This window comes from Taudactylus pleione, unplaced genomic scaffold (genome assembly GCF_031769625.1).
Source record: "Taudactylus pleione unplaced genomic scaffold, aTauple2 ptg000465l, whole genome shotgun sequence".
Taxonomy (NCBI): domain Eukaryota; kingdom Metazoa; phylum Chordata; class Amphibia; order Anura; family Myobatrachidae; genus Taudactylus; species Taudactylus pleione.
In genome coordinates this window covers 9,326-264,638 of record NW_028284867.1, presented here as the reverse complement: position 1 = coordinate 264,638, position 255,313 = coordinate 9,326, and the positions used below count along the sequence as shown (strand labels likewise).

At 45.5% G+C, this 255,313-nt stretch overlaps 4 protein-coding genes and 1 pseudogene across 7 annotated transcripts in view; 2 read left to right on the top strand and 3 right to left on the bottom strand.

The window, feature by feature from the left end:
* Positions 1 to 56,132: 56,132 nt before the first annotated feature.
* On the top strand, positions 56,133 to 57,273 carry LOC148504583 (partitioning defective 6 homolog beta pseudogene; annotated as a pseudogene).
* Positions 57,274 to 75,930: 18,657 nt separating this feature from the next.
* KDM7A (lysine demethylase 7A) lies at positions 75,931 to 165,290 on the top strand. 2 transcript variants are annotated; one of them, XM_088448769.1, is made up of 20 exons: positions 75,931 to 76,093; positions 115,457 to 115,542; positions 128,951 to 129,068; positions 129,531 to 129,691; positions 131,720 to 131,861; positions 132,380 to 132,566; positions 132,940 to 133,102; positions 134,233 to 134,320; positions 134,547 to 134,653; positions 138,003 to 138,094; positions 138,381 to 138,470; positions 145,861 to 146,067; positions 146,887 to 147,011; positions 154,312 to 154,472; positions 154,599 to 154,696; positions 156,804 to 156,943; positions 157,811 to 158,007; positions 158,624 to 158,706; positions 159,909 to 160,194; positions 160,764 to 165,290. In XM_088448769.1, the coding sequence occupies exons 1-20, from the start codon at positions 75,993 to 75,995 to the stop codon at positions 160,856 to 160,858; spliced, it is 2,727 nt and encodes a 908-aa protein (XP_088304895.1). In that variant the 5' UTR covers positions 75,931 to 75,992; the 3' UTR covers positions 160,859 to 165,290. The 2 variants fall into 2 exon arrangements, with proteins under 2 accessions (XP_088304895.1, XP_088304896.1); XM_088448770.1 differs by having other exon boundaries at positions 75,932 to 76,093; positions 156,807 to 156,943.
* LOC148504581 (cystine/glutamate transporter-like) lies at positions 164,190 to 204,201 on the bottom strand. Of its 2 annotated transcripts, none has more exons than XM_088448771.1 (12): positions 203,805 to 204,201; positions 196,582 to 196,708; positions 195,067 to 195,182; positions 194,413 to 194,538; positions 189,195 to 189,294; positions 188,118 to 188,162; positions 185,856 to 185,979; positions 180,284 to 180,387; positions 178,174 to 178,270; positions 177,736 to 177,885; positions 177,118 to 177,295; positions 164,190 to 165,487 (listed from the first exon to the last, which is right to left on the bottom strand). In XM_088448771.1, the coding sequence occupies exons 1-12, from the start codon at positions 204,025 to 204,027 to the stop codon at positions 165,411 to 165,413; spliced, it is 1,467 nt and encodes a 488-aa protein (XP_088304897.1). In that variant the 5' UTR covers positions 204,028 to 204,201; the 3' UTR covers positions 164,190 to 165,410. The 2 variants fall into 2 exon arrangements, with proteins under 2 accessions (XP_088304897.1, XP_088304898.1); XM_088448772.1 differs by having other exon boundaries at positions 165,398 to 166,061; positions 203,805 to 204,200.
* Positions 204,202 to 219,880: 15,679 nt separating this feature from the next.
* Positions 219,881 to 232,357, bottom strand: SINHCAF (SIN3-HDAC complex associated factor). 2 transcript variants are annotated; one of them, XM_088448748.1, is made up of 6 exons: positions 232,221 to 232,357; positions 225,648 to 225,798; positions 222,715 to 222,814; positions 222,422 to 222,551; positions 220,737 to 220,887; positions 219,881 to 220,364 (listed from the first exon to the last, which is right to left on the bottom strand). In XM_088448748.1, the coding sequence occupies exons 1-6, from the start codon at positions 232,354 to 232,356 to the stop codon at positions 220,247 to 220,249; spliced, it is 786 nt and encodes a 261-aa protein (XP_088304874.1). In that variant the 5' UTR covers position 232,357; the 3' UTR covers positions 219,881 to 220,246. The 2 variants fall into 2 exon arrangements, with proteins under 2 accessions (XP_088304874.1, XP_088304875.1); XM_088448749.1 differs by having other exon boundaries at positions 225,648 to 225,779; positions 232,221 to 232,293.
* Positions 232,358 to 251,340: 18,983 nt separating this feature from the next.
* The window catches only part of LOC148504579 (DENN domain-containing protein 5B-like), a 12,828-nt gene continuing 8,855 nt past the window's right edge, over positions 251,341 to 255,313 (bottom strand). The window contains exons 6-7 of the mRNA XM_088448747.1: positions 254,354 to 254,528; positions 251,341 to 253,662 (exon numbers count right to left, since the gene is read on the bottom strand). Coding sequence (XP_088304873.1) covers positions 253,479 to 253,662; positions 254,354 to 254,528 — 359 coding nt within the window. The 3' untranslated portion in view covers positions 251,341 to 253,478. The remainder of the gene's footprint in view (positions 253,663 to 254,353; positions 254,529 to 255,313) is intronic.

The window sequence follows — 255,313 nt, the reverse complement described above, 5'->3', positions numbered from 1 at the left end:
CATGATCACCAGCAGTAATTCTGCACTGCCACCTATAGAAGAGACATACTAATGTGCTTTCTCCCCCTTTACAGGCAGTGTTTCCCCAGTTCCCTTCCAGGAAACTGGGAAATGTAGGGGATAGACCGGTGGACGCAATGCCGCCAGTCTAAATCCCGACTGGACCTGCCCGACAAGGGACTTAAGATAGGCGCAGAAATGCCGACGCCTATCTTAATCCTGACGCAGGAGGACCAACCCTGCCATCCCGATCGTCCGCTGATGGGTAAGTATAACACCTAGCCTGGGGGGGGGTTTATGGACCTCCGGGGGGACTTGGGGTTGGGCACACCCCTCCCCCCCGGGAGGGTTAGGGTGCAGGGAGAGATGTTAGGTTTGTGCACCCCTGGAGAGGTTAAGGTTAGGCACCACTAAGGGAGGGTTAGGGGTTATACCTCTGTAAACGGACGGCCAGACAATCTGTATATTTGTAAAGAAAAAAATGTTCTATTCTTTTTACAAAGCCATTGTATTGTGTTGTATCAAAATGTCAGCACCTGGTAGTTAAAATATATTGCGCTATTTAAGAAAAAATAATAATGTAATGAATGTAGACATCTGCTTAGTTTCTGTACTTGAAGATTTTTCTTTTTCACAATGGATAAAACAAATGTTGAGACCCTTTTGGACCACAGACTATAGTAATTAATATACTGTCTTGTCGCTCAAAATTCTCATTATGTCCACCTGACTCTTGTCTTGTAACTAGAGTTCTTCACTACTATCTCTCTACATTATTAATCTGTAGAACTACACCCCATGGGTCACATAATGATGTGACAAATCTCCCAAACAGTCAGATTTCCCCTTTTGGAATGTTGAAAGATTCGGTATCATTACATTTGTGTAATTACAACGCCCGGCTCGCTGCTGCCGGAACGGTCTACATCCCAGAGTTGGTGGATAATGGCCTTGGAGAACCTCAGAGAAGTCATGAATGCCTCATAGTCCCAACTCTGCTCCGCGTTTCACCCGATAAAACTTCCATGTGCAGTTTTGTATGGCGGGATGGCTCAAAATAAATTTTGTAACATTCCTAAATGTGTGTAAAAGGACTTTAATGGACAATTAAACCTACTTCTGTATATACACCAAAGTCTGTTTATTTTTTAAGTAAAACCTGAAACAGTTGGCGCGCTCGCCAGCCTTTGGTCATGTGGCTGTGCAATTACTTTCCTTTAAATTCACTACTTTTTAGTAACACTTGAAGCTGGTGGGGCTTCTGTGCCTTCAATTACTCTGGTATAAGGGAAAAGAAGTAACAAGACCCCTACAAAAACTCTCACGTAAAGTAGAAGGTCAGTGGCGTAAATCTTACTCCATGTGACTTCCTTACATACTATATAGTACTAAGCCTTCCATCTCTCACCCTAACCCTCTGTCCCATGCTCACTGTCTACCCCCATCTGTGTCACCCCTGTCTGCCTACCCGTACTCTTTAGAATGTAAGCTGTCACGAGCAGGGCCCTCTTCCCCCATGTGCCTTCCTTTACTTATACTGTTATCTACGCCATACTCCTTACACCAGCACCTAACCTTTGTCTTTTGCCATCCTGCTACTGTTGCAGCAACATTTATATACCATGTACTTGTCCCGCATTGTCTTGTTCTGTACGTCACTGTTCTCTTGTTCTGTTCAACTGTTTATGTGCTTTGTTAGGTGCTGCGGAACCCTTGTGGTGCCATATAAATAAAGTAAAATAATAAAGAGAGGAGAATATATATATATATATAATGTAACTCACAACTGTCCCAGTTGAATTGGGAAACTCCCGATTTAAGGTGATGGTTCCACCATCCCAGGTATCTGGATTTTTGTCCTGGTTCCTGTACTGTTGGGAGGTCTGTCCTGCTAAAAGATGCGCCAAGTAGCAGGTGCATGCCCTTAGGAGGGTAAAGGGGGGAGTGATGGTGACCCAGTGCTTTGGGAGCACAACATGATTCCCTTCTATCATGCCGCTCTGACATTTGTGCTGATTTTGAGCCAGAAGGCGACAGAGTCCGTGATTGATGTTTTCCGTAGTCCCGTTGGTGACTTTATGATAAATACTAGTATCGGCCCTTCCCTGGCGTACAAGCGTGCATCTGAGTGTGCTAGGTCTGATATGCCCACTTTGTGCATCTTTAGATGTTACCATACTGCTTGGTGCGTCTTCAGACCCAATCATCGGATGCACCATCGAAACTTGCGCCCTGCCCCATGCTAGGTGCAGATTGGAGTATGGCCTCCAATGTAATTAACTGTTCGCAAACAGGCCTACGACACTCCTATAACACCCCCATAAGACGGCACATCTCCGTGCTTCTCAATCGGTCCCGCAACTCTACGCTCACGCTATGGTACACATGCGCTGTGCGACTTAATAGCGACATGCATGCGCAGTTGAAAAACACTGATCGGTCTCATGAATAGTGGTATTGCCCATCTTCCCCCGTTCAGACGTGGAAAAGTTGAGAGGTGTGGCTGGGTAGCGCACTCAGACCTGGAGATTTATTAGTCTCAGCGAGGCACTTGCAGTCTTATAGGTAACAGGAATGACCTGCACATTTGTCGTTTGCCAAAAAAGGACCGAGTTTGGGATAAAGAGATGGTAAATACGCATGGTTACCTTACAGAGTTGCATTGGAATTTGCTTTGTTGATTTGTTGTTTTTCAAATTACATTTAACTGGGCTGGATTAAACAAATACCATAGAAATTTTTTTTACATCCGTCTTTAAATTCAGTGCAAGGAACGGCAAATGGAAAATAAGTAGGAAAAGAGAAAGCAGGTCACTGTCTCGCATGAGTGTAATGGCTCTGATTGGCTGTATTGTAAGTAAACTCCTTATCTTTGAAATCTTTCCTTGATGTAATATACAGCCGGTGTGTGTACAGCAGCCATGCTCGATTCTGTCATTTCTAATCCCAACAGTCACCTATCGGTTTGTTTTAGTTGATTTTTTTTTTTTTTTTTAGATTACTCTAAAATCCAAAGAATTCAATAAAATACTAAATATTTTCTATGAGATTGTTGCACGTTAGTATTGGGCTCATATCAGCATCTATTATCCAACAAGAACAAAGGATCTGAGATTGTTGTGCATGTAATTCCATAGAGCCACCAGAAGAGGGCGCGTTACATTGTAAACATCTGCTTGGTAAGGTGATTCTGAGGAACAGCCAAACACAATTATACAATGAGCTATTCTGCTGGAAATACAAAAGCTTACCTTAGAGCCAACCCTCTAAAATACAATGGGGAAATATGTCCTTTTGCAGATGATAAAAAAAAAAGATTTCATACTCAATGGGTGGAATTAATTCAGATTTTATCGAACATTGAGGACTGGCCACAATGTGGAATTGCAAATTGAACAAAGTATAAAATATAGTGCATGCGGGGAAGAAACATCTGGGCATAGAGAGTGACTGCTGATGCCATGTGGATGAGGTGGGGATCTTGGATATATATAGCGTCAGGTTATATTCGATGGGTGCGGCACGGTGAACTGCGTCATTCCCCTCTGTACATTTTAGGCATTCAAACGCCATTAAAAGTGGTGGTATTGTCCATAGCAACCGAGGATTCTGTCTTGTCTTATTCTGTTTTAGAAGCTTTAGTAAATCTACCCCTTATAGAGAGATAAATTGGAGAGGTTGCTCAGAGCAAGTATCATCCAATCAGCTTGCTTCCCTGTTATTTACCTAACATGGTATTTGAAATGACAGAAGCCGATTGGTTGCTTTTTGTAAATTCTCCGCTTTATAATCTCTCCAATGCTTGATACATCTCCCCCTGTATCTGAAACGCGCCAGTTTGTCTATCCAAGCCCAGTCATCCTTATCCAGCATTGCAGGAAACATGCAACACATTGCGCCTCCCCCAAGAGAGGTCACCAGGGGCAATTCCTTCACCACTCTCTCTCTCTCCTTATGCCTTCAATAAGCAAGTATTTACCTCAATTTTAATTTATACACTGAAGTGCCAAATGTCATAGGATAGCAGTATGTATAGGTAATGGTAGGTGGTGTGACATCTTGGAAATGACCAGACCTGCATCAGTTGTGATCTGACATCTCGTGAGTCCGTTTGGACACCGGCTAGGCTGCTCATGGTAAGGCAACGTGAATTATCGGAGTTCGAACGGGGCATGATAGTGGGTAACTGACTGATGGGACATTCCACTTCCGAATTTGTGCGTACATTCAACGTTCTTGGATCTGTGGTTTCACTTGTGTAGCAGGAATACCTCTTGGAAGGTGACAGCCCAGTGGTTATTGATTGTGAACAGTGTGTTCTGGACAGAATTGTCCATGGCAACAAGCGACACTGGCTCAAATCACATCCACATTCAATGCAGGAGGGACCAGATGCATATCCAGCAGGTCAGTGCAGCGTTCCTTAGGGATATAGGAGCAGAAGCCCCACCAGAGTGCCCCAATTAACACTACGACACCGTGCACAGCAGCATCTCATCTGGGCTTGCGAAGTCACTAATTGGACCCTGGAGAACTGGCAACGTGACGTGGTCCGATGAGTCACAGTTCCAGTAGTTTTGGACTGATGGCAGGGTTGTCCACAAGGATCCATGCAGGCTGGTGGTGGTTCCATAATGGTGTTGGGTGTGTTCACGTGGCATGGGTTGGGTCCGCTGGTCTGTCTGAACACTGCATTGAGCGGTAGCCGCTACATTGCATTGCTTGATGATCATTTGCAGCCGTTCATGGACTTCATGTACCCTCACAATTATGGAATATTCAAGTAGTGTAATGCACCGTGTCATCGGTCCCAAGTTGTCCAGAATTGGTTCGAGGAGCATTCTGGAGAGTTCAGATGAATGCTGTGGCCACCATGTTCACCCGACATGAACCCAATCGAGCATTTATCGGACGTGGCGGAGAGGTCCATTCGCACCCAAGATCCTGCGCCTACAAATATCAGGGAGCTGTGGGAAGCTATCCAGATGGCATGGGTCACCATCTCTCCAGAGGTCTTCTGCCCACTTGTGGAATCGATGCCACATCGAGTTTCTGCACTTTGCTGGACTAGACGGGGTCCTAGACGATTCTAGGCATCTATCCAATCAATGGACTCATTCATCATTGGTTAGCCGGGTGCCCAAATATTGGCAGATAAAGGGCGGAAGTCAATTGTTTCCCGGCCCCTTTGCGCCCCACGGAGCTATTCAATTGTTGCTCCTGTCGGGCACGATCAGCTGCCAGCGCTCCATTTCAGCTCGCAGCCCCAGGGGGGTGCGAGCTGAAATGGTCGAAGAGTGACCTGTTTGGGCGCCCAAACGGCACTTTTCGCGATCGTGCCCAGCACTTGGGTCGGGGAAAGACGATTTACGCGGCTAAACCCGACAACTTTGGACGCGATCAGCGCAAAAAGCAGGAACAATTGAATAGCGCCCCGTGATCTCCCGTCACTTTAGACGGGAGATCAGGACCGAGAGAACAATTGAATACCGCCAATTGAATGACCAAATTTGATGTAATCTGAATATTTTATCCTGGGAGAGACGGTCATTCCTTTCCCACTTTGTTTTATTTTAAAAATCTTTTTTTTTTTTTTTATTGAACGCATTGGACTAAATTGATGCGCATCTACAAATCTGTCCATTTTAAATAGAATCGGTGTCTCTGTAGTGGGCAGTGAGGGTAAAGCTGTCCGGCTCCCTGACACAGCCGTGGTTTGGGATTGTTACCTGGCATTCATTAAACAATAAAAAAAATATAATGCAGAAGAACAATGATTGCCTAAACATTATATGTGTAGACAGGACTCCTCGTTACATATACTGCTATGGTGTGGGGTCAACGTTGGTTGCAGACAGTGGCACAACTAACCAGATTTCCTATGGTGTAAACATTCATCTGCAGAGGTCACGGGCAGCCACTTCGCTTCTACAGTACTACCAGCTTCTGCTGTAATTAAGAGTTCAGACTGATTACCAAGGACAGAGGCACAGTCCAAACAAGAGGCTCTTGACAGGTCTCGTTAGACCAACTAAAACAACTTTTGTTTAAGGAGGGCAGCCTGACCTGTTGATCTGTACTATCCAGCTTCCTAAAATAAATCCCTCTGACCCCTTGGTCCAGACTTGGGGTAAAGGAGAGAGAGAGACAGACAGACAGGATCATGTTTCCAGCTCGGTGATGGATGTCTTCCATCCGTTGTGTTTGTTTATCAAAATATCCTTAAGGTTTGTGGAAGTATAAGAGCGGGTTTTCCTGTACAAGACCAGGGGGCATGGGAGCCATGACATGCCCAGATGGGCGATGGTGACAAAGGGGGCATTCTCTCTGCAGGCGAGAGCGCAGGAGACAGTTTAGGGCGACCAGATGTCTTTGGAACAGTCCCTGCTGTAAACTCTGGCCCTGATTCAGAGACGGACGCTCTGACAGAGTGCTCGCTCTGAATCAGGGCCAGCCTTCTTGTTTTTTAGAGCGGCCTCCTGGGTGACCACCCACAGCTATAGCGAGTGGCCTGGAAGATGGTCGCAATGGTCAAGACCATCGCGACCATCGGGCTTGCGACGAGACCCTTGTGGTAGGGTCTCGTTGCCACAAGCCCCAGAGAGATTTCGGCTCTCACAGAGCCGGAATCTCTCCCACTGACATCACTCGTGATGTCAGTGGGGCCGCCCCCAAACGGAGGCGTTCACATGGGAGCCACTCCCCGGCCCGCCCACCAAAGGGGGCGTGCTGTCACTCAACATCGACAGCACGCCCCCTTTGGTACGAGACCCAGAGCAACGGTTTGCCCGTCGCTATCCGGGTCTCGCGCATGCGCACTGGGCTACCATCGACCTGCTTGCGAGCGCATAGTGCTCGCGAGCGGGTCTGAATCAGGCCCTCTGTGCAATGAGCTGTCGCTGCAGACTTTGTGAGACTTCCCAAAGGGGAAGGTCCCGGGGGGCAACTAAGGGTGACGTAGTGGCGTGAATCACTTCATTGCAGCCACAGCCCATAAATGCTGCGTTTCGCAGCTATTTGCAGCGGGAGGTGGGGCCAGGATGACGCGAGTCACAGTATTGTCACGGCGCGTGTATTTCACTGCAAAATTGGATGAGATCCGCGAGGGGGTGCACAAGGATCAATGCTCAGACTGGCTAGTGCCACCTCTTACCATCGGGCATCATTTCAAGCTTTGTCTTATTTATTTTTTGTAAATTTCCTCCCTTATTATCTATTGTTTGCCCTTTAACTCGCATTTGATTAAAGTCTCAGCAAACTATTGTATTTTGGTCTTCATCTCCTGATCATGTGTTTTTGTTTTTAATATTTTTTATTTAAAGTGGGCGGCGGCTATGCACAGTACCGGGTGTGAGTGTGTAAAACGCGTAGCTGGCACGGCACACTAAAACAACTGAACACGCTTACCAAACCCCTGTATGTAATGTTGTATAATGACGTATAACAAATCGCCAGCATGTTGTGCATTGTCCTCCCCTGAAATTAGTGTAACCTGGGCCAAGGCACAGCATGGATGTTAATCAATGAAATATTGGCCCCGATTCAGGGGTGCACGCAAATCCCGTAGCGACTGCGATTCCCGAACGCAGCACCACTGCTAAAATATTTGAATGATTTCACTGACTGGCACCTCACATCCGCCAATTGCATACAAAAGACGAAACACGGGAACATCGGTCGCACATGTGAGCAGAGCAACCCTACGCTGTGTCAGTATGTTCATCTCGCCCAGGACGCCGGGGCCTCTCCTGTGTTTTTTAAGCCCCCCCCGTTACCTCCCCCAAACGATGACTATTTGCCCCTCAGTTTGTGAAAAAAATCCTTGCGCACGACCGCCATCTCTCATTGAGCCTGATTCAGAGTCGCACGCAGCGGCGTTTATTGGCGGTTGCTCGTCTGCGGGTTATGCCAATGCCGCTACAAACGCCTTCCCTTGTGCATATCCATGAGGCTGGATGGGCAAGGACTGAGACACCCGCTTTAAATGCCCGTGCATGCTGTAATAGCGATTGGTGCATCCTTATACGTCACCATCGGTTGCACCATGGAAACTTAGGCGCAAACCTTCGGCAGGTGCAGTCTCTCCATTCGTCTGACAATGGTAACCTGTGCCTGCGTCTGTGCGTCTCTGTACGCAGTCACTTGCACTGACACGCCGGCGCACTCCCATAACACGCCTACAGAACGGACTATTTTAGCGTGCATTGGAACCGCACACCTAGGAACACCCGTCACTTTTCCGCCCCATTACTGATACCCCCCGTCTCGCTCGCAAACAGCGTCTCTGTGCGCACGCTCCGTGAGCCGTAGATTTCGGAAATGTTTGCGCATGTGCAGTTACATAAAAAAAAAAAAAAGCTGAACTACGTGAACATGGCGTTGAGTGCGATTTAGAATCAGGCCCATTGACTCATTATTGGTCTTGTATGGTTGGACCATTTTACAATGATCTTTTCCTTTAATTCTGTCGTCCAATAGAATGCAGCTTGCAGGACTAATTGCCCATTCAATCACCAGGATCCAATGACATTGCCGAGACTCAAAGTGCTCTTCAAGCATCAGATACATACAGATGAGACATCGCCATCACTTAAAAAGAACATTCCATTTCCAGGTTGATAAAGAAGGTGCACACCGGCGACAGAGGGGCCCCTGCTCACCAGAGCTTACAATCTAGAGTGGCTGAGAGCGTGTAGAGCACACCAGGCCAGTGGAAAAAGTTTTGGGCAAAATATCTCGCCCTTTGGTCTAAGGGTCTGATTCAGAGCCGGACGCTATTTGCGCTCGCTCGTTCATAAAAAGGGGCCGGCTACTTAAATTGACCGTTCGCTCTTTGCGGTCTGTTGACGCCTCTATGTCTGAACGAGCGAACAAAACATGCGGTCGTAATTTTGAAAAAACGCCCCCTGGCCGCTCGCATCATACGTCATCTCCGCTATTTATTAGATTAATCGAGTACATCGTAAGGCGAATGAACTGGTCGCTATTCTTGTGGTTGCATTTTCCTACCGCAATCATGCGAGCAGTTCTGGCTATAAGACACCCAACTGACGTGGTCGATGACGCTGCTTTGTTAATTATGCACACCCTTAAAATGCCCGTTTTGACAGTTTGGCACGCCTGCGTTCTGATCTCCACTCCCCGTTTTCAAGCACCTTCCCCTGTTACCACCCACAAACGCCTCACTCTGTCACTCAAATTATCAGGCATTCGCTATTTTGCGAGCACACGATTTTTGGCCGCACTGACTGGTTCGTGCATGCGTACTAAAACCCATACGCATGTGCAGATGTGCGAACATCGCTCGGAGCGAACGAGCGGCCGCTTACGAGCGGCTCTGAATCAGACCCAGAGTTCAAGTGTAGTATCTGTTCCTATTGGGAGGCCTTAGCCTCGCCCTCCTTAGAAGGCAGACTACCTTGTTCTTCTGGCCAGGGCCGAGGTGGCCCTAGGGTATTGTGCCCCCAGACTAGCAGTGCAAATAAAATCTGACGTGTAGCGGAAGCTCACGTGACTAGCAGGGCAGGAAGGGAGCGTCTTCACCTACATGTTAGGGCTGTGATCACTTTTATCTCGGGGCCGGATTCAGCAAGGAACGCGGATGCGAATGCAATAGCGATTACGCACGCAGTCTCACTGCGATAGTATGCTAAACTATTGCGCTCGCAATGCAATCTCAGCACAACATAAGGACGCCCACTTTACACACATCCGTAATGTTAGGCCAGACTGCAAAAACATCGGTAACATCGAGCACCATCGCAGTCTCACGCACACTTGTAAAAGCCCTGGGACCTTACTCAGAAATTGCTGACTTCAGCGCACGTTATGAGGCCTCAGGCTGCGTATGAGATCGCAGTGGATAATTTATGCACGCCCCTGCAACGGCGTTCAAACGCACAGGCACGCCTGCGTTTGGCCGACCACCCCCCCATCACCACCCACAAATGGAACTTCCTGTCAATCACTCTGCGATGGGTCTGCATAGTCACTGCAATGATCGCAATGGCTATAGATCGCCATGGCTAGTTAGCGCACGCGCACTGCGAAGTATGCAACAATTGCCCCGATTTCGTGCGTATTAGTAACTGCGTTCCTTGCCAAATCAGGTCCTCTGTCACTGTGGTGGGGGAACCTGCAATATGCCTTATGGTCCAGGGAGAATAAGAGGGGGAGGCCCTGAGGTTACGTCCCTTTTAACCTCTGAAATCCCTGTGGGTGATGGCAGATGATTCTGGATCCACTATAAGGGGCTTATTGGCCTCATTGGAACGGTACAGACAGTCCCTTCCGTTTTTAAGGACGGGCCTGAAGTTTGATCAGACCCTTTGCGCTTTTTGTGTGTTTTTTCTTTTCACTTTTCTTTTGCACTCCATGACAAAAGCACTGGTCCTGGTTTTTCAATGTAAATAAAGCCCGTATAGTTCACTTGCATCCGTCTACTGCTGTGTACTTTGTCAGCTTTATATAGTGATATGGACACAACTAGAGAATTTTTAAAGAAGAGAAAACAAAACCTCAACAGTACCAGCAACGAGTGGCCACCTGGGTGCACCCCTTCCCCCCTTTGCCCCACACCTGTGCCATGCATTTACCCCCTAGAGGCCATGCAAGTTCGTTACTGTGTCACATTCCTGCCCTTTGTGTGCAGGTGTCTCCGGCCAGTGAAAAGACCCTGACAGCTGAGTAGGGCACACCTGTAAGTAATCACGCACAGGGGTCCCCCAGGGGACAGGGGGTGAGGCAGGGAGAAGTGTTAGCCGCTCGTAACAGATTGAGAAACTGACAAAGCAAAACAACTGGCATCCACACCACAGAGCGCTGAAATATAGACCCCGCTGCCACCTGGCTCTGTGTTGGTTCATAGTAAAGAGAAGCGATCACTTACTCGCCTATAATGGTTAATTACTGTGTGTATGAGTGAGCAGGTGCTAAACGCATTCATAGCAAAACAGATATATATGATTAATACTTTATGCTGAGGTAACCTGTGGCTCTCCAAGGACTGGTAACAAGACATGCTGGGATGTATAGCTCCACAACCACTGGAGAACAACAGGGTGACTAGTTCTGTCTTGATTTTCCTTTCAAAAATCAGAAAAGTTTTCCCCACGCCGACTTTAATCACTGCACACTGCCATATTTCTGTGAAAGTCCATCCCAGATCCAAAGTCACTGACTTGAATCAATACTTAGTCAAATTATCAACAATTCATTCTACAGCAGGCTGTAATAGAAAAAGACAACAACTTCATGTTAGCCAGAGCCTTTAGTAAGTGCATAGGAGTAAGGGTCAAGATATGTTATTAATTGTGATTGTGGTGATCTAACTATTTGCACGATTGTTCCAAAAAATTCCCTGGAATCGGTGTTTATATGTAGACCCTCACCAACGTAATAGGTTACTGATACTTGAAGATAACTATCGCCCCCAACACAAACTTCTCCGGGTGATACAGACTCACCCCCCCCCCCCCCAACAAAAATAACCCCCCCCCCCCCCAACAAAAATAATAGTAGTAATAATATAGCTAAGATGCTGTACTTCCACTTTAATGAACGATAACATTTTGCTATGGAAAGGGACTACAGGGGTTGAGGCAAATTTCCTTTTACACCAGTAATTACGCACAAACATGAAAGATTAGACGCTTGTAGTCGTGCGCTGTTGTGTTTTATTTCCACACAATACATTCGAATCAAAGCATCAGGCTTCCATCACTGGAGGGGCTGCTTTCAAAGCGTGGCAAGCGGCCCATTCTAGCTGCGGCCTCCTCTTGCACCCCCGTCAGATGTATGATTAATGAGAGCATGCCAGGGAGCAGTCTCGCGGGTGATGTGCCATCTTTAATGTAGATGAGTCTTGGGGGCCCCCCCCCAATTGTCACTTGCATGTCTAAATGAGACGGGCGTCAGCATCCGAAGACAGCACCTTCATATTTTGTCAGCAATAATTATCTGCAGGAATAACTGGGACAGTAATGTAACCGCAGAATCTTGATTCCCACTCCCCCCGGCTTGGAATGGTGCCCAAACTAGTCAGCGATACCCTCTTTGTCTCGCAGTCTTTGCAGGCAGGTGAGTGGAGCTTACACGCTTGTTAGACAGCTGCAGTATTGCCGGGGCAATAACATTATCCGGATCCGTGCCTGTCACTGGGCTTGGCTGGTTATCGAGTTCTAGGCCTCCGGCACTTAACCCCTTGCATACCAAGATGTCATTACTCCACAATGTGGCCATGTTTCCAGAAGCAGATAAACACACACACGTGATCCTGTGCTCTTACATTACTGGTAGATTTTTATTTTGGATTATACATCGAGTGTGGCTGGTCCATTGCTGAAAACAGGGGCGTATCTACCCATTGGCCAGGATGGCACTCGCCAGGGGCGCTGACCAAAGGGGGGGGGCCCCGTCCGGCAGTGCCACCAGCAGCCAAGGGGTGGACTAGTCTCACGGCCCCACAAGTGTAGGGCAGACCGCAGTCAGAGCGGTCTGCCCTACACAGTTTACAAACAGACAGCCGCCAGCGGCGGCTGTGTGTTTGTAATAGCAACCAGCCAGTGAGAGTCAGACAGACTCTCATTTGCTGGTGCGTCGCCCGTGGAGGGAGCCGGCTGGAGCTCACTAATGAGCTCCGTCTTCCGGCTCCCTCCACAGCATGTGATGGGAGAGATGTCATGACGTATGATGTCTCTCCCATGCAGGAGAAGAGTGGTCATGTCAGGAGCGGGGATCAGGTAAGTTGTATTTTTTTTCTGGCACTGCAGGGGGGAGGGCAATAAAATAGTGGGTGGCCGCTACTGGGGGCACTTTATGGGGGTGCCCGTGACTGGGGGCACTGTACAGGGGTGGCCACTACTGGGGGCAATTTAGGGGGGTGGCCACTACTGGGGGCACTGTATAGGGGGGGACTAGTACTGGGGTCTACTACTGGGGGCACTTTATAGGGGGGACTACTATGGGGGCAATGGGGGGACTACAACTGGGGGCAATGCAGCATTGGGGGACTACTACTGGGGCCACTGTATAGGGGGACTACTACTGGGAGCAATGCAGCATAGGGGGGATTACTACTAGGGGATTACTACTGGGGGCACTGCATAGGGGGGGGGGTAGGGGGGCATCAGTCCATTACTTTGCCAGGGGCGCTTGGATCCCTAGATACACCCCTGGCTGAAAACATGCACTTGTGCCTTCTCGCTGCCTTATTACCTACTGGATTGCAAGCTTTTGGGAGCAGGGCCCTCACTCCGTTTGTTCTTAAACTCATGTTCCAGTTTCTAGACTCTGTGCATGCCGGTCACTGGCAAACAAGACAAAACCTTACTTTTGCCCTCGCTTGTAACCCACACTTCTCAGCATTTTATCTTCCACACACTGGGAGAGTTTTTGAAGGGGGGGATGCAGGTGGCGGCTGTTGGGACGGGGTGGGCAAATCGTGCCACTTGTCCCTACCCCACAGAGGGTGTTGATGATGCGATTTGCTGAGAATCCTGTCCTCGTGCCCCTGTCTCGTACATTTTACTAGGAAGCGGTCTGTGGGATGCCTCAAAAATTTGTGAGCCTCCCGTACTTTCCAGGAGAGTAATCAAATATGTTTTAGCCAGATTTTCCTACTCTTCCAGAATGTCCGGCAGACTACCCGGGAGACTACTGAACTTCAGTAAGATCTCGCAGGCTTCCGGATCCCGCCAACTTCGCCATTGGTGGGCGGTCCAGGGTGCTTAAAGAGGCGATTTGCAGTGAATCATGGCCCAGCCCCCCCCACTACTCAATGGCACGTCAGTGGGCGGAGCTGCAAAGACGTGATTAGAATCTTCCACGTGGACCAAACAGACTGGATGATTCATACTCCAACAAGTATTAAGGCAGAGCGTTCACAGTGGGTAATCCAAAGCGCGCTGAGCCTTAATGCTTGTGAGCTCTGAAAGCAACACTGACGTTGACAAGTGCCTGTTAGAAAGTCTGTGCATGTGTACAGTACAATTGTGGCCCTGATTCAGACCCGTTCGCTAGCAAACGATCGCTCGGAGCAAGCAATGTTTTTCAATGTGCGCATGTGTACGTTTCGTATTGCGCGTGCGCGAACTGGTACAAGCGATGGGGAAACTCGCTCGCCGAGCATAGATAGCCCAGCTGAATGAGCGACAGTTCAAGCCATTCGTGGGTTGTAACAGGGGCAGGCCACTGGAAACGGGGGAGTGGAGGTGCGATTGCAGGCGTGCCGGAAAATCTTAACGCCGTTTTAGAGGCGTGCATAATTAACAGCCAGCGTCATAGGACACATCACCTCATTGGTTTTTACACTGAAGTGCTCGCAGTGATTGCGGTAGGATATGTTCTGCCACAAGCGCTGCGATCGCATCCGATGGTACCCGATGTACCGGTGGTTACATACACTTCCTGTAGATGACGTCACTTAGCCAAATTTGCATACGCTGGGAGCGATCGATCGCATCTACCGAACGGGTCTGAATCAGGCCCTGTGTCCACTGTCATTATTCTTGTTAGTATAAGCATTGCAGTGTACATAAGGCTAAATGACGCCTGTTGTGTGTACAAGTTCTTGTTATTCTGTATCGTAATCAGGGCCTGATTCAGACCTGCTCGCGAGTGCTTGCAAGCGGGTTGATGTTGGCCCAATGCGCATGCGCACAACGGAGGCAGCTCCGGGCAAACCGTCGCTCCGGGTCTCGCACCAAAGGGGGCGTGCTGTCGGTGTTGAGTGACAGCACTCCCCCTTTGGTGGGCGTGCCGAGGGCGTGCCTGCACAGACGGAGGTGTTCCCATGGGAACGCCTACCGTCTGGGGCCGGCCCCACTGACATCACTAGTGATGTCAGTAGGAGTGCCTTCGGCTCTGATAGAGCCGAAAGCACTCCAGGGCTTTCTGCAACGAGACCCTACCACAAGGATCTCGTCGCAAGCCCGATGGTCGCGATGGTCTTGACCATCGTGACCATCTTCCTGGCCGCTTCCTGGTCACACACAGCTATACGAGCGGCCAGGAGGCCGCTCTAAAAATGAAGAAGGACGGCCCTGATTCAGAGCGAGCGCTCTGTCAGAGCGTCCAGCTCTGAATCAGGGCCTCAGGGCCTGATTCAGAGCCGCTCGTAAGCGGCCGCTTGTTCGCTCCTAGCGATGTTCGCACATCAGCGCATGCGTATGGGTCGTAATTCGCATGCGCCAACCAGTCATTGCGGTCAGAAATCGAGCGCTCGCAAAATAGCGAGTGCCTGCTAATTTAAGTGACAGGATGAGGCGTTTGTGGGTGGTAACAGAGGAAGGTGCTTGAAAACGGGGAGTGGTGCTCCGAACGCAGGCGTGCCAACCGGTCAAAACGGGCGTTTTAAGGTGTGCATAATTAACAATGCAGCGTCATCAACCACGTCACTTGGTTGTTTCTTAGCCTGAACTGTTCGCATGATTGCGGTAGGAAAATCCAACCACAAACACTGCGAGCAGTTCAGATGCCTTTCGATGTACTCGATTAATCAAATAAATAGCGGAGATGACGTAGGATGCGAGCGGCCAGGGGGCGTCTTTACAAAATAGCGAGCGCATGTTTCGTACGCTCGCTCAGACATAGAGGCGTCAACAGACCGCAAAGAGACGGCCCCTTTTTCTGAACGAGCGAGCGCAAATAGCGTCTGGCTCTGAATCAGGCCCTCTGTGTTTAATGCTTTGTCTTCTAACTGTACAACACTGCAAGCTGTTGGTGAGATAAAAGAAATCTAAAAAAATATTAAGACTGAATGAATGGTGAATAATAATAATAATAATAATAATAATAATAATAATAATAATAATAATAATAATGGTGAATGAATCAAATCAAAGACAAATTTGCTCACAATGGATTCTTCTCTGGCAGGGCTGTAACTAGGGTGGTGCGACCAGTGCCATGGCACAGGGCACTGCAGGCAGGGTCGCCGACAGCTACACCGGGCCCAGGTGACAGGGGGTGTGGCCTAATCATGGGATACATGGTCACGCCCCCTTAGTACACCCAGCCCGGTGTACAGCCAATGGTAGGCGCGATCAGCGTGATCACTCCCCCCATCGGCTGCGAGCAGTCTCCCAGTGCAGCCCAGCACACAGCAGCGTGTGCTGGGCTGCTGTGATGTAAGAGGGAGGGGGAGCGGTGCCCGCTCCCCTCCCCCTTCTCAGCGCCCCTGACTGCAGGGCAGGGGGGCGCTGTTCGGGCCTGTAATTTTTCCTGTTTATTATCATTCTCACTTGTAGCTTCCTCTTCTTTTATCCCCAGCATCTCCTGGCCTCCTATCTCTTCCCTGACCCTTCCCCATGATGCCATGGCAGTTTTTCAGCTGCACTATCTTATGCCCCTATTTTAAAAAAGGGGGGGGGGGGTGCACCAATGCTCTCTCTGGCATAGGGCACCAAAAAGTCTAGTCACGGCTCTGCTCCCTGTGTTTGCACTGGCCTTTAAAGTTACCATTAGACCCACAGGTGGGCACCAGTTACGTCACGTGTTGGGTGCAAGGAGTACAGAAGACAATTGATTTCCTTGTGATATGTCGAATTTATTAACAAGATATTTCTATAATATTGCCAATGGTGTAAACATTCCTATTTATCGGATGGACCATCTCAATTTAGCCAAAGGGGGGAGGTGCATCTCACTATGCTAATAGTTGAAAAGCTTACCCAGACATAGGGACGCCCACAGCTGCCTTCTCATTGGCACGTGACGTCGCATACTTGCGTAAACATCGGTAACATCAATGCAGATCGGACACCTATGCAACTATTGCGGCAGGTCTGACCTATCTCCAATACGGCCGCTCTTGTCGCACGCAGAGGGGTCTTATGCTGCGAAAGCAATCAAAATGGCTAATTTATGCACGCCCACGGAATGGCGTTTAAACGGCCAGACGCGCCTGCGTTCACCTAACCTCTCCCCCCCCCGTTACCACCCTGAAACACTGACCACATGACATTCACCATGCAAATGACTCCAATCGCCAAGTCATTGCGACACATGCACAGTGCGACTTACACCCATGCACAATAGCAAATAATCGCCCGATCTGCGTAAATCTCAACATTGCATCCGCTCCTGAATCAGGCCCTATATGACCACAACCTCCGCCCTTTCCCATATGTATGAAAGGAATAAATTATTTATGCAGCTAATTGAAAATGAAACAATATTGGGAGACATTTGTAAAAAGTACAGAAAATAATAGAACTGTGACGGGAACCAATCAGATCCTGACTTCTAGTGCAGTATTGAAAATGAAAGCAAGCCTCTGATTGGTTGCTACAGGTAACAGCACAGCTTTTGCAGACTTAAGCCGCATACACACTAGACAATGAGTGTATGTGGCGATATCGTAATCGGACCTGGGGTGGGTGCCGACCAGCAACGGACGAAGGCGGGGGGGATTATCGTAAACGACCAGCATGGGCGCGTATCGTTGGTCATTTACCGTGTACACACTGGACGATAGTGTGAACGATTGAGCGATAACGTTCGTTATAGTTCAATCGTTCAAAATATCGGCAAGTGTGTACGCGGCTTTATATGTGCCCCGGTGTTTATAGATGCCCGCTATTGAAATACAAACAGTCGGTAAGAAATGAGGGGGCAGATTAGGGATGCAATCAGGAAGCCGGCTGGCGTAAGCCCGACAGCCGGCTTCCCGATTGCTTTATCCCGGCGAGGGTTAAATGACAGGCGTCTAAATCTAGATGCCTGTCATTTTTCCGACGCCGGGAGACCGGCGCCTGGCATCACGATCGAAGGGATGCCGGGCGCCGCGAGCGGACAGCCGCGCGGGGGGGGAGGGTTAGGTTTAGGGCTCCCGGGGGGACTTAGAGTTAGGATAGGGGGAGGGTGGGTTAGGGTTGAGCACCCCCGTGGGGAGGTTAGGGTTAGGCACCCCTGGGGGGAGGTTAGGGTTAGGCACCCCCCCGGGTGACTTAGGGGTAGGCAGCGGGGAAGGGGGGGTTAGGTTTAAGCACTTAGAGGGGGTTTTAGGGTTAAGCACAGGGGGGGTGGTTAGGGTTAGGCACCCTTAAGGAGGGTTAGGGGGGTTAGGTTAGTAAGGACGATCGGGATTTCCAGCGCTGTCTTGCTGCCGCTGCTGGGATCTCTCCAGCTGTCTGACTCACGCTGCCAGGATTCGAACTCACGGCCGGCGTTATTTCATACCGCTTCCGGCCGATTATAGTCCCCACTCAGGGACTATAGGGATTTTTACGTATCTGTGTCTAAGTGCATGTATAAATCTGGCACCGAACAATAGATTTTACACTGCTGGAACCAATATTCGCAAATCTTGGCGCTGTCACCGTCGCCTGATGCCTCCTAGCAGCTGGATTCTGTGGGACTATGTAGCTAGGAGCAGCCCCCTCCTATGAATTTCTTATCACCTCAACATTGATTTTAATTAGGAGAAAAATGTCAAATAAAAAAAAACCCACAGTGGCAGCTGTATATTATAATTCAGGCTGTCAAGAGAAATAACAGCTGAAGTTAAGAAGTACAAGAGACAGGATTAGTAATGGTGAGAGGTGCAGGTAGGGGATAGGCTATAAGATCCGATTGCGCCATGCTCGTTTTCCCTCGTGGAACTTTGTTGCTGCACGCAAACTCTGAGGGATGAAACGTCGGCCCATATTTTTCCCAGCATGCTTTGCTTACTTGTCATGAGTCCAATGCTCGTGATTGGCTCATCGGGGATATTTCAGGAATGCAGAGCATGTGCTGCCAATTCCTGCCAGTACAAAGTAATTCCTGACATCCATGTGGGCAGATTATATAACTTTATCCTGAGTTGACATGTGTTGTATATTGCTGAAACACAGTCACACACCCTTGTGTACTCTGGGCATATTCCTGTTACAAGGCTTTATTTATAGTTTGTGTTGCTCTTGGCTACATAATGCAGCATTATGAGGCAGCATATTTTGGTAGGCAAATATAATCATTTAAAAGGAAAATGAGTCATTTTAACATGTTTGAAAAGTATTGCTATTACTATGTATGTATTGCTGCCTTCTGGTGGAGATAGAGCACCTTGTACAGCTGTTTTTTTTTTTTATTACGTATACTTACCTGTCTTACCTGAATGTACGTACGTAGGTTTAAGCAGTGTTTCTTGCGTATATTCCCACCACACATGATCAGAAACTGAGGGCCTGATTCAGAGCCGGACACTATTTGCGCTCGCTCGTTCAGAAAAAGGGGCCGGATATTTAAATAGAGCGCTCGCTCTTTGCGGTCTGTTGACGCCTCTATGTCTGAACGAGCGAACGAAACATGTGCTCGCTATTTTTTTTAAAACCCTCCCTGGCCGCTCGCATCCTACGTCATTTTATTTGATTAATTGAGTACATCGAAAGGCGTCTGAACTGCTCGCAGTGCTTGTGGTTGGATTTTCCTACCGCAATCATGCGAGCAGTTCAGGCTAAAAGACAACCAAGTGACGTGGTCGATGACGCTGCTTTGTTAATTATGCACACCCTTAAAACGCCCGTCTTGACCGTTTGGCACGCCTGCGTTCGGATCTCCACTCCCCGTTTTCAAGCACCTTCCCCTGTTACCACCCACAAACGCCTCATTCTGTCACTCAAATTAGCAGGCATTCGCTATTTTGCGAGCACACAATTTCCGACCGCAATGACTGGTTCGCGCATGCGTATTACAACCCATACGCATGCGCAGTTGTGCGAACATCGCTCGGAGCGAACGAGCAGCCGCTTACGAGCGGCTCTGAATCTGGCCCAGAGCACACATATAAGTATATCGGTGCACGGTCATGCTTTGTTTTATCGCATCCACACTTCCGACCGGATACGTGGAAAGGGGGTGTCAAGGGGCACTCTCAAATAGGTATGGTGCAAGAAAGGTGTGTTCACCAGATGTGGTCTTTGCAGTCCAGAACATAAGTGTATATATGCCTGTTAGGGGTTGTAACACTGCATCTATAGTAGTACAGGGTAGGCACTCACTGCTGATAATGATGACTAAGTAGGGATGGGACATCGAAAGTAAACATTGGAAGTACCGATGTTTTTAACATTGAATACAAAACATTATTTAGATATAAACACTGGTTCTCTTGAACTGATGTTTCTGGGGGTTTTTAAGCAAACTCTGGGCCTGATTCAGACCCACTCGCAAGCGCTATGCACTCGCAAGCAGATCGATGTTTGGCCACTGTGCATGTGCACGCCGGAGCCGGATCCGACGTGCGCATGCGCGAGACCTGGCTAGCGACGGGCGCTCCGTCGCTACGGGTCTCGCACCAGAGGGGGAGAGCTGTCGATGGTGATTGACAGCTCGCCCCGTTTGGGAGGCGGGCAGGGGGGGTGGCTGGCCAAACGGAGGCGTTCCCGAAAGAACACCTGCCGTTTGGGGGCGGCCATCACGAGTGATATCAGTGGTGAGCTTCCGGCTCTATTTAGAGCCGGAAGCTTACTGGGGCTTGCGGGAACGAGACCCTACTGCAAGGGTCTCGCCGCAAGCTGCGATGGTCGAGACCATCTCGACCATCACCTGGCCGCTCGCAATAGCTGTGGGTGGTCACAGCTCTGCGAGAGGCCAGGAAGCCGCACCAGAGAAAAAAAAAAAAGCCCTGATTCAGAGCGAGCGCTCTTTTAGAGCGTCCGGTTCTGAATCAGGCCCTCTGTACATAGACATTAATAGACTAAAACTTTCAAATAATTAATATACAATGTCTATCTTCATGGAAGCAAACAGTTTATATACTGTATGTATACACAAAAATGGTGCAAAAATTATAAGGATGTATGAACAGAGAGGGAGGGCCCGTGTGCACTCCCTGTGCGGGGCCCCCTCCTCTCCCCCCGGTGGCCGGCAGCCAACTGACGCGGCTGGCCAGCCACCAGAGCATTAGTAGACTCCGGGCACTAGAGTGTGCCTGAAGTCTACTGCGCATGCGCAGAACACCAGAAAAATGGCCGCGGCGGCCATTTTCCGGTGTTCTGAGCAGCGCTGACACCCGACGCGGGACCACGGACAGGTAAGTTTAAACTAATATGGGTGCAGGGTGTGCGGTGCTGGGCCCCCCTCCCTGGACCCGAAATAAAAGTGATGCATTATCTAATAAAACTTTAATGAAACAGCTCACTGCTGCTTACCAGGAGCTGCAGCAGCCAGGCACCCCAGCAGCCAACCAGTGTTCACTGAGAGCAGCACCAATGACAGTGAGCTGTGGGCGGAACTGTCCTAAGTGCTGATGATGATGATTGGCTGACCACTCTGTCAGCCACCACCACCAGCAGCAGCATATTGCACACAGCAGTAGTAACCCAGTCAGTGTTTTGTACTATCTTCTTAAGTTGTGATTGATTATAAAACAAGGAGAGAGCCAGCTGGCAACCCAAAGCAGTGACAGCACCACACAGTGCCACAAAAAAAAAAATTGGAAAAGCAGGGAAAAAAATCGGGGGAGAAATCTAGCGATGGTAATAAAACATTGTATCCTGAACATTGCAGGGTTCAACATCAAACATTGGAATCATTTGACCGATGTTTCCGATGAAACATCAAATTATTCCCATCCCTAATGACAAGTAGCAAACCTGCGGGCATGCGCTACACACGCTGAGCCAGGCGCATTGCGTGCTCCGCATGACGTCTTCCTTCTTATGGTGACTACACAGGTGAGTGGCCAATTTGCCAAGCCCACGGGCTGTCCTCTTCCTAGGCGAATCTAAGAGGTCGGTCTACTCACCTAAGTCTTTGGAGGACTCCCGCAATGTTGGTGAGAGTTGGCGTTTGCTGTGATGGCAGAGCCTCATTACCAGAACATTCATTTCGCCACAGCTATCCGGGCAATGTCTAGTAAGTCATTGGGAGGTACAATCCCTCCTCATTCTCACCATAACCTACCATGCCCCATTCTTTACTTTGATCATCTCTTCAATTATTAAAATACTCATAGTGCTATGAGTGTCTGTAATCAGAGAGACGTTTGTAGCACACCGGCCACATACAGACTGGCATAAAAACAAATGCTAGTAAAAGCCAATCAACCTGCACTTGCACCTGTTGTAGGGGGGTTGGTTATGAAATAACGGCAGCTTAAAAGCCGCTGGTTCAAATCCCGACCTTGGAAGCCCGACATATCAAAATCCCGATGCCGGCTGGTAAGTATATTTAACCCTCCCCTCTTCCCCCCCTAACCCTCCCTTGGGAGTGCCTAACCCTAAGACTCCAGGGGTGGTGCCTAACCCTAAACCCCCCCCCCCTTCCCCGCACCCTAAACCTAACACTTTTGGGGGGCCTAACCCTAACCTCCCCCCGGTGGTGCATAACCATAACCCCCCCTTCCCCTAGCCTACACCTAACCCTCCCCGGTGAGGTGCCTAACCCTTGGTATGCCGGGTGTCGGGATTTCGGCGTGGGGCTAATGATAGGCGTCAGTATTTAGACACCTATCTTTAGTCCCATGCCGGGCTTTCAGTGTCGGGATTCTGGCGGTCGGCATTTCGACCGCTGGCATCCGGACAACATCCCGTTGTAGGGAGCAGCAAAGACACAGCATGCAAAGCATCACCATTACGTGAGGACCTGGGGCGGAGACGTTTTAAGAGAGGAGGGGGCCAGTGTGCAGCCCCCTTTTGGGCCCCCCTCCTCTCTGGCAGAGCAGTAGATTCTGACTTAATGCCAGAATCTACTGTGCATGTGCAAGTCTCCAGGAAAATGGCGCCCACTGTTTATTCCCGGGGACATCTCTTCTTCGCATATGCGAGTCACCGAAAAAATGGTTGCTGCTGCTCTGTAGCGTCGACTCGGCATTGCAGAGCAGCACTCTGGAGACAGCGAAAAGGTAAATATAACTGAATATGGGTGTGTGGTGTGGGCCCCCTTGGACCCAGGGGCCTGTGTGCACCGCACACTCTGCACCCATTATAGATACGCCCCTGACTTGGGGGTAGTTATGTGCAGTGGGGAGACTGTACAATTGGGGGAATCATTTTGTGCAATGCAGACTCTTTGCATATTGAGGAGCTACTGGGCGATGTAGGAAAGACGGCTACTGGTGAAGGAGCCCAGATTTTGGTCAAGTTAAACAATTTCTTATGTCAGGCTGTGTTAATCTAGAGCAGTGGCGTCAAATTCGGGCCCTCCAGCTGCAGTGGAACTACACGTCCCAACATGCAGTGCCACAATTTTGCTATTAGGGCATGCTAAAACTGTGGCAGGGCATGCTGGGATATGTAGTCCCACAAAAGCTGAAGTGCCCGAGTTGACCCCACTGATCTAGAGCAACACCTCAATCTCCCCAGTGAAATATCAACTAGTTTAATGCTAGAAATGATTAAATTTTGAGTACACTTTTTTTTTTATCAGATTAATCCCTGGATCAATAATTCCACTTAGAACTAATTATAACATCAATTACCATTTATTGCAAGAAAAGCATTAAATCTTCTTTTTCTTTTTTTTGTAGACCACTTAATAATGAGCTTGCAAACTTCTTTCCAGATAGAGAAACCTCTTCTAAAAAAAAAAAAAAAAAATGTATATCCCGACTGCATGACCAACTACACACCGGCATCAAGCCTCCCTTTTTTAGGAAAGGTTATCGAGAGAGTGGTTGCAACTCAACTGGGAACCCGTTTGTCTACTCTGGGCCATGATATTTATGATCCATTCCATTCAGGGTTCAGTAGAACACATAGCACTGAAACAGCCCTGGTACATGTGCGTAATGATTTTCTGATGCCCAGAGACAGAGGTGACTGTTCAATATTAATCCTTCTGGACCTCTCTCTTTGATACCGTGGACAATGGGGTTTTAATTGACCACCTGAAAAATGTCTGTCGATTGTATGGCATAGTCCTTAGCTGATGCAAATCGTTTCACACCGGCAGTGTCTCCTGCTGGAGTATACTCATCATCTCCCATGCTGTTTGTAGTATACATGCTTCCAGCCACATAACACCCATTATCTACTCCCTTCACTGGCTGCCTGTAAGATGGCAAATTTAGTTCAAGATTGGCTTACTGACTTTCAAAGCCCTACATAACCAGGACCCAAGGTACCTGAAGCCGCTTCTGACTCCTTACTGCCCTGCTCACTTCCATCTACAGATGAAGGTCTATTAGCAGTACCTGAAATCAGGGGCGTATCTACCCATTGGCCAGGATGGCACTCGCCAGGGGCGCGGCCAAAGGGGGGCGCTGTCCGGCAGTGCCACCAGCAGCCAATGAGTGGACTACCCCGCTAGTCTCCCGGGACCTTAGTGTAGGGCAGACCGCAGTGAGAGCGGTCTGCCCTACAGAGTTTACAAACACACAGCTGCCAGCGGCGGCTGTCTGTTTGTTATAGCAGCCAGCCAATGAGAGTCAGACAGACTATCATTGGCTGCTACGTCCACGGAGGGAGCTGGCTGGAGCTCACTCATGAGCTCCGCCTTCCGGCTATCCCCCGCAGCGGGTGATGGGTGAGAGGTCATCCCATAGTGCAGAGCGAGAGCGGGCCCGGAGCAGTGGACTGCGGCGGTCATCGGCAGGAGCGGGGTCAGGTAAGTTGCTTTTTTTTCTGGCACAGCACAGTGGGGGAGTGTGGCTACTAGGGGGCACTGTATAGGGGGTGGCCACTACTGGGGGCACTGTATTGTAGGGGGCTTCTACTGGGGGCACTGTATTGTGGGGGCTGCTACTGAGGGGAATGCATAAGGGGGACTACTACTGGGGGCACTGCATAGGGTGGACTACTACTGGGGGGCCCTTCCTGAAATTATGGAGGGAGGGGGGGCGCCAGTCCATTACCTTGCCAGGGGCGCTCGGATGCCTAGATACACCCCTGCCTGAAATCTCCCTAAATTCATTTTGGGGGTTGAACTTATAGCGTTGCTGCTCACATTCTCTGGTACTCAGTAAAGATTTAGAGGTCTCCACTCTAGAAACCTTAAAAAACAGATCCGAAACTCAGCTGTTTACTCACGCGTTTCACTATTTCCCATTTGGTTTATAAGAAAAAGCCAACCCAAATGCTTATCTCTCTTTCTGTTACATTTATTTTGTATGTTGTGCTATTTAAGTGCAAATGTATGGATGGGAGGATGCGATGAATGACCATCGTGCATGCGTAATCGGGTATACACACTCCACGATCCGTACGATATATTGTCCCGAACCGCATCGGAAAGATATATCGTACAATATATCATATAGTATGTACCCAGCTTTAGTAGCAGTTGTTTTTTTTCTGTTGGTACTCAGTGATACATAGTACCAGCACCGTACTTTTGGAGATAATTTTTTTAATTCTTGTAACTCGTTCCGTAAATAGGAAGAAATGAATAAAATAAGTGTCTGAAGACTTGGTGTTGCAGCATCGATAGCAGATCATTCTATTATCGCAGTCCTGAGTTACGCAGAATGGTCGCAGGAACTGAGATACCGGAGCCATATTCCTTCCATATGGGATCGCAGTTGCAGGACTTGACACGCCCCTCGAAAAGGCTGCAACACACCTGCCTTCTTTGCCTCCATTCCCCGTTACCTCCCCCAAATGCTCCCTGTCAATCGCACTGTAAGTAAATAGTCACTGTGACGATGGTAATGGTCCTTGAGGCAGTGTGACTTAAACTAAGAGAGAAGTTGGAAAGTTTTTCTTAAGAGCTATCCGAAGGGGCGAACAGCCATTCCCACTCTGCAAATGGACAGGACACACCACCCAGATGCATCGGTGCATAATCAATAGCGTTTTACGTTGTGCATCAGGTGTGTTTCGTAAATTATCTATGTCCTATTCTACCATTTCAGCCCATTCCTGAATTATTGATTTTTATTTATTGAATGTATTTATATTTTTTCTCGCTTAGCGGACTGTGGGGTAGATGTACTAAGCATTGGAGAGAGATAAAGTACCGGCCAATCAGCTCCTAACTATAATTTTTCAAACACAGCCTATAACATGACGGTTAGGAGCTGATTTTTCCACTTTATCTCTCGCCAAGGCTTAGTACATCACCCCCTGTGTGATGTGATTATACCCTGAGGGCTTATATCTCGGGTCCATAGACAGAAATCTAAAGCTGGGTATACACTGCACAGATATATTTGCAGATGATGGTCGTTCATACACACCGAGCGACCATCATCTACTTCTGGCTGCGGGTTATGCTGGCCATGGGGCGCTTTCTGCCCCCCTCCGTGCGGCCTCTGCAGTAATGTGTATGGGCAGATATATCTGCCATTGGCTGTTCAGCACAGCCGACACGATATGATATCGCTGGTACACATTGGCCGACGAGCAATGATCAATTGATCGGCCAATAAATCTGTCAGTGTGTACCCAGTTTAAGAGCTTAAACAATAAATATTAAATAGAATTAAAGCACGTGTGGAGTAACGGTAAGCATCACTGACTCACAGCACTGAGGTGTTGGGTTCTTTTCCAGACAAGGCTCTGTGTGGAGTTTGTATGTTCTCCTGTGTTTGCATTGGTTTCTATTGGGTGCTCTGGTTTACAAATAAAATATTGGTAAGTTCATTGGATTCTGGGGAAAAAATATTAACCCTAGTGTATATGTGTGTACATGGGTATATACTAGAGACCCTCCAACATCACCCCTTCCACCTGGTACAAAATGCTCTGCTCCTGGATTTCTCTCTTAATTGATGACTGCAGACACCTGTGGAGAAACACCTGCCTCGCCTATCACCTAGCTCACCGCAGGCGGCTGCAATAATTAATTAGGCGGGAAGTCCAGGAGCAGAGCATTGTGTACCGGGTGGAACGGGTCATGTTGGAGGGTAGATATACTATATAGGTTGTAAGTTCCACTGGGACAGGGACTGATGTGAATGAGCAAATATTTGCTGTAAGGCTCTGCGGAATATGTGTGCGCCAGGGGCGTTTTAAGAGAGGAGAGTGGCTGTGTGCAAAGTCTCCGGGAAAATAGCGCCCATGCTTTATTCCTGGGGAAATTTCTACTGCGCATGCCTAAGTCACTGGGAAAATGGCAGCCGCTATTTTCCCTGTAATTTTTGCTGCTCTGGAGACTGCGGAGAGGTAGGTATAACTATACATGGGTGCAGGGCGTGCGGTGTGGGTCCCCCTGGACCCATTATAGATACGCCATTGGTGTGCGTTATATAAAAACTGTTAATAATTGTTTATGATTGCTTTAGAAGGTGGCGCTTTTGCTATTGCATTCTATGGGGCATATTCAATTAGCCACGGTAGTTCACCCCGCGGCTTATTGTCGCACTGATCCGATTCAATTAGGGAGTCCCCGAGCTCGAGTCCCCACAGTCGGACTTTACCACGCACCCCATGGAGGTGCGAGGTAAAATCTGCGTAAAAACGGCCTATTCGGCCTTGCGCGTGAGGGAAAAAACACACCGATGCCAAAGTTTTCGCGTAATCAGTGCGCGAGTCCCAATTTAACAACGCGGGGAAAAGCTATTTAATAGAATGGCTACTCCCTGCGCCGCGGGACTTTGGGCCGGTAATTAGTCGCGGGTGAACTCCCGCGGATAATTTAATATGCCCCTATGCGTCTAGTGAAATGATAGATACGAAAGGTAAAACTGACATCAATGACAGATGGTTTATCAGAATGGTATATAATAAATAAAAATCCAATTAAATGACCCGATTTAAAATATAAAATACATACAAAAATCTGAATCTATCAATGAGAAATATGAGCTGAGGATAGCGGTAAGAATGAATGGGGTCACCGTGTAATTATATGTTAATATTCAGTTTACTGGCTCATCCAGCTGCAGTTTATTTATTGAGAGTCACATATGGTGTATTGTTTCCATTTTCTTCCACACTTCCCCCCATTGCAGCGGCCCTGCTCCACCCCTCCCCTGCCTTGTTGGGCTGTCTCTCCCTGCAGCTAGGCCCCGTGTCCTTACTTCCCCCCCTGCCCTGGCGTCCCCCGTCTCCATGGCAACACCAGGGCTCCACGCCAATCAGGGCCGGCCGCACGTGCGGCACGTCCCCTGGCTGGCAGCCGCGTCTGCCCTCCAGTGTGTGCGGCGGAGAGAGAGGGGAGGAGTGGGGTATACCATGTGCTCTGTAGGGGGAGAACCGGTATTAACATGTAATTCACCTCCCGTCTCCCTGACCAGAAATTATCCTCTTCTCACTGATGTTTCATTAGTGACATCATGTCCAAAAAATATCAACATATACTCAAATATATGATGGAATTTGGTGTTGTTTTTTTTTTTCAAGTTGAAGTCCCCCCTCTTTCTGACGTGGTACATCCCACCACAGGGTCTGCACTAATGTCCATTTTTATTAATGTGTGCTATTTCTGTACTTTTGTGTGTAGACTTTTATTTATGATGCCATTAGGATTTTCGTGTTTTGCATTTTGCTGTTGGGTTGCTTCCTCATACATCATGATGTCACACTGGGAACAGAGGCTGAGCGGAATGGGGCATTTGCATGAATAAAAACAATAATAAAATGATATGTGTGTGTGTGTATGTACTATGTACACATACATACATATATACACATACATACATTATTATTATTATTATTATTATTATTATTATTATTATCCTTTATTTATATGGCACCACAAGTGTTCCGCAGCGCCTTACAAAGTACATAAACAAATAATTTGACAAGTGACTTACAGTACAAAATAGGACAAGGACATGGATAATATACATTGATACATAAGTGACCATAACACCTAGATATGCAACAGAGCGTAAGCAACCAAGTGTTAGGTGCCCTGGAGGGGGGTAAGAAGTAGGCGAAAGTAAAGTAAGGAGAAGCACAAGAGGGTAGAGGGCCCTGCTCGTAAGAGCTTACATTCTAAAGGTTAGGGGCAGACAAACAGGTGTGACACAGATGGGTTAAACGGAGGAAGGAGCATGTTGCAGCAAGTTAGGATGGGAGCTGGAAGGCTTTGATGAAGTAGTGGATCTTGAGAGCCCGTTTGAAGGATTGTAAAGAGGAGGAGAGTCTGATAGGGAGAGGGAGAGAGTTCCAAAGGTCGGGAGCAGCACGGGCAAAATCTTGGAGGCGGGAGTGGAAGGAATCATACTTTCCTACTCTCCCGGGACTGCCGGGAACCTCCCGAAAACCCAGCACACCGCAAAAGTAGTCAAGTCTAGATGTAGACGACGCTCATTTCACCGATGCTGGGAGACCGGCGCCCGGCATCCCGATCAAAGGGATGCTGGGCGCTGCAAGCGGACAGATACAAGTGTCAGCTTGCCATTGTTCAGGGACCCCAGGTGTCAGCGTGCCATTGTACCGAGGCCCCAAGTGTCAGTGTGTCATTGTTCTCGGGACCCAAGTGTCAGCGTGCCATTGTACCGAGGCCCCAAGTGTCAGTGTGTCATTGTTCTCGGGACCCAAGTGTCAGTGTGTCATTGTTCTCGGGACCCAAGTGTCAGCGTGCCATTGTACCGAGGCCCCAAGTGTCAGTGTGCCATTGTTCTTGGACCCCAAGTGTCAGTGTGCCATTGTTCTTGGACCCCAAGTGTCAGTGTGCCATTGTTCTTGGACCCCAAGTGTCAGTGTGCCATTGCACCGAGACCCCAAATTTCAGCATGCTATTGTACCGAGACCCTAAGTGTCAGTGTGCCATTGTTCTTGGACCCCAAGTGTCAGTGTGCCATTGCACCGAGACCCCAAATTTCAGCATGCTATTGTACCGAGGCCCCAAGTGTCAGCATGTCATTGTTCTCGGGCCCCAACTGTCAGAGTGTCATTGTTCCCAGGCCCCAAGTGTCAGCAAGTCATTGTTCCCGGGCCCCAAGTGTCAGCGTGTCATTGTTCTCGGGACCCAAGTGTCAGCGTGTCATTGTTCTCGGGCCAAAAGTGCCAGCGTGTCATTGTTCTCGGGCCCCAAGTGTCAGCGTGTCATTGTTCTCGGGACCCAAGTGTCAGCGTGTCATTGTTCTCGGGACCCAAGTGTCAGCGTGTCATTGTTCCCGGGCCCCAAGTGTCAGCGTGTCATTGTTCCCGGGCCCCAAGTGTCAGCGTGTCATTGTTCTCGGGACCCAAGTGTCAGCGTGTCATTGTTCCCGGGCCCCAAGTGTCAGCGTGCCATTGTTCTTGGACCCCAAGTGTCAGTGTGCCATTGTTCTTGGACCCCAAGTGTCAGTTTGCCATTGTTCTTGGACCCCAAGTGTCAGTGTGCCATTGCACCGAGACCCCAAATTTCAGCGTGCTATTGTACCGAGGCCCCAAGTGTCAGCATGTCATTGTTCCCGGGCCCCAAGTGTCAGCGTGTCATTGTTCTCGGGACCCAAGTGTCAGCGTGTCATTGTTCTCGGGCCAAAAGTGTCAGCGTGTCATTGTTCCCGGGCCCCAAGTGTCAGCGTGTCATTGTTCCCGGGCCCCAAGTGTCAGCGTGTCATTGTTCCCGGGCCCCAAGTGTCAGCGTGTCATTGTTCCCGGCCCCAAGTGTCAGCGTGTCATTGTTCCCGGGACCCAAGTGTCAGCGTGTCATTGTTCCCGGGACCCAAGTGTCAGCGTGTCATTGTTCCCGGGCCCCAAGTGTCAGCGTGTCATTGTTCCCGGGACCCAAGTGTCAGCGTGTCATTGTTCCCGGGACCCAAGTGTCAGCGTGTCATTGTTCCCGGGACCCAAGTGTCAGCGTGTCATTGTTCCCGGGACCCAAGTGTCAGCGTGTCATTGTTCCCGGGACCCAAGTGTCAGCGTGTCATTGTTCCCGGGCCCCAAGTGTCAGCGTGTCATTGTTCTCGGGACCCAAGTGTCAGCGTGTCATTGTTCTCGGGACCCAAGTGTCAGCGTGTCATTGTTCTCGGGACCCAAGTGTCAGCGTGTCATTGTTCTCGGGACCCAAGTGTCAGCGTGTCATTGTTCCCGGGCCCCAAGTGTCAGCGTGTCATTGTTCCCGGGCCCCAAGTGTCAGCGTGTCATTGTTCCCGGGCCCCAAGTGTCAGCGTGTCATTGTTCCCGGGCCCCAGGTGTCAGTGTGTCATTGTTCTCGGGACCCAAGTGTCTCATTGTACAAACACAAAATCAGTTATAGTGCCAGTTTCCAGCACATTGTGAAGCCCTTATGTATATAGCACATTATATAGAGTGAGGGGGAGATTCAGAGGTGGACATAGTTACAGTAATGGCTGCTACTTTTGTCTCAGTCTCTACTGTGTCTTTATGTTAATGCCGCTGCCAATGGGTGTCCCAATGAGTTGCGCACCGTCAGCGATACAAATCTACTGATGTGCGTATCATTGGACATTGCCCCCTGCCCATGGCAGGCGCAGAATGAATGAAGCACCATGGTCGCCAGTGTGAATTGGAACTGCATCTTTAGATGCAGTCGCTGACCCAGACCCACCTTGTAGACACCCCCCTAGTTACCACCCAGAAACGCCCATTGAAATTGCATGGATCTCCATGCCATTTCTATCTGCATGCGCAGAGGGAAAACATCGGGCGACTCAGACCCACCCCCTGAGTGTCCAGTATGTACGTGTATGTGGTAACCCAGAACCTGGGTGCAACCCATGTTGAGGATACCCATGAGTATAAATATATATATATGTAAAATTGCGTTTAATAAAAAAAAAAAAAAAACTGTCAATGTATAAAAATGTGGCCAATGTTGTATCTATCTTTATAGTGTATTTATGGCACTCTACATCTGCATACCTCCCAACATTTCAATGAAGGGAGGAGCGTGCGCCCGGAAAGGGGGCGTGGCTTCTGGGGAAATGGGTGGAGTCAACTGAAAATGGGGCGGAGCCTCACAGCTTCCCCTGTTTTCGTCACTTTGGGGGCGTGCCCAGGACTCTCCGACCTGCTGGACAGCCCGTACGGCATCTGTTCTCCTCCTTCACACCCGCTGCTCTGCTATGCAGGGCAGCAGTTTGTGCTTTCCCCAACCCCCCCCCCACCGCGGGACACTGCGGTGGGGGGGACCATCGGGGTTTGCAAGCCCCAGTGAGCTTCTGGCTCTTAATAAATAAACTGCAGGTGTTCTGTCTGGAACGCCTCCGTTTAGCCAGCCACCCTCCCCCTGCCCGCCTCCAAAACGGGGCGAGCTGTCGATCAACATCGACAGCCGCCCCCTTTTGGTGCGAGACATGAGGCGACCGTCTTTAGCCGAGTCTCGCGCATGCGCACGCCGGAGCCGGCTCTGGAGTGCGCATGCGCAGTGGCCAAACATTAACCCTCTCGCGAGCGCATAGCGCTGGTGAGCGGGTCTGAATCAGGCCCTCTGTCTGACTGGTCTGAAGCCGGTGGATGAAGACAAACTGGGACTGAGGTGAGTACTCGTCACGGGGGGGATAGATCGGAATACAGTGCACCGGCGGCCGGCTTATAAAAATATCACAAATTTACCAACTGGCCGCAGCTGCAGGGGGTGGGTTGACACGCCCCTACAAGCTTTGGGCCGTTGGGCAGCTGCCCAACAAGCCCAGTGGAAGTGATGGCCCTGTACTGTATCTAACTAAAATTGAAAGCTAGCAAACGTCGCAGAAGTGTTATAACATACCAAAACCTATGTGCACCACCTCTACATAAAGCGCTGGACATTATAATTGGTAGTAAATTGCATGCATGCAGTGAATTTTGAGCCTGATTCAGAGCCGAACGCTCTGACCAGAGCGCTCGCTCTGAATCAGTGCCCTCCTCCATGAAAATGGAGCGGCCTCCTGGCCGCTCGCATAGCTGTGGGTGACCACCGACAGCATATGCGAGCGTCCATGATGATGGTCGCGATGGTCTTGACCATCGCGACCATCGGGCTTGCGACGGAGACCCTGCGGTAGGGTCTCGCTGCCGCAAGCTCTGGAGTAATTTTGGCTCTATCAGAGCCAAAATCACGCTCACTGACATCACTAGTTATGTCAGTGGGGCCGGCTTCAGACGGTAGGCGTTCCCATGGGAATGCCTCCATCTGGCAGGCACGCCCCCGGCACGCCCACCAAAGGGGGCGTGCTGTCAATCAACATCGACAGCACGCCCCCTTTGGTGCGAGACCCGGAGCGATGGAGAGCCCGTCGCTTGTCAGGTCTTGCGCATGTGCACGACGGAGCTCCCTCCGTCGTGCGCATGCGCAGTGGGGGAACATCGACCCGCTTGCGAGCGTCCTGCACTCGCGAGCGGGTCTGAATGACCCCCACAGTTAGATAGGATAAGGGAGTTGAATACTCAGATACTGAAGTGTTTTGAGAATTCTTGTTACATGATATTGTCACTATATCTTTGTTGCTTTTAAATTGTTACACTAAGCCATTTGAATCACCCAGTTTCTTCAGTCTAATGCAATCTCCAAAGAAAAGGGTATCCGACCCTTCCAGTGTTCCTGTCTAATAAAATCTTAATTTCTGCAAAAGCGTCATTCTCTAGTATATGCATTAAAAGGATACTGTAAATTGCCTTTTGTTGGTTGGTACCCATTTTGTACCAACGAGAGCATGGGACTGTACCTCAACATCAAGAAAACAAAGATAATGACTACGGCAAGTGACGATGCAGTCCATATTGCAATCGATAATGAGGAAGTCAAATCGGTACGAGACTTCCTCTTTCTGGGTTCTAAGATTGATCGCAGTGGAGAATCATCTACTGAAATAAAGCGACGAATTGCACTTGGCCGCAATGCTATGCTAGGAATGACAAAGATATGGAAGAGCAACGATATCAGCAGCGCAACAAAAGCACGGTTGATCAATGCAATCATTTGTCCGATCTTTATGTATGCATGCGAAACCTGGACACTCAAGAAGGCAGATCGCAAGAGAATCGACGCTTTTGAATTGTGGTGCTGGAGGCGAATGCTGCGCATACCATGGACAGCAATGAATAGGAACAAGGCAGTCCTAGAGCGGGTCACACCAAAAATCATTAGAAGGCAAGATCACCAAACAACGACTCTCGTATTTTGGACATGTCATGCGGGCTAATTCCCTAGAGACAGCGCTAATGCTTGGATTCGTCAGCGGGTCCAGAAGAAGAGGACGCCAAAGAACTCGTTGGCTGGACACAATAAAGGCTGACACGAACATACCCATAAATGACCTGAAGGAAGCAGTCAGAGAAAGAGAAGCGTGGCGTTCACTGATCCATAAAGTGTCCGAAAGTCGATGTCGACTAAACGGATAATCATCATCACCCATTTTCTAATATTGACTGTTCAATAAATTGCAATTTGTGTTTGAAACCAAACTATTGCCTATATATACACCTGCACCCATTCCTTACCTCTCTGAATCAAAAACCAAGAGACTCAGGACCTCATTCAGAGTCGGTCGTTGCGGCCGCACGGTCGTACGCCACCGATGTTTGCTGAACTGCGCATGCGTAAAGTTTGCAATGCGCGTGCGCAAACTAGCTGCTACGATCAGAAATTTCTCTCTCCTTGAACACAGCCAGGTCGGTAGTTTGAGTGACAGAATGAGGCGTTTTTGGGTGGTAACAGGGGAAGGTGCTTGAAAACGGGGGAGTGAAGATCCGAACGCAGGCGTGCCTAATTATGCGAACGGCGTTTTATGGGAGTGCATAATTAACAAAGTAGTGTCATGGCACATGTGACATGGGAGGTTTTTACAGAGACCCCACACCATACAATATACTCAAACCATTGGGGTGTCACATGTATACATAAGTATGTGTTATACCCAGGGCCAGAACAAGCCCTAGGGGTGCCCTAGGTCACCCATACTGACCTAGGGCACCCAAAATGACGTCTAGCACAAATGTTTTTGTACACTGCCCAAAAGGTTCGTGATCATTTCAGACACGGATACATCTGCTTGGTGCTGGTATCTAATTTCTGGAAAAGAAATATTTCTGAATGATAAATTAACAGAAAACGGCTAAATTTGCAGACAAGCTTGCATGAAAAAGGCTAGTTTTTATTTTTAGCCACCTCAGCATTGATTAGTTTTGGATGTCAAAGCTCTGATACACATGGGCATCCCATGGCTTCAATCTACAAAACATATTTACAATGTGAAGGATACATCTACAAGAAATCTACATTTCAGGGGTTTTACAAATCACACTTGGCACAACACCCCTCCCCCTATAGGTGTTGTGCCCGATCCCTGCCGCTTCCTACCTAGGCAAGTGGTTTGTGTGGGCGACATCATTGTGACGCCGGGCTGTGACATCATAGCCTCGCAGCACATTCCCAGTGTAATGCTGACGTGGGGGAGCGGACGACAAATTCACATGTAAGAAGCTGATAACTGCTCCTCCATGTCATTGAGTGGTGCTCTGTGGGGGCATTAAAAACATTGGATGATCGTCATTACTGTATGTCACTCATCAGCCGGTAGTTGTATCAAACTTTCAAGAGAGATAAAGGGATCTATTTACTAAGCCTTGGATGGAGATAAAGTGAAGAGATAAAGTGCCAACCAACCAGCTCCTAACTGTCATTTTTTAAACACAGCCTGTGACCTGGCAGTTAGGAGCTGATTGGCTGGTACTTTATCTCTGTTCTCTTTATCTCCATCCAAGGCTTAGTAAATAGACCCCAAAGTACCAACCAATCAGCTCCCAACTGTCACTTTACAGGCTGTGTTTGAAAAATGACAGTTAAGAGCTGAATGGTTGGTTCTTTGTCTCCATTCACTGTATCTCTCTCTCTAAGGGCCGTATACAATTGGGTGCAGAAAAGTTGCGTTTGGTGAAGAGCGTTAGCATGGCGATGTTAGCGCATCATTCGCCAGTTTTGAAGCGATCTTTTCACATACTTTCTCAATGCACGCTGACGCTTTTCGCCCTATCCAATTGCAAAACACAGAAAACCGCATATGTGCGATAATTGCGTATGGCGAAATTAGTGAAAAGTACAGCACATTTTTTTGGGGGGAAATCAGCTCGTACCGCATAAAAAAGCCCAACTGACACTGGAAATCAATATAGAAGTGTATTAATAGCCCTAATAAAAGTACGTTGGGTTCTTAAATTGAGTCAAATGGCTGTTATATACATATTTGAATAAGTGTGGAAAAATGATATAAAGCAATTTTTTTGGGAAAAAATAATTGCTGTAGTTAAATTAGTGGTACATTAAAATGGGAGCTAGTATATTTTTGTGTCTATAAAGGGCAGTTTTAAAAAATGATTAAAATACACCTGCTGCAGTCACCTGCAATCCTAACAACACCTGGCCCATCCACACAGCCCACCAAAATACCGGACCCGGTGCCCAAAGGGTTCTGAACCAAGGGCCTGATTCAGACCCGCTCGCGAGCGCATAGCGCTCGCAAGCGGGTCGATGTTTGGCCCCTGCGCATGCACCGCCTTTGGCGTACGCATGCGCGAGCCCCAGCGAGCGACGGCAGCTCCGTCGCTCCGGGGCTCACTACAAGACGGGGCGGCTGTCGATGTTGATTGACAGCTCGCCCCGTTTTGTAGGCGGGGAGGGGGGGTAGCTGCACAAACGCAGGCGTTCCCTTAGGAACGCTTGCTGTTTGTGGGCGGCCCTACTGACTTCACTCGTGATGTCAGTAGTGGACTTCCTGCAGGGTCTCACCGCAATCCCGATGGTCACGATAATCGCGTCCATCGCCAGGCCGCTCGCACAAGCTGTGGGTGGTCACCCACAGCTGTGCGAGCGGCCTGGAGGCCGGAAAAAAAAAGAACGCCCTGATTCAGAGCGAGCGCACGCAAACAGCGTGCGCCTCTGAATCAGGCCCCAAGTCCCCACATTTTTATCCAAAAATAGGGATCTTGCACATTTTATCACCTGCTATGAAAACAGTTTCTGCCTATGGAGTTTTCGAAAATGCAAACCCTCTGGCAATTGGATAGCGTGATACGTACGGATGCGTCAAAAGTTCGCACCCGCAAACGATTTTTGCCAAACAGGACTTTTCAAACCTAATTAAATACGGCCCTAAGGGAGAGATGTACTAACTCTGGAAAATGATAAATTGGAGAGTGATAAACTACCAGCCACTCAGCTCCTAACTGTCATGTTACAGGCTGTGTTTGAAAAATGACAGGAGCTAATTGTTTGGTAGTTTATCACTCTCCAGTTTATCACTTTCCAGAGCTCAGTACATCTGCTCCTAAGGCTTAGTACATAAGTGAACACGTACTAACCAGTCAGCTTCTAACTGTCATTTATCGAGCACAGTTTATGAAATGACCGGTAGAAGCTAATAGTTGCTAGGGGCAATTTCTCCACTTTATTTCTCTCCAAGGTTTGATACATTTCCCCCCACAGTCTCTTCTGTAACCTTTGGCAACCCAGGCAACTGCCTAAGTTGCCTTAATGGTAGCGCTGCCCTGGTTATTATAATAATCTAGATTTCTGGGTAAAGGAAGTGAAAAACAAGTCAAGCTGGATCTTCCTGTTAGTCCAACATATCAGAAACAGCCAGTTCCCCTGTCACAGTCTGTGATATCTGCGTCTGTTTACCGTCTGCAAGAATCACATTTGTCAGATCTTCAATTTAATAGTCTTATTTTTCCCAAACACGTGCTGCAAATCTAAATGTTAGCCAAGTAAACCTCGCAGAGAGCTTTTTTTCTTTTCTATTTGAAGTACAGTACATGCTACCACAGGATATACAAAGTGAGCAGAATTAATCACTATATAATGATAAATACCAGCTGTGCCGAATAGGTTATGTATTGATTAGTCATTTTTTGTAAGACACCTCTCATTTTAGATAGACAGAGCATGGTCTGTGCAAATGTGAATCACTCCCACTGACCCGTGTGCAGGCGTGGATGTGTCATGTCTGTGGACAGTAAAAAGTCAGACTGAGTAATAAATTAGGAAAACAAACCTGTATATCCTTCAAAGTGATTTTATTTTTTTTTTAGAAGAACAATGGCCCTCATTCAGAGCCGTTCGCTATTTGCGGTCGTTCGTTTAAAAACAAGGGGTGGCTATTCAAATGATCCGTACGCACATTGCAGTCTGTTCACACCTCTAAGTCTGAACGAACGAGCAAAACATACGCTCGTTTATTTGTTAAAAACGCCCCCTGGCCGCTCGCACCATACGTCATGTCCGCTATTTATTAGATTAATCGAGTACATCGACCAGCGTATGAACTGCTCGCTATTCTTGTGGTTGGTGTTTGCTACCACAAATTTGCGAGCAGTTCTGGCTATAAAATAACCCAGTGACGTGGACAATGACGCTGCTGTTTTAAATATACACACCCATAAAACGCCCGTTTTGACCTTTAAGCACGCCTGCGTTCGGATCTCCACTCCCCATTTTCAAGCACCTTCCCCTGTTACCACCCACATACGCCTCATTCTGTCACTCAAAATAGCAGGCACTCGCAATATAGCGTACAAACGATTTTCGGCCGCACTGACTGGTTCGCGCATGCGTACTAAAAACCCTACGCATGCGCAGATGTGCAAACATCGCTCGGAACGAGCGTACTGCCGCTAACGAGCGGCTCTGAATGAGGGCCAATGACTCCTGTCCTGACCCAAAAGACAAAGTGGTTAAACTCAACTTAAAATATGGGGCCTAATTCAGACCCGCTCGCAAGCGGGTCGATGTTGGCCAAGTGCGCATGCGCACGATGGAGGCGGCTCCGTCTCCATCTCGCACCAAAGGGGACGTGCTGTCGATGGTGATTGACAGCACGCCCCCTTTGGTGGGCGTGCCAGGGGCGTGGCTGCCCAGACGGAGGCGTTCCCATGGGAACGTCTACCGTCTGGGGCCGGCCCCACTGACATCACTAGTGACTAGTGATGTCAGTTGGAGTGCTTTTGGCTCTGATAGAGCCAAAAGCACTCCAGGGCTTGCGGCAACGAGAACCTACCGCAAGGGTCTCGTTGCAAGCCCGATGGTCGCGATGGTCTTGACCATCGCGACCATCATTTTGGCCGCTCGCTATAGCTGTGGGTGGTCACCAACAGCTATGCGAATGGCCAGGAGGCCGCTCTTAAATTCAGAGGGACGGCCCTGATTCAGAGCGAGCGCTCTGTCAGAGTGTCCGGCTCTGAATCAGGGCCATGATCCTTAATTCAATTGTTTCACAATTACTAACTTTTTTATTAATCATAGATAATTTTTATCTATTTTTTTCCCCCAGCAACTCTTGTTATGATGAGTGTTTTTTTTTCTTTTTTTGTGGATAACACCCCCCTCCTCTTTCCCGTTTCTATTTTGAATTTTCTTCTCATATCCCACAAAAAAATGAAAACGCAACAAAAAGGCTTCCACCAACGGGGAATAGTGGCTTAGCCCGCTAGATGTATGGTCCGCCTTAGTTAGACGGGTTTGTAATTTTTTTGTATTACAAGTTATTTTTGTCCACCACTTTGTTACACTATGTTGTCATTTTGAAATAAGATGTTTGATAGTGCTGCAAGAGAAAATGTTTTTATATCCACTAATTTAGCACAGGTAATCGAAATAGGAAATTAAATGTGTGCACCGGGCTAAATGGGTCACAGATATGCCTATTAAATGGTGTCCTGTATCTGACACATGGCTTGGAGCCATATCACAAAACTCCATTATTGGGGGAGGTGGGCTCCATGTGATTGGGTTCCATGTCCAAAGCTAACTAATAGGGAACGCAGGGGCGTCTTAAGAAAGGAGGGGGCCCATGTGCACTCCCTGTGCTGGGCCCCCTCCTCTCTCCCCATGTGGCCGGCAGCCGACTGATGCGGCTAGCCAGCCACCGGTGCCTTAGTAGATTCCGGGCACTAGAGATTGCTCGGAGTCTACTGGGCATGCGCAGAACGCCAGTAAATGGCCGTGGTGGCCATTTTTCCGGCATTCTGTGCATGCGCAATGGAGTCCGGGCACACTCTAGTGCCCGGAGTCTACTGCGCATGCGCAGAACACCGGAAAAATGGCCGCGACAGCCATTTTCCGGTGTTCTGAGCAGCGCAGACAGCCGACGTGGGACCACGGACCAGGTAAGTCTAAAATAATATGGGTGCAGTGTGTGCGGTGCGGGGCCCCCGCACACACTGCACCCATTATAGATACGCCACTGAGGGAATGTAATTCTATATATCAATGGACCTCCCCAGGCACCCCCTCAAGCTGTAAGTGGGTGCCGTTGAGACAGCATCAGTGCTGTCCCTACGATCTTGTGCACTGCTAATGCAAAAGTCGTTTTAACCCAAGTGTAAGTACTTTTCAGGCATGCCAGGAGACTGTATATGTTACTACCATGCGCTGTAGCCAAAGTTGGACTGGTCCACAGGAGTGCAGGGGAATTCCCCGGTGGGCGTCCCCAACCCCTCCTCTAATGTCAGGTTTACAAACCATGCACTCCAATTATACATTGTTACTCTATTAGACAGTCAGCTACCTTGTAAAGAAGGAACATGGATGAACATGGGTGCTTAGTTTGTCTCTATAGAAACTACATCAAGATTAATTCTCCTGCCAATCAAATTTAGCAGTTGGGTTAACATTTAAATATATATATATGGACCAAAAGCAGTTTAATATTCAAGTTGTCTGCAGGTTATATGCTCTCTAATGATTGGCCAAGCATCTGTGGTGGATGGCGACACCTCTTAATGGGCCCCTACCGCTCCCCTTCATGCCCCAGTCTGACGCTGGTTGTAGCTTATATGTAAAGGATTTGGCAGACCTATATAAAATTAATATGAAATATGAAATGCAGAGTGAGATTTTGCACAACTTGTTTTTGGTTACGTTCCATGGTGTCGCCCCTACACCATAGTTTTACCCTAAGCCCCAGACCTAGAAAGAACACCTACAAAGAGTTTGCAGTTCAACTAGATTGGCCTGACAGGTCCTTTCCTTGGCTCCCACCTCTTGGTCCACTCCTTTTCCTCTCAGTTGCCTGCACGGATTTCCCCTTCTATCCTATCCACTTACACTCACTGCTCCTCTAGTTGAGTGTGTTCATACAAATGTTTATACTGTGCTGACATTCAATACTGTACTCAGTCTTGGGGGTCAATTCAATTACATGTGAGCAGCCCAATCTCGTTCTGGACTGGCTGATTTTTGTATGCAGTCCTCACAGGCTGCAAAAAAAAAGAAATCATCAAGTCCGTAGCTAACGTAACTGTGGCATATAGCCTCACTTACTCGTCCGGACTCGAGGAGTGAGTTAATTGAATCGACTTCTTAATATATGCTCCTCTATTGTGCATCTTACTTTTTTATACCCAATAGAAAAGTCAGTTGAAAAAAAATATATATATTATATTATGGGTTGTATATGGCATGGGTTTGTAGTAGGGATGTGCAGGCTCGGATAGGTTTGAATTTTCCCGCCAAGCTCGAATTTTTCCCACCGAAAATCGGGTCTCAGAAAGAGGACTTTTGTCCAGGAATGATAATTTTTTTTTCCATGAAAGATGACATTTTGCCTCTTTCTGAGACCCGATTTTTGGCGGCAAAAATCTGAACTTGGCGGGAAAATTTCGAACCTATCCGAGCCTGCACATCCCTAGTTTGTAGAGTCATCAAACTGTATGTAATTGTGGTGGGCTCCAGTATGCACTCTAAGGGGTAAATTTACTAAAGTGAGAGTTTTTAGAAGTGATTTTTAAAAGAGATGTTGCCCATAGCAACCAATCAGATTCTACTTAACATTTAACTAGCACCTTCTAGAAAATAATAGCTAGAATCTGATTGGTTGCTATGGGCAACAAAACCACTTCTAAAAACCCGCACCTTAGTAAATATACCCCTGTAATTTTTTTAGTGCGGGGTTAGGCAACCTGTGTCACTCCAGCTGCTGTGGAACTACACATCCCAGCATGCTCTGCCACAGTACCAGCATTTCCTAACAGCAAAATTATAGCAGGGCATGCTGGGAGGTGTAGTTCCAGCTAGTTTCTGATTGGTTGCTATTAGGGATGTGCAGGCTCGGATAGGTTCGAGTTTGCACGTGGAGTTCGGATTTTTCCCTCCAAAAAAACGGAACTCAGAACGAGGCAAAACGTCATCTTACATGGACGAACATCATCATTCCTGGACAAAAGACCAGGAATGATGATGTTCGTCCATGTAAGATGACGTTTTGCCTCGTTCTGAGTTCCGTTTTTTTGGAGGGAAAAATCCGAACTCCACGTGCAAACTCGAACCTATCCGAGCCTGCACATCCCTAGTTGCTATGGGCAACATCTCTTCTAAAACTCTCTTCTAAAAACTCTCACTTTAGTAAATTTACCCCTAAATAGGCTTGACCTGAGGTTATACATAAAAAAAAAATATCTTACCTCCTTGTCTGTTATTACCCAGTCTTGTGTTATTACTATTTTGTTCCCAATTGTAAAGTGCAACTGTGCTGGTGCTATATAAGTAACTGTTAATAAATAATAAATAAAAAGCTGGACAATTGCATTTGCTCTGCACAGTATTTACTTGTTTCGCTGTTCCCACACAGAGCATGCAACAATCACAATACATTTTCAGACGGGAGGTCATGGGTCATACAGAAAATAAATAAAACAGTCCCTCCCTGGTTAAAAATAGGTTTAATAAAGTGTTTGCAATAACTATTTTAAATGAAGAAAAAAAATATAATATAACACACACCTAGTTCTTAGAGGAGAGTCGCGTAGCAGTGCCGAAGTGTAATTGGCTTTGTGTTTTCCCAAGCCAGATGTGGTTTTGCTAGAAAGGATGACATGTATGATAATGTGCATTCACTATGCTGCAAACAATACATTTTTAATGTAGCCTTTAGATCTGGGAAGAATTTGGCATATCTCTGTGAGCCTTTGCCTGTTTCCCCCCTCCCGGCGTGGATGCTGAGAGCTAGGCTGTGCAAGGAGACCTCTTGACAGGGAACATGTGCTAAGCGAGAAGCAGAAAAGAGGGACTACGGAGATTTGCAAATACACAAAACCCTCTGCACCTGCACTGATAATCCAGGGAGATTTTACTGTGCTTAAAATAATGGATATTAAAAAAAAAAAAAAAAACGAAATAAAAAATCAGAACTATTCATTCATTTGGGTGTGCAACCCCCCTGCAGCATATGTGTACCTTATCGAATTTCCTTAAACGCTAAATAGCATAACATCGTTATGTACTGACGGTATGGTCTTTAAATGTAAAACGTTCTCTATTTCCAGCAGACAAATTACTGGTATCCTCACCATCATATATACGTTTTACTAATGCATTCTTGTAATGAAACAACCTGTGCCAACCTCAGCATTTACTAGGCTAATGTAATTAGGGGTTCCGGTAAAGTGTTTTTAGATGAATAGTTTCATTATTACGCGTGTGGTAGGAAACGAATGAGCATTTAGTACAGAGCTGCGTTTAGGTAGACGGCACTGTTGGATAAGAAAACCTGTGCATGGTAATAACTAAAGCGGGCTGTGGGCCTGATTCAGAGCCGGACGCTATTTGCGCTCGCTCGTTCAAAAAAGGGGCTGGCTATTTAAATGAACCGGTCGCTCTTTGCGGTCTGTTCACGCCTCTATGTCTGAACGAGCGAACAAAACATGCGAACGTAATTTTGATAAAAACGCCCCCTGGCCGCTCGCATCATACGTCATGTCCGCTATTTATTAGATTAATCGAGTACATCGAAAGGCGTCTGAACTGCTCGCTATTCTTGTGGTTGATTTTTCCTACCACAATCATGCGAGCAGTTCTGACTATAAAACAACCAAGTGACGTGGTCAGTGACGCTGCTTTGTTAATTATGCACACCCTTAAAACGCCCATTTTGACCTTTAAGCACGCCTGCGTTCGGATCTCCTCTCCCCGTTTTCAAGCACCTTCCCCTGTTACCACCCACAAACGGCTCATTCTGTCACTCAAAATAGCAGGCATTCGCTATTTAGCAAGCACACTATTTTCAACCGCACTGACTGGTTCGCGCATGCGTATTAAAATCCGTACGCATGCGCAGTTGTGCAAACATCGGTAGGAACGAGCGAGCGGCCGCTTACGAGCGTCTCTGAATCAGGCCCTGTATGTGTAGCTTGGATAAACAAATGCCATATTGTGTGTAGGACAGAAGACAATAAAAAGGACATGGACTTTGATGTTTAGTTGCCTGGCAGCTACTGTATGTGGAGCTTTTCAATGTCACACTAAATAGATGAATGATTGTTAATGGAAAGTGTAGAGCTACTGTGCAAAGCAGCAATCAAATGGGAAATTAGGAAGAAGATAAAGATAAGGGGGCTTATGTAATAGGGTGCGAGCTGGAGCCACTGCGGGAACTCATGCGAGTGTCCCCGTATTTTTTTAAAGCGCCAATCATTTAAAAGGCTAAAACCAGATGGGCTGCATGAATTCCTGCACTGGTGCCAGCTTGCACAGTATTAGACTCAAGGATTGCGCAGCAGAGAGTAGTTCAGCAGGGCAGACATTTGTTAAGAAAGACACAGTTAAAATTGTCTAAATAAAAAGTATTTGTTTACTTTAAATCATACTTTACTAAAGAGGTGTCGCACCTTCTGGGAACCGTTTGCCCCATGTAGTATTGGAGTACAGCAACAGCTACAGGCTAAGGCCCGTATTCAATTCGAAGGGAAAAGCCGTTTTCGCGTGTTTTGGGGGGAAACTTTTCGCCGATGACGTCATTTCGCCAGGCGGAAAAGTATTGCTGTATTTGAGCGGACCCGCGGAAAGTCAATGCAATGTAATAAGCGAAAAAGTTTCGCCTATAAATAGCAGGCGGAAAAAGTGCAGAATTGGGGTTTTGGGGTGCAACATTGTGGGAACCCCCGTGCAGCCTTCAGACAGTCCCCCAAAGGTCAACTGTGTCAAATAAAAAAAAAAAAACGTTTACGGAAACACCCCAAAAAAATCACTTTGAATTTGGGAGCAAAAAAAACAAATCTTGGGGGACAAAGTTAAAAACTAGCGAACTTTACTCTGGTGGGGTCCCCAAGTATGCCCCAGGTGTTTTTTTCATTGCAGGGGCTTGCGGCAGGTGGATTTTTCACATTTTTTTAAACTTAACTTTAGCAACTTTAAAATATGCTGACCCCCATTTTCAAGTACCCCAAATTTGCTGGGATAAGTTATTTTCTGCAAAAAAACTTCCAGAATACTATTCTGCATCACATATACTAAAACGCTATTTAGCAGCTATTGAGCCCGTTTAAAAACACCAAATACCTTCAGCAAGCCAAATCGGGGGGTACCATAGTGAACCCCCATGTCAGAGCATCTTTTGGGGGGTGTCAGGCCGATTTCCCCAAATCTGACATGATTTTCCGCTTGTTTAAGTTTCGCCAGGTCCCGTTTTTGCCCACTTTCAAATTGAATACGGGGATAAGCAGGCACGCGCACGATACTTTTCCGCCTACAAAACACGCGATGTAGGCGAAAAGCCGGGAGGTGAAAAAAGTATCGCAGGTCCGCTCAAATTGAATACGGCTCTAAGTGTTGCTTGGAAGCTATACTTGAGGGACAGTAGATGGCGCTGTATTGTAAAGATGTACCACTGCACTGGAGGAGGGATGATGGCTCTAATGAGCAGGAACTACACCAGGCACTGGAAGGCCACACATACCAGGATGCGGTTTGCTATTTGGAGGTTGGAGCCGAGTTGCGTCAGGGAGTCGCTGCCATCGCTGGAATCTTCTTCCAGTAAGTTGCGCCTCCAGTCTTTCTTTGGTGAGCTTGAATCTGTAAAGAGGCAGTAAAGGAATATGAAAGTGCGCTAAGCTGATTGGGATTGACGTCAGTGTATTCGGAAATGAAATTCTCCGAATAAAATATAGAACAAATCTTAATTTTCATATTCCTTTACTATTTATACAAATAGAGGTGGACCCCCCTTTCTAAGTGCCGCCACAGATTGTGAAACTAGCACATATCCTTTGAGCGAGGTATATCAATATTTGAAGCTGTAAAGAGGAAGTGTCTGAGGTGATGTCAGCATGGGACTTATGGGAAATCGTCATCATCAAAGACCAAAATTTGGCAACTGCGCCTTCTCCAGGATCGTAATATCTGTGCATTAATTGTAAAGTGTATGGCAAATCAGATGACTGCAAATTTCAACCTATTAGGAGAGCATCTACTCTAGCTTCATCAAATAAGGACCACGAGAACTGCGCAGAGCTGGATATTAAGTCAGGTTGTAGTGTGTCAATGTAAACAGCTCATCGCACCTGGAAATGCGTTCTGCGAGTATAGTGGTGCAAAGGTAATGAACGACCCAGCAGTTTTGGAAGCTGATAAGGTCTGATTAATTACTCCTCGCCATGTCCTCAGCAAATGAATAAGGGCACCGACATAAAGGACTCTACAGCCATGACTGCTTGTTACCAAGTTCCTGGAATAAATTTAGCACAGTTATTGTTGTTGAAGGCAAGGTCAACGATAATCGCTACTTAATGGTGATCTTCACTTCACGTTGAGGCACGTCTTTCCCCTCAGAAGGGGTATCTCACAGGAGAGAGTCCCATCCACATAACACATGTGGAATGGTTTCATGACCATCGCACAGAGGTGGCCGCCGACTCGATCGTCCATCTGCGGCTTTATGCAAATGCTGCACAAAGCCCCTCCCTGGTGTACATCCATCTGTATGAATGTGCAAGGACTGAGATGCCCACTTTCACCATCCTTAGACGCTGTAATACCGCCTGGTGCGTCTTTAGATGTCACCATCGGTGGCACCATCTGAACTTGCAGCAGCCCTACGGCAGGTGCAGACTGACTGTCTGAGTACGGCCTCTGAAGTGAACGATTGGGCGTCTGTGTATTTAAACACTTCAGCGACACGCCCACGACCACACACCCATAACATGCCCATAAGATGTACCATCTCCATTCATTTGCTTAGTCACCTCCTAGTCCCCACCCAGGAACGCCCACCACTTTTCCAAGGCAATTCTGATATCGTGCGTCTAGATTGCAACAGCGCCTTCATGTGTACAACCTGTGTAAAGCATGCTACATAGGAGTTTTTTTTGTTGCTCAACTCCGTGGACATCGGCCTTGCGTGCGGCTGTGTACCAGACCCTATACTGTACCTTTAACAAAATCAGAGGGACTTAAGCTGGCCATACACTGCATGATAATGGTGCAAACCAGTTTACCAAACGACTGGATTGAAGCACTGTATCATTGTTCATTGGGGCGTAGTAGGTATTACCGCCAGCCACATGGCCGGCGGTTCAAATCCCGACAGCAGCAGCCCGGCAAGGGTGAAAATCCAGATCGTCAAAAGGTAAGTATCGCTAACTTAATTCTACCACCTAACCCTCCCAAGGGGGTGCCTATCCCTAACCTCACCCCCCCCCGGAGGTGCCTAACCTAACCCTCCGTTCCCCTAGCCTAAACCTAACCCTCCCGGGGGGGTACCTAGCCCTAAGTCCCACGGGAGCCCTAAAACCTAACCCTCCCCCCCCACGGCTGTCCGCGCCCGGCTTACCTTCGTTCGGCATGCGTGGTACTAATGACAGGTTTTTGACACCTGTTATTAGTACCACGCCGGGATTAGAGAGTCAGGAAGCCGTCAGTCGGTATTTAGACTGTCGGCTTGCTCATTGGGCCTAGCGAGGCCGAATCCCTGGATTGAAAAAAACTCAATTCCAGGATTGAGTTCGTGATGGTGGCACTGGCAGGCAGCAGCAGCGGCTGCACTCCAATCCAACACCCCCCCCACCCTCAGTCTTTATCTCTCCCCCCTCTGTTTCTCAGTCCTTATATCTCTCCCCCCCCATCACCCCCTGCCCCATCCCCTCAAGTACCGGCCTCCTCGAGCTCCTCTCTCTGCGGCTGTCTGTCTGATGATACCCGCGGGCAGAGAACCTCCTCTGATCGTGGTGCGGGTGGGCGGGCTTGTGCCATGGGCGTGCGGGCGGACGGTTGGGGGTGCAGGCAGAGGCGGCTGGCGTCAGGCTGCGCACAGTCTCACAATCAGGGGCAGCGTCCGAGCTGTCTGCTGCAGGTGCACAGCGCTGCCTGTCAGTAAAAACAAAAACTCATGCGCCCATGTTCTGATTAATCCAGAAATTCGCCCGGGATTGGATTTTAGACCGAAATGACAGGATCCTGCCTATCCTGATCCCGGGATTGGCCACCCTAATTGGGTCTGATTCATAGTTGTACATAAACCTGATGGTTTGCGTACAACTCCGATGGTGGCCGATCAGCGTATTCGCAGGATCTGTTCTATATCTGGACAATTGTATCTGTATCTCTACTTAACAGGCTGTGGCTGTTTGGGGGTGGAGCAGAGGTGGAGTCAGGCCGCCTCACAGGGGTGCATTTGTCCCTCTTAGCAGCTGACCCGGGCCCTAGCCCCTCCAACAAGTCCCTGCACGTGTAATTAGTACCCGCTTCCCTCCCCTCTCGATGCCTTTGGCCCTGAAGATGAGAAGCAGCATACCTCTTTAGGCGGTTGGACTCTCAACAAAATGCTGCATATAGCGGGTCTGCGGGGAAGGGGGCGGAGCTAAAATGTACACAATTGCCACTTTAGCCCCACCCACTCTCTACAGACAATTCCCGCTATAATTTCCCCGTCCTGCTCAGTTCACTAGGAAGTGAGCTGGATGCAGGCGATCCGGCCACTCATCCGGGGGTGTGGGGGTCAACCCGAAAAATCGTAAGGTAAATATTGCTGTGAACTCGCCGATGCTATTACATTTACTCCTATGAAATGAATTTGCCTGTGCCTTGCACGCGTCCTACTGTACAGGGTATCACTGACAGAGATCTAGGTTTCTCCTTCCGCTCAGCACATCCTGTATGACACAGTTGGCGTAGTGGTTAGTATTACTGCTTGACAGCACTGGGGTCTCAGGTTCGATTCCCACCAAGGTCCCATCTGTGTGGAGTTTGTATGATCTCTCTCCCAAGTTAGCGTGGCTTTAATCTCACATCTGTGCGCAAAAAAAAAGGGGGGTAGGGCTCTTGGCCTTTCTCATGTACTTGCAAGTTTAAAGTGCAGAGGGAGTTCCCCCTGTAGTTCAGCCTGCCCGTCCTCAGAAATTCAGTAGCCAGCCACCAGGCCCAAGATCGTCTCCCGAGAGCAGTGTACACAGAGTGCTGTGATCTATGCTGAGTACATAACAGTCAGGATGAATCCTCTGGGAACCAGCGGCTCAATACAACAGAGGAAGCAACTGTCATGAAAATGGTACATTCAGGAACTTGTCGAGATGACTTAATTCTCAGCCTGTTCCCTCCTGACACATTGTGTAATAGAACACAGGGGGGTTTGTGTAGGAGGATGGCGGGGGACGGGTCTGCTGACTAGTGGAAGAGCACTGACGTTTGTGTTTTTGAGAACAAGCGGGGGGAATCCTGAATCACAAAACTGTTCTTTTTTTTTTTTCATCGCCCTCTTTTATTTTCGAAAACTTGTGTGGGCTGTAGAGTGACTCAGTGATTTCCATTCAATTCCAAAAGGGGACAGCTTGCAGCATTTACAGGCGGCACGACAGAGACGTCGGGCAAGTGATCCTCTCAAAGGATTCATTCACGTTTACGTTGAAATCGAGCATAAAGGCAAAATTGTATCACACACTCCGTCAATGACTCCATCGAACATTAAGGTGCAGCCACAATGAAACCAAAGGATCGGGGGTGGGACTTCGGCCTCTTGTCATCTTCTAAACAGAATGACAAAGTTACTATGCAGGGCAAACAGGATTAGATTGCGAGCTTCTATGACAAAACATTTTGGGGCTGAAACTATAAAGCACTCTTATAATAAATTTTCTGGATTGTAAATACAAGGTTTGGTTATACTTTGGGGTAAAACATAGAGTTTCTTCAGACAGTCCCACTGTAGTGGCTCTTTAACTTTAAAATGATAAATTTATTTTAAAGGGCCTTTGAAATGCGATTCAACCAATTTCATTCTATTTTATTTTAGTTGTGGATCGCCGGTATGAAGCCGGCGGACCTAATCCAGACTGTCATATCCCGGCAAGGGTCATCAGACAAACGTCGGGAGACCGACATCCCGATCGAAGGGGCGTCGGGCGTCGAGCGCAGATAGCCGCGCGGGGGGGGAGGGTTAGGTTTAGGGCTCCCAGGGGGGACTTAGGGTTAGGCACCCTCACGGGAGGTTAGGGTTAGGCTAGGGGAAGTTAGGGTTAGGCACCCCCAGGGGCAGGTTAGGGTTAGGCACCCCCCCCCCGGGGGACTTAGGTTTAGGCAGCAGGGAGGGGGGGGTTAGGTTTAGGCACTTAGAGGGGTGATTATGGTTAGGTACTGGGGGGGAGGTTAGGGTTATGGGTAGAATTAGGTTAGTTGTACTTACCTTAGGGACGATTGGGATTTCCACTGCTGCCGGGATGCTGGTGTCGGGATTCCAACGCATGTCCGGCGGTAAATCATACCGGCTCCGTGGATCGCAAACCTGCTCGTTCCCTATGGGAAGGAGGTCCAGGTTGCGAAGAGGGATCCTTTTGGATCCCTCCGCCCCTGTCCGGCTCCTTCCGCCGGACATCAATGCTCTTGTGCGCATGCGTGACCTGTAGGTCGCACATGCGCAGACCCATCACTGCCCCGAAATGAGCAGTAAAAGGATTCACTGCTACGAAAAGGAGCAGTAAAGCTGCTCGAGGGGACAGCTGATTTCGCATCAGAAGTCACCACGCCGGAGCAATGACGAATTGCTCCGGATTACGCGGCGAGTTAGTATGTTAATTATCGCGGCCCATAATTAACATCATGAATAGGCCCCATAGTCACAGATGGATATGTAAATTATGCTGAATTGTAACAGCAGTTAAGACGGTGATGTGAAATGTAAGGTCGTTATTTAGGCCATGACAAGCTATTGCCCACTGTTATCAGTAATTTTAGGCTCCATAAAGTATACATACAGTATATCACTCCTGACACATTTAAGTAGAGATTTGTGATGGATGCAGCTGTTTGTTTTTCCCTTCTGGGCTCTGCTGGCTCACAAAATAATTTCCTTAAGCTGGGGACACGATTATGACCCGTTCATTTGATATTGCAAGAGTCCAATGGTCAAATCGAAGGAATCGAATCTTGCGCGCTGTTTCATTTTCATCCGATTCGATGGAGCCATATCGGACCAGAAGCGCAGAGTGTACGCACCTTCCACCATTCTTGCGACCGTTCCTGCGATGCTCCTCCAGCAGCAGCGACGCCTTTGCGTGCATAATTAAACCTGTCAGGTGGCTTGCTACGCAGTCTTGTGTAAACTTTTCAACATCAGTAAATGAGATACATGTTGTTTTAAAGACTTGCCCTTTTATCACTGTACACAGGTGTATTTGACCTATACATAGTGACACTGTACAATACATGTTTTGTTTTTCCCCCCACTCAATAAAATGTCACATATCACTGGTTGTCTTGCATGATTTGTGCTAATGTATTGCAGTGGGCTAAATGCAAACATGCTGTACGCCATTATTCTGAAGCTATGTGAATTATTTAGTGCAAAATCCGAGAATAAATCCATGGTGGCTACTCCCATGAGCCATTAAACCTGTATATAGCCTATACCTATACCACTATTCATAAATATTGTTTAGACATTTATCATATCATTGAATAATATATTTTCACTCAAAGAATCACAGAAGTTTTTATTTATTTTTTATTTGAGAGGTTATGTATATTACAACAAGTTCAGTATTATCTCTTCTAGGGCTTGAGAAGGGGTGTAGTAGGTATTACCGCCGGCCGCATTCAAATCCCGACTGCGGCAGCCCGGCAAGGGTGAAGATCCTGATCGTCCCTAAGGTAAGTATCGCTAACCTAATTCTACCCCCTAACCCTCCCTTAGGGGTGTCTAACCATAACCTCCCCCCCAAAGCCTAACCCTAATCCCCCCTCTAAGTGCCTAAACCTAAGCCCCCCCTTCCCCGCTGCCTAAACCTAAGTCCCCCGGGGGGATGCCTAACCCTAACCTCCCCCCCAGGGGTACCTAACCCTAGCCCGCCCTTCCCCTAGCCAAAACCCAACCCTCCCGGGGAGGTGCCTAACCCTAAGTCCCCCCGGGACGCCTGTCATTAGTACCATGCCGGGATTAGAGAGTCTGGAAGCCGGCGGTCGGCATTTAGACTGTCGGCTTCCAGACTACATCCCTTGAGAAGATACAGCCACTGGCCTCACTACGAGGGTGCGAACAGCACCGAGTGCCACCCTCCGAGAGGTTGACACAAAAATGTTGTCTCCTTTTCATTGACCTGGAGCCGGGCACTGCACTGTGATGTTATTGTGCAGCGGCCGGCTCTCAGTCACTGAGGAGGAGCCGGATGTGCGGAGACGGTCTTTGGGGGCAGCCCTGGATCTCCAGGAGTGATAAAGCCAGCGGCGGTTCGATTTCTCTGCAGACATGTCTTCTCACCAGCGGTGGCGTTGGACTGTGTGGGATGCGGTGGCACCGCTAGCTATTAGCATTACCATGGGAGCATGTCTGCGGTCCGGGTCCCCTGCAGACATGTTTCCTCTCCAGCGGCAGCAATGGGTACTGTGTGGGAGAGTCCATTCGGCTCAGCAGCTGCCACACTGGCACAGCTGCAGCTCCTGTGTAAAAAGGCGGGAAAAACAATTTTGACGCACTCCATCAGTCAGTCAGGGAAGAGCAGCAGGTATGATGGAAGTACACTCTATCCTCCAGACACTGAAAAGCGTTACACCTGCGTTTTTCTTTTTTTTCTGCATTAAAGCATTACACTATTAAGAAGTATGGTGCATACACACGGTCAGATTTTTCCTTCAGGTCTGAACGATAACGATTTAAAAATCATTCAGTCGTTCATATCTGAAGGAAAATCTGACATATCTGACATGCCTGAACGATGGACGATGAACGATGCGCGTTCCCGTTTGTCAGATAACGATATCTGACATCTGATGTGTTTGCAGTCAGACTTGGACGATTCCATTCATTTTAATGCAGTAAAAAATCGTTCAATCGTTCAAAACGTTCAAAACTTTGGTAAAATCGTTCAATCGTTCATCTGACGAATCTGACAAATCTGACCGTCTGTATGCTCCATTAGTTTACTTAATATTCTTAACATCTTCACAGATGTTCTGAAGTGGTTTAGTTATGATAACCCAGGGGGCCTATGTTCTAAGCTTGAACCTATTACATAATCCCATATATATATATATATATATATATATATAACGATGATGATTATCCGTTTAGTCAACATCGACTTTCGGACACTTTATGGATCAGTGAGCACCACGCTTCTCTTTCTCTGACTGCTTCCTTCAGGTAATTTATCGGCATGTTCGTGTCAGCCTTTATTGTGTCCAGCCAACAAGTTCTTTGGCGTAGGGATGGGAATCATTTGATATTTCATCTGAAACATCGGTTAAATGGTTTCGATGTTTAACCCTGCAATGTTTTTGATTCAATGTTTCATTACCATCGCAAGATTTCTCCCCCGATGTTTTTCCTACTTTTCCAATGTTTTTTATTTTTTTTGTAACACTGTGTGGTGCTGTCACTGCTTTGGGCTGCCAGCTGGCTCCTCTCACCTTGTTTTATAGTCAGTTACAACTTAAGAAAAGAGTACACTGACTGGGCTATGGCTGCTGTGTGCATGGTGCTGCTGGGGGAGGTGGCTGACTGAGTGAAAGACACTCTGGTCAGCCAATTAGCAGCAGCACATAGGGCAGTCCCAGCCCTGGCTCATTGTCACTGGTGCTGCTCTCAGTGAACAGTGGTTGGCTGCTTGGGGTGTCTGGCTGCTGCAGCTATTGGTAACTGAGCTGTCACTCACAGTGTCACTGTCAGGCCCTCACTGCATGTGCACTGTGCATGTGACAGACCAAGTGTCTGGCATGACATCATTGGTGAGGAGCTGAGAGAGCGAGAGGGAGGACTTGAGGAGACAGAGTGTGTTTGTCATGAGACAGAGGAGCTTATTCAGACCCGCTTGCAAGATGCGATCGCTCGCTGGCAAAAAGGGGCCAGATATATAAATGAAGCGCTGGCACTGCGTCGCTTAAGCATGCCCACTATGTTTTAGCGAGCTACGGCAAAGTGCGCTCGCAAGTGTCTGAAGACACCCCCTTGCCTCTCACAACACACGTCATCTCTGGGAAATGTATGATTTATCTGGGCCATCGCGAGCCCCCAAAACGCAGCCCTTGGGGTTGCCTTTCCCCGCAGTAAGCACTGCGATCAGTGCGGGCTGAAATACATGCAGGTGACGTGTACAATGACGCTACTTTGCTAATTATGCACGCTCTTTAAACTGCGTTTTGGGGGACTCGCACACCTGCGTTCGCAACACCATTCCCCTGTTCACAAGCATCTTCCCCTGTTACCACCCACAAACGGCGCTGTCACTCAAAGCAGCGACCTGATAGTGGCTTACGAGCTACCAAAATCAGATCACATATGGCTTGTGTACGCGCACTGCGAATTATACGCATGTGCAGATGGGCGAAAATCACTCACAGCGAGCAATCGCGCCTTAGCGAGCAGGTCTGAATCAGGTCCAGAGACTTATGCTGAGGGTGGAGAAGAGACAGAGAAAAAAAAAGAGCAGGCTCTGAAAGAGTAGAGGGCTTGATTCAGACCCGCTCGTGAGCGCTCGCAAGCGGATCGATGTTGGCCCAGTGCGCATGCGCATGACGGAGGCGGCTCCGTTGTGCGCATGCATGGGACCTGGATAGCGACGGGCAAGCCGTCGCTCCGGGTCTCGCTACAAAGGGGGCGTGCTGTCGATGGTGAGTGACAGCACGCCCCCTTTGGTGGGCGTGCCGGGGGCGTGGCTGCCCAGACGGAGGCATTCCCATGGGAACGTCTACTGTCTGGGGCCGGCCCCACTGACATCACAAGTAATGTCAGTGGGAGTGCCCTCGGCTCTGATAGGCCAGGAGGCCGCTCTAAAATTAGGAAGGACGGCCCTGATTCAGAGCGAGCGCTCTGTCAGAGCGTCCGGCTCTGAATCAGGGCCTCTGTCAGTGTTACTTGTTTGTGGAGGTCGAGGACATTAAGGTACTGTTCCACTATCACCAACAACAGGAACAGCCAGCTACACTGCCAGTGCCCTGCCAGCTGTAACACACAAAACTTCTGCCATACTGTCTGTCACTAGTAGTGCCCTGCCAGCAGTAACACACAACACTTCTGCCATACTGTCTGTCACTAGTAGTGCCCTGCCAGCAGTAACACACAACACTTCTGCCATACTGCCTGTCACTAGTAGTGCCCTGCCAGCAGTAACACACAAAACTTCTGCCATACTGTCTGTCACTAGTAGTGCCCTGCCAGCTGTAACACACAAAACTTCTGCCATACTGTCTGTCACTAGTAGTGCCCTGCCAGCAGTAACACACAAAACTTCTGCCATACTGTCTGTCACTAGTAGTGCCCTGCCAGCAGTAACACACAACACTTCTGCCATACTGTCTGTCACTAGTAGTGCCCTGCCAGCAGTAACACACAACACTTCTGCCATACTGTCTGTCACTAGTAGTGCCCTGCCAGCAGTAACACACAACACTTCTGCCATACTGTCTGTCACTAGTAGTGCCCTGCCAGCAGTAACACACAACACTTCTGCCATACTGCCTGTCACTAGTAGTGCCCTGCCAGCTGTAACACACAAAACTTCTGCCATACTGCCTGTCACTAGTAGTGCCCTGCCAGCAGTAACACACAACACTTCTGCCATACTGCCTGTCACTAGTAGTGCCCTGCCAGCAGTAACACACAACACTTCTGCCATACTGCCTGTCACTAGTAGTGCCCTGCCAGCAGTAACACACAACACTAGTAGTGAGTACTGACAATAAAAATAACATGGCACCACCCAAAAGTCATTTGTGAAAACACTTTGATAGATAGGAAAGATAATGAGCCCAAAACAGCTATTTGCAGAAACTGCAGCAAGAAAATAAAAACATGTGCAAACACATCTAATTTAAAATGCCACCTTGAAAAAAACACCCTCTTGTGTTGCTTTGTATGTGTGTATATATATTATTATTATTACTATTAAGTACAAGAGGGTAGAGGCCCTGCTCGTGTGAGCTTATATATATATATACTGTTTGCCTCCATGAAGCTATCCATAGTATAAGCTTATTTTAAAAGTTTTAGTCTATTATATGTTTAAGTACAGTTTGCTTTAAAAAAACATCGGTAAACATTGGTTCCAGAGAACCAATGTTTATATCTAAGTAATGTTTTGTATTCAATGTTAAAAACATCGGTACTTTCAATGTTTTCTCAGTGTCACAGGGAGCAGTAGTAGCAGACTCCGTGCGAAAGGTGGATGACGAGCCAAGGTGTCAGTGAGAGGGAGACAGCGGCCATGATGAACCGGAGTCACTGGGCGGCGGGAAGTAGCAGCAGCCGCAGCAGGTCGCTGGGCATGGTGGCGGTTAAAAGCAGGTTTGGGGCAGAATTTCGGCGTTTTAGTCTGGAAAGATCAAAGCCAGGAAACTTTGAAGACTTCTATGGATTGTTGCAACATGTGCATAAAATCCCAGATATGGATGTATTGGTGGGATATGAAGACATTCATGGTGACTTACTTCCCATCAATAATAATGAGAATTACCTCAAAGCGTTAACTACTACCAACCCTTTACTGCGGATATTTCTACAAAGAAAAGAAGCAGATTACAGTGCCTTTGGCACAAACACTTTAACCAAAAAGAAGACTGTACTTTCGACAGTGTTGCGCCCAGATACCAACCGCAAGAAGCCCCATTTGGTTATTGGTATGCCTAGTGATTTCAGGCCAGTTTCATCGATCATTGATGTTGATATTCTTATTGAAACCCACCGCCGAGTTAGTCTCTATAAACATGGAATGGAAAAACCTCTTGGTTTCTACATCCGAGATGGCTCCAGTGTTTGTGTAACACCGCACGGCTTAGAGAAAATGCCTGGCATTTTCATATCCAGACTTGTTCCTGGTGGACTGGCTCAGAGCACTGGATTATTAGCAGTCAACGTTGAGGTTCTTGAAAACAATGGTATAGAAGTTTCCGGTAAGAGCCTCGACCAGGTTACAGATATGATGATTGCTAATAGTCACAACCTCATCATAACGGTCAGACCAGCGAACCAGCGGAATAATGTTGTTCGAAACAGTAGAAACTCAGGCAGCTCGGGGCAGTCAACTGACAGTAGCACAAGCCTGTATGGCAATATCCTAACCCAGCACATACTCCAGAACTACCACCCTGAGGAATCGGAGAGCTTACAAGATGAGGAGGACATTATCATAGAGGATGAAGGGGAGCCACAGCAGATTCCCAGTGTTGTGCCATCCTCAGAGAGTCTGGAGTCCCTAACACAGCTTCAGTCCTATCCTGATGGGGACTGTATATTCAGAATAATGACAATACAAGGGTCTATGCCTCCCAGTTATTTAAACCTGCATGTGGGGACATTCGTTCTGACCATTAATTACTACTGTCTTACTGTGTAACTTAAAACAACTATATGACCTATATATCTGTTTGGTGTTTTATATATGAAATGCACTTTGTCAGTGAAAAACATTTTTTCATACCTTCCAATCATTTATGAAATACTGGAGATCAGGATAACTTATCCATTTTTCAGATGTTAATAACCTGTAGTAGGTCACGCAGTTCTTGTAATTATTATATGTTTAATATCTTGTATTGTCAGCTGATACTATTTAACTATGAGATTTTGTGACTATTAGATCTGAATAAAGTGATACATACTATCAGCACAGTCACAAATCCCTGTTCTTGGCATTAAGGGGACCATCTTTCTACCTCTGATAAATATTACCTGGCATATAATACGGAGAAGCCACCCAAGAAGTACTATATGTAAATTGATGTGTATACAATTGATGAATTAATTATCTATTAGCTTGGGCTTTATCTGACTGTTGGTGGATGATACCATCTATACTTTCTTCGCACTCTCATCGGTGCTGGTCCGCAGGGGCCGGGCTCAGCTTGGCCGACAGCAGATGCACTTTTTAAAGTGAATCAATATTTGTCATTTATATGTACTCTCATCAAACTCTCCTCTGCACGATTTTTTTGATGTTATGAGACTTGAAAGCAGATGCATGACTCTATTGATTTTCTCTTTTCATACTTACTATGTATCTTTTTCTGACTATTATAACTGCCATTGAGGTGGGGAACACTCATTAAAATCATTTGATGCCTTTTGGCAGATGAGATAACAGCAGTATCTCATACCTCTATCTGAGGAGCTCTTTTTTTTTTTAATTAAGTAATTTTTATTGATTTTCAGAGTAAGAAATAAACAATTCAAACAATAACAATGAAAAAAAATAGAAAAATAAAAAATAAAATTTTACAAATAACAAAACAGTTGATGTCTTATTACAATGGATAAAAATGGCTAGCATATAACCATTATTTATACCAATAATCATTCATATACATTGAGATCACTTCACTATAAATATTCAAAGACAAACAGGTTGTAAATAAAGAAATGCACATACTAACAAGGTGTATCGTTATTCCCCCCCCCCCCCAGGGGCTGCTACATGTCAGACCTAGATGTGGAATTATTGACAGACTGCAACTCATGTGAAGTTTGAGCAAAGGTGGCGTTAAGCCATTTGGCCCATATACGGTCAAATTTAGTTTCAGCATTCCTAGCCATATAAGGGGGTAGGGGGGGTAAGGTGCGCTCTTCCTGCTAGTAATGGTGATGACTTGTGTGTGTTTGTGAGTGGTGTTAATTAGAATGTTTCTTCTGGTGGTGGTGATGTTTTGGGAGTGAGGAGGGTGTGATTGGGTATGGAGTGTAGTTTGGAGTAATGTGAAAAGGGGAATGGAATAGGCTCAAAATGAGGCCAGCGAGACACAGTAATTTTGGGCAAAATCTTTTATTGAGTAGTCACAATGCTGCTCTGTTAAGATCCCGGGCAGGTGGGTGGGGTTCAGTGATGAGTGGTGATGAGACTGGGGAGGTAGGTGGACCCTTTTAGGGGGCTCCTTCCCGTGCGGTTCAGTGACCTTGCACGTCACCCCTGCTGGACCTATGGTCGACAGTCTAGGAAGTCTCGGGGGGTGGGGGGATTTGCAGAGTGGGTTGGAACACCTGTGCGGCGTCCCGCGTGTTGGTGTGAGTCTTGGCAGTACTTACCTACCGGTAGGTTTTTTGTTGTGGTGATGTAGGTCGACGTTGCGGCCGTTGCAGATTGGTTGGAAGCTGCAGGTTTGTTGGTGAGCTGGATCAGCGTGTTGCTGGTGTGCTGCAAGTGCACGGCTGTTCTGATTGGTCTGCGGAGGTCAGCAACCGTAGTATGCAGCTGAAATTGGCTCTTGGTCGTGCCGCTGGTGGTACGGAGCCAGAGGTGTGGATGGGTGAGCTGCTGGGAGGCTTGGTTGCAGCGTGTGTGCTGAGACCACCCCTGGGGGGTGGTCTGCCTGGGATACTGATTCTAAAAAAGCCAGGGAGGAGGGGGGATGTGGAAAGTGTGACCGGGATGGAGCTGGTCACTGGCGATGTTGGCTGGGCGGACTTGCGGCCGGATGTGCGGGATGCTCTTATCACTGACGGTCCCTCGTGGAAATGGGGATCGACGGTGGAGACACCCCTGGCCAGGAGTGAGTTGCTGAGCACGCCTGGGAGCAGGGGGGGAGAGGGGCTGGTCCGGGGTGGAGCCGGTCACTGGAGGTGTGAGCGGTGCGGACCAGCAGGCGGGTGGGGATCTTTAGTGGAGGTCAGCCTGGATCGGTGTCGGGTTTGATGTGAGGGTCTCCAACGCGTTTCGGCACAGGTGCCAAGAAGGCACCTGTGCCGAAACGCGTTGGGAACCCTCACATCAAACCCGACACCGATCCAGGCTGACCTCCACTAAAGATCCCCATCCCCACCAGGGACCACCAGTGCAGAAAGCTCTCAGCCCACCCGCCTGCTGGTCCGCACTGCTCACACCTCCAGTGACCGGCTCCACCCCGGACCAGCCCCTCTCCCCCCCTGCTCCCAGGCGTGCTCAGCAACTCACTCCTGGCCAGGGGTGTCTCCACCGTCGATCTCCATTTCCACGAGGGACCATCAGTGATAAGAGCATCCCGCACATCCGGCCGCAAGTCCGCCCAGCCAACATCGCCAGTGACCAGCTCCATCCCGGTCACACTTTCCACATCCCCCCTCCTCCCTGGCTTTTTTAGAATCAGTATCCCGGGCAGACCACCCCCCAGGGGTGGTCTCAGCACACACGCTGCAACCAAGCCTCCCAGCAGCTCACCCATCCACACCTCTGGCTCCGCACCACCAGCGGCACGACCAAGAGCCAATTTCAGCTGCATACTACGGTCGCTGACTTCCGCAGACCAATCAGAACAGCCGTGCACTTGCAGCACACCAGCAACACGCTGATCCAGCTCACCAACAAACCTGCAGCTTCCAACCAATCTGCAACGGCCGCAACATCGACCTACATCACCACAACAAAAAACCTACCGGTAGGTAAGTACTGCCAAGACTCACACCAACACGCGGGACGCCGCACAGGTGTTCCAACCCACTCTGCAAATCCCCCCACCCCCCGAGACTTCCTAGACTGTCGACCATAGGTCCAGCAGGGGTGACGTGCAAGGTCACTGAACCGCACGGGAAGGAGCCCCCTAAAAGGGTCCACCTACCTCCCCAGTCTCATCACCACTCATCACTGAACCCCACCCACCTGCCCGGGATCTTAACAGAGCAGCATTGTGACTACTCAATAAAAGATTTTGGCCAAAATTACTGTGTCTCGCTGGCCTCATTTTGATCCTATTCCATTCCCCTTTTCACATTACTCCAAACTACACTCCATACCCAATCACACCCTCCTCACTCCCAAAACATCACCACCACCAGAAGAAACATTCTAATTAACACCACTCACAAACACACACAAGTCATCACCATTACTAGCAGGAAGAGCGCACCTTACCCCCCCTACCCCCATATGTTTTCAGTGCAGGAAAGGTACTCCCACACAAAGGTGCAGCACCCCGAAACCACAACACACCACCCCCTGGTCAACGAGAGCGCAGTTCTACCGCCCATCTTCATATGTTCCTAGCCATATAAGTATATTTCTCAAGCGCAATTGTGGTGGAAACTAGGGACAACCAGACATAATACTCCGGCCCCGTAGATGCCATCAAGGAGCAGGCAATACAAACTTTGGCCAGCATACAGACATTCAGTACATATTGACGAGTGTGTCTGTCAAGTAGGTGTTCGTTCATAATTCCAAGCGTGCAAACAATAGGAGTAAGAACAGCCCATGGGACTCCTGTAGAGGAGAGTACTCTGAGTATTTTTTCCCAAAATGGCATAATTCTAGGGCATTCCCAGAGCAAATGCCAAAAGTTGGCCAAAGGGGCATTGCATTTAGGACAATTGGAATCTGAACGTCCCCCAAACCTGACCAGGCGCTCAGGAGTTAAATAAACTCGATGCAACAGAAATAACTGGATTTGTTGGAAGCGAATTGAGGTGGTAGCCAATCGCGGACATCCCAGTGCATCCTGCCATGATTCCTCTTGTATTACACCTAGGTTGACCTCCCATTTAGCTCCGAGAGCTGGCATATCATCGTGGTGGTGAGCTTGCATTACAAATGAATAAGCACATGAAACAAACAACGAGATCCGCTTATAGATATTCGGGGGAGCTTCAGGGAACAGGGTCGCTAATGCATGTCTGAGCTGCAAATATCTGAAGAAATGTGACTGTGGGAGGCCAAGTTCAATTTGTAACCGACTAAAGGATTTAAGCACACCTGCATTGTACAACTGGCCTAAGGAGACCACTCCCCAAGTGCCCCAAATCTCCCTGGTCTGCAACATTGAAAGCTCATGCAAGGCTCGTGAACGCCATAAGGGAGTAGCCGGATCTATGCCCTGTGTCTTAAGAAGTTTTGAGACAGATTCCCATATTCGGACAGCTTGATTAAGTAAAGGTAACATATTATTGGAGATATTACCGCTAAGTAATGCCTGCAGAGGAGTATGACCCAGGGCGACCTGCAAAATCATAAGGGCATGCAAGGACTGAGGATCGGAAATCATTGATCCAGTGCCACAAATGTGCCATTTGAGACGCAAAATAATACATGTGAAAATGGGGAAGTTCCAGACCCCCTTGTGCACGAGACCTAGTAAGCACATTCAGTTGAATGCGAGCTCGGCGATCCACCCAGACCAGAGAGGAAATCAGGCTCTTTATTTGATGAAAAAGTTTCTGGGGAAGGAAAATCGGGGAATTATGAAATACATATAGCAGTTTAGGTTGCAACACCATTTTGATTAAGTTAACCCGCCCAGTGAGCGAAAGCGGAAGTTTACTCCAAATTTTCGCCCGAGCCCATAGATATTCCACCTGAGGCACCACATTTAAGGTCACAGTCTCTGGTAGCATTGGATATCCATATACCAAGATATTTAAAGGTATTGACCCACTTCAGTGGAAGTATGATACCTGGATTCAGAGGGCATGGTCCTCTAAGAGGGAGAATACAGGATTTATCCCAGTTTATCGTAAGTCCCGAGAAACTACCAAACCAAGTAATGAGATCAAGAACATGAGCCATGGAACTGGAATAGTCAGAAACAAAGAGCAACATGTCGTCAGCGTATAACGCCACCTTGTCTGTTCTGGCCCCCAGCACCAGGCCCCCGATACCCCTAAGCGCCCGAATGAGACATGCCAAAGGCTCTATTGCTATAGCAAAAAGAGCAGGAGACAAGGGGCATCCCTGTCTCGTTCCAAGGGACAAAGGAAATGAGGTGCAGACAAAGCCATTAACAGATACCCTAGCTGTTGGGGCTGAGTATAGGAGCTGAACCCACTTTACAAACCCATGGCCAATCCCAAAACAATGTATGGTCTCCCATAGGAAGGGCCACTCCACAGAGTCGAAAGCTTTTGCTGCATCCAACGAGACAACAACTGAAGAGGACTCCTGCCCATGAGAGACCTGAAAGTGAGTAAAGAGACGACGTAGGTTGATAGATGTGGATTTGTCGGGCATAAATCCTGTCTGGTCTGGGTGGATAATTGATAAAATCACCCTACTCAAACGAGTAGCTAGCAATTTAGCTAAAATCTTAACGTCAGTAGGGAGAAGGGATATGGGTCGATAAGAATCTGAAAGCCTTGGATCCTTCCCCGGCTTAGGCAAGACTACAATAAGAGCCTCTGACATAGATTGTGGGAGAGCAGTGCCCTCATATAACTGATTAAACAGGTCGAGGCGTGGGACATAAAATTGATTGTGTTTATTGTATAGCTCAATAGGCACTCCATCTAGCCTGGGTGCCTTACCACCAGGGAAGGAGCGAACAGCCTCATCTACCTCCTCCATGGTCAGGGGAGAGTCTAAATAATCCCTGATCTTCCGTGGTCAGAGTGGGCAGTAGTATATCTGCTAGATAGGATTGTACATCTTCTAATGTGAAGGTCAATCTTGAAATATACAAAGCCTTATAAAAGCGTACAAAGACTGCATCAATATCTGGGGTCTGTATCCAGGCCGTCCCGGCAGAATCAAGAATTTCAACTACAGCTACAGGGGACCTCTCTGCACGTGCCAGATGAGCAAGGTAACTTCCCGGTCTGTAAGCAAAGGCATATTGGGAATGTGCAGCAAACATCAGCCTGTACTGAGTCTTATCCAATAATAGGTCATTCCATTCTTTCTGAGTGGCAAGCCAAGCAAGTCTGGAAGAGTCTCGCCCATCAGATAGATACGCTGTTACCAAATCCCTGCATGAGGATTCCAACTCTTTCTCCTGGAGCTTGTAGAAAGATTTTAATTCAGACACATTGTTAAAGTCCCCCACGCAGACTACAGGTGTATCCGGAAATCGAGCCATATATTCTGCTGCTTTTTTCATAACCTCGGGGGAGTACGGTGGCGGAATATATATAGCCAGTAAAAGAATGGGGGCAGCATTTATTCGACATTGTATGAAAAGATACCTTCCCCAGGGGTCACTTTGCAGGGAAACAATCTCAAAACGAAGTGATCTACGTATAAGGATCGAGACACCCCTGGATGATGCAGTATGTGGGGTATGATAGGCCCAGCCAGCCCACGACTTTTTCAGCGATATTAATCTACCCCCCAATAAATGTGTTTCAGTGAGGCATGCAATGTCAGAGCCATATTTTCGGAGCTGCCGGAGGACTAAGGATCTTTTAATTTTATCGTTAAGCCCTCGAACGTTCCATGACACAATGTTTAATGGAACAGCCATCATCACAGACTAAAAAACAAAAACATGGATATCTGTAACAATAAGCACCAGAGAGCCCGCAGGGGGGCGTTAGAATGTGCGAGGCGGCCAGATAAACAAAATAAAAATACCACTGTATATGTATAAGAAAAAGAAGTGTCGCTAAGCAAAAATAACAAATAATCATGATATCACTATAGAAAAAAAACATAAAAAAAAATATAGAAAAAAAATTTCCAACCCCTATTACCTCCCTGTATACCTAACCCCAACTTCGGCATACCTAAATCCCGAACCATACTACCTAACAACTAATCCAATACAATAGCCCCCCTAAAGATTGCGGAGCAAAGAATTTAAATGACCCCTAGACATGAGGAAGCTCTCCAGCCCAGTGTGCCCTCGGTGCCCCTGAACAAAACAACAAGGTGCACATACCCAAACAAAATAGGTACAATATAAAGAATGACATAAATTTATATAATGCATTCAGACTACAATACAGTAACTAAATAGAAAATGATAAATTTGTGTTCGCAATTATTATTGAATTTGAGAATAGTGAGCTCATCTTATTAGCAAAATTTCTGACGACAGACTGATATTAACTAAGAGAGCACAGCAAAACAGAAATAGAGAACACCCGTCATACATAAAATCAGCAGACTGTAAACAGGATGAAAGCATAGTTATGTAAGTCCAAAACAGATTATGATGGGACTTAATCAATCTTCAGCCACCTGTCTGCGACCCGGCCTAGTGCGGTCAAGCCATAGGGCAGCCTCTTTCGGAGAAGTAAAGAACTTGGTTTCCCCCATCAGCAATGACTCTTAGCTTGGATGGAAATAGCATTGCATATGGAAGATTTAATTCTCGCAGGCGTCTCTTAATTGGCATAAATTGAACCCTCTCCTTTTGCACATCAATAGAAAAATGAGGAAATACTGAAATCTGGCAGCCATTCCTCTCCATAGGGCCTTTGATGCGAACAAGCCTAAGAACTGCGTCGCGATCTTGATAATGCAGAAATTTGGCTATAAACGTGCGGAGAGGTGCTCCAGGCGGAGGTGCTCTAGTAGGGATGCGGTGGGCCCTTTCCACCGCAAAATGAGTAGTAAAAGCATCGCTACCATAGACCTCAAGAAGCCACTTTTCTATAAATTCTTCAGGATTGGCTCCCTCCTCCTTCTCCGGCAAACCCATGGAACGGACCTTGTTGCGGCGTAGTCGTCCCTCCATATCAGACAACTTGCGTTGCATGGCCGCCATCTGAGAGTCCAATGTAATAACTCGCACTTTAAGCTGGGAGAACGAATCCTCCAAGGTGGAGATATGTGTCTCGGGAAGCAATCGGGAAGCCGACTGCCTAAATACTGGCAGCCGGCTTCCCGACTGTCTTATCCCGGCAAGGGTGAAATGCCGGGCGTCTGGATGTAGACGCCCGCATTTCCCCGACGCCGGGAGACCGGCGCCCGCCATCACGATCGTAGTGATGCCGGGCGCTGCGAGCGGACAGCCGCGCGGGGGGGGGGTCAGGTTTAGGGCTCCCGGGGGGGACTTAGGGTTAGGCACCCCCCCGGGAGGGTTAGGCTAGGGGGAGGGAGGGTTAGGCACCCACGGGGGGGACTTAGGGTTAGGCACCCCCCGGGGGACTTAGGTTTAGGCAGCGGGGAAGGGGGTGGTTAGGGTTAGGCACTTAGAGGGGGGATTAGAGTTAGGCACTTGGGAGGGAAGTTAGGATTAGGCACCCCTAAGGTGGGTTAGGGTTAGGGGGGTTAGGTTAGTGGATACTTACCTATCCACGATCAGGATTTCCAGCGCTGTCGGGCTTCCGCTGCGTCGCACTCTGCTCCTGTCGGGCTGACACTGACGGGAATCGCACCGCCGGCAATGCAGCCGACGGTATATCATACCCATTTCTGTGTCTCAGCCTCTACAACCCTCTCACGAACTCGCTGTAGATCTTGATGAATAATGGACAAATCAGATTGTACAAAGCCAATTTGGTCAGCCAGACGCTTCTCACTGGTAGCTACAGCATCCAACACCTGTTGTAGGGTGATATCCGGAGCCTGTGCCTCAGGAGCTGCAACTGAAGGCGGCAATTGTTCGGGCGGCACCACAGAATCTTCCGTCGGCGGTGTATTAGACACAGAATTCCGAACAAAGCGCTCCAATTTAGCAGCAGCAGTTGCATGGTGTGTTTTTCCCATAGCTGGAGGGCAGCACCAGATAATGATATATAAGGAGAGTTACTGCAGTTAGGGAGAAGAGGGGTTAACTTTTTTATTATTAGTTAAAATGGCCACCACCAGATAACCAGGATGCAGTTCCACAGCCCCAGAGACCAGCACAGATCAGTATGCAGCCTCACAGACCCTGCAGCCGGGCAGGAGATTGCAGCAGGAGACAGAGCCACGTGGAGGGACAGGAAGACGGAGCCGCAAGGGTGGAGAGGAGGAAGCGGGAAACGGCTCAGACTGCTGCCACAGCGGCTGTACACTTTCCCACAGCAGCCAGGTACAGTGGGCACCGCAGGGCAGAAGGCAGGATGGTGAAACGGATATTGTGGCTGGAGAGCTCAGCAAGGTACCAGCTACTCCATGTCCGCCGTGGCCACGCCCCCCATCTGAGCAGCTCTTTTAACCATACTTTGTCTTTGTGGTTAATCAAAAGCAATTAATAGCACTAGAAGGAGGACAGTCAGTGTATTCAGCCCAAGAGATATTATTGTATATTTAATCTCTTTTTTATAATTTTGCCTTGATATTTATCACTACGGTGACTCACACTGGGAGGTTACTCTCTGGATAACATGGGATTATTTGAATGAATTGATCCTATTATATATTATGTGAGGATCTTCCAGACAATTCACCCCCTTTTTTTGTGTGATATATGTGATGTTTGTACTTTATTATATATTTCTCTCTGTGATATGTCGATTTGTTTTGTGTGATATTTGTAGTGTGTCATATATTATATTTCATTAAATATTATAAATTTTACCAGATTCAATAAGTTTGTGCCCCCAACAAAAAGAGTTATCTTTCCCTCTTCTCCCTTTTGATACTGTTTTCTAACTCTAGGGCATACTTGCCTAACCTCCCGATTTGGTTGGAAGCCTCCCGAAAATCGGGTGCCGCTCCCGACCACCCGGAAGACTAGGCAAGTCTCCCGGAACCAGCCGCAGCCAGCCTGCACCCCCCGTTGCCGGCCACTTAGTATAGTATGCAGTCCGGGGGATCAGATGACGCGATTCGCAGTACAGTGCCTGAATTACGGGCTCTGCACAGCGGGGGGCGGGGCCACGATGACGTGATCGAGCCACCACACCCCGCGCTCCGCCCACCTGCTGTGTACAGAGTGTCGTCCAGGCTGTCCCCTCCCCTAAAGGTAGGCAAGTATGCTCTAGGGGAGCACCGCCAACTTTATATGTTGATGGCATTTATCTCGATTGTCTATAAGATACTCCTATGATATGGAATTTATAGTTTATTGCCAGACAACTTGAGTACTTTGGCTATATATGTTTCATTTGAGTAGCTTGTGCGGAGACTCTCTCTCTCTTTTTTTGACAACTAAGAAGCACACCTCATCTGATATCCGTAAAGCCACAAGAGCAGGTGTACAGATACCAGCAGAGTGTTTCACAAAAATATAAACCTTGCAAACCTTACTTATCACGCATTCCTCTTTCCATATCACCATCGGATAACTACAAATAGAACGGTAACTGCTTTTAATATGGATCAGCTTTAATGGAGTGATCACATCTGTATTAAAGGAACGTCCTAGCTCACTGCCTGAAACGAACGCCAGCTACAGCTGAAGCTCTAAACATAATACGTGATGGTGTACTAAAAGCTTATTAAAATAAATATATTATATAAAGGCTTCTGGCACCAACAGCGAAATGAGTATTACCACAGCCCCGGTATGAGCTATATTATGCCAGAGACGCCAGAACACTTAACTCTTTACAGCCCATTTGCAATATGTTGATTGTCCCTTTGGCGCTGCAGTAAAAAAAGAAAACAAAAACAAACAAAAAAAAAAGCCACGGGTAACGATGTCTAGGAGCAGATAGCTGGCTGGGCGACGTGTAATAAATTGTGTATAAAATGCTTCACAGGGAAATGATAAGCGTTGTGCTTAGTCATAAAAACATGATTAAAATAATATGTAATGATAAACGGAACACTTCCTGTAAGCAGTGCGCTGTTAATCTGGCAGCGCACCAGCTGACAGTGGTCGGATGTATACCAAGGCTGAGAGGGTGAGTACGCGCTCTCCAGATTACCTCAGCCTAGGAGTGTGGGATAATTCCTCTTTCACACATATTTATTATTCATGTATAGAAACATAGAATTTGACAGCAGATAAGAACCACTTGGCTCATCTCGTCTGCCCTTTTTCATGTATCCTTTTGGCAACTTCAACCCTATGTATTGCATATAGCTTTGAATGGTACATATCTAGGGTATCAAAGATCATGGGGACAGCAGACAAATGCTCTATCATTTTATTTACTCCCATTAAATAAATAATAATTAAAAAAAAATGCTATTTTTATTAGATAGTCTAGTGGTTCCCAAAATGGGATGTAGTCAACATACCGACGACCGGGATGCTGTCTATTGAAATCCCGGAGTCGGAATCCCGGCCCGGGACTAAACATAGGCAGCTAAATCCTGAAGTCAGCCTACACACCGATGCCGGAATCCCGAGGGGGGAGGGGACGTGAAAAGGAGAACCAATGAGAAGCTGCTTTGAATGGTCCTAACGGTGACACCTCCCCCTTTAAAATGGACTATGTGCTTATAATTAGCTTTTTTATTGTCCCTGGGGGCTTTATGCTTTGCCTATCATTGTATTGGTTCTATCATTTGAATTTAAATGTAGTCTAAAGCAGGCCACACACTAGACCAACTTACATCCAACCAGCCAACTTGTTGATTGGCTGGAAAGAAAATCTGGTAACGTATGGGAATAACTAATGATCAGCAATTTGCTCCTAAATGCCAGAAAACAGATGAAAATGGTGTCAGACAAGTCTGTTAAATGTTTGATCCAAACTATTTGTTCAAACAACAGTTTTGGTCCATTTTCCAGCATTTGGGAGCAAATTGCTGATTGTATTCCTTACCAGATTTTCATTCCAACCAATCAACTAGTTGGCTGGTTGGACAGATAATTTTTAGATGTGTGGCCAACTTTATTCTTTACTCATTGTATTTCCTTCCCTGATTTCATAAGTCACATAACTCTTCTAATATCCCTATAGTTTACACCAGGGTTCATTTTCTCAGCAGCCAAGTAACCTAACAGTAGGATTTTGGCATGTGGCATGACCCTGAAGCACCTGGTGGAAACTCACATCAACAGGGGGAGAACATACAAGCTACACACAAATAGCCTGGTTGGGAATTGAACTCCTGACCCCAGAGCCAACTTGTCTGCGTGAGGTGCCCTTAAATTAAATTTGTCTATGTGAGAACCTCCCCTTTTCACCTCGTTCCACCTTTACAGTTGCGAATTCACGCAAAGTTCGCAAAACTAGTGCAGTGCTCAGTGTGTATCAGCCCCATAAAGTTTATATATATATATATATATATATATATATATATATATATATAGCACCAAAGGAATTCTTTACAAAAGTTAAAGCACTACAGTACGTGGAGGGATACTGAATAAATAAAAGTGCCTTGGCAGGCAATTAAAAACGCGCATAAAGTACAGGTCCTTGCTCAAAGCAGCTTACAGCATAATTAGGTTAATGAAAAAGAATCTGCAACAGTAAGGCAAAATAAGCGCTTGTCCCAATATAAGAATATAAGATAGATCAGATGTGGAAGGTCCATTTGTCTAATTAATTAATTGCCCCAAACACAGCAATAAAGCAAAAACTGCCCATGCACACAAGCGCATTTATTCTCCGCCCTTGGCTGCTACTGATCCCCAATGTACGAAGATGTAGGTCTGTGCAGTTCTTGATGGGACAAAGGACCTCATTCAGAGTTGGTCGTAAGCGGCCGCTCGGTCGTACCCAGCGATGTTCGCAAAACAGCGCATAAGTAAGTTTCGCAATGTGCGTGAGCAAACTAGCTGTTGCGATCGGAATTTTTTCTCTCCTTCAACTTGGCCAGGTCGTTAGTTTGAGTGACAGGATGAGGCGTTTGTGGGTGGTAACAGGGGAAGGTGCTTGTGGACGGGGGGGTGGAGATCCGAACGCAGGCGTGCCTGACTATGCAAACGGCGTTTTATGGGAGTGCGTAATTAACTAAGTAGTGTCATGGCACATGTGACATGGGAGGTTTTTACACTGACCTGATCGCAGTGCTTAAGAGAGGGTATGGTCAACCTTAAGCTCTACGACCAGCTCCGATGGTTCCCGATGGTCTCGATTAATCCTTATATGCCCGGAGATGACGTGTATTGCGAACGAGAAGGGGGAGTGTTTTTAGTCTTACGGCCGCATCCTCCCCTCGCTCGTCCAGCTAACGATCCCATCTTAACGACACAACTTGCGAACGCTTCATTTGCATATCCGGCCCCTTTTCCCTTACGACCGAGCGGCCGCAACGACCGACTCTGAATGAGGTCCAAAGGGTCCAAAACGGGACAGACCAGCATCCATGTAAAACGGGGGAAAATGCAGAAGAACATTAGCAGAGCACACTGGCAGTGGTGCATATGTACATTGCTCATTACTGCATGCCTGCACATTGTCGGAACCCTGCACATGAAATATAATAAATGTACTGCAAAGCCCTGTTTCTATGGGAGACAAAGTGGTTGATCCTTTAAGTCTACATGTGCCAGACACAGACAGGCCGGCCGCTTTAATACAGTCTAGGCACAATGAGGATGTACAAAGGGAACAGCACGAGCTTCATACATATTCATAAAATATTATTGCTGTTTACATACATACAGCCGACGATGAAAGAGTCATCGGCGTTGTTATGTAATAACCAGCAATGCCATGCCTCTGTTATCTTACGTGGAGTTGATATTATTAATAAGTAGCCTATAACAAATATCTTAGGGCAGAAATGTTTAGGGAAGCCAGACTAACAGAGAGGTAATTGTTCATCTCTAGAATTTTCACACTCTCTGAGTATCCTGTAGGCAGGTGATTCACTCTGTAACCGCTTATAAATAAATGAGGACAGTATTTTAAATAGGATTTATTATTAAAGTTCTATACATACTACTAACAGTGCCCGCCCTCCAGCACATGTGACATCATAATATCACAGAAGAAGAGGGAGCTGTGAGAAGGCGATAGACAGCTTTCCAGGGTGCAGGATACTGTTCCAGGCACCCTACAAACCAAATACAGGAGCCACCGGGGCAGAGACGGTGCCGCCCTCTTAGGTCTTGCACCATGGGTGGCAGCATTGGTTGCACAACCCTACCACTATCTCTACTTGCTAAATTGATAGCTATCTTCTCTCCCTAAATGTCCGGGAGACTCACAAACTTCTGAGACAGAAATTCTCCTGCAAGTGCACTTGCCAACCTACAAGGTGGGCGGGGATGTGCACAATTACACAATTTGTGTCATCAAATAGGGTAGGCATGTGAGGATATACCTAGCATCATTTGACACCTAACTCCGACGATTTTCATCATCAAGCCTCGCGCACAACTCCTTTTCATAGTTTCCTTCACATCTCCTGGAGATCAGGCATTAAGCAAGCAAATAGGGCTTGGAGGTCTCTAGCACATTAAAGCAAGCATGTGTTCCCTGTTTCTTAAGTATACAAAGACAGACTATTACACCCAATCTACTTCTTGCAGAGAGCCGGTCACTCATCTCAGTGTACTTCAGCGCAGATTGCTCTTGGTGAGAATCTCTTATGGTAACAGTCAGGGTGTTTTCCTCTTCTGTATTGGAAGCAAAATATGTTGTTATTATTACCTCTTAGATCTTTCATAATTTTTTAACATGACATTATTTCTTGGACCAATTTTGACCAAAACAATATAAAAAGAACGAACTGGGATATCAAATAATGCAGGGATCACTTCAAGAGATTTCACTCCCTGCCGCTACTTTCTCAATTGAATGGGGTATCTTTTCATCTGTAGTAACCCTGTGGCCATTTCCAATTTTCTTGTATCATTTTGCCTTGAACTGTGAATGGTGGCCTATAACAGGGGTAGGCCATGCAAAATCTGTGGCAGGGCATGCTGGCTGGGATGTGTAGTTTCACACAGGGCCATTAGTAGGGGTGTACGAGCGGTGCTGTTGCCCAGGGTGCAGAGCCCTGGGGGGCAGCACCGGCACACCCCCTCCCACACTGCAGCTTTCTAGCAGGGTTCCTGTAACGCCCTGGCTAGTGTTATACTTCCCGATGCTGGAGGCCCCACCCCCTCAGTGCAACATCATGATGTCATGTGCTCAGGGGGCGGGGCCAGCACAGAGCAGCAGTTCTACAGCAGCTGGTTTGCCACAGATTGCCTACTCCTGGCTTATAACATTAGTGACCTCCAGTCCTTTTTCACTTAAAACAACATCAAACCCTACAGTGTATCTGTAGCCTAAACCATGAGCGTATTTGTTTTGCTTATTTAGGTGTTCAACTCTATCTCTTGATAACAGACCCATAACCTTTCGTGGTATTAAACCAGATAATGGATTTCGAAAATTGGCTAATAACAATCACTCTTTTTCACTCTATGCATCCTTTACAGTAAACAAGGGTAAATTAGCGCAAAACCTGACAATATTTTTTTTTGCACTTCCACCAGCCCACTGTAAACTCATTTCTATTAAAGCATTTCCAGCATTATCTGTACTGTAACATTATAGGGATGTCTCTCTACCACCAAACATTGTTAAACTTCATAGTATTGGGGTTTAGTGGTTGTTGACCAAACTCAGCCTTCTACGTTGAAAATAAAAACCGAGACTTCTTGAATCATGGTAAAAGCACCAATATAATCTTGTCTGTTTTTCAAGAGTTCTTCAGATTGAGTATCGTGAAAGTTGAGAGCACCGTTCTCTTGTCCCTTCTCAAGTTCTATCAAAGAGGCATGTTTTGAAGGCCCAAAATAAATTGATCCTGGAGCAATTCATCCACCCCCAGCACACAGCTCTTGGTCATCCTTTTTTTTTTTTTTTGGGTGGTGTCCCATCAACTTTTGAAGGGAATTTGCTTGTTGAGGAATGGTTTGACACACTTATTTGAGTACGAGCAAAGAATATTTTAACATGGCTGCAGTTGGCATAACCCTATATCTATACCTTGTAGAAACAGCTATTTCCTATACTTTAGCTCTGTCCCTTTCTGTTTAAATAGATTATGGTGCATACACACGATCAGATTTTTCCTTCAGATATGAACGATAACGATTTAAAAATCGTTCAGTCGTTCATATCTGAAGGAAAATCGTTCATATCTGACATGCCTGAACGATGGACGATCAACGATGCGCGTTCCCGATGGTCAGATAACGATTTCTGACATCTGATGGGTTTGCAGTCAGACTTGGACGATTCCATTCATTTTAATGCAGTCAAAAATCGTTCAATCGTTCAAATCGTTCAAAACTTTGGTCAAATCGTTCAAATCGTTCAGATCGTTTAATCGTTCAATCGTTCATCTGACAAATCTGACAAGTCTGACAAATCTGACCGTGTGTACGCTCCATAAGTCTCCTGTAAATATCTTTATAAGATTTCAAGGCTACTTTAGTGTGAAAGTCTCTAGAGATCTGGGACCATCTAGCAGGGCCTTCTAATCAGTCAACCCAACCAGTTAAAGATCCGCTGGTGCCAACAAATTTTGTTAAATGAAGCTCAAGAGCACCATGACTGTAGCAGCAATTAGGGGGAATGGGATTGAAATGCCGATGGCTGTTTAGCCACCGGTTCAAATCCCGACAGCGGATGCCCGTCAGGGGCAGGTAAGTATTCTAACCCTCCCCTGTCACCCCCCTAACCCTCCTTTAGTGGTGCCTAACCCTAACCCCCCCCTAGTGCCTAACCCTAACCTCCCCCCAGGGGTGCCTAAACCTAACCCCCCCTACCCGCAGGTTGAACCTAACCCCCCCCCAGTGCCAAACCTAACCTCACCCCGGTGGTGCCTAACCCTATTCTCGCCCCCACCAAACCTAACCCTAACCACGCTAGAGTGTCTAATCCTAACCCTCCCGCGACTAACGCTAAGGGCGCCCCAGACTTACCTTCGTTCGGGCTGACGTCCTCGGCGTTCCGGCGTCGGGATTAACATAGGCGCCGGTATTCCGCTGTCGGGATTGAGACCGGAGGCCGCATAACTACATCCCGAATTAGGGAACCCACTATGGCAATCCTGTACTCCTAGATGATCTGGGTAAAGAGTCTTTAGTACCCTGCCGACTATAAATGTATAATTAATATTATTATTATTATTATTATTATTATTATTATTATCCTTTATTTATATGGTGTCACAAAGGGTCTGCAGCACCTTACAACGTAAATAAACAGAAACAGTAGGAACAAAACAATGAAAAAGTGTGACTTAAAGTACAAAACATAGCAGAACATGGACAAGGTTTATAAACATTGCTTGAGCAGCAGTCATAAGACTCAAATAAGCAGTGTGGGCAGCTGATACCAATGTTTTGGTGCTGTTGTTGGCATGTTAGCAGTGGGGAGCAAACGATGGTATAAATGAGAGAAGGCTATGATAAAGAAGTGGGTCTTGAGAGTCCAGGCAGAGCTTAGAGAACTATATTAAATCCAGTGGCCCAGTGGCCATATCTAGTTAAAACTGTTATTCTTTGTTCCATTTTTTAGATTGTAAGCTCCCACAAGCCGGACATTCTTTCCTCCTGTCTTCCTGCTTGCTCCTATTTCAACCACCTGTGCATCCTTGCATCATGTCTATTGTGTGTTCAGTACGACACATTTGTTATATACCTTCCCTATTATGACTTATGTACAGTATTATGATTCATTTCTTGCAATACTATTTATTCTCCTAGACTGTCCTGCATTTTTTTGTTTGCATGTTTGGTATTTGCCTCTTAGTCCTCTATACCTTTGTACTATGCTCTGTTTACCCACTGTACGGTGCTGGGGAATTTGGTGGAGCTCTCTATATTGTATAGATGTTACTAGAATTCTCTTTGAATTGTATGAAACTCGTTATGATGCAGCCTGTATTGTATACAAGCTACTAGGCAGGGCAGTAACTAGTACTGTGCAAGATTGGCAATAGTCCAGGGTGCAAAAATGAAGCGTAGGTATGTGAATATTTCAAGTAAATTTGGTTACAGTTGATGGCTAGGTGACATTATTATCCTTATTGCCCTTGGTGCTAACAGCTAAGTTTAAGACTCTGTCCCTTTAATGCTATCTCTATTATATAGAGGTCACTAGGATGCATTCTGTTGCATACAGCACACTAGGATGCTCTCTGTGTTGCATAGGTCACTACGATGCACTATATGTTGCATACAGGACACTAGGATGCTCTCTGTATTGTAGAGAGGTCACTAGAAAGATGTCTGTATAGCACAGAAGTCGTGTTCTCTATAGTGGATATCAGTAACTGCAATAGTCTGTGCATTAAATACTACCAATAATTATTTTTAAAATATTTAATTAGCTATATAAGACCACAACTCAATCCATTCCGGTCATTTGCCATTACTGTGCACCGGTAAAAAAGAAAGGGCCACTTGCTTCTGATTAGTTCACTATACTTTCATTCATAATTACCCTCTCAGTGCAGATGGCAGTGGGCTCGGCTATTTCCGGAACCTTTCGGCTCCTTTCGTCACTTCTCGGCTATTGCTATGAAGCAGTTGGCTGAGCCCGTCCCCCGGCCGACGCTGCAGCCAATCAGGAGGCAGGAGCTAGGGCAGAGTGTGGGCGCCGGCGCATGCGCACTCCCCGCTCGGCTCCGTGCTGTGTGTGTGATGTCTGGGCAAGAGAGTGGATTTTAAAGATGGCCGGAGCGGCTCCCGTCTACTGTGTCTGCCGGCAGCCGTACGATGTGAGCCGGTTCATGATCGAGTGCGACATCTGCAAGGACTGGTTCCACAGCAGGTGAGAGGCGGCCGGGGCAGCTGGGGGTAGCCCGGGGTTCTCCATGGCCCCTGGGGGGTGGCGGGGGCGCCTGGGACAGGGAGAATAATAACAATAAGGTGGACGAGGAGAAGTCGGCCCCTGCTGGCAGCGGGCACACCAAGAGCAGCCGGCTCACAGGGCTTGGTACTGCCCCTCACCCTGGCACAGTGGTCTGGGGAGAGGGTCTGGAGCACCTGGACCTTTGTAACTTACTGCAGACCACTTACTTGGTGGGATCACAGATGTCACCTCCAAAGTTGTTATATGTCTGACATGCAGGGGGACATAGGTGCCCCCCAAAGTACTGACATGCCTGGGGGGGGCACCTTGGATCAGAATAACTATCCCAGTGCCTGGGTTAAAGCCCCCCCTTCCCAAAATGTATTGATGTGCTAACTTTTTTAGCACCCCAAAAGTATTGACCTGCTGGGAGTGGTGTGTCATGGCTTTACTAACCTGCACCCCCAAAAAAGGTATTGTAATGTTGGGGGGGTTGTCATGGTTGCTTCCCCCTTAAAAGTGTTGCCATACTGGGGTTCAAGATGACCCATGCCCCCCCCCAAGAAGTGTTGGCAAGATGGGGTTCAGAGGTATCCCCCTCCAAATGTGAGTTTGCTGAGGTTCGATGATTCCCCCCCCCCTAACCGAAGAGGTGTTGGCATTCAGAGGTGCCCCCTATAATGTTTTGACCTGCTGGAGTTCACCTGTGCCGACTGTAATATTTTGACACGCTGGAGTTCGCATGTGCTGACTGTAATGTTTTGACATGCTGGAGTTCGCCGACTGTAATGTGTTGGTTCACAGTTGTAGGGGCCCCTATAGTTGACATGCTGTAGTGCTCATAGGGTCCCCTTATAATGTGATATGATCTGCTGTGGTCGACATGTGTCCCGTCTGTAATGTTTCGTGACCTGCTATGGTGGTCACGTGCCCCCTGTGTGTCATGTTGGGGTGCTCATAGGTGCCCCCAATAATGTGTGATGAGCTGCTGTGGTGGTCATAAGTGCCCCCTATAATGTGTTATAATTCTGGGGTGCTAATAGGTGTCCTCAATGTGTCGTCATGCTGGGGTGCTCATAGGTCCCCCCAATATTATCACACTGTGGTGCTCATAGGTGCCCCAAATAATGTATTGTCATGATGGGGTGCTCATATGTGCCCCCAATAATGTGTGGAGAGCTGCTTTGGTGCTCACAGTTGTACCCTGTAATGTTTTGCTATGCTGGCGTGCTCATAGGTGCCCCTAATAATTTGTTGCCACGCTGAGGTGCTCATAGGTGCCCCCCTGTAATGTGTTGTCATGCTGGGGTGCTCATGTGCCCCAATAATGTGATCATAGATGCCCCCCTGTAATGTTTTGCCATGCTGGGGTGCTCATAGGTGCCCCTAATAATTTGCTGCCACGCTGGGGTGCCCATAGGTGCCCCCCTATAATGTGTGGTGAGCTGTTTTGGTGGTCACAGGTGCCTCCTATAATGTGTTGACCCTTAAAGTACAGTCTTAGTACTTTCCCTAGGGTCACCATAAGTAGGGAGAAGTAATGACCTGGAAGTTGAGCTGTACCATGTGCTGTGTGACAAGTGTTTTACTGTTACATTGTTTCAGGCCTCCAGACTTTTGTTTACACCTGATCACATTGTATTTTTCGTTCATGGCATTCAGTCCCACGCCCATGCCTATAGGTGCACGCTTCCCTGAGGACAATGGGCAATAAACTGCATTCCAGGTGTAATTATTTCCTTGTCTTTCGTTGTGTGTGCATCTGACCTGACACTGAGCTGTTACATAAGCTGCTGTGATCGCAGAACTAGCTGATCTGCGCTCACCGCGAACTGACAGCTGTAAACTTTGGTGTACACATTATGATAGATATAGGAGTTAAACTGTGCACTGGATGCTGGATCAGACTTTGTGGAAGTTTGATCTGCAGTGTGCTGTGCATGGAGGGGGACTGGACTTCAGATCCGGGAGAATGTGCTGCTGTTTGTGGACATTTAAACAAAGGGAAGTAGTTTGGGGTTTGCTCCCTCTCTATCACCCTGCTGTCCCCATGCACTTTGTTCTACACGGTTTCCCCTTGGTGATTTCACATTTGCACTAGTCAGTGGTGTGCTTGTGTGTGTGTGTTTTTATTTTGTGGGTTGTTTTGCTTTCCTCTGGTTTCCAGCTTTGTTTTCAGGCATCAGGCCGGGGTATTTGCTCAGACACAGGGGGGAGAGGAGGAGGAGGAGGAGGTGGTGGTGATTGTAAGGGGAGCTGCTGATTGACAGCATGGCTGGGAGGACATTTAAATCCTCCCCTTTAACAAAACACACTGAGCGCACGCTGCTGCCCCCAGCGTCCACAAGCTGTAACTGCAGCCCGGTGTGACATAATCCAACTGCTCATTCACTTTTCGTGTTGAGTGACTATGACTTTATAATCTGGATTCTCCCGTGTGTGTTTATTGAATTTTCTGGGTATAAGAACTTGATTACTGTGTTTTGTTTACATTGTGAAATATATTATGTTAGCACATTTATGCATTGTGTTATTATTTATTCAGATTCTTACTTTATTAATCTAATTCCTTCCTGCTGACAGGACTCATTTATTCAGTCATTATAGAGACTGTTCATATTTATAATGCGGTTTCTTGGGCTGAAAGCTGCAGTATTCTGAATTGTCCATGGGAACCGATTGCAGTATCACTGCAGATTTTTATTCTGGTGCATGGGTTGGTTAATGGTAGAACCCATGATAAGAGTACGCAGCAATAAAGTTTTAGGGTGTATCTTGGCAGTACCTATTTGAGGGGTGACAAGTGTATACTGTACAGAGTTGTGCAATCGCATAGTTTTTTATTGTCTGGAAACTGCTATCATCTCTCACAGTGAAATGTTTGGTCGGATCGCCCGCTATGTCACTCCGTGTGTGGGGGGCTCTTAGGGGGAGATTTAACAAAGCTTGGAGAGAGATCACATTGGAGATAAATAGCACCAACCAATCAGCTCCTAACTGTCACTTTACAGGCTGTGTTTGAAAAATGACAGTTAGGAGCTGATTGGTTGGTGCTATTTATCTCCAATTATATCTCTCTCCAAGCTTTATTAAAATCTCCCCCTTAATATCCAGAACAATGGGAATTAATTGCTCTGAGCAATCAGTGAACTAAGGGCCTGATTCAGAGCCGGACGCTATTTGCGCTCGCTCGTTCAGAAAAAAGGTGTGGCTATTCAAATGAACCGTTCGCTCTTTGCGGTCTGTTCACGCCTCTAGGTCTGAAAAAACGAACAAAACATGCGGTCGTTTTTTGGAAAACTACGCCCCCTGGCCGCTCGCATCCTACGTCATGTCCGCTATTTATTAGATTAATCGAGTACATCGACCAGCGTATGAACTGCTTGCTATTCTTGTGGTTGGTTTTTACTACCGCAATCATGCGAGCAGTTCTGACTATAAAATAACCCAGTGACGTGGTCAATGACGCTGCTGTATTAATTATGCACACCCTTAAAACGCCCGTTTTGACCTTTAAGCACGCCTGCGTTCTGATCTCCACTCCCCGTTTTCAAGCACCTTCCACCCACATACGCCTCCTCCTGTCTCTCAAAATAGCAGGCATTCGCTATTTAGCGAATAAACGATTTTCGGCCGCACTGACTGGTTCGCGCATGCGTATTACGATCCGTACGCATGCGCAGTTGGGCAAACATCGCTCGGAACGAACGAGCGGCTCTGAATCAGGCCCTAAGTAACATAGACAGGTGTCCCCAAAAGTATCGATCTTCCAAGACTCCATCCAGACAAAGTAGGATAGAAGCTCTGCAGGCCAATTCGTACCTATGACCAGATGTTCCGGGAGCAAAGTGTGGCTTTTCCTGTATCTGATGAAACTGGACGTGTGTCTTAAATTTGTCAGCAGTTACGATTTGTTTCTCAGCAGTAAATGACCTGCACTACATAATAGTATAGTGACTTTATTGTTAAAAATTTACTGTACAGTCTTTTCTGAATAATCACTGGTGCATTATTCAGACTAAAGACTCAAGGGCATGCCTTGAAACTTGTAAACCCTCTTTTGCAGGCAGATGGTCCTGGCGGAAATTAGCACCGCTCGCTAGAGTTGAAATTAGGCTGGCGTGAAAAATTCAACTTTTTTTGGTGCTGAACGATGTGCGCGATATATCGTTACGTGTCTTCTGTAACTATACCGCATTCGTCCCATCTCGTGCGATGAATTAGGTGGTTTTCAGGGTACACTCTACACGATGGTCGTTCCGGTCTTTTTTGGACGATATATCGTATAGTGTGTACCCAGCTTTACAGTTCATGTTTTCTTGATCACCTGGGTGGTGCACTGGTATGTTAATTGACTAACACAATAGATCCTCAGGTGATACTAGTTATTCCTCAGGATACAGTAAAAACATGCCCTGTGAGGACCGAGTTTGAGAAACACTGGCCTAAAATATATTTTAAATTCACAATCACAGTAGAACAGCACATACTAAGCTACCTCAATAGCTGCATACACACACAACAATTTTTTTAATGAACGATTTGAGTAAACGATTTTTTCCCTTGAAAAAATTTACTAAAATCGTTTACTAAAGTTGTTCATTTACTAAATGTCATGAACGATTTTTTTGAACTACAAACGATTTTTGCATATTCCCTTAATGAAAATCGTTGAGTTGACAAGTCTGACTGAACGACAAACTACAAACGTGAACGCGCATGAACAATAATCGTTCATCGTTTGACTCAGAAAGTGAACGATTTTTGCCATCAATTATCGTTAAATGATATCGTTTAACGATAATCATTAAAAAAATCGTTGTGTGTGTATGCAGCTAATGAGTTTAAATAATGCAAGCCATACAAAAATAACCATTGTAATCTTGATAGACAAGGTGCCAGCACTTCAATAGTTCAATCTATCAAAAATATAAGCTACATCTCCTACATAATACATATTCACACCCCCTTTGTAAGGGCCGTAGGGAGGGGTGTGCGAGCTGTTCTGCCACCTATGGCGCTGGGCCCTGGGATGCTGTTAGCGCCGCACAGCCCCTGCATCTGGCCAGCAGGGTGTCTGGAGCAGCCCCCTGCAGTATGTAGAGCCGCCCATTGCGTCCTGGCAGGTCTCCACACTTCTGCCTCCGCCCCCTTATGGGAGAGCATAGGTTGGGCCGGGGCCGGCACAGGGCGCTGGGGATCACTGCTCCATCGCTGCTCATTGTGAATGATTTTGTGGAGAAATAAAACAAGCTTGTTGCGATACAGAAGGGAATTTATTAGCCTGTGTGCCAGAGTAAAAACCGTATGCAGTATAGATGTAGATATTTCAAGTGCACGTCAAGGTAAAACAAACACTGTGTACATCAGACGCGTCGGTCTCATCGGGGGTGCTTGAATGGACTGCGATGTTGAGCTGACTAAGGAGGACTTCGGCTCGCACCCTCCTGAGATGAGAGCTGAAATCCGCCTAAAGTGCCGGCCGCAGCTCAGCGCCCAGCGCCCAGGCCGGCAGCTCAGCGCTTACAGCGCCCAGGCCGGCACTTAAGTCTGAATTTGCAGGTACTCGCGATTAAACACCCTGCTTTAGTCACGCTAACCAGCAATCTCCGATTTAAGGGCTTCTATCGGACTTAAAAGCTGGCTACATACCTGCAGATCGAGTGATATACAGATATATCTGCAGACGATGGTGGTTCATACACACTGAACAACCATCATGTATCAGCTGACTGCAGGTCCTGCTGGCCTGGGGGAGTGTCCCGGCCTCTGCTGCAAGTGTATGGGCGGTCGGCTGACCCACGTTATATGCCTTCCTATATCTCGCACAACTCCATATAGTCTTATATTGTCACTATAGGCATAGTGTCTTATAGGCACAAAACTATGGGGGGAGATGTATCAGCAGTGTAAGGAGCTTGGAGAAGTTACCCATAGCAACCAATCAGCTTCAAGGTAGCATTTATCAAATTATTTCTATAAAATGATAGGTAGATCTGGTTGGTTGCCGTGGGTAACTTCTCCACTATTTCACATCGGCACACTTTACATTGCTCGATGCATCTCACCTCTGTACTCTAGCCTTTCACTCCCATCAAACGCTGAAGGTGGGTACACACGGTACGATGTCTACCCACCGGTGCGACGGACGATCCGAGGGCCGACATATCGGGCGGTCCCTACACACAGGGCGATCCGGTGCCTGACCGACCGATATGCCGCCCCCACCCTCCCCTCATAGCACTGCATGGGATCGCCAGACTAAGCGACAAACGACCCCATGGGAGCGCGCAATGCACAATATAATGCATACACATAGCTGTTTTTATCGTTCAAATGTGTCGGATTGTCCGATTATATCGTTTTTTCGTGTAGGGGGCTTTACTGTGCTGAATCCTGTGTTCGGGAGCAGCCCTTTCCAATTGATTTTTTTGTTGTTTGGTGGTTATGGAGAGTGCCACGAAACATGATGAGAAATGAATTGTATTGAAGATAAAAGTGCCTTACTTGGCACTTTGAGACCAGTAGCTTGCACTTTATTTTGCGTTCATACATACAATTTGACACCCCCCCCCCACATGGCCCCTTCATTCCCTACACCCAGTATCCATGGTTTTCAAAAAAATTGTTGTAATCACCTTTTTGTGTTTTGCAGAGATAAAGGATTTTCTTTTGATCCCGCAGAAGCGGATAATCCGTTAGATCAGTGGAATTAGCTTTGTATCTGTAAAAGTTCAGTGTAAAGCATCCATCTCGTAGTTCAGTGGGGATTTTTGTTTTCTTTCTTATATTATCAAATACAGAAGTTATGTAAGTGGCGGCCTTTCGGGTTTTCCCCCATAAGATAAATTGAACGTACTTTGCAGTTCCCATACGTTATGGGGACAGCGGATAGTATGGAAGACCGTGGGAGAAATCAGTGTTTTCCCCTCTAGTATCCCTCTTGATAAACGCACAAAGGGGTCATATGATGTGGCAAAAAGCCATATGGGGTCCACTTATCAATAATCGCATTTGCATTGTGATCTGGGCGCAGTTTTAGCGCCTATGATCATCGCATTGCCGTATACTGTCATAGCGCTGGGATGTATGAAAGGGCACCTGTAGCGAGAGAGGCTCCAAAAGGCACCCGTCCCTGGGATGTGCTCGGAGTGACAAGAAAGTCTCTTCACTCTCGATGCCGCGCTTCTGCGTGTGCGTGGTGGCCATTGACTTGTCAATTGGGGGGGATACTAAATATTAAATAATACATCTAGGGGATACTGAATATTTGCACGTGTCCACCACCCCAAAAAAAGGGATGCTTTCGGGGAGTATGCCGCAAATATTTAATGCTAAATAAGCCCCATAGAAGGAGGCGATCACTGCTTGATAAATAGACCCAGTAGGTGTTAAATGAAAGTTTATATAGTATAAATAGGTTGTTACATTCACAAATGTATATGTAATTACCAGACGCACTAAGGCTTGGAGAGTGATAAAGTATCCACCAAGCACAGCCTGTAAACTGACAGGAGCTGATTGGTTGGTACTTTATCACTTTCCAATTTATCACTTAGTGCATCTCCTGTGTTTTTGATATTAGTGTAACCTTCTTATTTACCCCACTAACCATTATTTCATTGTTTTTGCTATTATCGTCCCCGTGAGGTGCAGAAAATGTCCCGATGTTATCCTTATTTATTGTTGATGTTAGGAATTAGTACATAGGCCATAGCTACTCCCCTCCAAGTTCAAATACTTAAGTGAAATATATTTAAGTTAGGTGGAGAAGTACTTTAGGCAGCGCTCCCAGTAGTTTGCATGGGTTTAGCAGCTTTACACGGCTAGTCTCGGTGCATTTGGGCGCAGTGAGTAAAGGGTGCCTGCGGTAAACAATTGAGTCCCCCCCCCTGTGGGACGTGTATATACATGATCCATAACCCATTGCCACATGTCAAGTTTGGGCACACGCGCACACACTGAAATCTTAAGTTTTGTATTTGTGTGTTTTTTTTTGTTTTGTTTTTTTTTAAATAGTTGAAAGTTGTGAAACTGGTAATGCATTGGGGGTGTATTAGAAAGTGTCTCCTTTGATTCCTTTCCCTGCGTTATGTCAGACTGGCTTGTCTAGTTCTTCTAAATATCTTATTCTTTTGATGTAAAAGCATCAATATGTATTTTCTCCACACCTTTCGGGAGTGAAACAAGGACACTGAACTTTTAAAGGGCGCCGAAACTGCACTTTTTCACAATCGCGCCCAGCACTTTGGTCAGGTGTGGCCGCTTTACCCGACCTCTTTGGGCAAAGATCGGCATTAATTGAATAGATCTCCCGTCATTTTAGACGGGAGGTCGGGCGCGCTAAAACAATTAAATGCTGCCCAAAATGCTCACCTCAAATTTACCATTAAAATCAGACAATGTTCGTTCATTCATTCATTCACGTCCGACCCCGCACCAGTGGAGATAACAATCTAATTAACTTCCATACGTACACCAATTTTTGTGAAAAGTCGTTGTACCCACCACCAGTGTTTGTATTTTTCCTCCTCGTTCACAGAGAATACAAACTCCTTTCAGAAAGTACCTTAGGGCTCCATTTAGCAACGAATTACATTACCAGGGGCATATTTTGTGTTCTATCGCAGCGATACTAACAAATAGTCTTCATTCTAGCACCCTGCACCTATCACAAACCTTGCAGTTCCTCTTTCCTGCCTGGGGTGTTGCGCTCTGTTCTGGTGCTTCTAGCACACTCAGCTAATGCTATGAACTTCTGATATACAGACCAGTGTGTACTAGCGCACCAGAGTAGAGGGCGACACCCCAGGCAGGAAATTGGAACTGCACTGGCTGTGACAGGTGCAGGGTGCTAGAATGAAGACTAACGAATATGTCATTGGTATTACGCATCACTTACATCTTCGGCGAGGTGCAGCGACATCACTCTCCTTGGCGGCATTTTACGCTCTTTTGTTGGTAGCCTGTATCATGCACCTGCGCCACGGCCAGCCTGCACATGTGCATGACACTTGCACCTGGCGGCAACCAAGCAAGACTTGGCTGAAGCCAGAAAATCTGTTGCTGGGTTGCCATGGCTGGCAATGGAGACAATATCGCTCTCGCCATCTATAGATGACTTAAGTGATAAAATGACAAGCAGCGGTAATCCTAGTTTACCGCTTTTTGTTAAATATTAATAGGAGGCCAATAACCCCTCTAGCACTCGCTAAGGGGTTATGTCTCATTGTTAAATGGTGCCCTTCATCTCAGTCAAACGCATGACAAAGGTGCAGAATAGCTAACCACTGTCGGCCATGTTTTTTGGAGCCTGATTGTGACTATATGACCACACGTGACCACTGGATTCCGTAACCATTTTTGGGCCATTTATGGGAACATAATCTATATAGTTTGTGACTTTTCTACTGTGGAGAACTTCAGTGCTGAAACTCCTTAAAACCGCCATTGCCTCTAGATATTGTTGTTTCAGGGTAAGCAGTTGGTACTATTGATAAATATTATATGGTGATGGAACAAAGAGTGGCCAGCTGATCAGTGGAGCCATTTACTTATCGCTAATTCACTTAGGGCAGTTGGTCCATGCAGATGTTCTAACAACTGTTTTGGAGAAGAGCGAGGTCTGTGCCTGCCATACCAATAAAAGACATACTAAGCCCCACCCGGCCCGTTGGAGCTGCTGACCCCAGTAGGGTGAAATCAGCCTGTCCAGTGTACTGAAGGGGATCGCTCCTCACCAGTGCAGCAAGATGGCTACCGGTCTGCCATTCCTTCCCGCCAAAATTACATACCAAAATGGGCCAGAGGGAACTCGGGGAAACAAAAAAAAAAAAAAGAGTCCGATCAGAAGCTGACCACACCCAATCTCCACCTCCACACAACTATAAACTGATCAATATGACACCACACCACAATAACAAAATGGACACCACAATCTAAATGACATTTCACACGCAACCTGTCCCAGTCTTGGGGTTTATAGGCCGTCACGATTACTTCAGCGCTCCTTTTTATTTGAATCCATGTAATCCTCTCCTTCTGTCCTGCGGGGATTCCTAGGCACGAAGGGGGATTTGTCAGGATCTCAGGCGCGCCACGTGAGCGTGGATTTAACATACCAGGCTATCGGGGCAGAAAGCAAGAAAGAATTGTCATGCTTTTTTTCGCATTGCACATACTACGGTAATGGGCCAAAGCAAGTATGGGTGCTCCGACAATTGTACTCCTTGTGAACACATTTACTCTTACGAGCAAAGAGGCGTAACTGGGCTGTAATGGAGTGTTATCATGTACAAAGAGTTCAGTGAGGCCGCGCTTACCCAAATAATAAATAAAACAAATAAATGCAGGCTTTGCAGAGCTTGATGTAAATCTTTTGCGCCTAGTATAGGGTAGGTCTGCTCAGCATATGGGCGAATGTACGTTTTTATCCGTGCATGCTTTTCGGCGGAGTATGTTAGATTTTCGTCCATCTCTGCATTTGGTCCAATGGGGGCGATTCGGTTGTTTTGGCCGCCTGTAGCTCCCATCTAAACTGACCGGCAGCTATTCAAGTATTTCGGGTACAGAGGCCACACTCATCAGGGATTTCTGCTCGTACCATCCTGAGGCGCAAGCTGAAATCCGACTAAAGTAGGGCTTTGGGGCTTGGCACGCCTTAACTGCAGCGCATCCCGCATTTACGGGAGTAGCCACAACTAATCCCTGCATTTGGGCGTGAGAACAGTTGAATAGCTCCCATTACTTTAGATGGGACCTACGGGTGCTCAAAACAACTAAATCGCCGTTTATGTATCTGGAGTAGATTAAGTTGGCCTGGACACACCTAAGTTTAAGGTTATTTAATTTCCGTTAAATGAATGACCTGAATGGAGCCATACCTAAATAATTAAAAATGGGTTACCCACTTTAAGAGGCCGCCTTGTGTGTAGCTTGTACATACCAGGGACATGGGCCTGGTTTGCACACTGGGAGTCGTTTTGCCTTTTACTAAAAATATAAATAAAAGTATTCTCTGTGCATATTCTATGAATACGTTATCTAGTCTCTTTAGCAGACTAATATTCCAGCAACGCCGAGATTCTTGTGCTGTATAATATAGGGACTTTGCAGAGCAGCACACTCGTATATATGTTTATGTATTCAGGTTACGCTCTGTAGCATCTCCAAATTACGCCCAAACAGGAAAGAATCGCCACTCGCCAGTGCAGGCATTGCCAGGAATAGTGATGCACGTTTTTTACCTCCTACTTCTGGTTTGAGAGTGAAACCGGCCCTCCTGTAACTTTTACTACCTTAATGTTTCTCTTATTCCGTATTTCGTTCTGCGGACTCTTAATTTAAACTTTTTTTATATATTTTTTTAATTTTCTTTAATCACTGTGTCATCCGGTGCAGGGAACTCCGTCGAGATGCTCTGATGATATAAATGATTGGCTGAAAAGACATCCAGAATAAGAAAGCGGTGACATGTACAAACCAATACATTAAATCCTTTTACTAATCCCTCTTCCCACTGCCATCCGTAGTCGGAGTCCCCTAATTAAATAATCGGTAAACCCATTGGTGGTAAAAACAATAATTAAAAACTAAAAAAAAGGTTGTAGTTCTCTGCTCTTCTCCGTCACTAACCAGTGGCTAAAATCCCCTGACGCGTACCTGTGTGTGCAGATTATAGCAGGATGAGAGACCCCCAAGGGGTCTTTGCAGCATCGTTGAGCATCCAAAACGTAATTTAGGCTGCTAATCACAGAGTCTCATGTGCGGCGTGTGCCGCGTGTGTATACGCATTGATTGCCTGTGTAAACGACACTTGGAATCAATTGCTGGGTAAATATTTAGCACGCTTCCAAAATTACATCTCGCAACAGTTGTGCTTTTACATAATGTTCCACCTGCAGGTTTCTGGCTTGTTGTTTTTTTTTTTTCCCTCCATAATTTTCCTGTTGCAATCTCCTGCCCAAGTCTTCTCTTACTTCTGATGTCAAACCTCATTTGCTTAAGCAAGTGTCTTAATTTCTGTTGATTAGTGTCAGATGTTAAGTGCGGAGTCATTTGAAAAACGTTTTTGATATAAAGTGCAAGTAATACAAAATCTTCAGGGTCCCCAAGCCTTCCATCTGGTATCGCTACTGCGTACTGCGCAGAACCGGTATGCATGAGGTCTCGCACCCATATTTATTAACGTTTATTTATATAATGTCAACGTATTTCAATTTTAGTAAGTAAAATAGACGGGGTAGATGGGTGAAACCTTGGAGAGAGAGAACGTACCAACCAATCGGCTCCTAACTGCCATATTACAGGCTGTGTTTGAAATGTCAGTTAGAAACCATCTGATACTTGATCTCCCTCCATTTTGTCTCGCTGTAATGTTTGATACATTTCCCCCCCCCCCCCCCTATTTTCTTAAATGAGCACTTTGGAAATTAGGGGGAGATGTATCATCGGCGACATCGCCGATGCGGTACATCCCCCCCCGACTTTGGTTAATTACCGCGGCATGTACCAAGAATATCGCAAAGAACAGCTCTCTCGATGAGAGCTGTCCTTTGCGATGCTGCCGGGCAGAGGGACTTCCGGGTTTAACACCCAGAAGTCCTTCTGCGCATGCGCAGAAGGCCGCGGGCTGCGGGGGCTCATGGGAGGGATCCGTCCGAAAACTGCATTTTCGGGAGTTTTACTGCATTTTTGCAGTTAATACATCTCCCCCCTAAATTACACAACCACTTTGCAGGCTACGAGGTGACTACTCGATTTTAAAAGTCTCTTGACAAAATCATGTGGCTTAAGTTGACCAAAGCAATGACGAGCCACCGATATCTCCAAGACTTATGTGGTTCCTTGTGATGGTGGTGTGGGATGGGCACCGGCTGTATGTAATACCGTTATCCAACCAATCTGTTTGGTCCTCTCTTAATAAGCCTTTTTGGGCCTACTTGAACATATAAGGGGGGAATTCAATTATTTATTTATTTTTTGGGCGCCGATAATTAATGGGTGCTTGACAGAGCACTTTAATTGTTTTGGACGCCCATTAATGAACGCGTTTGTCGCGCCCAAAAGTTGAACCCATCTAAAGTCTGTTAGGGCACCCAAAACACGTATTTTTTGCACATTTCTTCTCGACGCCTCAAGAGGCGGCAGGCAGAAATGTCGGCGCCAGCTGCCCTTTGCGTCTGAAAGCGGCAACAAGTGATTTGCTCCCTCAGGCACCCAAACATCAATAGAATTCCCACCATGCACTCCGGGAAAATGGTACAACAGGGCTATAGAAGCAATGTGTACATGTTGGGAAGAGGTGGGGGAAGAATAGCAGGAACACGTCCTAATTTCTGAGCTCTTTTTAACAGGCAAAGGTTTGAACGATGGATATTTTTTTTTTTTTCCAGGGTTTCTCAAACTCTGGGGTCCATGTACTAAGGGGGGCAAAACAGAGCAAATCCCATGTACATATGACTTCTCAATATGTACTAAAGGGATTGCTCTGTCTTCTGCCTGCTAACGATACTAGCAGGGTACCGTTATAGGCACCTATGGCAGCGGTGTTACTAAGGAGAGTACACACTTTTGGGCTGATTCAAGTTAAGTACCTGGAGCTATGGGGTCAGCGTGCGGCCTCGGTAACGGTAGAAAGCCTTACTTACCGCTGGTTTCTGTTCGCACCACAGGAGGATGTGAACAGAATTTTGCGGTAAGTGCAAATGAATAGCCCCGGGCGCTGCTACACGTCTGTGCCGCCTGTTGGCCTCGCCAACGCTGATATTGTCGTTTCAAGGTCCCGCTATCTGCCTCTGGCAAAGAGAAGAGTTGAATTCTGGATGGCCTCATGTGTAGTTTTCATCGTTTGACAATAAAGGTGTTTTTTTTTTTTTTTTTTTTTATTTGCAATTAAGCTGCATCTTCTCATGAGACTTTGGGGGAGATGTATCTTCGGCGAAATTGCGGTAAAACCCCCGAAAATGCAGTTTTCGGGGGTTTTATCGCATTCCCCGTATGTATCTGCTGCTTCGCGTTGCTAGGGCGTTACCCAATAGAAGCCTATGGGCTTCTTAGCGCGACGCTCGGGGCTGGGAGGGATCCGAATGGATCCCTCCCATGATCCCTCGCGGCCCGCGGCCTTCTGTGCATGCGCAGAAGGACTTCTGCGTGTTAAACCCGGAAGTTCCTCTGCCCGGCAGCATCGCAAAGGACAGCTGTTCTTTGCGATATTCTTGGTACATACCGCGGTAATTAACCGCGGTATGTACGCGAAGTCGGGGGGGATGTACCGCATCAGCGATATTGCCGTTAATACATCTCCCCCTTTATGAGACAGCCCAGTGAGAATGCACAGAAGGTAATGAAGACGCAGAATGGGTCTGCTGGAACCGCCCTAGGGGTGGCTTTTCGTGCACCCTCTCCAGCAGGACAATACTTAGTAAACATTGCGTTAGTCGCCTCCTGCTTTGCAGCGATAACAGGCAGGAGCTGCTTTTCCTCCACGATAAGTGAAATGTTAGTTCTGTACATGGAAACCTCTGTCCTCAAGGCACCCTAAAGCTGGCTACACACTATAGGATATATATGCTGATACATCGCTGTGCCCAATATGTCATTCACTACCATCATTCGTTAAATCGTCTTATCTGCTGTGCTGCACGTCAGGTGGGACGATTCCACGGCTGACGCAGTATTGTTAAATTGCGCCGTAGTGTGTCTGATCATGTAGTGTGTCCGGTGACGCGAACGCACCGTCGTATAGTGCACAGCTTCTCAAACTCTGTCCTCAGGTCATGTTTTCCAGCTCTCCTCACAGAATCGCAAGGGAAATAATTAACTTCACCTGTGGGTCTTTTGAAATGTTAGTGAGTAATGAATACACCTGTGCTCCTGCTGGGTGACCTGGAAAACGTGACCTGTGTGGGGTCCTGAGGACCGAGTTTAGGTGCCCATACATCTGCGACGGATCGCCGCGATGCAGGGCTACGATCGGAAATTTCCGATCGCCCACCATCTGTGTTTTGTGATCCGTCGCCGGATCGCAGACATTTGACATGTTAAATGTCCGCGATTTGACAATTGTGATTTTTTGATCGCGATCGTCAAATTGCCGAAATCCGTTGGATTTCTGCTATCCTGCGAAGCTGGGTTGCAGCACCGCGGGATCGCTGCAATCCATCGCAGATGGATGGGGCCCATTAGAGAACCGCTGGCATAGTGTATTCACAGCTTTACAGGTCAGGTTTTAAAATACCCATGTTTGTGCACAGATAGCATAATCAAACAGACAGGTACTAATTAAGTCACCTGTGCTCAAGCATGGATATTCCTAAAACCTGTACTGTTAGGGTGCCTTGAGGTCCGAGTTTGGAAACTCCTGATTTTGTCATTAATCAGACCTGTGATATAAAGCTGTAATTCTGAAGAGAGAAATTAGTTTTCTATGCACCAGACTTTCTTAAAATAAGTCTATTAATGAACACTGTAGGGATCATCTCCTGGTCTCGCAGCGGTGACGTGCTGATGGGGCGTTTTAACGTTTGTCATTAAGCAACAATTTTAATGGCTAATTTCATCAAACTGAATACATTTAATTTACAGATATCGCTTTGTTTAAGTACATAACTTGGTGATGTCATCTGTTCCCATTGAGTCATTGGAGTATATTCTATATATAGGTGAGTCCTAGATAAATTTTATACAATGTGTCAGTATTAGGGTTGTTAGGGACTCCCCTTGACGTGGTAGGTGGGCAAACATCTTTGGCCAAACATGTACTAAGAACCTTAATATAAAACCATGTTAATTGATAGTTTATTATATATATTTTGATATTCAGTATTCTTAGAGCTTATAGTGTACATCTGCATTTCCCCTCTTTTTTCAGTGTTGTGGGCAAATTAGATTTTCCCGTGTCTCAGGGCCTGATTCAGCAAGGAACGCACGGATACAGACGCACGCACCCGCCCGCTGCGAGAATATGCTAATCAATGCATACGCACAGAGACCGCAGCACATGATGCAGACGCCCAGCCCCATACTAAGCCGCCCATCTCCTTTACTCACAGCCTGATCAGCACGCAAGATAGCATAAACATCGGTAACATCGAGAACCATCGGGCCCATTAGCATAACAGTGGTTGACCTGACCTGCCGCAGAATTTTGGCCGCTTCCTGTGTACAGCTTACGGTATGCCATCGCACTTTCTTAATTATGCACGCCACTGTAACGGCGTTATAACGCCTGCGTTCGCCTGACCTCCCCCCGTCACTACCCACAAATGGCACTTCCTGTCAATCGATATCTGAGGGGTCTGCGCACACACTGCGTGTGGTCTGCGTACCCTAACCCGATCGTTCTGACTAGTTCGTGCATGCGCAGTGCAAAAACATTGACCGAGTGCGTGCGTTCTCTCCTGTGCGTTCCTTGCTGAATCAGGCCCCCTGTCCCTAGTGGAAAACTATTGTCTAGAGGTGGAAGTGAGGGGGACATAATGGAACATACTCTGTGTATCGTCGGCCAATGTTTTGCATGCAATTAATAGAAGTTTTAGATATGTGACTTCGGCTAAGTGCCAAACATCGGTCAAGGTATAATGTGTTGGCAGGGCTCCCAGGTGCGTGAGGGTGTCCCCACGGGCGACTGCTCTGTGCATGTGGCCTCTGAATTATCTCACGGCGAGTTCATGGGATGATACATTTTTTCCTAGATTTAATCCCCAGCCGCCCCATTGGACAAAAGGCTAAGAAGATGGATTGTGACCAAGCTTTTGTTTGCGTGACGGATGTGCCTTACGGTCTAGTATGAATAGTCACATACCAGCCCCCTCCTCACCAGCCATTTGCACTGGTGTGTTTGCTCAGTAATTCTCACCTTTTTTGTATTTTTTTATTTTTTATTTTTTTATAAATAAAACATTGTTTGTTTGTTTTTTTGTTGTTTTTTTTCCCCCTGTATAGAGCAGATATGATGGCAATCTCCTTCCAGGGATTTCACTGTCAATGGGCCTATTTAACTAGCCTCTTGATCCCGATTAATCATGCGGAAAGGTCGGTTTTTTGCTTGGTTACCACTAAATTAAGTAAAAAGTCTATTTACTAGTAGTTGTCGGAGCACTCACAGTCCCCCATACACAATGTTTCTGTAACTTTACTCCAGTAGCTAAAGCCATGGCGATCGCTCGCAATCTGAGTGCTGTAGGAGTGCGGAGACGGACCCTTTTGTCTGCGCTCCCTTGTTGTACATGCCTGACGGTTTAAAGAAATTATTGGTCATCGCTGGGACAGCCGGCAAGGGGGCTTCGACGAACTGCCCTAAAACCAGTGCCGAAGTTGCGGGGATAAGGAATGATAGGTTTCGGGGCATTCTGATAAATAGGCCACTTAATGCGCAATTGTTTTGTAGCTGTAACAAACTGATCTGTCATTTCTGAGTTATCCGTTGTAACATGATTGTCTCTGATTTTATCCAAGCCTAGGCCTGATGGAATTCTGGCATCTTGGGAGAACTCAGCTGGTCACAACACATATACTGACTATAGGCCTAATATACAAGTTGTTGTAAATAAGTTAGCACCCCCCCCCCCCCATGTGTTCGCCATGTTTTGCTGTTTTTGAAATTATTGTAGTGGGGGAAAACTGGAGGATGTCACCAGTACTGACCGTTTGTAGGTGCAGACCGAAGACCACCTAGAAGTTATACTGTTTTCTCCAAGAGATTATGGAGAAGGGAAAAAAAAAAGGGAAAAATTGAGGTGTAGGCCGTAGCAACCAAACACATTCTAGCTGTCATTTTATAAAATGTGCTTGATGAATGATAAGCAGGTTCTGATTAGTTGCTATAGGCAACACCCACATTTTTTTTTTCTTCAACGTTTTAATAATTGTACCCCTGTAACTTTTTAGAGAATTAGGGGTCTGTTTACTAAGCTGTGCTAGGCTATAAAGTGAACGGAGATAAGGTACCAGCCAATCAGCTCCTAACTGTCATTTTTCAAACATAACCTGTGACATGGCAGTTAGGAGCTGTTTGGCTGGTACCTTACCTCAGTTCACTTTGGCCCGGGATGTACTAAAGGAAAAATGCGGTAAAAAACACCCCTGTTTTCTGGGTTTTTACCGCATTTCCATATGTACTAAGCCCCGGCCACACTTTTTTTCGGTGTGGAGGGTAACGCCAGAAAAATCTGGAGTCACCCTATAGAAGCCTATGGGCTACTTACCGCACCCGACTCTTTGCCGTCGCCCAGCGCTGGCCCCCACTCGCCTCTTCTCCATGGTTGGCGTCACATGCCCTGCTGGGTACTCCGCCTCCTCCTCCTAATCTTCTTCCGGATGCAGGGAGGAGGAGGAGGAGGAGTCCTGAGCTTCCTGCACAGGTGACCAGCAGGAAGCTCCCGGGGCCCGTCACCCGGCGTCTGCTGCTTAGCAAAGGGCAGCTCTTATCGCAAGAACTGTCCTTTGCGATATTAATCACATATGCGGAATGGTTAACCGCAACCTTGGTACATCTCGGCCTTTATCTCCTAACAAAGCTTAGTAAATAGACCCCTTAAGCTGTTGGGCTAATAGCACAGCTTTGAGAACTATTTATCTGCATGTCATATTAGGCCATGTCCTAATTTGCACGTGTACCGCACCTGACCCACCCGTACCGGGCCTATTTTATGATCCGCTCAGGAAGGTGCGAGCAGAAATCTGCAATAAGTGCGGCCTCCGGGCCGGTCGCCCCAAAATAATTGAATGGTCTTCCGGACATTTTAGATGGGAGCTAATTACTGTCAAACCGTTGAATTTGTCCCCATGCAGTCACAAAGAGGTTTGCTAGTTCATGGGCTACTCAGTCACCAGACCTGGGCCCATATAAGCATTTCTCAGATATTTCAAAAACGGCGCCTGAGACTTCATCTTGTACTGCCATCGGCCAGACGTCCGTTCAGTGTCTTTCTTGTGGTAAAAGCTGTCTCCCCCTGGGGCAATGCCATGTGGTAATGCCCTATTAAGAGATTTTATTGGTGTTTCCTTCATTTTTATTATCATACATGAACTGCTCTTGAAGACCCTAGTGAATTGAATAGGCTCCTGGGCGTTAATACTGCACACAGAAGGACTTTCTCGAATGTGTGTAGGTGGTAAAGCCGCTTTGTTGACTAACATCGGCCACATGCTATAATATTGGGCAATCGATCGGCACATTATAGGTAGGGATGTGCAGGGTCGGATGGGTTCGAGTTTGCAGGTTGAGTTCGGATTTTTCCCTCCAAAAAAACGGAACTCAGAAAGAGGCAAAACGTCATCTTGCATGGACGAACATCATCATTCCTGAACAAAAGTCCAGGAATGATGATGTTCGTCCATGCAAGATGACGTTTTGCCTCTTTCTGAGTTCCGTCTTTTTGGAGGGAAAAATGCGAACTCAACGTGCAAACTCGAACCTATCCGAGCCTGCACATCCCTAATTATAGGAGATGTTGGTAAATGCAGTCCGATGGTGACCGTGGTAGACCAGTGCACGTGTGTGTGTGTGTTATCTTTCTACTACATTACTAGGCCCCAGTTACACTGACTATTGGGCCTAATTCAGTGCTGTACCTAAACCTGATGTTGACGCGGTTCTCTGCGCATACACAGAAGCCACACTGCCCATGTGCAGATCTGGGGCTGCAATGTCCCTCACAGTGGCCCAAACAACACGGCATAATTGACATCCTGCTGGCAACAGGAACAGAAAATGGGGACATGTTGTTCCCGTTTCTGGGTAGGCCGAAGCTAGTAGCTTCCCTGGCACCGGCAGCACTCTTTAACCGTACATCCTGAGCAACCTAGGCGTTACTCAGATGTGCGGTGGTCACACAACTGATCCGATGTTGCGCCGGCAGCAGGCATCTTTTAACTCGGACTAAAAAAAAAAAAAAATCATCCATCCAGTGGAAGGCTCAGAACAGGCTAAAAGTTCTGCCTGGCACTTTCCGCCGCGAGGTCCGACTGGCATCCAAACCACTCCATTAGGCGTCTCAGACCAATTGCCACCCCTCTGAAGTTTTTGTCAAAACCTATCCTGTGGACGGTTCATAATAGGCTCCATGGGTCACAGTTATGCTCAGCGTACACCAAGGGGAGGTCCGACCGAGACCTTAACCCCCTCCCCCCGCCCCTAAAACCTGGCCAGGATCCAACTGGACATCACCTCACGTTGGTCTCATCCCAATCGGTGCGAGGTGTCCAAATGCATAATCTGATAATGAACGCATAACAAACAGACCACTTAATTTTTTAATTAAGATTTATAATTTTTTTTTGCTGGGAAGACACTCTGTTACGGGCAAGTATGCAACAGAAATGTGTACGTCTGTCAGTGAGGCGGGGAGGTGCCGCTGTCAGTGAGGCGGGGACGTGCTACTTTTCTGTGAGTAGTGTCTGTTTGAGTGATGCTGTTGTTTACAGATGGTCATGTGACAGTTGGAAGTAGTTCAGGTAAGCGGTTACGCTGGGAATTGTGCGGCCGCTGGGGAATAATGCACAGTCACGTGATCTAGTGTGTCCAATCATGTTAGTGGGAATGCTGTCTATATAACACACTACTTTACAAGGGAGCTTTACCGCTCCGCCACGCCCGAACCGTTGCCCCAATCTAAATTTTCTCTTCGACTGGCACATCTACTGTACATGGTAAGACCTTTATTTTGATACCACAGCCATATTTGTACGTTCAGCCGTTCTCTAAAATAGATCTCATAGTAAAAAAAGAAAAAAATCCTTATAGAATTAATATATAGATGTCTAATGTGAGCATCGGCAAGCTGCGCTGTTCATTATCGATCATTTTTCTGCTTGGTAGCGTAGAATACAACTGGGCAGGTTTGTCAAACCTTTTAAAGAGAACAAATGGATATCAACCAATTAGATTCTGGCTATCATTTTATAGCATGTACTGGAGTCCCGGCGTCTTTAACTTCCTGCCGCAGTTTTTCCATGTGCTCTGCGGATTCCGTAGCACAAAACTCGGCAGACTAGTTTAGTTTGCCAAGTTTAAGTGCCAGGGAGTGGGAGGACCTATCACAAGCTGCAGTCTCCTGATGGCGGCTTACGATTGGTCTTCCAGCCTGCACGCAACTCCTGAGGTAAAACTGGTGCATAAAGCGGCCCCTGGGTGAGGGTAAAATCTTTTATGTAACTGGTAATGCAGCTTTAAGAGCAGTGGTAGCAGAAAGAGGCATATTGAGGCCGCCTGACATAATACCGTCTAATAATACCAGCTGTATTGGTTTCCCAGTGTTTTGTTTAGCAAAAGAATTTTTTCCTCCACATCTGCTGTGAAACGTTGTTGATTATTGCCCTAAAAAAAAAAAAAAAAAAAATTGCAAATATTCCCCCCCCGCCCCCCCCCCACAAATTTTTTTTCACCTTTTTTTTTTCTTTTAATTTCTTTTAGCCACGGCGTACAAACAGGGTCTGAAGTGCTCGGTGACAGCGTGACACATAACGGGTTTGCCAAGTGTTCTCTATGGAGAACTTTGTGTCTTTTTCGGTGTGGCATAGAGCTCTGTTTATCCAGCGTTCAGCCCCGCAGACCTAGAAACACAGAGCGTTCTGTTCTCGCTTCCTCTCTATCACGTTTTTTTTTTATTGTTGATGTCCTGAAAATATCTGAACAAGCACTTTTGGTGCTGCTAAGTTATTGTGATCGGATCTTTTAATCGGCTATACGTGATTTCTCAGTGGCAGCTAAGTTTTGCCAGTGAAATACAGCCGGAGCCCTCTGGGCAGCTAGAGTCAGTTCCTCCTCCCCCCGGGCTCTGCCAGTGACATGAAATAGATCAAAGCACAAGCTGTAGAGAGCAATTTAGGTCACTGTGCCCATCCCCCCACCACCTTCGCCTTTTATACAAAAATCCCCAAAATCTTTTTTTTTTTTTCCTCTGCTATCATGAAAGGCACTGTGGGTACTCGGTACTGTACACGCCGCCACATGTTAATCTTATTCTGTGCCAGATTGGGTGCTCATAAATTATTAGTAGAGGTCAGCGCTACTGTGCTTTGAAAGAGCTGCCATAATGTGTCCTCGTAGAGTCCAAAGCTGTGAGTATTTTTAATATGTATGTGATGCCTGCGTTCAGCGGATCAGTCGCTTGGGCTGAACCAACATTAATGATGGGGGAAGAGGAGGAAAATTCAGGTGGCTGTAAATCCCTAATACTACAAATAATGTTTACCGTATGAGGATATCTTGCTGTATTGCCATTAAAAGCATTGCGCCAGTTTCTGCGCCATCCTGTCAGTACTTTCTGGAGACTCTTCCAGAACGTGGAGTTTATATTATTTTGGACTTCTATAGCGTGGGTCTGTCGCAGGGATGACAGGAAATCGGCCATAGCGATGCATGCAGGGAAATAAATGCGATTTTGCATTTTATTTTTTTTTGCGGTGTGCCTGCTTTATTTGTACACTTAGGGCCGTATTCAATTAGAGGCGGAAATGATGTCCTTTCGCCAGGCGGAAAAGTATCGTCGTCTTCAATTCCAAATGGTTTTCGCGGACGTGTAAATGTAATGTAATTGGCGATTTGCCTATGAACAGGTGGTGAAAAAAAGTGCAGAATTGCGGTTTTGGGGTGCAAACGTCGGGAAACCACTCGGCACCCTTGGGATAGCCCCACAAAGCATAACTGCGTCAAAAAAAAAAATCTTAAACAAATTAAGAACACCCTAAAAAATAACGTTGGAAAATGGGGTAAAAGAAAAATAAAAATCTTAAGTCAGGGTACGAACTTAAAATCTAGTGAAATAAGCTATTAGGGGGTCAGCATGTATGGGGGAGGTGGTTTTTTTTTTTATAGCAGGTGCTTGCTGAAGGTGCGTTTTTTTTTTTTTTTTTACACTTTTTTTTTTTGTAAAACTTCACTTTTGCGACTTTTAACCATGCTTGCACCCATTTTCATGTACCCCAAATTTGCTGGGACTAAGGGCCACATTCAGAGGCGGTCGGAGGATGCAAGCGGTCGCTCAGAAACTTGGCGGCCACTTGCATCCTGACCGGCCGCCTCTGTTGCGGTCGTTAGACTGTGGGTTAACACCCACAGCTCTAACGACCGCTCCGGTGATGGTCGCGATGGTAGACCATCGTGACCATCGGGGCTTACGACGAGACCCTAGGGTAGGGTCTCCCTTGTCGTAAGCCCCGGAGAGCTTCTGGCTCTGTCTGAGCCGGAAGCTCTCCACTGACATCACTAGTGATGTCAGTGGGGCCGCCCCCAAACGGTAGGCGTTCCCATGGGAACGCCTCCGTTTGAGCTGCCACCCCCCCAGCCCGCCTTCCAAACGGGGCGAGCTGTCAATCAACATCGACAGCTCGCCCCCTATGGATCGAGACCCGCTACGACCGGCGTTGTCGGTCGTAGCGGGTCTCACGCATGCGCACGACGGCGCCATCGTGCGCATGCTCTGTGGGGGGCCATCGACCCGGTCCGAGCGCATCGGTGCTAACGACCGGGTCTGAATGACCCCCTAAATGTTATTATTCACCACTTGTGCAAAGACGCTAATTAGCAGCTATTGAGAGCATTTAAGTACCCCAAATACCTTCAGCAGGGCTATTCAGGGGCATCTAGATCGATCCCCAATGTTAGTGCATCTTTTGGGGGGTGTCAGGCTGATTTCCCCAAATCTGACAGCACTTTTTTCCTGTTTTTGTTTCACCGGGTCCCATTTTCGTGTCCTTTGGAATTGAATAGGGCAAAAAGCAGGGCCGCGCACAAAGTTTTCGCCTCCTAAACACGAAAAGTCATCGAAAAGTACATTCCGCCGGCGGCTGCGAAATTATCGCAGCTAATTGAATATGGCCCTTAGTGGGAGATGCATCAAGCTTTCTGAGGAGTTTCCCAGCGCAGCTAGAAAAGAGCAGTTCGGTTTGACTGTGGGCCTGATTCAGAGATGGACGCTAAATCGATCGCAGCTGCGATTTTGTACGCAACGCAGCTGCGATAATATGCTAATGGTTGCAAAGATCACCCAAGCATAGGGACACCCACTACTGCCTTTTTACCTGCGTACCACGTTGCTTACCTGCGTAAATATCGGTAACATCGACGCACATGGAGCAGGCATCTTGCCCTTGCAGAAGGTCTGACCAGCTGCAAACACTGCAGCACTCTGAGCGCTCTCATGCAGCGAACGCAATCGCTAATTTATGCAGTTGCCCATAAGCAGCCAATCAGCTTCTGTCATTTCAAATACTGTCCTAGATAAATAAGCTGTTTGCTCTGGGCAACTTCTCCATTTTATCTATCTCTCCAAGGCTTGGCACATCTACCCCTTAAGCTGGGTGTGTTCACTATACGATATATATTGGCCAATCTTACGAGCCTCGATGGATCACAACCACCGTCGTATAGTATATATGTACCCCCAGTGCTGTTGATGCGCTAAGCCGTGTCCGGCGAAGGTTGCTTACAGTCCGCACAGTGGAGAGCCACGGTTATGTACTGTAAGCTGGTCCGCAATGCTCTTAAAAGGGCTGCATTCACTAAGGCCACCTGGGTTCCAGGGATCTCTGCCTATTTTTATTTTTAACTTTTCTTGCTTTCTGTGCTGTTGGCGATCAATTGTTTGTGCTGCCGCAGCTTCTGTCTAAAGTGACCGGGAGCTATTCAGTTGTTGAGTGACTGCGGGCGCCTATTATTTCTGCTCTCACTTTCCTTAGGTGGTGAGTAGAAATCTACCCAAAGCGCGCCCTGTAGTTTGCACAGGTTTAGCCACTGGACGCTGGCTAATCCCTATGCTTTTGAGGCGTGACATGCATAATAAGTAACGGGTGCCCGCTGTACTTGCGCCCAGTGGCACAAACAATTGCCCATCACGGCTGGAGAAAACAAGCGAATCCCCCCCCCTATATAGTGCATAGGAACGGATATCTGATGGCACCGGTGTGAAGTGGCTGCTATACATGTCATCTTTATTTATCCTTTGTCTTTGTCTGGTTTGTTTGCTCCTGCCACTGTGGACACTTCACAGGAGGCAATATTTACAGCAGTGGCACCTTACGCAGATAAGCATCAAAGCCTCTGTGTGTCTGGTGGGAATATGCCAAAGATAGCACGTGTTTTGGGGGGGGTGGTGGATTGGACTTCTGAAGCACTGACAGAGCTTAAATAGATCTGTATCAATAACCTGGCACCTGGACTGTCCTGTGCATTTTTCCATGTACTGCCTGAGAATCTACATATTTATTTACATTGTAAAGTGGGAAGGTTTTTTTTCGGGACGCCTGGGTAGTTCTAGAGCTGGGGTTCTCCTCGGGACTTCACTGGTTGGGAATGTGCCATCATCTGCTCATGTGAGTTATGCAACTTATAGCTTAATATCCCCTTGACTCAGCTGATGGTGCGACCGTCATTCCACCATTCACAACCCCCTGACTTTGTCCTCTGTTCTCGGCACGAAAAGTTTCTTAGGCAAAGCTTTGAATTGACCTCGTATACATTTCTGTATATTAATGACGCCAACTCATGTATGTAAACCAGGCTAGGTTTGCGAACATAAATTTTAATCTTTTGTTGAGTAGGTCATCGGCGTCTGACCCCTTGAGTTCTCCTATAACCTCCATAGAGGGGAATTCAGTTGTTTTTTTTGTTCGTGATATTCAATTGTTTTAAGTGCCCGCGCATGTCGTTCCCGCGCATGTCGTACCCAAATGCATCGGGTTTAGACCGGGTGTAAACCGGCTGAAACCATCTAAACTATTGGGCGTGCTACCAAAAACGCAGTTTGGGCGCCCAAAAACTGGACTTTTCGCATGTGTCTGCTCACCACCTCAGGATGGTGAGAGCAGAAATAAAGGCGCCCGTGGCAATCGTGCCCGGTCGGCACAACAATTGAATGGCTCACCCATGCCTACATATAGTTTTATTACTGACCTGTACGCAGCTGGTTACACACCTATTTCGATTTGCACCTGATCCGGTTAAACGCTCCCGATCAGCTCAGCAGTGTGTCCCCTGCGTGACCCCCTGTCCACTGCCTGCAGCCCACCTGTACACAATGGCACAACATAGTTCGGTGTGTACGGGCTTCTATGGGATCGGGAGGTCGGGCCGAGAAATATTAAACGGCACATGAGATGCGACCTCCCGATCCCGACTGTTGCAGGAGCGTTATAAGCAGCTAATTGGCTAAAGATCCTGCAATGATACTGCACACACACCTGAGATAAGGTGATCAGGCCGAGGATTGTATAGGTGTGTAGTGTTCATTCTAGAACCCAGCACCTGTCACAGCCTATGCAGTTCCTCTCCTGCCTGGGGTGTCGCTCTCTGCTCTGGAGCTTCTAGCACACACTGGTCTGTATTTTAGCAGTTTGTGGCATCAGCTCAGTGTGCTAGAAGCACCAGAGCAGAGAGCGACTCCCCCAGGCAGGAAAGATGAACTGCACGGGTTGTGACAGGTGCAGGGTACTAGAATGAACACTTGGAGCCGTATTCAATTTGAGCTGAGCCGCGATACTTTTTCTTTTCCCGGACTTTTCGCCTACTTAGCCTGTTTTGTAGGCGGAAAAGTATTGTGCGCGTGCCCGGTTTACCCCGTATTCAATTTGAAAGTACGCGAAAACGGGACCCGGTGAAACTTGAACAGGCGGAAAGTACTGTCAGATTAGGGGAAATCAGCCTGACACCCCCCAAAAGATGCTCTGACATGGGGGTTAGCTATGGTACCTCCCGATTTGGCTTGCTGAAGGTATTTGGTGTTTCTAAATGGGCTCAATAGCTGCTAAATAGCGTTTTTCTATAAGTGGTGCAGAATAGTATTCAGGAGTATTTTTTCCAGAAAATAACTTATCCCAGCAAATTTGGGGTACTTGAAAATGGGGGTCAGCATATTTAAAAGCTGCAAAAGTGAAATTGAAAAAATCGTGAAAAATCCATCTGCCGCAAGCCCCTGCAATCAAAAAAACACTTGGGGCATACTTGGGACCCCCCCCCCCCCCCCCCGAGTCAAGTTCTCTAGTTTTTAACTTTGTACACCAACTTTTTTTATTTCGCTCCCTTTTTCAAAGTCATTTTTTGGGGTGTCCTTAAGTGGTTTTTTTTCATTTTTGACACAGTTTACCTTTTGGGGGACTGTCTGAAAGCTGCACGGGGATTCCTGCAACGTTGCACCCCAAAACCCCAAATCTGCATTTTTTTCCGCCTGCTATTCATAGGCGAAACTTTTTCGCCTACTACATTGCATGGACTTTCCGCCTAGGCGGGAAGTCTTTCAAATTGAATACGGGGTAAAAGCAAAACAGGCGAAAATGACGTCATCGGCGATTAAAGTATCGCGGATCCAGACTTTTCGCCTCAAATTGAATACGGGCCTAGGTGTGCACCCAGCTTTGTGTTTGCATCGCATGTGGTTTTTCCCCCTGTTTATGGATCCCAGGATTTTGTGGGCCTTTTCAGCTGGCACTGAGTGCTCCCGGCATATGTGCCTACTCTTTGGACCGAGGGGCAAGACCATAGGGATGGGAGTGTGTGATGTTGTGTTTTGTGTCATCACAACCCCAAACCCCATGGTGGATAAAGGGTCCTTTAATGACCTATTTTGCATCTTTGTGCCCCACACACTGTTGCGTAGTGACGCAATTCTCGCTTGCGCACTGCAGGAGGAGGAGCTTGTGATGCAAATCACGCTTTAGAAGGCCAAGCCCATTTCGCTATAAAATGATGCGGGATATGGAAGGGGGCGTCCACACATTCTTGGAGAGTATGTAACATGCGGCTACCACTCGGGTTTCCGTTAACTAGTATTCCTAATGCCCGCTTTAATTTTTAAAATGTTCACAGGATTTAGACTTTGAAGGTGCACACACAATGATTTTTTGAACGATTATCGATAACTATATCGTTCAATCGTTGAAAAAATCTTTCACTTTCTGAGTTAAAGCGATGAACGATTATCGTTCACGTTTGTAGTTTGTAATTCAGTCAGACTGACCAAATCAACGATTATCAGTAAGGGAATAGGCAAAAATCGTTTGTAGTTCAATAAAATCGTTCAGTACATTTAATAAATGAACGATTTTAGTAAACGATTTTCATTCATTTTTCCCTTGAAAAAAAAAATGAATGAAAATCGTTTACTAAAATCGTTCATTTACTAAATCGTTGTGTGTGTGTGTGTGCAGCTTTAGGAATTAAAATGGCCAGATTAAAAGTTCTATGTGGTTCTTGTTTGCCCTGAAACTCTGGACCTCATTCAGAGTCGATCGTTGCGGCCGCACGGTCGTACGCCACCGATGTTCGCTATACTGCGCATGCGTAAAGTTCGCAATGCGCGTGCGCAAACTAGCCGCTACGATCAGAAATTTCTCTCTCCTTGAACACAGCCAGGTCGGTAGTTTGAGTGACAGATGAATGCGTTTGTGGGTGGTAACAGGGGAAGGTGCTTGAAAACGGGGGAGTGGAGATCCGAACGCAGCCGTGCCTAATTATGCGAACGGCGTTTTATGGGAGCGCATAATTAACAAAGTAGCGTCATGACACGTGACCTGGGAGGTTTTTACACTGACATGATCGTAGAGCTTAAGAGAGGGTATGGTCAACCTTAGACTCTACGACCAGTTCCGATGGTCTCGATTAATCCTTATATGCCCGGAGATGACATGCAATGCGTACGAGACGGGGGCGTATTTTTTTGTCTTCCGACTGCTTCCTCCCCTTGGTCGGCCAACTACCGATCCGAACTTAGGGACGCAACTTGCGAGGGAATCATTTCCATATCCGGCCCCTTTTTCTGTACGACCGTGCGGCCGCTTCGACCGACTCTGAATGAGGTCCTCTGTTTCTGTGTGAATGCATCTCACAGTTTAATTTTTATTGCACACGAGTTGTCTCTGTACAAGACCACGCTTACAAGTGTCTACGGTGATGTGTACACTAGTCTGGCAGCAGGCCGGTTTTAGGCCAGCCCGTACAACTCTGCGATCCTGCTGCCCCGTGTGACCACAGAGCAATAAGATCTTTGTCCTAGTCGGCGACACTCGTGGTTGGGCCTATCGACCCTATTATTCCTTTCAGAGCTTGTGCCCAGTAGCTGGCTCTCTTCCATCGCGCTCTAGCGCAGTTGGAAGAGGAATGCGCGCACACAAGGCCGTTGGCGTCCCTCTTCAGGCCCCAGTTATGGGCATGTGCAATGATGATCCGATCACCGTCCGGCGTCTGGATTGTAGCGGGAGCCACTGAAGATTCCGTAGCCAATTGTCCGATATGGCAGCCAGTATTGCGCCATGTATGGCACCTAACTCCTGCAGTGATCGAATCTAGATAGCATTGCTCCAGTATGGCAGAAAGACAGTTTAATGACTTGGTACAAGTTACCGTATAGACACCGTATTAGAGATATAACGCATTCCGAGAGTTTATATTTTTATTTTTTAACGAATTAAATATTTTATTTGTCGTCTTTTTCGGGATTGTAAGCTCCTCAATTCCACCAGTCATCGGTCTGGGAGTGATTACATCATTGTGGTTCCCTGTTAGCAGGAGTGATGACAATTCTCCTCATGAAAACGGAATGTTTCTATGCGCATGACAGGTTTTCTTCTGACATTTGTTTGCCATTTGTGCTTACATATTGGCATCTGGCAGTCTTCTGCTTGCTTCGACAGTCTCCCCTCGTTTGAACTGTGTGTTTTACAGCTTTTATTCTAACGTCCTACAAGTGCCGTGTGGGGACTTTACAACTTTAACTTGGAAAGGGAGGGTGGGGGGGTAAGCTTTGGGAAATTGACGGCTGTGGAAACAGACTGGCCACCTGCAGAAGCTATTTTCCAAGCTATGAAGATCGTCCTACGCCAGAGAAAGAACAGCTATGTGTGACTGCTCTGTACCAGCTAGCTCCGTTAGTTAGCACAGCTGGGTGAGTATATCTTTCACTGAACTGTAATAAGATATGGCTTAAGCTGGAACCAGTTGATGGTTTTGGCTTAAAGAGTGCCGAGGTCTCATGTTCGATTCCCACCCAGGCCATATCTGTGTGTAGCTTGTATGTTCTCCCTGAGTTTGCATAGGTTTCCATTCACATTCCAAAAACACATGCTGATCAGTTATTTGCATAGGTTTCCACCCACATTCAAAAAACACATGCTGGTCGGTTAATTGGATTCTGATGGGGAGAAAAAAAAAAAACCCTTGTGCATATTTATGTACATGAGCTAGCGAACATAGGGGCAGGGACTGCTGTGTATGGCTAAAAATTCTGTGTAAAGCGCTGCGCAATATGTGAGCTATATAAATAACTTAGTAATATATGACCAAGGGCGGATCAAACGTGTGCGGACAACTGTAGCGAGTTTCAAAAGGGGTAGGTGTCGTATATTGATGTTGAGGGTTCAGTTCCCGCCAAGGCCTTATCTGTGTGGAGTTTGTATGTTCTCTCTCTGTTTGCGTGGGTTTACTGTTTTTTTTTTTGTTTTGTTTTGTGTTTTTTTTTTTGTTTTGTTTTGTGTTTTTTTTTTTTCTTGTTTCATTCCACTCTCCAAAATCATAATGGTTAATTGAATTTTAATAAAAACATAAAAACACGTGTGTGTACATGTAATGGGGCAATATGGATTGTAAGCTCCAATGGTACAAGGACTGATGTGAATAAATATAATCTATTAAGCGCCTAATATATGTGCGCACTATACAAATAACTTAATTAGTTATAGATTAAAAATGGAAACGTGAATAGGATCTTGTGTATATGTTTGTGAGAATTGCCCTATGAATATATACATTACTGCCTTTAAATGCAAGCTACAGCCAAACATTCAGCCAACTACGTACATACGGCGAGTTTCCGAGTAAGGACAAGTGTGGACGTCATAGTGATCTCTTCATCGCTTTTCTGATGCTTGTTCACACTACGCTTACCGCAGAATAAAACGTAACCCGCCTTGTCTTCGCAGCCATTTCTGTTCCTACGGTTACCAGTCTTTATTGACAGAACCATTAGAGCCAGAAAGCCGGAAACGGTAATCCATTGGTGTTTATTATTTACAAAAATAATAATTGCTTTTCTTAATCGTCTTCCACCCGGTGAAAAACACATCTATATACCACCTAAGTGACATGTTATAATCACCAACCAATCAGAATCTAGCTATCATTTACATGACTTATCACTTGTCGTCTTTATAGCAGTTGTTAAAGCTCCCCCTTAGTGAAAAAAAAAAGGGGGAATACAATTGTTTGTGGGCGCCCGATCTCCCATCGAACGTGACCAGGAGCTATTCAGTTGTTTATGCGAATGGGGGTTAGCGCTACGGGCACCCATTATTTCTGTTCACAGAATCCATGAAAATGTAGGCTTATGGGCGCCCAAACTGTGTCATTACTTTGCACAAGTTAAGCTGCTTTAAACCTGGTGCAGTGGGGCGTGACATGCACGATAAGTATTGGACGCCTGCAGCACTGACATGCATCGGTAAAAAGATTGAATATCGCCTGTTACTTATGGATGTGAGAACACAATTTAATCCCCCCCCCACCTCATAGAATGGGCACATTATTTAGCATTGTAAGGTGCAGGGGGACCTTTTTAAGCCAATAAGTTAATATTGTAAGGTGGTAAACTTGCTGTAATGGTCCTATAGTCACTCATGAAGTTGTCACTTCTGTAAGTTTTAACGTCATGGGCATAACTGAAGGGCGATTCTGTCCCCACATCAGGTACACTAATAAACGCCTAACCACAGTGATTTCAAATTGTCTGCAATCTGCAGTGCTTGGGAGCCCTCGCTCCTACAATATTCTGTCTGTGTTGTGTTTTATTTCTCTTTCTTTATAAATGGGAATTGCCCTAATTACATTGTGAAGCCTGTTTCCTGTAATTAAGATCAAAGCCGTGGTTCTCTCCCAGCCGTTCCATTACAGGCCTTGTACAGTGAGCGCTCACTGAGGCATCCGCTTCCCTTTTGGCTGCCTCTACAGCCTTGTTGTTTTTTTGCTGGGGTATAAATATCCTGGGATTGCATTGTTATGATGTGGATGCGTTGTATGTGTGACCAAGTTACAAGAATTTTTATTTTTTTTTAAAAATCGTGAATTTATTTATTGTTTTTTTTGAACGTGCAGCTTTGACTGGACCATAAATTTCTGCGTAATGTAGGTGATCTGTGTATATACCTGCCAGAGACTTTGGTTGTCCTGCTTATTTGTGTTGCCGCTGCTGTTGGGGGAGGGGTTGGAGACCAGGGCCGGCGCTTCCACTAGTCAAGCTTAGGCAGCTTCCTAGGGGCGCCGGCCACTAGAGGGCACCCGGGCCTCCGATCACCCCCCCCCCCCATTACAGGGGCTGCACTACTGGGGGCACTACAGGGGCCTTACTATTGGGGGCACTACAGGGGCCTTACTATTGGAGGCACTACAGGGGACATTACAGGGGCCGCATTACTGGGGGAACTACTGGGGGCATTACAGGGGCCTTACTATTGGGGGCACTACAGGGGCCTTACTATTTGGGGCACTACAGGGGCCTTACTACTGGGGGCAGTACAGGGGCCTTACTACTGGGGGCAGTACAGGGGCCTTACTACTGGGGGCACTACAGGGGCCTTACTACTGGGGGCACTACAGGGGCCTTACTACTGGGGGCACTACAGGGGCCTTACTACTGGGGGCACTACAGGGGCCTTACTACTGGGGGCACTACAGGGGCCTTACTACTGGGGGCACTACAGGGGCCTTACTACTGGGGGCACTACAGGGGCCTTACTACTGGGGGCACTACAGGGGCCTTACTACTGGGGGCAGTACAGGGGCCTTACTACTGGGGGCAGTACAGGGGCCTTACTACTGGGGGCAGTACAGGGGCCTTACTACTGGGGGCAGTACAGGGGCCTTACTACTGGGGGCAGTACAGGGGCCTTACTACTGGGGGCACTCCAGGGGCCTTACTACTGGGGGCACTCCAGGGGCCTTACTACTGGGGGCACTCCAGGGGCCTTACTACTGGGGGCACTCCAGGGGCCTTACTACTGGGGGCACTCCAGGGGCCTTACTACTGGGGTCACTCCAGGGGCCTTACTACTGGGGTCACTCCAGGGGCCTTACTACTGGGGGCACTCCAGGGGCCTTACTACTGGGGGCACTCCAGGGGCCTTACTACTGGGGGCACTCCAGGGGCCTTACTACTGGGGGCACTCCAGGGGCCTTACTACTGGGGGCACTCCAGGGGCCTTACTACTGGGGGCACTCCAGGGGCCTTACTACTGGGGGCACTCCAGGGGCCTTACTACTGGGGGCACTCCAGGGGCCTTACTACTGGGGGCACTCCAGGGGCCTTACTACTGGGGGCACTACTACTGGAGGCATTACTTTTAGGGGAATTATTACTGCTGGGGGCACTGCATAAGGGGCACCATTACTGTGGGCATTGCATAAGGGGCACCATTACTGTGGGCATTGCATAAGGGGCACCATTACAAGTGGGCATTGCATAAGGGGCACCATTACAAGTGGGCATTTAGTGTTTTAGGGGAACCACTACTGTGGGCATTGTGTAAGACCTAAGTTAGGGAGGGACCCTTAAAATGTTGCTATGGGACCCAAAACGTTGTAGTTACATCACTGATTGTGTGTGTGTATGATATATATGTGTGTATATATACATACTTCTGCCTGCGCCTCCCTCTTTGTACTAATTTAGCCCCTCAGGTAAAAATTACTTTGCACAAGTGGAGTGGCGGATAAGTTTTGTGTTTTTAGATAGATATATATATATATTTTTTTTTTAACACAAAACTCATCCGCCACTCCACCTGTGGAAAGTAATTTTCACCTGAGGAGCTAAATGAGTACCGGGGGGCGCATGCAGAAATTTTGCCTAGGGTGCCTAGAAGTCTAGCACTGGTCCTGTTGGAGACACTTTCAATCACTGTTCAATGCAGCAGCCTGGGTCCAGTTTGGCCGCATACATCCGAGACAGCAGGTAGCGTTCGACATATTGGCCTCCTGAAGATGACTACACACGCACGTACGTCAACGATAATCCCCTTTCAGCTGCGTTCACAAGCATGGCTGACAATGATCTGGTCAGTTTTCTGGGGATTGTTTTCACAAAAGTTTTTCTATATGTTCCTTTCGAACTTATTCAATTACACTTTTATCTTTCATAAAATACTTATGTTTGTTAGTCCTTTAAAAAAGGAGCTGCCGGACTGCATAAGGGATCAATATAAGATAAAAGCTCAACCATATATATCCGTTAAGGGGCAAATCTTTTGGGAAATGAGCCTTTGCCTTTGGCCCATTTTGTGAGATCTGATTGTGGACCTGGAGTATGTTTCGAGCCATGTAGTAACTATTTTGGCCTTGATCTTTGGCAGTGAGGAGGAAGAGGTCAGAAGGTCCCCAGACTTGCCACGTTGACTCTGAAGATGTGACCAAATAGTAATTTGTCTTCTGGAGATAAAAGTAGAGAGCGGATGGAGCCGAAAGGCCTCTGGGTTAAGTGACGATATTGGATTTGCGAACAGCTGGATGAAGTAGAGCACATTTCGACCACGGGGGAATTCTTTTTGGGATGGTCAAAGAAATACTGAATGTCACTCATTGGGGCTCTGGGCCTGATTCAGAGCCGGACGCTCTGACCAGAGCGCTGGCTCTGAATCAGGGCCCTCCTACCTCCTCCTGGCCGCTCGCATAGCTGTGGGTGACCACCCACAGCTTATGCGAGCGGCCAAAATGATGGTCGCGATGGTCAAGACCATCGCGACCATCGGGCTTGCGATGAGACCCTGCGGTAGGGTGTCGCTGCCGCAAGCCCTGGAGTGCTTTTGGCTCTATCAGAGCCGAGAGCACTCCCACTGACCTCACTAGTGACGTCAGTGGGGCCGGCCCCAGACGGTAGGCGTTCCCATGGGAACGCCTCCGTCTGGGCAGCCACGCCCCCGGCATGCCCACCAAAAGGGGCCGTGCTGTCACTCACCATCGACAGCACTCCCCCTTTGGTGCGAGACCCTTAACGACTGCTTGGCCGTCATTATTCGGGTCTCGCGCATGCACACGACGGAGCCAGCTCCCTCATGCGCACTTGGGCAACATCGACCCGCTTGCGAGCGCTCAGCGCTCGCGAGCGGGTCTGCATCAGGCCCTCTGTTCCAACAGCCAGTTTCCCCTTGTGTTATCACCATGGTGGTTGCCAAGGAAAGGAATCTTATGCCTGCTATGTGCCTGTTGGATGGTAAAAGATCTAGTACAGGTTTGAAGAGCAAAGAATGAGCCCTGGGGGGGCAGTGACTGTATCCTGTGGTGTTTCCAAAGGTATTTGTAAAGATCTTCAGCAGGGAAAAATCAAAAAAGATAGAGAAACTATATGAAAAGATATATACATTTATTTCAAAACCACATACATATGGGTAATATAAATGTAATAAATAATTATGCCATTCACAATAAATAAAAAAAAAGGTTAAAATATGTATCATTTAATTCCACTTGTTGAGACAAAGGTAATATGTATACATATATCATTCAAATGGATTGTTACCTGATGCAACAGATGTTCCAAGTTGCAACTGTAACAAATTCTATTGAAACTTCCCACTTGTTGAACAGTACGTCCTTAGAACATAGGCTGTTCACTAATTCGATATATTGTTGTTCATAGGCCCCTTTTTTAGTTCAAAAATATTTAATAGATTGCTAAAAGCACATAATCCCGGGTTTAACCCTGTGATGATATCAATTTGTGGGTTATAAATAATGTAAAGTAATAATCATAGTGGGCTAGGGGCCTTCTTTTTTAAAGTCCTATTCAGTGAACATAAGTGCCTACTTTTTGTTTTATTATTTATCTTCAACAGGGGTCATCATGACTTGGAGTTGAATTTGAGAGAAAGCAAATAGACCCTGGAAATAAATGGACGTCTATAATGATATTGGTCCAGGTTGGATTCCGGACTATAGAAAGACAGTAAAGAGGTTAACAATGTCTAGATAGTCACCAGTCAATAGGTCGACTGGGACAAAGGATCGACGCAAAAATGGTCGACACATGATTTTTTTTTAGGGTTAAGCACTTACCGGAGGGTTACGGTTAGGCACTTACCCCTACAGTTAGGGTTAGGCACCAGAAGGGAGGGTTAGGCACTTACTGGAGGGTTAGGGTTAGGCACTAGAAGGTACAGTTGGGGTCTGGCACCTACCCCGACAGTTTTGGTTAGGCACCAGGAGGGAGGGTTAGGGTTAGCAGCTAGAGGGGGTTAGGGTGAAGCTTAGGCCAAAAAAAAAAATCATGTCTGCTATTTTTGTGTCGACCATTTGTACCCATCAACCTTCCTTCATGCCGACCTTTAGTGTGTCGACCTTTTGTCCCATTTGACCTATTGACTGTCTAACCTCTGGTATCTATGTAATAATCATGTGTCGACCATTTTTGCGTCGATCCTTTGTCCCAGTCTACCTAATGACTGGTGTCTATCTAGACATTGTTAACCGGAACCCAACCTGGACCAATATCATTATAGACATCTATTTATTTCCAGGATCTATTTGCTTTCACTCAAATTCAACCCCAAGTGAAGATGACCCCTGTTGAAGATAAATAGTAAAACAAAAAAAGTAGGCACTTTTTAAACCCGGGATTATGTGCTTTTAGCAATCTATTAAATATATTTGAACTAAAAAGGGGCCTATGAAAAACAATATATCGAATTAGTGAACAGCCTATGTTCTAAGGACATACTGTTCAACAAGTGGGAATAGTTTCAATAGAATTTGTTACAGTTGCAACTTGGAACATCTGTTGCATCAGGTAATAACTCATTTGAATGATATATGTATCTGTCTTGGAAAATGTACTTAAGTTGTAATTTATTCCAACGTTTTGGGGACGGCCCCCCGTCTTCAGGGATACATACATGTCATATACCTGAAGAAGGGAGGCCGTCCCCGAAATGTTGGCATAAATGACAACTTTTAAGTGCGTTCTCAATGTGAACTGAAATGAAAACCTAGGTAAGCTAGTGCAAGGACAGGCTGGGGGCAAGAATTGGCCCCAGCATTTCTTGTGTGCACATGAAAAAGCGGAATGTGCCAGGAGGCGGAGCTGCACGGGCCAGGCCTTCAGGCACCCCCAACCGGCACATTAAACCATCAGCTGGCCAGTCCAACCACGGTTATGTGACAGGGTAAGTAATGACCAGATGCGCAATTATTAGTGATGATTTTACTGACTCTGGGCGGGATACACGAACATCGGAAATGCGGTCAAACCCCCCGAAAATTCAGGTTTCGGGGGTTTGACTGCATTTGCTCACATGCTTTGATGGCGTTGCCCAATAGAAGCCTATTGGCTTCTGTTTGTGGCCGCCTGATTGGATCCCTTCCAGCAGAATGAATTCTGAAGTGTTTCGGGCAATATTATATGCTCATATTCAGTCAAATGCTTCAGAACTCATTGGACGGCGCTTCACAGTGCAGATGGACAATGACCCGAAGCATACTGCAAAAGCAACCAAAGAGTTTTTTAAGGCTAAAAAGTGAAATGTTATGCAATGGCCAAGTCAATCCCCTGACCTGAATCTGATTGAGCATGCATTTCACTTGATGAAGAAAATGCCCCAAGAACAAGCAGGAACTGAAGACATTTGCAGTAGAGGCCTGGCAGAGCATCACCAGGGATGAAACCCGGCGTCTGGTGATGTCTAAGCGTTCCAGACTTCAGGCTGTAATTGCCTGCAAAGGATTTGCAACAAAGTATTAAAAAGTGAAAGTTAGATTTAGGATTGTTTAGTTTGTTCCATTACTTTTGGCCCCTTAAAAAGTGGGAGGCACATATAGAAACCGTTGTAATTCCTACACCGTTCACCTGATTTGGATGTAATTACCCTCAAATTAAATCTGAAAGTCTGCAGTTATAGCACATCTTGTTTGTTTCATTTCAAAGCCATTTTGGTGGTGAATAGAGGCCAAAATATGAAAATTCTGTCAATGTCCCAATATTTATGCACCTGACTGTATGTACTCCACACGTTACAGACTTGGCCCTGGGGACATTAATTGAGACAAATGTCACGGGGGATAATGGCTATCCTTTGCTGGTCCCATTGGAAATTGAAATCCAGAGGGAAGGAAGCCATTAATACAGTGTTTAATAGAACCCAAATGCTTGCGATTCAATGCCTTTTCTGCATCTAATGACATGAGGGTGACTCTTTTTTTGTCTTCCGGAAGTGAGAATTTTTGGGTGCTGTCAAAAGCTTTTTGGTCCATTTTGTCCTGGGATGGAAGGATGGAGTTCTGTCTGGTTTCTATTCATTTACAGTGTATGAGATGGGGTGATCATTGACAGTGAGAGGGGAACGTGTTACCTGCCTTGGCGATTGTATATATTGGTGCATTGAACAACTGAGTTTGAATAGGAGCAGGAGCTGGTTGAGCACAAATCTAGACTCTGTTGGTTTTGCTTTTTGTTTGTGACACTGTTGAAACCTAACATTCTGTCTGCCTTTCATTTTTATGAATTGAAATTTCATCGGGGAGGGCAGTAAGGGTTGAGTTCGATGGAAATGTTTTATTTAGGCAGCTTCTGTGTCCATCTAGCACAGGGGAGGGCAATAAGCAGCTAGTTCAACAACGACTGAAGCTTATTGCCCACCCCTGATCTAGCACAAGCACAGTGAGAGCTGGAGAAAGGACCTGCCCAGTCCCTCTCCTCTAACAGCTCTCACTGGCAGCCTGACACCAGGATAGGACACCACCCCACTCCACCCAGCCAAGATATACAGATGTAAGCACTGTACACTCCTGTGAGTGCTCGTAGCCAGTGAATCATGCTTAGTGTTTTGCCCACTTATTGCGTGGCATAATTTGGGGGACAATATTGGGACTATTTTGGTTAATTTTGACAAAGATGTTTTTCAGGAACTACCTTGTACCAACTAGTTTACATATTTTCAGTTGTACTCAAAATATTGGACATGAGTAATTCTGCACACCTCGCCAAAGTGTCAGGTTAGACTGAAATATCAGTCCACACTGGTCAATTAAAGAGTTTCTGGCTCCAATGTACAGTGAATGCAGCTGTTTTGCGGTCTTGGGTCTCTTTTGACAGTGCATAGGAACTAGTGGATATCGTAAAGCACCTGATGAAGAATGTTTATTTACCGTCTGGTTCTTAGTGAATTGAGGCTGCATCTTCCTGTCTATATTCCCTGTCCACAAAATGGCTGCCGCCTTATTGTTTAGCCCACCGATGCTTCTCTCTATTCGCTGGAAAACCCTTAAGTACAGTCCCTGGTATACATCTTTAAAATCCATAGCCTTTTATTATGTCATTAAGGGTTCTGCAATGATTAATTCTCTAATCTTTTTTTAATTTTTTTCTCTTTTCACAGCTGTGTAAAAGTTGAGGAACATCAGGCGGCTGATATTGACCTCTACCATTGTCCAAACTGTGAAGTTCTTCACGGATCCTCCCAGTGTAAGTATACACTTTAAGTACATACATCTGAGTTTCAAATATTGTTGTGTTTTTTTTTTTTTTTTAATCCAACGCAACTATTTTAAATCTATCTTATTTTTCAGTCACTGGCATCACACCTGACCACTTAATGATTATTTTAAAGATGTTTGGGAATGACCGTTTTTAACGGGTACCCGTTACCTACACCTGGTGGAGTCAGCCATTTTATGGGTCGAGCCGATACTTGGACCCTCATACTTCCCAGTGAAATTGTAGGCCAAGTGCACCTCACTGATGTCACCAAGTCCTTCAAAATGGCTGCCTCCTCCATGCATAGGCAATAAGGGTACCCTGTAACGTATGTCTATAATGTATGTTGTATGCTTTATATGCTTTTTGTCAAAATACGTAAATTGTGATTTATTCTTTGCATTTTGCAAACTCTTAGTTTGGTTTCATGACGTTAACTTTTTCATATACCTGGAGTCTTAAGAATGAATTTAAACTAAATTGGAACAAGAGTTGATTTGAACTATTTATTTATTACTGCACTGATGGTGCAATATTTTTACTGGTTTCTATGGCGTACATATGCCTCCTGGTTTCGTATAGATATTTGTCGGATGGTGCAGAAACAGATGTGTCCTCCTACAGCTAGCCTCAATACGCCCCGCAGCGCGACTTGCCCGGCGTGAGTGAGCCGCCAAGTCTCGTGCTACTCTGCTAGCGTCTGGCATCTTTTTCTCATTTGTTGGCGATAATACATCTAAGTCACAATTTTATGTTCGTAGGACGCACCAGCACACTGTGCTGATTAATTTAATATGCGACACCTGTATATCTGTTTATATACAGACCTCCGTATGTATATAAACTAAACTTTGAATGAAAAAAAAACTGCAGCCTATATATAGTAGCTCCTCCTATAGAGACTCAAGTCGCACACCGATATATACAAGTGTCACATATTAAATTAATCAGTGGAGTCTGCTGGTGCGTCCTAGTCACATCTTTTTTGCAACCACCATGCATTTTCATCAAAAAAGACGCTCTGCGCTAGCAAAGTCTTACTAGACCTGACGCGCCGGGAGGGGCTTTTTAGCGAGACTGCAGCAAAGATGTGTAAGGATACAGCGGTATAAGCCGCTTTGCTCCCACAGAGTGACTCAATCCGACAGACACACTCAGACAGGCATGTGGGTGCAAATTGCTCTGATTTTTAAACCCTGTTTTTTTTTTTTGTTTTTTTTTTCTCTCTGGATGAACAATAATCATTATTATTCACCCCAGCTCGGGGGAAGTCCAAAAAAAAGCATATGCAGTATCTTTATTACGGCGATAGACCGCATACAGATGTGGTGTTTGTATAATAATTATATACAGCGCAGCCGTCTCTGGCTACAGATCTCTACTGCGGGAACGCATCAATTGTTTTTCATGCTCCTTGTAAAATAGACCATTTAAGTTACAGTATACATGTTATTACTGTGTGGTTTAGTGGTTAGCTGTACTGTTTCTTTCTTTATGATGATGTGTTTGCTCTTCGCGATGACAGTAATTATTTTGACCTGATCTGAGAGTTTATCATGTGTTTGCCCTGTGGCAAATGAAAACATGTAAGGACAATGGACGTTCCCTGATTACGAGCTGCTCTGGTATTTAAATACCCGCATGCTCAATGAGACTTTCTCCCAGCTATAAGCTCATCTTCTGTGCTAAATGGATTTCCAAACTGGTGCGTGCTGATAAAACATCCCCCGGGAAACGCGAGCCTCTGGGAATTTTTTTTTTTTATTTATTTTTTTTGTTAATGTGATAAAAAAAAAAAAAGTGGTTCATTCGAATTTTTTTTTACGTAATAGAAGATCTTAATGGCATCGGTCACCTAATGTGTATATCTGCAGGAGAGCCAGACAGTCTGCTTTCCGTTTTTTAAGTAAAATTGATTATTGTGGGAGGTTAAGCACTTCTCTCTGAAACCCAGGATTCACTGTAATGGAGAGATAACTGGCTCATTGATCCTGTGACATGTCGACTGTCGCTGTTCTAGAATGACGTGAAATAATGTGCCCTGTGTCTGTTTTATCATTTTAGTAATTCGATCCATGAGGAAGAGAGATTTGACTGTATTTTCATTTAACTGTAATGAGTAGGGATGTAATGCAGATTCCTCTCAGTCGCACTTTTGCACATACTGAACTTTGTCCGTGTAGGCGGCCATGGTTTATATTAAGTACAAAGGCGGTCACACTTAAAAACATAAAAAAAAGTCTGTTTTTGTATATTAATGTATATCTGTTGCTGACATGCAATGGAGGTAGCTATTTTATCAGCTGCATTGATTACTATGCAGATCACCAATTCACTATGTGCTAATGGAATCAGATGCATCCATTTTTTATTTTTTTTTTTATTTTTTTTGGCTTGAGCCATTCTATATGAGAATGCAGACTTTCAGTTTTCTGGGAACCAGTGACATCACAGACTTAAGCTGGCCACACATCTAAATATTATCTGTCCAACCAGCCAACTAGCTGATTGGTTGGAATGAAAATCTGGTAAGGTATACAATCAGCAATTTGCTCCCAAACGATGGAAAATGGACAAAAACTGTTGTTTGAACAAATAGTTTAGATCAAACATTTTACAAACTTGTCTGAACGACCATTTTCATTTGTTTTCTGGCATTTAGGAGCAAATTGCTGATCATCATTTACTCCCATACCTTACCAGATTTTCATTCCAATCAATTAACAAGTTGGGTGGCTGGATGTAAGTTGGTCTAGTGTGTGGCCAGCTTTAGTTCATGCCATCACAGGCACCAATGTTCATGTCTTCACAGGGTCCAGTGATGTCAGAGTTTCAGTACTTCATGCCGTCATAGAAACCTGTGTTTTCTCATGAACATTTGTTAGGCCCACAAAATGGCTGCCTCCGTTTTTTTTTGTAGATAACTGGGTAGACCTTTGTTGATGTGGGAAATGCCCACTACCTTTAATGTCTCATAGGAGTGTAAAACTACTGTTCTGCTGTATTTTAACAGCATAAAAGCTGGGCTCTGATTGAGACAGGGAACCTTCACCCCCCCCCCCCCCTTCCCTATTCCCCCTGCACAACAACGTAAACTTCTTTGCTGCAAGCCTTATATGGGGGGTGGGGTGTAGTTCCACATATCTGCGGCATATTGGTGGTACTGGAGTAAAAACAAACCAAAAAATTACCAGACCCCAAGTGTCTCAATAAGTGGTTTACAATGTTTGTATTTTGTGTCTATCCCTTTTTTTTGAGGCACAGGAAACGATCTGTGACTCCTGAGAACTAAAGTTAAAAGTTTTCATCTATATTTATCATCCACTTCCTGTGCAGGAAACCACCATCCCCTTTGGTCTTTTCATAAAAAAGAGCAGCAGGAAAATTGATGGCAACTCTCAGAGAGTGCTGCCCCCACAGTGACGTGGCCGGGAGCTGCTGCGAGGCTCCACGCCCTTTTTTTCGGACGAAAGTATAACCATCACGATTATATCGATGCGATGGCTAGTTGCCATCACACCACTGTATTTGATATTGGAAGCTCAGCAATCGATGCCGGGCTTCAGATGTCCATCCCTAGTACCAATCAAACAGCTCGTAACTGTCAGTTTGCAGGCTTTGTTTGAAAAATGAGTTAGGAGCTGATTGGTTGGTAGTTTACCTCCGTCCACTTGATCTCTCTCCAAGACTTAGTATGTAGACTCATTAATTCGAATCTGCACAATATGTCTGCTGCTATGCGTTGGTCCCTGGGCAGCACGCTGGTTTTGACAACCTTCCTATCTCCCTTTGTCAAAAAAACAAAGCAAACAAAAATAAAACGTATGTACTAGGCTAGGCTAATCTGGACCCTAGAACCTGGCTTGCATAATGGATGATCAGGTCAGGCAGCCAATAAAGTCTCTGGAAGCTAGTCACATCACTGGTACGAATAGCATGAAGTGGCTCAAAATGGCCGCTTCCATTGTGAGCAGTCGGCATGGTCCGCTTTAGCGTTTGCCAGGTAGCCCGCGCTGTTAGGCACAGACCGAGACTGAAATGATGAAGTGCAATCGGCGTTCTATAGTTTCTGCCTGACGTCCCCATAACTGGCTTGTGGTATTTTGCATGTCAAGTTCAGTGTGAGTTCTGATCATAGGGCACTGTTGGTACTAATGACTGATTATAGGATCTACAGTGTATATAAGGGAATTACCATACTGTAAATTGGTTTACAGGTATTAAAAACTTAGGGGTCTATTTACTAAGCAGTGTTAGTAGTAAGAGTGAAAAGTGATAAGAAAGTGATAAGGTGCCAGCCAATCAGTTGCCCACTGTCATCTCACAGGCTGTGTTTGAAAAATGACAGTTGGGAGCTGATTGGCTGGCACCTTATCACTTTCTCATCACTTTTTACTCTGTCTCCTAACACTGCTTAGTAAATAGACCCCTATGTCTCCTAACACTGCTTAGTAAATAGACCCCTATGTCTCCTAACACTGCTTAGTAAATAGACCTCTATGTCTCCTAACACTGCTTAGTAATTAGGACCCCTAGATGTCTTTTAGATTTTCACAAGCCAAATGGAAAAGAACCAATGGGCCGTCCATGTTAAGACAAGATCGTACCGTTACCAAGTTTCTAAATTAATTCAGAGCTTCCATTTAATGTGTGAATTGCCCCCCCCCCCCCTGCCCCCAAACAGCGGGTACTTCTGTGCACATACTATATATAACCTATGCCTAAATGTGTATTAACAGTGACCAACCGGCAAATTAAACCATGATCTAGCGGCTGGTGGTCTCGGAAATATTTTCTTTCTGTCGGCTAAGGGGATGACTTTAAACTGTCAGTGAATTGACTTTCCAGTCATGCTGTCCTGCAAAACAGGTGCGTACAGGAGGTGTGATAGACACAGATCAACAGCTGGAATGGGGGTGAGCTGTCTGGACAGCTGATTCCCCTAAATCATTGGAGACCTATTAAACATGTCAGCTCGGATTATCCCAGTTCTGGTCTTAGTCAGAGATATCGTGTGTGTGTGTGTGTGTGTGTGTATATGTATGTATGCATATGTGTGTGTATATATATATATGTATATAATATGTTTTTTTATAATCTAAGCCAGCCTGGCCAACCTGTGGCTCTCCAGCTGCCGGCGAAAACTACAAGTCCCAGCATGCCCTGCCACAGTTTTGCTATTAGAGAATGCTAAAATTGTCAGGGCATGCTGGGATGTGTAGTTTCACAACAGCTGGAGAGCCCACAGCTCGGCCAGACCTGAGCTAGGCCACGGCACAGAAAAATGTTCAGTTGCCCCAAGCAGAAGTGTCAAGGTGACATTTAAGTACCTCATGCCTCGACTTTCACCTGGGCTGCTCACTGCTTTGCTGAGCCCAGCGTTTCACCTCGTACATTATCTCTGGGTTGAACGACACCGTGACCTCTGCACACCCAGCTGTTTGCCTCTTAGCACAAAAATGAAAGCTATTAATTGTTCTTTACCTTTGTCATCATGTTATTTAATGGAAAACTTAAAAAAACAAAAAACAATTGCACGCTTCGCGCCGAGTTGGCGTTTGAGGTTTTCAGCAGACAGAACACTTAGGTGTGATAATGATGTTTTTTAAGAAAGGTAAAAAAAAAAAAAATACCCCTCCTGTTTGACTTTTGGAGCGTTCGGGGCCCCAGGCACTTAACCTCTGGTGTACCTTGACCTGAATTTGCTTTATCGAGTGAACTGTGTTAACTCAAAAATTTCTTGTTCTGGGAGCTGCGGTGCAGAGTGACACGGGATTAAATTACCCTCGTTTAACTCCTCGGCGCCAGCGTGTTTAAATGCTTGCAGTGGGCCGGGTGCCAAGAAACTAACTTCGAGAAGAAAGAGGCCATCATAAGGTCCCCACCCCATATATATATTTTTTTTAATTGTAAAATTACATGTCGGGTGAGGTCACGGAGACTGCTGCTGTTCGCCATGGTATCCCCCCCCCCCCCCTTCCTTTCTCCCACACACAGTAGCGTGCTTACACGGGTAATGTGTCGTCTTATTCCAGCTACTTATTGGACTGTTGAAATGTTGTGACGACCCCTCTCAAAACTAATTCACTAGATCGCAGTGTACAATATGTCTCATTAGACTTAACAGCTCTGTGTTATATATATGCCAGAATATGGGAAAAGCCAGACTTAATAGGCTCCTCATGGCAAAGCATGCTGGGAAGGGGGATATTTAGCAGCGGGACAGAGATAATGTCGCCTTAACTGACCCAAAAAATTAGGAGGAGAATCTTATTGTAGGTTGAAGAGGTTTGGTTATTTGGTAATGTTTTCATGTACTCCTAGTTTGCATTTGGTAAAACGAAGAGATACATCGGTCAGTGGTGGTGGCCATTTTGTGGGCTGAACCAATATGTGTGAGGATCTGTTGAAGAGCTGGTGACAGAGCTGAAGCACGAGGCCCTTCGTGCCTCAACGATTTTACACGTTCTTAAGTTGCATTCTCATGAGCCCCCTAAAATGGCTACTACTGCGTCATGGCGACAGGTACACTTTTTATGCCAAGATGCCTCCATTTAATGTTTAACACTTTTTTATTTTTATAAAGGGCCTTTAAGCTTGCTGAATAATGGCAAATTAGGTGTATATAGTGGAAAAATTATAGACTTTCCATAGTTTATGTGGAGAAAGTACACCCAATCCCCTCCCATCCCCATTCTGGACATGTGTATGAGGACTGAGTATTACCTCATTGTCAGCCAAAGCCCATCTTCGGCTGCACGCAAGAAGCTGGTAAATATAAAATATTTTTTTACGCACACCTTATAAAACTAGCAAAACAAAACAAATGTAGCTGTGAATTAGCAGAAATTTACTTCAGAAAAACATGCGCTGAAGGTGTCAGAAGTCATGCACAATATGTTTGCAGACATTCCCGCCACGCCTTCAACTCCCCTAACCACACTCATTTAGGTCAACACGTTCTCAGTAGGCCCCTTCCAATTTGGCCATCGGAAATCATGGCCGTGATCAGGAATGGAATGAGGGGGATTTGCTGCTGTCGTGACGGCCCGGGGAACATCATTGCTGCATGCAGTAATGTACAGATGAAAGGATGGGAACGGCGTACAGTGGTGGCAGCCATTTTGAGAGCTGAACCAGAAATTCATAAATATCACTCTTTAAATGAGAGCCAGACTGCTATTTCAGGAAACACTAGCTCAGCCCAGTAATAGGCCAGCCTCTCACTGTGCGTAGACAGTAGATGGATTTTCTGTTGTAATTCTTACAACCATACAGTCGAATGGTAAAATTTCTTAAGGTGCGTACACACGGGACGATCTGTACCACCAACGACATGAAAGATATCTTTCAGTGAGTCATCCTGCCACATATCTGAACATGCAAAGTTGACGATATTGTCCAGATTGGCCTGCATGCACGGACGATCAGAGATATCGTTATCGTTCATGTGGGAACGCACATCGTTGGTCGTTCACTGCATAAAAATTAACGATCTGAACGATATATCGTTCATATCGTAACGATATATCTGTCCGTGTGTACGCACCTTTATCCTAGAAGTAACATTCAATACAACAAGCTAAATATGGAATTTGTAATAGCCTTTGCTGGCATTATGTTGGTTATTTTGGTGTTTTGGGCGCTATTGTTATAGAATGCAATGGGCCGTAGGGTGCGCTAATAGCTTTCATGTATATACATTAATCCTGTGCCGTTCTTAAAGACTACGCCACCCTTCTGCTCTGGTGCATAATTAATGAAAATGAGGCCTGGGAGTTAATTTTCATATATTAAACCCTCAAATTTGCAAAACTTTTGTCCATTCAGAACGGGCCGAGCTTTACATTGTATAATATTGCCACTTTAAATTTCCCGCTTAAACATGCCGAGAATTGACAGGTTTTGCATACCGTCGCTTAGCAAATTTACCCCTTGGCGTCCACAGTCTCAGCCATTTCATAGGCTTTCAGCACGTCGGCCGGGGCAAAGCCCATTGTGTTACGCTGATTCTCAAACATTGCTGGCCAGGGGAAGGAGGACTGTTGTGTCTCCATTTTTCACCTACTATTAATTGGTATCCTGTTGCTGAGCTGTACCTATCCAGTATGACCTGCCGCAGAACCGGTGGGCGAAACGCGTAAGCGTTGCTTCTAGAAGCACAGTAGTCGGCAGACTTCCTCCGTGTCTGCTGTGACATTGTTGTTCTCCAGTACTCCGCAGAGCGCCATGATCTGGTTCCGTCTCTCTTCTGGTTGTACATTCATGACCGGAATAGAGGACATTCAGAAATAAGAATGGCTAGTGCCACATGACCCGATCCTGATGTAGGATTTAAAGGTTTAAATCAGGGGTCTTCAAACTTAGCCCTCCAGCTGCTGTGGAACTACACATCCCAGCATGCACTGCCACCTTTTTGATATAACAGCATGCTAAAACTATGTGCAGTGCATGCTGGGATGTGTAGTTCCACAGCATCTGGAGGGCCAAGTTTGAAGACCCCTGGTTTAAATGATCTTAGTACTGTATGTTAGGGGAAAACGCATGCTGCTGGATGTGGTATGAATTTTATTTTTGACAATCAGAATGTTCACATGGTTTGTCAACGTTTACAATGTCGAAACTGACATATCGACCCGTTCATTATGTCACCTATTTTAGCCTACTGTAACCGCAGCATTTAATGTGTTCATTTAATGAGTCGATATTTTGAAAATGTAGACATTCTAACTACAGTACATCCCCATGCTGCACGGTTATACTAAGCTAGGCAAAGTATTACCATGATATATTGTTCTTTTATATCCTATTAAGTAAAGGGAAAGTTACATTAATCGCTTGACCTATTTCCACATAGAACATTTATCAAAACTTTAAGCTTAGATTTATTGATAAATTCTATTTCCCTCCAATTACTGCTACAACTGTCAGCTGCTGGTACACAGCTATAATGTTCCTATTACAGTGAAGTCTTATTGTCATTTGTCTCTAAACTGCACATCTACCAATCCTGAACATTGGTGTGTGAATTGAGCTATTTGCATAGTAGTTATGTGTACCTTTATTTTATTTTTGGGGGGAGGGGGGTTGCTTTTAGAGTTCTTTGTGTACCTCAAGTTTTAAAAAATATAATTACAGCATGTTTAAAAGTCTTAAGTACAGTGTATTAACACACAATCCGTTCATAAGGTGCCTTAGGCAGTAGCTGTTCTTATTCGAAGAATAGAATTCCGACACTAATACCGTGGTCGAGGCTGGTTGGCGGAACCTGGCATACTTCATACAGTTTTCCGCCTCGTTACTCTATAGCGCAGTGGGGGGGAACAGTTTCTACCGCTGCAAACATGGTTATTGTCTTCTTTCTTTACATTTGGGAAATGACCGATCCATTGTTTTGTATAATCTTTCGAGTGATCAGCTTTTATTAAGCCGTAAGAAATGATGTGCTAGTAAACTATAATGCCACAATTTGCCAATGTTATGGGGGCAGGTGTGCATGGATGTATGATGCATTACATAGCATCTTCATGGTTGCAGAAGGGATTGGAGAAGAGGCGAAATGCGTCAAGTTTTCACCTTGACCTCACTGGCTAACTGCACTCCACTCAAAGAATGCCATTCAAAATAGATTGAGGTCGATGGAGCTTTCAGAGAAGCTGGGGCCACACACGTTTATGTGGCCCCACAGACTCTTTGGACAGACTTTTCAAGATGTGGGGGGTTGATTTATCCATCGTGTCCATTCTCATTCGTTATCTGTCTCTCATAACGAACTTGTACATCAGTTTTTGGTGCCGATCTGTTATCCCTGTCCTGAAACACTGTCTGTTCAGATGTTAGACAATAACTGCTTTACAGATGGACGCTAATGAGCACAGATGCCACTAGGAGCTGTAAGACGTTTGTGTAGAACATCAATTTGTGGGCAAGTGTCCATCAGTTTGGTGATCAGCCAAGTGGAAAGATATGGTGACATCTGTGTAGTCTCCACAGCGAGGCCTGTTTAACAAAGCCCAAATACTTGTGATTATGGTCCTGGTAAAGTTTATTTACTAATGTCGATATCCTTTATAAACATATTTGCTAATAAACTTCCCGCGGTAACGCCAGACATTTTGTTGACTGAACCAATAGTCTTGAACATGCAGCCTGTGAATTAATTTGAAACGATTGACAACAATGAGGTGTGTCGGGGATTCACCAGTTTCTCAGGTATTTGGTTGTGCGGCACTCTCGGGAATCGACATTCCTCCACAAAATGGCTCCTTTTTACCATTGCCTCAGTAATGTCACTCATTGCCGTCAGCTAAGAGGCTCCTGAATATCAGTCCAGGCCTCTGCTGTGTTGCTGCATTATTTCATGGTGAATGAACATATATCTCAGGAGTGCAACATACACGGTTAAAGGCTGCAATATAGGCATATTGTTGGAGATGCATAAAACCATATGTGATTGGATAGCTGGCTGGGCACAGATGGTTCTCAGTGACTTAGGGCCTGATTTAATGGTGGGTGCAGACTTTATGCGAATACTGCTGCAAATCCCTTCCCTGGAGTACATCTGTGCATATGAATGTGCAAGACTGTGACGCTCACTATGAGTGTCTGTACAGCCTTGGCCAAAAGTTTTGAGAATTACACAAGTATTGGTTTTCACAAAGTTTGCTGCTTCACGGTTTTTAGACCAGAATACCATAGTAACATCTGACAAAATGAAGTAAAATGACAAGCATCTTATAAGTGTCAAAGGATTGTATTAACAATTACATTTGTATGATAATTGACAATTAATTGTATTAATTGTCGTCCTGGCATGCTTTCAATCATTTTCTGGGCCACATACTGACTGATGGCCGCCCATTCTTGCCTAATCAATACTTGGAGTTTGTCAGAAATTGTGGGTTTTTGTTTGTCCATCCGCCTCATGAGGATTGGCCACAAATTCTCAATGGGATTAAGGTCTGGGGAGTTTCCTGGCCATTGACCCAAAATTTCTATGCTTTGTTCCCCGAGCCACTTAGTTATCACTTTTGCCTTATGGCAAGGTTCTCCATCTTGCTGGAAAAGGCATTGTTCCTCACCAAACTGTTCTTGGATTGTTGGGAGAAGTTGCTCTTGGAGGATGTTTTGGTACCATTCTTTATTCATGGCTGTGTTCTTAGGCAAAATTGTGCGTGAGCCCACTCCCTTGGATGAGAAGCAACCCCACACATGAATGGTCTTAGGATGCTTTACTGTTGGCATGACACAGGACTGATGGTAGCACTCACCTTTCCTTCTCCGGACAAGCATTTTTCCAGATGCCCCAAACAATCTGAAAGGGGATTCATCAGAGAAAATAACTTTACCCCAGTCCTCAGCAGTCCAATCCCTGTACCTTTTGCAGAATATCAGTCTGTCCCTGATGTTTTTCCTTGAGAGAAGTGGCTTCTTTGCTGCCCTTCTTGACACCAACCCATCCCCCAAAAGTCTTCGTCCTGTGTCATGCCAACAGTAAAGGATCCTGAGACCATTTAAACTTTGTGAAAACCAAAACTTGAGTCATTCTCAAATACTTTTGGCCACGGCTGTAGACGCTGTAATACCACCTGGTGTGTATAGACTCCACCATCGTAAACTTTCGCCAGCCCTACGGTAGGAGCAGGAGTAGAATGGCCTCCAATGTGAATGCTTGAGCGTCTGTGTTCGCAAACACTTTAGTTACACGCCCGCGTCCTTTTCATAACACTCCTACAAAACAGGCAATCTCTGTGCGTCAGTTTAGCCACCGCTAAGGAACGCCCAGCACTTTTCCGAGACCCCTCTGATACTGTGCGTCTGTTGCAACATTGCCTCGGCGCATACGCTCTGTGCAATGCATGCGCCGTAAGGAGTTTTTAGGAATTCACACGAGCGAGCAAAACTGTGCAGAAATACGAACATCGTCATTATGTGCGAGTGTGAATCAGGCCGTAATGTTCTCCGGGTTGCCTATAGCTGTGCTGTACGCCATAATGAAGGGCTTGCGTAAGAAATGCTTCCTCCACTGAGAGCTTTTGTTTAATATTTATGGGTCATGCAATCACTGGAAACCAGGGGACCAGATTTGTTTTTGGACTTTGCTTCATCTTATGACTAATTGCATATTCTGCCATGGCTGCTTCAATTTGATCGCTCGCAGACGTTCATTGGTCGGTAAGACTCTGCATTTATGGAATCTCATCTGTCGCATCTCTGAAATCTCATCAAATCTTAGAAAACGTCTGATCCATTTGCATAATTTTGTTGCATCGGCGCCATAATAACTTTTTTGGGAATGTTCTCGCTGCATCCCTTCCAGGGCTGGGTTATGTTATTAAAAAGTTGCACCGCAAATGCTTTAAACACACTGTAGTGCCCCCAGCTCACATTATGCCACGCAGTTCATGTTATGCCCCAGCGCCTTCCACACTGGGGATGTATCTATGTAGGGGGGGCCATAGGGTGGCTGCCCCGTTGTTAAGCCGGCACAGACCCCCTTCTACGTTTCTTGGTTTACTGCTGTTATGGGCAATTGCAGCATAATGCAAGTCCAGTACACTTATCCTGCGCCTTGCATTGCAGAAGGCTGCTGAGTAGTGTATTCTATCCCGAATCTCGTCATGCCAGCAAGAACGCCGTGCACCACTGACAAATCAATGGAACCTGTCAGCCTGACTGCAGGATGCAGGAGATTAATGTTACTCAGTTCCTGTGAGATTGGAGACAGATAGAAAAAGTAGAAATTGTGACATCACTGAATTGCAAAATCTCCAGCATGCTTAGGAGCAGTTACCAGCAAAAGGTTGCAATTATCTCTCCATTAAATATAGATTTTTTTTTTTTTTTTGAATTACAATACTTTTTGTCGGAGGGCGTTCATTATTACATACAAAAAAACATTATAAATTAAAAAATAATTAAATGTATATATAAGTACTACAGTGGAATTTTTTTTTCTAAAATATACAATTTTTAGATATATATTTTTTTAGATATATATTTTTCTTATATATATATATATATATATATATATAACATTTTTATTCCACTCTAGTGCTTATGTATTGTATTGATACCTTACAGTATAGATCTGGCTCTCACCAATTGACCTTTAAACTCTGGAAAAGACCTGAAATGTTTTTTTCAACAAAGGCCATGAAATCAAATAATAAAAAAAAATTTGTATTAATTTTCTGCGCTTAGAAACGTCTGTTACCAAAAACGCCCAAATGACTGGCAATCCCTTGAAGAATTCTCTGTCTGCAGCGATGCAGATTCCTTGTTTAATCTGCTTCCCTTGTTTGTTGGCCGACTGTCACAAAGCGTCGGGGGTCTCGTCCTGTTTTCTCTAACCCTTGTTTCCACCTACTAATTTGCTGTCACTGGCTCCCCCTAGTGAAGAAGAGAAGGAACTGGCATCGGCATGATTACACGGAGGCAGATGATGGTACAAAGCCTGTTCAAGCTGGAACAAGGACTTTCGTACAACAGCTGCGAGCGCGATCCTTCCCCAGGTACGTGTAGCGAGGCCAAAATGCAAGGGCTGGGTTACTGGCTCGTTCTGCGCCAGCTTGCTTTGCTAAGTCGTCTAATGGTGTAATTACAGTTTTACTTAAGTTTTTGTTTAAAATTTGCTGTAACTCCTAGCAGAGAGCTCTTTCCTTTCCAAACTCTCTGTTCATAGGTTGCTCTCACGTCCCTTGGGGGAGAGTTTAGACCTTCTAAAGAGGCAACTGGGTGCGTGGCCATAGCAACCAATCGGATTCTAGCAGTCATTTACCTAGTGAATCCTATAAAATGAAAGGCAGAAGCTGATTGGCTGCTATCAGCAACAGGTCTACGTGTTCCGTTTGGAAAGTTTGCTAAATCCTTCCTTCCCCACCCCTTGTGTTTTGAGCAGGGCGTTGAGGTCTCAAACTTTGCCGCGTTCAGGTTATTTAAACTCTGCAAATAATTCTATTGCGGTGATTTTGCAGCGCTGACGAGATTCTGTTGCGGATGAATGGCAGCCAGCTGACACAGAGGTACTTGGAAAAGCATGGATTCAATCTTCCGATTATGGTGCCACAACTGGACGACCTGGGGCTCAGACTGCCGCCCCCCAAGTTTTCTGTAATGGACGTGGAGCGCTATGTTGGTAAGGACTAAGTGGGAATAATCCCACTTCATAAGCAACTTTATTCATCCTATGAATGATCTGTACATCACTGTTATTATTGGCATTTCTTTTTATAGTGGCACCAAACTTACAGCCGGTCATAGAGGCATGCAATATTCTGCTTATTTATACGTAACGCTGCCATTGTGTGACAGATGTTATAGAATGGAATAATGTCTTTTAGTTGCAGCAAAGGATTGTACAAGGCACAAACAGTCCAAATGTTGATGCAGGAGGTGTGTAGTGAAGGTGACCGCTAATTGGTCCAGTCACCGACCAGTCAACTTCAACCTTCAATACACGCCTTCCGGCCATTGCTATTTAACCTCACCTTGAGTCCTCTATATAGTTCTCTATATGGGAGAAGGGGATGCTAACAACACTTTTTAGACCTCCAGTCTGTCCGCCCTTTAATGGACAAGTCCAGTTTGGTGACCCCCACCAGCCTGTCGCAAACCCAATCACAGTCCAGTTGTCGCCTGGTTTGAAACATAGTCCTGTAAACAGCATTTTGTGCATGTAGATAGAAACTGCTGATGCCAGCTGGATGGATGCAGCGGTGGGGGCCGGGTGTAGGAATAAGACCGCATTAAAGGCACAAGCTAGGTGGGCTCTACGGCAGTGTGTATAAGGAATTATTGCACATGGTATAAGGGTTATGTGTGCAAAATCCATCTTTTGGTCCTTCTCACATTGTCTTCCCATGCACAGGAATATTGCTGGTAAGTGTGTGATACGAAGTGTCTGCTGTAGCATCGTTGAGACAGATGTGAGCCATGTCCGAGCTATAATTAGACGCCGTTATCTGAACCACGCATTATGTGAGAGCCGTCCCCGCACGCTTGTTCAGTGCCGTAGTGGGACTTCCACAGCAGTAATCTGCAATATGTTCCCTCACTCTCCCTGCGTTTCACCCAGGTCCAGAAAGCCAGACTCTGTAATCTGTGTTTTGGCTGCTTTCCCACTTGCTTATTAAGTCTGGAGCACGATTCTGCCTCATACTTGTTTATCTGTGTTTTATCGATGCAATTATTTGAGACGTCGGTGCGGTTCCTGGCATGGGCGTAGTAAGGGCACCAGATGGCGTAATGCCCATGGGTAAGGAGGGCAGGCGTGTTGACGTGAAATGTGTGGAGATCAGGTAGTGCTGCTGCAGACAGCCGTACATAGGGTGATTTGTGCCCCGGAGACTATTAAAGTGAGGTTGCTACTTTCTATCTGGTTCGTTGCGTTTATCCGTATCCGACATCTCCATTGAGTTCTGTGTGTGTTCAGCTACCATGGGTTTGCTTCAACCTATGTCTGTTTTCCTTGACAACTTTGTAAGTTGTCAGAGAGTAACGAGAAGGTTTCGCACGCCGTTGTGCCTTCAGATTGCAGAAGCTCCTTTATGTAGGCGGCAGCTTGTGTATTAGGGTTTATCTGTCTATTTTAACTGTCAAGTTGACTTATTGAAAAAAAAATAAAATAGTTTTAGTCGTAGATTAAGCTGTTAAATGACTGTTTTAGCTTCGTATACTGGGATACGCGGGTGTCTGTAAGGTTCCAGAGCTGCACTGCACCCTAAGTTTACCGCTGGGCTGGTTTGCAATGGTAAACTCCATATTGTCACGAATGTGAAGTTCGCTGAGAAGGACCTTGTCACCTGCTGGGCAGCGAGAGTAGAGATGAGAGCAGCGTGGGGCTAGTACAGCCATCTTGGACACTGGCGAATGGTGCAATAGAGTACATATGCACTTTAGTGTTTTTCAATCTTGGTCGTTAAAACACCCTATTAGTCCAGGTTTTAAGGATATCCGTGGTTGAGCACAGGTGACTTAATTAATGCTGCAGTCATTTTGATTTAATCATCTGTGCTCAGGCATGAATATCCCCCAAACCTGGACTGTAAGGGGTGTCTTGAGGACCATGTTTGGGAAACACTGCCTTAAGTCCCATTGGATCGCAATTGGTCTATTATTAAACTCCTGAGCTGGTGTTTGACTTGTTTCACCTTTTTCTCCCCAGGTGGGGACAAGATCATTGATGTCATCGATGTGGCGAGGCAAGCCGACAGCAAGATGAAGCTCCGGAACTTTGTGAAATATTTCATGAACCCCGACAGACCCAAAGTATTAAATGTCATCAGCCTGGAGTTCTCAGACACCAAGTGAGCATACCAAGTGCCAGGCGCTAAAACTAGCGTAATAATATATGCCGTGGCAAGCGGGTACCATTTAGGCTTTTGTTGAAAGTGGATCGTGAGATTGGTTAAAGAGATGGATGTTTTTTTTTTGTTTTTTTGTTTTTTAGTGTCTCTTTTAAATAAAATTACCCTTCCAATGCATGTTTCCTGTGAGATTTCAGCTTCTGTGGCGTAATACTGTTTAGTTTAGTTGCTAAGGGTAACGGACACTGCCATGCAGATTTTGAATGGTCTGGTCCACTCCTTTAAACTTTGGCCTGGCTGGGCAATACTTTCTCTGTCACCTGCATGCCAGACCGGTAGATGGCCTGTCTAGATCTTGGGCACCAATATATGGATTCCAGTGATAGCGCCCTTGTCCTATATTCTTAGGCGGCTGCTCCCACGCACTGCCTCCCTTCCATTTTGATCTTTTTAGGGTTTGACATCGAGTTGATTAGGGCCATTAAGTAGATTTGACCTTTTTTCTCTTGTGATTCCAGGATGGCGGAGCTGGTCAAAGTGCCAGACATCAGTAAAAAACTGTCTTGGGTAGAGAACTACTGGCCGGACGACTCTGTCTTCACAAAACCCTTTGTTCAAAAGTATTGTCTGATGGGGGTGGAAGACAGCTACACCGACTTCCACATAGACTTTGGTGGGACCTCCGTCTGGTATCATGTCCTGTGGGTGAGTAATGGACCTTTTAATAAGTATCATCCGTGTCATATGCAGCAACAGATTTAGTTTTTAAACTTTTAAGAACAACTGAGAGACCGGTGTTCTACCCAGGAACAGTATAGAGCAGATAAGTGCTTATTCTCTCATATAGAGCTCCTCACGGTAAGCCAGTGTCCCCTGGATCGCCGTGGTCCTTACAACGCTGCTCTGATTCCCATGTGCGTTGTACGGGCTCACGGAACACCTCGCATCTCAGAGAATGTGACATTGAGCCCTCCGGCGTCATGCTCACACAGCTTAGAAGCCACATAAAAGAGATGATACTGTACATCTACACGTTGGTGGGTCCGTTCACTGAGCACTTGTGTTTGGTGGTCTGCAGGGGGAAAAGATCTTCTACTTGATAAAGCCCACAGATGAGAACTTGGCACTGTACGAATCGTGGAGCTCCTCGGTTACCCAGAGCGAGGAGTTTTTTGGGGACAAAGTGGACAACTGTTACAAGTGTGTGGTGAAACAGGGGCACACGCTCTTTGTCCCAACAGGTAAATGAGTTTTCTGATATTTATACTGGTTTTATTTGTTTTGATTTAAGTTACAATCTCAGCGATAGCACCTCAGAGTAAGGTTACTATACAGGGGTTGGTACGGGATCCTGGCGTGTTGGGATGCCGGTGGTCAGAATACCGACAGCGGCTCCCCGACAGAATTTGGTAAGTATCCTGACCCCTAACCTTCCCCTCCCATAGCCTAACCATAACTTTCCCCTGCTGTAACCAAACCCAAACACTCCCCCCTAGTGCCTAACCTTTTGCTCCTGCAGCCTAACCTTCCCCTCCCGCAGCCTAACCCTCCCCCTAGTGCCTAATCCTAACTTTCCCCTTCCGCAGCCTAACGCTAACCCTGCCCCTAGTGCCTAACCCTAATCTTCCCCTCCCGCAGCCTAACCCTCCCCCTAGTTCCTAACCCTCCCCCTAGGGCCTAACCCTAACCTTCCCCCTAGTGCCTAACCTTCCCCTCTTGCAGCCCAACCCTCCCCCTAGTGCCTAACCCTCCCCCCTATAGTGCCTAACCCTAACCTTCCCCTCCTGCAGTCTAAGCCTCCCCCTAGTGCCTAACCCTAACCTTCCCCTCCCGCAGCCTAACCCTTGCTCTAGTGCTTAACCCCTATCCATAAAACTAACCCTAATACTTACCATCGGGATTCTGACTGCCAGGATGCCGACTACATTCTCTATACAGAATGCACAAATTGCACTACGCAATCCCCTCAATGCCCGACTCCTATCCTTTCTTTAGAACCCTCTGAGATAGAAATTAGCAGCACAAGCTCAGTGTGCATAAAGTTTATTCTGAGTAAGACATCAAAGAGAAGTCGTTAATGTATCCATCTTTATCAAGTGACTATTGCGCCTAGCAGGGCCTAGACTGCGTTAGTGATTTGACCTGTGAGAAGTCACGTTACGGATTGCTGACTCTTGTAGAACGTACTGAACGTACAACATGCTCGTTATACAGTGCGCTGGGGATCTCCCAAATTGTCAGCAGAGAGTGTCGCACATGTAGCCAGTCTCATAGTGAAAAAAAGTGCAGCAGGCGGATTTCTATGGATAGTGCTACAGGTTTTCTAAACGCTAAGTTATTGCTGATTTGATGTATCCTAATCTGGTTTCAGGCTGGATTCACGCTGTCCTCACGTCTCAGGATTGCATGGCCTTTGGTGGGAACTTTCTGCACAACCTAAACATTGGAATGCAACTCAGGTGAGTCTGCGTCAAGATAGATTTATTACACGATGAAGATTTCTACTTGGCATTACCTACCAGATGTCCCCTCCCACAATGTGCAACATGCTCCTCCCCCATCCTGACCTTTAATTAAGGATTATTAAATGGGAAAAGTACAGAGGTTTTTTTTTTTCTTTTTTTAAACCCTCATTTAGAAACCATTAGTTATGATACCTGACCTAGACAAATCTCTTATTCACAGGTGTTATGAGATGGAAAAAAGACTGAAGACCCCAGATCTCTTCAAGTTCCCTTTTTTTGAGGCTATTTGTTGGTTTGTGGCCAAAAATCTACTTGAAACTTTGAAAGGTAAAGTTCTCCTCCTATTTCTGCAGAGCTCGCACCTCTGCAAATGTTGCCGCACCTGATCCTAGTAACGAGCTCTGCTCGTGTAAATCTGACTCATTAAATAAGTTGATCGTTAAGGTTTTACTTTTTTCCTGCTGTTTTATGGTGTAAATATACAACTTCCGGGTAATTGTTTTCCACACTATCACAACATAGGGCCTGATTCAGACCCACTCGCGAGCGGCTGTCCGCTCGCAAGTGGGTCGATGTTCTGGACTGAGCATGCGCACGACGGAGGGAGCTCCGTCGTGCGCATGCGCCAGACGCGACAAGCGAAGGAAAGTCCTTCGCTCGTTGTGTCTGATCAAAGGGGGCGTGCTGTCGATGTTGATTGACAGCACGCCCCCTTTGGTAGGCGTGCTGGGGGCGTTCCCACGGGAACGCCTCCCGTCAGAAGCCGGCCCACTGACATCACTAGTGATGTCAGTGGGAGTGATTTTGGCTCTGATAGAGCCAAAATCACTCCGGAGCTTGCGGTTGAAAACCTCAACCACAGGCTCCGGCTCGCAGATTCGATGGTTGCGATGGTCACGACCATCGCGGCCATCAAAATGCACGCTCGTATAGCCTGTGGGTGGTGACCCACAGCTATATGAGCGTCCAGGAGGACGCTCCATTTTCATGGAGGCCGGCCCTCATTCAGAGCGTGCGCTCTGCTCGGAGCGTACGGCTCTGAATGAGGGCCATTGTTCCAACAAAGTAAGAAATAATGGCTTTTATGGGAGGGAAGTTTGAGGGTCCAGACCTAACTCCAGATGGGTCAGTTAGATTCTAATGCAAACTATAAAAAGCGTTCATGTGCTTTATTTCCACCAGAAGTCGCCAGGAAAAAAACACAACAACATAATTTCCATATCGCCTAATTAACTGGGAAAAGGGAATTTCAAAAATATATAGATGTGTTTTCAAACAACTAAGGGGTATATTTACTAAAGTGAGAGTTTTTAGAAGTGGAGATGTTGCCCATAGCAACCAATCAGATTCTACTTAACATTTAACTAGCACCTTCTAGAAGATAATGGTTAGAATCTGGTTGCTATGGGCAACATCTCCGTTTCTAAAAACTCTCGCTTTAGTGAATATATTCCCTAGCGTTTATACGCCATAAGTCGCGAGTTGACCAACGCAATTCAGACACTCCGAGAGGAGTAATGTTAATTCTTCTTTAAATGTTGCGTCTTGGTTATATTGCAGATGTAGCGAACCACAACTCCTAGTGTAACTGTTGTGAAAAACGAGCTCTATGTATTTTTACTGTGGCAATAATATGTTAGCTTGTGTCAACAAGTGATAAATCAATAAAGCAGTAAAAGTTAGAGCTAATAAGTCATTAAACCGATGATTACTGATAATTGTATATCTCTCCTCCAATATTTTCTGCACCTCTAAGAAGCCTGGTTAGTGCGGCAATAGGCCATTTATGAATGGAAAGCCGCCTTATCCTAAAATTGCCTTATCACTTCCCTCTGGTTCATCAGTAGTACCCGGGAGTCTCTGTTTCCGGTCTCTGCTCCGTGCTTGGAGAGAGAGCCGGGTAAGGCTGGATGGTATCAGGATTGGGGGTATTCAGTCCGTGGAAATGACCAGCGCAGCTATTTGCCGCGACTTTCGCAACAATGTATGAGGACACACCTGTACAGTGCATCCGGAAAGTAGGCACAACGCTTCGCTTTTTCCACATTTTGTTATGTTACAGCCTTATTCCACAATTTTATAAATTGTTTATTGTCCTCAAAATTCTACACACAATACCCCATAATGACAACGTGTAAAAAGTTTTTTTGCTAATTTAATTTAAAAAAAAAAAACCAACTAAAAAATCGCATGTACATAAGTAGTCACAGCCTTTGCTCAATACTTTGTTGATGCACCTTTGGCAGCAATTACAGCCTCAAGTCTTTTTGAATATGATGCCACAAGCTTGACACACCTATCTTTGGGCAGTTTTTTGCCCATTCCTCTTTGCAGCACCTCTCAAGCTCCATTAGGTTGGATGGGAAGCGTCGGTGCACAGCCATTTTCAGATCTCTCCAGAGATGTTCAATTGGATTCAAGTCTGGGCACTGGCTGGGCCACTCAAGGACATTCACAGAGTTGTCCTGAAGCCACTCCTTTGATATCTTGACTGTGTGCTTAGGGTCGTTGTCCTGCTGAAAGATGAACCGTCGACCTAGTCTGAGGTCAAGAGCGGTCTGGAGCAGGTTTTCATTCTGGATGTCTCTGTACATTGCTGCATTCATATTTCCCTCTATCCCGACTAGTCTCCTAGTTTCTGCTGCTGAAAAACATCCCCACAGTATGATGCTGCCACCACCATGCTTCACTGTAGGGATGGTATTGTCCTGGTGATGAGCGGTGCCTGGTTTCCTTCAAACATAACGCCTGGCATTCATGCCAAAGAGTTCAATCTTTGTCTCTCATGGTCTGAGAGTCCTTCAGGTGCAAACTCCAGGTGGGCTGCCATGTGCTTTTTACTAAGGAGTGGCTTCCGTCTGGCCACTCTACCATACAGACCTGATTGGTGGATTGCTGCAGAGATGATTGTCCTTCTGGAAGGCTCTCCTCTCTCCACAGAGGAATGCTGTAGCTCTGACAGAGTGACCATTGGGTTCTTGGTCACCTCACTGACTAGGGCCCTTCTCCCCTGATCGCTCAGTTTAGACAGCCGGCCAACTCTAGGAAGAGTCTTGGTGGTTCCGAACTTCTTCCATTTACGGTTGATGGAGGCCACTGTGCTCATTGGGACCTTCAAAGCAGCAGATATTTTTCTGTACCCTTCACCAGATTTGTGCCTCGAGACAATCCTGTCTCGGAGGTTTACAGACAATTCCTTGGACTTCATGCTTGGTTTGTGCTCTGACATGCACTGTCAAGTGTGGGACCTTATATAGACAGGTGTATGCCTTTCAAAATCATGTCCAATGAATTGAATTTACCACAGGTGGACTCCAATTATGCTGTAGGAACATCTCAAGGATGGTCAGTGGAAACAGGGTGCACCTGAGCTTAATTTTGAGCTTCATGGCAAAGAGCTTCATGTAATGTGATTTCTTAGTGTTTTTAGTTTTTTTTTAATTAAATTTGCAAAAATCTCAAAAAACCTTTTTACATGTTGTCATTATGGGGTATTGTAAATAGAATTTTGAGGATAAACATGAATTTATTCCATTTTGGAATAAGGCTGTAACTTAACAAAATGTGCAAAAAGTGAAGCGTTGTGAATACTTTCCGGATGCACTGTATGTCTGCAGTTGTGGACTTTATTAAAGACGCGTCAACAGCTGATTGGATTTCACTTTTCTTCCTTTAGAGCTAAGAGAAGATGGTTTCCATCCTCCAAACTATTTAAAGCACGGTGTGAAAGCGTTAATTACTGCACTGAAGAGCTGGATGAAAAAAGAGGTGAGTAGGTCCGAGGCTTATAAACGAAATGCAGATTTAAATTTGTTTACAAAAAAAAAAAAGAACTTAGAAACTGTTGTAAAACAAAGAACGTAGATATATTGAATTCAATAATTTTGCCATACTGTATAATGAAATAAATGGGCTTGCTGTAAGCACAGATGGGGGAGTACCAAATGACCGCTGGGCTTCCCATCCCTGCCAAACCTGCCCTTGCCATTAGTAACCATGAGGACGCTGATGATATAATGTGAGTGACCTGGCTGCGTCTTCTCTTTCTCTCTAGTCTGTAGCAGAACATGCGTTTGAGATCCCAGAGAACATCAGACCCGGGAATCTTATTAAAGAGTTATCTAAAGTGATTCGCTCTGTTGAGGTAAGAGCATTGCGCCAAAAGCGATTTGCTGTTTTTTTGTTTTTGTTTTTTTTTATTGTATGAATCATAAAATTTAACAATAAAAATTGTAATCATACTGCAATGATAAATCAAAAGGAAAACGCATAGTACAAAACCCCCCCCTTCAAAAAAACATGAATCACAAGTGAACACGCCATATGATATTGCTACATAAGAAAATGTGATGCATAAAATAAGTGTTTATTTTTTTGTATACATTCTGGTGCCGCTCTAAGGAAAAAAAAAAAGCTGCTTAGGTGCAATTAGGTTATATGGCGTTCTCTGTGCATCGTTGAAGCTTGGGTTATATGGCGTTCTCTGTGCATCGTTGAAGCTTGGGTTATATGGCGTTCTCTGTGCATCGTTGAAGCTTGGGTTATATGGCGTTCTCTGTGCACCGTTGAAGCTTGGGTTATATGGCGTTCTCTGTGCATCGTTGAAGCTTGGGTTATATGGCGTTCTCTGTGCAACATTGAAGCTTGGGTTATATGGCGTCCCCGGCGCACCATTGAAGCTTGGGTTATATGGCGTCCCCAGCGCACCATTGAAGCTTGGGTTATATGGCGTCCCCAGCGCACCATTGAAGCTTGGGTTATATGGCGTCACCAGCGCACCATTGAAGCTTGGGTTATATGGCGTCACCAGCGCACCATTGAAGCTTGGGTTATATGGCGTCACCAGCGCACAATTGAAGCTTGGGTTATATGGTGTCACCAGCGCACCATTGAAGCTTGGGTTATATGGTGTCACCAGCGCACCATTGAAGCTTGGGTTATATGGTGTCACCAGCGCACCATTGAAGCTTGGGTTATATGGTGTCACCAGCGCACCATTGAAGCTTGGGTTATATGGTGTCACCAGCGCACCATTGAAACTTGGATTATATGGCATCCCGAGCACACCATTGAAGCTTAGGTTGTATTCCCACTACAGCCCTAAAGCTGGCCACACACTAGACCAACTTTCATCCAACCAGCCAACTAGTTGATTGGTTGGAATGAAAATCTGGTAAGGAATGAAAGCAAATGACAATCAGCAATTTGCTCCCAAAGGCCGGAAAATGGACATAAACTGTTGTTTTAACAAATTTGTCTGACGACCATTTTTATCTGTTTTCTGGCATTTAGGAGCAAATTGCTGATCATCATTTACTCCCATCCGTTACCAGATTTTCATTCCAACCAATCAACAAGTTGGATGGTTGGATGTAAGTTGGTCTAGTGTGTGGCCAGCTTTACTGTGTGGAGTTTGTATATTCTCCCTGTGCTTGCATGGTTTTTTCTCCGGGTGCTCCAGTTTCCTCCCACACTCCAAAAAGTATACAGGTAGGTTAATTGACTCCCCCCCAAAAAAATCACCCTAGTGTGTATATGTGTGAGCATGTGTTACGGAATATAGATTGTGATCTCCACTGGGGCAGGGACTGATGTGAATGGGAAAATATTCTCTGTAAAGTGCTGCGGGATATGCGTGCGCTATATAAATAACTAGTAATAATAATAATGGCGTCCCCAGTGCACCATTGAAGCTTGGGTTATATAGTGTCCCTAGTGCACCGGGGATGCGGCCGCCGGTCTCAATACCAACATCCAAATCCCGACAAGGGACTTAAGATAGGCGTCGAAATACCGACGCCTATCTTAATCCCGACTCCTATCTTAATCACTGGTTGACGCCAGACCAAATGAGGTGGGTTAGGTATCCCCAGGGAGAAGTTAGGGTTAGACATCACCCCAGGAGGGTTAGGTTCAGGGTGCGGTAAGTGGGGGGGTTTAAGGTTTGGCACACCCGGGGGGAGGTTAGGGTTAGGCACTAGCGGGGGAGGTTAGGGTTAGGCACTAGCGGGGGAGGTTAGGGTTAGGCACCACCGGGGGAAGTTAGGGTTAGGCACGCCCCCAGGAGGGTTAGGTTCAGGGTGCGGTAAGGGGGGGGTTTAAGGTTTGGACACCTTCGGGGAGAGGTTAGGGTTAGGCACTAGCGGGGGAGGATAGGGTTAGGCACTAGCGGGGGAGGTTAGGCACCACCGGGGGGAAGTTAGGGTTAGGCACCACCCCCAGGAGGGTTGGGTTTAGGGTGCGGTAAGGGGGGGTTTAGGGTTTGGCACCCCTGGGGGCAGGTTAGGGGTAGACACTAAGGGGAGTGTTAGGGGGGAAGAGGAGTAGGGATCTTCTCCTTTCGGGCTGCCGGCTGCCGTGTCTTTTCTTAGCTGTACCAACTGCTTGTGTGACTGGAGGTAACAGACTTAGCAGATGTGATTTATGTTTCTTTATTCAGCTTCCACATTAATTCTTGTGAAGTAATATGTCTTTTGCCATTAATTATGAAAGAGGAAGGAAATACTCCATCACACTCCATTGCAGCATAGCACTGGTAGGCAGTGTGATTTTTATCTGCATTATATTAATAAAGGTGGACTCCATTAAATATAAATATTGCCTGATGAAGCCGTCCATTGTACAGAGAATCGCGTCGCACGTACCCATCCGAGTGAGAATTGTGTTTTTCAGTTTTTATTTATTTTTTTACCTACGATGTTTTAACTTGTTTAATTCAGTGCTGCTACATATGTTTTATTGGTTACATTCTTCTTATTTCATGTGCCGATTTTGTTAGCCAAACCTCATTTAATGGCGACATTCTTATATCTTACACTCCGGTTTTTGCTTGAAGTGCTACTTAGGGGCATATTTACTAAAGTGCGGGTTATAAGAAGTGTAGGTGTTGCCCATAGCAACCAATCAGATTCTAGCTATTATCTTCTAGAAGGGGCTAGATAAATTAGTAGAATCTGGTTGCTATGGGCAACATCTCCACTTCTAAAAACCCGCACTTTAGTAAATATACTCCCGATAGTCTAAATAAAACATTATTTTACCTTTTTATTGGATGATCTCTCTATCACTGGCAGCTCCCGGAAGTGATTAATGAATTAATGAGTCCTGAGTCACACCGTGGTTGGTACGTTTTGGGTATACTGTACATTTATTCTACTATTTCAGGGTCCCTATTCCAGAGACAAACGTGCCATAAACTGTTGTACTATTTGGTAAATTCCTCATTCTCCTAGGCTCCAGGAGATTTACCCTGTCCAAATATTCTGATGATAAACGTATTGGTTTCTTTGTCGAGGTGCCCGTCGGATCATCATCTCCAACCTATTATTTTATAAACTGTACTTTGATCTACTTCAAAGCTGATTGGTTGCTATGGGCAACCTCTCCACTGGTCCACACTTCTTCACACTTTTCACTGCTTGATCCATAAACCCCCTTAAGGAGCGTACACACTACACGATATGCTCCCTGAGCGATATCGTGTAGTGTGTCCCCGGCAGGCTGTGCTCAGTGTCGTTCATGACATTGAGCACAGCCGCTGAACGATATCATTAACGATATCGTTCAGCGCCGGGCTCTCTCCCCCATTCCCCAACATGCAGCAACCTGACGAGGTCGTCAGATTGTGCTGCATGTTCAGGCGATGGACAATGTCGGAAACGACCAGCAGGAGTGCGCATCGCTGGTCGTTTCCGACATAACAGTGCACGATTACTGAGCGATTGCACGATTACGATGTCGTAATCGTGCAGTCGCTCAGTAATATCGCCCAGTGTGTACCCACCATTAGTATGCTCCAGTAAATGACTACGTGTCACCCCCCCCTTAAGGATTCCGCAATGAGCTAAATTAAAAGGAAATGTATCTAAAATTGCATCCAACACAAGAAGGAAACAGTAGTTAATAAATAAAATATTCACTGTTCCTTAAATGTCAGTCTCTTCCCGACCCTTTAACATCTCAGCAGATGGCCTTTACTATTGCGTATCTGCGAGTCGTTCAGATGTACATAGCCCTACCCCCACTGTCTTAATACCCAGATGTTCCTTGCAATATTTGCACACGCTGTATGTCACACAGGAACTCTTTCTGCCTCCCTTATTATTGAATTCTTTTTACCGTATACAGTTTTATCTCGCTTTACAAAGTTACTGCCGGCTTTACAGTGCAATATCGCCTAATATAACCCTGCCGAACAGTCTTCTGTATTTAAATCCATCTCGAAGCAATATTGTGTACAGAAAACCGTTTTTTATTGACTGCTCGGCTTCCTGCGTTGATTTCATCAGGGAATCTGTAAATTCAATTACCTAATGCTGAAAGTATCTCCCTACCACAAAGTCCCCGCAGACTACAGATGTGCCATTTCAGTGCTGCAGAGAGTGAGGGATCTATAATCTATGAGAAACCTTCTTCCGTCCTGTAGACGCAGGATCCGCGCGCGCACAGCCACGTTCTGTTCATGAGTTTTGCTTGACAAAATGTCTTGATCATTGCGCAAAGACGAGATCCGGTGATGGAAACACAGCTGCAGATGTCATTATTGCAATAGGGAGATGTGTGATTCAAATGAAAGCACTTTGCAGTTGAAACCAGAATACAGGTTCTGTATCGTTTATGCGCCTATGAGCGGTTTTGTCGCGGCTGCAGCTGCTCCCATCTAAAGTGGGAGCTGTTCTATTGTCTTTTTTATGGGGGGGCGCCCATCACTATCACGGATGTCACGTGCACAATGCCGGGGATTAGCAGTTTAAGGGGTGTATTTACTAAGGAGTATTAGGAGACAAAGTGAGAAGGTGCCAGCCAATCAGCTCCCAACTGTCATTATTCAAACAGTGACAGGAGCTGATTGGCTGGCACCTTATCACTTTTCACTCTCTCTCCTAACACTGCTTAGTAAATAGACCCCTTAGCCTGTCTAAAGAGAAAAATAAGGTACCCAAAAGTCGGGCACGATGCAGTTCAGGAGCCCCAAAACCCTATTTTGGGCGTACAGGTATTTCTGTTCATACCTCAGGAGCATGCGAGGAGTGCACTATAAGTAATGGAAGCCCGAGCATTCGCGCCCAGTGGCACAAACAATTGAATATATCCGGTCACTTTCAATCAATTGAATTCCCCCATTAAAGTTCCTCCTATTAATTTTTTTAAAGAGATCCTTTAATATGCTTTTACTGAAATAAAGTGGTATTTATAGATATACATTAGCCATAAGATAATGCAGGTACAGATGTTTCTTTGCTCATCTAGCCTCAATACGCCACTCAGCGCAACATGTCTGGCGCGAGTGAGCCGCCAGGTCCCGCGCTCCTCTGCTAGTGTCGGGCGTTATTTTTCTGCCGAAAACGCGTCTCCGTTGCAATGCGACTAGGACGCACCAGGAGGCGCTGCTCAGTAATTTCATATCTGACCAATTGTATATCTGTGTGTGATTAAGTCTCTAAGTTGGCGTGGAAAAAAAAATCCGCGGCCGCTGCACCGTAGCACTTTGTATGCTGATTCTGGGGCACAGTCACTCACAGATATACAAGTGCTGCGTATCTGTCTCCTGGTTTGTCCTAGTTACATCACAATGTGGCCAAGACGCATTTTCAGGAAATAAGACAGTCGTTAACAGACGAGGCACACTGAGAGGGACACTTCTGTATGCTATGTGCTTAGAATGGGGGCGGGGGGGTTGTAACCCCTGTAACATTGGGAATGAGCCCTTAGTCCAAGCCTGCCCATCCTGTAGCTCTCCAGCTGTTGTGAAACGACAAGTCCCAGCATGCTTTACCTGCTAATCAGTGGGAGGGTATGCTGAACAGCTGAAAAGCCGGGATGTAGTCAGCTGGTCTAAATGCTGACGCTGATATCCCGACAAGGCAGTTAAGATAGGCGTTGAAATGCCGACGCCTATCTTAATCCCGACTCCGGAAAGCAGACGGACGGATGCCTGCACAAGGTAAGTCCGGGGCGCCCGTCCTCTTAGCTGCGGGAGGAGGGTTAGGGCAGTTAGCAGGGTTATCGTTAGGTTTTTTTTGGGGGGGAGGTGAGGGTTAGGCACCCCTAGAGGGAAGGGTTAGGGTGAGGCACCCCTGGGGGGGGGGGTTAGGTTTAGGCACGATGGAGGGGGACTTAGGTTCAGGAACTAACGGGCAGGGTTAGGGTTAGGCTACCAGAGGGAGGGTTAGGGGGGAAGGGTAAGTATACTTACCTGACCCCTGTCAGGATACCAACTGTCGGTATTCTGACAGGAGGCATCGCGACAGCCAGCATTACATACCGATTCCGAAGAGCCACAGGTTGGCCAGGCCTGGCTGTGTAACTCTGATCCTCCCAATAGGACAGATGTCCAGAGAACAGGCCATATTCTTGGAGGCCAAAATGAGCGTTGTGTAGAGAAAAGGGATGTGGCATAATTAGGAACGGGTGTAGCATCGCTTGTCCCAATTTTTCAATTGGAAAAATGTATGATTATTATTATTACTACTTTATTACACACCCGACATTTGCTTGTATACATCTGCATTACTTAAACACAGTGCAGGTATTCATCCATGCTGCAGTACTGTATTTAATTAGCCCTCCTCCGTCCCATTTATGAGATTAGATTAATTAGATTGACTATTGCACCGGTCAAGTGTTCCCATTAGCTCGAGAACTTATCAGGCAGATCCCATCAGGCACTATAACTGTAGCCCAGCATGGGGCCAGGCCAGTCCTCGTCCATAGGCATTTTTTTAATTTGTTAAGTTACTTGTAACGCACACACATTACGCAGCGCTTACCTGCCCCAGTGGAGCTTACAATCTAGTCCCTATCATATGTACACACACACCAGGATTAATATTTTGTCAGAAGCCAATTAACCTACCAGTATGTTATTTGGAGTGTGGACGGAAATCTGAGTGCCCCGGAGCGAACCAACGCAGAAACAGGGAGAATGTACAAACTCCACGCAGATGGGGCCTGAGCCAGGGTTTGTACATATGACCTCAGTGTTGTTAAGGCAGTTTTGCTAACCACTACTCTACTGTGCTGCCCACAACCTGTTCATCATCTGGTCTTGATCCAGTGTTTGATGGCATCAGTGATTTATTTTGGGCCTACAAGTTATGATATGTGCCCAGCTGGGTCTAAAATGTCCTCATTGCGTTTATGGTCATTTAAAATGTCACAAGCAGGTAAGACGCAGACTGCGCCCGCATCTGGAGCCTGATTTTTAAAGTACTGAATTCATGGGCACACCTGGCCACATGCTACTACATCGCAGCCGGCATCAGGCACCACAGCTCCTGGCGACTGGCAAGAGATCAGCCCGCTCTGACTAGTTTTGCCACCTAAAAGTGTGCCGAACGTACACACCGCGCTCTGCTGCCTGGTGACCGATTGACCTATGCCCGGCAGCTTTAAATGTCGTAAAATTAGATTCTTATTTTTTTTTTAGATGATGATCGTTTTGTTTCTATAGTGATCTTAGCTATAGATGATCGTTACAAATATATAGTTTGTATTATAGAGCCCCCTGAGTAACATTGTGTTGTGCCTCACAGGAAGAAGGGAGCAAGCCAGTCAAATCTCAGGGAATCCACGGGCTGTGCCCGCTCTCCCGATCCTCGCACGAGAAGTCATCGCATCTCTCCAGACGAAACGCCAGGCAGCTGCGAGACCATTCCAACAAGGCTCCCTCTAACCTCGATATCCTGGAGCATCACACCAGGGAGGTGCTGAAAAGGTTGGAAATGTCTCAGTGGGAAGAGGTTAGTATTTGTTTTACGGCTATCCTGGAAATCGCCGCCACTCCTGGTAGTCTCCCACGAAGAGACGTGATAAAGCGTGTGTATTCTCTTACGTGCATTCTACTCATCATGTTGGTGTGTTCCTATACCCTCCCGATACTTATTACTCTCGTGCTTTTTATCTGCAGATGTAGCAGCCGTGGTGGGCCACACGGAAATACCATAACACAAAAACGTGAATTTTTTTTAAAGCACGCTAATGAAATATATATATATTTTACAAAAAAAAAATATTGTTTCAATTTCCCTTTGTTGTTGTCTCTTGCTAATAATATTTTATGAGTGTATAATAATGTTTGGTTTTTTTGCAGTAACATTTTGTTATAAGTAAAAAAAATAAAAATTGATTGCTTCATTTGCTGGCAGAGCCTACAGTTATAATATGGCGCAATTATGTATGCCTTTTTGTCCCGTAATCCCTTTATATTCTTCCGAAGCCCTCCTGTCAGTCTTACTCATAACTGATAGTCCCTTACCCAATACAAGTGCTTGGAGGCGTGGCCTAATAGCAAAGGGGCGGACATGGCAGGTCCTTAAAGATGGCAGAAAGCAGGTAAAGGGGAGTGGATCACTCGAGTGTCTGCCCATAACCTGTACAGTGAGAGAATATAAAACTATAATGGTCGTGTACATTCGCCTGTATGAAGCACACTAAAGCAAATTCTTACAGTGCCCCTAATCCAATGCCTTAGGCCATCACAGTTGAACGCCAGCTCGCTGAGGAAAACGGACTGGAAGGCTTGCTGTGCTCTGAGGCTAATTCTTTGTCTCTCTCCTCAGGACGTGGGCACTTACAAGTTGAATTTGAAATTTAATAAACCGCTGCAACCATCTTCGACCGTGCCTGACCAGAAATTGAGAGACAACGACATCCGTCTGCTGCTGTCTAACGGGAGGATAATAAGGTACTTGTATGCAGTATATGCTTCATGAAGATGTACTGCACAAAATAATATTTCTCAGAGCACTGCCAAGTCCATCATAAAGGTAGAGTGAAAATGCGGCAAGAACAGGCCGACCGAACAAAACTGAGCGTCTTTTAGAGGAAAACACTTGTTGGAGACGCTACCAAGAGACAAATGTCTACTTTGACCAAGAGTCCATCTTCTACAGCAGAGATGAGAGAAACTGTTCATGATACAACAATAAAGATCTCTTCATAAATATGCAGTTACCGTGTGGGTGTCAAAAGAAAACCATTGCCAAAACTAAAATCACCGCACCGTTTGTCCGGAAGCATGCAAGAGACAATCGTACTGAGTGGAGGAAGACTCTATGGTATGATCGTTGCGACAAGCCAATTCCCTACCGCGAATCATTGTGGCAGGATGTTATGGTCGGGAGACTGGAAACGTTAACCTAGAGTGATAAATGTGGATAAATCTTGGTGGAATCCCTGCTGCAAGAGACTTGGGACAAGGTTTTTGTTCCGCTGACCCAAAGCCTCACTGAAGACAATGGCCCAAATTTATCAACAAGTGATATTCTTGTTCTCACTCGTTTAAAAGTCTTAAATGGTGCTCCAAGCAATCTGCTCCTAACTGTCATGTATTTAAATAATTAGTTGATTGGCTGGAGCACCAATAAAGACTCGTAACGAGAGTATCACTCGTTTATAAATCTGGGCCAATGTCCTGAAGAGAACCAGAAGGTGCCCAGACTTCAATCCTGTTGAGAACATGTTGGATAATTGCTGTTCACCAATGGTCTCCAGTCCAACCTGATGGATCTAAAACAATACTGCATAAAAGGATGGGTGAAATTTTGCTGAGACAAGTGTGGAATCGGATGAAGACAGGAGAATTTTACGTGTTAAAAAAAATAAGTAAAAGTGTGGGTGAAGTTTGGTGGGTGTTGGGGGCTCAGGGGGTGTGAATACTTATCTGATTAGTTACGGTTGGTCGGCTCTTTCTTCACATTTTATAAGTATTTGTGGTGATCGGTATAAAATATTCCAGCTTTCATGGGGACCTTCCAAGAAATTAGTAATGAACATAATCTCAAGGCACTTAAAAGACTTATTTAAACACTTTATTCTGTATCGGTTTGGTGGGATCCAGCCAACCTTTTGTAGAATTGTGATAAGAGAGCAGCGCCCTAACGAAACACTGGTTCACATCCTTGTGCATTTGTCCTGGGAGTGCTTCCAGTTACATCTCAGAGTTGCGTTGCGTAGGTGCCAACGGATCATTCAATACTTAGCTTTTCCTGTAACTTCCTTCAGGTACTGTCACATGCACATTAAAATGGGGACGGTCGCATTACATCTAAAACATGCTTCTACTTCAGGGTCCATAGGGGGTCCACAGGGTTGACCTTGGGGTATAGGTTGGGAACCAAATCCGGGCACCACGCAGTTAAAGCTTTTAGCTCCCAGGATGCACTTGGGTCCACTCTCCCTATAACCCCGCCCGCCAGCCAGAGGCACCTCAGTTTAAGTTGGTGCCCGGCCGGAGTCGGGTCACCGTTACTGCAGGTCCAATGGACGTCTGAGCTGCCGCTCCTACACCCCGCCGGCGCTGCGACGCCAGTACAGATCTGGGGATCGCAGCGGGACCCCAGAGTCTGTACTAGCCGGGCTCTGGAGGAATCCCTGGGCTGCTGCCGGATCGACTGGGACAGGTAAGTCGCGTGGTCACCGCTTGCGGTGACCCGCGTGTACATGCAGCCTTATGCCTCCGGTCTCTGGGGACAGACCGGAGGCGCTAGCGGTGGGTGGCGGCGGGCTCCCCCTCCATGGAGGCATACCCCGCGTGTCCACAGCCCACCAGGGATTATAGCGGCAGCGGGAGCCGGCATCCCGGGGGGTTAATTGCTAGCCAGGGGAGGAAGCCTTCCCTGTCTAGCGGCTCCTCCCCTCAGCTCAGCGCGCCTTTCAATAATACAGTCTGGCGTCGCTGAGCTGCTTCCTCCGCGGGCCACGCTTCTTCTGAGGTCTCCAGCGGCCATTTTCTCTCTGTGGTGCTGCAGAACTCTTAGGATGTCAGTGAGCCCAGTCCCCCTGCGTACCTGGCCATTTTGGGTGAGTGTACACAGCGCTATAGCCTTCCCAGACACTGAATCTGGGCAGTTGAATGTAGCGACATTGTGCAGTATATTATATGTCATGCTTATGTATGTATATATATTTTTCTGCATTGTATGTGACTTATGCTAGTGCTGACTGTCTGCTTTTTCTCTCACCTGTCAGTGTATATCTATCCCTTTTCTTTATCTGCCCTAATACAGGTGTACCTGGGGTGGTTCTGAGACCTCACATATATATATTTGTTAATATCTGTGAGGTTTGTCACATACTGTTGCGTGCTGCACGTTGCCATATTTTAGATGGAACTGTGAGTTGCGTACGCTGATAATGGGTTCCTGCAGCTAATCTTAGCGTCAGTCAGGACCGGTATGGCGCTGCTTAATATTTCCGTCAAGATAGTCAGATATATCTGACCAGGAGATTGCACACGATACTGCACCCATTATTGCTATCCTGCAAGTCATAGCCTGCAGGAATTAGTGCGGAGGATTTTAACTCAGAAAGGTTTTCGTATGCGGCACCATCTGGTGCCGGGCCCCTTGCACGACCCCCTTAAAGGGCGTTGTTTCTCAGGATCCTCTCCTTTGAGGATCGCCGGGCGGGCCCCATTGTCGTCACTCGCTTGGAGTTACTTCACCATACTGCCCTTTTGAACTCGGGGTATCTCGCAATTTCTTGCAATTTACCCCTGTGTCACAGACTATCGCTCCCTGCCGGGGTTTTTCACAGTACATGAATTACCTCCGATACCACATCGGTCTGTCATTCCCCTTGCAGGGATTACCACAACTGCCACCCTGGTGGATGTCGTTTTATACGAAATACTAATTGGCGTGATATACGCCCTGTGGTTACTGACCAGTGGCTCTGCCGTGAACTGGATGGTATATTCGGCTCTTTCCCTCTCACATGGGGGGGAGCCGATCTCAAGTATTATTATCCCTGCTTTGGGGCTGGTAGCCAGGCTCATTCTGGATATAGAGAATGTCGATCCTGCACCAGTATCATACATCTCCCGTTTTCTGCCCAGCGGGTGGATCTCATAGCGGGAGTCTGGCTGTCCCCAGATACGAGGAGTCACAAAGGCCTCCTGTTTCCCATTCCCTGAGGGTCCTCACAAGTAATGGAAATCCCCTTCTGGGATGGATTTGTATGTTAATCATCGGGTTACAGGCATTAATACGCCTCCCATCCCGGCCTGGACGAATTTTACGGATCCGTAGGTGGTAACTTTGCCTGAAATCAATGTACTCGTTTTCAGGGCCTGTTGCCCGTCCTACCATGGCCATCGCATGGTGATGCTTTTGTGACGTTTTTCCCCTCCAACACGTCTGAGGTTCAAATATCTTTTTGCCGCTCACAAAATATGCAGTGGTCATATGTGGGATTACCTCATGGGATGCCGGTCTTCTAACTTTCAGGGTTTCGGCGGCGTCTGTATCCGCCGCAGTACCCTATGGCTGCGTTATGGGAAAGCAGAGGTGCACACTCCTTCCAGGGGGAAGTTCTTGTTTGGTCCTGACCTTGACAAGATCGTTGCATCATTGGCAGTATCACTAATGGGGAGATACCGTCTTTAGCTACTCCCACTACATTCGGACTAACTCTGTTAAGTCTTTTTGTCCTCAGGGTCAGCCTAAAGGCCTGTTTTTTCCTAGGCTGTCGGCCTCCACGGGGGCCACCTTATCCAGTACCGAGCAGTCCTGGACTTCCGGACGACCCTGTTTCTACACCTGAGGATATACCCTCAGCCTGACGGGACAGGTCTACATCTGGGGAATTTCCAGAGTGAGGTACTGATTCTCAACGGCCTCTCATTGCTCATGCAGCCTCCTCACAGGCATTGTTACACGGGCCCTTCTTCAGAACTGATCAGGGCCTTACAATCCCAGAAAGCTATACAGTCTTTGTGGTAAGCAGAGCTATTTCGGCCAACCTCACTATCTCAGTGAGGGACTGGTTGTTCTACTTTCTTTTTGGGGCGGTGACCGACTGGTCCTCCTTTGCCTATACTCTGTCTCAAATCCCTGAATCAGATTCCAACGGTGCCTTGACTCAGGTGGAATCGTCCATGCTCCATCATCCGATGTTTGGAACCTGGGGATTTTATGGTATATCCGAGTATTCAGGATACGTACCTACGGGTACATACAGAGCCCTCTCATCAGCATGGGTTCAGGTTTGCTGTGCCACAGCAACACTTGTAAGTTTCGGGCTCTGCCTTTTGGGGCTGTCCTCAACTCCACCGGGGTTTACCAGCTTTATGGATTTTCTGACAGTTCACCTGTTCAGTGTATCCGAATGCTCCTTTCTCTGGACGGTCTCCTACTTTTAGCAGGATCACCAAGGTACTTTACCGCCAGGTCAGGATAACCGGGGCTTCTTCTCGTCACAGAAAAGTCCTCCCTGCATCCCTCACAGGGTTTTCTTCATCTGGGAGCACTGCTGGATTCTCAGAATCTGAGAATTTTTCTGGCGTAAGACAAGATCTCCACTCTTCAACTTCGAGTGTGCGGATATCTACGCAGTCGACATATGTCATTACTCTTTGTGATGCGCGGTCTACCAGAGTGTCTACCTTTTGGTAGGGTGGAATGTGCTCAGTTCCATTCCAGGCCTTGCCATAATTGACTCCCCTCCAGATGGATCGAGTTTTTTCCATCGGATCGCTGTTCGAACGATGATACTTTCTACGGAGGCGAGTTGGTCTCTGTCCGGGTGGCTATGGCCATCTCGTCCAGGGTGTTCTTTGCTAAAGACAGTGTCTGGTCCGCATTCATTTCGGGGCAGTTGGACGTCTGTCGCTTCTGCCCTGCCACTTACCTTGTTGATACTTTAAGCTGTCTTGGACTTTCACTCTGGCCTAACCCATTTGTCACGGTAAACCTGAATAGGTTCAGTCCGACAGTGTCACAACAGTGGCTTCCATCTAGGCAACACTGGTAGTTGGGTGGCAATGTTAGGAATGTCACCCATTCTGACATAGTCCAAGGGTCTTCTCCTGGCCAACTCTGCGGTGTTTATTCCCGGAGCTCTCCATTGGGAAGCGGGCTTCCTCAGCCGTCACGGCGTGCATCCCGGGGACTAGTCTCTTCTCCAAGAGAGGTTTCAACTCCTGGTGAGCAGAGGGGGCCTCCCTGAGGGGATTGATCCCCATGGCCTTCTGACGCGATCACACATTACCGGTGTTACAGTCCAGCTCTAGGAGTACTGAAGCTACCTTCAGTGACTCTTTGTCAGTGAAGTGGTCCTTCCACTTTGTGTACCTGTGTCCTCCGGTCTCCCTTCTTCCTCGAGGTCTTCGGAAGTTTAATTCGAGACGGAGGGGCTTTCCTTCTGGGGGCTCCAGGTCGTCCCAGACATCACTGGTACTAAGATTTTCGGAGTCTCCTCCTCGATGCTCCGTTCCTACTGCTTCACTATCTGGACCTGTTGTCTCAGGGTCCTTGTTTTTCCCTGGATCTGGATCGCTTGTCTTTAACTGCGCCCCTACTGTGGTCCTCGGGCTTCCCTGGCTCTGTCTTCATTGAGATGTTTAGAGCAGATAGGCCAGACTTTGCTGGGATCTGCCACGGACTGTGGCATACATAATTCTTATGGTATCGTACCTGTCGATACGATCCTCCGGTGTCCAGGATTTCCAGATATTCTGGCATTCCTTCCAGCTGGCTTGGGTTTCACCCTTGGCCTGGCCTTCCTGACAGTGCGGATCTCTACACTGTCGGTATGGTTAAGATATGGAATTGCTCCGCTCTGGTATCCAGTTCATCCTTTGGAGTGTTTTCTGGATTATGTCTCCACTTGTCCTCCCTAGGGACTCCTGGGGAGTTAGTAGTGGTTCTTTGTTCCCTCCGGGGACAGTCAATGGAACCGCTGGTTGTGATAGCCATTACATGGTCTATTGTTTAAGCTCTCTCTCTCTCTCTCTCAGGGTGTTTAAATCAACCAGGAGAGTGTCTGAATGGGGAGCGTTCTCATGTGGCTCCCTCTTCTGGAGGGCATCATGTCAGGGTGTGAGTTGCTCTCGCCCTGTGTTTCTTCTTAAAGTGGTTTTTAGGTTCCATATTATTCTGGAACTTATGGTATGGCCATTCAGTTCCCAGTCCTCTCGGCTGTTGTGGCCTCATGGACTGTGGTCCGGCCTCTTTGGCTTTATGTGATCCGTTCAAGTTCCTTATGGTAAGCGGACTCCTTATTGGTGGTCTGCGGTTTCTGGTTTTAACAGGAAACGATGGCCGGCCTATAATGAAATGTTGACTGGATGGCCTCGTATGTCTTCCTCAGGGGCCTACCCATGGGTGGGCATTTCTGTCGTTGAGGCTTGTTTTTTTCTCGGGCCGTGTAACCCTCGTGGGCGGCTCGTCGTGGCGCCTCGGCTGTTTTGCCTTACTAGGTGTCCACGTGGTCTTCTGTCCATACCTTTTTAAGGTTCTAGGCATTGGTTTCCTTTGCCTCTCAGGATGCTTCCTTTTTGGCGACGGATTCTCCTCTCAGCACAGGAGCGTCCCCACCCTTGGTTGAACTGCTTTGGGACATCCCCAAGGTCAACCCTGTGGACCCCCTATGGACCCTGAAGTAGAAAACAAGAGATATGGTAAGAACTTACCTTTGTTATCTCTGTTTCTACGAAGTCCATAGGGTCCACAGGGCGCCCGCCCTGACGCACCTGGCTTCATATGGGCTGTGTTACTGGTCACCGGCTTCCCGTCTCCTTTTCTGTGAGTATGGTTCTAGAGTGTTCCAGTTTTCTCTCTCTTTTTCTCTCCTCCTCCGGCCTTTGGCTACTTACAATCTGAGGTGCCTCTGGCTGGGGGGCGGGGTTATAGGGAGAGTGGACCCAAGTGCATCCTGGGAGCTAAAAGCTTTAACTGCGTGGTGCCCGGATTTGGTTCCCAACCTATACCCCAAGGTCAACCCTGTGGACCCTATGGACTTCGTAGAAACAGAGATAACAAAGGTAAGTTCTTACCATATCTCTTGTTTTTCTTTTTGTTTACCCTGCACGTAAGCAGTGACCATAAAACGATACATGCAATATCGGGTTTATTTTTTTCTTTTAAAACCTGCCCTATAATTGCACTAATCGTTCTGAGAGAGTGCAAGGCTATTGGTTTTTACCATACACTGCTCATCCTAATTTTATGAAGAATCCTCCAATGTTGCTCCACTATTCACAGAGATGAAAGACAGCCATTCACTGATCGGAGTCTCTACACTGCGGACAGCGAGGACGAAGACGACCGGGGAAGGTCGAAAAGAACAAAGGATATCAAATCAGAGAAGCCATGCCCCAGTTGGGAGACAGATGATAAAGCAGAGATTCAGAAACCACTAAATAGTAAGTCTTGCTCAAAACGCGTTAATTTCTGCTGTAAAACGCGTCGCTTTTCATTGTTTTTGAAGGAAATCGAGGTAAGAGTTCTAATTTTTTTTTCCCGTTTTTTATTTGCCTTTACCCGTTTAGTGTTTTTTGAAAGTGTCAAATCGGAGCTCAGGAATGGGACCTCAGAATATTCAGATATTTCCGATTCTGAAGGATCCAACGCCAGTTGCACTAACCAGGTACACAAACGTAATAGTCTGTCTTGTTTGAGTCTTTGTTGGAATTTGTTTAAAAGTCTTTGGGGGTAATATTTCTTTAGACTGGAGGTGAGCAGCTAGAGGTGTTCCAGCCTGTCTAACTACAAGTTACAACATGCCTTTCCAGCTGGAGTTTCTCCGTAACCAATCATCCTTTAAGAATGGCAACGGATTGCTGTTATCAACCTACATGGGTCAAATGTAATAGCCTCCAGATTGTTGAAAGTGGGGATAATTTATGCTGCAATTTAGCAGCCAGGTTTAAAGCAGCACATTTTTTTTTAATATTGTTTATTGATCAGAAAAGAAAACACGTCATACATCAACAATAGACATGGAAACGTGTGCAAAATAACATTATTTCACAATATATTTTCTAAGTTTGGTACTTGTGTACTATATGGACTCATTGCAGAGAGAACCCAAGTGTCCTACACTCATTATTATTATCCATCATGGTAATGTCTAAATCCCCTTTCACGGAGAGGACCCTGACGTCATCAGCCAGTGTCCAGCGTCATTCCCTGCCATCCAAGTGGGCATAGAGGGGGAATATAACCTTGTGGCAAGTGTAGCGAGCCACTGAGCCCGAAGCGTGGCGAGCGTAGCAAGCCCACGAGGAATCAACTTTCGGCACTTGTAAAGTACACAAGTACCATTTAAAACATTCATTGGGTTCTCTCTGCAATGAGTCCGTAAAGTACACAAGTACCCGAAGTTTTCCAATTTATCATGGGAGGGGTCGATTAGAGTACAAAGAGAAACAATAAATTCGGCATAATATAACAATAATGTATGGATAAAATAGAATGCTATATTAATATTCGTTTGTCACAGAAAAATCTAAAGTCACTAAAATGGGGGCGATCCTATAGATAGTACCTCTAAGTTATACCATGTGGTAAGACTAACTGCCTTCCTAAGAAACTCTTTAGTTGGGGAAGGCAACCGACGTATTTAAGGAAGACAAATAGAAAATATATATATTTTTTTGAGTTTCTACGTCTAATGAACATTCCAACCAATCCATTTGATATAAGTACTTTATTCTATTTAAGAGAAAGGAGGATGGGATCAGTATGTATCCTTTGAGATAAAATCATTTTCTTAGATGCCGCTGCAACCCAAACTATTAGTAACTAAAGGCCTTGAGAATGTAGATTATTGTTTGGTATGGTATTGTAATTCCAAAAAGCCTGCAGCAACTTTTTTTTAAAGTCAAAACTATCCTGACTTTGCCTTTAAAAAAAAAAAAAAAAAAAAAAATTTCCAAAAATAGTGCTTTAAATTTCAATTTAAATCGCTGAAACATCTGCATTTTTGACAATCCTGAGGCTCTTACTTGTGACTCCAAGTCTTTGCATGCCATGCCAGCTAGCAGTTCTCAGAAGAGATACGGTGATCAAGGGTTAATTCTTGATGCCTGCACATTTTTAGAATAAGGGTAAAATGTTTGCCATCCCTTCATGTGAAGAAAAAGAATCAATACAAAAATGTTTTTTTGTTAATAATTAAAGGTCATTACATTTTTCATGATCTCAACTTCCTTTCTCTGCCACTGTCCCTTCTTAATGGTGTTACCAGTAATGGTCTTGGCTGTTCTGGGAATTCTAGGCGTTTAAGCTACATAGAATAATTTGCGCAAGGTTCTGTAGCGCCATCTAGTGGACGCTTTTATTAAAAATATTCTTATTTCATACTTTTTATAATCTACTAAAATGTGTTTACCAAAGTTATTTTGTGACGTATAAATAAATGTTTGACAAAGCAGCCACTACGGTTTATTTGCTCGGCCAATATTTTGTTTTTAATTTTTATACATTTTATAGTTTTTTTGATTTGGTTAATTTTCTTTTAAATTGATTTTAGGTTAAGTCCACCTTTTTTTATTTATGGACTATTTAAAATATGCTTTGCTCGAGAGTGTATCTAACCCAAGAAAAAAACAAAAACATATCTAACCTTTCTAGGTTTTTGCTCTGGGGATTTCAGACCCCCCTGAGCTGTGACTGTTGGGTTTTTTTTTGGTGGGGGGGGGGGCGGCTGTACAAATCCTCAGTGTTTCTTACAATGTCTCTGTTGGCTCCAGCAGAAAGACTCCTCAGAGGATTCGGATAGCTCAGGTGACGAGCAGCAGCAGGAACATACTGCGAGTGTTAAGGAAGAGGACACCGGGTCAACCTGTGACGACGAACATTACTGGTCCGCTAGTGAAAGGCCACAGAAAAGGTTAGATAACTTCAGATGTGTGTACACACAACAACAACCGTATCAATGCCTGGGGAGCAAACCCAGTGTCTGCCTTTGGGGTTCACAATTATAATAATAACAAAAGTAATAGAATTCACTCACCAGGGACTTTTATAAACAGACTTTATTCTTCAAAGGTGGTGTAACATCATAGTATAGACAATGTTTTGGCCATAACCTGGCCTTCCTCAGGATGTAAGGAACAAATAACCCCACACAAATGTGCCATAACTCCTTATATATCAGAGTTTGCCATTACTGGAACAAACACTTTGGAATATCAAGCGTCACACTGAAAAAATGTTTATAACCGTCATGGTTCATACTTCCTACCTGCAAAATGTACAGTTTTTCTGCCTTAGAAAGGGAAACCCTGTGTGCTACACCGATAGGCAGGCTAGAGGCGAGCAGGGGATGCATGGGGTTGTCTTCTGCCTACAAGCCTTAATATAGCTATTTAAAGCATCTTCCTAACTTTTTACTATTAGTCCCAGCCAATAAGTGCTGGCTACTGGGGGATCTCACTGGAGTTTGTTGTGTCTCTGAAGGGTCACCTTTGGTGAAACCTTTGTCACCCTTTATATTTACCTGTACAGAGTTTCCAATTTTTTTCCCCCCTATATTCAATTATCCTCCCAAAAAAAAGCCCTTTAATTTAGGTGCAGTAAACCTGAATCTGGTGCATCTACTATATGAAAATGGATCTGGTTCATTATACCACTGGTCATTAATGGGTTACAATAAAATAAATACTCCTGTGGGGCTGCACTGCTAGTCCTTCTTTCCTGCCACAGGATGTGAGTGTTTGTTGTTCTACTAAGTAACTGATGTGCTTGCCGGTTGCAGGGAACGTCCAAGCTCAACCAGCATGGAGGAGGATGCCATCGAGGGTATGCTTTCCATGGCGGCTTTGCACTACTCCTCTGGATCGCCCGCCGAGGCGAAGAGCACAGGCTACAATCTGGATCATATTTATCCTCAGCTGCACATCAAATTGTCTCAGGAGAAGCTGGATTCCGAAGAGCCGAAACCGCTGAACAACGGTGAGAATTCATGTTGTGAACGTTCCATGCGCGGTGACCCTGTGTGCTCAAGCAGCACCAGTCAAAGTAAAGCGACTTATCCCGAACCTCTACCCTAGAGAATGCTTATGTGAAGCCTAAATTGGCAAAGGAATGATTCCAAACTGAAGGTAGCAAGGACATAGTATCCAAGCGATAAGTCCTGTCATCAACCTCCACTGTTTTGTCTTACAGTTCATTTGTTTTGTGTGTTTTAGGAAGAGTATTTCCATTTGAAGTATCTGTATATACTGCACAGTACCACTCACTATGCTGCCTGGCTCACACAAGCGGCCCTTACATTTGCATATTTATAAATTGGAATTTGTAAAATAAGTTTGCCAAGGCTTATTTAAACTTGGTGAAATGTGCCCAATTTTGGTGCAACTCATTATAGAAATAGATATAGACATATAATATATATTTATCTATCTCTATTAGTTATATTGATATGTTATTTTCTTTTTGGCTGTGGGACTGCTCTGTTCTTCCGATTGGTCACTATGTGCAATATCACAGTTTTATTGAACAAGCCATAGCGCGCTCCACTGACATACTCTTATTGACTGGTTAGTTCGGCACGGTTGTGTTTCCTCAGGTTACCATGGGAAAGATGACACAGGCCTGACCACTACTGGATGGATCTCTCAGAGGGATTCTTCATACAGGTCAGATCCTCAGGTGAGACTAGATGAGTCGCGATTACTGTCCTATTTAGTTTTGCATCAACAGGCTTGTATTTCATCCTATGGGACACTATTTAAAGACAAGAATTTCCTCATAATTTATCCTAAAGTAAGTGTTAAGAGACCAATCTGTAATGGCATTCATACTCCTGGTATCTATTAAGGCGTTATCCGCTCCTCTTGCTGCTGCAGAATAATTTTTTGTCCTGTCCCATAATCCCTTTATCTCCTTCCAAAACTCTATTCCAAAAATTTATATTTTTATTTGAGAACACCAACAATAAGCCAAATTGAAGGTGTGACCAGGGCTGCCGAGATGGGGTAGAAATCATAGATGTTATCACTATACTAGGTGCAATTAAATATGGAAAATGGTAAAGTCTGAATTTTTTTTTTTTTTTACATTTACTGATTTTCTTTGAAATGTTAGTAGTGTGCAGCCACACACTGGATGCAGTCAGGAAGCCAACGGTCGAAATGCCGACCATCGGCTTTCCGACTGTGCAATCCCCGACAGAGGACTAATGATAGGCATTGAAATCCCGACGCCTATCATTATCCCTACGTCGGGAGCCCGGTTGCCGGCATACCGAACGAAGGTATGCCGGGCCGCGGGTGCGGACATCCGGGGGTGGGATTGAGGTTTAGGTGTGGGGCTCCCAGGGGGGACTTAGGGTTTGGCACCCCCCTAAGACACTTAGGCTCAGGCTGCAGGGAAGGGAGGTTAGGTTTAGACACTTAAAGGGGGTGGTTAGGCACTTAGGGGTGCCTAACCCTAACCTCCCCCCCAAGGGAGGGGGTTAGTAATAGTTCAAAAACTTACCTGTTTGGATCTTCTGTTACCGGTTTTCCGGCGTTGGGATTTCATACCGATCCCCCACAAACACCAACGTTTTTACAGTTACTAAAATGCTGTTCATTACTGATCAGGTTGGGTTCAATATGTCGGTGCCGGGATCCCAACACTGGTCTGATGCTAATTAGAGCATTTTAACCTTGTGTGTCTTATAACTGTAAACATGCTGGTAAGTTGCATGTTTAAGGCAATAATACCCGCACTGTGAAACTGCTTGTAAGTATTGTTAGACCAGTGTCAGGATCCTGGCAATGGCATTGTCATGAGTTGACATACTTACTGTTGACATAGTGTTGACCTGCTGACTGCAGCCCTTACTGACCATTGCTGTCTCACCACAGGATTACTGTAATATAGTAAAAGCTCAGAGGCGAGAACATTCTAACGAGGCCAGCAGGCACCCTCACAAGATCAAACGCTACTCTGAGAGCGAGGGCTGGGACTCCCCGAGGTACCAGCCTGAGAGATACGACCAGGAGTCCAGCTTAAGTCCTAGCGACTGTCATCTGAGCGACGGCAGCCTGAGTCCAGACAGGATCTACGGAGACCCCTCACCAACTGTGCCCCTGCACCCTACGAAGAGACCTGCCTCAAATCCACCCCCTATTAGTAACCAGGCAACAAAAGGTAGAGATTTTGCATGTTAAAATATATGTACATAAAATATTTATGTAGTTTTACTAAATTCGCCACTGTGTTGCAATTGAAGTGTCCCTGTTACTAAAAATAACATGTTAGCATTATACTGTAGGTGCTAAAACATTTAGGATATTGTTATATACTGTGGCACAAATGTCTCTTTTATTGGTGAAAATTATGGAATTTTATTTTACTTTCCATATTTTGAGTAAGCACCCACCCTCTCTTTTTAAATACATTTACATGTTAGATGTTATTATTGAAAAGCATATTACATTTCATGTTCATTTTTGTTTTCATGCATATTAAGCATTTTGTTAAAAAGAACAAATGCACCTCTCCACTAGACCATACCATACATATAGATGACAAGATATTGGTAAAATATTACATGTAAAAACTGTAATGCTTCACTATTTTAGTGCAAAAATGTAACACATAATATATTTTTTAAAAATCTGAAAAAAGTAATTATGCATGGATTTTTTTATTTTTATATGTGTGTGTGTATACATACATACATGTATATCATTTTTTTTATTTTTTAATTCTTTCAGGTAAACGGCCAAAGAAGGGCATGGCGACAGCCAAGCAACGCCTCGGCAAAATCTTGAAGCTCAACCGACATGACCATGCACGCTTCTTTGTTTGACAACCTACATTTCTTGCTTTTTATTTCATGAATATTACAGTATTGAGGAGCGCGTAGGCCTGGAGCCTTTTGCCTTTCTTCTACCAAGGGTGGACCTACAAGTTCCACACCAAACACTGCCTGATGAACAAAGAAACTTTTTTAATGCTTTTTTTTTTTTCTGTTTTTTTGTTTTATTACTTTAAGCTTTCACTGTGCCACACCCACTCAGCAATAACCAGAGGATAATTGTCCAATCAAAATTCCAGAATTCTTGTGTGGTAGTTGGTGCCCTTCTAACTTTGGGATTGGAATAGAATTTGCTCTTCTGAATTTTCTCTGAATTTATTTCTTTGTGCAGCTGGAAGTGTCGTGGGAGTAGGGCACTGCGGGTGCTTTGGGGGGGTGTGTTCAATAATTTATTGCAAACAGATTTCTAAATGATTTTTTGCTTCGAGAAAAAAAATCATTTGGGGTTTTTTAAATTATTTATTTCAGATATTGTTTTGTAGGGTCTAATTAATTTTTGGATTTTAAGCAATGTGAATTTTTTTTTATGTATTTTTGTGTATGTTTTTGTGTGGTGAAAGGGAGGGCCACAATTTGGGGATATTTACTGCTTTCTTTTACTTGATATTCAGGATGTAGTCTTAAACAGGGATTTGATGCATTTTTATTTGTTTTGTAAATTAAGACATTAATATGAAATCTATTTTTATTTTCTCTAAAAAATTTTGCTTGTTTTTGTTTAGTTTTTGGACCTTTTTTTCCTTTTTTTTTTTTTTTTATTATAAAATTATGTAAGCTATTGGCAGTGTCACAGCCAAGAAAAGTAAACACTGTATTTTATTAATAGGTGGGAGTCGATCTTTTTCTGGAGATCCCTCCATGCTCTTCCTGGAAGATATAAGGGCTAAGCTAATTTTGACATTTGAGGTTTCTGCTTTTTTACCAATTGTTTTTTAGTCCACTATTCATTCTTTTTATCCTAGTTTCTCCCAACACAGATAGAGACATCGGTTTGGTGCTGGAAATAAAGATGTTCGTTTTTATGCCACAGAAGCTATTTCAATTATCAGCCTCTTTATTTGGTCTTTGCTGCTTATACATGTTGGCAAATGCTCCTCCTCATAATACTGCGGACTGACTTGATACTGAAATGCAACGCGTTGAAATTGTCTGGTCTAGAAACTGAATCTACTTTTTAGGGAGGATTTTTTTTTCTAATTATTCACAACCTTGGCTTATTTTTGTTTCATTGTAAAATCTGTTTTTTTCTTTTGTGTTTTTTTTTTTTTTTAATTTAAAATGAAAAAAAAAAGAAGAAAAAGCTTTAACTCAATGATATAGACATCGTTTCAAACAAGCAGCCTTTCATTAAACCCACGTGGATCTCAGGGTAAATTAATTTGGAAGTTGGCATAAAGGTGCCAGGTACCTGTGTTCAGGTTGTGTCAGCCCCATCACCAATCTTCCATACCCCCACCCCTACTTGGCATTAAAATATTCCAGCATTGGCTCATGAAAGAAAAGGACTGTTATACACTGAGCCTACGTCATTTGTAGTATTCAATTTTTTTGTATTGTTTGATGTTTTGTTGTCATTTCCATTCAATTGTTTTTGGTGTATCTGTATATTTATGCATCCACTCGGTCCCATTTCTGTGCCAGTCTCTGCAATTGCAAACAAATGCCAGTTTTGATTCTCTTGTGTGTATATAAAGTCGATTCTAGATTTTTGTATTTCTTGTAATATAAAATTAAATATTTAACTTTTTTTTTTCCCCCCTCGTTTTTTTATTTTGGCTAATTACTTTTATTCTATTTTTTGTGTGTTTTAACAGTTGTTATTAATTTGTAACTCAAGCAGATTTGATGCTGCTATTCACCACGTTAATTGAACCAACAAATTATAATTATGGTTTTGAATTTTGGCCTCAATTTCTAAAAAACAAAATAGTTTTTTTTGTAAATGTCTTGTTTGCACTTCAAAGTTTCTGTCAGAATACATGAAAAACTAAATTCACAGTTACTTTGTCAGTGTTTTAAACATTACCAGTAATCATTCTAGAATTTGTATATTTAATTAACTGTGTGGCCAACATGAAAACATGAGTTTTTAGTCTACGTTTGACCTCATTGTACAGTCTTTTTCCATATAACAAAAATCTTACAAATGTTCAGACTATTTATTTCAAAATTGGACAGTTGTTTTCGCATCCTTTTCATGTTTTTTTTCTTCTGATTTAGTCATGTGCTTTTTATAATTTTTCAATCAAAATCAGTTGGGAATATTAAACTTTTTCCGTCAAACATAGACTCTGTTTTTGATTGGTACAATTTGGAGCCCTGTCAGATTATGCTATTTATAGGTTTGTGTCTGTGTATGTATATATATATATATATATATATATATATATATATATATATTATACACACTTCAGTTTATCCTGGGTTTGTAAAGTGTAATTTATGACTTGTATTGACTTTTTCCAATCCCACCTGTTTTGTAAAAGCAAATATTCTATTTTATTTCCTGGATTTTCAAAAACAAAACAAAAAACTTTCTCAGCGATACAGTATAAAGTGACATAGGAATAGATGCATCAGTTTGGAAGGACATTCACATGAGCTTCTGAATGCCAACTATTTTACTTATATTTTCTTTTTAATAAAGCTGCAATATCTGCAGGTAGAACATTTACAGTGATAAGAGAAACAGACTATATAATGTAAAATCACAGTCTACAATTTGCCTCTGATACTGTTTTTAGTGGGTATTTTTTTAAATGTAAATATATATGAAAAAATCCCAATTTGAAAGCAGAAAACCCTTAAATGTTTTCAGATGAGGCTTTCTGGCATTCCACACTAACAGATACAAAGCTGTTTAGTATATTTATTTTAATTAAACTTTCACTATTAGAAGAAGTAGGTGAGTTGGGTGACAAAGACATTAGCTGTTGTGCTTTTTTTTTTCTTTCAGGAGTTATTTGCACTGAATGCATCTGATCATACACTAGTTTAAAAAAAAAAAATGTTGTTCATTTTCTTAAAATATTTTTTTTTATGATTGTGAGATTCAAAATTTTATACAGAATATACCAAATGTGATTCTGCCTACAAACATTTGTAGCAGTAGCCTAAAATTAACAGTTTTTATCCAAAAGCGTGATTTATACTCTAGAACTTTCACCTTTTTTGAGTCTTTGCCCTTCATATGACTCTACCTTGAGCTTCGAGGCTACTGCAAAGCAACCTCAGTACTTACTATGCAGCCTAAACTTGTCTACAAATGCCTACTTTTACATTGCTACTTATGAGCCACAAACAATACTGTTCTAAGTTTCTGTTTTGTGTTTTTTTTTTTTTTTTCTTTTCTTGTGAAAGTAAAATTGTCGCATTAAAAAAGGGGCCCATAAAACATTCACAATGAAATCTACAGAATGAGACTGGTATATTTTGATTACTGTGTAAAGGAATATGATTGATTTTTCTAAACCATTCAAAAGTTGCATGTCTGTAAAACATCAGTGAGATTGGGGTGTTGTGACCAGCTCACTGTGTCTTACAATGATTTGTGAGTTGTAGGTGAACAGGATATGCAAAAGGTTTTAAGAAAGCTACCACAAAATATTGATGTTTAGTAACTTTTTCTGTAAACTTATATGTACAGATCTCGTCAATGTACAGAAGATGTAAAAACCATAGCATCACTAGTAGAAACCATTTTGTTGGAGCCAATATTTTATGCCTTTTTTTAGTTTAGGTCTCTTAGCAGATGACTGTGGTTTTTATACTATTTGTGAGATAAGACTGTTTGAAGACCACAAACCTTCACGGCTAGAAAGTCCTTAAAGAACATGACACAAACTCCCACTTATACTTTAGTGACGCTTCTGGTGGAATCTTTTTTTTTAAACTGATACTATGGCATTGTAATGCTTGGTAAAGACTTAAAGCATGGGTAGTGTGTCCATTAGTATTTTATTAGTGTTGTATATTTATCACCTCACGCCCTCTTGGGAACACCTCCGTTTTTCTCGACTTCTGTTAAACCCAATGATCTTTCTGCTGTAGACCTAGAGAGAGGTCTTCTTGATCTAGCTTTAAAGATAAGTATTTAAAATGTTGTGTTTTTATACCTATCCTGTTCACCTGCAGGCAGGAATTACTGTACATATTTCTGAATATAGAGAGATTTCCTGTTTGAATGTTTTTTTTACAGTGGCTCAAGAACCGTTGGTGTAATTTCTACTATTTTATATTTCCTCACCTTGTATCAGTCAAAATTGCAATGAACTGTTGTACTTTGTTTTATTTATATGTAGCTGATGGCTAAATTTTTATTTCCCCTACTTTTGCCAGATGTGTGTTCTTTTATCTTTGAATGTGTAAATATCAGATCTGTAAATAAGGGCTTGTTTGAAAAAAAAAAAAATCCTGAATCACATTTGTTGTGTTTTTCTTTTATTTCTTTACTGGGATACTAAAAATAAAAATTACATTTTACAAATCTGTGCAAACAATATGTAGAATATGTAGAATCATGAGGTTTATTTCTGATTATATTTCAGTTTGTGTGAAGGTGGCTTATTACTTTGTCCAGTGAGTAATCACGAAGTACACAAGTGATGAGAATTTGAATGCCTGGAAATAAAATCCATATCAACAATGTTACTTAGCTTTCATTAGAAAAACTTGTGTATTATAAGGAATATTTTCTAACTAACTTATTTTAAAAAATATATAATTTTTTTTTTTACACTTATCCCTTCCTTATTTACCAAATCACATACTGGGTCTAGTGGTTGTTCTAGTGACAACATACGGTGGGGGGGGATTGTTTTCTCAACAATGTCTGAAGTGTCGTCTGAACACTGGCACATCATGGACTCTAACACACCCAAGTTTTCCTCTTATCTCAACGGTCTGCAAGAAAAATGTCAATACTGGGCTCTCATATTTTACTGCTGCACCCCACAGAACACTGAATAACACCTTCCCTTGAGTAAATGAATGTGTAGAAGACCATACAACACTCTTGAGTGGTTGAGCATTGAAACTAGCCAAAGCCTTCAGGTAGCAGCTTTTATTATCAGTCATACAGTGGACTGGTCTGTGTATAACCGGGGATGACAGCGGCTGCACGATTATCTTTAGTACGTTTTTTTTTCTTGAGGTACAACTTCCATCACTATTTGTAGCTTCATTGTCAGCCAATCTAGGAACGTTTAAAAACAAGATTTTTTTTTTTTGTTAGAAGGTGTGCAGGTGGTGTCAGTCTATTGTGATAGATGTACAATTCTATAAAATCTATTTGACTTCCATCGGTAATATTACAACTTTCTTGAGCTTATATTACATTACAGCCACACAGAGTTCTGCACAAAAAATGGCAATATGAGCTCTTATTACATATTTTTAAGGGAGATAAACGAAATCTATACCCTATTCAGCTATTGTTCTATAAGGCTGCCAACATTGTAGGGCCACCTCATTAACCTGACATTTATTTATTTAGTTTAATTTAAAAAAAAAAAAAAAAAACCAAACAAGTACATAAAAAAAGGGGATTTTTGGGAAACTTACTTTTTAATCCTTTTCTGAGTCATGCTGGGTGACACTGGACCATGGAGTTGTAGCTGGGACTGCAGGAGCTGGCACTTAAATTAAACCTGTAGCTTTAACCCTAAGCTCCTCCCCTCTGCAACCCCATGATGTCAGTACAACTTCAAAAGTGCCTGGTAAGGGGCAGCAGTAACCCAGTGAAACTGTTAAAACCAAAAATAAAAGCAGAACCGCAGAGACCATCCGGTCAAATAACACAACATGACTGAGCGTGAGGCAGGGAAAGCAGTGTCCCCCAGCATGACTCAGAAAAAAGGAGTACACAAAAATCCTCTTTTCTTCTGGGTCCATAGGGATCCACAGAGATACCATGGGGATATTATGGTTGGAGAGATCCAGGCACTAAACAGTTAATTCTTCAGCTCCTAGGATGCCTCGGGTCCTCCTCCATATATACCCAGCCCTTAGCCATAGGCTTTCAGTTGTTCGTTTGAGGCGGCAGGATCAAGATGCACTTTTGTAACACTGGACTCTCAGGCAGTCCGAAGCTTTTATTTTATGTTTTATTTAGTTTTTTGGGTTGTCTGAATTAAGACTCATGTACTGCGTCTCCATCTACCTCCGCCGGGCTGCAACACCAGTAACTGTGCTGGTGATTTCGGCGGGTCGCAGCTGAGCTTGCTACCTGGACTGCAACTGGATGTACGGAGATGTCAGGTAAGTCAGTTCCTCGCTTCTGGTGTCAGAGACGCACCAGAAGCTGCTGCAGTCAGGGCCCGGGATTGTCCGCGTCCTCACTACACCTCTGGGACCTTATCGTCTGATGCCGGGGATAGGCAGCAGATGCTTCAGCTGCCACGAGGCCAGCGTACCTGGCTGGTTAACGCAGATTAGGGGAGGTAGGTGCTACCCCGACGCAGTCCCTACGAAGGGTTTCACGCGTCTGGGTTGCTTCGCCTCCCCTCCACGTGTATGTGAGACTCACGATCCACTATCAGTGTGCTGCTGTAGCTGTTGGTCTCAGGAGGGTTTGGGTCAGTCTCCGTGTATACCTCTCCTGTGGTTAAGGTATACAGGGCTCTATATCCTACCTTTTCTAGTGTTTGTGTAGTTGATTTAGAGTACATTGTAATTATATTACATATGCATTGTATGTGAGTGTTTGCTAGCTGCTGTTGACACTGTCTTTTATTTCTGTTAGTCAATTATAACAATCACTATTGTTTTCTCTCCATGCTTTGGGGTGGAGGATTTTCTTTGAGTACTTCGCATTAATTTGAGATTTTGTGAAGGCTGTCGCATATCATTGCATTTATTACCTTTATGAACATGTCAAAAATGTAAATCATGTATAGCCTGTGTGTCCTCTCAGGACATAAAGGATGGTTTGTCTGTTGTAAAGAGCCATCTCACCAGTCCAGTTTACCTGTCTCTGGACAAGAGCCATTTTGGGTATCCTCTTTACCCCAGGTAATGAAGCAATTTGTGGATCGTATGGCTGCCCCCAAACTGCCTCCTTGGATGGGGTGTCCACAGCATGCCATGTTAGCACCTCCTATGCATCCTTCCTGGAAGGATGTTTATGGCCATTCTAGTCAGAGTATGGCACCATCTAATGTTAAAAGCAGACCGATAGTTACTAAGGCGCCTAAGCGCAAGTGATCTTTTTTTATCAGTCTGCTCAATAAATGGATTCAGAACCATCATCTGAGGAATCGGATGACGTGCAGGGTTCCTCTCCAGGGTCTAGCTTGGGAGAGGAGGACCATCCGTCCACAGTGGATGTTCCTTATTTGGTAAGGGCGGTTAAATCAGTCCTAGATATTCAGGATGGTGAACCAGCTCATTGTAAGAAAGCTCCAATGTTTAATCACCACCGGAAGGTGGTGAAGAGTATCTGAACAGCTCACTGAGCATATGGATGAGGCATGAGGTAACCCGGATAAATGATTTTATGTGAATAAAAGAATAACATCGTTGTACCCTTTCCCAGCTTCTGTATGTACTAAGCGGGCGGTATCTCCTACTGTGGATGCAAATGTAACGCATTTAATCAGAAATGCTACATTGCCTATTCCGTCAGCATCTTCTCTGGAGAATTCCACAGATAGGAAAATTGAAGCATGTCTTAAGGCAGTATTGTCATCATCTGGAACTGTAACTCGTCCAGCTATGGCTGGAGCCTGGGTAGCCAAAGCTGTTGAAGAATGGATGGGGGCATTGGAAGATTCTCTTCCAGATGCTACCAGAGAACAGAGGATGTATATCTCCCACATATGGGTAGCTGCTTCCTATTTGCAGTAGATGCTAGAATTTTAGCTTCTAAGGCATCAGCAGTTTCAATAGTGGCATGCAGGGCCTATTGGTTAAGACCCTGGAAAGCTGATACAGGATCAAAGAGGGCGCTAGAAGTCTTACCTTTCTATAGAAAGGTACTTTTTGGAGCAGAGTTGGATAAAATTATAGCTACTCTGGTGGCTTCAAAATCAGCAGATCTGCCATCTACTACGGCGACTATAAAGTCTAGGCAGGTTTCTTTTCGGTCCTTTCATCCTTAGGGACGAGCAAGGGAACAGCCTTCCTCTAGGTCGACTAGTTTTCGCAAGACAACAAGGCGACAAACTAAGAGGTCTGGCCCAGCAAGACGTCCAGCTTCTAAACCGGACAACAAACTTTCGGCTTGATGGGGCGGGCTTCCTGGGGGATACCAGGGTGGGAGGCCGACTTCAGTTTGCAAATTATTGGCATCAAACAACAGAAGCCTGGGTCCAAGAAGTGGTATGCCCTCACTTTCAGGAGGCATCCTCCCCAGAAGTTCTTTTGCACAGATCCTCCATCAGATGTGGTTAAGGCCTTGGCTTTTCAGGAAGCCATTCACTCCCTGCTGCAGGCAGGGGTAATAGTCCCAATTCCTGTGTCGCAACAGGGGCGAGGTTACTGGTCCAATCTATTTCTGGTTCAGAAACCGAGCCATTCACTCCCTGCTGCAGGCAGGGGTAATAGTCCCAATTCCTGTGCCGCAACAGGGGCGAGGTTACTGTTCCAATCTATTTCTGGTTCAGAAACCGCATGGGGCTTATCGCATTATACTAAACCTAAAAACCATCAACAAGTTTATCCTTGTACCCAAGTTTCATATGGAAACTCTCCGGTCAATTATTTTGGCAATGGAGCCAGGCGATTTACATGGTTTCCCTGGACATTCAGGATGCATATCTGATATATTCCTATTATACCGTCCCACAAACAATTTTTTCGGTTTGCTGTCCTTCAGCAGCATTACTAATTTCAGGCGCTACCCTTTGGTCTATCTACGGCTACAGCGGGGTTTTTACCAAAATAATGCCATATCTGGATGACCTCCTGATATTTGCACAGACTCCTGTTGTTTTTCAAAGCCATCTTCAACTGACCATAGCATGCCTGCGAAAGCACGGCTGGAAATCAATTGGAAGAAATCCTCACTTTCTCCAACACAGCAGATGGTACATCTGGGAGCGTTGCTGGATTCTCGGGCACAAACTGTTTCTGCCAGAGGACAAGATTGTGGCGCTGTCATTCTGAATACACAAGCGAAGGGTATCCATTCTGTTAGCAATGCAGGTCCTGGGATCAATGGTATCTACCTTCAACATGGTGGGGGTATGCTCAGTTCCATTCCAGGCCTCTGCAAAAGTTGATTTGCTCCAAATGGAATGGACAGTATCATCTAATAAGGTCTCAAAGGATCATTCTCACTCTAGAGGTTTGTTACTCCTGTGATGGCTAAGAAAGGATTCTGGATTCCAAATTTTGTACTTCTCACCCCAGATGCCAGTCTTCGCGGACAGGGGGACAGTGACAGGTCATCACACCTTTCAGGGAAGATGGACAAATCAGGAAAGTCATTTGCCAATAAAAAAAAGGCACTTATCATGGCACAGGACCGGCTCCAGTGCCAACAATGCGACTTCAGTGGCCTACCTCAATCATCAGGGAGGCACAAGAAGTTACACAGCCTTGAAAGAAGTGACAAAAGGTTCTGATTTGGGCAGAACATCATCTTCCGGCCATCTCTGCAATATTCATACCGAGAGTACTCAATTGGGAAGCAGACTTCCTAAATCGCCAGTACATACACGCTGGATTGTGGTCTCTCCATCCGGAAGTGCTTCAGCTCCTGGTAAACAAATGGGGTCTACCAGAGAGCGATCTTATGGCGTCACATCACAACCACAAGGTCCCCAGGTACGAGTCCAGGTCCAGAGACCCATCAGCAGCCTTCGTGGATGCACTGGCAGTAAAGTGGGACCTACCAGCTGGTGTATCTCTTTCCTCCAATTTCTCTCCTTCCAAGAGTTCTCAGGAAATTCAAGCAGGAAGGCGGAACAGTAATACTGGTGGCTCCGACTTGGCCCAGACCTCATTGGTTCACCGACCTACAGAATCTGTCCGTACACAGTCCGTATCCTCTTCCTCTATGGCAGGGTCTGCTAATGCAGGCTCCCTGCTGGTATCCGGATTTACCTAGTCTGGCTTTGACGACATGGCTCTTGAATCTTCCATCCTAAGAGCAAAAGGATTTCCTAGTTCTCTAATTTAAACGATGCTTAGGGCACAGAATCCTGCCTCTACCTGCATCTATTACAGAGTGTGGCATTATTTTGGTTTATGGTGTTCCCATAGGAAGTATGATCCTAAGGTGTTCAGGATTTCCGGGGTACTGGCTTTTCTTCGCTGTCTAACCCTGCCAGGTCTCCGCCTGGCCACTTTGAGAGTGCAGCAGAGTTTCTGCACTGTCAATCTGCTTCCAGAGGAAGATTGCCTCATTACCAGATGTTAGAATTTTTTTTCTAAGGAGTTCTGCGAGTTCAGCCTCCTTTTTGTTCCACCAGTAGCACCATGTGATTTGTCTTTTGGTTCTTAAGGGGCTACAAGCTTCTCCATTTGAACCTCTAGACCAGAACCTCCAAAAAGCGGTCCTCAAGGCTCCCCAACAGTTCACGTTTTAGAGATATCCATGGTTGAGCACAGGTGGTTAAATCGAATTGACTGAGGTACTAATTAAGTCACCTGTGCTCAACCATGGATATCTCTAAAACCTGAACTATTGGGGAGCCTTGAGGATCGCGTTTGGGAACCTCTGCTCTAGACTCTGTAGATTTGAAGTGGTTGACAGGGAAGACAGTGTTTCTTCTTGCTATCTCTTCTGCCAGCAGAGTCTCTGATTTGGCAGCGCTTTCTTGTTGCTCTCCATTTTTTATTTTTTCACCAGGATAAAGCTGTTCTTTGTACAAAGGATGGTTACCTTCCTAAGATAGTGTCCCGTTTTCATGTACAAGAAGAAATTGTAGTTCCAGCTTTTCAGGTTCCAGATCTTTCTGTAGGTGAAGCCTCTCGGGATGTAGTTCATGCTCTCCGTATCTATGTGGAGCGCACAAACTCTGTTAGAAAATCAGATGCTATTTTTGTATTATATGGTTTTCACAAATGAGGATGGCCAGCTAACAAACAGGCCCTAGTTATGTATTACTATCTCTCAGGTGTACACACAGGCTGATCTCCCTGTCCCAAACACGGTGACAGCACATTCTACTCTGTCTGTAGGGCCATTGTGGGCATTTAGTCGTTGTGCCTCTGCTGAACAATTGTGCAAGGCAGCCACGTGGTCTTCTGTCCACACTTTTCTTAGGTTCTATGCCTTTGAGACTTTTGCCTCTCAGGATGCTTCCTTTGGGTGATGAGTTCGCCTTTCTGATCAGGAGCGGCCCCTACCCTAGGGGTACTGCTTTAGGACATCCCCATGGTATTCCTTTCTTATTCAGGATCCCTATGGACCCTGAATAAGAAAGTTAGTTATTTGAGGTCCACAGGGCACCCACCCTGACGCACCTGGCTGCATGGGTAGTATTTTCTTTGGTCACAGATTCCCTTGTGTAAGAGTGTTTTTGGTGTACGATTGCATTCCTTCTCCTGCCCTGAGGCTTGTTAACTAAACTTGAAGGCCTATGGCTAGGGATGGGGTATAGTGTGTGTGTGTGTGTATATGTGTGTGTGTATATGTATGTATGTATGTGTATATGTGTATATGTGTGTGTGTATGTGTATATATATATATATATATATATATATATCAATATATATCATACAGTAGCTTTAACTGTTTGGTGCCTGGTGGATCTCTACAACCATAATATCCCTTTGGACCCTATGGACCTCAAAGAAAAGGAGTCATCTAGGCAAGTCTACCATAACTTTAATTTTCTCTTTCCTCAATGCTGGGGGACACTGGACCATGGGACGTTCAACAGCCACCCCTAGTGGAGGGAACACTCAGGCTGCCTGACCAGAGAACTGTATGCCCCAAGTGGGCGTCGCCAGAAGCAAAAACTTGAAACCTGTAAAACTGAGCAAACATGTGGACAGAGGATCAGGTAGCTGCGAGGCAGATCTGTTCAGGCAAGGCCCTGTGGCGCACTGCCCAGGAGGTCACCATCGCCCTTGTAGAGTGAGTAAACACCCTGGCACTCGCCGGTCACCCTGCATCAGAATAGGCCCGAGAAATGACTGATCAGATCCAACTTGCGATGGTCTGCTTCGTAGCCGGCCAGCCACGCTTCTGAGTGTCATAGAGAACCCGTCCAATGTCCAACAAAGCCAGATTGTCCCGGGAAGTCTCCAATGGTGGAAACACAGGAAAGACAATATCCCGGTTTAAGTGGAAAGCCAAAACAACTTTTGGTTGAAACAAAAGTACTGTTCGGAGTACCGCCCTATCGTCATGGAAAACGAAGAACGGCGGTTTGCAAGACAAAGCCCCCAACTCTGAGACTTGCCGAGGCAATGGCCATAAGGAAAACCAATTTCCACGTGAAAAATCGAAGGTCCGCAGAATCCTAAGGCTCAAAAGGAGCCTGCTTAAGAGTTGAGAGGACCAAGGTCAGATCCTACGGAGCCATACACTGCTGAAAATAAATTGACAGACGAAATCTGTACTTTTAAAGAGCGAAGCCGCGACCTTCCTGAAGGAAAGCTAAAAACCTTGGTAGGTGAAACAGGGATGTGTGAACCTCTCACCATTCGCACCACAAAATGTAAATCTTCCAGACCCTGTGATAGTTGCACAACGAAACCGGTTTCCGAGCCCACAACATAGTATGGACCACAGAAGGGGAAAACCGCTTAGCCCTTAAAAGCTCGGTCTCGTAAGCCAGGCCGTTAAAGCCAATTGAGGAAGGTCCTCATGCTGAAACAGACTCTGCAGGAGCAGATCTGGCCGCCACGGAAAGAGACAACCTGGACCTACAGTACGTCCAGCTTGAGAACGGCAGTGTACCATGACCTGCGTGGACAGTTCGGAGCCACAAGGATCACCGGAAACTGTTGCTCCTTGATCCGCTGGTGTATCTGAGCTAATATGGGAATCTGAGGAAAAAAATATGCCTGCTGTAACCGCCATGGAGGGTTCATGGCATCCACAGCGAAGGCCAGTGGGTCCCTGGACCTCGCACAAAATCTGAGCACCTGGCAGTTGTGCTGAGACGCCATCAGGTCTACCTCCTGAAGCCTCCATGTCCATACCAACTGCTAGAAAACCTCTGGATGGAGAGATCGCCCCCCCCCCTCCCCCGCCCTCTGCATCTGTGGTCACAATGACCCAGTCTAGAATCGCCAAGGAGCGACCTCAGAGCAGGTGATCGGAAACCAGCCACCACTGAAGGGATTGCCTAGTGCTGTCCAATAGAACCAGATGCTGAGAAGAGAGGTTCTCCGTGCGACCTGCCCAATTGTGGAGAATTTTCCACTGGAACTCCTGTGAGTGAAAACAAGCATACTGGATGGTCTTGAAGGTGGAGACCATCGTGCGCAACAGCTTAATGCACAGCCGAGTGGACGGGCGAGGGACTGACAGCACAGTTGTGACCAAATCCTGGAGGGCCCAGGCTTTGGACTCGGGCAGGAAGACTCATTGGAGAGGTGTTGAAGATGACTCCCAGGACCATCATGCACTGGCAAGCGTCAGGTGAGATTTCTCAAAGTTCGGGAAACAGCCATGATCCTGAAGCACCCATACCATGCGGTGCAGATGGGCCTGCAACTGGGAAGCTGAATCTGCTTTTACCAGCAGATCGTCCAAATAGGGAACAACCGTTATCCCGTCCTTGTGCAGCAGGCTCGTCATAGCTGCCATGATTTTTGTGAAGACGCATGGGGCTGTTGCCAAGAACCTGATAGGTTTGCAGTTGGCCTGGCACACGAAGGAGAGAATGATGATCTGACCAAATAGGAACGTGGTGGTATGCATCCCGGAAGTCGAGTGAGGCCAAAAACTAATTGACAGACATTCCCTGGATCAGCGCGTGGAGAGATTCCATGTGGAACCGGTCCACCCACAGTCTGGTGTTCAAGGCACGTAGGTTCAAGATTGGGCGAAAGGTGCCGTTGGACTTCCGAACAAGGAAGAGGTTGGAGTAGAATCCCTGTTTCCATTCCGACACCAGAACTGGAGCAACAACAACTTCTGCAAGCAGCAAAATGATGGCCTGGTCCAAGGACACTCTCTTCTCAGTGTCCCGGGGAAGGGCCGTAGTGAAAAAAACGATGCGGCGGCGGACCCTTGAGGTTGATGACATATCCTCAGGAGATGATGCCCCGCACCCAGGCATCGGCCGTCGACTCCACCAATAGGTCCCTGAACTGGAGCAGGCGTCTGCCTACCCCCGACTGGACTGGGTGGGCCAAGACACCGTCAGGCACTAGGCTTCGCCGGAGCCTTGGCTCCCGAGCGCCTGTAAGTAGCCGAAAACGTGCCCTGAGGAGTAAAACCCCTGCTGGGGGAAAACTGGTTTTGGGTAAACTGACCTCTAGTAGATTCTCCCCCTCGAACGAAGGAGTGAAAGGAACAAAACCATGGGCCCTACTGGTTTTTGGGCCACCATGGGCAAGAAAGTGCTTTTCCCCCTGGTAGCCTGGGCAATAATGGTGTCCAACTCAGCCCTAAACAGAATCCCCCCTGCTGAAGGGGAGAGATTCTAGAGAGTGCTTGGATTCAGCGTCAGCCTCCCAGGCGCGGAGCCAGAGCGCCCTCCGAGTCAATACCCTGGACACCACCTGAGTGCCGTCCTGGATGGCCTCACACACATATTCAGCCGCCCTGCGAAGATGTTCTGCCAATCCATTATCGCCTCTCTGGATAAGACACCCTGAAGTCCAGCAAGGAGCTTGTCGACCCAGGTCTCCATGGCCTGAGCGACCCACACTGAGGCCAGAAAAGGGCAAATAGTGACACCCTAACCAATAAATATAGACTTAAGGGAACCTTACAATTTCTTATTCAGCGGATCCTTGAAGAAAGCTGAATCCTGAACAGGAAGCGCAGTGTGCTTAGCCAAACGGGCTACTGTTGCATCTACTTTGGGAGGTTGCTCCCACTTGGTGACGTCAGACGAAAGCGGGTAAAGAGATGCAAACTTGTGAGGGACTGAGATCTTCTTATCTGGGGCCTTCCACGAGATCGGAGAGATCCGAGGAAGCCGGAAAAGTAACCATCCTCTTGCGCCTGTGCTTGCATGGTGCCACCGTTTGTGCTCCAAGTCCAGGCAGGCCAGAGACTGCCGCACCGCAGTAATTAGATCTTCCACCCCGTGATTCAGAGAAGGCTCCGGGTCCTCCCCTTCGGGGAGAACCTCCTCTTCTGGTAGTTCACTTTCCTTCTCCTAAGACACGGAAACCTCTAGCGGCTCCCTGGAGGAAGGAAGATGCTTCTGCGTTTTAACGCAGCTTAGGATCCTCAAAGAAACTTTCCAAATAAGAGGAAACTTTCTCGAATCCCGCCACTGAGTGCTCCAAGGTATGAAGTGAAGGTGGGTCGGCGCCTCAGCATGAAACCTGCACCAGCCGACGATCCAGCATACTCTATGGCCGAAATGGTTGCAGCAGCAGCTGGCGCGCAAGTCTGTTCCTCCTGCTGATGCCTCACAAGCTGCACCTGGACAGGCTAACAGCCGCAGAGAAGAGGAGCTGAAGGAACCATCACCGGATAAACACTGACCCCGCAGCGGCAGATGGTGTAGGAAAGCAGAGTTCTCTCTCTTTCAGGGTCCTGCGTAGTTAGTGAGGTAAAACCAAGCAGCCACAAACAGGGGGCAGTCCAGCAGTGACGGGCTTTTTGGATCTGTATCAGTGAATCAGGGATTTCCTCCATGTTGATTTTCCCCCAATTCCCCGCCGTCCGCAGAACGTGGAATTGGGGCAATACATGTAGATTTATAGGCCCCATTAGTCTAGCGATAGCAATTTGTGGCTGCAATAGTTTTCTGTTCTTAATAGACAGCTGTTGATGTTTCACTGGCTATCAAACAGATTAGCCTTTGCACAATGCAATGTATAATCGGTATGTAATCTATCACCCCTGTCTCACTCCCTGCTATCTTTTTTTTTTTTGTTTTAAGATGGAGATCTGGACATGCTCCTGTATTGTGGGAGGATTATAACACCTTTTGGCAAGACTACGGTTCAGAGGAGATCCCATTTGTTCTCTGGTCAAACCCTCTAATGGTGCTAGTCACATGTACTAGCACCATTATGGAAATGACCTGAATTCCTATAATAAAAATCCCTTTATACAGTATTTACATGATAGGAGTACAGAAAGGGGGGGAGAAATTGTTGAAGATCTGTTAAGTTGCATTAAAATACACTTGCCTGTTAACTTAATGGCAAATACTTACTGAACGCATTTCTCCATCCTGCGGGCAGTCGTTGCTTATGTACGGTGAGGTAATACACAGGTAACCCACTTAAGGTGATGAGACAGCCAATGCCGGTGTTCACTGGATCGGAGTACAGAGACAGCGCCACGATAAACAGGCTCATCATACTGAAGACAACGGGGATGATCAGTGGAACCTGGAGCAGAGTTGATTGGTTATCTCGCATTGGAGCTCCATTCTGTTTTTTATTTCCTTTAGTGGTCATTACAAATATTATATTTCTAAGATAGAACCATTAGGTAAACGGTAATGAACATATTTATTCAAAATAGAACCTTGCTTCTTTACCCTTACTCCTATGAGAGTCCAACCTTTTTTTTTTTTTTTTTTTTTCTCCCCGTTAAAAATAGATCCTGTACAAATATAACCTCCATCTTTAATCATTGAGTAGATACATTCTGTAGCAGATTATAATTAACTTGCATCTACTCCTCCACCGTCATGTCTATCCGACCAATGGTTACAAGATCCGTAATAGATATACTGTCCACAATTAGGCCATGAGTAAATGATGGCGAGTCCAACCTCGAGGAAGTGTCTACCAGTTCAATCTTTAGCCCCCCAAAAAAAAGTTACCTTGAAGGGTCGAGGAAGATCAGGATATTTCCGTCGATGGATAATTAAGCCAATAGTGCACAGTCCCACGAAGAGCCATCTGGAAAAGCTGTAAAAATTCAACAGCCCGTATAGATCACCGATACCAATCATCAAGAAGATCAGCGGCATCTGGAAGAAACACACAGAGATGTATATTGGTGAGATTGCAGTGACCCCGCCATACATTGCCAGCACCGACGTAGGTGGTGGTGAGCCGTTCTTTCGACCACAAGTCTCTGGCAGGTGAGTGGGAGCTATGCTGGTCTGCATGGAGGATATCGGATCACCTACTGGTTTTAAATAGCAAATGAATGATTAATATGTCCATCGCCGATTGTCAGTACCTAGGGCCCTGTTTTACGTAATTACTGTATAGGATTTTCGCTTTGCAAAAACTATAAGAGAAAAGCCACATACCATTAATAGTAAGGCAGGTAGCGGCGTGTGCCTTCGGATGTGGATCATAGCAAACAGGGGCGGCCATTGCCCTTCTCTGGAAGCAGCAAACAGCATCCTGGGTAAGTGGGATAGAAAGAGTCGATGAACCACATTCCAGAAACAAAAAGGTGAGAAAGGAAGAGTAAGGGGATAGTACTAGGAAGCAACGTTGAGAGTATGAAGAAGAGCAAAGCTTTGATGACAGGTTGAGTAAGGAAACCATATCGTCAGCTGACACTTGTCTGCAAAAAATAAAAAACGTGGATGGCATTAAATTACTGAAGGTTGGGGTTTTTTGTTTTTTTTTTAGTCACTAGTATTTGAGTCGCTTGCATAGTCTCAACCTATAGTTTCTTCTGATTAAGGCTAAAGAGGGTCCTGAAGATATGATTATTGAAGAAAAAAATATTAAATACATTTCAGAAGGGAATTAATCCACTACACACTTAGGGCCTGATTCAGAGCCGCTCGTAAGCGGCCGCTCGTTCGCTCCGAACGATGTTTGCCCAACTGCGCATGCGTACGGATCGTAATACGCATGCGCGAACCAGTCAGTGTGGCCGAAAATCGTTTGTTCGCTAAATATCGAATGCCTGCTATTTTGAGTGACAGAATGAGGCGTATGTGGGTGGATCGCAGGCGTGCTTAAAGGTCAAAACGGGCGTTTTATGGGTGTGCATAATTAAAACAGCAGCGTCATTGACAACGTCACTGGGGTTTTTTTTAGCCAGAACTGCTCGCAAAATTGTGGTAGCAAAAACCAACCACAAGAATAGCGAGCAGCTCATACCCTGTTCGATGTACTCGATTAATCTAATAAATAGCGGACATGACGTAGGATGCGAGTGGCCAGGGGGCGTAGTTTCCCAAAAAATGACCGCAAATTTTGTTCGCTCGTTCAGACCTAGAGGCGTGAACAGACCGCAAACAGCGAACGGTTCATTTGAATAGCCACCCCTATTTTCTGGACGAGCGAGCGCTAATTGTGTCCGGCTCTGAATCAGGCCCTTAATTCATACTTAAAAAGGCACCAGTGCTACATTTTATTTATTTTACCTTAATAACCTAATTTGCTTATAAACTTTTTAGATGAGCTATTTGTTAAAACACTAGACTACTATTAAGGCATGTACAAATCACATACAGGGGTGCATTAGGGAAGGGGAGGTTAAGGAAGGTTTGCAATGGCTCCTGGGCACAAAAAACAGCCTCATTTCCACTCTCACACCCTCTTGCCGCCCACTTAGTTTAGAAAACACAGCCACCTCCTCTCCTTGATTTACCTCCACCCACTAATGCCTTCAGGACTTCTCCAATGCTGCTTCCAACCTACCCCAGGAATGTTCTCCTACGCCCAATCAGACTTGCCTCCAGCCTTCAAACGTGCCCTTAAAGCTTATCTCATCATTGAAGCCTACCACCCCTTCTCCCAATCTCCAAACTCTGCTCCCCCCTCACCTTCTTTATTTGTCCACCCATAGCCCCCTCTATAATGTAAAGGTGCCAACAAACTAGACGACTCGCAAACGATGCAATGTCATCAACCATTTACCTTGGCACTTCCGGACATACGATATCGTGCTTAAACTCTGCAATCTGACCCAACGACTTTTTTCGTGCATCCTTAACGATTTCCAGTGCATCATTAACGAGATTGCCATATCTTACCGCATGTAGGTAAAATCTGAGGATATGGCAAACGACCCGTGCATCGGCATCGTTATCATTTGTGGACACAACACGATTTGCAGTTCCGATGCGTCAGAATCAGCCAAATCGTGCAAAAAATTGTCTAGTGTGTAGGCACCTCCAGCTTTCAGGAGCAGGGTCCTTGACAGGAGCTGATTGGTTGGTACTTTATCTCCGTCCACTTTATCTCTTTCCAAGGCTTAGTACATAAAAAAACTAAATTATAGAATAAGTAGCAGCTGTAGTAGAACTGTTCACTAGAATGATATCCAATACTGGCATAATGCATGCATCCTACTTTTTAATCAGTTTTAGCTCATGTAAGTACCCTATTCCATAAACTGTTACAAAACACAGTTGCTCAAAGCCGAGATGTTTTATTTGATTAGGACTTCAGTACCTGGAGGAAGCGAATATCCCACCATTTAGAGCTCCGAAACAGGACAGTGCCACCAGTATCGAGATGAGGGGCGAAGCTTGTTTCAGCGCTCGATCTGCAAAGCTCTTCAATTAAAACAGGAAGTACAATTAAAACAAAACCATGATCTTCTAGGAGCATTAATATCTAAGTCCAACATGGAGGACTCTCAATGGGTCTGGATTGACTGAATAGCTCTTGACTCAGTGGGTCAATGAAGCACAAAATTGGCCAGGGTAGAGCACGAAAGATTCTTTGGCCACGTGTTGCGTCTGGCCAATGGTAGGAGGTAAGGCTCACATATTCTATATTTATCTTTTTTTTTCCCCACCATTTTAAATTTATGATCTGGTGAAAGTAGCAACTGTGTTATTAAGTGGACATCGAGGGGATTGATTAATAGTTGTGCGCAAGTCGGCTACAGATGCGACTGCATTGCATGCCCGGTTCTTCATAGTTGGCCGCATCTATGCTACCAGCTAGGGATGGCCATCGGTGTGGTTTCCATTGATGGTTACCATCGATGGTGATATAGCAAGTCGCCATAGATGGTTACCGATTGTCATTCCTGTTCTTTGTCTGACTGGCCCTGTTTGTATCCTGGCACCTTGTAAAAAAAAAAATTGAGAAAAAAAAACATTTGTTGGTTATGCTTAACCATCAATGGAGGGAAACCATCTGGTGGTCCCCCATCGATAGTAAAAAAAAAATCAACATCGGCCATAAACCATCGATGATTATGAATCATCGATGGACGATAGCCATCCCTACTACCCGCAGTCTCAGTTGGTACAGCGGCGACTGCTGATCTGTTCAATATGTTAGATTATAGTTTCCTATTTTCCATCACGTCTAAATATAACGGAGGTTTGGGCTAGAACCGAGGGTACATAAACTTCTAGTCAGGGATAGAGGGGGAGGGGTTAATAAAGTTAAAGATGTTTGTTTTTGTTTGACAGTGGGTCGGCAGATGAGATAGGACTAGAGGTTAGGGGGCGTGTTATGTGAGAGGGTGTGGTGATAGGATGAGAGGTTAGGGGGTGTGTTATGTGAGAGGGTGTGGTGATAGGATGAGAGGTTAGGGGGTGTGTTATGTGAGAGGGTGTGGTGATAGGATGAGAGGTTAGGGGGCGTGTTTTGTGAGAGGGTGTGGTGATAGGATGAGAGGTTAGGGGGTGTGTTATGTGAGAGTGTGTGGTGATAGGATGAGAGGTTAGGGGGCGTGTTATGTGAGAGGGTGTGGTGATAGGATGAGAGGTTAGGGGGCGTGTTTTGTGAGAGGGTGTGGTGATAGGATGAGAGGTTAGGGGGTGTGTTATGTGAGAGGGTGTGGTGATAGGATGAGAGGTTAGGGGGCGTATTATGTGAGGGGGTGTGGGGAATCTGCTTTTGTAAAATCTGCCTCTTTGAATTTGATCTCCCACCCTCCCTCCCCTATTGTGTCTTGCGTCGGCTTTATTTCATAGCAGGGAAAGAGCGACAATATTGAAGCGTCCATCTTGCGGCAGTATGAGCGGTGCGCACCCCTTCAATGCACTGGTTAGGCTGATTTCACCCTATTGGGGTCAGCGGCACCTCTCGACCGAGCAGGATGTATAGTGCATTGGCATGGGTGTTGGGGCCGCATCACTTGCTCTGAAAGGGATAGTTGGCCCTTGCAAGTTTTAAGATCACCCTACCCTTGTCTGGGATAGTTGGCCCTCACAAGTTGTGATATCCTTTTGACCCAAGACAAGTGGACGCTGGTTGTTTGCCGTTCTTTCTTCTGCCACCATACCTACCATTGTAACTAAATAAAGCTGACCATTTTTTATTTAAACGGCATAACTTGGTCTCGTGTATTTATTTTAGTTAAGTTTAGTTTAAGTTTATGGGTAACATCTATCATCTGACGATAGAAAGTTTATAAAATGACGTTCGCATAATCACTGGTTTAAATCATTTTCATATTATTGAGCTGCAGTGCTGCTGGTCACCCGGAGTTCCGAAACACAAATTGAGAAACACTGCAGGGCATGCTGGGATGTGTAGTTCCACAACAGCTGGAGAGACCTAGAAGATACTGATACGGGATGAAAAACCTTGTTTGTTTTACAATTTACAATTTTACAATTGTCATTTGTACAGACCATACTGGACCTTACTGGCGCTATACAAGTAAATGTTGATAATATTAATAAATAAATGACGTATGCAAATAGAAATATGTATTTAAAAAGAAAAATCCCTTACCACACTTTGTGAAATTGTAGGTTTATGAAAAGCAGGAGAGAAGAAATTCCCTTTTATCTAAATGAATTGAAGCAAAGAAAGAGACGTTCCCTTTTGCAGTCCTCCCACAGGTGGCTGCCGTTGGGTCCCTGATGCCTCAGTCACATTCCCTTAGAATATCGTATTGTGTAACACATGTATGAGCAGCGAGTGAGGTCATAAAGTGCAGGTACCTCCTAAGTGGGTCTCTGGCCCTGATTCAGAGCCGAATGCTCTTTCAGAGCGCTCGCTCTGAATCAGGGCGTTTTTTTTCTTTATTTGGGAGCCGGCCTCCTGGCCGCTCGCATAGCTGTGGGTGACCACCCAAAGCTTTTGCGAGCGGCCAGGTGATGGTCACGACGAGACCCTTGGGGTAGGGTCTCGTTCCCGCAAGCCCCAGTGAGCTTCCTGCTGTAATAGAGAAGGAAGCTCAACTACTAACATCGCTCGTGATGTCAGTAGGGCCGCCCTCAAACGGCAGTGGCGTAGGAGAGTGTTTTTTTTCATATATTATATATATATATATATATATATATATATACACACACACACATACACACAATATATGGTAGCACTCCGTGGACTTAGAAATAAATCACAGTGCATTGTCTGGTAACACCAACGTTTCAGATGTTTACTACATCTTTTTTCAAGGACAAGCAAGAAACATAAACTGCTCACCTATATACCAGCCACAATCACCCTCATGCGCATCATCTGTGGTCTCCTGCGCCTCCGGTCGCAGACTAGTGACGTCAGACGCGACGGGGAGCAGAGGAGGACACGTGGATGCCATGGAAACCAAATAACAACAAATAAATCGGCAGTGTATACAAACAGTGTAACTCTGAAAACATGACTGAAATGGCATACAGGAATAGATCTATATCATGCACTATATAGTGAATATGGGCCCTGATTCAGAGCCGTTCGCTATTTGCGGTCGTTCGTTCAAAAACAAGGGGTGGCTATTCAAATGATCCGTTCGCAAATTGCAGTCTGTTCACACCTCTAAGTCTGAACGAGCGAGCAATACATACGCTCGTTTATTTGTTAAAAACGCCCCCTGGCCGCTCACACCATACGTCATGTCCGCTATTTAATAGATTAATCGAGTACATCGACCAGCGTATGAACTGCTCGCTATTCTTGTGGTTGGTGTTTGCTACCACAAATTTGCGAGCAGTTCTGGCTATAAAATAACCCAGTGACGTGGTCAATGACGCTGCTGTTTTAAATATGCACACCCATAATACGCCCGTTTTGACCTTTAAGCACGCCTGCGTTCGGATCTCCACTCCCCATTTTCAAGCACCTTCCCCTGTTACCACCCACATACGCCTCATTCTGTCACTCAAAATAGCAGGCACTCGCTATATAGCGTACAAACGATTTTTGTCCGCACTGACTGGTTCGCGCATGCGTACTAAAAACCGTACGCATGCGCAGATGTGCAAACATCGCTCGGAACGAGCGTACTGCCGCTAACGAGCGGCTCTGAATGAGGGCCATGGTGTCATGGCAAACAAGCATAAGCATTGCGGCAGTACCTAAAACGTCTATCCTTGCAGTTGAACATACTTAGATCAAACATATATATTAAGATCACAAAACAATATTTGTATTAAGAATAACTATTACTCTCATATGGGCCTTTACTATATAACCCTTAAGATAAATCTCTTACAAAAAAAGGAGCTAAAGGATGCATTGAGACCCCGCGGTGACAGGGTGTTTAACCTAAAGATCCATCGAGCTTCTAAACGGAGGGATATGATCCACTAATTTATATCTAAGGGTTGAGAGTAAATGTTTGGCCTCACAGAAGTGACAACCAATCGGCTGATCAATATCTTTGCCCTGAATTGCCAAACGTATAGCAGATCTGTGGTGCGCTGCTTGCTCTTTAAACATACAGATGGTCTTGCCCACATTAGCAAGACCACATGGACATTTCATTAAGTAAACAACATATTTATAGTTGAACAGGTAAGTATATGATTAATAGGAATCTTATATATATGGAATCGGTATGATTTACCGCCAGACCCATGCCCGGCAGTTGGAATCCCGACAGCGGCATCCCGGTAGAGGAGGAAATCTCGATCGTCAAAGGTAAGTATATACTAACCTAGGTCTACCCCCTAACCCTCCCTTAGGGGTGCCTAACCCTAACCTTCCCCCCTCTAAGTGCCTAACCCTAATCCCCCCTCTAGGTGCCTAACGCTAACGCCCCCTTCCCCTAGCCTAAACCTAACCTCCTGGGGGGTGCCTGACCCTAAACCTTGCCGGGATATGAGAGTTGGGAAGCTGGCTGTCGGGATTAGGTCTGCCAGCTTCCCGACTGCATATCATATCAATATATATATATTCCAAAATTGTAATCCGAAGTTGTATTCCAAAGTTGTAATATGTAACACACCAATATCAGCGGCACTCAAGGGATTTAAATAAGAGACAACAGCCACAAAGGCTCAGCCAAGTCGACGTTTCAATGAGACAGCATTTTCAACAGGAAACGTCGACTTGGCCGAACCTCTGTGGCTGTTGTCTCTTATTTAAATCCCTTGAGTGCCACCGATATTAGTGTGTTACATACATGCATACATATATGGCCCTTTATTCAGTTTGTCCATTAACCTTTAAGCGCACACACCCGCCACACTCCTACCCCACTTTGCTGTATCCCAGATACACACAGCACTGCTATTTGTACTACACACTTTCTAAATAAAAGTACAAGAACACACATTGATATGTTGCTCCCCACCTCCCACCATGTGATCTGTCCTCTCGTACATTGCAACAGCCAGCCCGGTCTACCTTGATACTCCCACACCGTTCCCTCGCCCACCACCTACGGACGCTGGGTGTTTGCGCTGCACAACTCTGGATGTCAAGGTCTGATATATCCAAGCGGCACTCCGCGGCTATGGACAGATAAGTACCCCTTATTTCTAGTTCCCTAGTTGAAAGGCCTCCAGTCTGCAGGCCATATACAGGACCTCTCTCCTACAAAAGCCAACCACACCTGTTACTGGTTTCCATGGCCATCTGTTTGCTCAAACAACACTGCACGGCTGCCCTCAGCCAGTGGCTGTACTTTCAGCTCGATAGTAAAGCTCGCTTGCTTGCTGTGCTTCTTCTGGTACCGCGCTAGGCGGCCACCTACAGTTCAGGGAACACTAAAGGCAACGTGGTGCGAAGAAGCCGATTCTTATAACCCCATTCATCCACAAAGAGTCAGCCCCTCTCAAGTGCACGTTTTGCCTACTCACAGTTGTGGAGGTGGAAACGTACTCACCATGGCCACGGCTTGTGAGGCCAAAACATCATCAGCAGTCAGGATGGTGTAATACGAGACATTGGTGAGAAGGTAGCAGATTGTGACAATGATGAGGGAAACGATCACCGTGATAGGGATATTCCTGGGAGACAAAGACGGGGACACACAGAAGTGATGGCACACATCCAAGATGGATCTTCTCCCACACACTGGGGGGGGTAGATGTGTCAAGCCTTGGAGACAGCGAAAGCGAAGAAGTTGCCCAAGGCAACCAATCAACTCCTAACTGTCATTTAACTAGAACAGCCTTTAAAATGACAGTTAGGAGCCGACTGGTTGCTTTGGGCAACTTATCCACCTTCTTTATCTCCAAGGCTTGATACATCTCTCCCCCTGGGCCAGATTTAAAAAGAACTTGCAGCAAGTTTTCCATACTAAATGGAAAATTTCCATGAAAGTAATCAACATTTTTTAATGAGCCATTTAAACTGGACTAAACACTAACCATAGCGTGTAAGGAAGAGGCACGTGTTCTAGAGGGGGAGCATTGACATTACACCCCCTAGAACACTTGCCTCTTCTTTGTGCGCCAGTTAAATGCCCTATTCCTGGCAGCTTGTGTGCCAACAGTCCCCAAACAGATATTGCAATTATGTACGGTGAATCCTGTGCAGACTACCCCCCATCTTTTTAAACATTAGCCATCCCAACCAGCTCGAAGCAATGAAGGGTGATGGGGCTTAGATGGGCCATAGGCAGTTGCTGTAGAAGTTCTAGTTCAATCACTTGGGACTGCATCCACCTTTTATCTACCGACAATCCATCGAGTCGAGCCATTGTGCAACACCAGAAGAATTATCTTTTTTCCCCCATAGAAGAACATTCGTTGTTACCAGGAAGGTTTCCACCATGTAGATAGCACTTAGGAGAATCAGTGACCGTTGGTTGCCTGTGGCGCCCAACACAAGGCTTGTTGCAGACTCCAGTCACCCCAAATTAGTTCTTCTTTACCGAAATCACTTGGAGTTGCAGCCACCTCCACGACTGCTGCCATGTCCACAGATCAGGGATCACGCTCTGATTGGCAGCCTCTGCGCCGGCGACTGAAGTGGTAAGTCCATGTGTTCCCCTAAGGCTGGCCCCTCTCATCGAAAACGTGCAATCAGCTTCTTTCTGGCCCTGTACAGCCAGCACCAGTGCTGGACTGGGGTGTGAAGGGCCCACCAAGGTGAATGCAGGGGCTAGGGGTCCATGATTTAGGGGTGTGGCCAGGCACTACGGAGGCTTCGCCAACCATTAGAAAGGACATAACCTGCAGACAACATGGATACTACAGTGCATGGTCTGGGCCCCTATATAAATATACAGTATATAGTAAATACTGAGAGTACACAATAGTCCTGAGAATGAAGTATAATGTGCCATATGTACAATTATAAAGCACATGATGGTGATCCGATCTATATATACCATATTAATGAACCTCTTCATAGGATAGGGGATGCATGTACACACCAGTCAGTGTCTAAAGCTCAATGAGAATTGCATTACGGTCAGCTTATTATATCACTGGGATGACTTAAGTGTTGGTTACGTTTTCATTTTTTTAAACCATATAATCTATGCCCGTATATTCATTTTTCATCCATGTTCCTGCTCGGCCAGGTCACTGGCCCTCTATTACAGTAACAATATATAATCCGAGGGCACAGTCTGGAACCTGACATTAGAGAAGGGTGTCGGGCCCACCAGGGATTTCCCCTGTATCCCTGTGGGCCAGTCAGGCCCTGCCCAGCACCTCTCCTTGGTTATAAGATTATACAGATTTGGGTGCTGCTGAAATAAGCATCTGCAGGATAAATGCCCGTCTCACTGTAGCTTTGTGCAATGAACATGTTGGCATCGGCTGCCAGTCCTGGTTCAGCTTTAGTCGAGGAGTAACACATTTCCCAGCGTCATGTCAAATAGTTTTACAAAAAGAATTGAGAGGTTCGCTCAATGCTAATTATCAGCAATGGGCAATTCCTGGTGAGTGGCTACTCGCCAGGCATTAACATATGATGAGAAACAGAACAGAACAAAGTCCTATATTTCCTATAGCAAGAAGAAATGTACAAACCCGTTACCCAACATGTTACCAACTGAGTATTTTTTGTTTCATCTCTTTAAGCTTCAGGCCTCCTGCCTATAACAAATATTGTACAATCAAAAAACTCTGTGCTTGACAGAAATGATATCAAATATTTTAAAAATTACTGGAGAAAAGAAAGCCTGACTTACCTCTCTGGATTTACAATTTCCTCCGTAACAAAGTTAACGTAAAACCTGAAAAAGTAACAGAGGTACTGTACTGTACAATCTGAAATAGTAACATAGATAATGTACAACCTGATATAGTAACATAGGTACTGTACACCCTAAAATTGCACCATGGATTGTGTACAACTTGAAAATAGTAAAATAGGTACTGTACAACCTGAAATAGTAACAGAGGTAATGTAAACCTGATATAGTAATATAGGTACTGTACAACCTGAATTAATAACACAGGTACTGTACAATCTGAAATAGTAACATAGGTACTGTACAACATGAAATAATAACACAGGTACTGTACAACCTGAAATAGTAACATATGTACTGTACAACCTGAAATAGTAACACAGGTACTGTACAACCTGAAATAGTAACATATGTACTGTACAACATGAAATAATAACACAGGTACTGTACAACCTGAAATAGTAACATATGTACTGTACAACCTGAAATAATAACACAGGTACTGTACAACCTGAAATAGTAACATAGATAATGTACAACCTGATATAGTAACATAGGTACTGTACAACCTGAAATAATAACACAGGAACTGTACAACCTGAAATAGTAACATAGATAATGTACAACCTGATATAGTAACATAGGTACTGTACAACCTGAAATAATAACACAGGAACTGTACAATCTTAAATAGTAACATAAATAATGTGCAACCTGAAATAGTAATGTAGGTACTGTACAGCTTAAAATAATAACATAGGTAATGTAAAAACAACAAGTAAAAGAATAAAGTACTCGCACTGACTATCTAGTCTCTTTCTCTCATTTACCATCAGGGCCATTATAAAATACAGCTGTGACTTCTTACTGAGAAGTAATTCAGGGAATATCTGCAATCTGTAACCCTGTTGTAGGAAGACAAAAGGCGTCTCTCTTAGCTTTTTCCTTAGTACCTCCCATATACTCCTCACCAGCTATTTTCCTGCTTCCAACTGTTGCTCTAGAACCTATTCTTATTATGCCGGCGTTGGTAAAATGTCTCCGACACACATGAGCTAGAGGGGAGCGACCTACCAGCCTCCGAAAGCAAACATCCCGGAATAGAACGCCAGCGGAATTTTGTCGAGGGCCAGAGAGGTCGTGTCAAACGCATCTTGGAAGTTCTCCGTGTGCCCTGTAAGTATAAGAGACACCTCTGAATGATACATACTGTATACTGTAGCACTAAGGGGGTGGCTTATTAAGCCCTGCCCATAGCATCCAATCAGATTATAGCTATCATTTTATAGAATGTACTTGATAAATATCTAGAAGATGATTGGTTGCTAAGAGCAAAACCTCCACTTGAGAAACAAGTATATAAAAAATTTAATTTGGAGAGGACAATAATGACGGAACCGGTTTATTATCTCCTGTTGCAATTCACAGGCCAGGTTTTCAGCGTAATGTATGTGGCAGCCATACTAGTAGTTTTTTAATGGATCTGAATGTATCAGTGAAAAGACTTGTACAGTTACTCCTCTTAATTACAAATTCAATGTATTGATCTCTGACGTAGTCTCCATCCACAGGGCCGTAACTAGGGTAGTGCCACCTGTGCCATGGCACAGGGCACCGCAGGGCAGGGGGACGCTGTTTGGACCTGTCGATTTTCCTGTTTATTATCATTCTCACTTGTAGCTTCCTCTTCTTTTATCCCCAGCATCTCCTGGCCTCCCCTATCTCTTCCCTGGCCCTTCCCCATCAGGCCATGGCCCTTTATCAGGTGCACTATCTTATGTCCTTATTTAAAAAATGGGGGGGGCACCAATGCTCTCTCCCATCCAATTAGGCTCTGCATTACACAGCCCCAGGCCGGATTAAGGACTGGACCTCCCTGCAGAAGTATTCCTGTATAGCATAGCTGCTGTATATTGCAAAAGGCAAAGGCAAGGGTACAAATCGCTATTGCATTTACTAATATATAGGAATCAGTATGATTTACCGCCGGACCCATGCCCAGCGGTTGGAATCCCGACAGCGGCATCCCGGTAGAGGAGGAAATCTTGATCGTCCTAAGGTAAGTATATACTAACCTCTCTCTACCCTCTAACCCCTCCCCCCTTCCCCTAGCCGAAACCTAACCTCCCGGGGGGGTGCCTAACCCTAAGAACCCCGGGAACCCTAAACCTAACCCTCCCCCGCGGCTATCCGCACTCGGCATCCCTTTGATCGGGATGCCGGGCGTCGGGCTCCCGGCGTATGTCTAATGACAGGCGTTGGCATATCAACGCCTGTCTTTAGACCCTTGCCGGCTGTCAGATTAGGTCCGCCGGCTTCCCGACTGCATGCATATATACATATTATATATATATATATATATTAGGGGTGTGCACCGGCCACTTTTCGTGTTTTGTGTTTTGGTTTTGGATCTTTCTTCGTGTTTTGGATCTGGATTGGTTTTGCCAAAACCACCCTTCCGTGTCTTGGGTTCTGGGTTTTGTGTTTTGGATCTGTATTTTTTTTTTAAAAAGCATAAAAACAGCTAAAATCACAGAATGTGTGGGTTTTTCTGCTCCTATGCTATTATTAACCTCAATAACCTTAATTTCCACTCATTTCCAGTCTATTCTGAACACCTCACACCTCACAATAGTGTTTTTATGTCCAAAAGGTTGCACCGAGGTAGCTGGATGACTATGCTAAGCGACACGAGTGGGCGGCACAAACACGTGGCCCATCTAGGAGTGACACTGCAGTGGCAGACAGGATGGCAGTTTGAAAAACTAGGCCCCAAACAGTACATACTGCAAAGAAAAAAAAGAGGTGCAAGATGGAATTGTCCTTGGGCCCTCCCACCCACCCTTATGTTGTATAAACAGGACATGCACACTTTAACAAACCAATCATTTCAGCGCCAGGGTCTGCCACATGACTGTGGCTGAAATGATTGGTTCGTTTGGGCCCCCACAAAACAAGCTGGCAATTAATCTGTCCCTGCACAAACTGGCTCTACGGAGGCAAGATGTCGTCCTCACCCTCTTCAGTGTTGTGTACATCCTCATCCTCACAGAGTATTAATTCGTCCCCGCTGGAATCCACAACCACAGGTCCCTCTGTACGTTCAGGAGGCTGGTCTCCCTGGAAGAGTTGATAATTCATTTTATGAACATCATCTTCTCCACATTTTGTGGAAGCAACCTCCTACGCCTTTCGCTGACAAGGTTCCCGGCTGCACTAAACACTCTTTCGGAGTACACACTGGAGGGAGGGCAACTCAGGTAAAATAGAGCCAGTTTGTACAGGGACCTCCAAATTGCTTCTTTTTCCTGCCAGTACAGGTACGGACTGTCTGACATGCCTACTTGGATGTTGTCACTGATGTAATCCTTTAACAGACAGACGCACGCTTGTCGCTGCTGCTTTAACTATGCAGGTGCGGCTACAGCCCACACATTTCACAAAGACAGAAAAAAAAAGAAGAATATTTTTATTGTTTGTGGAGCGCACTTTGAGGGTTACACCACCCTTTAACAGACAGACGCACGCTTGTCGCTGCTGCTTTGAGGATGCAGGTGCGGCTACAGCCCACACAATTCACAAAGACAGAAAAAAAAAGAATATTTTTATTGTTTGTGGAGTGCACTTTGAGGGTTACACAACCCTTTAACAGACAGACGCACGCTTGTCGCTGCTGCTTTGAGGATGCAGGTGGAATCTAGACGGGATTTGGAACCGGGGACACACTACCTCCATCAATTGTCTAAATCCCACTGCACTAATGGCGGATACCGGACCCATGTCTAACACCAACATAGCAGTCAAGGCCTCAGTTATACGTTTTGCTTCAGGATGACTGCTGTCGTACTTCATCCTCATCGCTAGGGACTGTTGGAGGGTCAATTGTTTAGTAAAAGTAGTGATGTTCCTACTTCCTCTCTGGGATGATGAACAACTCCCAGCAGCAGCAACAGCACTAGGAGGAAGTGGTTCTTGATCTTTCCCTATTTTATTTTTATCAGAGAAAGTTTGGTCCTCCATTTATGTTATATTGATATATACGTGCGGCTAAAGCGTACACAAACACAGAAAATATTTTTTTATTTTTGCTGGAGAGTAGTGCACTTTGTGGGTTACACCACCCTTTAAGAAATGAGCCAGCCGGCTCTTTACTTATGGGACACAGGCGCACGCTTGGAGCTGCTCCTTTGTTGATGCACGTGCAGCCACAGTGCACACAATTCACAAACACAGAAAATATTTTTTTATTTGGGTTGGAGTGTACTTTGGGGGTTACAGCACCCTTTAACGGTCAAGCCAGCCGGTCCTTTACTTATGACACAGGCGCACGCTTGGCACTACTTTGTTGATGCACGTGCGGCTACTGCGCACACAATTCACAAACACAGAAAATATTTTTTTATTTGGTTTGGACTGGAGTGTACTTTGGGGGTTACAGCACCCTTTAACGGTCAAGCCAGCCGGCCCTTTACTTATGACACAGGCGCACGCTTGGCACTACTTTGTTGATGCACGTGCGGCTACTGAGCACACAGTTCACAAACACAGAAAATATTTTTTTATTTGGTTTGGAGTGTACTTTGGGGGTTACAGCACCCTTTAACGGTCAAACCAGCCGGCCCTTTACTTATGACACAGGCGCACGCTTGGCACTACTTTGTTGATGCACGTGCGGCTACTGCGCACACAATTCACAAACACAGAAAAAATATTATTTTTTTTTAGCACTTGGGGGGAGCACCCCTGACGGACAGAGCACCCCCTGGACAACACTACAGCACCCCTTTAGGACTGGGACACTGCACAGGACTTTGGAGTGGACACAGCCCCTATGGACAACTGACTGCACAACACAGTCCAGCCAGCCCCTATGGACTTTGAAGTAGTGGACACAGCCCCTATTGACAACAGCAGCACAGCACAACACAGCCAGCCCCTATGGACTTTGAAGTAGTGGACACAGCCCCTATGGACAACAGCAGCACAGCACAGCACAGCACAACACTGCTCTGCACTACACTACACTACACTACACTACACTGCCCAGCCAACCCTAACTCCCACCCTCCCTCTTCACTGTCCACAGCCGAGTGAGAAAATGGCGCCGACGCAGGTACCTTATATAGGATCCAAAACCTGCGAGACCCGGAAGGCGGGATGAATACGTTTTGCCTCGATTTCAGATCCGAGTCAGGCGGGAAAAGTCGAGCCTGACTCGGATCGGCCTCGGATCGGGGGGGGGCTCGGGGCCGAACCCGCTCACCCCTAATATATATATATATATATATATATATATATATATATATATATATATATATATATATATATACATATATAAATATACATAGACATATATATATATATATATATACACATACATATATATATATATATATACACATATACATATACACACACACACGAGAGAGAGAACGAGAGAGAGAGAGAGAACGAGAGAGAGAGAGGGAACGAGAGAGAGAGAGGGAACGAGAGAGAGAGAGGGAACGAGAGAGAGAGAGGGAACGAGAGAGAGAGAGGGAACGAGAGAGAGAGAGGGAACGAGAGAGAGAGAGGGAACGAGAGAGAGAGAGAGAACGAGAGAGAGAGAACCAACAATCCAGCACTCTGGAGGCAGCTGTGTCTCTGTCCCTTCATGTTTCAAAGAGAGGCTCTGGCTGCATTTTTACAGAACCATAATAGGAACCATGTTAAATGCTCATTTTCATGGTGCTGTGTGTTCAGCTACAGTAATCAGGGTTGCCATTGGAGACGGCCTACAAAGCCCTGATATTTCTTAACCAAGAAGCTCTTCGGGCAGGAAACTCCCATTTCCTCTTGTTGCTGCTGCTCGACTTGTTCTCATCTTAACCTACAAAATTATATGGGTACCATGTAAATAAATGATACAGAAAGGGCCTCATGCCCAGTTGAACAGATGCGAAACGCGTCTCAAAATGGCCACCTACTGTACAAGAGGCAAATGAGCCTGTTTGGAGGGAGATTACTTGTATGTGCTCAACACCCGGTTGTGAGCTAATGAGGATGACGGCCGTGGGCCATGTCTGATTCGCTGAATGCATCTAAGACACACCCAAGTATGAAAATTTACTGTTACTACAGTGGCTGCGAAATAATAGCCAGATTACAGTATACTGTACACACATTATTAAATAAATAAAGCCTATTTCCTAATTTGGGAATGGGAAGACTGCTGATTAGGAGTGTGGACTTTAAAAAGTAAAAAAAAAATAAAATATGAAAACACGCCAATCTTTATAATTATTTTGCTTACCAGCTGTTAACGCCATCATTCCGGGTATTACAATTAGCCCTATAGCCAGTAACTTTAGAGCTGTAAAGACGATTTGGAGGTTCGCGGACCAGGTGACACTCCAGCAGTTCAGTGCGATGGTGATTGCTAGTTATAAAAAAAAGTAATAATAAAAAGCTCTATCAGGCTATTTAATATATACAGTACCTGTCACATAAACGATGCGGAGGCAGCCATTTTGTTGTCTGATCCAATATTTGTGACAATGTAGCCTATCAATGCGCTGTAACAGCATCACTGAGACACGAGGTACTAGTATTCATGATAATGCCTGCATCACTTTGCCAGGGCTGCAAATAACGGGTATACATTCAGTGTCCCAACATCGGGGATGCCGGGGCTTAGAATACCCGAAGGTAAGTAGTGGGGTTGGGGGGAGGCTTAGGGTGCGGGGATGGGGAGGTTAGGTTTAGGCACTAGCGAGGGAGGGTTAGTGTAGGGAGTGGGGGAGAGTTAGGAAACCTGCCGACAGGTGTCGGTATCTTAACCCTGTCGGGATGCCGAAGCCGGCATCCTGTACCCATCCCGAAATAACATATTATAACATATTATAGTTTCCTTAATGTTTCATGAACTGCTGCCCCTTAGTATAGGAATCATTTATACAGGACTAACCGATTCCGAGGGAGCTGATGAGTTTGATGACGATGTCCGGTGCATTGCAAGGCACAAAAAGGGGCTCAATTATGTAACGTCCGAAGGCTAAGCAGACGACGGCGATATTTGCTGGCCTAGAAACACACAAAAGTGAGAGATTAATGCTTTGCTTCCATAATTTGCAATCTCTATATAAAATAGATTCATCGTGTTACGGATTTATCAGTGCAGAAAGTTCAGAGTCTCTGTCCCCTATTTATACCAGATCCTGCAACCCACCAGTGACAGAGGGAGAGGTATCAAGCCTTTTAAAAAGAGTGGAGAAGTGGACAAGTAGAGATGTTGCCCATAGCAACCAACCATCCTCGGCTTTATCTGTCTACAGCAAGCCGTCGGCAAGATAGATTCACTGATGCTGCAAGCTGACCCATGTATACCACGTTATAAAGAAGTTTGTTCAATAATGTCTATTTGGGGATGGATCATACTATCTCCTGGCCGGGGAGACGGGGAGCATCCTGCTGGACCACATCATTCAGGTATTTTCAGGCTTCAAACCCTTTCAAATAAACCATGACCTCAAAATGTAGATATCACTGTATATAGGGCTGTGGTATGTTTACCAAGATATTCCTGTTTTTGCCAATTGAAATTTGTAACGTCTATTTCGTTAGAACTCAAGGCCTGATTCAGACCCGTTGGCTAGGCTGCATTCGCACGTAGCCTGCTGATGTTTGCAATCTGCGCATGTATACAAGACAAAGGGCGCGTGCGCAAACTAGTCCATGCGATCGGTAAGCGTTCGCAGCCTGTACACAGACGCACCGCAGGACGTTCCATTTGTGGGTGGTGACAGGGGGGTGGTCGATGGTAACATGGGGTCTGGTGGTGCTAACGCAAGCGTGTCTGTGCGTCTGAACGCCGTTTCAGGGGCGTGCATTATTAAGACGCAGCGGGATTTGCATACTCAGGCTGCAGACGGCTGCGTACGAACGCATCCTAGCGAGCGGGTCTGATTCAGGCCCTCAGCTCGATTATTCATTTAGTTCCACACGATTAATACGAGAACCATCTTGTTATAAGTGTTTTAGTGCATGTTGCACTTAGATAGTTACAGATTCCCGAAGGGGATAAGGGCTTGGCCTACGGGACTGGGGGTGATCTCAGATACATGGGGGCGCGGCAGGGAGGATCACGCCATAATGCATTTTATCCAGATTTTATATTTTGGGAAATTGGGCAGAATGTATAGGAATGTCCTAGTTTTCTGTTGAAAGCAGACTTAAATGTGCACCTTTAGGGGTAAATTTACTAAAGTGAGAGTTTTTAGAAGAGAGTTTTAAAAGTGATGTTGCCCATGGCAACCTATCAGATTCTACTTAACATTTAACTTGCACCTTCCATAAGATAATAGCTAGAATCTGATTGGTTGCTATGGGCAACATCACTTTTGAAACTCTCTTCTAAAAACTCTCACTTTAGTAAATTTACCCCTAAGTGTTATTCTATGCTGGGAGGAAAGAAAAAAATTACCGTATCATGACAAATTCAGCCCATAGTCTCAGGAAGGCTGGGACAGGCCCCAGGGTCTCCAACAAATAGATATAGTGCCCACCAGACTTCTTGATAGATGTGCCAAGGTCTGCATAAGATAAGGCACCTAAAATAGAGAGAGGATAAACTACATTGATATTCTGTGCCAACCAGCCATTGGGGCTCACAAGCTATGTCCGACTTCCTAACACTGCTCCGCAATACCATAGGCAGATCCTTCCCATACAAACTGGTCTATGATACCATATGCAGATCCTGAGAGCACATACTGGTCTGTGATACCATATGCAGATCCTCAGAGCACATACTGGTCTGTGATACCATATGCAGATCCTCAGAGCACATACTGGTCTGTGATACCATATGCAGATCCTGAGAGCACATACTGGTCTGTGATACCATATGCAGATCCTCAGAGCACATACTGGTCTGTGATACCATATGCAGATCCTGAGAGCACATACTGGTCTATGATACCATATGCAGATCCTCAGAGCACATACTGGTCTGTGATACCATATGCAGATCCTCAGAGCACATACTGGTCTGTGATACCATATGCAGATCCTCAGAGCACAGACTGGTCTGTGATACCATATACTTTTCTCAACATACCACTTCTCTTACCGTATGATGCTCCTTATATTAAATACTGCTCTATAACTTCCTATTATTGTTATAAAAATAAAATTCAGTGCTGTACAATGGGAAAATAGAGCATCGAGAGTAAAATGTTCATGGTCAAAAAAGTATAAAACATAATAGGCAAGGTACAGTACACACACACACACACACACACACACACACACACACACACACACACACACACACACACACACACACACACACACACACACACACACACACACACACACACACACACACTGTATTACAAAACATGCAGGAGGTAGACTACAAGGATAGAGCAACACAGGATTTGCAAGGGAGGGTGTGTGTATATATATGTGCTATATATATATATATATATATATATATATATATATATATATATATATAGCACATACATTTGTAAAGCACTTACATATACTTTCAGAACACTCCAAACAAGGGATGTGAACACCAAACCTCATATGCCAATTAGCCATCAGTCACTGTGTGATTTGTGTGCACCTTGTCATTTTAGTACATCCCCCTGGGCCCCTGAATTTAAAACACACATTTCTCAGCAATGTCATACCTGGTATTTGAACTCACAACCTCATGTTCTACATTCATACACCTCACACAAGAGCTGCTGGAAACATAGGATGCAAGTGATCCTGTAAAGGACAGAATCATGAAGGATAATTAAGTGAAGGATGTGCAAGAAGAGAGGGGCTTATTAGTCATAAGTGGCAGAGGGGTCAAGTAGGTTCATGCAATTCACGCTATTGGGTCATCAGTTCTAGATAGGCTAATCAATTCCGAAATCTTTTATTATTGGTTCAAGCTGTCAAAGTAATTTAAAACACTTGGGTATTTTTTTTTTCTTTCTTTTTTTGCACCTTGATACATGAGCGACCTTCCAAAGTCCAAGTTCCAAGCATGCAAAATGGTCTCATTAATCGTTGTGTTATAGTAGGTGGTGAGAATTGGTTTGGGAGGCGGTAACGTATGAGGAGGACTACGATTTCTGCTACTGTGGATAAGTATATAGAAGCTTCCCTTACAGGAGGAAAGATCACTGTTTACATTCTTACAGAACAATGTAACTAATCCCATAATATCCCTGTGCTCGGAGATTTCATTCTGGAACCTTAAGCTGGGTACACAATTAGCCGACAGGTCGACTGCCGACCTATCTAACGATTGGTAAGTGCATACACGCTTATCAATCGTTCTGCCAATGTATTTGGGCTGTTGGTGCATTTGAATTTGCCCGTCTAGTAGAGGTGTCAATTACTGCCGAGTCCCTGCACCAAGTGTATGGGTGGTCGGCATACCGGCCATACACAGCGCCAGATGGGCTGATATATCTGCAGATATACTGCCCACCGGGTGTGCTGCACAGCCCACGCGATATGATTGAGCGACATCGTTCACAGACATATTGTTGGTAGGCACCAGACGATGCGTTGGCAATATATCGCCCATTCGATTGAAGAGCCGATATATATCTCCCAGGGGTGTGGTATAAGAGATAGACAAAAATTAGTTAGACAATGTCTAGATCGACCACAGTTGTTAGACAGTCAATAGATCGACAGGTACAAAAGGTCGACACACTAAAGGTCGACATGTAAGAAGGTCGACAGGTACAAATGGTCGACAGGGTCAAAAGGTCGACATGGAAAAAGTTGACACGAAAATGGTCGACACATTTTTTTTTTTTTTTTAAATTGCGTAAACACCATTAGGCCCCTTGCGGGCACGGTGGCTCGCTTCGCTCGCCACATGGATTTATTCCCCCTCCATGCCCACTTGGATGGTAGGGAATGACGTTGGACACTGGCTCATCTTAAGTGCCTAACCCTAAACCTAAATAATAAAAAAATGTCGATCATTTTTGTGTCGACCATTTTCATGTCGACCATTTGTACCTGTCGACCTTCTTACATGTCGACCTTTAGTGTGTCGACCTTTTGTACCTGTCGATCTATTGACTGTGTAACAACTGTGGTCGATCTAGACATTGTCTAACTAATTATGGTCTATCTACAGTCTGGCACCCATCTCCCAGGGTGTACCCAGCATTAGGCTTTGTTAATAAAAAAAACAAAACATCAATAATAATACTAATAGGAAATAAATAATGATCTGATGCTTGATCTGCAAATTTGTTTACTGCACCTAAACTTTAGCAATTAAAGGAAGCCAAAGAGGAGATCACATTCATAAAGGAAAAAGTTTGCCAGCTGCAGCTGTCTGTTCTGCAGGAGAAAAACAAGAATTCCGCAGGGGGTTTCGGGAAAACATTATAACTGAGCAATAATAAAGGCTGTTTTATGCAGTGATCCCTGCAGTGGAATATGTACAAAACCGCTCTTGTTTAGTTGCCGTTCACCAATGTATGTACTACATAGACCAGTTCTTACATGGAGACAAAGTGGGGAAGAAATTTTACTTTGCACACCGCACTTCCTGAAACAGATGTTGGTTTTGCTGTCTATGGGAAATGTGAATAAAAGTCCCTAGATTCGGATGAAAGCTTTGTGAGAGCTGTTTCACACTTGTATTTTAATTAGCAGTTTACCATCATCCGCTTAATGTACAAAGGGCCTGATTCAGCAAGGAACGCGGCAGCTTATACGCGCGCAAACGGTCGACTGATGCACATGCATCGCAATGCGCGAAAAAGCCACTGCGATTGGGACAGAGGGCCTGGTCAGACCCGCTCGCAAGCGGGTCGATGGTGGCCCAGTGCGCACGCGCGGCATGCGCGAGCCCCGGAGCGAGCGCAAAAAGCACTCGCTCCGTGGCTCACTACAAAAGGGGCGGCTGTTGATGTTGATCGACAGCTCGCCCCATTTTGTAGGCATGGCGGGGGGGTGGCTTCACAAACGGAGGCGTTCCCATGCGAACGCCTGCCGTTTGTGGGCGGCCCCACTGACATCACCAGTGATGTCAGTGAGAGAGCTTCCGGCTCTATTAGAGCCAGAAGCTCTCTGGGGCTTGCGGCCACGAGACCCTACCACAAGGGTCTCGTCTCAAGCCCGATGGTCGCGATGGTCTTGACCATCGCGACCATCATCCTGGCCGCTCCAGAAAAAAAAACGCCCTGATTCAGAGCAAGCGCTCTTTCAGAGGGTCCGTCTCTGAATCAGGTCCAGAGATCGCAGAGGATATAAAGGCCCATGGCAGAGTGATTGACAGGAAGTGCCGTTTGTGGGTGGTGACGGGGTACTGGGGGAGGGGTCGGGGGAACGCGGACATTCCAGTACATTTCAAAGCCATTGCATGGACGTGCATAAATTAGCCACTTGTATCCAGTGGCCGTCTGAGACCGCATAGCGTGCGCTGAAGTAATCAATTCCTGAGTAAGGTCTGGGCTTCATTAACTGTCCGATGTTACCGATTGCTTTTCTATGTTGGCCAAGTATACGGATGTGAGTAAGGGGAAGTGGGCGTCCTTATGACAGTCTGCGATCGCAATGCGAATGCAGACATTTATGTTACTGCTGATTTTAGCAACTGCGTTGCGTGCGTATAACCAGTATAGCGATCCGTAGTGAATCAGGCCCAATGTAATTTTTTCCCCCTTAAGATATATATATATATATATATATATATATACATACATACACACACAGCAGCACAACAGCGACACTCCGGAGGCTTGCATAGCAGCGTAAACAGGTGTCTTTTATTCTACGTTTCGGGGTCACCCCCTTCCTCAGGAACACACACTGTTCCTGAGGAAGGGGGTGACCTCGAAACGTAGAATAAAAGACACCCTGTTTACATTTACACTGCTATGCAAGCCTCCGGAGTGCCGCTGTTTGCATTAAGGGAGTGATCTCCATTGCTGAGGGCACCCGAAGCAAGTTAACGACCTCCAGTTCGGTCTGCAGAGTGACGGGTTTTCTGATGTACTATATATATATATATATATATATATATATATAGTACATCTCTGTATATACAGTATATATAAAATATATATACTGCACATACATTCAACGCTTAAGAGAGAATATTTGGCCATTCACATCAGTCCCTGCCCCAGTGCAGCTTACAATCTATATTCCCTACCACATGGACACACACCAAACGAGTTACTGACTTTCCAAAAAATCCCTCTGGAAGAGTTCCTTGGATGGCAAATCTGTTTGATGGTTGGGGCCCCAACCCATTTGTTTAAAGCAGCGATTTGCTGCATTTTACAGTGGGGGCGGGGCTAGGATGACGCAATTCAATGCAACTCGTGTCAACCAACCGCCTGCTTCAGTCTGGAAAATGGGGATGCTGGCCAACTCTGTCAGAAGATCCTCTCCAAATGCAGGACTCTCCCGGACTTTCTTGGAGAGCTGCCAAGTATGACACACACAAACTAATGCTGGGCATACACGGCCAGATAAAATGTCTGTCAGACCGACAGACATTTTATCTGGGCGGCTGCCAGCCGCAGATGTCGCCGGCATACACTGTGAGATTTCTCTCACAGTGTATAAACCCGACATCCGCGCTCTGCCCCCGGGGGAGGAGACATTTCCCTGTTCCTTCCGTAGGAAGGAACACAGGAAATGTCTGTCGGCCACGGCTGGGCATACACTGCATCGGAAATATCGCATCGGACAGGTATGCTGGACAATCCGGCATGCCCGACCAAGCAATATTTAACCCTCGGTCGCCCCCCCACACGCTACAGTTATCGGGACGATCCGCCAATATCAGCCGGATCGCCCCGATAATTGTAGCGTGTATGGCCAGCATAAGTTGTTTTTTTGGGGGGGGGAGGGGGGGTATTTATTTAAGTCAAGAGCCAAATAATCAGTATATTTTTGGAGTGTGGGAGGAAACTCAATCAAACATGGGGAAAACATACAAACTCCACACATATTACTCCTTACAGGGAATTGAGCTCATGACCTGAACTGCTGAGAGGCACCAATGCTAACCACTATGTCATCGGGGATGAGGGAGGGTGCCGGCACTGAATGATATATCGTTCAGTGTGGGCACATTTTGCACTGCATAGTAGGATGAATGATTGAACAATAACGATATCGTTCATTAATCATGTAGTGGATATGCCCCTTTAGGGTGGCAGATCTGACACACACACCGCCTGTTTCAGAGTTGCATGCAGATGCGGTCATGTCTTTTGCCACAGTGGCGTCTTTATTGCTAATGCCGCAGCCGATTTTATCATTAGTGAGACGCCTACTTACGACGGTGCAATTCTGTCTCAGTGCGGACTACATGGAAGCTTGCACCTGCCCTCCGCATGAGTATGGCGTTCTGTGAGCGGTTGTGCGTCTTTAGAAGCTGCTGCTGTCAGCGGCACATCCGCGTCTGCCCAGCCACCCACGGTACCTCATAGCAACGCCCACTAGCATCCACACTCCCTGCAGCCAGATTCCTTATGCATCTCTGCGCAGTAACCATCGGGTAGGTAAAACATCGGCCAACTATTGCCAATATGGGACCTTGCATATATTGGTGCTGATTTCTAGTTAGATGTCATGTTTTTCCTGTGTAGAATCTGCAGCTGAGCAAACCCATATATTATATCATATTATATTATATGAGAGGCAAATGCAAAAAATGTTTTGCATGCAACTTGTTAGCAGCTGTACGTCCTCGTGTGCTACAAACAGCTACTGACCAGCTGTAGATTTACAATACCTTTTAGGGTTGGTCTGCGCTGCGCCCCTCTAACAACTCCAGATCAGGTTGTGCATTTACATTTCTTCCCACCTAGCACAAAATGTTTTTTTTTCTCATTCATAGCATAGGCAAACGCAGGGGGGGTTTCCATCTGCCTGGAAACCCCCCTCCCCAGCACTTACCATGACCACAGTAGAAATAGTAATATAACAGAATTTTATTAGTGCTACATGTTCTTCTCAGTATCACAAATGAAATTATTAGCACCACCTGTGGGTCTTTTAACATATGTCAGCCAGTAATAAATAACCTGTGCACCAACTAGGATATCTGGAAAACTTGCACTGTTAGGGATGCACTGATATACAGCCCAATATGTACATATATGTCCAGGTAAGTGCTAGGTTCTTCTGCTGCTCCTCCAGGCTCCCGGACTTGCTCCAGTGCTCTGGAATGGTGCCCACATCTAAAATAAAAACATTCAGCTCAGGCAGGATGGCTTACTGCCGCATGAAATGACTTACTGTGATCCTGTTTATGCTGGATTTATGACACACAATACACATTGTATGATGCATATTAAAGCTGGATAAGTACTAATTCTGCCCTCTCCATGGACTGGCCACACTCGCTCTAAAATCAGGCATTTGGAAACCCCCCTCTAGATATCCTGCGTTTGCCACTGCATAGGTGTAAATTTGCACCCAATAGCCGTATTTGAAGAGTCCTAACAGTTAATTGGCCCATTGTGCAGGGCCCGCAGACAGCCATCCTATATCAGACGCAGCTAGTGTGCCCACTTTTGTGTTCTTGGTGGGCGTGCAGATATTTGCAATGCACTAATAGTTGCAAATGCTTGCACATCACGTCTGCGTTGCACAAACATAGTTACAAATCACATCAGTAATTCCCTAAAAAGTCCATGTACTCACCACACATAGAGAGGACACCACACAGCCCCCAGATGATGAGGGACAGACCTACATTGCCAGAGTTCTTCAGGACACCTTTAGGAGCTATGAAAATGCCACTTCCAATAATTGTCCCAATGGTAAAGGAGATGGCTCGTACCAAAGTGATTTTCTTCCGCAGGTAGACCATCCCATCGTCTTTCTTCGTGTCCCCATCTCTTGAGGTTTCGTCAGAAGCCCCCATTACTGTGCGTACCTGGAGCTCCCTCTGTTCTGTCACCTCTGCCTGAGAAACTCTCTTTAGCTATAAATGTTCTGTGCGAATGAAGACAGGCAATGTTCTCTAGTCACTAAGAAACAAGCTCTCTCTCTCTCTCTCTGCTCCAGCCTCTGGTCACTGCCCCTGTGTTGTAGGAGGTAAACAGTTCAGCTCGCCCCTGCTGGGTCCACTCATTCATAAGCAGGATGAAAGCCCACCTTACATCTGTACTTATAGGGGGGGGGAACTAAAGCCCCAGACAAGCGCTGCAGGTTCATCATCCCAGTGTCAGCAGCACAGAGTGTAATGTAAGCATGTGTTGCTAGCCTCTATGGTTATTTCACAACTGGATAAACAACGTATAATCGCAGAGTGATGCCAATAAATTTGGGGACACAGCCAGAAAGCGAGGGAGGGAGGACAGCCGGACAGACCTGGACCACAACTGATTTGGGCCCCCAAGCATTACATATAGCTTACTGTCAGACCACACAAGACAATGCTATGTACAATAATACTAGGCCGCCCCCACACACTATTCCGTTCCACGCTCATGCTAGGGTCACTTCCCATTAAATGGTTTATAATTCAGGATGAAATTGAGGATATACCTGTTTAACTTATTCCATCTTATCTCCAATATATGTAATACTATACTGCAGGTCTAGTGAAACAATAATTGGAGAACCACTGGTGTCTCACATGGGTATAGAACATGGGCTGAGGTGGCTGACACAGGTGCCTCAGCTGGGTATAGAACATGGGCTGAGGTGGGTCTGACACAGGTGCCTCAGCTGAGTATAGAACCCATGGGCTGAGGTGGCTCTGACACAGGTGCCTCAGCTGGGTATAGAACATGGACTGAGGTGGCTCTGACACAGGTTCCTCAACTGAGCATAGAACATGGGCTGAGGTGGCTCTGACACAGGTTCCTCAACTGAGTATAGAACATGGGCTGAGGTGGCTCTGACACAGGTTCCTCAACTGAGTATAGAACATGGGCTGAGGTGTCTCCGACACAGGTGCCTCAGCTGAGTATAGAACATGGTCTGAGGTGGTTCTGACACGGGTGCCTCAGCTGAGTATAGAACATGGGCTGAGGTGGCTCTGACACAGGTTCCTCAACTGAGTATAGAACATGGGCTGAGGTGGCTCTGACACAGGTTCCTCAACTGAGTATAGAACATTGGCTGAGGTGGCTCTGACACAGGTTCCTCAGCTGGGTATAGAACATGGGCTGAGGTGGCTCTGACACAGGTGCCTCAGCTGGGTATAGAACATGGGCTGAGGTGGCTCTGACACAGGTGCCTCAGCTGGGTATAGAACATGGGCTGAGGTGGCTCTGACACAGGTGCCTCACATGGGTATAGAACATGGGCTGAGGTGGCTCTGACACAGGTTCCTCAGCTGGATATAGAACATGGGCTGAGGTGGCTCTGACACAGGTTCCTCAGCTGGGTATAGAACATGGGCTGAGGTGGCTCTGACACAGGTGCCTCAACTGAGTATAGAACATGGGCTGAGGTGGCTCTGACACAGGTGCCTCAGCTGGGTATAGAACATGGGCTGAGGTGGCTCTGACACAGGTGCCTCACATGGGTATAGAACATGGGCTGAGGTGGCTCTGACACAGGTTCCTCAGCTGGGTATAGAACATGGGCTGAGGTGGCTCTGACACAGGTTCCTCAGCTGGGTATAGAACATGGGCTGAGGTGGCTCTGACACAGGTGCCTCAACTGAGTATAGAACATGGGCTGAGGTGGCTCTGACACAGGTGCCTCAGCTGGGTATAGAACATGGGCTGAGGTGGCTCTGACACAGGTGCCTCACATGGGTATAGAACATGGGCTGAGGTGGCTCTGACACAGGTTCCTCAGCTGGGTATAGAACATGGGCTGAAGTGGCTCTGACACAGGTTCCTCAACTGAGAATAGAACATGGGCTGAGGTGGCTCTGACACAGATGCCTCAGCTGGGTATAAAACATGGGCTGAGGTGGCTCCGACACAGGTGCCTCAGCTTGGTATAAAACATGGGCTGAGGTGGCTCTGACACAGGTGCCTCAGCTGAGTATAGAACATGGGCTGAGGTGGCTCTGACACAGGTGCCTCATCTGAGTATAGAACATGGGCTGAGGTGGCTCTGACACAGATTCCTCAGCTGGGTATAGAACATGGGCTGAGGTGGCTCTGACACAGGTGCCTCAGCTGAGTATTGTCGAAGCTAAATTATTGGCTGAGACAAGATCAGTTTAAAATTGAATCGCAGCGACACCATCTTGCGACTGGCCGCAAGACGCCATCTTGGAAATGAAATCGCAAGATGCCATTTTGCGAATGGCCGCCCAAGCGCCATTTTAGATAAACTCACACTTTAGTACATGTGGTGATATTACTATTAGCATCATGCGATTGCAGCTTTCACCATTTCTCATACACACATTAATACGCACAATTGCGCAGTTAACTAGTCGCATATTAGCGAATGCATAAGATCCTGTATGAAAACGCCGAATATTAGCTTCATGCACACGCATCTGCCCCAAGTTAACTAGCGTCTTTACATCAAACCCCACATACTCACACATTACATATTCACATACAAGGTTCCATAAGCTTTAAGGTATAAGATTCAAGTATGCACATTTACTATAACTGCTATGAAATAAAGGTTATTTTGTAACTAAGGTTTTATATGTGATAAGTAAGCCATGTTTGGTATTGTACTGATGCGTACTCTCTCAACAGTATTCCGGTAACATCGATGTAGAGTTCGCCACAGGCATTCTCAACTTATGGACCGCAGAGACTTCAAGCAACAAAATGTACATTATATGACCAACTGTTAGGATTTGCATGAGGCGGGAAACCAGAGACCAGCAGCTGTTAGAGGATGAACTGTGTCTATTTGAACCAACCTGTTAGATGCCTTGTAACATATGCCCTCACCTTTAGGACCAATGGTATTAGCAACAAACTTCTCTATTGTGTTGTCTATTTCTGGGGGGTATAAATATGTGTGCTCTGACCCTGGGTTCCTAGTCTTCGTGCTGAATGCTGATTGACGAGGGGTTTCTTGCTGATGCCTACATCTGGTCCAGAGCGCTGCGTATGTATAACTGTACTTGGGTCTGTATAATTCCTTTGCGCTAAATTGTACTTATAACTAGCGTGTAACTGACTGTACTTTTACTTGAATAATACTTTGTGCTTTGGAACCACAGGTTCTAGGTCTGGAGTCTTTATTTACTGTATAACTGCGTATGCAAAATAGCATCATCCTTAGAGGTTTATAGGCAGGATATCAGAAGGTATAGGCAGAAGTGTATAGAGGTTCAAGGCAGTATCGTTAGTATAGAACATGGGCTGAGGTGGCTCTGACACAGGTGCCTCAGCTGGGTACATAACAAAGACTCTAACAGCTGCCTTGTCTGTGGAATGTCTTCCAAATATTACTATTTACTAGAGGATCATGGGATGGGGATGGTACTTCAGCTATCAGGAGTGGGGGGGGGAGCAAGGCTCTATGTACTAAGCCTTGGAGAGATAAAGTACCAACCAATCAGCTCCCATCTCTTTACAGGCTTTGGGCTGGATGCACTATAGTGAAAAATGCGGTTAAACCTCGGAAAATTGCACTTTCGGTGATGTGACTGCATTTCTCTGTATGCACCAAGCCGTACCCGTACCCGATAGGCAACTCCAACCAAGGAGCTGATTGGTTGATACTTTATTTCGCTCCAAGGCTTAGTACATAAGTCTCATATTGCCCAGCAATTCAGAGTATGTTATATTCATTTGTCTCTGCTTGTGCACTAATTACTTACCAAAATAGCAGGTGATCTCTGCGCTCTGTCTTTCAGCATCTTGGACTGATGTAATAATTGGGTAAATAGAGGCCTAGATACAAACATTAATCAAAGTTCCGTTATCCCAGCCAGAACAGCGGGTTCCAGTTGGGACTCTGTGGGACTCCGGCTTCATGTTTTCCAGTCACTTCAAGTCTGTGTATCTTACTGCAGCCATCTGTAAAGTGAAGCACCCAGCACAGAATGCTCACAGCACGGTCTGTATTCTGCCAATTATACACTCCCTGGGAATAGACCTCCGAGTCCCCACACAACAAAACAAGGGGCGCTTGTCACAAGGAACCACTCACACCAATGTCACTCTCTTGGCTGAAGTTGGCAATGAATTCAGCCCAGAAAAAAAAAAAGTTTTTTTTTTTTAAAAAGTGTTGAAAAAAAGTGAAAAAAAAAAGTAAAAAAAAAATGTATTTGCTTTTTTTTTAATTATTTTGCACTAATCAATAAGAATAAAATCCAAATATAATTAATGTTTCCACATTTCTTGTACCCCCTTACAGTATATAGCCAAAAATAAATGTATGTTATAAATGCGTTCCCATCCATCCATCGATGATAGCCATTTCTCTCTACAGTCATTTAAAAATAAAGAATTGACACTGTTCCTACCAATGTAGCTTCAGACAGGAAAGAGATTATAAAACGTATTTTCTGTCTATTGTAAATAAAAAAAAAAAAAAAAAAAAAACACCAGATAAACATACAAGGCCTAATCCTAAATAGCACGTAAAGCGGTCGCAATTACGCTGCTTCCAGCACAGCGACCGATCCCCACATTCCCCCCACCCTCTGTTACCTGTATTTGCGCCAACCCTATCCTTGGTGCAGTAGATCCGACCGAAACGGTGTTCACATTCAGAATTGCGCGACAATCCGACCTGGCACCAAAATTTTACCCCCAGAGATTATTTTATGGGGCAGAAAGAGTCTCCGTTTTCCTTGGTTTTCCCATTTACACTTCCTATGAATGAGCGCCGAAAATGTTTCTTTTCTTTAAATAATTTGTGCAAACACGCGACAACCATCCCTAATGAAACCCATGCGATCTCCGCTCTGCCATGGGAGAGAGTGCCAGCCCGCTGCTAATCCAATACAGGAGGAGAAAGATCAAACAGATAGATTATAGTGACATAATTTTTATTTATCCTGCTTGTGACAGATTACAGCTCACAGCTAGTATAGTCCCTGTCCTTGTGGGGGTCTGGCCCCAACATCACTAGGATATATACAGCTGCTGGCTGGGGGAAAAGGGGGGACCAGCTAGATCTGGGATATGGAATGTTTTACCAGGTGTAATGAGAGAGGGCGGCTCTATGTACAAAGGCAGCAGTGAGGGGTCTGCTATTACTACAGCTGGGGGAGGGCAGGGAAAGAGGCAGGTCCCGGATCTGCGACCTCTATCGTGCAGGGGCCAGTACAGAATTTACAACATGGCCCCTTCCACCTCACACAAAATGCTCCACTCCTGGATTCTCGGTTAATTTAGGTGCAGTTACTTGTGGTAAAATAATTCATTGATTAGAAGGGGGGGGGGTGCATTTAAATGTGTCTGCCCAGTTCTGCTGTCATTGTCGGTGGTTCCTGCCGGTACACGCCAGCAGATGCACACGATGTGTCTGCAAGATATGGCCAACACGAAATATCTGAGCAACGACCTTCACCGATTATAAATATATTGATGCACTGAAAGATAGTTTGTCGGCTGTACCAACAATATATCGCACAGGGGGTGTACACAGCTTTACATCCAGTGGATTCTTACATTGCACAGGGCCTGTTGGAGGATCCGTTCAGTATCCAGACACTTGTCAGAATCCCGGCGCCAGCATCCCGAAGGTAAGTAACGGGGTTAGGCACTAAAGGGGAGGGATATGTTTAGGGTGTGGGGGGGAGGCTAGGTTTAGGCTGTGGGGGAGAGTTAGGGTTAGGGAGAGGGTTAGGATATCGACTGACAAGTGTGGGCACTGCATAAGGGGCACTACTGCTGTGGGCATTATGTGTAAGGGGCACTACTGCTGTGGGCATTATGTGTAAGGGGCACTACTGCTGTGGGCATTATGTGTAAGGGGCACTACTGCTGTGGGCATTGTGTATAAGGGGTAATACTACTGTGGGAATTGTGTATAAGGAGCACTACTGCTGTGGGCATTGTGTGTAAGGAGCACTACCGCTGTGGGCATTATGTGTAAGGGGCACTACCGCTGTGGGCAGTGTTTAAGGAGCACTACCGCTGTGGGCATTGTGTTTAAGGAGCACTACCGCTGTGGGCATTGTGTTTAAGGGGCACTACAGCTGTGGGCATTATGTGTAAGGGGCACTACAGCTGTGGGCATTATGTGTAAGGATCACTACCGCTGTGAGCATTATGTGTAAGGAGCACTACCGCTGTGGGCATTATGTGTAAGGAGCACTACCGCTGTGGGCATTGTGTTTAAGGAGCACTACCGCTGTGGGCATTGTGTGTAAGGAGCACTACAGCTGTGGGCATTATATGTAAGGGGCACTACTACTGTGTGTCATACATGAATAGTGACACTACTATGTGGTGTAATGTTAATCAGGGCACTATGGGCCTGGGTCAGCAAGGAACGCAGTTGCTAATACGCACGCAATCGGCCAATTGTTGCGTACTTCACATGCATAGGCTTCGCAGTGCGCATACGCAAACTAGGAATTGCGATCAGGACTGCGATCACAGCGACTATGCAGACCCATCGGAGAGTGATTGACAGGAAGTGCGGTTTGTAGGTGGTAACGGGGGGGGGTGGGTGTCGGTGAAAGGTAGGCGTGCCAGTGCGTTTGAACGCTGTTGCAGGGGCGTGCATAAATTATCCCATGTGATGCCTTACGCAACCTGACGACGTGCAATAAAGTTAGCAATTCGGTCAGAGTTTTTGTAAATTTGCATGAGGCTGCGATGGTACTCCATGTTACCGATGGTTACGCAGTCTTGCTAAACGTTATAGATGTGTGGAAGGTAAAGTGGGCGTCCCTATGTAGTACTGCGGCGGCACTGCGAGGGCAATGAATTAGCATACTATCCCAGTTGAACTGCGTGCGTAATCGCTGTTGCATTCGCAGTTGCGATCCGTAGTGAATCAGGCCCTATGTGCTGTGTAATGTGAATAAGATTGTGCTACTGTGTGGTCGTAATTTGAAATGGGGATACTATTGTGTGACCACGCCCCTTTCTTCTGTTACCACGCCCTTTTTTATTTTTGCAGTATTGAAAAAGGGAGGGAGGGCACAAATTGATATATTTATAGTCTGCAGGGGGTCTCTAGGACCACTTTAAGCACTGGTGTGGTCTGACTTCCATCACACTGACTGCTGAAACCTACCAACAACCCTAGGTTCTACCAATATTTAGAAGTTAATGGCGATCGATGGGGAGTTGTCTTTTGGTGAAACCAGCCTTTAGTAAATGTTGTATTTTGAACTTAGAACCCGCCATCAATCACCATAGGTGTGCAAGCCCCTGCTAAACCCATGTTTACTGTATGATTTCAGGACTGTGAGGCAGTAATGCCAACTACTGTGCAACCATGCTGTCCTTGGCTTTTAGGGCATGATCAAAACAAAACGTCAGTGAAAACAGATCTACCAAACTTTTAGTTAAATAAATAAGCCCACTAACTTCTTTCCCAAGTTGCGATTAAAATGTTTTGCAGTGAAATAGCACCACCACGTGGTGATGTGTGTGAACTACAAAAGGCTAAGGGATAAATGGAACATGGGCAATTTCTCCATGACTTTCCTCTTTTAAGAAACCCCTCATCCTGGAACCAGGAGAACGGAGAATAATACAAGCCTTGCTTTGTGCTCTGTACAGTTTTATAAAGAAAAAGTTCTCATACTTTTTTTTTAGAGAAGGATTTTTATATAGAATGGTGTTTTAGAAGTTTCAAATAATCTAAAGAGTCTACAAGTTGTTGCCAATATTTACTTTTTTTTTTGAGAACAGATCTCATGAACTTCCTGTAAGCATTTAATAAACGCAGCACATTTCTGATACTTACAGTTGCTGCAAAACTTAGGGCCATTTTCAATTTGAGGCGAAAAGTCCGTTATCGGCGATAAATTATCGCCGTTAACTTAAATTTCGTCTATTTCAATTATCCCCGTATTCAATTTCAAAAGATTTTGCGCCGGTGCGAAAAGTCTTTGTTAAAAAACGGGGATAACTTTTCTCCAGGTAATACGTGGTAAAAAAAAGTGCAGAATTGGGGTTTAGGGTTCAGCCTTAAAAAAAAAAAAAATAGCCTGCACCCCTGGGAGAGTCCCCTAAAAGTATTCTGTGTTAAAAAATGTTTTAAAAAGTCCTCGAGGCACCCCAAAAAAGGTACTTTAATTTTGGGGTAAAAAAAAAATTGGGGGGGACAAACTTCTAAACTAGCGAAATCAATTTGTGGGGGGGGGGGGCGCGGGGTTGGGGAGAGGAGTTTCCCAAGTATGCGGCAGGTGTTTTCAAGAATGCGGTTGGTCGCGACAGATGTATTTTTTAAGAGTTTTTAAAAAATAACTTTAGGGACTTAAAGATATGCTGACACCCATTTTCATGTACCCCAAATTTGATGGGCATAGTTATTTTTAGCAGAAAAAAAAAATATATAATATAAATGCTACTCTTCACAGGCGCATTTATGCACCTGCCGCGGCTATTAAAAAATCCTGATTACCTTCAGCAGGCAAAATCGGGGGCACCCATAGTGATCCCCCATGTCAGGACATCTTTAGGGGGGGTGTCAGGATGAATTCCCAAAAATTTACAGGACTTTTCACCACTTACCTTTACGCCGGGTCCCGATTCCGCAACTTCTGAATTGAATACGAGGATAAGCGGGCAAGTGCCCGATACTTTATCCCCTGTCAAACCTCCGATGTGGTGCGAAAAGTCCAGACTTTTCAAAACCTAAATTGAATATGGCCCTTAATGTCTGCACCACACAAGAGAAGGAGTCCTGGACTCCTGATTGCATATTGGCTCCCTCCCTGTTCCACTACTCCGGCATATCAGCGACCTCTGCTGGTGAGCTTCTAGAAGTACCATGATCCTTCTAAAAAAAAAAGCAAACAGAAAGGTTAGGAGAGAGCCACTCATACTAGAGCAATACGGTGTAGGGCAGTGTTGGCTAACCGTGACACTCCAGCTGTTATGGAACTACATAACTCAGCATGCACTGTTACAGTTTTGCTATTAGGGCATGCTAAAACTGTGGCAGGGCATGCTGGGATATATAGTTCTACAACAGCTGGAGTCTCAAGGTTAGCCAACACTGGTGTAGGGCAATACCATACCTCCCACCTGCCCGATTTAAGTGGAATGGTCCTAGCTTCATGCAGATCAGCACCCAGGGCCTGATTCAGCATGTATCGTAATTGGAACAGCATACGCAGACCGGTCGATGGGTGCGAACTGCACGTGCACCGCACTGCGCAGAGGCTGAATTGCAATCGCACTGCGATCACGCTGAACACACTAAACCATTTCAGAGTGAGAGTGACGGGACGTGAGCGTTTTGGGGGTGGTGACGGGGGAGTGGCTGTGGACACGCAGCGTGCCTGTCCATTTGAACGCCGTTGCATGGGCGTGCATAAATTAGGCAATGCGATGGCATACACAGCTTGAGTACTTACTGCTTGCGACAAGTTACTGAATCAGGTCATGCATGACGGCCCGATGTGCCTTGATGGTACCGATGTCTACACAGGACTGCAAAGTATTACGGATGTGAGAAAGTGGTAGTGGGAGGCAGTGGGTGTCTCTATGCTGGGTGAGAGACGGCATTGCGATTGCATTTATTAGCATATGTTCACAGCAGACCTGCGTGCGATTACGGAGCTGCGTTCGCAATAACGATCCGTACTGAATCAGGCCCCCAATTCCAGGACAGTTGTGAGATTTGCTTCACTAGAAGGTGCCACAAGTAACCAGAGGGGTACCTACAACATTTAAGGGAGGGGTGAAAAATAAGTAGCCCTCCAGCTGTTGAACTACACATCCCAGCATGCCTTGCAACATGGTCAAATAGCAAAACTGTGGCAGGTCTGGGAAACCTCTTATTGCCCACCCCTAATTTAAAGGGTGTTTTTAGGGGAGAGGCAAGGCTGAACACAGCTCCCGTGGATGTAGTACACCCCTGGGTTTTGCTTTTCAATCAGTGGTTCTCATCTCCAGACCTCAAGTATCCCCAAACAGGCCATGTTTTGTGTATTTCCTTAATCGTGCACAGGTGATCTCATCAATGTTGCTGAGCCAGTAATCATCCCACCTGCTCCCACATACAGAAATCCTTGAAACACGACCTGTTAGGAAAATTTGAGGGCTGAGGTTGAGAACCACTGGTGCCATGATCACGCCGCCTCTCGCAAATATTGGCCCATTATAGGGATGGACATCGGAAGCCAATGGTTAGCAACCATCAATGTTTCCGATTCAATGGAAGTACTCTTTCCATTGAATACCAGGAATTCAATGGTTGCCAGGCATTGGATGCAGCTCCCGATGCCTGGCTGGGGGAAGGGGAAGCACACACCTGCCGCGCGCACGCGGTGGTGTGTGTGGTCATAGGCTAAATCTGGCCACACACCAGACCAACTTACATACAACCAGCCAACTAGTTGATTGGTTGGAATGAAAATCTGGTAAGGTATGAAAGCAAATGACACTCAGCAATTTGCTCCCAAATGCTGGAAAAAGGACAAAAACTGTTGTTTGAACAAATTGTTTAGGTCAAACAAATAACAAAACTTGTCTGACGCCATTTTCATCTGTTTTCTGGCATTTAGGAGCAAATTGCTGATCATCAGTTACTCCCATACCTTACCAGATTTTCATTCCAACCAATCAACTAGTTGGCTGGTTGGATGAAAGTCGGTCTAGTGTGTGGTCAGCTTTAGTGGTATATTTTTCTGTAGTTGTCCTAAATCCTATGCTGTTTCTATCCATTTATGTCTAGATTTTTTTTCATTGGTTCAGTAACCAAGAATTTGGAAGCACCCCCTTTCAAAATCCTGCATTTGACACTGGCTGTTTGTCCCAGCATCGTGGCGAGAGTGATGTGGTCCCCATTGCTGGCAACCAACAAAAACCTTCCAGGCACTGCTGGACCCTGTGTCATGCACATGTGCAGACAGACCATCGTGCAAGCGCAGAACACCGGAGACCTGTCGCTGCCAGCGGAGGACCTCACAGATGAGGAGAACTTGGCAGGACCTAGCCAGAGAGGTACAGTGCATCCGGAAAGTATTCACAACGCTTCACTCCTTTTTTTTTTTTTTTAAACACATTTTGTTTTGTTACAGCCTTATTCCACAATGAAATAAATTCATTTTTGTCCTCAAAATTCTACACACAATACCTCATGATGACAACGTTTAAAAAGATGAGATTTTTGCAAATTTAATAAAAAAAATAAAAATGTTAAAAAAACACACTAAAAGCTGAATACACAGACAACGATTTTGTTACCAATGATTTTCTGGACGATTTTGTCAGATTTTTTTTAAAGTGTAATGAATGATTTTTTTTTAACTACAAATGATATTTGTAACTTCCCTTAATGAAAATCGTTCAGTTGGTCAGTCAGAATGAACTACAAACGGGAACGCGCATGAATGATCGTTTATCGTTATAACTCAGGAACTGAACTATTTTTTTCAACGATTGAACGATAACGTTAAATCGTTCAAAAAATCGTTACGTGTGTATGCACCTCAAGACATCACATGTACATAAGTATTCCCAGCCTTTGCCATGAAGCTCAAAATTGAGCTCAGGTGCATCCTGTTTCCACTGATCATCCTTGAGATGTTCCTACAGCTTAATTGGAGTCCATCTGTGGTAAAGTCAGTTGATTGGACATGATTTTGAAAGGCATACACTTGTCTATATAAAGGTCCCACACTTGACAGTGCATGTCAGAGCACAAACCAAGCATGAAGTCCAAGGAATTGTCTGTAGACCTCAGACACGATTGTCTCAAGGCACAAATCTGGGCAAGAGTACAGAAAAATGATCTGCTGCTTTGAAGGTCCCAATCAACACAATGGCCTCCATCATCCGTAAATGGAAGAAGTTCGGAGCCACCAGGACTCTTCCTAGAGTTGGCCGGCCATTTAAACTGAGCAATCGGGTGAGAAGGGCCCTAGTAATGGAGGTGACCAAATACCCGATGGTCACTCTGTCAGAGCTACAGCATTCCTCTGTGGAGAGAGAACCTTCCAGAAGGACAACCATCTCTGCAGCAATCCACCAATTAGGACTGTATGGTAGAGTGGCCAGACGGAAGCCACTCCTTAGTGAAAAGCACATGGCAGCCCGCCTGGAGTTTGCCAAAATGCGCCTGAAGGACTCTCAGACCATGAGAGGCAAAGATTGAACTCTTTGGCATGAATGCCAGGTGTTATGTTTGGAGGAAACCAAACACTGCTAATCACCAGGCCAATACCATCCCTACAGTGAAGCATGGTGGTGGCAGCATTATGCTGTGGGGATGTTTTTCAGCGGCTGGAACTGGGAGACTAGTCAGAATAGAGGGAAAGATGAATGCAGCAATGTACAGAGACATCCTGGATGAAAACCTGCTCCAGACCACTCTTGACCTCAGACTGGGGCGACGGTTCATCTTTCAGCAGGACAATGACCCCAAGCACACAGCCAAGATATCAAAGGACTGGCTTCAGGACAACTCTGAATGTCTTTGAGTGGCCCAGACTTGAATCCAATTGAACATCTCTGGTGATCTGAAAATGGCTGTGCACCGACGCTTCCCATCCAACCTGATGGAGCTTGAGAGGTGCTGCAAAGAGGAATGGGCAAAACTGCCCAAAGATAGGTGTGCCAAGCTTGTGGCATCATATTCAAAAAGACTTGAGGCTGTAATTGCTGCCAAAGGTGCATCAACAAAGTATTGAGCAAAGGCTGTGAATACTTATGTACATGTGATTAGTGTTTTTTTTTTTTTTCTTCTTTAAAAAGGCAATAAATATAATGACAGGGAAAGAGGGGGATGACTAAAAAACAGATTAACGTTGTCAGTTCCTTTACATAATACAATACTATAAAAATTGCCTTAAACACATAATAGAGGATATAGTTTTAATAGACGACACATGTATACTGTGCAATGAGGTCCGTTTTATTTTTATCTCTGCTATTCCTGTGTCTTGGCCATACTGTAGCCACACTCCATTCAGGGTCAGAGTCTCTGTTGGATGACCTAGGGGTCTATTTACTAAGCTTTGGCTGGAGATAAAGTGGATGGCAATAAAGTACCAGCCAATTAGCTCCTGTCATTTATTTTTTTCCAACACAGCCTGTTACATGAGTTAGCAGCCGATTAGCTGGTACTTTACCTCCTTTCACGGCTTAGTAAATAGACCCCCAATGCCCTACCTGGGGAGGGGGAAAGCTCCCCAGCTATTTTTGCCCTCAGACTTTTAATGACAGAATAATTGTATAGGCCGGAGGTTCCCAAACTCTACCATTACAGTCCAGGTTTTAAAAGGATATCCATGCTTGAGCCTAGATGGTTAATTCAAATTGACTGAGGTCCTCATTAAGTCACCTGTGCTTAAGCACAGGATGTCCTTAAAACATGGTCTGTAATGGGGGGGGGTTTGGAAACCTCGGCTATAGGCCACTCAACCATTACCTTCTGATAATGTTAACACTAATACCCCCTTTCACATCGTAATGCCAGGTCGCACCCAGGATGTTATTCAAGTGTCCATTCTGGGTGCGACCTGGCTTATTGCTGGGTCCATGATTTCACCATCATCATGTCCTGGACCGGAACGTGGAGATGAGATCATCCCCAAGCAGCAGCTCTTCTTATGCTGTGAACGGGACCCAGGTTGCATCAATCCAGGTTACCCATTCACACTGCATCACGCGCTGGGTTGAACCAGTGTTCAGCCCTGCTCGTTAACCAGGCTTCTGTCAGCCTGGCTCTTTCACACTGCACAGTGACCCGGGTTGCTGCACGTTCACATGCAATAACTAGCATTATTGCTGGCAGTGTGAAAGGGGTATAAATCAGTTTTAGTCTGGCCCCTAATACGTGTCAGTTAGTAAAAACATGCGCAGACTAGCGTGTAACGGGCCCATTAGTAATCACGAATAAGCCCCCTGCTGATAGAATGCTGCTACATGACCAATTCCCTGGCTAAAAGACAATATATACCATATTGACAGGTTTAATGGCTAAAATGAATCTCCTGACAGATTAGAACATAACTTTTACAGTAGGGAGTAAACTATTTTTTTAGTTTCATGACAATTATTACCCCACTACTCACGTTTCAAACATCAGGGGCGATTCAATTCAGAGTGGCTTGAATAGCACTGGCAAGGAGTTCTGCCAGGAAGGTACTCAGGAAAGCCTGATTATATGTGGGCTGTATACTCCTCTTCCTATTTCATCCTAAACCATTACCCGTGTGCCAATATCAGCTGTGATGAGCCAACGTTTATGCTGTTAAACATGGTATAGATAGTCTCCTCACCTACTTTCTGTTGCTCCTGCTCTAGGCCTTATATTTTTTTTTTTTAAAGCAAAAAACATAAAAATCAAAATATTTATTAGTGATTACAAAATAATCATAATAAAAAAATATATATAAAATAAACTAGAACATGAAAAATGCTACATGAGTTATAAAAACAAAAGCATCACATAAGGTTACAAATTTAGCTTTTCCAGTTTGCCAAATTCACAAGTAGCTGCCCGCAAACTGAAGTTTCCCAGAGGTATCAGATGTGTAGTTTTAACATCAATCTTCCAAAAGAAGTCAACAGCTTGACATGCGCACAGCAGAGTAAGTCAGTGTGATTGTTAAGCCAATAAATCACGAGAATGCAGGCAATGAATGCACGAGGAGCCCGTGATGTCACCAAGAATGCAGGCAATGAAACCAGTGACATCACCAAAGATCCACAAGGAGCCAGAGATGTCACCAAGAATACAGGCAATTAATATATTAGGAACCAGGGACATCACCAAGAATACAGCCATTTAATGCAAGAGGGACCTGCAGACTTAATTTGAATGATCGGGTTTGACTAATAGCATGGTGCATTATTAAAACAATTTGTGTTGCCAACAGCAACAAGCTAGATTGAAAAACTATGCATGGTTGCTGTGGGCAACAGGTTTTACTGCAATATTAGCAGAACAAGTATAGAGCAACGTATCAAACCTTCTAAATTGGAAACGTTGTCTGTACCAATCAGCTTCTAGCTAGCATTTATCAAGCACATTCTATAAGATAGGAAGACGCTGATTGGTTGCCACAGGCAACTTCTCCATATGTCCTCTTTGATACATCGCCCAGTGTGCGGTGAACAGTTTGTAACTTAATTATCTAGATTTACTGCACTTAGTAGAAAATATAAGACTCTTAGACAAGATCAATTGTTGAGTCAATACCCAAAATCCAGCGGAGGGTTCACCTATCTGCACCTGTAGTAAAATGCTTGTAATGCCCATGTGGGCTATTTATAAAGGATGGGTAGAACACCAGCTAGACAATAAATTCTCTTTGACGGCAAGCAGTGTGCAATGCCAAGCGACGGCTGTCCAAATTGCACAACGTATAATACAACCCCATCCATGGGGAAGCAATTGTTTCTCAGGAAGGCATAGCCAGCAGCCATATGGGGCTGGGTAGTAGCAAGGCACATCCAAGGCCAACCTGAGTGGAGAGTAGAACAAAGGAGTACAGATAGGCTAGAGAGGGAGATCCATGACCGTTACAGAGTGTTCCAGCATTTGTATATCCACTGGGTAAATAGTACAAAAAAGCAGCCAGTCTTCTTCTTTACTAAAAACTGCTGTTGGCAGTCACGTGCTTCACCCAGCTTGAGGCATAACTCATTAGAATACAGTGGCAATGCCAGGAAGTGCAACCGTCCTCCAACAGATGAAATATAAAATTTCATATTTTTGCAATTGATCTTTAAAACCCCCCCCCCCAAAAAAAAACACGACCATAGAGATGTCCAAAAAATAAAAAATACTCAACTCACAAGTAAATATACATATATAAAAATACTACTATGTATATAATACACAAGTTCCAATCCAGATCTTGAATTGAAAGATTGTATAAAAGCAGAGGGAAAACTTCCAGTTTCCTTCCAGAGAAAAAGCTTGCATTATTACGCAGCAACCTGCGGACCCTTATAAAAACCGATGCCGTGAGCCATTAAACTCGTACATATAAATATAATTAATACATGTAGGATATATCTACAGACCGTTATAAACTGGCATATATATATAAAAAAAAAAAAAAAAGTTTTAAAAAAGTTCTTTGGAAGGAAGTTCAGGTATTTTCATCTGGTTACCGCCTCCTCTGTTTTCTTATTACTGCAGCAAGGTTTAAACTGCCGGGCATCAATGAGGATCTCGCCATAACGCCCCTCGTAAATAATGCCACAACAAACTTTCTGCCTAGAAAGGGAAAAAGGAGAATGGAAGAGTAAATAATATGGAATTTGCTTTACAAAAGAGGAGAAAAAATAAAAAATTAAAAAGGGTTGGGTAGGGAGGGACCGGCCTTTCAGTAAATTTTAAACACCCACTTATAGCAGTGAGCAATGTTTCGGCCAGCACAGTGCACTTATCAAGCTGCAACATACACACAAATACACCAGGAAGGGCCTGAGCCAACCACTGAGGCGCAGTAACACCCCCCTGAGTGCACACTGTCTTCACATTTTTACAAATGAGCTAGTGAAGTAAAGAAACACTACAGTTGCAAGAGACAAGCATTATAGGATCAGGTTAGTTCAGATTTTAAGGCCATTCTTTAAATTCTGGTACCTTTTCCAGTACGTCGGATCCAGGAAGGAAAAGGCTGAATTTCTGCTGTGCGCAGTCCTCAGCTCAGTGTCCGTATCTGTGTCGGAGTGATTACTGCAGGAAGAGGAGTGTGTCGGTGAGGTGCTGGAGGTCGTGCTGTGCGCCCCAGAGCCTGCAAGATAAGACAGGGGTGATTACAGTACGCTCGCAACTGGTTTAAAAAAAAAACAAAAAAAAAACACAAATGTTGTAATTCTCAAGGGGTGGAAATCATTTTGCTTTGAAAGCAGCACAAAATGACAGTGTAACAATACAGTAGGTCCAAAAATATTTAGTGATGTAAAGTGTCACTTTGCTTTCTAAATTGAATCCAGAAAATATGTTCAAACTGGTTCCATTAAGAGACAGCCACTCCATTTTTCACTTTAGTGCTTGTAGTGCCATCTAGTGGGAGAAATGCAGTACAGCTGGTAACTTTAAAAATCTCTAAATATGCAAGATTATAAAAAAGCTGCAACCCTAATTGTTTTACCACCTCTCAGAAATTTGAGTATCTTTGTTTTACTAGTCAAGAGGAATCAAAAAGCTTGGAAAAGTTCACATTCCAGCCCAAGGTGGCCCAGTAGCAAATCTTGTAATCCCTGGCTGAATTGCACTTTTGAGTTAAGGCCCCCATATATCAGCAATTGATTGCAGCAATCGTGCAATTTGCAATCGATTGAAAAAGGGAAAGATTTTTATACACAATTGATGGCAAATTGCACGATTGCTGCCATCAATTGCTGATGTATGGGGGCCTTAAGATCATGGCTGGAGAGATTACCCTCAGATGACCTCAACCAATGTAATTTTATCCTTAAATGGTTTGTCCACCTTCAATTGGTCTTGTATGTGCACTGCAGCAACTTTTACAAATCACACACACCTATACTTTATCTGGCTTCCCTGCAGTTCAGTCATGATGGTGTATCATCAGGCAAAGATGTTTATATCTGTGTTTTACATTATTTTACTTATAAGGCGCCATGTTATTTTTGCCAGTGCCAAATATGTAACTTCACTGCTAGTTTATAGTCTAAATTTCTCATCTTTAATTTTGCAAATATTATTTTGTAACAGTTTCATTCTTGCCTGTTTTGAGTGAAACTTTTAGAAACCCTCCGAAGAGAAAGATGGCTAAACTTGGTTAACTGTAAGAATGCTACACTGCGCAGTATTTTACCCCTTGACTGTTAGTCAGACAACAGTTATCCCTTTACTACCAGAAAGCAGAGTGCTGAATAAATTATTTTTCCCTAACCTGGGCAATAGGAAGTGGCGGCAGTCTCAAAGTGAGAGTAGATATAAAACTTTTTTTTTTTTTTACATTTTAGCCAATTTGAGTAATAGATGGCAGAGATCGAACATTAAAATATTGAAGCAGCCTTACAGCAGCATCTGAGGGTCAAGCACTCAGCCAGTGCTTGTGTTTAGGACAATTGTGTTGTGAATCAGGATGCGACCTTGAAAAATTGGTGGCAGCAGTGGGACCTACAGAGATTCCTGCAAGCAGTATCTCCTGTCCATGTCTGGTAATAAACATGCCTGAAAAGCACAGGCACAAGGTAGAAAGAAAGCTATGCATTTAGAAAAAGTCATTAATGTAGTATCTTATTGTTAGAAACCCCATTTAAAAGGAAATGGTGGCTGTTATAACAAAAACGTACAGTGATCTGAAAGATTTTTCTTCATCTGCGCAATCTGCTGTCTCTTCAACCTCCGCGCAGCAAGAGATCGGATCCTTTTGTGCCTGAGACGTAAAGGTTTCAGATTGGGTCCACCACGGGCATCTACAACCTGCAAACAGAACAAACTTTATATAAAAAGTTCCAGTGCCTCTTTACATAACCTGGGCCATTCTACACACGCCCCCCCAACTTCAGGTCCACTTGGCGAATAGATGCATATTTAGTTCTAGAGCAGTCCTTATTACACAATAGTCACAGAAAGGAGAACTTACATGATTCCAGTTTTTCTTTGAGCCACCGGGAAGTTTTTTCCACCTTTTTACCAGAAGTACACAGGCATTACAGATGTCTCCTGTACGAGCTTCATGCAACCTAACAAAAAAAAAAAAATAATTATATATTATTTTAAAGACACTGATTTAAGAACGCACTGAAATCATACCTATAGCCCCAAGGATAACACTTCATAGGGTGAATTTAAGAAGACACTGCTTTAAAGGGGGCAATCCAATTAGCAGTGTTCCAAACAAAACAGGCGAGTGTCATTCATATAGGTGCTCATGCAAAAATGGAAAAGAAATGCAAAAGTTTTACTTGATCTGTAGTTCAGATTTAAGTTCCTTGTGCACTCCAATAATAGTACTCAGCAATGAGTCGGTCTTGTGAAACTCCCCCCCCCCCCCCCCCCCAAAAAAAATTATTATTTCATTTATTTTTCAAAGTCCCTCTTTCTCAGGGAGTATTACTCTCATCTGTTAGAGCTTCTGATTCCTTACACCCAACACTCTTACTTTGATCTGCAAATTAAGGGCTAAGCAGGATCTAGAATCTCCCTTAATTCATTTGTGGGTCGAGCATTTTGCTTTGTGGCTCAGACTCTGGAACTTGCTTCTTTGAATTGTGCGAAGAAGCACCTATATGTATGACACTCACCTGTTTTGTTTGGACTGTAACTGAACGAGAGTGATCACTCTAGAGTGAAATTGGTGCTGGTGGCTCATCTTAAACACGAATTAGACTGTCTTTTTGTTCAATTAGCTGTGGTGTTTACAGATTCAATCAGAAGAGTTTACACTGCGCGTCAAGGCGTAGAAGAGGATTTTTACTCGGCCACGAGACGAGGCACCCTCTGGGTTTTAACACAGGGAAAACCCATTGATTGCACACTTTACGCAGAATCAATGGATTAGCGCGCGTTAACCCCTGGTTTAGTGTGCAGGTAAAAAGGCTATTTAATTGAACAGCATTTCCATGTGCAGAACAATTAGCCCCAAGAGTGGTTTAAAAATCTCAGAATTCCTCCTACTCATTTCATCTCCCAATGGGGTGTCCAGAGCACTGCGACATGTAGGAACCCCACTGAAATTAATTGGAAAAAAAAAAGAAGCTGTCTGGGGTTTTCTATGGCTCGCCAAATGTACTCTGCTATGCTGAATATTGAAAGCTTCCGCTGCAGTTACATAAATCAGTAACAAGAGCTTTCAATAGTGAGCATAAGAAAGTTAAACACTTCCTTATTTACTATTAAAGTTACTTATACCCCTTTTACACCAAAATCCCAGGTCCGACCCTGGAATTTGAACACTGGTCAATCCCGGGTCGAACTCTGCTTCAGACCACGTTTACACTGCAACTTGACCCGGGTTATTCCTGGGTTTGCCCTGTTCACACTGAACTCGGGTAATCCCTGCTTTTCTCTATAGAAGTCATTAAAAATGGTCTGTTTTAAGGTCTGACAAAGATGGTCTCAAAAGGCAACAAAAGAGAGGGGTGGGGACTGATTACAGCATTGCTACAGGCTGCTGTTCTGGCTGTGTATCAGCCTGCATTTGTGGCTGCTGGTCAGGCTGTGGTGCAGGCTGCAGTTCTGGCTATGGCAGGCTGTGTATCAGCCTGTGTTTGTGGCTGCTGTGGTGCAGGCTGCAGTTCTGGCTATGGCAGGCTGTGTATCAGCCTGCGTTTGTGGCTGCTGGTCAGGCTGTGGTGCAGGAGGTTAGGCCAGCAAGCGATGGCTTCATGTGCATCTCTCTGCAGGGCACTGACAAATTACATCATCTGCCAGTGCCCCAGAAGCTCCAATCAGCATCTCTCAGAGCTAGCTGGGTCAAATAAGCAGGGTAGCACCCGTTCACACTGCCGCATGACACGGGAACAACCCATGTTCAACACTGCTCTCAACCAGAGTAAGATTCCCGGGTAAACCAACCCGGGAAATTTTTCAGGGAGCCGTTCACACAGAGCATCGACCCGGCAATAACCTGGGTTATTCGGTTGGTGTAAAAGGGGTATTACAGATGTATCCACATACATCTATTCTCCATGCACTACAAGTCGCTAAACACAAGGTGGGAGCTCCATGTGACTTTGTAGCACAAAGCGTCTTTTGTGCGACTTTTTACCTTCAAATGAGTTTCATTCACACAGTGACGCGAATAGATAGTACAAGCAGCTACGGCTGATTAAAATAAACAGTGATGTGAATAAATGGCACAAGCCGCTTCTGCTGATTAAAGTGATATGCAACATGTCTGTTCTGTGTGTGTATCTGCATGCAATATACTACGTGACAGTGTTACAGCCGCTGACACTAACATAGCGTTTCGCATGCAGATACACCCGCACTCGCTCACAGAACAGACATGTTGCATATCACTTTAATCAGCAGAAGCGGCTTGTGCTATTTATTCGCATCGCTGAGTGAATAAGACGCTTTTGAAAGGTAAAGAGTCACAAAAGACGCTCGGCGCTACAGAGTCACACCACAGCATGGCTCGACTAGAAGGGTTGTTTAACGCGCAAGGAGGCTGATGTAGGTGGACCCATCTGTAGTCAGTGCCAGCATATTCTGTTGTGCTTTACAATTGGGAATTTTAAAATTATGGGGTAGGTTTGAAGTTCGCTGCAAATACAGGTCTCGGTGCATATGGTGAATCCGGAAGAAATTTGCCACCTCATTTACAGTTTTGAGTAGAGGCGCATGGAATGTAAAAGAGTGTAGTATATGCCCTCCATGCAAAAAGTAAAGGGTACACATGCAAGCCGGCTGTCATGGGCACAAAGTTGGGTAAATGATGCCCCTTTCTCTGAAAGCCCCTGTCTGCGCAAAGCAACGTTGAGTCCCCCTAAATCAGTAGGAATTTAATTTTGTAACATCAAAGCCTAAATAACGATCAGATTACACAGACAGGGTGCATGGGATCCTTACCCAAAACAGCTCTGGAAATCGCCCTCATAGCGTTTGCTGTCTGTGAAGCGGCTGCTGGACGATTTGGCTTTGCAGATACAGCAGCCCCGAGAACTTCTATAAGTCTTTGGCTTGTAAAATCCAATCATTTTCCTTGAAAAGGTAAAAAAAGCTAAAGAAGAAAAAAAAATTTTTTTTTTTTTTAAAAATTACATTTTTGTTAAAGGTCTAAACATCAATGCAGCCAAAAAAACAGAACCAAATGGTGCTGCCCAAAGACACATGCAGTTACTCTCCAGTGCAATCTGTAAAATGAAAGCAAACAGGATTGGACGCTATGTGGGGGAAGGGGAGGGGATTAAATAGTTTTTGAATGCCCCAAGGGTGTCATTCAATTGTTTCTACCAATGGGCGACCATTATTTCTGCTCGCACCCTCCTGAGAGCAGAAATCAGTGAAAAGTTGGGCTTGTAGGAGCCCAAACGCAGCGCGTCCAGTACTTTAGATGGAATTAGCTCGGAGGTTCCCAAAAAGTCCAGGTTTTAGAGATATCCATGGTTGAGCACAGGTGACTTATTTAGTACCTCAATTTGATTTAACCACCTGTGGTCAACCAAGGATATCGCTAAAACCTGAACCGTTTGGGAATTTGAAGAGTTTGGGAACCGCCACTGGTTTATCCACATTATGGGATCCATATTCAATTAGGGGCAAAAAGCCAGTTTCTGCGGAAAAGTATCGCCAGTGACATCATTTCGCCCGGCGAAAACTTATCCCCATATTCAATTCCAAAGACTTTTCGCCAGTGCATTGGAATAGGCAAAGGATTCGCCTATGAAAGCCGTCAAAAAAAAGGGCAGAATTGGGGTTTTGGAGTGCAAACTTGCGGGAGCCACCCTGCACCCTTGGGACACGCCCCCGAAAGGTAAACTGTCAAAAAAAGGTCTAAAAAAGAAGAAAACTTAACACCCTAAAAAATGTCTGAAAAAGGGGGAGAAAGAGTACACAGTTGGGAGACACTTAAAAACTAGCGAAATAGACTGCAGGGTGGTCCCCTAGTATGCCCCAGGTGTTTAAGTTTGCAGGTGCTTGCAGCAGGTGGATTTTTTCACATTTTTTAAAACATGCTAGCTCCCTGTGTACCCCAGATTTGCTGGGTCTACTTGTTTTCGGCAAAAAACAAATAAATAAATAAAAACAACCTTCTAAATGCTATTCTTCACCACTTCTGCAAAGACGCTAATTAGCAGCTATTGAGAGCATTTAAGTACCCCAAATACTTTCACAAGGCCTACTCGGGGGTATTTATAGTCATCCCCTATGTCAGTGCATCTTTTGGGGGGGGCGGGGGGGTGGGGGCGGGGGGTCAGGCTGATTTCCCCAAATCAGACAGCACTTTGACAGTTTCAAATTCGCCGTGTCCCGTTGTCGCTGATTTCTAATTGAATTAGCGCGATACTTTTTCGCATGGAAAACCAGCAGAGATGTTGCCGAAAAGACCGGCATGCGAAAAGTACGGGACTTTTCGCACAGTGTCTAAACCTGGTAAATTTGAGCGCGACATGGCAATAAGTAATGGGCACCCAATTACTCGCCCACCTTGGCGCAAACAATTCCATATCTCCTTTAGAGGGGAGAACGGGCATGAAAAAAAAAAAAAAAACGACTGAATTCCCTCCTATGAGCATTATATAAACACATTGTATTGTAATTAATTTAAAAATGCTACTGCTGCAAAAAAAAAAAAAAAAAAAAAAACCAGGCCATATTCTACCGAATATATAACGGTCACACACAAACGGGACACAAATCATGGCTGAGTCTTAAAAAATATTATAAAGAAAACTGGGTCTATCTAGGTACAGCACAATTGGCACTGTAGCATTAGGGTTAGCAGTTTTGCTTCACAGCAGTGGGGTCTCAAGTTTAACTACCAGCCACAGCCCAATCTGTGTGGAGGGTGTTCTCCCAGTGATTGGGTGGGCTTCCTCCAGAATAAGTTTCCTTGGGGGAGGGACAGTAATGATTATATAGTCCTTGTACAGTAACAGAATGTGGAAGCGCTATACTGTATATACACAACAATAATAATAAATAATTAGCCGCTGCTGTAGATACCATCCAGCAACAGAAGGCTCCAGTGAATCAGTAACGCGTTGGGCACCACAAACAAACAGAGAACCAGCTGCTTGGCTCCTGGATGACCTACATTTTTAATAAGGTCTAGGATCAGACGGGCATCGGCCCATCCGGGTACTATCTGCATACAGTCCCTGTGCACTTTCTGGCCTCTGTGCACCTACAGGGACCCTGGCAGTTCCCTAGGTCTAAAATTCCACTGTTACATTAATTGGTCTCATAAGTGCCTGTAGGTGGCATAGCATTTATTCACCACAGTCCCGGCCTCCGTGGTACAGACAATTTAAACAGCCGCTGGAAAGCCCTGCACAATGTGAAGCTCTGCATAAATATAGGGTTATTTCTATCCCCTCTCTTGCAGAGACAGTGTGCAAGACCCCTGCATTATATAGACACACCTATATAAAACTGTTCTACATTATAATCTACAGTGTAATGAAGAAACAGGTATGCAGTAACAGTGTCCTCCTCAGAATTTTCTTTAGCTGGGTGGCATCAAGAAGTAGCCGGGTGGGGGGTCTTTGCAATAATAAAATGTGTTATGTCAAGTTTAAATCATTATAAGGGCGCCTTATAATGATTTAAACTTGAAATAACACTTTATATATTAATTCTCCTCTTCTTCTTCGAGGCCCAGTCATCTGCAGCTTTTTCATAATCAAAGTCTGTAGGATCTGGTCCCCCTTGTGAAATCGGCATCAGGTTATTTAGTGTGCTCTGCTTCATGCGATTCCTTAAGCAGGTTTTAATTCGTTTTAGAATAGAAAATCCTCTTTCACATTCAGCTGTGCTTACAGGTATGGTCAGTCCAATAGAAGCTAGTTTAGTTAAATTTGGAAAAGATTCAGTGGGCGGAATTCAATTGATTTTGCGGCCCGCATCTCCCGTCTAAAGTGACAGGAGATCGCGGGCCGCTATTCAATTGTGCCAGCGTTTCACGCTGATCGCACCCAAAGTGGTCGGGTTTAGTCGCGTAAAACGGCTAACCCCGACCAAAGTGCTGGGCGCGATCGCGAAAAGTGCCGTTTGGGCGCCCAAACAGGACACTTTTCGCTGATTTCAGCCCACACCCCTCTGGGGATGCGAGCTGAAATTGAGCGCTAACAGCTGATCGCACCCGACAGGAGCAACAATAGAATAGCTCTGTCGGGTGCGAAGGGGGGAATAATCAATTGAATTCCGCCCTTTGAGCTCAGTTGTTGTTGAAAATGTATGCATTATTTGTTTTGAATGTAGATTTTTGTAGGATTCTAGTTCAAATAATTTTGATGCAACTGCCCATTCTAGCTTACTATTTGCATAGTTTAAGGTTGCGGTACTTCCATTTTTAGAATAATGCTCAAAGAATCTCACAAGCCTCATTTTGATCATGGTTCTCTGTATTGAAAACTCGTGAAAAAACAGGATATTATTGGCATGTCTGGAAATCTTGCTTCTAGGTGGTTAATAAGTGTGTCTATGTATTTTCCATAGATATTTTTCATAAAGGCAGTAGCATTAGCATCAGAACAATTTACTACTCTAAGCTCTGACCATTCACCAGCAAGATGTAGATTGAGATTTTTAAAATGAGTAGCAGGTGCATCTTTCAGTTGCATAATGCATATTTTTGTAGCTTTCAAGATAGGGTCTATTTCTCTTAAATTAACATCTTGCCTTTGCCAAACTTTAGACGGCAGAACGTGCCGACACGGAGAATGCCGACACTGCATTTTAGGGCTAGGTTTAGAGTAGGATCGAACCGAAGATCCAATGGTCAAGAAGCTGACTCATCATTCACAGTGGTGACATTCCGGCAACGTCAGCATTATGCCATTGTCGACACTGAGAACATGTTAACATTATGCCAGCAAAATATACCACACCCTGAGAAAACACATCACGGTGTCAAATGAACTATATTGCTGTAGATGGTCAGCGCAGCTAAGATACAAAAGGTACCTACTATTTATTATAGCCACAATGTCCCCGAAGTGTAAGCTGGTATTTTGTAGCCCGAGACAATATTTAAGGCTCGTTCACACCTAGTGCATTTTTTCACTACTAATCTAGTTTTATTTGCTCTTCAGGACGCGACTGGGTCTGTCTGGGGGCTTTAAGACATTAATCTACTATAAACACTCAATCATTAGCAATAGCAATAGTTCCTAAATATTGTGCTAATCATCCTACAGCACCAGCAATGGGTATTTATTAAAATTAATTATAACATTAAATATAGTATACAACTTATTTTTTTAGTTCCAAATGACCAAAAAAAACCCCCAAAAAATAATAAATAGCAATAATCGGTTAGAAGCAAACTTTCAGAAAATGAACAAGTCAAATTGTATGGAGATCAAAGAAGAGGACGCGACTCTTCCACGTGTTGCCACCAATACACGTAACCCCTCAACAAGAGATCAAGCCAGACTTGGGCATGTACCTACATGTGGCATATACAATAGCGAGAGACTCTGCGAATGACTGGCACAAAACACAATATGTATACAGTATTTATTTTACACAAGTAATTTCATGTGGTTAGATGTGACTGCCTTCTTTAGAACACCAGACACAGAAGGAAGTTAATCTGTTTGAAGTGAATGTTCTATGTGCACGGCTGTATTATGGTGGATAAGCTCTATAAAGGCTGGATGCTTTGGTAATGCACTGTAAAAATGGCAGCATGACTGAACACATTGTAAGGGCGGTCCGCCTCAATACTGCGCAAGAGCTGGCTAGGAGATGTGTGCCGCTCTAGAACTACAAGTCTCAGCCCATCATGCTTGGAGAAAGGCGCTATACAAACAAACATTATGCCAGCTGGAGGTTAGCAGGGTATGCTGGGAGTTGTAGTCCCTCCACAGCACATGTGACTCAAGACTCCTGCAGCCAGCTGATAACAAAAATAATTTATTTTTTTTCTTCTTTAACTAAACTAAGGAGTGAGATTTGTCCATATATCACAGAGGAAGAACTTGACAACTTTTTTTTTTTGTATTGATCCCCAGTAATAGCGCTGAACATATATAGAGACCTCTGCCAAAATCACCATCCTCCACAATAATTCTGGTCCAAGGGGGGAGGGGGGCTGACAAAGAGGATAGCAGCAGCATGACCAGATTTACCAGGGTACGTAAATATCATCTAGAGATGAGATCTCATCCAGAAACATTTACCAGTGTGTTGCACTAATATACAGAGAAGCCATCTCATCACACAGGGGCCACAGACCTCTCACTTTACTGAAGCATTTAAAAGGTCTGAGGGATCAGATGAGACCGCATGGACCTGGAGGAGGAGGGAATCCCCCCTCATGCATATGGGGGAGTGGGGGCTGACCTCTGGGATACAAATAAATACATTGTCTTCCTGTATGTAACCAGCTCATCTGAAACATTGTATCAGGTACAGCTGGTAACATACAGGGAGATACAATGTATCAGGTACAGCAGGCAACGGCTATATGAAGGAGGTGACATGTGATGGATGGGTGAGTGTCAGGGGGTAATCTCTGCTCTGCCTACGTGCAACATCCTTAGCCAGCCCACCCACAAGGCATCTGCAGTCACTGACAGCCCCATACACAGGGGGAAGGGGGCAACACCACCCACCAGCACTGACACCCCCATACACAGGGAAAGGGTGGGCAACACCACCCACCAGCACTGACACCCCCATATACAGGGGGAAAAGGTGGGCACCACCACCCACCAGCACTGACACCCCCATACACAGGGGGAAAAGGGTAACACCACCCACCAGCACGGACACCCCCATACACAGGGGGAAAAGGTGGGCACCACCACCCACCAGCACGGACACCCCCATACACAGGGGGAAGGGGGGTAACACCACGTGTGGGGCAGAACATTTACAACTGCACAAAGTGTGATACTGGATAGAAACCGGATAACGTCCATCATTAGCCAGGGCTCAGGTTATCCAAGCCCCAATAAAGGGCATAATGCAGAGATGACAGAGTATGGTAGGTGGGGGGGGGGGGCTACTGCAAATCTAGGGGTGTCAATCCCCCTAAAAAATAATTTTAAAAAAATCGTTAAAAATACATGTAATAAAATAATGCTCATGTTCCCCTGGTGTGCACCACAACTCCCAGCAGTGATCAGGAGAGTGTGACACCCCCGGCAGGAGGCCCGGCCAGTGGCAGCAATGGAACAATGGAGCAGCGTGCAGAGCCACCCACCACAGCACACTTTTCAGAGCACACTTGCAGCGCAGACACATGGCCCCTGCAGCGCTCCCTGCACCCCCTCCAGCAGCACCAGCAGCTGCAGTAATGGCCCCAGCAGTCACTTTGCAGAACTTCTGCCCATGCACCCCTGCAGAAACGTGCTGACAAGTGACACAGGAGCTGTGAGTGGGACACAGCCAGGAGGACAGTGCGGAGCAGCGCACACCATGCACACGGCAGAACGCACCGACCCGGGAGCCATCAGGGTCTCACTTTACCTGCACACTTGCTGGCGCGATGTTGTCCCGTTCTCCGGGTGCGAGCTCTCTCTCCCAGGCCACCTCTGAGATGCTGCTGCCAGGGCGCATGCGCGGTTCCCACGCTCTCTTTCTCCTCAATCAAGCTGATTTGCATGCGTGGGTGACGTCACCCTTCCCGCTTCTCCATTGTCCTTTTATGGCAGCCGGTCTGGGCGGGAAAAGTGAGAGATAGAGGGAGGGGGTATTATTGTCATTGCCATGGCACTGCCTGCCTGCCTGCCTGCCTGCCTGTGGGGCTGGCCAAACATGGAGCAGGAGGAGGGCTCCAGGCTCAGAGAGTCACAACAAAAGCTGTGGTTGGTCCATCCATGACCCTACAGTAGTACTGCAGCTATGGCCCATTGACTAATCTGGTCCTGGACCATCAGGCCAAGGGGTGCTCTCCCTCCTGCCTGAGGTGCTGCTCTGGACAGGCAGTGTAGGAATAACACTCAGTATTATTGATAGTGTTTTTTTTTTTTTTTTATGTATTTATTTTTATTATTATTATTATCCTTTATTTATATGGCGCTACAAGGGTTCCGCGGCGCCTCACAAAGTAAAAATGAGCAAACTTGCCGGGTTCCTGACTGTCTTATCCCGGCATGGGTGAAATGCCGGGCGTCTAGATGTAGACGCCCGCATTTCACCGGCGCCCGGCATCACGATTGTAGTGATGCCGGGCGCCGCGAGTGGACAGCCGCAGGGGGGGGAGGGTTAGGTTTAGGGCTCCCGGGGGGGACTTAGGGTAGGCACCCCCACGGGAGGGTTAGGCTAGGGGGAGGGAGGGTTAGGCACCCCCTCCGGGGGACTTAGGTTTAGGTAGCGGGGAAGGGGGTGGTTAGGGTTAGGCACTTAGAGGGGGGATTAGGGTTAGGCACTTATGGGGGAAGTTAGGGTTAGGCACCCCTAAGGAGGGTTAGGTTAGTGGATACTTACCTATCCACGATCGGGATTTCCAGCGCTGTCGGGCTTCCGCTGCGTCGCACTCTGTTCCTGTCGGGCTGCCGGTGATGGGAATCGAACCGCCAGCAGCATGGATATATTATACCCATTCCGATGGACAGATATATCCGCAGACATATCTGTCCATCAGGAAGTGTATACAGGCGCCCCTGTACCCGCCCCCTTGTCAGAGGAACCCACGGCTGCCTGGAAGATGATGGCCGTTCAGTGTGTATGAACGACCATCATTTACAGATATATCTGTCCAGGGTGTACCCAGGACTGTACTCCTGGGGTGCACCACCAGCCTCCTGATATTAGGAAGTATAAACCTACCGATTTTTGGTTCTTGTAAATATTTCTGAACATTTGATCTGTATTGTCCGGTGCGGAATTCCCTTTTGTTGCTACATATGACATCTTATATTATTACACTGCAAGTTAGGTTTGAATTTGAACAAATCTCCCAAATCTACATCTCTCGGCACATGTTACATCTGCCCCACCTTTCAAGTAACAAATTAGTTTGATTAACTTGCACAACGGAGATAAAATGCATTTGTTGTGTAACTACTGAGTAGTTGCTTTGTTCCCTATCTTCTGTTTGCTGAATAGGTATAAGAATGATATGCCATTTGTAACTGCACAAGTGTATGTTACTGTATACAAACAGCATTTCACTATCAATAAGGTCCAGCTTTAGGTGGAGCCTGGGAAGGTGATATCATTATAGTATGAATAATGGAGCATACACACGGTCAGATTTGTCAGACTTGTCAGATTTGTCAGATGAACGATTAAACGATTTGAACGATTTTACCAAAGTTTTGAACGATTGAACGATTTTTGACTGCATTAAAATGAATGGAATCGTCCAAGTCTGACTGCAAACCCATCAGATGTCAGAAATCGTTATCTGACCATCGGGAACGCGCATCGTTGATCGTCCATCGTTCAGGCATGTCAGATATGAACGATTTTCCTTCAGATATGAACGACTGAACGATTTTTAAATCGTTATCGTTCATATCTGAAGGAAAAATCTGACCGTGTGTATGCACCATTAGTCTAATTACAAAAGAAAAGAGTTTTGGATGAAGTGGAAATTGACATTTGCATACAAAAACCACCTCTGCCTTGGTCTGTTATGTACCGAGGAGTACAGACTAGAATGTAAATCATTTGCATATTTAAGGATTTTTTTTTGTTAAACTTTTAAATTCCTTATATGTTTTGCTGGGCATACACTATACAATTATCTGTCAGATATCTGGCTGGTTGGAATGAAAACCTGGTAATGTATGGGAGCAAATGACAATCATCCATTTGCTGACTAACACTGGAAAACAAACAAAAATGGTCGTTCAGACAAATTGGTTAAAACACACGAATGTAACCAATTTGAACAATAGTTTTTTGTCCGTTTTCCAGTTTTTAAAACCATATGATGGACTGTCATTTGCTCCCATACATTACCAGGTTTTCATTCCAACCAGCCAGATTGGACAGATGATTGTATAGTGTATGCCCAGCATTAGACATTTGCTGACCAGTTAGACTTGCATATTAGTATATAATATCCCATATGTTTGTCGGGATAATGTAACGAACAGCGATTTTACAATTGCAGATTTTTGCAGCGGAATTCAAAGTGGAAACTTTTTTTTTTTAAAGGCAAAATTACTGTAACCTAGTTTTACCTTTAAATAAAAAAAATCACAGCTTTACCTCCTGCGGCAAAAACTGCAGATATCCCCAATTTCTAAAAATCTGTTCTTCAGCCTGCTATGATGACAGGTGACATTAAATGAAGGATATCCGGATCTTATATGCACCACACTCCTATCTAAAGGTGCCCATCCACTAGCAGACATGAAAACGACTGCTCGATTACGACATTGTAATCGTGCAGTCGTTTGTCAGTCTGTGATGAGCCTGCACTGAACGAGCAGGCTCAACCTGACGTTATCGTCAGGTTGACTAGCATGTTTGCACGATGATAGATGTCTAAACGACCAGCTGGCACGCGCATCGCTGGTCGTTTTAGACATTTGTGCAAACGATTTATGAACGATTGAATGATTGTTATCGTTCAATCGCTCAACTTAATCGTCTAGTGCAGGGGTCAGGGAACTTTTATACCCTTTACCCCAAAATATATTTAGATACGCCGACGTTACCCCCTTCATTTGAAAGGAAGGAAATCATATAGTAGTGCCCCCATGTAATGCCCCTGTAGTAGTGCCCCCATATAATACCCCTGTAGTGCCGCTTGTACCAAAAAAACACCTTAATCCCCGCTCCTTCATCCGCCGCTGTCCTGTCCGCCCGGCTGCTTCTCGGAACTATGGGAGAGACGTCATGACGTCTCTCCCATAGTGCGCATGGAGAGAGCCGGAAGCTGGAGTTCAGAAGAGAACTCCAGCCTCCGGCTAACGCGGCGCTGCAAGGAAGGAGCCGGGCGCCCGCTGGTAATAACATCTCAGCGGGCGCCCGGCTTAGAGCCTCCCTGCGGCACAGCCTGGCATGCAAATGAATCATTCTATATTATAGAATGATTCATATGCATGCCCGGCTGTCCGTCCATTACCCCCAGGAATTTAATTTTTACCCCATGTGGGGTAATTTACCCCTGTTCCCTGACCACTGGTCTAGTGGATGGGCACCTTAAAAATGCTTACGTGATGTTTAGATTGTATTTTTTTTTTTACTTGATATACGGGCAGCAGTCAGCATGTCGAAATTTATAATGTCAACATGGACAGAATGTCAGCACTGACAAAATGTCGACAGTATAAATGTGGATATATGACATAATGGTTAGTCTGTGATTAGGTTAGGCCACAGGTTCTCAAACTTGGCCCTCAGGACCCCAAATAGTGCATGTTTTCCCGGTCTCCTCACAGAATCACAAGGGAAATAATTAGCTCCCCCTGTGCACCTGCTGGGTGACCCGGAAAATGTGAACTGTGTGGGGTCCTGAGGGCCGAGTTTGAGAACCACTGCGTTATGGTAAAGTTTGAATGTTGACATTCTGAATGTTTATATACAGTGTCGCAGAATAGGCGCTATAGTGGCTATTTACGCGCTACAGGCAGGGAGTTACTCAGGTTTTAAAAATGAACGGGTCCTGCAGGACGCGCTGTGTGTGCGCCGCAGCAGCCGACCGAATAACATCATCAACCAATCACCGCGGGTGGCAGCATCTCTAATCACTGCCTGAGACCTCCGTCTCTCCCTCCGTGCCCGCCAGCGTGCCTCTCCGCTCTCCAGGCTTTGCATCGGGATATCCCCTTGGCTGCAGCATCAGCATTGTCGGAGGTGCCTGCGCTCCATCCCTGCCTCCTTCAGCCAGCTCTCTGCACGCAGGAGGTGAACACTGCCCGGGAAGGAGACGGACAACAGTGACCTGGCCAGGGGTTACCAGCAGGAGGAAGGAGGTAAACACTGCCCCAGCTGCTATCCTGACCCCCTCCATACCCCCAGCACTGCCTGCCCCTAACCGCCTTCTTGCCCCACAGTCCTGCCCTAGCTGCCATCTACCCTTACCCTCTCCCTACTCCAAGTACTGCCTGCACTAACCTCCTTGCCCCCCAGTATTGAGCCAGTTGCTGTCTACCCTTACCCCCAGCACTGCCCGACTCTAACCTCCTCCTTGCCCTAGTACTGCCCCAGCTGCTATCTACCCTTGCCCCCTCCCTACCCCAAAGCTCTGCCTGCCCCTAGCCTCCTCCTTGCCCCAGTACTGCCCCAGCTTGTATCTACACTTACCCCCCGCTACCACTACCTGCCCTTACTCCCCTCTACCCCCAACTCTACCTTAACTTCTCTCTGCCTTTACCTCCAGCTCTACCCCAACCGCTGCTTGCACTCACCCCCCATATTATGTGATGGGACCCAGAAATAGTGCAGTAGGACCCCAATTTTGTAAAGTGGGCGGTCCTCGGGAGCCACAATTTTTTTTGCTCAGCGCAATCACGGATATAACATACTAAAACTGGATATACTGAATAAATCTGCAGATAGATGTGCAATGGCATGGGGCTGGCAGAAGAATAACGTTATATAAGCTGATGCTGGTGTATACATGTATACCTATTGCCAGGTGAGTAAATAATCTTTTGTGCACCAACATTTTGTAAGGTTCACAGCAACCATCAGATGCACTGCCACAGGGGGTGCGGCCATAGCCACATAAGGGACGTGGTCATCACCATGGGCGTCGAAACGGGGGCGCTCAAATATGTGAAAGGAGCGTGGGGACGGTCAGGGGCTGTTGCGCATAGCAATAGACTGTACGGCCCCTGCACCGAGGTGTAATGGGCGATCTGTAAGTTAAAACACCACACATTACACCTCCTCCTCCGTGCGGTGCAGGGGCTGTGCAGCCTATTGCTGTAAAGCACAGCCCCGGCCTGAGTCTGACTGTACGTGGCCGCCGCTCAACGGCTCAGGTAAGAGAGAGGGAGGGGAAGGAAGGAGCGGGGTGGCGGACACCGGAATGATTTTATGTTGGCCCCCAAAATAAAATAGTTCCGACGTCCCCGGTCATTACCCATAGATATCCAACCGAAATGACCCAACAATCTAGCCACTTCCAATACTGTATGTCGTCAGAGCAACTCCCAAATAGGTTTGTAAAAAAAAAAGTATGTTTTTAGATTTCAAAAAGACCATGACTGCATGAGTCCAAATATCTGTGTAAAATGGATAACAAAGCAGCATCTGTAGGTAAGAAAGGGATAACCCTCCGCCCCCTCAAACTTCAGACTGACCTATATATGCACCTAGTAACTTAACATTCCTTTATGGGGAACCACTATAGTAAATTACCAATGCACATGAACGCGATACAATTATTTGGACTTTATTATAGAAATTAACATTCAGTAGATCTAGAAATAAAAATAAAAAATCCTAAACAATTGGGATAAGGCAGGTGGAGCACACACACATATAGAGGGTGCGAAGGCCTAAACTCACCCGCCAGTGGCAGGGATCCACTGCAATTCAACCAGGGAGAGGATCTACTGTAACTTGCACCGATGTGCAATAGGACCTGGATCCCCTGTCATTTATGGTGCTGGGCTCAGTCGAAGTCCTATTGGTCGCCTTGCTGATAGCAGAGGCAGCCATTTTACATGTTGGCTTCATGCCTTCATAAGGTCATTAGTTTCTAGTTAACTAATACCCCTTTTCCACTGCTGCAGTAACCCAGGTTATTGCTGGGTCTTCCCGGGTAGCGGCTCAGTGGAAAAGGGTCCCTGAAATATAACCCGGGTGAAGTGACCTGGGAATCCAACCCAGGTAGCTACCAGGGTTGGACCTGGGTAATGGTGCAGTGCAATACCCCTTTCACATCGCAAACATGGGTCGGACCCGGGTCAGGGCCTTTCACATCGCCTTAATAACCTGGGTTATTGCAGATTTGGTGCCTTTTAACTCAACCCAGGTTGTCCATGTTAAAACAGTGTGATGTAATTTTTAAAGGATTTTATTGGCTCACAATTATGATGACATTTTCAGTAAAGAAAAGGAAGGGCTGGGGAATGCTTGCAGAGCAGCAATCATGGCCGACAGAGCACGTCACAGCACAGAGGCCTGCATTTATGATTGTTTCTGCTGTACTGCTGGTGGATTCAGCCTGTGAGAGGTTATTAGAGCTTCTCACTTTCTGTAGCTTCTTCTGCAGCTAATGTTCCAAGCCTGAGGAGGGTGCAGGTTTTGGCTGAAAGTGATATTTTGCGGAGACAGTATCTGCGTAGGAGGAGATCCCTCTTAACTGCTTCGGTGCCAACTATCTTCAACCTCCACCTCTCTTCCGATTGTGGTCTAGAGAACGGCAGCACGGGCAAGCGTTCATGCAGTGTACTTAATTTTGAGGATGTCCAGTGGAAGTCACACTTCAGAATGTAGTGGCCGACCTTTCAGTACCTCTTGAATCTAATGACCCCAGCACTTTCTAGGCAGACCACTAACTTCCGGACACCCAACGAGCCAAGCAGGAGGCTAGCCATTGCCTTGTGGTGGTACGCTACTCCGAGTGAACATCGCACCCTGTGTCTGTTTGGTGTGGGCATATCGACAGTGTGCACCATTGCTTATCAGGTCACACGGGCACTGGTGCGAAGTCTATACCATGGATTTACTTGTCTTCCCAAAGGACAGCGTTTACAGGACACAATAAAGGGTTTTGTGGCCCGTGGATATCCACAGTGTGCAGGTGACATTGATGGTACCCACATTCCTATTTTTGCCCATGCAGACTATTACAACAGAAAAGGATGGCACTCCATTGTTTTACAGGCTGTGGTGGATCATAAATATTGGTAAGACTGTTCTGTCCATTCTTTATTTATTATTTTAGTTTGGCAGCGCCTTTCTTAAAACTAATTTTTGTTTTCCCCCAGCTACACAAATGTCTTTATAGGGTGGCCTGGACGAGCACATGATGCTCGAGTACTTGCCAATCCGTAAAAATTTCCGGCTAGCAGAGGACAAGCAAAGTGGCTGGCTTTTCCCAAGAGAGGTAAGTAGATATTAATTAATATTTTTTTTAATAGCAGGCCCTGTTGTTCATGTGTATATTTTTGCAACCTCTCATCATGAGCATTTATACAGCAGTTAATGTTTCCTAAAGAATGTGATTCGGTGACCATTGCACACAAGTATTCCATACCTGCAAACAACACCCCTTCTGTGCCCACCAGTCTGCCCCTCATGGACGATTCTGGTCCTATTCTGAATGCAATTTTTCTCTTTTTAAAATAGAAATCTAAAGCAGTTGATGGAGTGGATATACCGTTCCATATAATTGATGATGCAGCCTACCCTTTAAGAAGATGGTTGATGAAGGGCTTCACGCAACACGTCCATCTGTCCCAAAATCAAATTACGTACACTCGCACCCTAAGCTCTGCAAGAATGGTTGTGGAAAATGCGTTTGGACGCTTGAAAGGACATTGGCGTTGTCTTTTGAAGCGTAATGATGTCGACCTTTTGATTATGCCTAACGTTGTGGCTGCATGCTATATCCTACATAATCTATTTGAGTTTTAGAGGGAGGAATTCCTACCGGCGAGGGCAGTAGAGGACTCAGAATGTGTCTATCCTGCACTTGTCCCTGATGCCTATTTGGGTGACCATACTGCAAGTGCAGAACGAATTAGGGCTTCAATAATGGCTTCATCTTTGTTGTTTGAAATGTTTTTATTTTTTTTTGTTTATAGTATTCAAAAATTAGAACGTGTTTGTTGACATTAAACCGCCCATGTACAACAGCTAAAACCGAATAGACGTGTGGTTTTTGGATTACATGTTGCATTTTTAAAGGTTAACAAAAGAGGTGTGAAACCTTAGAATTATTTGCAATAAACATAAACAAATTTCATGTAAAATATTTTTTTCAAGTAAAAAGTAATGCGAAATATATTACCAAGAAAACAAACAAATATAAGTAAAATTAATAGATTAAGGCAAATTACGAAAAAGTGGTTCTTTGGGATTTTCTGAAGGAGGTGGTTGGGGATGAGCATACCCGTCAGTCTGCTGCCATTTCTGGGCGGGAAGGGAGTGGTGAAGGCCTTAGTTTCCCCAAACGGAGGCTTGTCGCCGCCATTGGGGGAAGAGGGAAGAGGCCAGGATCTCAGTCAGCTGGCGGAGATTTTTTTCTGGCCTCTTTTGAGCAACTGGGTTGCGTGACCACATGGTCACTCAGCCGGCAGAGGATCACGCAGATGTTCCAATTCATCCATGGACGCAGCTCTGAACCATAATGCATGCAAGAAACTTGACGCCTACTGCTGCATTGCCATAATAGTGCTATCGCAGCTGCTACCATGGTAACATCTGCGATAGCAATAGCGTCAGACTTTGAATCACCCCTATATCCTGTGTTTGCAGTGCTAGATCACACACACTTATTCAATACCTATGCTAACTCCTTTATGAGTGGAGGTAGTTTGCGTCATAATGTCCTTAATATTGAATTTCAAAGTCTAAGCAAAATTATTGTTATATAGTTTATTTTTCCTGAAGAGACAGGCTTTTATATATGGTAACACATTGCAGTGAATATATTTTCTGTACTTTAGTGAAAACGTGCTTAAACAGAAATTAGGTATGCAGAATTAGTGCCAGACCAGAAAACTTACACACACATAATATATATATACATATACACACATATACTAGGGGTGTGCACCGGCCACTTTTTATGTTTTGGTTTTGGACCTGGATCTTTCTTCATGTTTTGGATCTGGATTGGTTTTGCCAAAACCACCCTTCCGTGTTTTGGGTTCTGGGTTTTGGATCTGTATTTTTTTGAAAAAAAGCATAAAAACAGCTAAAATCACAGAATTTGTGGGTTTTTCTGCTTCTATGCTATTATTAACCTCAATAACATTCATTTCCAGTCTATTCTGAACACCTCACACTATTGTTTTTAGTCCAAAAGGTTGCACCGAGGTAGCTGGATGACTATGCTAAGCGACACAAGTGGGCGGCACAAACACGTGGCCCATCTAGGACTGACACTGCAGTTTCAGACAGGATGGCAGTTTGAAAAACTAGGCCCCAAACAGTACATACTGCAAAGAAAAAAAAGAGGTGCAAGATGAAATTGTCCATGGGCCCTCCCACCCACCCTTATGTTGTATAAACAGGACATGCACACTTTAACAAACCAATAATTTCAGCACCAGGGTCTGCCACACGACTGTGGCTGAAATGATTGGTTCGTTTGGGCCCCCACAAAACAAGCTGGCAATTAATCTGTCCCTGCACAAACTGGCTCTGCGGAGGCAAGATGTCGTCCTCATCCACCGATTCCTCACCCTCTTCAGTGTTGTGTACATCCTCATCCTCACAGAGTATTAATTCATCCCCGCTGGAATCCACCACCACAGGTCCCTCTGTACGTTCTGGAGGCTGGTCTCCCTGGAAGAGTTGAAAATTAATTTTTATGATCATTCTCCACATTTTGTGGAAGCAACCTCCTACGCCTTTCGCTGACAAGGTTCCCGGCTGCACTAAACACTCTTTCGGAGTACACACTGGAGGGGGGGGCAACTCAGGTAAAATAAAGCCAGTTTGTACAGGGGCCTCCAAATTGCCTCTTTTTCCTGCCAGTACAGGTACGGACTGTCTGACATGCCTACTTGGATGCTGTCACCGATGTAATCCTCCACCATTCTGTCAATGGTGACAGTATCATATCCAGTTACAGTAGACATGTCAGAAATTGTTGCCAGGTCCTTCAGTCCGGACCAGATGTCCAAACTTGGTCCTGCCACCCTGCATCACCGCCAGCGGGTTGCTTAGGATACCTAAGTTGTTTCCTGGCAGCCCCAGTTGCATTAGAAAATGAAGGAGCTGTTGACGTGTCACGTTCCGCTTCAGCTGACAGTGTTTTCACCAGCAGGTCTTTGCACCTCTACAGGCTTGTGTCGGCCGGAAAGAGAGACACCACATAGGCTTTAAACCTAGGATCGAGCACAGTAGCCAAAATGTAGTGGTCTGATTTCAACAGATTAACCACCCTGGAATCCTGGCAAAGCGAATGGGCTTCATCCACAAGTCCCACATACCGAGCGGAATCGCTCCATCTTAGCTCCTCCTTCACTTTCTCCAGCTGCTTCTGCAAAAGCCTGATGAGGGGAATGACCTGACTCAAGCTGGCAGTGTCTGAACTGACTTCACATGTGGCAAGTTTGAAGGGCTGGAGAACCTTGCACAACACGGAAATCATTCTCCACTGCGCTTGAGTCAGGTGCATACCCCTCCTTTGCCTATGTCATAGGTGGATGTATAGGCTTGAATGGCCTTTTGCTGCTCCTCCATCCTCTGAAGCATATAGAGGGTTGAGTTCCACTGCGTCACAACCTCCTGCTTCAGGTGATGGCGGGGCAGGTTCAAGAGAGTCTGCTGGCGCTCCAGTCTACGGCACGCAGTCGCTGAATGGCAAAAGTGGCCAGAAAGTTTTTGGGCCACCCAAAGCGTCTCCTGCATGCCCCTGTTGTTTTTCAGAAAATTCTGCACCACCAAATTTATTGTGTGAGCAAAACATGGGACGTGCTGAAATTTGCCCAGATGTAATGCCCGCACAATATTGGTGGCGTTGTCAGATATCACAAATCCCCAGGAGAGTCCAAGTGGGGTAAGCCACTGGGCGATGATTTCCCTCATAGGTGGTCGGCGGTGTGCCTCTTACTGAAACCGGTGATACACAGTGTAGCCTGCCTTGGAACGAGCTGGCATTTCTGAGATGCTGCTACTGGTGACGCTGCTGTTGTTGTTGCATAAGGTGATACATCTACCCAGTGAGCTGTCTGCCCTGTTCCACTTGTCCGTGGTTAAGTGGACATTGGGTACAACCGCATTTTTTAGGACACTTTTTCTGACGTTTCTGTACAGTCTCGGTATCGCCTGCCTAGTGAAGTGAAATCTAGACAGGATTTGGAACCAGGGACACACTATCTCCATCAATTGTCTAAATCCCACTGCACTAATGGCGGATACCGGACGCACGTCTAACACCGACATAGCAGTCAAGGCCTCAGTTATCAGTTTTGCTTCAGGATGACTGCTGTCGTACTTCATCCTCCTCGCTTAGGACTGTTGGAGGGTCAATTGTTTAGTAAAAGTAGTGGTGTTCCTACTTTCTCTCTGGGATGAACGACTCCCAGCAGCGGCAGCAGTAGGCGTAGCAAAGCAGGATCCTCCAGAGGAATCCCGGATAGGAGAGTCAGTCATGCCAGTGACATGGCCTGCAGGACTACTTCTGATCCTGACTAAAGAGGAAATTGATGATCAGGGAGTTAACGGTGTGGTTTGCAGGCGCTTGGATACAACATGACAAAGGGATTTAGGTGTCCCTGGACTGCTTATGGTCTTAGCCAAAGTTTCTGAACTTGACAGTAACTTTTTATGAACGCGATGCAGGTGACGTATAAGGGAGGATGTTCCTAGGTGGTTAACGTCCCTACCCCTACTTATTTCACCTTTCCATATGGTACATATGGCAAGACAGTTGTTGTCCGGATTTGGATAGAAATATTGCCAGACCAAAGAGGTGGAATGTTTGGTCTTCTGCCCAGGCATGACCGTGATGGGCTTTTTCATCCCATGGACAACTGTCTCCCCCGGAGCCTGATTTAAACAAACCACATCACCATTAGAATCCTCCTCGCCAACTTCCTCCTCAGCACCAGCTACACCAGTATCCTCATCCTGTTGTACTTCAACAGTGACATCTTCAATTTGCATATCAGCAAGTGGACTGTGGGTGCTCCTTTCAGCACTTGCAGGGGGCGTGCAAATGGTGGAAAGAGCCACCTCTTCCCATCCAGTGCTGGGAAGGTCAGGCATCGCAACCGCCACCACTCTTGGACTCTCCTTGGGGGAATAGTGATACCTTCTTAGAACGCACAGTTCTTCGCTGTGTTTTGCCAGCTTAACTTGTTTGATTTTTGTAGCGGGAGGAGGGCTTCCATCATCATGTGAAGCTGAACCACTAGTCATGAACATAGGGAAAGACCTTAGCCGTTCCTTGCCACTCTGTGTCATAAATGGCATATTGGCAAGTTTACGTTTCTCCTCAGATGATTTAAATGTTTTTTTTTTTACTTTGTCAATTGGGATTTTATACGCCCTCTACTATGACATTGGGCATTGACTTTGGCAGACGATGTTGATGGCATTTTATCGTCTATGTCATGACTAGTGGCAACAGCTTCAGCACTAGGAGGAAGTGGTTCTTGATCTTTCCCTATTTTATTTTTATTGGACAAAGTTTTGTCCTCCATTTATGTTATATTGATATATACGTGCGGCTAAGGCGCACACAAACACAGAAAAGAAGAATTGTTTATTTTTTGTGGAGCACACTTTGGGAGTTACACCACCCTTTAACAGACGAGCCAGCCGGCCCTTTACTTATGACACAGGCGCACGCTTGGCGCTGCTCCTTTGTTGATGCACGTGCAGCTACAGTGCACACAATTCACAAACACAGAAATAAATGTGTTTTTTTTTGCACTTGAGGGGAGCACCCCTGATGGACAGATCACCCCCCGGACAACACCACAGCACCCCTTTTGGACTACAGCCATTATGGGACACTGCACAACACAGCCCAGCCAGCCCCTATGGACTTTTGGAGTGCACACAGCCCCTATGGACAACTGACTGCACAACACAGTCCAGCCAGCCCCTATGGACAACAGCAGCACAACACAGCCCAGCCCAGCCAGCCCCTATGGACTTTGGAGGAGTGGACACAGCCCCTATGGACAACAGCAGCACAGCACAGCCCAGCACAACACAGCCCAGCCAGCCCTAACTCCCACCTTCCCTCTTCACTGTCCACACCCGGAGTGAGAAATGGCACCAACACGGGGACCTTTTATAGAATCCAAAACCTGCGAGATCCGGAAGGCAGTGATGACGTTTTGCCTCAATTTCAGTTCAGAGTCAGGCGGGAAAACCCAAGCCGGAATCAGATGGGGGGGGTTTCAGATTTCAGAAATCTGAACCCGCTCATCCCTAATTTATTTATATATACATATACACACACGCTGTGCAAAGGTCCGGCACTCACATACAAGAACAAGCAGCACGCCAATCCAAAAATATGGGATATATGCAATAAAAGCAGAGGGCACGCCACAGGTCTCGGCAAGATATTATAAACAGACCAGATGGAGCCAGTAATTGATGCAAACGTTTCAGCGATCCAACGCTGCGTTGGATCGCTGAAACGTTGGCATCTATTACCGGCTCCATCTGGTCTGTTTATAATACCTTGCCGAGACCTGTGGCGTGCCCTCCGCATTTATCGCATTATATATATATATATATATATATATATATATATATTATACACACACACACACACACACACATACACACACAAATAGCTGGTATAGTACCCCCGATGCCAGTCCTCAAAATATAATAAATCCAAGACAAAAGAGGCGGCACTCGAAGATTATTCAATATAAAATATATATTCAGGTGTACACATAGGCGAAGTTTCGGGGTGCAACCCCCTTTCTCAAGCCTACACCATTAAAATACTTTAATGGTGTAGGTTTGAGAAAGGGGGTTGCACCCCGAAACGTCGCCTATGTGTACACCTGAATCTATATTTTCTATTTAATAATCTTCAAGTGCCGCCTCTTTTGTCTTGGAGATATATATATATATATAAAATAAACTAACAACCTAACTAAAAATATAATATGCAAGGCAATGGGAATGCAAGAGGCAACTTTGTAGACGTTGTATTTGTAATAAATGATGACATTTTTTGTTTATACCATAGACCAGCCAGTAGATGGTGCTGGAGAATGTTGAACAATATAATAACTATATAATATTTATTAATACTTACATAGAGCCAGCATATGACATTTCTAGTTCAGGATGGTAGGGAGCAATATATTTATGGTAATTAATACTGTTTTTATGACCTTACCACGTGTAGTTGAATTAACTTTTTTAATGAACACAGTCAAGAACCCTTATATCTTTGTGCTTGGATCTCTGTAGCCTGATCTTTCCTAGTCAGTACTAAGGGTCTGCAGAAGAGGCAGCTGTCTCGGTTATCCGAAAATAAAGAATTGAATGCCAGCTGAAGAGGAGCGGGGAATCCCTGTGTTCCCTTTGCCCTCATTGGTTGCTTTCATATCTGCTAGAAAACACACTATGCCATCGATTGTAGATACTACTATTTTATCAGAGATCCAACGGTTCTCCATCATCGATGGCATACTAAGACCCCCCCCCCTCCCCCAAGCTGCAGTGGCCATCGAGTGTTGCAAATCATCAATGGTTCACCATAGATGGTTTTGTGCCATTGACAGTACTCACCAATGGCTATGCCTACTATGTGAAGGACTCCAGTGCCTTGCCAGCCCACCTACCGATGCTGCCCGCTTGACTGAAGTGATCGTCCTGTAGGTTGGATGACGCTATTCGCATTGAATTGCCTCATGCAGGCCCTCCCCCTGTAAAATGCAGCGAATATCTATATTTGTACAGCCAGAGGCAGGACTATAAAGACGTGTAGCTGCGCCCTCCACAAATCACGGCTTTAACCAGGACACAGGGCTGCGATGTAAAAATGTCAATATCATTTATATTTGGGATAATGCACTCCCTAATGGAGTTCAGTGACCATTATAAAAGCTCAAGGCTGTACGCCAATGATTTGGTGCGTGTATCTCATGGCGCTTATTATATTATTACTGTAACACAGAAAAGTCAGACACCTTTCATAGCATGAACTGGACTGTTCTCCTCACCTGAGTGGCTCTCACTCCCCATTCCTAGACGAGAATGTAAAGAATGCGGGATATCATGTTACCAATTCCATCTCCGTTCTCATGACACAGAGATCGCTCTATCCATAATTCTCAGGATATTTCCACTTCAAAGTAACCTGATACAGCGGGCCCTCAAACCCTGCTATGTGCAGAAAATACATGCATCAGAGGAATAGTTGAGCACTCTTTTGCAATATCAATTGTTTGGCTCCATACAAAAGTGTATTTGAAGGAGAATATATCCTAATTATGTAGCACAGCGATTCTTAACGGACTGATCTGTACGTGATGCTTTTCTTGCGAACAAATTGTGCACGGCCAGCACAATCTAGAAAAACGTATTTTAATCACATGTTGGGGACATGTTGTTGTGCAGGGGTTGGTCAGACTGGGTTGTGCAAGGGGTAGTCAGACTCATGTTGTAGACCAGAGGAGAATGTAAAGGGGGCATGTATGTGTGCAGGGGATGGTCAGATTCATCTTGGTGCGCAGGGCAGAATGTGAAGGGAAAACGCTGGTACCACTAATTGTGACGTCTATCATCAGCTACAAAATGGAAGGGGGTATGTTAGTGTGCAGGGGGTGGTTGGACATATGTTGTTGTGGAGGGGTGAATGTAAATGGGGGCATTTTGGTGTACAGGGAGTGGATAGACTCATTTTGTGCAAGGGATGGTCAGACATGCTGTAGAGCAGGGGGACAATGAATGGGGGCATGTTGGTGTGCGGGGGTGGTCAGACTCATGTTGTAGAGTAGGGAAGAATGTGAACAGGGGCATGTTGGTGTGCAGGGAGTGGTGGTCAGACATGTTGTAGAGCAGGGGACAATGAACGGAGATATGTTGGTGTGCATGGGATGGTCAAGACTCATGTTGTAGAGCAGGGGGCAATGTGAAGGGGCACATGTTAGGGTGCAGGGGGTGGTCAGACTCATGTTGGTGTGCAGGGGAGAATGTGAAGGAGCATGCTGAGAAAGTTTTGAGAAACGCTGGTACCACTAATGGAGCATACACATGGTCAGATCTGTCAGATGAACGATTGAACGATTTGACCAAAGATTTGAACGATTTTTGACTGCTTAATGGAATCGTTCAAGTCTGACTGCAAACACATCAGATGTCAGATATCGTTATCTGACCATCGGGAACGCGCATCGTTCATCTGACACATATGTCAGATTTTCCTTCAGATATGAACGATTTTTTAAATCGTTATCGTACAGATCTGAAGAAAAATCTGACCGTGTGTATGCACCATAAGGGTGACAACTATCACCAGCCTCAAAATGGAAGGGGGAGGCGCCGTAGCATAAACTTGCTCCGAACGCCCTGACTTCACATTACACCTTTGTCTATGTGCGGAAAATATAAACCTCTTGTGCTAGTACACCTAATTGTATTCCTGTATCCGTTATGTTTGCTTATTGTATCCGTTTAGGCCAGACCCGTATTCCGATCATCTGGCGCTGTGGACTCTCTGGCGCCCTATGAATAAAAAGTGAGGCGGGCAACTCTTCCGATCTGTGTTTGACATGTGATAAGAGGAGGAGATACAGTAGCGCAACAAGCTGTAATTGATCCCACAAGGGACATCCTAGCACCTCAGATGGCGGAGCAGAAAGGGAAGGAAGAGTCCTGTTGAGTCATCCGTTTCGGTATGATGGCGGTGGCTCTTGATGATCAGTGGTCTCCATGCGCGTTTCAGTTTCTCGCGTGCACAAAGCCTTCGCATTGATTTTACACAACATTTAAAAATTCACCGGTTGCGAAATGAACCGATACCCTCAAGCTGGCAGCTTGGAACCAGTGACGTCACTGAAACACAAGAGCTGCTTCTTGACAATCTATAGCGAATGGATGGATATTATGCTAAAGAGGATTAGTTCAGCCCACAAAATAGCTACATCAGCTCTTTTATCAGATGGTGCTGAGAAAAAAAGGCTATGGGGGGGGGGGGGGGGAATTCAAATAGTTGCTGGACTTAAACCGGGAGCTAAAAGCCCGCCGTAAGAGCCCGGAGTTATTCACTTACTGCCCATGGTTAGCCCAAGGGTGCAGGTAGCACAGATTTCTGTTCGCACCTCAGGAGGGTAAATAGAACAACTGAAATCCTCGTTAAGTGCACTCGTGGGTCTAGTCGGGGGGGCTTCAAGCATGCGGTAATTGCATAGCTGAATAGCTCCGGGCACTTGACCAGGAAGCTAAAAGCTTGCGGTAAGTCCCGCAGCTAAGAGAATTCCCCCTACGAATCATGTGTCTGATCTGCTTAAGCTTTTTTAATGACTTTCCTGGAAATACACCTAACCCAGGGCCATGCACTTGTTTCCATCCAAAAGCTGCACGTGCAGTTGCCCGCACATTGGCAGTCACTTTAAAAAAAATAAACTTGGCAACTGACTAGATAGTTCAGACAAAAGTCAGTGGGGTCTTGATCAGATACATCCAAGGATAGGGCTGGCTATGCCATTACCTGGAATATTCAGCCATAACGATTAGCAGTAGCCCCAGGAGACTGGAAAAGATCTAGTATAGTCCTGCTATGGAGAAACTGCTGAAAGAAAGAATTGTAGAATATCTAAAATCAAGCAATGTACAAGGCCCCACACAGCATGGATTACCGTGAGAGATCATGCCAAACAGATCTGACCTTTATTTTTGCCCGGGTGACTTAAGATCATGATTGTACATTTTTGTCTAAAATGTAAGCTACAGTATGCGAGTTGGACCCAGTTGAGGAGCATCACATTTGCGCTAGGAGTTGCATATATTAAATTACCCAGCAAAGGTGGCTCGCGGTTCTCGTTAGATAAGACAGAAGGCTCTGCAAACGTCTGGCTATAAGACAACTTTTAGACCAGAGTCAACATTTTTATCGTAGCATCGTGGAAAGTGTCCTGACTTATGGTATTGTTGCTTGGTACGGGAATTGTACCGTGGCTGAACGTAGGGCGTTGGATAGGGTGGTTGGAACGGCTGGTAGAATTATTGGAGTGGTGCTACCGCGCACGCAGGAGATCTATGAAAAAAGGCTCCGAAAGAAAACTAGGGGGGAGATGTATTAACGGCGACATCGCCGTTGCGGTACATCCCCCCCGATTTCGAGTACATACTTACCGCGGTATGTACCAAGGATTTCGCAAAGGACAGCCCTCTCGATGAGAGCTGTCCTTTGCGATGCGGCCGGGCAGAGGGACTTCCGGGTTGAACACCCAGAAGTCCTTCTGCGCATGCGCAGAAGGCCGCGGGGGCTCATGGGAGGGATCCGATCGGATCCCTCCCGGCCCCGAGCGTCGCGCTAAGAAGCCCATAGGCTTCTATTGGGTAACGCCTCCTGAAGGTGGCGTTACCTAGCGACGCGAAGCAGCAGAATGCAGCGCATTCTGCTGCTTAATACATACGGGGAATGCGGTAAAACCCCCGAAAACTGCATTTTCGGGGGTTTTACCGCATTTTGCCGTTAATACATCTCCCCCTAGATCTATTCTTGCAGATTCTAGCTATCCTAATCATGCTCTTTTTGAGAAATTGACATCTAATAGGCGTTTTAGAGCTCTGCGCGCTTGCACAATAGCGTCTTTCCTACTGCAGTGCGTATATTAAACAGTTAACTCAAATTATTGATAAATGGTGTGTAAATAGTAGTGTAATTGCTGCCTGTTTTAATATGTGGTAAAATGCGGTTTGCTTGTTTTTTTCGCGGACATCACTTCTGCTGTCAATGACAATAAAGTAGTATTATTATTAAGTCACAGTCCCGTCTTACAGTAATGAGCAAACAGCAGAGGATACGGTGAGGAACATTCAAGATCAGCAACAACTGTCAGATAAAACACATTTTAATACTGAAAAAAAATGGACATTGGTGTAATAAAAATCATACAGTACAGGGAACATAATACTGATGTGGAAATAACAGACAGCAGCATTTCAAAAAGCTTTCCTTGACCACAAGGGGAGAAACGGAATATGATGTATTACAGTTACATGGTTCAGATCACTTTACTGGGATGTCTGAAAGAAAACAAAACAAAAAACCCCAAATACTAAACTACCCTACCTTAAAAAAAAAATATATATATATACTGACGGTTCAGACTAAAATCCATGAAATGCACTAAAATTCCTTATTAAGGGGCTTTTAACAGAATAATTCATATGAATACTGTACATTTATCAACTAATTTCTTAAATTTTTTTTTAGTCTTCTTGAATCCACAAGGGTGTTGATATGAGGGGAAGGACTTCTAAAACCAAACAGCTCCTTGCTGAGATTCATCATGTAATAATCTACTGCAGGCTTACCACGTAAGTAGTGGTTATGAGCAATATGTGAACTACAAGTCCCAGCATGCCTTGCCAGACTAATATGAATAATCCATTCCACTATAAAGCACAGTGTAAATGAATATTCTGGATTGAACCGTGCTGCTAGCTGAACCTTTTACAGATCTTCTGCCCGAACTTTTAAATGATTAAAATAAAATAAAAATTGACAAAAGCATTTCGCGTTATCTACAGTGGAATTGACCACAAATAACCACAGCCAAAAAAGGTGCCAAACAATTTAAGATTACAGCTCCAAAGTGGAACAACATATACAGTTAGGGGAACCTTTAATTTCACACAAGACCCCTTTCTCAAATGTAACAAGTAGTGCAAAATATTATATCTTATTCAATCCCAGTGTATATGAATAAATAAACGTCCATTATTAGGAAAAAAAAATATTTTAACATTATTGTAGCCTCATTTGATTAATGGAGACATGCTATTTTTTTTTTATGAAAAAAAAAATCAAAATTACATGGGGCAAAAATGTGAAAATGCTGTAGAATAAGAAATACATGCAATAACGCATATATCACATGAATATTATCACAGCTTCATGATTTATCTCATTTAAAAAAAAATAATAAAAAAAATTCATGCCAGCCTTTTATGTTTTACATATACTCAGATGCAAAATGTTTATAGAGTAATAAAAATAAATCTGAGTAAGGACATGGGGATTGGGAATGTTGTAACCTCAACAAATATAATTTACATTCACAATATATATGTATAGACCATGAATACAGATGGCTACATCTTAATACTTGCAGTGGTTTCTTGCTATATAACTTAGGAAAATAGTTATTTTAGGACTCGCAGTATTTACAACATATAAACTTTTCAAACATGCTTGAAATTTAACACATCGGGACAAGCTTAAAGTGCATCAGTCACCTACACATAGTGGGTCGAACCAAGAGTTATAAAAATGTAGCCTATCCATTTACTAGGAAATAGCGACATTGCCAAGGCCACCATTTTGTGACCTGAATTAATATTCATGAGGATGTAGTCAATGCAGTGATGTCACCAGTCCACAAAGAATTGATAGGCAGCATTCTCGGTGATATCACAAGACCTGAGCCCATAGGGTAAACTGCATTATCATGAATAAGAACTCACAAAATGGCTCCCTCCTGTGTGTAGGTGAAGGGTGTGCTTTAATGTGGCTCAGAATGTTTAATGTAACGGAAAGAAACACATATCTGATAGTTCAACAAATAATCAAAACACATGGTTGGTAGGAATTACTTGCCCTCATTCTACAGTTCAAAAGAAAAAAAAAAAAAAAAGTAAATCCAACTGGAACATATTGTATTCGGATTTTTAAAAAAAAAAATAAGCAAAACAAAATCTACAGTCGTATTTACACACAAGACAGGAAAATACTCTATTGTACTAAATATCTGATTCAAATTTACTAGGCAACAATTTTAGGGATGCCTTAAAGCATGACTACAAGTCGAACCTTGACTGCTTTGCGCTGACGCATTTCGCAATGGCTTCCAGTGATTTGTTATTAAATCCAGTGTATTGCATCTCGGTAGCATATTACAAAGGTCCAGAGTACTCTCTGAATTGAAAAAAAAAAAAATCCCAGAAAGCGAGATATTGTACAGTGTTCCAAATGTAGTACTAAACGTCTACTCCTTTAGTGAGCGAACCCTCCAGGACAATGTTGAAATCTTGCAGAGTCTGTAGCACCCGGACAAGAGAATTCACCATCATGTGATCTCTTAGTAGGGCAATCTCCTCATACATCCGGGTGATGGCTGGACACTCGGCCAGGAGAGGAATCCACTGGGACAACAAATGATCCCTAACAAAACATAAATAGGATTACCTTTCAGTGTCTCCAGCATCTATTACAGGTTCAGACCTACCAATAACATTCACATACATAGTTTAAGTGTGTGTGTAGTGTTATGTACACCAGACTGTCTTTATTGATAGACTGCAGCCAGTCTACAAGTCTGCTATAGCGAGTTACAGAACAATAACTTGAAACATACATAAAAATTCAAATAGCTCGAGTTTCCATGCACGATTGCTCAATGTCACCAGATGCATTAAGGTTTGGTGGTCTTCAAAATGGTACACCGACCCTCAATTTTTATATTCCTTCTATATGTGTCCGATAAAATTTCTAACATGTTTGTGTAGTATTCCCACTGCAGAATGTTACGCAGCTACTATAAAAGATGGTAACACATCTGCTTGCAGAGAACACAATGTGCTTGAATGTCTTACTCTTTTGTCCCATAATCCTCTCTTTCAAATCTATATTCTAATTATTAAGCTGAGGATGTTGTAAAGATCAGTCAAAGTGTAAGTCCCCAAAGCAGCATAACTGACGCATTTTGCTGTGGAATAACACACAATTTCAACTGATGAAACTGTGGGTTATTCCATAACGAAACGCGTCAGTAATGCTACTTTGTCACATTCTAAACTTCTTAACCAACTCCATGACTACATACAGAATTCCTCACACACAGTTAGCATCTCACCGTGCTCCCAGACACACAAGAAGCTGGAACTTCCCATCCTTGCCAATACTTCTTGGAGATACCACTATGGTGCTGACATAGTGACAGAAGACTTTGCAGGACGATCTCTGTAGGAGCTGGCCTTCCTCTCCGTCTCCTATTTGATCAGTGGTTTCGAAGCAAGCCACAGCTTTTTCTACAGACAAAATGTACAGAAGCGCATCGTTTAGCTGGTCAAGTGGTTCCGTTGCCTACATGCAGCGATGAACGCCCTCTTGTGGGCTATAAAACATATTTGGCACTGGAAACATCATGGAGTCATGCACCTGCCAGCTCAGCGATATCGGCACATCCAAATGAATTGATAAGCTAGGCGGTGGCATCACTATGCAAAGGCGACTTGGCATATTTAACATAGAAACATTAAAAAAAAAAAAAACTTTCAAGTTGTTCTATACATCATTGTTCGACAAACCCTGTGCCCCAAGTCACAATGGCGCCTTACTCCTGGGGAGCTGTGACCTGTGCGAATCAGGATTTGTGTTACGTCTAAACGCTGCGTCTGGGTAGATAAACCTGTCATGAGCTCTCTTCCCTGACTGGCAACACAATGGCATCTTGATGCCCCAAATTACTGTGCGTACAGCTGGCATTCTTTAGTGCCAAATGTATATTTGCTCAGAAAGAAATGTATATATATATATATATATATATATATATGATCAGTGTACCTCTGAATAAATGTGGAGTGGTTAGTAATAAAGGATTATGCTGGGCAATTACTGAGTAGGGTTAATAATGCAGTCATCTATATTGATGCAGAATGGAAGGGTTAAATGACCAACGATTGGTGCAGGGGTTAACGATGACTGGGGATGGGACGTTTAATGAGGATGAAGAGTTTGAGGACTGTGGATGGGGAGGTTGAGTTAGCTATCATCATTCTAATGATGAAGGGGAGATGAGGGGGCATTTTGATAA

Coding starts and splice junctions, on each gene's coding strand:
- KDM7A (XM_088448769.1), top strand. CDS start 75,993: ATGGCCGGAGCGGCTCCCGTCTACTGTGTCTGCCGGCAGCCGTACGAT. Junction 134,321..134,546: donor AACATTGGAATGCAACTCAG/GTGAGTCTGCGT, acceptor TCTTATTCACAG/GTGTTATGAGATGGAAAAAA. Junction 146,068..146,886: donor AAATGTCTCAGTGGGAAGAG/GTTAGTATTTGT, acceptor CTCTCTCCTCAG/GACGTGGGCACTTACAAGTT.
- LOC148504581 (XM_088448771.1), bottom strand. CDS start 204,027: ATGGGGGCTTCTGACGAAACCTCAAGAGATGGGGACACGAAGAAAGAC. Junction 196,709..203,804: donor TGGTGTCCTCTCTATGTGTG/GTGAGTACATGG, acceptor TCTCTATTTTAG/GTGCCTTATCTTATGCAGAC. Junction 189,295..194,412: donor AATGATGGCGTTAACAGCTG/GTAAGCAAAATA, acceptor TTATACTTACAG/GGCACACGGAGAACTTCCAA.
- SINHCAF (XM_088448748.1), bottom strand. CDS start 232,356: ATGCAAATCAGCTTGATTGAGGAGAAAGAGAGCGTGGGAACCGCGCAT. Junction 222,815..225,647: donor GATTTCCAGAGCTGTTTTGG/GTAAGGATCCCA, acceptor TTTTTTTGTTAG/GTTGCATGAAGCTCGTACAG. Junction 220,365..220,736: donor GATCCGACGTACTGGAAAAG/GTACCAGAATTT, acceptor TTCCCTTTCTAG/GCAGAAAGTTTGTTGTGGCA.